The sequence below is a fragment of the Callionymus lyra genome, chromosome 13 (assembly GCF_982586985.1).
Source record: "Callionymus lyra chromosome 13, fCalLyr1.hap1.1, whole genome shotgun sequence".
NCBI classification, from domain to species: domain Eukaryota; kingdom Metazoa; phylum Chordata; class Actinopteri; order Syngnathiformes; family Callionymidae; genus Callionymus; species Callionymus lyra.
In genome coordinates this window covers 13,941,944-14,201,853 of record NC_141830.1, presented here as the reverse complement: position 1 = coordinate 14,201,853, position 259,910 = coordinate 13,941,944, and the positions used below count along the sequence as shown (strand labels likewise).

At 39.0% G+C, this 259,910-nt stretch overlaps 13 protein-coding genes and 1 long non-coding RNA gene across 21 annotated transcripts; 6 read left to right on the top strand and 8 right to left on the bottom strand.

The window, feature by feature from the left end:
* Nucleotides 1-28,498: 28,498 nt before the first annotated feature.
* On the top strand, nucleotides 28,499-36,015 carry stmn4 (stathmin-like 4). The gene is made up of 6 exons (XM_087806003.1): nucleotides 28,499-28,614; nucleotides 32,959-32,999; nucleotides 33,191-33,283; nucleotides 33,364-33,569; nucleotides 34,624-34,815; nucleotides 35,039-36,015. Exons 2-6 carry the CDS (start codon nucleotides 32,987-32,989, stop codon nucleotides 35,096-35,098), a joined length of 564 nt encoding a protein of 187 aa, XP_087662129.1. The 5' UTR covers nucleotides 28,499-28,614; nucleotides 32,959-32,986; the 3' UTR covers nucleotides 35,099-36,015.
* A 1,029-nt stretch (nucleotides 36,016-37,044) lies between these two features.
* LOC148067485 (interleukin-17F-like) lies at nucleotides 37,045-37,932 on the bottom strand. Its single transcript, XM_087805995.1, has 4 exons — nucleotides 37,881-37,932; nucleotides 37,594-37,757; nucleotides 37,392-37,535; nucleotides 37,045-37,207 (listed from the first exon to the last, which is right to left on the bottom strand). Exons 1-4 carry the CDS (start codon nucleotides 37,884-37,886, stop codon nucleotides 37,084-37,086), a joined length of 438 nt encoding a protein of 145 aa, XP_087662121.1. The 5' UTR covers nucleotides 37,887-37,932; the 3' UTR covers nucleotides 37,045-37,083.
* Nucleotides 37,933-39,249: 1,317 nt separating this feature from the next.
* Nucleotides 39,250-46,804, bottom strand: mcm3 (minichromosome maintenance complex component 3). The gene is made up of 17 exons (XM_087806165.1): nucleotides 46,568-46,804; nucleotides 46,247-46,359; nucleotides 45,809-46,017; nucleotides 45,599-45,729; nucleotides 44,747-44,985; nucleotides 44,573-44,681; nucleotides 44,361-44,514; nucleotides 44,162-44,293; nucleotides 43,170-43,378; nucleotides 42,932-43,106; nucleotides 41,963-42,089; nucleotides 41,728-41,878; nucleotides 40,762-40,902; nucleotides 40,593-40,693; nucleotides 40,110-40,174; nucleotides 39,657-39,756; nucleotides 39,250-39,588 (listed from the first exon to the last, which is right to left on the bottom strand). The coding sequence occupies exons 1-17, from the start codon at nucleotides 46,640-46,642 to the stop codon at nucleotides 39,390-39,392; spliced, it is 2,430 nt and encodes an 809-aa protein (XP_087662291.1). The 5' UTR covers nucleotides 46,643-46,804; the 3' UTR covers nucleotides 39,250-39,389.
* Nucleotides 46,805-50,627: 3,823 nt separating this feature from the next.
* LOC148067483 (uncharacterized) lies at nucleotides 50,628-54,114 on the top strand. Its single transcript, XR_015713240.1, has 5 exons — nucleotides 50,628-50,723; nucleotides 50,788-50,924; nucleotides 52,963-53,002; nucleotides 53,577-53,622; nucleotides 53,684-54,114. It is a non-coding gene; the product is annotated as an uncharacterized LOC148067483 (long non-coding RNA).
* A 4,380-nt stretch (nucleotides 54,115-58,494) lies between these two features.
* znf395b (zinc finger protein 395b) lies at nucleotides 58,495-71,120 on the top strand. 2 transcript variants are annotated; one of them, XM_087805903.1, is made up of 10 exons: nucleotides 58,495-58,754; nucleotides 61,145-61,289; nucleotides 62,050-62,204; nucleotides 62,277-62,389; nucleotides 62,458-62,657; nucleotides 63,682-63,782; nucleotides 64,109-64,397; nucleotides 68,770-68,865; nucleotides 68,943-69,049; nucleotides 69,821-71,120. In XM_087805903.1, the coding sequence occupies exons 2-10, from the start codon at nucleotides 61,185-61,187 to the stop codon at nucleotides 69,930-69,932; spliced, it is 1,278 nt and encodes a 425-aa protein (XP_087662029.1). In that variant the 5' UTR covers nucleotides 58,495-58,754; nucleotides 61,145-61,184; the 3' UTR covers nucleotides 69,933-71,120. The 2 variants fall into 2 exon arrangements, with proteins under 2 accessions (XP_087662029.1, XP_087662028.1); XM_087805902.1 differs by having other exon boundaries at nucleotides 58,496-58,754; nucleotides 64,106-64,397.
* Nucleotides 71,121-71,182: 62 nt separating this feature from the next.
* Nucleotides 71,183-94,275, bottom strand: pnocb (prepronociceptin b). Its single transcript, XM_087805904.1, has 3 exons — nucleotides 94,139-94,275; nucleotides 81,919-82,185; nucleotides 71,183-74,077 (listed from the first exon to the last, which is right to left on the bottom strand). The coding sequence occupies exons 2-3, from the start codon at nucleotides 82,054-82,056 to the stop codon at nucleotides 73,478-73,480; spliced, it is 738 nt and encodes a 245-aa protein (XP_087662030.1). The 5' UTR covers nucleotides 82,057-82,185; nucleotides 94,139-94,275; the 3' UTR covers nucleotides 71,183-73,477.
* A 5,365-nt stretch (nucleotides 94,276-99,640) lies between these two features.
* Nucleotides 99,641-104,683, top strand: LOC148067480 (serine/threonine-protein kinase PDIK1L). The gene is made up of 4 exons (XM_087805611.1): nucleotides 99,641-99,791; nucleotides 100,590-101,313; nucleotides 101,797-102,022; nucleotides 103,827-104,683. Exons 2-4 carry the CDS (start codon nucleotides 100,606-100,608, stop codon nucleotides 104,069-104,071), a joined length of 1,179 nt encoding a protein of 392 aa, XP_087661737.1. The 5' UTR covers nucleotides 99,641-99,791; nucleotides 100,590-100,605; the 3' UTR covers nucleotides 104,072-104,683.
* A 3,870-nt stretch (nucleotides 104,684-108,553) lies between these two features.
* elp3 (elongator acetyltransferase complex subunit 3) lies at nucleotides 108,554-124,941 on the bottom strand. Its single transcript, XM_087806250.1, has 15 exons — nucleotides 124,796-124,941; nucleotides 124,411-124,510; nucleotides 123,972-124,110; nucleotides 122,743-122,813; nucleotides 122,572-122,635; nucleotides 121,394-121,462; nucleotides 120,858-121,012; nucleotides 117,900-118,061; nucleotides 117,703-117,829; nucleotides 112,250-112,443; nucleotides 112,086-112,176; nucleotides 110,990-111,055; nucleotides 110,691-110,918; nucleotides 110,545-110,626; nucleotides 108,554-109,053 (listed from the first exon to the last, which is right to left on the bottom strand). The coding sequence occupies exons 1-15, from the start codon at nucleotides 124,815-124,817 to the stop codon at nucleotides 108,962-108,964; spliced, it is 1,662 nt and encodes a 553-aa protein (XP_087662376.1). The 5' UTR covers nucleotides 124,818-124,941; the 3' UTR covers nucleotides 108,554-108,961.
* Nucleotides 124,942-125,592: 651 nt separating this feature from the next.
* Nucleotides 125,593-148,184, top strand: LOC148067478 (kinesin-like protein KIF13B). Of its 3 annotated transcripts, none has more exons than XM_087806269.1 (41): nucleotides 125,593-125,731; nucleotides 126,007-126,089; nucleotides 127,192-127,285; nucleotides 131,257-131,269; nucleotides 131,349-131,409; nucleotides 131,517-131,609; nucleotides 131,816-131,996; nucleotides 132,101-132,188; nucleotides 132,256-132,390; nucleotides 132,843-132,955; nucleotides 133,611-133,722; nucleotides 134,315-134,527; nucleotides 134,601-134,711; nucleotides 135,518-135,652; nucleotides 135,712-135,842; nucleotides 135,925-136,011; nucleotides 136,074-136,264; nucleotides 137,155-137,377; nucleotides 137,443-137,605; nucleotides 137,670-137,816; nucleotides 137,887-138,036; nucleotides 138,386-138,505; nucleotides 138,673-138,846; nucleotides 139,703-139,860; nucleotides 139,918-140,050; nucleotides 140,114-140,260; nucleotides 140,337-140,366; nucleotides 140,437-140,536; nucleotides 141,461-141,587; nucleotides 141,659-141,714; nucleotides 141,777-141,895; nucleotides 142,201-142,377; nucleotides 142,630-142,722; nucleotides 142,909-143,061; nucleotides 143,130-143,207; nucleotides 143,322-143,378; nucleotides 144,470-144,560; nucleotides 144,630-144,736; nucleotides 146,461-146,529; nucleotides 146,601-147,465; nucleotides 147,530-148,184. In XM_087806269.1, exons 2-41 carry the CDS (start codon nucleotides 126,020-126,022, stop codon nucleotides 147,784-147,786), a joined length of 5,622 nt encoding a protein of 1,873 aa, XP_087662395.1. In that variant the 5' UTR covers nucleotides 125,593-125,731; nucleotides 126,007-126,019; the 3' UTR covers nucleotides 147,787-148,184. The 3 variants fall into 3 exon arrangements, with proteins under 3 accessions (XP_087662395.1, XP_087662397.1, XP_087662396.1); XM_087806270.1 differs by having other exon boundaries at nucleotides 125,607-125,731; nucleotides 126,012-126,089; XM_087806271.1 differs by lacking the exon at nucleotides 143,322-143,378.
* Nucleotides 148,185-148,239: 55 nt separating this feature from the next.
* Nucleotides 148,240-168,120, bottom strand: hmbox1b (homeobox containing 1 b). 4 transcript variants are annotated; one of them, XM_087806273.1, is made up of 10 exons: nucleotides 167,818-168,120; nucleotides 163,726-164,409; nucleotides 159,817-159,902; nucleotides 159,189-159,299; nucleotides 154,585-154,738; nucleotides 154,376-154,458; nucleotides 154,216-154,311; nucleotides 153,662-153,756; nucleotides 153,465-153,548; nucleotides 148,240-152,777 (listed from the first exon to the last, which is right to left on the bottom strand). In XM_087806273.1, the coding sequence occupies exons 2-10, from the start codon at nucleotides 164,400-164,402 to the stop codon at nucleotides 152,634-152,636; spliced, it is 1,530 nt and encodes a 509-aa protein (XP_087662399.1). In that variant the 5' UTR covers nucleotides 164,403-164,409; nucleotides 167,818-168,120; the 3' UTR covers nucleotides 148,240-152,633. The 4 variants fall into 4 exon arrangements, with proteins under 4 accessions (XP_087662399.1, XP_087662401.1, XP_087662400.1 ...); XM_087806275.1 differs by having other exon boundaries at nucleotides 153,662-153,753; XM_087806274.1 differs by having other exon boundaries at nucleotides 163,726-164,406.
* A 3,204-nt stretch (nucleotides 168,121-171,324) lies between these two features.
* Nucleotides 171,325-226,533, top strand: disp1 (dispatched homolog 1 (Drosophila)). 2 transcript variants are annotated; one of them, XM_087805699.1, is made up of 11 exons: nucleotides 171,325-171,429; nucleotides 185,032-185,098; nucleotides 208,356-209,036; nucleotides 217,682-217,711; nucleotides 217,988-218,111; nucleotides 218,879-219,006; nucleotides 219,957-220,051; nucleotides 221,409-221,506; nucleotides 221,585-223,174; nucleotides 224,101-224,361; nucleotides 224,677-226,533. In XM_087805699.1, the coding sequence occupies exons 3-11, from the start codon at nucleotides 208,390-208,392 to the stop codon at nucleotides 226,102-226,104; spliced, it is 4,401 nt and encodes a 1,466-aa protein (XP_087661825.1). In that variant the 5' UTR covers nucleotides 171,325-171,429; nucleotides 185,032-185,098; nucleotides 208,356-208,389; the 3' UTR covers nucleotides 226,105-226,533. The 2 variants fall into 2 exon arrangements, with proteins under 2 accessions (XP_087661825.1, XP_087661826.1); XM_087805700.1 differs by lacking the exons at nucleotides 171,325-171,429; nucleotides 185,032-185,098 and adding an exon at nucleotides 204,679-204,836.
* Nucleotides 226,534-229,163: 2,630 nt separating this feature from the next.
* tlr5b (toll-like receptor 5b) lies at nucleotides 229,164-235,071 on the bottom strand. The gene is made up of 5 exons (XM_087805906.1): nucleotides 234,930-235,071; nucleotides 234,470-234,531; nucleotides 231,057-233,346; nucleotides 230,254-230,342; nucleotides 229,164-229,525 (listed from the first exon to the last, which is right to left on the bottom strand). The coding sequence occupies exons 2-5, from the start codon at nucleotides 234,515-234,517 to the stop codon at nucleotides 229,307-229,309; spliced, it is 2,646 nt and encodes an 881-aa protein (XP_087662032.1). The 5' UTR covers nucleotides 234,518-234,531; nucleotides 234,930-235,071; the 3' UTR covers nucleotides 229,164-229,306.
* A 1,489-nt stretch (nucleotides 235,072-236,560) lies between these two features.
* On the bottom strand, nucleotides 236,561-238,968 carry LOC148067474 (thrombomodulin-like). The gene has a single exon (XM_087805787.1). It carries the CDS (start codon nucleotides 238,905-238,907, stop codon nucleotides 237,342-237,344), a length of 1,566 nt encoding a protein of 521 aa, XP_087661913.1. The 5' UTR covers nucleotides 238,908-238,968; the 3' UTR covers nucleotides 236,561-237,341.
* A 1,429-nt stretch (nucleotides 238,969-240,397) lies between these two features.
* On the bottom strand, nucleotides 240,398-243,696 carry LOC148067473 (thrombomodulin-like). The gene has a single exon (XM_087806352.1). It carries the CDS (start codon nucleotides 243,545-243,547, stop codon nucleotides 242,075-242,077), a length of 1,473 nt encoding a protein of 490 aa, XP_087662478.1. The 5' UTR covers nucleotides 243,548-243,696; the 3' UTR covers nucleotides 240,398-242,074.
* Between the last annotated feature and the right edge of the window lie 16,214 nt (nucleotides 243,697-259,910).

Sequence of the window (259,910 nt, the reverse complement as noted above, 5' to 3'; positions counted from 1 at the left end):
TACGAATTATTTGAAACCGTCGACTGGTACGGAAAGTTTTCAAGATGTTTCAAATGTGTGGCAATATCTAGTTAAGTAATTAAGTAAGTAAGTAATTTTTATATGTATAGCGCTTTTCCAGACCAGGGTCACAAAGCGCTGAAACAATCAAAACAATATTCAATAAAGTATATACTTTAAAGATCAAGATAAAACTGACAGCGCCCTTTAGTAATACAGGTTTTTCTGCTTGATAATAAATTAACTAACAAAGATGAATTCATCAATCTGTTATTTTAATACTGCAAAACTCAGTTAACTTTTCTCCTTTAAAATGGGGTTCTAAAACTAACTAGCTGTAAGTAAGTAAGTAAAGTCACGCTGCTGTGTAACTGAGTCAACTTTATCTTTAATCTTAGCTGCTTAACGAAATAAACATTCTCATACACTTAATAGTGTCTAAAAATGATTGATTTTACATGATGCACTTTTGTTGTTGGTAATTTGACTAGTAACAAAATATTCCTCAGCCTCTAAAAAGAGTCAAGAACAGATGTCTTTAAGATTCCACCTTACTCACAAAAATCTAAAGTAACTTGTATATTTATTCATAGGTTATGTACTCACCGTGAGATACTGTCACCAGGTTGTATGTGTGCATGTAAGCCTAGATGATTCTGAGTAAATTAAAACAATCTTCTTTTTAGTGATTAACCTGATTTATAAACAGAAAATGTAGTCGAACACCCTATTTGTTGCTGGTCGAAAAGCTCTTCTAAGCACTTATTATTATTAATATTAATGAACAAGCACTCGTCTTTTTTTTTTTTAAAACACCTGTGTTTTTGTACTGTGGGAGGAAACCAGAGTTTATAAAGAAAAATCCAGCCTGCAGTGGAAGACCATACACACTCCACAGGTTTCGGCCCAAAGCCTTGAGTTTCTTCAAGCCGGAGGAAACAAAGCAAACCACTACTACCACTACACTGAAACATTCACACCGTTGTGATGCCACTTTCTCCATCCACAGATTAGCCTGTAAACTATTCTTTAACTTGCATCTTGACAGAGAAAGTAAAGCCTCTTCGTCATGTGTGAGTCGTACTTCCTCGATGCCTCACACTTTCCCATAAACTCGCCTCCTTAAAGCTCCTTGGAAATATTTTAAATCATGGGATTTCCAAGGTTTCAATTTCATCCACGCCCTTATCGCTCACACCGGCCTGGTCAACGTCTCACCTCCGGTCACGGCTCATTTGACGGCAGCAGCCAGTTCGTACAGTTAAGAAGCTTACAGCGAGTTCTTACCCTTTTTTGGGAAAGGTAGCGTGGATCTGCCCTGGCTGCTGAGCAAGGGTCATTCTGCTTTATGTGTCTTAGCTTTTGTTTGGCAGATATAACGGTTGAACAGTTTTGACACCGGAGTTCAACTGTCGTATTAGAAAGTATCAACATATGGACCCGTGTTGGCAAAACATCATGAAACTTAACCATATATGACGGAAGGAAGGAAAAAGTGGGACAGTATTAAATATAATACTGGAAAACTTATGGTCCCAAACTTATATTAATACAAAAGTATAAATATATAGTACTGTATATATATATATATATATATATAGATCACATTCACACCTCTGAACAAGTTGGAAGTACTTACTTTGTCTACGGAATATATATATATATATTCCGTAGACAAAGTAAGTACTTCCAACTTGTTCAGAGGTGTGAATGTGATCTTTTGTCTATCTGTTTGTCTGTTGGCCCTGAAATGGACCGGCCCTCTGCCCATTGTACCCTCAGACTTTTGTCTCATGCCAGCTGGACTCATTTCCAGCGTCTCGCCCCAAAACTTTCTGGCCATCCAGAAAAAAGATGTTGACATAAACAAGCTTCCTCTAACAACCTTTGATCATTCATTGTGAAGTGATGATGAAATTAAATTAAAAAAAAACCCACATTACTATTACTAAAAGACATTACCCATGATGCACTGCAAGTGTTGAAGCTCTTATAAAATCAGATATTTCTTTCCCGGATAAAAAATACAAGTTAAAAACGATTGCTAGGTTGAATGAACCTTGAAAATTGATTGAAAGCACTGATAAAAAACAAATATCCATCACTTATTGTACAAAGCAGGATGGAAGCAATGAGCAAGTTGAGTCCACACACGTCCATTAGTATCAACACACCGACTAATATATTTCTAAATAATCCTCAACAATGTCTTACTTGACCCACAACCAAAAGAAACTACACACACAGAGATGTCCGATCGTAGTTGACACATCAGCTGATGTAAGTATCTGCTTTCCATCACACATACTGGACCGCATGTTTCTGCTGCCGTCTCCGCCACTTGTCTGCCTCCACTCCGGACTCAGGGAGTCACCAAGTCTGTGACAGAACAGCTGGGAGACCAGATCTCATTAGCAGACCAGGGGAGGACCGCTGAGCTCGGCATTCCACCCGGGCAGCAGCGCAGGAGATGGACCGAGGATGGTTGACTTAAGGAGTGGAGTGAGCGACTCCTGCTCAGCTCGACAGTTCATCACTCAAAACATTGTCATATAAAAAAAAGTGTCAGAATATCAACACAGAATCTTCTTTATAAAGATATTCTCGGTAGAAGCAGACTTTGTCACCTCTGATAGCAGAACCGCTGAGATTGCAAGAGGCTATTTTTAAATCTTGGACATGGATTCACTGTGGACACAGATAATGGCAGGAAAGAGTACGAAGAGGAAATGAAGTGTAAATCACCCGGGAGTGTAAATCCAGGGAGTACAGGAGCATCAATCACGCCTAGAGGACAGATCACTTAGCCGGCAGATAAAGGGAGCTTCTACTAACTGTGTGCCTTCACTGATTGTTGGAAAACAACTCAATAGTTGCATGCAAACTGTGAATAAAACAACTAATTCCACTAAAGTGGCGATAAAACCGTGAGTCATAACTTTAAAGTGTCCCAGAGGAGAACGGTTAATGTAGCTTTAGTCTCAGATGTGTTGCTCTTGACTTTTAAATGTAGCTTTTCCTAAATAAGTGAATCAAGCGATGCGAACTAGACACCGACATTTCAGTATCAGATGTATTTCACCAGTCTACAGTTGTGCTTAAAAGACGCCAGACCAGTCAAATTAAAAATGTTAAATGCCCTTTTTTTGCCTTTAATCTTTTAAAATTGACAATATATGTCTTATCATCACTCTTGTCTTGAACAAATAATAAGTAAGTAAGTAAGTTATTAAAGGTTATTTGAAAAGCGCCTTTTCTAGACCAGGGTCACCAAGCGCTTTAACAATCAGAAACAATACACAGTTTAAATATATACTTTAAAAGACAAAGACACATGAGACAAACACAGGAGACCTAGAAAATCAGGGAAAAGCCTGCACAAATAAGAATGTCTTAAGATGTTTCTTGAAGGAGTCAGTAGATCATCAAACACAGAGAAGATCGTTCCAAATCTTAGGAGCAACAGCCTGGAAGGATTTCTCTCCTCTGGTCCGGAAGCATGTGCACAGAACCATCAGTAGATTCTGATCCACAGACTTCAGAGCCCGAGCTGGGGTGTAAGGTAGGATCAGATCACTGATGTAAGGAGGAGCCTGACCATGAATAGATCTGAAAGTAAGAACCAGAATTTTAAAGTTGATCCTGAAAGAAACTGGCAGCCAGTGAAGAGTTTTAAGGATCAGTGAAATGTGAGTTCTTCTACTAGAGCGGGTCAGAATTCTCACTGACTAAGTTACTAGATATGTCTACTGTTAAAGCGTGATATTTGCAAGGTGTCTTTGAACACAGTTTCTCTATCTGTTTTGTTTGCTTGACAGTGTGTCTGTTTGTTAAAAATAATTGTTGTTTTTTTATTTAAAGTATTTTTGCTGCAAATTAAAAAAATATATAATTTATGAGGCCGTTTTACCTGTCAGGGTGTGGGGGCAAAATTAGGACTTATATTATACCAGTGTTTAAGCTAAGCTAAATAACAGAGTATAGATGTCAATAACTATGCAGAGCCCAGCAGTGGAACCAATGAAGGAAAGGAATCTTAAAATAATTACCAATAACAAAAATTATAAATCAAGACTCCAATAAAATAACAAATTCATAGTTACTGTTAAAGACAGTTTGGTAAACAAATATATAGTTTGGCCCGCGACAACATTTGCTGAAAGATTTTGGCCACTTGTGTGATTGAGGATGTTTTTTTCCCAATTGTAGTGTCAGAGTGAGACATCATTTATCTCATCTTTCTTTCAGACTGACTGTGTCTAACGGTTTCTTTACTTGGATCGGCCCCGTTTCATTGCGTGTCGCTCACTGACCGAGCCACTGGACTCTTGACCAAAGCCCATGGGAAGATTAACATTCCTGCGGTGGGGTGTTGAGGGGAACCACTGTATCTCTATTATAAATAGGAAGGAATAAATGGTACGCAAGCAAACAAACAACATGCTTTATGTTGTAGTAACAAACAATGTGTTATTGAATTTCACTGCCTGCATCAGAGTTAAAATTAACCTTTCAAGACACTTTCGTGACCTCGACTGTTATCAACGTTCCTTTTTTAATGGACTCCCACTGCGTGTTCTGTGGCCTTTTCCTCAACTTTGTGTGTTTGTAGTGTTTGACCGGCGCATGTTTTCTGATACTTTGCGTCTGCCGTGTTAACATTCTTTGAGGCTTGGCCTGAGTTTCACATTTGTGCAGGTCACAGTGTTTTGTTTGCCTTGACTATTATGGGAGACCCCCAGTTGTTATTTCGCACTTCCAAGGAACTTTTAAAATGCCTCGGCTGTGGTGCTGCTCTAGAGGATTTTTTCCCTTGTTAAATTGGGACAAACATCTCATGACCTCCCGAATATTGGTGTTAAAAATGAAAAAATTATATTTTCATTTTGAGGTAATAATGGATTAATAATGTGGGGGACAACTAGTGTCTAACGACAGTAATAGGGCAGAGGTCAATTTTGTATCAAAGGTAAATTATACAAGGCAAGCAATGTTTCAGTTTCACAGATCTGACATTAAATAAACAAGATCACAAGCTTAAATCTAAAAGAAAAGGATGGCACGCAGAATGAGTTCTCAAATAAAGGTCTTCTATGTCTTCAGCAGCTTCAGAAGGGACGACCAGACTTTCCGATCACTAGCTACTGTATTTCGTATACATCTGTCTCCATTTATGACAATACTTTGTTGAATCAAACAGCTCTTACCAACAACTAAAAATCCGCCCTTTGGTCTTTGATTTGATTTGATTAGGCCCAAAAAACAGAAGAAGAAATTAGAAGAGTTTTAGGTAGAAAGAAATATATGATACAATTATATATAAAACAGTGAAAAAAGACAAAACTCAAGATTCTATAAATGGGGAACTCAAGATTCTATTTATAGTATGATATGTTTCCCAATTTTTAAAAAAAGACATCAATTTGTAAATATTCATATGAAAATGTAACATGTTGTTTTTTATGTTGCCCATACTTTCTTAAAATGACAATATATGCCTAATCATCATTCTTGTCTTGAACAAATACTAAGTTAAAAGTTCACTCTATAGGACAAAAGGGGTTCTGGTAGAATTCCTTTGAGGCAAACTTTATCAACTGGTAAGGAATGCCGGGTCTCCCAGACAAAAAAAACACTTTGAGGCTCAGGGGAGGCGACTTTGAAGGACAATTTTCGCCAGTTTCCAGTCAAACTACCACGGCGTGTGTGTGCAAACATACATTCACACTAAACAAACTCAGACTCCGAAATTCTTCATCTTTATAGACCGGCAGCACACAGAACACCAGACGTTTCTTCTGAAACGTATCAGCGTCGGCCGAGTCAGACAAAAGTGCTTCATCACAAGTGCTTTGAAAAAAACGCTCCTTCACAGCGCCACCAGAGGTCATGTAAATAGATTCAATGTTGCCGTGAACCTCCCCCACGGAACCCAAGTTCAATAACCTCTGTTATGAGAAAGTTAAACTCCGGAGCTCCACTGATTCACCTCCGTGTCACGGCAGGAATTATTTATGACGCCGGAGGAGAACCAAGCCTGACTTTTGGGGCCGGGAGCAGCAATGCAGAGCTGAAGTTCTTGGATGAAGATCAAAGTTCTGTCATGTTTCCGAGGTCAGACTTTGACCAGATATAAATAGATGTAATAGATATAAATGAGTGATCCAAGGCGCTTCAGCTTTATGGATCACAACAGGAAGCTTTTGCTGGCTCAGCTTAAATCGCAAACTACAAGAGAAATGTTTGTCGTTCACCTGCAGACGCAGACTTATCTCTTGTTCCCGCTGCTGCTGAGCTCTATTTTGGGAACTATGATAGCCTGCACGCTGCTGTCAGAAGCAGTGAACTGTTGTGAGAGCAAGTACCGGGGTCGTAAAAGTGACACAACAGCTAATAAAACGATACAATTAATCGCTTCTCTTGATGTTTTTCTTTGAGTTACAAACTTTTTAACAGGCTCGAGGGGTAATGACATCTTTATATTTAGATAAAAACTTCGTATCATGAACTGAAACATGTCCAGCAGTGTCTGTTTTGTCCGGTGATAGTCGGGTGGAGGGGGAAACAATTTCAGTCATTAAAGTAATTACAGTCGGTTTCTTATCTCCCCGGGTCTGTAGAAGAATCATACATCGTCGCCGAAGAAAAGGGAGAGTCCTTATAATCTTGCAGAGCACATGGAAAGTAAATGTGGGGTTGCCAGTGCAATTCCAGAGCCACATGGCCCTATTAAAAGCAGGAATTTGCAATATTCCACTAAGAAAAACCCATTGATTCCAGCTAGTTTCAACGGCCCGTGGAGATTTTGTGAGGCTGGCATCACGCGTCGGAGATGGGAGCGACGGCCGGGACTCTCCTGTTGTCAGACAAGATGAAACCGACCTCCTGTGTGGGCTTTTGTTTGAAGAGGCTGAGCTCATAAACAAACCACGAGAGAGTTGCAGCAGGATGTTTATGGGGATGTGAGGTAGAATGAATTAGGAACCGCGGGGGCTTACGCACGGGGGCTTTTACCACACGCACAAACATACACGTATTTATGTGCAGCCAATCGCACAAGTCCTCACGCACATGCAGCACTAAACTCTTGTGCACCCTTCAGTCGAAACTCAAGTGTGTGCCGCACAATAATAGGAGCGGGGCCACCGTTGGACAGTAAAGAAAACCTTTCGCACGTTTTTAATTTCAAGGAGCTCAGTTATTGAGCTGTAAAAGTGGCGTTCTCACACAGTTCGTGGGGGCGAAGCAGATGGTGGAAGAATTCATCATTCCACTGTTGATTGAACAACTCAAGACACCTAACCAGGAGACCACCGCTATCACCACTCGTGGCCAGAGCGCGCCACATACGACCGTGAATAAAAAACAACCGATATGCACATTTTCAGCGTTTATAAGCGCTCCACTTGCTGCCTAATGTTTGCCATGTGTCCGACGCAGTGGCACGCATCCTGCAGCGGCGTCCTCTCCCATGGGAACAAACAAGCTGTCGGAACCTTGTGGTCAATTATCATTTCATGCTTTTTCTACGGGAACGCAGCTTTCAAAGTACTGCATGAACTGCAGCGCAGGAACAGGATTAGTGCCAAACTAAAGCTTTACTGACTGACTGTTTTAAAGGAGGGGAAACAAAAGACATCCGTTGGCAGATAGCAGCTCACAACTGTGTTACACGCCGGGCTACACAATGCTTGCTTTCAAGATTTCTTTCATTTAAGTAAGTAAGTAAGTAATTTTTATTTATATAGCGCTTTTCCAGACCAGGGTCACAAAGCGCTTAAACAATCAAAACAATATTCAATAAAGTATATACTTTAAAGGTCAAGATAAAACTGATAACACAACAGGAGTTTCAGAAAATCAAGGAAAAGCCTGAAAAAATAGAAATGTCTTAAGATGTTTCTTAAAGGAGTCAGTAGATCCATCAAGCGCAAAGAGAGAAGAAGATCGTTCCAAAGCTTAGGAGCAACAGCCTGGAAGGATTTCTCTCCTCTGGTCCTGAACCATGTGTGAGGAACCATCAGTAGATTCTGATCCACAGACCTCAGAGCGCGAGCTGGGGTGTAAGGCTGGATCAGATCAGTGATGTAAGGAGGAGTCTGACCATGAATAGCTCTGAAAGTAAGAACCAGAATTTTAAAGTTGATCCTGAAAAAAACTGGAAGCCAGTGAAGAGTTTTAAGGACCGGAGAAATGTGAGTTCTTCTACTAGTGCAGGTCAGAATTCTCGCTGCAGAGTTCTGAATCAACTGCAGGTGAGACAGCTCCTTCTTGTAAGATGGTCTTAATTATAAAGCAGCGCAAAATGGCAATATAACAGATGGTAATGAGTTAAAATCTCAAATTGTGAACTGGTGTCTTTATTCTGAGATGTTTACTCAAAACTCAAATTTCTTGGAATTACTTTCAGAGTAATCTGTCATTTTTAGGAGTTATAGAAAAAAAAGTATTTTAATTTTTACATGGCGACTACTTTAAACAAATGATCACAAATTAAACACACAGCTGACAAACATCTGTCGTGCACTGACATAAAGATGTTAACCTCTGCCTCATTTTTGGGAGTGGGGTCAAAGCAGTTAGAAGGATCTACAATCTGGTTCTGTCATTATGAAGCTGACCAGAAACCATCTGATTTAACTCAGCTGTGAGTCCAGTCCGTGAAAACATTTGCTCAAAAAAATCCGGTACCATGAGTGTCCTTCTCGGCTCCATGTGTTTTTGGTTTGCAGAAGCAACAACGGTGGACTGAGTGGAATTATGGCCACCGTGTTACTGATAGTTATTATGGCTACTGTCGACGATACAATGAAAATAGAGAAACGGGAGGAGAAGAAAATAAAAAGAAGATCAACTTTAGCAAAGACCAACTGAAAGTGAATCCTAGATGCTGATTCTTAAGTCATCGTTTACCACCAACCTAGAAGGGGAACTCCAGCCTGTTGCATTTGGGGTCTTTTGGGGCTGAACTTGTGTCTCACTGCTTGACTGAGTCCTTCGTGCGGCAGCAAACCGTGGTGAGGTTTAATGAGTCAAAAAATCCTCACGTCAAGAAAGAAAGAACTACTGTGTGTGTGTGTGTGTGTGTGTGTGTGTGTGTGTGTGTGTGTGTGTGTGTGTGTGTGTGTGTGTGTGTGTGTGTGTGTGTGTGTGTGTGTGTGTGTGTGTGTGTGTGTGTGTGTGTGTGTGTGTGTGTGTGTGTGTGTGTGTGTGTGTGTGTTCCATGCAAGTAATCCTCATGTTTCGGGGACCTCGATGTGTGAGACTATTGTTTAGGATAGAAAAGGTTAAGTGGTGTTGAACAGAGACGTGCTCAAGTTGCCAATATTTATTTTTAAATCTCACTTTTAAAGACTGAACGGTCCAATAAAGCAGCACTAACGGCCTCTTAGCTTCTCCTATCCAGCTGCAGCAGTGGAATAACAGTGAAACTACATCCAAAGCTAACACCACCTCTGTTTCACTCTTGCTACTTGGAATTTTTGTTTTCTAAAAGAACCTCTTTGTCTGACCTGAAGTGTACAGACCTGGCAGCGCACAAGGTCCACCCTCTCTAAAAATGACCTCAGGAAGGCTGTTTTGCTGAAACAGATACAATATGCACACTGATGAGTGGTAGCAATGTTGCCGCCGTAGACCAGCTGGTAAATCTTTCCTCTGCTCTCCACCCAGATCCTCTCCCTTCCTTCCTGAGAGCTTTCCCTAGGAGCGAGATCCCTAAACAGACCACCCCAAATAAATATGTCTTGCTGTAGAATTATTTGTCTCGGTGGTGTCTTGACCTTATAATCATATATTTTGTCGGGTATTGTTTTGATTGCTTAAGCGCTTAATGATAGAAAAGCGCTCTACAAATATTACTTACTTACTGACTTACTTAGATGATATTTGAAAGTTTGCCAAACTTACAAGAAAACCTCACATTTTAAGTGTTTAAAACTTAAAACTTATACGTTTATATCAGACCTAAATGTTATATTGTATACTTATAAGCCTATGTTTTTTTAATAGTAATTTTAATTTTAATAAATGAATGAATGAAAACATGGTATTTATACTTAAAGTAGTTAGAACAGCTTTATCCTAAACTCTTTTTCAGCAGAAATTCTAACAAATTCATAAACGAAGCAATAGAAACAATAATAATAATGAGCCACAAGTAACTGGATTTCAAAGAAGACAAACAAATAAATACAATTAAATGAACACGTATTAATTAAAAATAAATAATACAAGTTTCCTTTATAAAGACATACAAATGTATATTGATATATTTTAAATATAACTACATAAATGATTACTTTAATAAATAATGAAAAAATATTAAAATAAAGAAGAGAGCCTAAAAGCTACAAATGTCATACATATTGATTGATTGGTTTGTTGTTTTCCTTATTCTGATAAGCTTTGTACGTCATGTGACTAGGCTGAGATTTGTGGGCAGCCAGTGGACATTAAGGGCTCAAACCCTGGACAGGTCACCAGACAACAATTAACCTTTGCCTATGTTTTGTACTTAGGTAGTCAATCAAAGTACCCCGAAGAAGCGTGGGGATAAAATACTGACTTTACCCATGAAGGAGTCAAAATGTTTGGTCAGAGCCAGGAGAACTAAAATGATGTAATATTATGTATATACAGTGTAAATTATATTACTTTGTGACAACTTTATCTGCACTTTTCCCCTCCTCATCCCTCCTCTATAAACTTATTTTAATTCTAGCACATAAAACGTATAAAAATCTTGAAAAATGTAGGTGATCATGTCCCGCACAGACCTTGTCCTACAAAGCCGGGCATTCATGCATGGTCACACACACACACACACACACACACACACACTGCTCTGGCAGTGTGGAGGACGCAGCCGCCAACAGGAAGCCACACAACACTGGACTGATGCTTCATGGAAAGTAAAAACATGAATGAACAGTCGCCCAAACACACCTAGACTGAGATGTAGAGGTACATATCGACAATGAAGCAGTATAGTTTTCAATTATAGTGATGCAGAAAAATGTTTAAAATCTTTCACTTGTTATTATCTATCTATCTATTTCAATCTGTAATGTAACAGGTAAACAGTATATTTATCTGTTGTTTGTATTTATATCAGACCTACATGTTATCCTTTATATGAATAACTACTTTTTCAGTAAGAATGTTAATTTTAATTAATTAATTAATGAAAATTTAGTATTTATACTTACATTAACAGAAATGTTTTCAAAGCATGGCAATATAAAAAAAGGGCATCGATATTCACCCACCTCATTTGCCGGGAAATATATAATGACATTTGCAAATTGCAAAGAGACATCTAATTTTTTTCCCCACATTTTATTAAGATTTTTATAGAGAATTTCAGACTTTCGATGTCTGGAAAACAATGTTTCTCAATCCATACTTATTGAGACTTTTAAGACCTGCACAAGCACCATGTTATGGTAATATTTGTCAATAGTTACTTTTCCTCATTTGAAATGTATAGATAACAACCACTATTTATACTTAATTTTTTCTTTTAATAAATGTATTTATGTTGTGATTTATCTGTTTTCTGCATATCCTTTTCTGGGGTTCTCTATCATATATTCTCATCTATGATATACTTCTACCACGTGTCTCCATCTACAAAGTTCTTCTATCAACATCGGTGTGTTGAAATCATCAGGCATACACGCATTTCAAACATTGTCCTCACTCTTATTACGCAGCAGAAAATTTACAATATTACACTTAAACTTGATTAGAAAAACACTCGCTAGCCAGCCTTGGCTGGACAGTAAACCATTTTCTTATTCCTTGTAAGTTTAGGCTTTGGCGTTTCATCAAAATATTCAAGAGATAAATCAGAAGACATATAAGGACATGTGGCTCACCACTATTCTTATGACTTATAATGGAGAAGGGCAATAAAAGCCAAGATGTGAAGTTCCCTGGAACTCAGGGGGAGATAGAACTTCAGCAGTCGTCAGCATTTCTGTGGTCGCTACACCAGTCAACATTTCTCGTCGAAGACGACAGACTTGGAAGTACATTTGTGGTTTTTGGCTTTCGTCACTCTCAGGCTCAATTTGGCAGCAAACCCAGACAGTGATTTATGAATCAAATATTTGTGTAGCTCTACAGAACTGTGGTTGGATGTGGGTAAAGGGTGAAGTGTTGGGAGGAGATGTGTGGGAAGACCAGCACCTTGACCTCAACGTCAAGCCTCAGATAGGCCCTTCACTCGTCTGTGAAGTTCAGCTTTTATCCGTGAGGCTCACTGACCCGCTCCACTTATCTCAAACTATCTCCATGACATCACTACCTGTTTAGCTTCAAGGGTTTTTGGGGATGTGTGACTATGTTTCTTTTATCTCCGTCACTGATGAGCAAATCCTTTATCTCTTCGCTGTAATTATTTCGGGCAACATCTCTTCCACCAATTAATGGTTTTAGGAAACATTCTTGAGACATGACTTTACCTTTTCTGTCTAAACAACTATCGGAAATCTACCCGACTCACAGTCTAAACCTGGAGCCAGCAAACCTCTTCTCTCAGTCTGTTTAGAGAAGCATGAAGCCAAACCAACACCAGGATCTCAAAATAAAATCAATTTCCAAGTCGACTAAAATCTAGTGATTTGAACCAGAACCACCAACCCTACTGAAAAAAAACACTGCGATGCTAGCAATCCTGTTAATAACCCGGAACGTTATTAAAAGCATTTGTCGATAAATTGAGAAAAAGTTAAAACGTATATTATAAAACTAATAATCTGTTAACTGGTTTATGTTCCACCACTTAACTGTACCATCCATAAAAGTCATTCTATTTGGTCTTTCAACATCAGGAGTCAGCAACGTGTTGCCCACAAGTACAAGGTTGTTCTCACGGAACCTTTACTATAAATATATAGTTTTAAATCAACCAAGGTAATGTTGGATTATTACTGATCTGCTCAAGTCATTAGAAACTGTAAGGAATCCGACGATCAGAGTGTCAGAAGATCAGCTTTCATAATATGAATCAAACTGATGGTGGTGCCGACCTTGGATAGCTTTTAATTCAAGGTTTCTTTGTCAAATTGATGTTAAAATGGAAAAAAACAAACATTCAAGAGCATAAGAAAATATATTTTTGTTTTTGAAAAGGATTATTTTGTCCTTAGTGACTCTGTAAGGTAATATTTAGGCCCATAAAAGGCTAAAAGAAGTATATATTTCCACTAATCATTGAGATGGACAGATGTGGAAAGAAATCAGCTGGAAATGGAAAATGTTGTGTAAGTTGTAGCTAAGTGTGCTTCATGTATTCAAGAAAATCTTTAGATTAAATGATGTATTTATCACTTTTTCCAGGGAAAACCTGTTCCCAAGACATGAAAGGAAAGTATCCACATTTAGTGGAGAGAATTATAAAGTGTTTAATGTACTTTTCTGGCACCTTCTCCAGCCTTCCAACAGGTTTCAGGAGAAACTGCCAAACAAAGTAGCTCACAAATGGTTATAAAAACATAAGCTCTTGGCAGCCATTAACTTTCTGGGACAATTCCTGTAGATTTTCCCACAAGTGTGTGGGTGGATTTTATGCTACCAGGTCTTTAGAAAGGCTCGCAAAATTTACGTTGTTGTTGTTGTTGTCAAAGCCCAGAAGTCATCTAAACTAACAGCATGTGGTCAACAACTGACTCTGTGGGCGCTCCATTGTTTGTGTGTCCTTGACCCGTCTGCAGTGGTCATTGACAACAAAGCCACATCTGAAGCAGGACATGGAATCAGACACTTTTTTCTTCAAAAAGATGTTTCCATTACTGGTTTTGTAACCTGATAAGAGAGCTAAAAACTATCTATCAAGAAATTAAATTATGCTGAAAGCACAGAGCTTTTATATTTGCGACACTGATTTTGAAATGAGAAAAAACAAGTATTAAAAAAAAAAAATTGCCAGCTACATGTTTTCTGCTGTATAAAGCCAATACAGAAATCCACTGTATGGCTTAGTACATTTTATTAGAAACAAAAAAGCATTTAAAACGTATCTTATGTTTTACTCTATTTTGACCTTGGACCTTTATTGTACTCATCAGTATGTGTCTGTTTGTACAAAAACTCTTAACAAAAACAAAATGGATTTTTTTTTACCGTAACAACACCTACTCTGCTGTGATTGATCAAACATCAAGGTTTGTCACTATGTGTCATCAATCCAGGATGTCTACAACTCCAAGGGGCTCATTGTATAAGAAAGCGGGGCGTGATTACAGCTGACTGGAGGAAGACTTCAACATATAAAACTTTTGAGTAAGTCAAAGGGGTTTGGTTTTACATTGGTTGTCCTTTAAGTAAAAATTGCCAATTTTGAGTATTTCTCATGGGAGGTACTGGAGAGCTGAGCTTTGAAATAAACTTGTAAATTATTAAAGAAAAAATAAATAAAGGCGAAACCCAATATTAAGTAAAATACATAAAGACATAAAAGAGACAATTAGACAGAAACTGTTACATAATTATATATAACCGAACTAAGGTGCTAGGGAACGTGGTAGTTAACACAACACTGGATTTTTTTTATGGTGGCTACTGAAAATTAAATTTAAATAATGAAAAAAAGCTAAAATACATTCAATTTAATCAAACAATATTAATGATCCGAGAGCAAGCATTAATGGTCCTGATGCAATACAAACTTGCACACGTATTCTGTTCCTAACCATGTCGCAGATATGAACTTTACATGATACTTGTTATACAGCATGAGTGTAAAGTATGTGTGAGAGAATTGTTCCTGCTCATCTTACAATATAGTGCAGAGAAAAGTCAGTCAATTTAGAGTTAACAAGAAATATCAGAGGTTTTTACTCAAGGTCAAAATGCAATGTGTGCAGAACACATCCCTATAATTGAATTAATATACAATAATTAGGAATTAGACACAAGAAGGTGATTTATCCTTTTATTTTTTTTAAAAATCCTTCGTAGGAGGAAGATCTTTCTGTGTGTATGTTTGTGTAAGTGTCATTGAAAGAGGAATTATGGGATAGTTTCTTCTCAAACTAATTCTTCCTCCACTCGGACACAATCAGAAATGTTTTCCCTTTTTGCCTTTCCTCAGATAATGACGCATCTGCAGTAATGTTACCATACGTCTGGCATCTCCTAGTCGGTGAGATCAATCTCTTTGGCCAATAATATAAATTGTTTGAGTTTTCAAAATGGTAGAACGTGAACTTAAAAGGTGTATATCCTATTTTTCTACCAAAAGAAAAATGGAACCCAACCACAGAAAATAGAAATTTAAATTCCAATAGAAGCATTTTATCGATGCCCTCAACAATCTTAAAAAAAAACCCCTCTCTGAATCCAGCTGGTGTTTGGTTCTCGGTATAGACGGACAATGTTTGACCCTTTGAATAATAAACTTCCTGCTGGAAAAGACGCTGAATGGAGCGGCAGCAGTGAAAACAGGGAGTGAAGGTCGTAAAGAGCCAAAGAATGAGTGGAGAGATAATAAAGGAGTTCATGGAACAGAGGGGTCAGGTGATAATTCTCCGTGTTCGTCACTTTCAAACAACCTCTTTTGTGTTGCGCTCACTAACGGCTCCATTGTCGGTGTAAAAGGTTGACGATAAATTCCCTCCAAGATTTGGAGAAGAAGAGGGGGCAGGGTGTGAGGACGAGGACAAGGCTTCAGAAATCAAATAAGAGCTGGCTAGAGATAATTATGTACATTATCGCACCCATGAAGATTAAATATTTCACCTAAATTGACAAATAAAATCCAGACCTGTGGACCCCTCTGCCTCCACCAGCTGCACCATCTTCTCTGTGTTTATCCCAGTGGTATGTTCGACTCGTGCTTCATAACAAGTCTCAGATGTTTCAGCTGTGGACAATTTTGGTCTTTTGCAGGTTCTCTGCTCATTCTTGACTTATTATAATCATGACTTGGCAGAAAAAAAGTACAAGCGGGAAGTGATGGTAACGTTTAACACTAGAGGAGTCGTGTCGAAATCGACTGGCCGTCACACAAAACTCAGTAGGTTTTCATTAAGAATTAGGGCTGCGGAAATGGAGGATGTGCATGAGGAAAAACAGGAAAATAACGTGTTATATTTCTAATATAATATTTTTATATTGGGCATCACTTGTTATAAGCAGAAATACAAAAAAAAGAAGAATAAAAACAAAAGTTTTTTTAAACGTGCAGGACATTTTGATACACAAAATCAAGCTCAGTGACTTTCTTCACACACACACTGATATGTCACATTCTTCCTGCGTCGCAGTGTGAAACTACACAAGTTAAAGTTTAACTGCAAAATCTGGACTCATTCCTTTTCAGTTTATCAACAATCTGGTCAATAAAGCTCCCGCAGCCTCCCTGCTGTGACCCACTGAGGGATCCAAGAGTGTGAGAACAGAAGCTGGAGGTTTTTTTGGCCGCAGAGGTCAGCGGCAGCAGTGTGGGGTTGTCAGGAGAGTTTAGAGCTCAATGGAATCGGACACAAGTTAACGCGACACATTCAACACGCAGCGGTGGATGAGACCCAGACAGAACCGAGTTCATCCAAACATGATCCGACACTCACTGTAACACACACGCCTTTACACTTCACCACTGCCCTCAATAAAAACATGGACTTGAACTCGCTCCCTGTAGTGCCGTAGAATCGTCCTGCACTTCCTCTAAACTGCTGGGGAAACAGTGGAATTCCTGTCGTGGGGTACGGTCACCAGATCGTTATATGCCCCTTAAATGCCCCATAAGTCAATGTCGAACAGTTTAATGACCAGCGCTGAGCTTCTGTGGGTCCCTGGATTCATGAGTAATGGAAAAGAATTTAAAGGGTGTCTGTGGGCTCATCCTTCCCTCTTCCCATTTCTATAAATAACATTTCACCATAAAGAGGTCGTTTGAAGCAAAGCAATAGTAAAACTCTGTCAGTAATATTAACGCAAAGACGTAATTTGTAAATGGAGAATCACAATATTTTAACTTGTATATCATAAAATAATAATAATAATAAATCCCTTTTGTACTGAAGCCTTGACAAGAAGAATTGTTCCAGACAAAAGTCTATACTTTACGCTCGTTTGTGGCCACTTTTGGAATAACAAACAAAATAAACCAGAAGTACTAGTTAATATCGTGAGCACTTACAATGTAGACAGTAGACCGTTATGCACTCAGGAAGCCGTTATTCTTTAAACGTACATTTTTGTCTGTAACTCTAAAAAAGAAAAAGATTACTGTGAAAATATTCCCAAGTCTTAGTTGACATGAGTGTGAGTAGAAAATGAGTGAAGCTTGAATTTTGGGTGAACTATCCCTTTAACTGTTTTAGAAATCTAAAAAGTTTAAGGGACTTTTACAATCTGAAACACACTTAAGAAACAACATATACTATAATCAACTACTATTAATGATAAACTATACAAATCACAGCAATTTATTTTGTGCACGTGTCAGTAATATAATAGCAATTTTAACTGCTTATGGTATATTTTAAATGTTAGGTTTAAATAGTTACAAATGTGATCCCAATTTGCAATCAAGGGACTTTGACTTTGGAACAGACTAACCATCAACTATATCAACTAGTCATGCATGTGCTCATCACATACTCGCTTCTTCTTTGTGCAAATGATCTCTTCTTGAAACATCAAACAATCTTGGTTCATACTCTCACCCAGTTTGAACCTTTGTGACCCATTTTCCCACAGCTTTTATTTTAGACCTAGCAGGTCTGTCAGAGCTAGAGGTGATATACGTCCTCCTCTAACTCCCTTTAAAGCAGCAGTCCCTGATGGAAGGAGGAAGCCCTTGCGTTCTTCCTGCTAGTAAACTTGAACCACTGGGGAAAATAGCATTTTACTGAGAACAATTAACTGGTGTTGTTTATTTCATGGGTTCTTGTGGGTACGTTGATTTCGAATGTGACGCGTTACACGATCCTTAAGTGGATCACGTGACTGCAGATAAAACACATACGAAGAAGCTAACAGTGAAAAATAAATAACAATACTGGGATGAAATTTTCACTCTTCATGTTTTATGCTAAAATAACTTTAAGATTGATGTGGTTTTGTTGGCTCTGTCATGTGCAATTGTTAACGTTGGAGTGTGGATGAGGATCAGCTCCTGCTAATTATAGCTCTTTATCAGAAAACATTTAAATTTCCTGCAGGACTACAACCAAACAAGCCAGTCTTATTGAGACTAGGCTCCAGATCTGGGGGTCTGTAAAGTCTAATTAGCAACATAACCTTTTCCCCACCAGGAATCCCCCCAAAAAAGTTTGCTTCTGAATATGTTGCTTAAACTAGCTACAACTTTAATGGCCTTATTATTTACCAATTCAAGAAAGAGGAGAGTGTTTTAAAAACTAACAATGTAAAAACTAAACCTGGACGTTTAACCGAGGACCTCAAGATGTCTTACAAGAGGGCTGCAGAAGACCTGGGCATATAAATGAGGTTCATCTATCTATCCGTGTATCTATCTATCGATGTATCCATCTTTCTATCTTGAGGTCCAGATGGTTGTAGTGTCTTCATAGAGGTCATTATCCGTCCATACTGTTGAAGAAAAAGATGCACTTCAAGACAATTGTCTCAATTACCGAGCTACTTGTTTAAATACGTGAATAAAAAGTGTTTCAAATGTTTTTCTTTTACTTAATAATATCTTCATCATCAGAAGTATTGTTTTTAAACACATAACAAGGATTAGTCACTGAGGACTCAACATTTAAACTTAAATTGTCTGTGAAAAGCAAACTATCTGAAATCAGATACTTGTTTTGTTATAAGATATTTTGAAACGAGCCAGAAACAGGGCGCTCTTCTGAGAAAACCCCATAATGGGGGCGCATGAAGGAATGCGGCGGATGATCCGCTTCCTAAAAAAGGAGTGATGAATGTGCAGCATGTCTTCAAGGTGTGAGCTGATCAAAGGCGTGGCGAGGTCTGGCCGGGTTTATTGGAGTGTGGTGGTCAGCCTACGGGCCTCCGGATCAGAGGAGGGGATTCACGTTTGGTCAAACGCACACATCTGCGCCGGCCCACGGTGAAATGGCCTGAACTAATATAAAGTGGTCTGTTCCGAGTTTGCACCCTAATTCCTCTGAGAGCATCTCGTATTAACATGAGGAATTGTTAAGTGTGCGTCCAAAGATACTGGAATATTACATGATGAGCAATTAAGAACATAATGTGCACATTTACTTTTAGGCATTACATCATAATCAACCACAAACATCAGACAACAAATCTGACAAAAACAAGTTCTGACTGAGTGAGTTTTTTTGGCGATGGTGTTGGCTTTGTTGCGTGTAAACACTCCACTGAGCATCCATCCCGTTGCACAAAAGCGAACTTGGCAACCATACACATGATTCTCCTCTATAGTCTGCATCAGGGTGTTGATGGACTGCATTGAATTGCGGCGATGAAGCGTTGAGAGAAGCAAACATTTTACTTTCCTTGTTGTTGTTTGTGATAAAATGATCGTTAACTAAACTTTAGACGGCAATGGAGGGTGTCAGCCTCATAGAAACATGGAGTAAACTTGGACTAAAGCCTTTAATGCATTTAGAGCAGATGGCCCTGGGGCCAAATCTGGCCTATCAGGTTATTTTACATGGGCCGCCAGATTTGCTCCAAATCCTCCACTTTCATCAGTGAACAGAGAAGCAGATGGAGTGCATGAAAGCTCCTCCCCAGATTCAACACTAATAGACTCAGGGACTCTTTAATACCTGCTATTAGATTGTATAATTCTGAATTTGGGGGCAGGAGTGGAGTGAAAGGATGATGAAATCCATTCTATTTTAATCTTTGTATCCTTTTCTTTGTGTTATTTCCTTTGATCTATGTTCTTTATATATGCACTTTGTCATTCCCTTGCACTTTTTTCTTTTTATTGCACGTTGTTGTCCTTGTTTTAATGAATCTATTGTCTACTTTGAACTGGAAACCCAATTTCCAGAGGGATTATTATCCATCTGTCCATCCGCCATCCATCCATCTAAATCAAATTAGATTTATGGTGTTGTATGGTGACCTACTAAGATGCCAGGATTTAAGATCAGATAAGGAACATAGCGTTTCTATGTTTATACAGAGACTTCCAATAACAGTAAAAAACGATGTCGATGGAAAGGAATTTGTTACTCCCTGTTATAGTTTGGTAAATATAACATTTGTTTGGCCCCTGACATTTTTTTTTTCTGATTAGCTCCTGGATTCCTGGAATCTGAGGGGGTCCCGCACCATAGTAACTGGTTGGGAGGAGGGGTACAAAACGGTCCTAAAAGGGGTGTAAATTTTGTCAGACGAACCTTGACACAAGGCCCAGAACACATGTTCCGTCCAAAAAAAAAAATCCCTTGTGATTCCGCAGGAGAAAATGTTAAACCTATTTGGCTGGGGGTTCAAAGGTCATCCCAGTCTGACCCCCAGACTTTGTTTTTTCAGTCGGTCACCACCTGGAACAGTCTCCGATGCTGGACTAAAATATGAATAGCAGGGAGGTCGCAACTTCACAGGTGTAATGTGCTAGTGAGCTAAGGTTGAATTCCTCTTTATTACTTTCATTTCTCTCTGCTGTTTAAAAAAAAACTACTGGCTGTTGTCTTTTCTCCACCATCAGTCTCCCCCCTGCTGGTCATGGGGTCGCACCTCCTGGTCACTGACTTTGGTACAAAAGCAGTGGACAAAGGTAAACACAGTGGGGAGCTGTCTGTCTGTTAGTCTCTCTTCCATCTGCTCGCTGAGCGGCGTTTCAAACACACACAAGTAGCTCATTAGCTACTGATTGACAGAAACACACAAACCCTGGAGTCTTTCTTTAGTCTCGGACCTTAGCCATGAGTTCCGGATATACACCGGTTGGACATCCTTCAATTTAAAATGTTTTTCTACTATGGCTGCTTAGCTTAACATCATAAAACAACCGGCTCTTGGTCAGTGTGTTATTGTAGCTAGTAGTTCTCTCAATCGCTTGTAGAAAGTCAGTCCGCTCACCGTGATAAATAAGTTAAAAGTACATGGAGAAGTTTAAGAAAAGTACAGAGTGAGGGTTCGAAAACTCCCTCAACCGGGCCCTCTGGTGTGTTTAGCCATACCTGTTTGTCTCGAGGGCCTCTTGTCATATTTTTTTGAAAAATCCCCCCTCTTTGTTTGAAACACTGCATTCTTTCTGAAAAGTACATTTGAAATCCAAATATCTCTGCGGTGCCGTGCGGTTTGAAACTCACCCTGAACAAACCATGTTTGCTCATAACTTCGCAGTGAGCTCATGTGAAGAGCTCATACGTGAGCAGAGACAGAGAAGGAAATGATTGGTAAACAACTTCATGCTTCATGTTGTCCCAACTCAATTAGTGGCGAGATCCAGCGGGAAGACAGCGAGCGATCGCGATGTCGCTCGTAAAGTGATCGTCATGGAGACAAGTGCCAAGCAACGGAAAAATCTTCTGCATGGAATGAATATTAAGGTAAGGTAAGGTAAGGTAAAACTTTATTGATCCCTCAGGAGGTCTCCTTCGGGAAAAAGTACATGGGGAAAAAGTATATTGGGGTCATATCAGCCCCCCTCTCCTCTTCCACAAACAAATACCTCTGTGTTATTCCTCCTTTCGATCAGAGAGATGGCAAGTGTGATCCTTGTATAAATAAAGAGTGGACATCAAAGTAAAAACTTTTGGGATGTTTCAGAGATAACATTCCAAACATGAAAAGAGAACAGGCTTGAGTTGGCGAAAGACAGTCGGATAACACTGACGGGTAAGACAAGAGAACATTGAGAGAGAAAAATGCAAATTTTTAGGGGATTTATTTTTGGGTGCTTATTATTTCCTGTTTTTCCTCATTCTTTGTCACATAAGCAAGTAAGTAAGTAAGTAAGTAATTTTTATTTGTATAGCGCTTTACTAGACCAGGGTCACAAAGCGCATAAACAATCAAAACAATATTCAATAAAGTATATACTTTAAAGGTCAAGATAAAACTGATAACACAACAGGAGTTCCAGAAAATCAAGGAAAAGCCTGAACAAATAGAAATGTCTAAAGATGTTTCTATTTGTCAAGACAAACATTTTAACATTTAAAACAAACCAAAAAATTAAAACAGAAATAATTAGCAAAAAAAAAAAAAAATTAAACCAAAATCAAGAACTTCAAGTTAATGCTATGTTTTCTGCGATAACGAAGTTGGCCACAAGATGGCGCCACAACTGACCACAATAGCGTCTCCCTTTGGGAAGCATGACTGCATTTTTCCCACTGATTCCTCTGTGGCACTGACCTTGGATCCAGAAATAATATGTCAGAGAAGGGAGACACGCGTCATAATACATATTTGACCCAGAAATCAATTATGCTAACATCAAACTTCAAATATACTGAAGATAAACCTGCTGCATTTATCTTTTAAGTGGCAAATGTTTCGTATCGAGTGTACGGTCTTTGTTATTGGTACTCAGTTTTGATGATTTCTTTTCTTATCTGAGTGAATGTATTGTGTCTTATCAACCTTCTGAGGGGATATACAAAATCTACAACCTTTGGTAATTAAAGATGCTATAGAATATTATAATCAATATCCTCGGTTCACAAACCACATTAATGTTTCCCTCAAATGTGTTTTGAGGTTTGCACAGTAATACACAGAGAGTATATTTAACTCCCACTCAGATAACATTTGGTCTCGCTCCAAAATGAGCGTAAAAATGTGTATGCATGTGTAGTGTAACACTCAACACAGCCGTGGGAGTAGATTTACTCTTTACAATCTTAAAAATCACATTTGTTTATCCTTGTTATAAGGATGAACTAACAGATGTTGAGTAAGACGAATAATAAAGTGAAGGCAGGGTGGAATAGATAGAGATGACCTACAGAAGTAATGTATGGCTGAAGAGTACATTTAACGTACAAGCAGAAGTAGGTTTGAGGAGGGTGTGTCTGATGGAAATGAGGCTCATGGGAAATGAACAAACTTTAATTGATCTTATTGTGGAACTAAATAGTAAGATTGAATGTATTCGTTTTTTCGCTTCTCCCACTGTTATATCATAGTAATCGTAAGAGTGTAAAAGACATGAAACTGAATGAGTATTTTAATTTAAACAAAAGGACAAAAGAGGATCTTTTAAACCAATCTTTAACAGAAGGTGAACAAGTCAAGATGTTCTGCATTGTCGATTCAAAAGAAGGGAAGGTTTTTGTATCTGCATTTGTTTAGTAAAAATACACAATATATTGTCAAGAAATTACGAACTGCTTGTTTCTGTAGTGCAGGGGATCCATCTCGCCTCATATATTTGTATATGTGTTCACGTATGACTCAATCCTGACACAAATCTGGTTTAATTAAAGCTGACATTCATATTCCACAGCAGACAAGTGTGTGTTTTACTTCTCTTGTTGCTGTGGTAACAGACTGCCTCCTGACAGAAATCAGCAATTCTTTGCATTTTATAATGTGACAGTCTTGTCTTTATGGAAAAAAAGTGGCACCATCTACCACCTCGCAAAGCTTATCCATAATTCTTTTACATACTTTTTACCTCTATTTGTGGGTTTCTGGAGTGTTTTAATACGATTTTTGACCGTCTCACATTTCTTATCATTTCTGTCAAGGCTGCTCTTTTCCAAGACCCAAAACCATTTATCTCACTCCTGAACCGGGCTTCACACAAGAACCACCAAAATCTTGGATTGCTTCAGTCAAACAGATTACGCTTCACTTTGTGGAGTGTTGCCGTTTCCCCACGGATGCTGTATCCTGACTGGTCAATCAATGCTCCGCTTTTATTAGATCACTCTGGCGTTTAATCTAATTGAGCCTGTTGAACACACACACACACACACACACACACACACACACACTTGCACGGATTTCGCGAGCACAGTTCGGTGAGTAATCGCTGCATATTTGAACGTGATGATCTCATCGTGAGGCAGTGAGAGATGATGTCAGACTTAAGAGCAGGACTCTGAGAGCTTCTGATTCATGCTGTGAAGAAACAACTTTAAGTTTTATTAGAATTTCCGTTCATTTGCATTTACTGTCTTCCTGTGAATAGTCACGTTTATTAGGATTTATTTCATCTTCCTTCCGCTTTCCCAACTTTGTTATTTCTCCCAGTACAATTCCATGATTCTTATAATAATAATATAATAATAATTTTATTTATATAGCACTTTTTTAACAGTGGTTACAAAGTGATTTACATAAAAGCAAACAACTTCAAAAGAACACTTGTTTCCTTCAGGGAAACTATTATTAAATAAAATGAAGAACACTGCAAATAAAGGAGAGTAAAAGCCCGTCGATGAATCCAGTTAAGGGTTAAAAGGAGACATCACAAAAAAGCCAGTCTGTAAAAGTGTGTTTATAAAAGAGATTTAAAATAAGGAACGGACTCATCTCCTGATAAGATGATTTCTGATTTTGTTTTATTGAGAAAGTTCTGAGCAATACAACTGAAACAGCAGCTAGACCTCGAGAGTCTCTGAGTGGCAGGTACCGTATGGCAACTTAATGGAAAGTTAAAATCTGTCCGATATGAAGCATGTAAATAGAAAATAAAATCGGACCTAAAACTGACCCTGGCGGTACACCACGGGAGACGCTGGCTGTAGAACTTGAGTTGTCTCCCATGGCGACCGCAAAGGTTCTGTTTAAAAGGCAGGATGAAAACCACCTTCTATCCAGATATTGTGCTCAACAGTGCACTCAGATCTAAAATAATTAAAATCGCTTCTCCTTTATCGCCAGATAAATACAAGTCATTGGTGACTTTTAAAAATGCAGTCACGGAATCTCAAACCGGATTGAAATCTTTCAAATAAATTACATTAAACAATTTCCCAAAGGAGACCTCCTGAGGGATCAATAAAGTTTTACCTTACCTTACCTTACCTTACATGAAGACATAAAATCTAAGATTTGGAGGGACACCACCTTTTCTAAGACTTTGGCTAAAAACAGAAGTATAGATATTGGACTGAAATTACTAAAAACGTATGGTCCAGGCTGTGTTTCTTTAAGAGTGGTTGGACCACAGCATGTTTGAAAGAACTGGGAAATCACCTTCTATAAGAGAGCTTAAAAATGTGTAAAATGCTGGGCCCAACTGAGTTAAGTTTAGTCGAGAACACATGAGGTGGTTTTCCTCCTGGATAAAATCTTTGCTAAAACGGGGAGGGTCAGTGATGTAAAATTAGTAAAAAATGAGTCAAATAATTAGAAATGGAGTGGCACGTGTCAATGATCTTATCTGGGGGTGTTATCTGTTGGACTCTGGTTATTAAAAAAATTGCAGAAATCTTTCGCAGTCTTCACTTCTTCACTGATGCCTTACCTCCCATAATCACTGAAACAATCTATTTGATCTTCCTCCCTCCTCCTCCCTCCTCTCTCCATCCCTTGTGATCTCATTTCCTGGATGTGAACACTGTAGTGTCACATATGCATTTACCGTCAGTGCGGTAGAGCAGCAGAGGGGAAGGTGACAGCAGGACACACCCAAGTGTCCTCTCTCTCTCTCTCTTTCTCTCTCTCTCTCTCTCCTCTCTCTCTCCTCTCTCTCTCCTCTCTCTCCTCTCTCTCTTCCCTCTCTTCCCTCTCCTCTGTCTTCTCCCTCTTCTCTCTCTCTCCTCTCTCTTCTCCCTCTCTTCTCGCTCTCTCTCTCCTCTCTCTCTCTCTCTCTCTCTCTCTCTATCGTTCTCTCTCGTGTCACCCTTATTTCTTGCTGATGGCCGCTAAAGGTTGTGTGAGCTGCATACTCGCCGGCGAGACATTGAAAAGTCTCTACGATTTGTCTACAAGTCAAAAATTAAATAAATAAATGAAAAATGTACTAATTAAAGTCGCCTCTGCACCTTCAGCTGCCTTGTCTACCTAGCTTGTGCAGTAGCTGTAACCGTTGTCAGAGAATTTAAATAAAATAATAGCGAGCAGGGGAAAAAATAAAATAAACAAAAGAGAGAAGATTAAAGAAAAAATCTTGGTGGAACTTCCATTTATCTGGACAGGAAGGTAGTTGCGGTTGATGATCTTTGTGGTCTTTGACTTATTGAATTACATTTGAAATCAAACAACTCGACAATCAACCAAAATTGAAAACTAAACACCACATTAATTACTTTGGTTTGAGGACAAATTTAGACAGATTTATATTTTTTAAATAACACTAACGTGAATTTTTAGTCGACTAAAAAAAAAAGCATTGACTCCTATTGTGCTGATGATGAAAAAATCAGGACAATGTTACACTGTGCCTCGTAAACATTACCTGGTACCACTTTCAGCCATAAAGAAGAATGTTGTTTGAACAGCTAATCCTCGTTAAATTCACACCTCCCCATGTTGCCAAAAGAAAATGTGTCTTTCCAAAGTTGCATGAATCTTGTTAAAGTAGAACCACGACATCCATCTGTTGTGAGAGGAAATGTGAAACTAACATCTAACATTTATTTCTTATGTCCTCCCATTTTTAACACTTTTGAAAATGAGTCAAGGTCTTATTTTTGGATTTGCTTATTTTACTCAGACTTCTTTTTGTTGATATTTGGCATAGAGCATCCTAACACAGAGCATAGTTTCTGGTTCAATATTTCTGGACACTGGGTCAGGAGTTTCTCTCACACGATGAAAATAAAAAGCATAAACAATAAGTTTGATTGCTTGTTAGTGAAAACTCTCTGTGTAAGTGGTGGTTAATAGATGCAGGATATTTGACATGAATCATCGACTCCACTCACTAACATTGATGTCTGAATCATTCAAAGTAATGTGAAGGAAAACATCCTGCTGCGAAATATTCAACATACCTCACATCACCGGCAATACTTCCCCATTAAAAAGTCCATTTACCTATGCGTGAAAGGCATCAGGCTTTTAACTATGACTGATCCCCTCAGCAGACTGTGGATCGATGGAGGAAGTGGACCCAGGAGCGGTTCTTGAAACGGATGAGGACTAACAGTGATTTATGTCCAACAAGACAAGAACGTGTCAAAAGTAATACGTCATGTGCGAGATGATCCTTTAATTTACAGCAGCAAGAGACGCTAACAATGAATAATCCCGCTAGAAGCGCCGTGAACTCACCCCGAGATATGTTAAGGTACGTTGGTGTTTCTTGGGGTGTGAACATTGAAATTAGTTTAAGGGCAACATTTTCTCTAATCTACAACACTATAATTTAACTTTTGGAAAGTCTGAGCTTTGTTGAACAACATTTTAAAATGTAGTCTTAAAGTGTATAAATATATTCTCTTCCTTCTCGTATTTGTGAGTTAATGCATAATCAAACGTGACTACAATTTATTTAAATAAATGCTTCTTTAGTTGGGATACATTGAAATCCACAGTACTGCTAGATATACAAATGAAATATTAAATAATAATAATAAAATATGCAAAAATAGTTTATCCTAACATGAGACTTCATTTAGGTTTGGCAGACAATTAATGATAATTATATAATAATACATTTGCAAAATGGGTATAAATCAGTGATAGGATGCTCCATCCCCGGTGTGTGAGGGAGAGGTACCGCAGGTCTTTCCTCCCTGCTGCCATCAGACTCCACAACAAAAACACACCAAGATAACTATTTAACTGCACCTCTTGTTATTTATGTAAATATGATTGTGTAAATATTATATAGCGCAGATTTATCTTTTATTCCATTTAGATTTTATTTCTCGTTTTTATTTCTGGGTGTTTTTATTTCTCTTGCTGCTGTTAAACCGAATTTCCCCTCGCGGGACTAATAAAGGTTTTCTGATTCTGATTCTGATTCTGATAAATGTGACTTTAGATTAACAAATTGGTCCCAGTATACTTTTTTTTAGAATTCCTGCTGAAAAATATTTTGAATTTAACACATACTTTTTTAAGACTATAAAAAATTATGATAAAAAGAAAATGCATTTGAGAAAAAGTATATTTATTTTGGTAAGGCCAGAATTTCATTTTAAATATGAAACGTTGGATTTAAGTAAAGAGTATTTGTTTTCGAACAGACCTTCACTACATGAAAAGGAATTTAAATTTAACTTAAAAAAGCTTGAAAAATGATTGTAATCAAGAAACAAGACAAACACAGCACAGTCTACATATAAACCTCCAAATCATACAACATCACGTGCAGAGATTCCCACTTTTCAATTTAACACCTGAATAATTTAGTTTTCCTCCTGCATCGTGGCTGCAACACCTTACTTCAAAAGGACACAGTTTCAAAAAGAAACGCAAGTATTCCCCAACTCCACTCGTCTCATGCTCGTGCGCAGAACACTCACTCACATCGCACACCGATGCACCACCCAATAATAAAACCATGATTCCACCACCCACCCGCCCTGCAGCACAACACAAAGAGATGACAGCCCACCCCCCTGACCATCCATCTCCGCTCCTATTGGGCGAGAGCGGTGAATGCTGGCAGAGTCGTGGACCAATGAGACGCCTGTATGGTGATGTCATGAGGCTGCATCGATGCTGTTGCTGATGCTGTTGCCCGGCGCCTGAATCTGTGCAGCCAGACAGGAGGTTCTGTGATCAACGTTCTGACAGCAGCAGAGAAGGCCCCGGACAGAGAGGGTGAGTCTGCGCCACCATCACGATTCATGTGCATGTCTAGTTTATCTGGCCCATTATGGAGCGTTTAAAACTCATAGTGAGGCATGGAGATGATGCGGCTTTTTTCAGCCGACAGGAGAAGGAAGGAAGAAAACAGGGAAAGAACTCTGTGTGCTGAGAAAGTCGACAGCTGGGTTTAAGCTGTGTCATTTATTATTGATCACCCATATGAGCTGATGCCGCTTTGTGTCTGATTCTGACAAAGATTCAGACACTGAAATATTGTCGTGACGATGACTCCATGAGTACAAATGAATGCGTTGGAGAGGGTTGTCACAGTGACTGCAGAGTATTTGACTTACATTTTGGTTTTAATGTGCTGGAATAACACACTTTAAACAGGTTCAGTGTTATATTATAACAAGACAGATGGAGGCGAAACGTGTTGTGATTATTAGCCTATTTATACAATATTCTTGCACCTGAGTATAAGATCTATAATTGTTTCCCAATAATATACACAACACTGTGATAAAATCACTGATCAACTATCAATATTTAGGGACATAAAGAGGTTTCCTTCATATAACAACAGCAAAACCCAACATATATGTATAACTGCCTGTTAAAAATCAAATACTTAATCACTTTCTAAGAATCAAATACAAAAACAAAAACAACTGAGAACACAAATTGTTTTAAAACTTGATTTTACAGCCAGATATCATGATTTGATCTTGTATCTACCTGTAGAAATCATGAAAGCTTGAAGTCATCTCCCATTTGAGGAAAGTTGGTATTAATATCCGGGTGGTGTCTGAGGTTCAACATTTACCTGAATCACAATATGAGCGGCTTCTTTTTTTCCCACAGGCTCTGAACCCAGTGGCTTATACACAAAAAACTGTTTTCAACTCTCAATTTGGGTCATGCACAATGCATATGATCCGACTTTTAATTAAAATGTGAAGAATCTGGCCGTTGAAGAAGGAATTGTGGATGCTTCACGTAAGCTTGTCACCAATGAATAGAACATGAGAAGTCGGAGACGGCAGCGTAAAGAACAGGTTCAATGCAAAAAGGCGACAAAAGTTTTCAGAGGTTCATTATGTAAAACTTAAGATGATCGCTCTGGTAGGCTCGATATTTTTTAAACCAGATGTATAACTGCTGTTTTACTGCCGTGATACAGGCTCTGTTAGAAGAAAAGAGTCTATTTAATTAGAAAATTTAACAGTCTAAGCTTAATATCTCAGGGGAACTACGACTACGGAACAGATACAGAAATGTCTGGCCTTTATATGTTATTTTTCTTTTTAAAAGAGGCTGACATGTTGCTGAGGCTTATATGAGATTTTAATGTTTGCACCTGAATAAGAGAATTTTTAATCATTGTAGAAAACTGATTATTTATAACTGCATTTTTTTTAAATATTGACACAAAAATTTGAATTGTTAGCAGTACTATTAGAGTACAGAATAAATAGTAAAATGTTATGCATGCAACTTTCATATTTAGTCGGATAACTGCAGTTGGTTTGTGACTCGACAAAGGAGAAATGTATATTAAAAGATATTTGACTTTAAATGACTTTCAACTTTCTTTAAATAATTGAATCTTAAGCATCAACGAAGCCAAACAACTTGGTAATGACTGATATTCTGATTTTTAAAATGTTTATTTTTATTATAAAACATCAACTTTCACTCATGTTTAGTTTTTATCTAGCATTTAGGTTTATGTGTTTTATTTGTTTGTAAACCATTTATCAGTTTAGGGTTGATTACCACTAAAAAGTCAAATAAATCGATGTCACGGCTTTTGTTCATGTTCAAATAATATATGATATTTTCCATGACTTTACTTTTAGGGATCCTAGAATTTCTTCAAAAGGCTTAAAATATTTATTGTGATTTACATGTGAATCTAACTGTCAATATCAAGATCGATATAGAACAGAAGTGTATGTTGTGTTTAATGTTTCCAAACACTTTACTAAGAGCTATCATACAAAACAACATCACAGACGAAATCAACACAAGAATGAATTAAACTGAAAGCAGCGTAAGAAAAGTTGAATATCGTGAAATCTCTGTTGTGCTGTTGCCACGTACGGCATGTGTAATAGCTCACACAACACGGTACCCAAACTGACCCTCCAGGCGGGTTGTTTTTGGAATAATAACTACTGAGAGAACTCACCTCTGCGGGTCATGAATGCTCAGAATGTAAAAATGTATGCATTACAGAAAATATGAAAAATATTAACGATGAACTACAAAAAGAAATCTGCTGGTTCATGAACAGGTTGGAAAGGTTACGCTTATTTACTGCTTAAACAATGAAATCCTCAGTGGTTTATCTATTCCTCGAAGAGGACGATGCGTCAGAAAGGTTGTTCAGGAATTCCACATTTACATCTTCAGCTTCAGAGCCAGAGAAGATGGATTGTTGAGCAGACTCATTAACTCCACACAGAAACCAGGGCAGAAAGAGGCAGCGTTCTTTTTCATTAGATCTACTCTCCACGTACTGGGTTTCATCTCTCATTGTATGAAATTGCAAACCTGGATTTATGCTTGTAGGTAATGGTCTCAGTCCTTGATAACTCAATTATATCTTCATAACTAGACACAGCAAATCTGATGGATCGATGTAGCCTTCATTTACGATGCAATAAACTATAGTTTTTTCTCTTTCCCAGGTACTATTCTCAATGTATAGTAGTATATAGTCTACACTTGACATGTTGAAATGTGGAAAACACAAGAAAAAGATTTATACTACTACAGTTGTTCAAGTCTTGATTAAATAGGATGAAAAATGACTATCTATAGCTTAGAAATGCATTTTCTCAACTGATGTGTCGATACAAAATGAATAGAAATAACTTTATTGTAAACATAATTGTTAGTTCCAATCAAAAGAAAGAGAAAACAAAGTGCGATAAAAACAAGAAGTGAAATTGCCCTAAATGATCGTTCTCCGAGAAGTAAAAAAACGGCAGAATACAAAGATAAGAAAAAGGATATTTAAAGGATATGACAGTATATACCTCTGCATAGTATAATATCAATAATACAGTGTCTTGGATTTATGAGTTATTTTGAAGCTACTACAGTGACATTAGCTTAGCAACAATCTTCAAAACTATAGTGACCTTATCTAGCAACTATGAAACATACTATTGCATAACATATTGTGTCACTGTAGTCAGAAAAATTTGATTTTAATGGTTTAAGTCGTTTTAAATGTTTTTCTTGCTAGTTCTGGACGGAGCAGGGCGAGTGGTACAGCAGCAGTTAGAAGCCATACAAGTGAATGATGAAACCTTAGGTACCTTCATACAATAAATCCAGAGGGAACTAAAGAACAATATCAATAGATATTCATCTGTTCCTTAAAGATCAGATTAGGATCTTCTTTGTGTTATCAGTCAGACAGATACATTTTTCAGCAGTTGACAGCTAATTCACCTCTTAAAAGATGTCATTTCAGGGTGAGGAATTACATTTTCTATGGGGCCTCATTATATAGTATTAGATGAACCATCACCCAAAAAAGATAAGATTAGGAAAAGGACCCTTAAAAATAAATATACTAAAGGAAATAAACTGAATAAAGGATTGTCAGACATTGACATTCTACCATGACATTTAAAAAAAAAGAAAATATACTACATTTTTTATTTTTTTATTATTGTATATTATTAAAATATAATCTATACATTTTAAATCATAAAAGAGTTATAACCCCAAAAAAATGATAATGACATAAAGCACTTTCTTTTTTTCTTTTGGGGATAAATATTATACATTATTTCATTAAATAAGTTATATTTAGAATTTATCTAGTAATGAATAATAAAAATGCAGGTACAAGGTCAAACCATTTGTGTAAGAACAGTTTTATATATATATATATATATATATATTTTCACTTCATGATGGCTGTGTAAATACAGTCAAAGGGCCACATGTGGTCGTTCTATGCTCAGGTCAACAGGAAAATATTCAAATGAGTAAAATCAATGCACTATGAAATAGTAAATAAATCAAATACTTGTAACGATACTTATGATTGGTGATAAAAAAAAACCCGGTTACTCACTATTGTGATGGCTCTCGTGCGGACTTACATTGGTTCAAATCAGAGGATGACAACGTCCACCAGAAAAACCTTGAAGTGTCTGTGACAAGAGCAGATTTCTATTATTCAGTGTTTCTTCATCTTCTCCATATCAGCAGCCGAGCCAGACAGACATTTGCCGGCCGACCACACCGTCTCCTCACTCGTCTCCTCACTCGTCTCCTCACTCGTCTCCTCACTCGTCTCCTCACTCGTCTCCTTCTCTGTCTCTGCAGCATCCTCGGAAAGACACGAAGTGAGAAGATGACTCTGGCAGGTAACGTGTTGGTCCATGTTGCTACATTACCAAGTGACCGCCAGGTGGATGTTACAATGTCACCTGAGTGTGTGTGTGTGTGTGTGTGTGTGTGTGTGTGTGTGTGTGTGTGTGTGTGTGTGTGTGTGTCTGTGTGTGGGTGTGTGTGTGTGTGTGTGTGTGTGTGTGTGTGTGTGTGTGTGTCTCCTCAGCCTACAAAGAGAAAGTCAAAGAGCTCCCTCTGGTGTCTCTGTTTTGCGCATGTCTGAACCCGCAGACGGATAAGACCCCCTACAAAGCTGAAGGTATTTTGGGGGAGAGAATCTCAAGAGCAAACTGGGGTTCATAGATTATAGTCACCATGTTGGGTGATGTTCCCTCACAGATGCGGTGGACTTGGGCTGGTGCGTCATGAAAGACGTGGAGGTGATCGAGCTGAACAAGCGGACGTCCGGCCAGGCTTTCGAGGTCATCCTCAAGCCCCCCTCCTTCGACGGGGGGCCAGAGCTGAACACCTCCATGCCGCAGCGCCGCGACCCGTCGCTGGAGGAGATCCAGAAGAAGCTGGAGGCGGCAGAGGAGAGACGGAAGGTGAGGAGAGCTTTTCAATGAATGTGCTATTAAATAATATCTGTACAGTCAACTTTTTTTTAACTGTTCTTCTCCAGTAAATATGCCTTGATCAACAGTCCTGTGTAAATACAGTCACATTTATTTTTTATAGATTTAATAAAACAAAAAAACATGATTAAATTTAACAATGATATCTTTACCCACATCTTTTATTTTCTGTGATGTGTTGCTTCATATTAAAGTAGATAAAAATACCTTTCAATTTGTTATATTTAATGTGTTTAATATGTTTTTTATGAAAACTAAGCCACTTGATTATTTCACTTTTTTATTCATTTTTCAAACAACAGTATGAAATACTTGATGGAATAAAATGAAGGCGAAATCTAGGTGGTAAATTATTAAACTCTTTCTAAGTAAGAGCATTTATTTTTGCAAAATATTATGTGTCACAATGTGTTCTATTTAAAAGATCATTAAGACAAAAACGTATGTGAAAATAATTTGTTAATTCAAGCCTATTGAGTTACTAATAAAAGTTTATTAGGCTCAGGTAAGTTAGTTGGTGAAAATTACTGCACTTATGGATGGCGCCATCTAGTGGGCATAAAGCGACAGTCTTGATTACAGTTTATGAAAACATACATTTGACTTTTAGTATGCGTACAAATTATAATCACTATTATTGCTAAAAGAAAATCTGTTATGTTACAAATAATCACAAACTGTTTGTTTTACAATGTAATGCTTTCTACTTGATTGAATAATTTAACATAAAGTGTATTAATCTTTATTAAGTGTTATCCTCATACAGAGCCACGTCTTTTCAATTAAATATATCTTTAAATTAAATATTAAATATAACTTAGAAGGTCTGAGAAAAGTAGAAAGAAAAGATTTGACATATTTTTAAATATTAATATATCAGTATAATAAGTATTTAAAGATTGTGTGATCTAATGATGACCTATCAGAATCCTGAAACATATATAGTTTAATATAGATGGGTAAAATAAACTCTAAATGCCAAAGCATGGATGGTGTTAACTCGTCACACGTGTTTACCCTCCAGTATCACGAGGCGGAGCTGCTGAAGCACCTGGCTGAGAAGAGGGAGCATGAGCGCGAGGTGATCCAAAAGGCATTTGAGGAGAACAACAACTTCATCAAGAACGCCAAGGAGAAGCTGGAGCAGAAGATGGAGGCCAACAAGGAGAACAGGGAGGCGCTGCTGGCCGCAATGCTGGAGAGGCTGCAGGAGAAGGTGCCAGCTACTGAATCCATCACACAACATGTCGGATGTTGACAACAGATCTTATCTAATCACAAAAAGTGTTGAAATTCTGACGTTTTATATGTACAAATGTCTTCTGTAAATAGATTTGTAAAAAGATAACGAAAAAAAGGGTTGCAAATCTTCACTACAAGTTTCTTTGTGTAGATAATCTAGTGCCGATGAATCTAATGTGCATTTGTCTCCTTGGCAGGACAAACACGCAGAGGAAGTGCGGAAGAACAAAGAGATGAAGGAAGAAGCCTGCCGATAGACCCGAGGAAGGAGGAACACAATAAAAGGATGAAGAGGTTTTTAAAAAATGGTGCAAAAGATTATAAAAAAAAAAACAAGATCAATGGCAAATATGAATTTTCTCATGGATGTAGGTCCTGATAAGCTGTAAAAGAAAAAAAAAGAAATTCATTCAAAATCTGTTACTTTTTTAGGCTTTGTAAAAGATGGACAACACCACAAATGCTATTCTCACATACTAAAGTTATCTAAGACCCGTCTATGAAACAGAAGTTGTACAGTATTAAATGTGATAATTACCGACAAACAGAATGACAAAATGAGAAGATACACTAAGATCCTGAGCTCGCCTGTGTATTTTAAAGTCAACACATAAAATAACAATTGAACAAAATTCAGCAGGCAATGTCAAAAAAAAAGAAAGAAAAAGACCAATCAAGCTTCTTTTTTAGTTTTATTTTATATCCATGGTTACGCTGGAGGGTAATGTTAGTGCTGGAAATGTGAAAACATGTCTGTATTTTTTGCAAACGTCAAACAAATGACCTGTAGTGTAGTTGTAGGTTTAATCTTTTAGATTTTAGAGCACCGATTGCACTATTGTTTTACTAAGCACAACTCAAAAGCACACATGCAAATATGAAGGTTATGAATGACATCACAGGGTTTGGAGGTGGACGAAGAGCGAGGGAAGGAAGTAGCTGAAGGTGTCACTTTGCTTTGGCATGTGTCGCAGTGCTCTTGAGTGTTGAAAACAAAAAAAATGAAATTCTCTTAAGTTGTTAAGTCATACTGACTTGATGGATATGTGGAAAGTGTTTGCGCTGTGATTTGACAGTAAGGATTGTGGGGGGGTGTACCTGCTGTAACTGTGTGTGTTTCTGGATCGATTGTATCTGTTTGGCATGGTCAGTAGAATTAAAGCTTTACTGAAATGATTTTTGTTGTGATCTTTATTTCACATCACATGGACCAGTATAAATATGTTTACTCACCATTTTGTTAACCTGAATAAAGAAATATGATGCATTGAGAATAAGCTATGTTTACAAACTTGCTCATATATGGAACTTTCTTTTAGCATAACAGAGGAAAAAGTAATACATGTTAAAGCAGCAGTTAGTTTGAGATTATAATATATATTGTCATTGACATGAATACTATAATATAATTGTGTTGTTTTTAGTCTTGTTATAGAAGAAAATGTTGAATATTTGAAAATACTTTAGGAAGTATTCATTAAACGAACAACATAACCCTTAATGCTACACTTATTTGTATTTTCTAGCACAACATATTGTGTAAATTACCAACAAATATTTCCATTTTTATTACAAACTAGACGAAAATTAGCATGAGCAAAGCTAACACGATTGCTAATGTCAAACAAAATTGCTTTATGATTTAAAAAGAAAAGTATTTTACTCACACTTTCACTTTGAATTCAAGCAGAAGAAGAAACACCATACATTGCAAGATCTTACCAGAATTTTGAAAAATTTGAAATAAAAAAAAGTGAAACGGATGTTGTTGATGGTTTTATTTCCAAATGTACGCGAACGCAACACAAGCAAGCGACAAGCATCTCTGCGCATGCGCATATAAAACGTCAAACTACAGACGTACAAATAAACAATTGATTAAATATATTTGGCAACAAAAATTGAAGATTTGAAGTCATTGGAAATTGAAAGGTTAAAAAAGTCGAACAAATAAAAATGAACCGAAATAATATTTAATAACATTTAACATGTAAATAATCAATTTTATATGACATATAAAATAGCCGAAGCAAACAGTACAAAATACGGTCATGTATCAACTATTAAACGTGCGCCATCAAAGGGATATAAATGTATTTTATCTAACACATTTTTTTTAAAGATAAAAACATAATTTAGAACACAATTGATTATTCGTGTATTATTGATAACAGAAAATACGTCAACTTTTTATGACTAGAAATATGCGTTTGTTATTCTGACTTATTTATTCCAATTTGATTTAATTCTGTGGGACTTTGAGCGGTCTAACACAAGTGCATCCTACTGTTATCACCTTTCTTCCCAATTTTAAATCATACTTGGGTCTTTTCTTCTTCCCTTGCTTGTTGTTCTTCTTTGGGACTCTGCAGGTAGAATGTAGATTTTTTAATTATGACTTATGGGAGAAAAATAAATTGATTTTTGGTGATATATGTCTAATGATAACTGTTTAGACCTGATCTAATAACTTTAATAACAATATGTTATATGTCAAAAGGTATTTATTTGCCAGGTGAATCTTCACCGTAGTCACATATGTAAGCTCACCTGTGCAAGACCAAGATCTGGTACTTGATGGGTAAAGTCTTCAAGGCTGCATTCTCTCCTCCTCCCTGCAGACCGATGCAGCCAGAGGTCAGACACTCGGCCTGAGAGATCCGCGCTGGAATACGAGACGCAACAAAAGAGGATCTGCTCGAGAAACACAACTGTTCAGCATGATAACAGATGAAGTAGATGAGATGGTGACCTGTAGGTCCAGGGAGTCAGAGATGTGTTGGCGAGGGCTCTCGAGAGTTCGCCGTTGATCTGAGGAAACGAGAGATCCGGAGAAAAACCCACCGACACCATCTTGTTTTTTCTTGCTTGTGTTACCGGAGCGATGATGCTCAGCAACAACACGGCTCTGATGACCTTCACACGGAAGAATCAAATTAAATTAATTTATTCTGGAAATAAATTAAACAATATGGTCTGGAGTAGCAAACAATCAACATCCAACCAAATAAGAATTAAACATAAAAAAATGATGCTTACCATCATCTTGTCATATAAATCTGGTTTGTTCTCTTTGTATGAAACTTTGTTTGGCTCTGGAGGTCATTTAATCTCTGCTGAATCCCTCTGCACACTCACTGTCCCATAAAATAGGTCATGAAAACGCGTCGGCTTTTTGTTTTTTGGCAGATGACTCATCGCACCTCGAAGATAAAGATAACATCTCGTCGCTTGTCATGGATCATCTGAGCAGGAAGGAGAGTCAAATGATTGAACAGACTTTCATGTCAAGTTGAAAGGATCTCTATCATGACTCTTACATTTTTACTTGGTGCATTTTTTTCTTCTATCATCTAAGACGTTCACATTATGTAAGACACACAAAACCTGCAACTCTTTTCTTCCACCAAATGCATACAAAATATTAACACTGTTCTTTTTATTGTGACCGAGGCATAATTTTTTCATAATGGCCCGAATAAATAGTTTCCCTTAAAATAAGGCCTCAATTGCGATACTGAAAACCCTAGTTTTGTTATTATATTGGAGATTTACAGCATTTAGATTAGAAATTTTAAGATACAAGGTTTACAGTGAAACCCCTTTTAATGATGTGTCAAAGATAAAAAGCAGTATCTTTATTTTATTGGTGATAGAAACAACAGATAAAGTTTTTACCCTCTTCAACCAACTCTGGCCAAGACCTCCGAGACATACCTTATTAAGAGTGTACACTCACTTCTCTGGGGTCTCCTCTCAGGTCCACATATATGGGACTCCAAAGTTCTCTCTACATGTCAATTTGTGTAAAGCTGATTGTGGATAACATGGACTCTTAGGTAGAAAAAAAAAGAAGGAACGACAGACTCGATTAAAGCTAAATATTGAACATGAACAAAAACAGTTGTTAATTGTTTCAAGCTCTTTAGGTAGACAAACTTAATGCAGTTTGTGATATTTGTTTCTTTAAATCCACTGTGAAAGAGTTTAACTGAATCATGAGCAAATGTGAATTACCAGATTAGATCAACTTTATAAGGGGTCACCAAAGTGAGCCACAAGAACCACTGATATACTGAACATGTATATATATATATATATATATATACAGTATATACATACACACACTGTAAACACAGTCCAGTTGACTTGGTTTTGAATGACTTGTATGCAAACATAACCTGAAGGAATGAGAACCTTCAACCCTTTTTGTGTCAAAATATTGTAACGAATGAAGTGCTCAAGAAATATAGCAAGGGTGTCCATGACTTTGAAATGTTGGAAATGATACTCATTAAAGAACATTGTAAAAGGTGGTTTAACCCCACAGTAGATGATGAAGGAGTCGGATATTACCCAGTGAGAAACAACCAAACAAAAGTATGACAAAGCAATTTATTCTTGTTATACACAACCAAGAACAGCATGACAAAACTATGTACAAATGCATTCTGGTCCTTTTTAGTTGACACTTCTTTAGGCATCTTTCTCTCGTCAATCATCACCTGAAACTTCTCAGTCTGTACAGTCTAGTTGTGGTTTCATTGCTCAGATAAGGAAGACGATGTCATCAGCCACCATGACCTGGTTGTCGTCCTGCATGCGAGTCAGAGCGGCACGGATGTCTGCTTCTGAAAAGCGCTTTATGCTCTCTTTCTTGATGCCTTCCATCAACGCCTTCATGTTCACCGACTGAGCGTGTGCGGACTGGAACACGGCGAACAGAGACGACTTAAACTCTTTCATCCTGGAGGGGATTTTAACAGAGTTTAGTTTCAGTTTCCAAACAAGTTTTTAATTTCATCGGTTACTCACCTCTCCTTGGACAGCTCGGCGTCGTCAGCCTGCGACGACACGTCCATGCTCTCCTCTTCGGATCGCGCCTTCTTGGCTGGTTTTGAACCGCCGGTCTGGACTGATGATGGAAACATGATCAGAACCCAGACCCAAATGTACATTCCTGAGGGCACTGATATACTTCCTGGTGTCGTCCAGAAGTCCAGTATTGTAGATCAGTAAATAATGAAATTGTTATTTTATACTTTGTAAATTAGGACTGAAAAAGAAGCGTGTGTGCACGGAACCAAAAAGTATAAAAGAAAGTCAAAACTATTTTATTTCATTCGACTTCTTTACTTTGTGATCGATCATCGTTGAATTTAATCTTTATCATGACTTTTCTCCAAAAGTATAGAAATATGAACGTTGCTAAAGACGACTTGTAAGGAGATGATAGTGATGATGAAAAACAAACTATTTACTACTTACTATCTGGGACCTCCGGCTCTTCACTGAAGTCATAGGGGCTTAAGGGCTCGCCGCTCTGGCGCCCCCTGCAGCACAAACGGAAGAATACAGGTTAAATTCACGACATGAGAAGCTTGAAGGAAATCATCTAAAAATGATCAACACATGTGAACCTCCAGATACTGTGGATGATAGCCTGGACTAAATGTCTTAATAAAATGTATCCTGATCAAACTCTTGGAATCAGCTGATGACACATTCAAAAGTGCAGCTAAATTGAATCCATCCACATGATGTGTCAAACACAAGCAGTCAGAGAAGGCGTTGTGTGCTTTTAAGTCTTGATCCTGGAACAGCCAGTCTAGGCTGACAAAAACATTTAAGTGAAACTGAAATAATGGCAAGGTCATATGTAACAAAACAATCCAATCCGATTGCATGTATAAACTTACTATGCGAGTTTGTGTTTGCTTTTGGAAAAATAACAAAAAAAAACTGATCTACCTCTTCTTCTGAGCTTTTTGTGATGGCTGTGTGGCATCAACTTCGTCTTCTGATCCAGAATCTCGCTCCTGTCTGGGTCGTTTCTTCTCCTTTTCCAGAACCTACACAACAAATAAAAAAGGCTATAGTTTTACTCCTGCTTCTTCTTGTCATTTCAAATAGACGATACCTTTTTGAAGTACGCAAACTGGACCAGCTCCACAGCGACCTCAGAGTCCTGCATCTCCACGGCTTTGCTCATGCGAGCTTTGGCATGTGCAGTGGAGAGACGGATCAGAGTCTCCAGCGTACGAGCAGTAACCGGAGACGTCTGAGGAGAATTTGGAACTTAAAAACTGATTTGAAAATATGGGGGGGACCTTTTCAAAAAAGCCCATCTTAACAATTTTCAATTGTTTTACATCTATTTCTATGATAACTGATTTATGTTGTATCTGTCATAGTTAAATATTCCCTTCTGGAACATATCAATATTTGTTACTCAAACACAGATGGAAAAAATGGTAAACATCATACAACCGTCTTAGAATATCAAAATCCAACACCCTTAAAAGGGTCCTTCAAGAGATCACAACAAATATGTACTGTAGTAAACTCCGTCTGTATTATTCTGGACTAAAATGTAGTGCGACATGCCATTGCCTGAAAAAAAAAGGTTTTTTTCCCTTAGCAAATAGCTCCCCCATAGCACGTAGCTAACAGTTAATGCCACAGTAATATTTGTCATTTAAGCATGTAGCTTACATTGAAATGTCGCTGAATACACATTTCAATTTAGGGCACAGTAAAAGCAACATGCAATGACTACAATTGTTGCACACTAATATTCTGCAGCATTAATTTGGGGTGAAATTATGTCCGCCATCATGCATGACAGGCTTTCAGGTGCTAGGTGATGTGGGGTCAACAAAAAGTAATCACTTATTCACATGAACTATCGTTGTCACTGTTGACAATGAAAAGCTATAACGCGACATATTGTTAGAATACAAATATTACATAAATAGGATCAGAGCAGGTGATGTATAAAACTGTGGTAACTGTATCTGACTGAAAGTGGTATTGAGTCCTTACATTTTGTTACAGCAGAAATGTTAACACGATAACATGTTAACTTACTAAAGTTACTACTCACCCTGGCTAAATCAGAGCCCATCTGCTCCTGACTCCTCAACCTTGAATACTCCTCTGCGATGTGATTGGCTGCTTCCTCCGTCAGGATTGGAGTCACAGACTTGGCGATGTGGATGTACTTCCTCATGAACTCTTTGCTGATAATTTTCTCCCTGAGAAAAAAAACAAAACATGAATAAGCTCGACCTCACACGACTCCATAAAGCAAGACGGTTCATTACTAGTGCGGGACCTACTTCTTTTTCTTGCTCCCGTGCAGAAGGTTGTTGTGCTTCTCGTAGATCTGCAGCTCCTCCTGCGCCTCCTCGATGACGTCCGGATCATCTGTGGCCAACACGTCCACTGTCCCACCCAGAGCCATGGCTGAGGTGCAAAGACAAAAACAGTCAGACCACCTATGAATCTTTGAATTCAGGGGCCACGTTATGAATAATGACAGTTCTAATGATGGGAAAGGTCCACATTTATAGAGTCTAACGTCGACATGTCGTGCGCATATTGTGCAGTTATGACACGTGAAACTTTTGAACAGATATGTTAGTAGATCGTGAGCATGCGTTTTACATTTCTGCACAAATAAACTACAAAATACAAGAGCGAGTATGAAAAAGTCATAATCAATACCTTCGTTTAAAGACAACAAAGAAATTGGTTAAAAATATGTTTCGGAATCCTGAGTTCGGGGGCAGGAGTGGAGTAAAAGTATCATGATGTTATGTTCTATGTTAATCTTTGTATCCTCTGTCTTTGTTATTTTTCTTTGATCTATGTTCTTTAACTTTAGAGTTAGATTGTATCATCTTGTTCTTTCTCTTTATTTCTCTTTGTTCTTGTTCTTATTTTATTTTGATTCTTTTTCTGAAAAATTGCTGTATTTGCTGTGGATAATTTGGAAAAAAAACAATTTCCTGAAGGAGACCTCCTGAGGGATCAATAAAGTTCTACCTAACCTACTGGGTCACAAACATCATGTACAGAGATACAATGATATGGCAAATATTTCTATATCTTGCATATTTTTCTGTCATTTGCAGTTGTTCAATCATTGTATCTTGGTTCTATTGATAATACCCGTGTACTATTTAGGACATTCCTCAGCCTTTTGATTTGAAATATGGAAGAAAATATGTTTTTTTCAATCCTAAAAAAATATTAACACGTTTGTTTCCTCATACTAAATATTCCATTTGCATTTGGATCAGTACCTGTTCCTTCCTGTTCGCGGGGGTCACGGTAACGATGCATCCTGAGGACGTGGTCTGAAATCTCCCGGTCCTGCTCCGGGTCCATCTGGTCCAGCACGATGAACAAAAGGTCGAAACGTGACAGCAGGGAGTCCTGCAGGCCGATGTTCTCCATGGGGGTTTTGTACTGGTCGTACTGCACGGACAGAGGCTCTCAGCACACACACACACCGGGGTAACACTTTGACTCTAGACTCACCCTGCCGTAGACGGGGTTGGCGGCGGCCAGCACGGAGCAGCGTGCATTCAGGCGAGCATGGATTCCCGCCTTAGCGATGGTGACGCGGCCTTGCTCCATGACCTCGTGGATGGCGGTTCGGTCCATGTCGGACATCTTGTCAAACTCGTCGATGCAGACCACGCCGCGGTCAGCCAGGACCATCGCGCCGGCCTCCAGGCGACGCTCGCCTTGTGGGAGAAAGTTAAAATGTCATTTTAAAAGTTCACATTAGTTTTTGAATAGTGGTCCACTCAAGATGTGATGGAAAGCGACACTTTCAGGTCAAACAAGGTCAAATGAGAAGGTTTAGTTCTGAAAGTTTCATGTTGCTGGTGCAATATTTAGATTTTGTCTACTCGATGTTTAGAAACAAGATTAATGCCAATTTAACTTGTATTTTTTGATGGAGTTGTGACTTCTTTACCATTTCTATGCCTTTAAAAATTAATGTAATTATGGATTGATAACTTTGTTACTTATTTCTTGCAAAACTAATGTATTTTTATCTTTTTCAATTTATATATATATATATATACATATATATATATTTAGAAATGTTTAGCTCCTATTAAGTATTGATTGGTTATGATTTTTCCCGTCGTAAATAGTTGTTTTTTTTACATTTACATCTACAAAGATGTTTTGTTTTTTTTTAGATACAATTAAATCTAATTAAATACACGGTCCAGTGGTCCTCTTACCTGTCAGTGAGATACATTTTGTCGCTTGTCAAAAATGAATTGTTCTATGATTATATACATTTAATGATGTATATAAACAGATTATGCAATGTGGCCACTGAGGAAATTATTTGGAACTGAAAACAACATGCAACCAAAAAGTTTAGTTTTCTTTAAACTCTGAAAACAAGGATATAAAAAAAATATGAAGATTAAATTGCAGATATAAAGCGAGTTCAAGTATATAAAGAAATTAATGCGCTACAGTCATCAGTCTCTTTTTTTTCTTACCCGTCTCCTGATCTGTTGTGACAGCCGCCGTCAGACCCACTCCAGAGGACCCGCGTCCAGTGGTGGGGATGGCCCTCGGCGCCGTGTGCAGCACGTAACGCAGGAGTTGGGACTTGGCCACGGACGGATCGCCTGAACAGATGATCACAATGATGACGAGGAGTCTTGCAGAAAAATCTTTGAAGGACTTCTCACACACCGATGAGCAGGACGTTGATGTCTCCTCTGATACGAGAGCCATTGTCCAGGACCTTCTCCACCCCCCCCAGGAGCATGCACAGGATGGCCTTCTTGATGTACTCGTGTCCATGGATGCTGGGAGCCAGCGAGCGCGCCAGCTGATCGAAAACATCCTGGACAGAAACGAGTGTTCACGGCGCTGTTGCAAGAGTGCAGGAGCGAAGGTCTTACGATGGAGCGGAGGCGGCTGAAGTTTCTAATCTTGCCGATATCGTCGGCAGAAAAGTTGGGGGACACCTCCTTGTTCATCTGCTTGACGTGGCACGCGATCAGGATGGTCCTGCAGGGATGGAGAACATCTTGTATCATGCAACTGTTGCCACAGACATTTTTGGGGTAACTCACCTAAAAGTGCCGGAAGTGAAGCCGCCCTTCTTCCCCGGCAGGCAGCGGAACGTCCCGATGACCTGCACCCTGTCTCCCGGTTTGACCCGGTCCACCAGGTCGTTGTCCAGGATGATGTCCACGGAGCGAGGCAGCTGACCGGCCGGCGCCTTCTCCGGCATCTCCTGCACGGTGATGGTCTGGTGGTCTTTGTAGCAGGAGAGACCGAACTCAGTTTCCAGCGGATTGTTCTCCTCGTCCTGTTGAGATCAAGCAAACTGGAGCGTAAATGACGACATGAAGACTAAGAACAAGAAATGTTTTCATCAACACAAAGCTATTTTTTGGAAAAACTACTTTAAAACTTTGAATTCATTTGAATAAAACTTACCTACAACTAATTTAAATCACATGACCACAGTTTTGATGCTCGCATAAAGAACAATACTGCCACCCTCTGTCCAAATAAACAAATTGGATTTTGACTGCAGGACTAGGCAACATTTGAATCGTCTGCTACATAGGAGCGTAAAATATAGACTTGTTAAATTTTTTCCAGAACAATTCTACTCAAGGCTTAAATACAAGATGGACGTTACAGACGAGCAGTATGAAGGTACGTTTTTAAGTATCTTTTTGGAAGATGGTCACCAGTCGCTTCATTAAAATGAACATGCTTTTTTGCCAAAACTTTAAAAAGGAACAGATTACTGTGAAAACAATCCCAACCCTTATTATACATTAGTGAATACAAAAAGGAGAAGTTTGTATTGTGGGTGAACTATCACCAAGTAGAATCCCTCTAGTGGAATATTTGTGTATTGCATCTCATCTGGGAGACGACAAAGTCTAGAATTAAGGACATATTGATACCTTAGTAGGATAGATGGAGCTGGAAGGAAAGGCATCCAGGGAAGTCATATCAGTGTACTTCCTCTCCATAGTCTTCTTGGTGGTGGGGCAGTAGTGCACACTGCGCACCACTTTGGGGCGCACAAGAGAACCTAGAAAACACAATGGACTTTAAACAGAGATGCAAGGAAAGTTTTAGTGATTTCACTTGAGCGTCTGGAGTCGACTCACATTTAGTGATGATGCCCTCCACACAAATGATGCTGCCCAGAAGGCGAGAGGTCAAGGTTCGAGGGGTCACGTGTTTGGTGCCGAAACTGCCCTCCAGTCCCACAAAGAACTCCTCGTATTGCTTGGCGTAAGTAGCATCCACTGAAGCTACGAGGTCTTTCAGGGCCCGCTGGAAAGCCAGGAGCTCCTCGAATGCATTGTTCATCAATCTAAAGAGATAGTTTGATATTTTAGCAAACATATAGACAAGATAAATACAATTTACAGATTTGAAATTGAGGCTTTAAGTCAAAGAAGGAAAACATGTGTATTTGAAGGTGACACTTGACACAATCCTGTGAACAAAATACTTCACAAATGCTGTACCTGCAAACATCAGTCCAACACAAAACTGCAAATTCATACACAAAAGCCCACGTGCATCTCCCCAACACTTACTTTGAAGCTCGACCCTCGTTGCGACGTCTCAGGTCGTTGACGTTGACAATGAGTCGAGATTTATTCTCACTGATCATGTCTCGAACTTTGCTCTGATAGACTCCCTGGTCTTGCTGTGGATTGTTCAGCAACAAACATCGTGTCAACGTTACAATAATCCAAAAATAACCATCAATCGACAAAAAACTTTCCACCCAATATTACTTGAATAAACAATCGGTTGCGTATATATACAGATCTAACTCTCAATCTATTTTATTCTTTTGTTCTAAACCTCGTGGAATAACTTCATCAAAACTGCGTCAATAAAGTTAGACTTACGTCGTCGTCTAGGAAGTCCAGATAATCCCTCTGGGCTTCCCTCATCTCCCGGTCATCTACGACGTCGTTTGCCATTTTTTTTATTATTTAATAATCCGGGTTGAAAGTATTAAATATACGGAGCTGGTCAACACAGTCTCTGTCCGTCCCGTCAAAGCCCTCGACTGAGGAGTTTTCGCGCCAAAGTCTGCCGGGGAGCAGCAAAACGTCGCGCCTGATTGGCCATGGAGTGCACATGTCACGTCTGTCCGCGCGGGTAAATACGCTGCTGTCCAATAGACTGTCAGACGTCTTCGTTAGACCACGCCTTCTCAGAAATATCCCGCGAAAATGTAGCAGGAAGAGGTTGGGCTTCTGCGCAAGAAGGAAATGCATGTATTTATTTTTTCAACCGGTAGATGGAGACAGAATCAGAGACTTTTATCGCTAACATAAAAAGATATAAGTTAAGAGGTTTTTTTTATTGATGATTTTGTTCTGTCTTGTTCTCAGTGTACCTTGTATGTTAGTGACCGTAATACTGCAATGCAAAATGAACAGGTATATAAATATAAAAACAGGTATAATCTTAAGAATATCTGTAGAATCTTGCACCTGTCAAAATCATTATGAAAAGGTTTGATGAGGGGGAAGTATTTTAAGGTTCCAACACTGACATTTGCCAGGACAATCTGGTCTGCGTGTCCAGAACATCTTTAGTAGCACCCAAGAATCATGAAGGAGACAAAAGATACATCCTGCTACTCTTTTCGTTCCAGATTCCTGAAGATACATGACTAGTTTGGATTCTTTCATATCTTCCTTAAGATGGATGAGACAGTAAACGCTTGGAACACATTAAAGTGTCTTCAAATGAGGCTGTTCTTGTCACTCTATATTGTTGGTGTGTCGGGAAGTTACTTTGCACCTGCTCAGGTTTTACTGCAGCAGAGACTGTGAGGTGGACCCTAAACCTGTATCCATGAGTTAGAGCTTATACAAACTCCTCCTCCTTTGCCTAAATCCACTTTGCTGTCTTGCAAAACTACATTTTGATGGGTGGAGCGTGCAAGGTGTTCTGTCCAAACATACAGTTAAGATGTTTGCTCATGATATTATTCTTCTCTTGAAATAAGGTTGTTCAGAACCGGAGACTTTCACGTGACTTCCAAGTTCAGGACTTGCTTGTCTCGCTTGATAGTTAAGGTAAAAAAATTGTGCCAAGATACGCATCGTACATTGTCCTCAGCAAAATGGCTCAGTGTTCGAGTTCTTCTCGATGTATCTCTGGGTGTGGAGAACTCTGGGATCCTCCCCCTTTTTTCCACGTTGATCTTGTGTTTGCTTGGGCGATAAACTTGTGATCAGCCCAGTCTCTGCCCAAGTAGTTAACATATGCTGCATCACTGTTTAAAGAGCAAAAGAAACATTAGAAAAAGAGTCAAAACATCCTGGTTGATGTTTCAGTTTGGATCACATTCCAATTTAAATACCACCAGACCCATTGTAAACACCTCTTTTAGTGAAGATGCAGCAGTATTAGTATTAAATAAAAGATAAATTATATGTTCAAATCTGTGGATATTTGGGAGCTTAACTATATCATAAGTATCGTTTTAATAATTTTATTAAAATAAACAATTTTTCTTTAAAAAACATTGTTCTAGTTTAAATAGTTGTTGAAAGATGTATATTTAAGTGACAATCTTCAAGTTAAATTAGTGTATATTTTAGGTTATAATTTTTTTTTTTTCTTCCCTTGTCGCTGTTTTCTGCAAAAAAAAACCCAAAACATATGAGAAAATGTTGATTTTTTTCAACAGGAGATACATTTTTGCATTTTAATTCAATTTTTCTTTTAATGTTTAATGTTATCATGCAAAACCCAGAAAACTACTGTGAAAGGGTGTCTGATTTTGACAGTACGTCGAGACAATATTTTCTATTTTGAAGTACCGAAAGTATGTTTTAAGCTTTAAGATAGAAGTTCCAGAAAACTGAGTATTTTTTGGGGGGGATTTTTCTCTTATTTTTTTTATCATTTGAATATATATTCAAAAGAAATCAAAAGAAAATGTAGAAACTAATAAAACAATATATATAAGAATGACATTTCTTACCCATAGTATTTTTATTATTTATATTGAGGATATTCTGTTATATGGTTGTTGTTTACGATCACAGATCAAGATCTTGATTTCCATTCATGGTAGCATCAATAGGAAGGTGAAACCTTGTGTTCTCTGCTACAGTAACTCGCCTCCACTTCCTCATCATGCCTCACAACATCATCCAGAAGCTAATATCCAGGTGTCTGGGTGAGACACAACGAACCAACTACTCCTTGCCCTTGCCCGGCTCCACAGACCCGTCGGTGGACGTCGCGCTGTTTCGGTACCGGCTGATGTTCTAAATGACCCCATGCACTCTTGCGATCTCCTGGTTTCTAGTCCCATAATTCACCTCCTGCTCAACCGGACTCAGGAGCGACACCTGCTGTACCACGCCCTCCACGTGGCTTCAATGCTCATCAGCGCATTCTTCTTCTCCGCCGCCGTACCTGAGCGGTTCTTCCCGGGCCATGGTCATCAGCTCTTCCACATCTTTGTATCCCTCAGCACCATGTTTCAGCCGGAGGCGCTCTTCCAGGACTTCTCACGAAGGAAAGACGTCTCCTTGACATCTTTGGACAGAGTCAGCTTGGATGACGTCATTGCAAAAGAAGGCCAGGCCGAGTCTTTTTTAGCTCTCTGCTGCCTTCCTCAGTTCGCTCCTGGTACAATATTAGGTTAAATCTCTAGATTACATATTTAAATTAAATTTCATTTCCACTCGTTTATTTTCGTTCAATTTGGTTTTGGTGTGTGTCCAAATAGGGTGTGTAAAGCAGTGTATGGTCTGTTTTCTCTTCATTTTTCCACAACTGAAATGTTTAATAAGGTTTTATGGGGGATTTATTTAGAAATACATTTCTTAATAAAAAGTTTTATTTATGCCATTACATTATTTTGTTGTCATTATTTCTCATCTTTATTTTACAATTATTATTACCAATGCTTTACACATATATGTACATATTATGTTATTATATATATAAACTGCTCTAAAAAATGAACACAAGTAACATGAAGACCAGGTGACAAAATCAAAATGACCTCCAGCAGGCCACAAATGTGCATGTGTCTGCTTAAACGCTCATAAACAGCCCATCACTGAGCAGGACGTTTGATAGGAAAGTTCGCCAATAGCGCCCTGAGCACATGTGACTGAGTCTGGAGACGCCGTGGAGATCGTTCTGCTGCCTGCGACATCCTCCAGCACCGCCGTGGGTCAGTAATGGTGTGGCCCGGCATTTCTTTGGCGGGGCCACACAACCCTCTATGCACCGAGATGAGATTCTTTGACCCATTGTTTGACCCATATGGTTCCTCCCGATGCAAGACAATGCTAGACCTCCTATCTCAGCAGTTCCTAAAATGACGGCATTGATGCTTTGGACTGGTTTCCAAGACCAGATTCCAATCACATGACAGGTGGATAAGTGTGTTTTTCCACTTTTAATTTTGAGTGTGACTCCAAAATTCATCCGTGTATGGGTTAATACATTTGATTTCCATTGATTATTTTGTTGTCACCACATTCAACTATGTAAAGAACAAATTATTTAATAAAGATATTTCATTCATACAGATCTAGATGTGTTGTTTTTATTTTTCCTTTAATATTTTATTTTTGGCAATGTATTATTAAAGGAACAAATCACATTTACTCATAGTATTAGTATAAATAATAGTATGAATATTAACTAATTTTGTTGTTTTTTTTAAATCAAGATTTTCAAGAATAAATACTACTTCCTAGATTTATTTTTTCAAATACTTAAATACGTAACAATTCCAGAGAAGGGAAGTTTAAAGGGTCATTCAAAGAATGCTAAAAGAAAATTCATGTCGTAAAACTTGTGGGCTGTTTTGTAATTTAAATAAACCACAACGCATTTTGGTCAAACTCTTGTCAATGCAGTATTTCCGGTTGAGAACATTCCTCGTGAGTCAGGTGCACAGGCATTTCACTTGCTATAGTTGTTGCACCTCCTTCGTGGGTTACTCCCTCAGGTGAGTCAAGACAGTTTTGGGACTGACAGTTGTCGGTGAAACATCAGCGGAGCAGCGCACAGGTAAGTCCAGTTCATTGTCTAACACGTCATGTTTTTTAAATACAAATTTAAATGTGACCCGCAGAGCTGAAGGACGATGGCTCCAATCGGAATTACAGACATGGTGGGCATGTTTTCATCCCCAGAGGTGGCCGTCATCTCCCTCGTAGTCTTCATCGTCCTCAGCGTGTTTGTCGTCGGCCTTTGTGCCCGCTGTCGCAAGTAAGACCGACCACCAACATTTGATCTTTTTCGTTGACTTTGACTACGGGAACATTCCACGCCAAGGCGTCGCTTCGTCAGCGACACAGAAACAAAGCATCTGATTCATTTTTTCCTGAACTTTCCAAACACTAATTGTTTTATTAATCACTTTTTACTGGAGAAAAACTTGCTTGACTTGATTTTATTTCTAAAGGGTGTTGCCGGTTCCGAAGAGCAGTTGAGATTTCAGTACCTGCAGGTGTATTTGTGTTAAAAAAATATGTGGACCCAGGATTGGTCGTTGAACCCAGAACAGTTTTTAAAAAGAAAAAGAGAGAAATAAAAGTTAAGTAAAAAAAAGACATAAGCTAGCTGAGATGTACAGTTTACAGTAAAGACAAAATTTATGATTTGAATATGAAAAATGGCCAGTTTGACCCTCATTTAACACCAGCTAACGTCAAGAGTTTTTTAATTCAGAATTTCAAAACTCTAACTTAAGATATATTTATCTGTCATAGGCAATAGATTTGGCAAGCGGCTAGCTTCCCAAAAATCCATAGCGCAAATTTATTTTTTTCTTTTAATGATGGGATCTTGTCTGATTAAATCTGATTGATGGCTACAAATGGCACCCAAGCCAGACTTTCAAGAATTCTCGAAGTCGAAGAAATCGAAGAAGACTCCTTGAGTTATAGTTCAGTGGCTCTGTGCTACAAAGCTAGCAGTGCTAACTTGCTAGCTCGGACTGGATACTTCTACGATGTTATACAAATTGAGACTCTGAATCTCATATTTCAACTATCTTAAAATAACTTCTGTACGCAGCATTAGATGCTAGCAAACAATTTTTAAGGATTGTTTTGCAATGAGATTTCCAGGACATCAGTAGATCTTCCAAAGACACCTGCATCTATATTATCTGGTGTATCTTTACGCTGATCGACATACCAAACATACCAGCGACAGAAGAGGAAACAAGAGCGATTATCTGCAGTACATTCTGCGTCATGTTTGTCCGCGACAGGAATTCAACCAGATTGGTTCAGTAGTGAAAGATTGAATTCCGAACCGAAGGGTGTTTTGCCAATTTAAAGGGGTGGAACCGCGTGTGCTGAGTGAGAAAAGGCAAATAATAGATGTTGTGCAATGTTGTATGGAGGATTAGAAGTGAAGGGCGTCACTTGTCTGCTTTATGAGCAGTGGTTTCAGATTTCAAAACTCTATTCATGACAAATCAAAAAAAACAATTAAGGCCAACACAGTGAAACCATTACACAGTAGATGTATGAGCAATAATAAAATAATATATGGATGTGAAAATGATAATGAAAAGTAAACTAAATCAATGAATAAACAGAAAAATAAAATAGTCAATAGTATTATAAATAAATGGGTTTTATTATACTTTTAAATTTAAAGTTTAAACAAACCTGCTGTATTAATATTTGTTTTATCAAACACTTTATTAAAAGTTGTTGGTTACCTTAAACATAAGAAATATTTCGTTCCTGATTTAAAAAATAATGCCTGGAAACAAATAAATGAAATTATTAATACATTCTAAACATGAACATCATAAAAAGTGTTCTCACATTGGTCTATTAACAAATGGCTAAGGCTCAATGATTAATAACATTAAATCAAAGTATATTTCTTGACATTTAATCTTCTTATTTCTTCCTTTATTCTTCTTTATAAAGGAAACATTTTTGCTTTAAATGATTATGTTAAACCAAAAATGCTCTGCACCATTAGAGCCATCAAATATAAAAGAATATTGAAAATATTGTTGCAAATACCATTTTATATTAAAAACAAGTAACTTCCGAAGTAATGACAATGAGTGGCGCTCAACAAAACTACACACCGGTGAAGAATGACGACGGACACAAAGAGCTTTTTCAGGTCTTTTATGTGAGAGAACAACCGGAGACAAATCCCATAATTCAAACTAAAGTGTCAATAAAACCCAACCTTACCTTACGTCACAGTGCAAACAAACTCTTCTTGTGACGTCTTCCTGACTAATTTGTTTCTATCTTTCCTTGTCCAGGAACACCGGGAATGGCTATGATGTGAACAGCGGTGCAACGGTAAAACACAACTTTTGTTGTTTTTATTCCTCTTTCTTGTAATATATATATATATATAAATTAAAAATGTACATTATCTAGATATTAAAACATCACATTATAATAACAGAAAATATAAAGTATGTGTTTAAATTAATTAAAATCATAATGTTTATTTTTGATTTATTTAATTTGTAGCCGTAATTAAAGGATTTAAACATTTCATTTTTTCTTTTACCCTTCACAAGTATATAAAGAACTGGATAAATAAAAAATCCACAATCATTTTTATTAAGTAAACGTACACATCAGGAGGAACAGGAATGCTGTAACATTTGTCTAGTCCGAGTGAGAGGAGGAATCAAAAGGTGAAACCAAACAAACAATAGATCTTAAGAACAGGATCTGGCATTGCAGCATTTCGCAGGAAAGTTTTTTTTGCTGCTGACAAGAGTGTTGATGAGTCATTTAGGTGTCATAAAACTTGGCTTGCATCGTCTTTAAACGTCACATAAGTAGGGCAAAGCCTCGGAGAAGGTCTGTTAGCGTGGAATAGTGACTTAATAGTTGAACTAACTTTCTTTTGTCGAAACAGACTGAAGGAGGAGCAAATGGGACGGTTGGTACTAAAGGAAACGAAGGTGAGACTTTGATGTTAAGTAAACCATCCCAAACACTAACAAGAGTCATGTGACCATCCAGACCCTAATACTGTAGCCTACACCACGTGGAGGAACCACGAAGACATGCCCTCACACACCCTGGAAAGAGCCATCGCTTCCATCAACTGATAACAGAACCTGCGGTTCAAGACGTGGACGAGTCACAGGAATGAAGACTCGAACAGGACAACTGAATAGCAAATAGGAAAGTTAATAGGTTAGCTTTAATTGTTTTAAATACTCCACCCCTTGCAGAAAGTGTTATTTAGTCCATACTTTACAAAAGTACACCCTTCTTTACCTGTTAAACCATTGTTGTGTGTCTTTTTCTTTCTTGACTTGTCAAGATTTTGTCAAACATTTATCGTCAATATAAGGCTGTAAGCTGCAACACACAAAGTGCCTGCAGAGATAGTTCAAGGTCGGGACGTGCTTTCAATAATGATTAAATATGATGTTGTTTGCCTTCCACACAGTGTGCAGTTTTTTCTTTCAATACACGATACAAGGTCCTTCCAAATCATGTGTTGAAGATTTTAGCAGTCTACGTCACGGGCAAAACAATATGTACATTTATATTATATCTTATATTTGTATTTGACAAAGACATGTCTCTAGTATAAAACTGCATAAAACTGACCAGAAACTGTTTCCTTCAACTGAGAAAAATCTCTAAACTTATAAATATGGTTTCACAACACGATTCAGAGCTCATAATGCTTGCGTTTAAACATGTCTTCTCGTTTGGACTATTGTAACAGTTTATTTTGTGTCTTAACAAGAAGGCGAAGGTGAGACGTCGCCTGCAGTTAACACAAAACTCTGCAGCAAGAATTCTGAGCCGCTCTAGTAGAAGAACTCACATTTCCCCGATCCTTTAAACTCTTCACTGGCTGCAAGTTTCTTTCAGGATCAACTTTAAAATTCTGATTCTTACTTTCAGAGATATTCATGGTCAGACTCCTCCTTAAATCTGAGGTTTGATCCAGACTTACACCCCAGCTCGGGCTCTGAGGTCTGTAAATCAGAATCTACTGATCGTTCCGTGCACACACTACCGGACCAGAGAAGAGAGAAATCCTTCCAGGATGTTGCTCCTAAGCTTTGGAACGATCTTCCTCTCCCTCTGCGTTTGATTGATCTACTGACTCCTTAAAGAGACATCTTAAGACCTTTTTATTTGTTCAGGCTTTTCCTAATCTTCTGTGACTCTTGTTTGTCTTATGTCTTGGCCTTTTAGAGTTTATAAATTTGTAGGTATTTAACTGTGTATTGCTTTTGATTGTTCAAGCACATTGTGACCCTGGTCTAGAAAGGCCCTTTACAAATAACTATTACTTACTTAATTACTTTCTTATATTCAACAAACAAGAAATGTGAGTCTAATTTAGATATTGCATCTACATTCTTTGAGGCTCAATTTATCTTTATCATGTTTATTGTCCTTCACCAAAAATTTTTTTTTTCTTAATCATCAGTTTTTATCGTTGACATCAATCATATCTGCATTTAACATCTCCCTTAACAACATATCGACATGAACTTTCATCCACTTTGAATTTTGTGCTAAAGATTTCACAAACCTTATTTATTTTATCCCTTTTTCACCCTGACAATAATTTCCAGTGCCACTTCTCACTCCTCTTTCTTTCTTTAAATCAAATATCATCTTACTGTGTCCATCAGTCTTCTCCACCCGTCCTACCCTCCCTGCCTTTTATGTATTTAGTATGAAGTCCTTGAAATGTGATCGCCGCGAGTGTAGACTTGGGATTGTTATTTTTAGACGTTCTGTAAACAAAGATTATACAGTCAACTCTTTAGGGCAGTCATTCCGAGCCAAAGTAGATCTTCCGATGATTTGCTTCAACATTAAATCTGGTAAATAAATAAAATACGTAATTAAATATAATGTACATTCTCTTTTGTGCAAAGTCAAAGTAGTCTGTTGATCTTTTAATGATTCCACACAACTCTCATTTCAAACCTCACTGAACAAACCGCAGCCTTCAACCAGGAGAGGAGTGGAATTTAACAGGAAATGATGCAACTGTGATGTCACTGATTGACACGGGACTTTCTTGGAATCTTGTAGTGATCATGCGGATAACAAAGCAGTCAGTGTGCCCAGCCTCAGACCAGCCCAAACATTCCCTTAAAGCTCAATATTTACACTGACACACTTTTTATACACTGGTGCACCGCAGCACCCCCTACTGGCTGGAACCTTAAATGAGGGCATCAAGAAGTCCAAGCATTACTTTCCAGTTGGACAAGAAGGCTGAACATACCATTTCTAGATCACAAAAGACACAATAACTAACGGGCAGTAACAAAAAATAGATCAACTGTGTGCACAATTACAGTTGTCGACGAATACATACAAAATACAAAATTCTTTCTCTACTAACGAGTGGGGTCACAGGGTGTGGCACCTTAGTATCTGCAGATCAGGGTGGAGTCTCATTCCTTTCCTGTCGGCCACCATTCCGCAATCCATCACATGATCCTGCCGAGTTGTCAAAGTCAAATACTTCTAAGCCAGAAACAAATTATTTTATTTGACTGAAAATCTAGAGGCCAATAACAAAAGTATTTTAGGGCAAATATCTACAAACTTTTAGCAAGATTTTGGCAGTGTTTTTTTAAATCTTAAACTCTCCTGGAGCCATCCTGTTGAACCAGCTGTAAACTATTTTAAAAATGTAGTGTGCATTTTAGCTGCGAGCCCAATAAAGGTAAAAGTAGTTTAAATTGGATGAAATACGATGATAAATAGTTAAAGGGTTAGTTCACCTACAATTCAAATGACACTCATTTTCTACTCACCCTCATGTCAACTAAGGGTTGGAATTAATTTCAGACTAATCTGTTCCTTGTTATAGACAAAAAAATATTTTCATTTTAATGAAGCAACTCAGCGCCCAGGGACAAACTTCCTTTCAAAAAGACGCTTAAAAACATCCATAGGCCTCCATACTGCTCATATCGTCCATCTTGTATTGCAGTCCTGATGAAAAGTCTATATTTTACGCTTATTTAAAAATAATCCCAACCCTAAATCGACATAAGGGTGAGTAGACACACACAGACATTGCACATTTCTTCATCTCTGAAGGGTTGGTTATTTAAGTCAAATAAAACAGGGGCTGTGAACCCATGTAGTCTTTCCCTTAAAATGTAACCTGTGAACTACTTAATGTGTAATGTGTTCATATTGAATTTGAGGTATTTGAGACCCGTGAAAGCAAGAAGGTATTCTTGGAGATCTGCTAACCATACAACACAAACGTGTGGTGAGTTTTACTTCTGCAATTATGATCAGATGATTGTCATTGTGTTGCTGAGGACTGGGTTGCATACACACAGTTTTCCATTTTTATAATGTTGCAATTCTTACTGAGCAGCCAGTAAAGCACTGATTATAATTTTAATAAACCTTTTCGTTTTCAGTTTATAGTTGTTGACATAAAGGGAATATGTAGTAAACAAACAATAAATATACTGTATGTGTTAATTTCAACTTTCAAAGTGATTCAATAGTTGGTAAATGAGAGCATTCTTTTAAGAATCCATCTCGACTGGGGAGTCTGGTCTCATTCATATTAAAATTAAACGTCCCAAATCCGTCGTTTGTCACAAAGTACGTGTTTAAATGGGATCCATGATTAATAAGTGGGAATGAGCGATTTGGAATTTTCTGTCTGGGTTTGGGATTGGGACTAGGATTGGTTTTCTCTCCTTCTCTCCGACTGTGTCGGCGCTCAGACCCTAAAATCCCTGCTGACTGGATGTCTGGCGGATAGGGTGCAGACAGCCGACACTAATCTGATCCCTCAAACACACAGAAACACACATATGCACAAGAAACACACATCCAAGCCTCTCTTGATCTCCATGTGAGAAATTCACCGCGGGATGGTGGGGGGAGTTGACATGCTCTGTGTTCATTGTTTTAATGCATGTCTTTCTAGACAACCACAAAAGTCTGCTCTAAAAATTTCCTGAGGGGTCACATTAAACCCCGTCACGGTGGTGAGGGGCCACCGAAGCAAAGGAAATAAGGATCAATGAAAGAGATCCTAGGCATGATGTTACAGGGACTAAATTAAATGTTGCAAGTAGTAGGGCTATAAACAAGTGTAATTATGCTATTATGACATGTTTCAAATTGGTTTTCCTTGCTTAAATTTTCTTCAAGTTATGTTTTCGTTTTATTACATTGACCTTAAAGGTTAGTTCACCCAAATGTCTACTCGCCCTCATGTTGACTAAGGGTTGAGTAATCCATTCCTTTTTTAGAGTTATACGTAAAAATGTTTGTTCATTTTAATGTAGCGACTGGAGCTGGGTTGGCTTTGTCGTCATCTCCGTCCAAAAAAAGGCTCAGACAGTAGACTAGAAGGGAACTCAATTACTGACTCCTTTAAGAGACATCTTAAGACAATTTTATTTGTTCAGGCTTTTCCTTGATTTTCTGGAACTCCTGTTGTGTTCTCAGTTTTATCTTGATCTTTAAAGTATAGACTTTATTGAATATTGTTTAGATTGTTTAAGCGCTTTGTGACCCTGGTCTGGAAAAGCGCTATATAAATACAAATGACTTACTTACTTACTTACTTACTTACACTGAAAAACAATCCCAACCTTTAGGTGAGGGTGATTAGAAAATATATAAAAAATCAAAATTAAAATACAATGCATTTAAAAAAAAAGGAATTATAAAATGACATATTTGCTTGTTGTTATGTATTTAAATTGCATTGAATGGTTGCTATTCTGCATGTCTATTTTGGGCTCAGCCAGGCTGATTGTTTATGTGCAGGGACAGACAGACAGACAGACAGGAAGTGAGAATGCTGCTGCTCTGGTAACCCCTCACCTAGATCATCCTCTGACATCGCTGTGTTCTGCCCAGCTGTCACCACCGGCATTCGTCCACCAACCAGACACACGTAGGCGCGGATCTCGTCGACCAGCCCCCTTTCCTTCCTTCCTTCCCCCCACACTCAGCAGCCCGAGCACCGGCGAGCACCGGCAGGACAACCGACGACGCGCAGCCGCTCTCCGTCGACCAGGGGGGAAAGGACAGTGGACTGTACCGGGGGCGAGTGAGTAGTACTTTGACGCGATCATCCGACATATGCGTGGAAAAAACGAGCGCCATTTAAATGTTGTTTTCGTTCAGCAGTGAGGGGGGGGGGGGGAGGGTCCACAATATGCCGGCCGGGTCCAGCGTAGTTGCCGAACGCTCAAAAACAACACGATTATGTTTGCAATATCACGTCAATAGAGTAACAATCGGAGATGAGAGAAGAATAGAATTTAAAGCAAAATGTTGCAGATATAGTTTTAATCGCGCTAATCTTTCCTGCAACGATGGCGTCATTTGTTTACTCCGCTTTTTCTACCATTTTCACCATCTTTTCTTTGCCTTTCACACTTGTTTTTTTTAAAAAGCACCGGAGATCGTTTCGCTTTGACTTTATGGCTGAAGACGAGGTGGTTTTTAATGCGGTGTCCGGCTCGGGTCCTCCCGGCAAAACTCGTGTCCCAACACGTTGTCAGAGAGAGGGTGTGTGCGTGGATAGGGGGAACCAGCCAATCAGAGAACAGGCCACGCCCATCGCTCTGCCGCTTGTTTACTACCTACGCTCGGCTCTGATTGGCTGAGAGCCGGGGGGATCTCAGGCTCTGTGTTGCGTTTGAGTGCATGACGAGAGGAGGGGAAAAAAAAGCATTGAGGGGTGAAAAAAGAAAAAACCTGCGCCCAGGCAATATGTACGTGTCATATAAGGAGTTTAATCCTTAAAATGCATCATGAATGAAAGAGTTTATTCAAATATTATATAAAAGTATTACATAAAACAGGTTTGTTCTGCCGCCTCATTGCATGATGACATGAATCTGTCTTGGCTCAGATCTAGGTTTGAATGATCATGGTGGCAACAGCTGGCTGGAATATACAGTCTGGATAAACAATTGCAGGGGGTGGAGGGGGAGAAGAAAAAAATACTGCTGGTCTTTCACTTCTGCACCTGTTCCACTTTATAACCGGTGTCACCCTCGACAACACAACATGTACACAAACACACCATCGGCACTTATTAGTTACTTAGTTGTTGTTGTACTGGTTAATAAAAACTCATTGATAATACTTGATAATATATGATTAGTGATGTGATCAGCTACATTGGTCGGTTGGTCAGTTTATAAACGGAATTACTCGAAAGTGAATTTTGAGGTTGCGATTTGGTTTCATCAGATTTAGATTAGATTAGATTAGATAAGATTAGATACACTTTATTGATCCCTCTGGAGATCTCTTTTAGGAAATTGTTTTTCCAGCACACAGCTAAAAAGAAGAACAAAGCGCAATAAAAAGAAAGTGCAACATTACACAATCTAAATCTAAAGATAAAGAACATAGATCAAAGAAAAATAACAAAGAGAAGGATACAAAGATTAACATGGAATAGAATATCATGATACTTTCACTCCACTCCTGCACCCAAACTCTGAATTAAACGGCCTAATAGCACGAGGAATGAATGAGTCCCTGAGTCTGTTAGTGTTGCATCTGGGAAGGAGCATTTGTGCACGATTTACCAAACAATTCAATTGTATGGCTTTTATGCGCGTCTGCTAATGCTGCACGATCTGTTATGAACTAGTAGGAACATGACTTGATAAAACACCCAAAATACACTCCACAACCTAAATTACACGTTTTCTAAAAATGTAAACAAACAATAAAATCGAAACCAAGGGAAATAACAAATTGTAATTTTAAAATGAGCAACATTTTTAAAGAAAAATATGTTTTGATTCTATATTGAGATAAGAAACAAATGCATTATCATCAAATATTCAATTTCCAACATCCGTGTTGATATATTTTACCAAATTTAAATTTAGCCTCAAGTATTGACATAATGGTATGCGAGTCAATAGCCGTATTACAAATATTTAGCGGATAAATGGTCTGCAAATCATTGGTGTTTACGGTCGGGATTATTCCCACTGACAGTAAACGCCTCCACTAACCCCGATTCGACCCCGGCAGCCGACAGCCCACATAAATCCGCACACATGTGCGATAACGTCTGTTGTCGGTTACACACTTTTTTGGATGACGTAAGAACAGAGAGATTTACTTGTAATCCATTTTTCTAAAATCTGCTCTTTTCAAACATTACATTGAAATCTCTCTTGTGTTTGTTCACTCAGTCGCTTGGAAAAAAAAAACATATTTATCAACTCACAACATCTTCTCTCCTGTTAAGGTCCTTTTGCTTGAATGACTCTGTTCTCTAATGGATTAACAAAATGTACAGGACATTTTGAGTAGGAAGTACCAGGTAAAATCTAAGGCAGTGTTGAAATACGGGTATTAAATGTGCTGTGTTGTAAAATAAAACCGATATTTTCTTATTGTAAAGTGTTTTTAAGTTTGTTTATTTTTCTGAAATAAAATGGTCGTCAAATGTCTTTTCTGCAGGCACCCTGTGCTGAGTCCCCTCATTGAGTGCGGCGGCACCATGGCAGCTATCAGACCAGGGGACACAGCGGGGTCGGGACCAGGTGGAGGGGGGGTCTGTCCACAGACAGAAAGCAACCACAGATCCCACCAGCAACAGCCACGGGTGAGTGGCGGGAGCAGGACTTGACTTTACTACTAGGGGGCGTGTATTAGCTATAATCTGGGGATACTTCACGTGTAACGATACAGGGGCAACTATATATGTTCTGGTATATTGTGATATATTGTGATACTGTAGGAACAAGGATATATTTGTAGTATTGTCCGAGTACTTGACTCTGGTGTTGCAGAATTTAGGGACCGCATGTAGACCAAAGTCGGAAACGCTTTAATTTTTTTCGATATGCCAAAAATAAAATCCGCTTTTAAAAACTGACTGTATCCTCTCGTCCTCAGTTATTGCTGGGATTTCGGTGGATTCCATTGTTTACTGTTTAGGTAGGACGTTAATGACTGTTGCTAACTAGCGACCGAGAGTTAAATTGCAACATAAAAATGAACAAACGCAGTGGATTTTTGCATGTTAATTGTAAATAGGAAAATCGAATTATTTTATTAAAATATAAACCGTAAAATAACTATGATACGAAATAAATTATGACTCGAAGACTGAAAAAGGAAATTGATATAGTAAAATGCTAAATATCAATACAGTATTTTGAAAAAAACACTACGACTTTTAACTGTATCAATATTTTCTTACACTTGTAACCTTTACAGTTGCCTTCATTATGTTTCTCTTGGAACCAAACAACAAGAAGCTAATTTTTAACCCTAGGTCCCCTTGAAACAGTTGTTTTAGTTTTTAAGCTATTTTATTTTTTGTAAGTAAAACTTTTAACCTTTGTGACTTCTCCGTGAAGGCGTTCTCCCGGATCTGGGTCCAGCGGGAGACGGTGTTCATGGAGACGGGGCAACCGTCGGTCCCTCTGCAGAAGGATGCTGAGCTGGCTTCCCGGTTCGGTGCTGACAAAATGGACCGAAGCTCAGCGTCCACATCTGCGGAGCTCCCCTTCAGGTGACGCATGACTAGTGTGAAGGCATCTAGTTAATGTAGTGCAGTATTTAAAGTGACTTTTTTCCTGTTTAGTTTCCGTAAACCAGAGTCTGTAGAGATGGACGAGATCATGGCCGCCATGGTGCTGACCAGTCTCTCCTGTAACCCCGTCGTTCAGAACCTTCCTCAGACTGATTCAGGACCAGGTCTGTTTTAAAACTTCATATTTTTTTATTTCAACTTGATTAAAAAACGAACTCTTGTCTTCCATCAGCCGGCTCGTCTTCCTCGGCGGACATGGAGTGCGGCGGCGGCGAGCTCTCCGACAGCGGCAGCAGCGGTTACTGGAGCTGGGACCACGGCAACGTAAGCCCCGCCCCCTCGCTGTCCGTCGCCGAGATGGACAGCAGTCCTGATGAAGGTCTTCACATGGAACTGGAACAAAGTGAGGAGAATAATGCCAAAAAGCCAAAGGTAAGCGAGACGAGTCCATCTTTTTTGTGACGTTTCACGAGGTTTTGTTAATTTAAAGACATTTAAATGAGAGATATGTGAATATTTTCAGCCTGAAATCTCAATTATTGACATCAATATGTTTATTGAGAAACAGGTTTCATCAGCTTTAATCTTAAATGAAGTCACTTTCAGACATAATGAATCCATTTATCTAAACATTAGTTTTCCTAAGATTAGAAATGTCAGCTTTTCTATTTAATAAGTAAGTAAGTAAGTACTTTTTATTTGTATAGCGCTTTTCCAGACCAGGGTCACAAAGCGCTTAAACAATCAAAACAATATTCAATAAAGTATATATTTTAAAGATCAAGATAAAACTGATAACACAACAGGAGTTCCAGAAAATCAAGGAAAAGCCTGAACAAATAAAAAAGACATTTTTAGTGTTACGTGGTTGTCAATTTCACTCCCTGACAAAGTATGATTGCCAGAACATTGTTCAGCTCTATCTTTATTGCATTATGATTTATGATGATAAGTGTGGGAACTTGGCTCCTTCTTGGGTTTCATTGATGTCATCTGTTGTCTACGATGTGTCTGCCAGACATTTTAATTTAAAATTGTGGTTTTATTTTGAAATTGGGATCATTTGAATAACGAATAAATTAAAATGTTGTTAAAATATGAATTAAGGATGAACATTTTAGCTGATAAATGGTTAAATAAAGTACATTCCTGTTTTTAATGACATTCAAACAACCAATGTGTCATTTAAAACAATTCAATTTACCTTTATCGACCATTTAATTATTTTTCAAATGGACCAACAACTGAAGGCTCAATTACAACAACTTTACAAATTCATGAATTAAATATTGAAATAAATGTGTCAAACTTTAGAATTTAGTTTTTTTAATAATCTATAAATCCTTGTAAAAGAATTCCCTAAATGTGTTCATTTTTTGTAATTGTTGAGACACACATTTACAAACGAAACAAGTATGATTATAAATGACACGTCTAACCGTTGACTCGTCCACAGAGCTCCTTCAAAGGTGTTTACAAGTGTCTGTGGCCCAGTTGCGGCAAAGTTCTCACGTCTTCTGTCGGCATCAAGCGACACATCCGTGTGCTTCACCTGTGGTAAGCATCAGTGATGTCCATGTGTCTGATGTTTTGATGGTCTGGTCAAAACGAAGGATTCAGGTTCTTGCTAACCTTAGAGATCATGAGCGATGAGAGACGTGCTTACTAGAAGTTCTTGTCAGTCCAACACGATTAAATAATAAAATGATGGATGAAAATTTAAAGTTGTTGAAAGCTCAGTAATGGAGGGTGAAATAAGTGTTTTCTGGGTTTTATATCTGGGTCGCAATAAGTGCCACTTTGGAGCGACATCTTCTCACATGTGTCTGTTTTCTCTTTCCTCCAAAAATCACCCCACAAACACCTAAACCCACTCACAGCAGTGTGTCCGATCAGTCCCAGCGCGAGGAGGACTTCTACTACACCAGGATCTGCTGCGAGGCGGTGGAGTCCGGCCCGGCAGCAGCGCCGCCCCCCCAGCAGGCCCCCGGCCAAGCTCCTCATCTTATCTTTGCCACGTGTGACTCGCCTCCAGCCGCCGGCCTGCAAATACCTGCGGCTCACAGGCCGAGGTCCAACTCCAGCTCCGGGTTGGGCCCGAGCAAGCACAGTCCACTCAGCCAGTCGGCACCGAGCAGCTTCTGGCAGATCCACACAGAACATCTCTATCAGGTGGGTTTCCTGGAAACAAAGTTAACAATTCTCGAAAATAATGTAATAATGTAGACATTTTTCTAAACAAATTCTTAAAACACATTTAAACAATTCAAGTCAATTCAAAAATTCCTGAAACACCATTAAACAATTTTGAAACACATTTACAAAATATTGAAACACATTTACAATAGCATTAACAAAAACACATTTATAAATTCTTGAAACAAACTAAATGAATTTTGAAAGATAATAAATTCTAGAAAGAAATCTTGAAACAAATGAACAAAATCCTGAACCAAACAATACTTTTCTTCAGATATTTCTTTCATTCTTGAAACACTTTTACACATTTTATAAAAAATTTATAAAATAAATCTTGATAGAAATTTCGTAAAATCTTTGAAACAAATTTTAATTTACAAATTTAAGTTCATAATTTTCTGGAAATACATATATTTTTACAAAATTATTAAAATAGGTTTACAAATAATATATAACACATTTATAAAATTCTTGAAATAAATTTGTAATATTCTTTAAACAAATAATACAATTTTGAAAGACATTTATAAATTCTAGAGAAAAATGTACCGTTTCTTGAAACAAATTTACAAATTCCTGAAGCAAATCAATACAATTCTTGAGACGTTTCTTTCATTCTTGAAACACTATTAAACATTTATATAACATAAAATAAATCTTGAAAGAAATTCGTTCAATTTTTTTTTTAAATAATTTATAAATCCTAAATGGCTTCATTTTTTTAAATTTGTTGAAACACATTTACAAATTTACATCACAAATTTATAGAATTCTTGAAATAAATTTAAAAAATATTGAAAGGCATTTAAAAATTCTAGAAAAAAAAAAAATCTTAAATCAAATTTATCAAATTATTACAATACGTGAAACAATTCATTTAAAATATTGAATCACATTTGCAAATTAATATAAAACATTTTATGAAAAACCTGAAATAAATTCATAAAATCTTTGAAACAAAATTGAAAAAAAAATTAAAAGACATTTATAAATTCTAGAAACACATTATTGAAACAACATATTAATTGATTCATAAATCCTTGTAAGTCTTTTTTATTCTTGCGTTTTTTATATTTTTGAAGCACATTTACAAATGTACATAACAAATTAACAAAACTCTGGAAATGCACTTTTTTCAAAGCTTTTACGAGTGTCTAAGGGTTGAGGTCAGGATCTTGAACCTTTGAGTCTTGAGTTTGTTTGTTCTTTTATATGGAAAATAAACACATACGGTTATGAGCCACCGATTGAAAGTTTCAATGCAGCAAATGTTGGTGAAAAGTTCCGATGCTTTTTCAGGCAGTTTATAATCATAAAGGGCCGAATGTAGTCCCAGAGCCTTGAGTTTGACATGTCCAAAGGTAATATAACTTTTCTTTAAACCACAAAAACAGTTCAACAATGGGCGGGAAAGTCATTTGTCCTTTAATTTATTTACAGAAAGCCTCATATTTTGGATACATTGGTCCCTAGTTGATAAAAAGTAAAAGGCTACAGCCACAGTGGAGATCTGTGAAAATGCTGTAATATGTTTCTGTGTGACACAAACCATTGTAGTTGTAGTCAAAAGTCTGAGCAGAGAAGCAGGTCAGGAAGAGTGCACTGCAAGATCTTCCTTCTCTAAAGGTCGTGGCAGACTTGATGTAAACGGTAACGATGGCAGAAATATTCCCGTATGATTGCGAGTGGCATCAGCGAGTCGCTTTACGCTTAAACAACAGTTCTAATTTGACGGGAAGCGAGCGACTTTTTCAGGACAAACTTTCGTGACAGCGATGGGAGTCGACAGTTTCTCGTTGACGTTAATTATTGAACGTTGTGAGTCGTTTTTTGTTTTTTTTGTGGCGACTCTACGTGTGAATCAAGTAAAAAACAGAAACACACGTGAGCCGCTGGATGGATCATTTATTTATCCGGCACAATCTTCACCACTGGTGTCATGTTCTGCTCGTGGCATTGTGGTCGTGGTTGCCGCTCCGATCCAGCGCCTCCATGCAGAGCTAAGAAGCCAATGGGCTGCGTTTATGCCTGACAAAGCAGCGAAATTCTCTGCTGACCTGCATTTACCCTCCATCGCCGTCCATGTAAATGGAGTCTTTGTGACAGTGCATGTTTAAAGTGTCTGCTGGCATCAGAAGTCTAGACTCCTCAGAAGCTCCAGGACTGGTGATCCAATAGATAACATTTTCCACTTCTCTTACCGCCTAAGTATCATTGGCTTCCACATGGCTGCAGAAATTGAGCTCAAAGCGAGAGTTGAATCTCGGGTCAGCGCTGGCTGGTGTGTCGTCGCAGCTGTCGACAGAAGCCTCGACGCTTAAACTCTCGCAGACATATTTTGGTCCGATTAAGGCTCATTGAATGTTCAGGTCGGCTTGATTCGTTTTTTGAGCTGTGCTAGTGCAGATTTGACTTCACGGTTGCAGCTGAACGACGGTGTTATGACCTCGGTGTCATTTGACAGTCCCGGCTGAGGAAGAAAGAGAAGGAGGACAGAAGAGGAACATCATTGAGGGGTTCAGGCTTGTGACTCCAGGGATGAGAAGAGAATGAGGAGGAGAACTTGTTGAGATTTAAGTGGAGATAAAATCACTAATAAAATAATGCATTAAGTCAATTTCAGATGAAACCAGAGTACAGTGGCAACATAGTTAAATTATTATTGAAACAAATGTGTAAATATTTAAAACAAATTTATACATTCTTGACTTATTTTACTAATACTTCCCTGAAGAAAAATAATAATTCTTGAAACAAAATCTCTTCAAATATTGAAACACATTTACAAATTCTTGAAAATGTTTTGAGACAATTTAGAAATGTTGAACAAATGTACTAATTCTTGAAGCAAATGTACTAATTCTTGAGGCAAATTTACAAATTGAAACAAATTTACCAATTATTTTTGTAAATGTACAAGTGATTGACACAAATTATTGAAACCAATTTACACATTTTTGAAGCAAATTTACAAATTCTTGAAACAAATGTACCAATTTCTGTAGTAAATTTACAAGTAATTTAACAAATTCACAAATTATTGATATTCTTGAAGCTAATTTTACCTCTTTTTTTTTTAAACAAATTGACCAATTTCTGGATTACATTTACAAATACTTAAAGCAAATTTACAAATGATTGACAATGTTTTACTTATACTTGAAACACATTTAAACAAACTACATTTTAAAATAATGCATTAAGTCAATTTACGATGAAACCAGAGTACAGTGGCAAGATAGTTAAATTATTATTGAAACAAATGTGTTAATATTTAAAACACATTCACAAATTCTTGAAACAAATGTATAAATTCTTGAACATATTTTTCTAATACTTCCCTGAAAGAAAAAAAGAATAATTCTTGAAACAAAATCTCTTCAAATATTGAAACAAATTTACAAATTCTTATAAATGTTTTAATAATACTTGAGACAATTTACAAATGATTTAACAAATTTACTAATTCTTGAAGCAAATTTACTAATTGAAACATTTACCAATTATTATTGTAAATTTACCAATTTCTGGAGTATATTTACAAGTGATTTTACAAATTCACAAATTATTGATATTCGTGAAGCTAATTTTCAATTTTTTTTAAAGAAATTTACCAATTTCTGGATTCAATTTACAAATACTTACACAATATACAAATTATTATATAATATATTATATAAATATATAAACAAATTAGAAATACTAGAACACACTTTGCAAATACTTAAAACAACTTCCAAATACAAATGTTCAAATTCTTTAAACAAATTTTGTAACTCTTCAGCAAAATTACAAATTCTTCAAGATTCATTCACAAATACTTGAAATAAACGTACAAATTTACAAATTCTTGAAGCAAATTTACAAAAATGAGTCCCAGGCAACATGGGTAGAAGCAAACATTCTGATTTGATTCTCACTAAACACATGTTTCCTCAAGTTGCAGTTGAACTCTACGTGACACAGACGATACACTACATTACACCGATTCAATACAGACACAGTCACTGCAGGTGTGCCCCAGGGCTCTGTCCTCAGACCCCTCTACATTATCACCTACCTCCTCAGTATTATTATTATTATTATTATTATGAACATGGCAACATTGGCCTGGCACCATAAGAGAGTTTGTGATGCATAGGAGGTCAATGGTTTGAATCTTTTTCAATTGAGTAATGGTGTTATTTTAGCAGCAAACCTCAAACCAAAATAACCAGCTTGTACACAGCCCTCTCTCCAACGACTAATCTCATTGTGTTAATGGTGAATAACTTCATCGGAAAACACAATAAAAATTTTAAAAAAATAAAAAATGACTTGATGTGCATTTGATCGTGTCTTCCAGGCCTGCGGTCCAGCTCAGATATCGTTGGCCCCCAGAAGCCCCGGCTGCCAAAACTTCACCCCTTCCGCGCCCGTGTCTGGCCAGAGTAGCATTCCGGTGGGTGTTGACTCAATTCAATTGTGTTTGTTCTTCACCGTTGTCATGTATATTCTGATTTACGTTGATCTCTTCAGATGGTGAAGCCGCGCTGTCGCTCCGTCAGCGTCGGCGAGCAGTGGCTGCAGCAGAACCGGCTGCAGACCGTGAGCGCGTCGCCCTCTCGTGCTCACTGCTCCTTCAGGTGTGAAGACAAACTGTGTCCAACTCAGGTTTTCTTCTGATATCAGGCAGCACAGGAAGGATGATGTCACTGACCGTGCTTGTATAGAGACAACACTAGAAAACAACACATTCATGCCAAAGGAAGAGCGAGAGCGTATACATCGCAATGAGACGTTAAATCAAACTATTGAGAAAATAGTACTAAATAAGAAAAATTAAATGATAATAAAAATATATATATTGAATACTATTGTAAGGACCCTCCAACTGATGATAACAATGTTTTTTAAATTGACAATTATTATTATATGAAGCGAAAAATATAGAATGTAGTAAATAAAAATGACTATGCTACAGCAATAATAAAGTTTCTAAGGATAATATAAATGTATATATCAATAAATAAAATTAAATACAAATAAATTCAATTAACGTTATTTTTGAATTAAAAGTGAAATATAAAAGTAAATTAAAGTGTACAGTATACTGTATAGAACAGGAAAAATGTTTTTTTGAATACACTATACTACACTATGATTAAGAACTTGTGAAAGTAGTATAAGACGTACAATTAAAATGGCTTTGAAATGTGGGTATTACGCAATACACAACACAATTAAATGTTAAAGAATGTAAAAAAAATCGATTGTTTGTTTTCCAAAAACAATTACATATTTATTTGTATTCAGGGACACATTTTTTTTTTCTGAAGTCGTAAAGAACCGTGTGAAATAAATCAAGGTTTAAATATTTTAAATAATCTTCACATGTCTTGTGTGTGCGTCCACAGAAAGGGTCGCGGTGAGGCCAAGAAGTGCCGGAAGGTGTACGGAGTGGAGCGCAAGGATCAGTGGTGCACGGCCTGCCGCTGGAAAAAAGCTTGCCAACGTTTTCCAGATTAAAAACCTTCACACTGAGGCGAATGAGGATGGATGTACATGTGAGAAAAGAGACTTTTATCAAAAAGAGGATGAACACATAAACCAGGGCCTGTGAGCCATTCAACTTTTTTTCCCTTTTTTTCAACCTGTTTTTGTTTCTTTCCGAATGCTATTAGTTTCTTCCTGTATGTTTGTACTCAACAGCTGAAGCAATGGTGCTACATGTTGAGTGACTATGACCATTTGATGTACTACAGTCTTCTTATTATCCACGGTTTATATTACTGCCCCTGTATCTCCACTGTGTTCTCATTACCAGCGTGGGCGCTCAATTCCTAGTTTTTATTACACATTGACTGATTTAAAAAGACACGTATTTGGTATTAAGGTTACAGAAATGGTTCATACTAGATGTAGAAAAGTCTTCCCTATTCGGAAAGTAAGTAAGTAAGTAATTTATATTTATATAGCGCTATTCAATAAAGTATATACTTTAAAGGGCAAGATAAAACTGATTTTCCTCATTATAGATTTCTTTCCCAAAAATGATGATTAAGAAAAGTTAATTTGCCTTCTAAAAATAATTTGTATTTGCATTGGTTTTTTTCAAGATTAAAGTTAAGGGCTATGTATTAGCTCTGTTTGCTAATTATGCTAATGGTACTCACTTAGCTAATTTGGGATCATTTAGCATAGCATAGCAACCTGACTTAGATTCAATGAATCTTGGGTAAAATAACTAACATTTCACTTAAATGCTTATCTGACAAAAAAATAAATAAAATCTGTACAATAATTCCAGAAAGAAATCAGCAAAAAGCCGGAAATGAGCGTCTTCAGAATGCTAATGTGACGTAGCCGTCAACCGCTATATGGCTGTTCGTTTTTTCCAACCTTCTCTTCTAGTGGTAACAAAGTGGTGGTGATGTATCTGCTATTGTACGCTTTCATTTAGACTATTTTGTACCTCTTTTATCGTCATGATACTGGACAGACTATTTTTCTTTTGAAACGTTCATGTTTTTTGGCACTTTTGTCGTAATGTTGCGTCACGAGAATAAGCTAACTTTACAACTTTCCATAAACATGGGTCTTCTCTTCCTGCCCCAGTGTTGGTGTAGCGATTGACGATTTGGAGGATGAGCATCAGGGGGAAGTTTGAAATAGCAATAAAAAGAAAGAAATATATTGTGAAAAACACAAATGATATAATAATAAAAAAAAGCCACTGAGAAGTTTTTTTTTTCTTCTGCATGAAAGTCGACAAAAGAAATAGCAAACTATTTTATTCTCTTTACAGGTCTTTGATGCGAACAACAACAAACGTTAACATGGTATTTCAAATTTACATTCGATACACACATGTCATTACTGTTTTGGTGGAGGGGAGAAGAACACAAATAAAACACATCATGGCTCACACACTGAAATGCAAATGGAAGCATGTTTTTTTTTTTTTTTAAACATGGACTTGTCGCATAATTTTGTAAAAGTTTTAATTAATCTAAGCCTCTGTCAAATAGGGGTATATTTAATACTCTTCCAAAACAGACTTAAGATGCGATTTAGCATCAGAATTATAACTTTTAACAAAAAAAAGTTTCATAGTTTTATTAACCCACCCCCAACTCTTCTTGTAGAGCAGCGGTGTTAAACTCAAACACACAACGGACCAAAATGTTTTCACACTTTTGGTGGCGAGCTGAACAAATATTTTTACCAAACAGTGGTATTGCTTCCCACGATCTCTGTTCATCATCTTATCTTAAATGCTGCCATTGTTAGAGGTCACATATCAACATTGATCTTCTTGGATTTTGATTTTGATCCAGATTTGGCCACCAGGCCTCCAGTTTTACACGTGTGTTCCAGAGAAATTCTCCAATAAAGTTTCTTGTATTAATCTGACTTTCAAGATTCAAGAGTCTTCATTGTCATCAGCATTCAAAATGATGCATTCATGTGCTTTATATGGAGGGATTGTTGTTCAATAAAAAAATATTATTTACAAATTTCCCTCTTTGATTCAGCATTTTACTTTTTTCTTGAATGCCATTTAAACTTAAGTGGTGCGTTCATGTCCTGCTCGAGAGGGGAAAATACTTCTTACTTTGTCATCGTACTCTTGTCTTTGAACGTCCTAGAACAAACAACATACTGATAAAAATATAAAGAGATAACACTTTCTTTACTCAATCTTTAAAATCATTATAATAAAGAGAATTGAGTTTAATTTCTTAAATAAACATTATACGAATTTCGTTAACTGATCCCATGTTCAGGTGGAGCATTTACGCTCTTCCACCACTAGAGGGAAGTGTTGTAGTACTATTAAACAAACTTCACGACTAGCAGCTCCATTTTTTTGGAAACATACTCGTCTCTTACACATTGACCTGCACTTAATGTCCACAATTACGCACCAGTAACGAGCACCAAGACATTTCTCTCTGTGATGACTTTTCAGCACTTAGAAATGGCAAGTGGGATTGCAGAGATTGTGCTCAGAGGGTTTTAAGTTCAGCCAATTTTACTTTTCTATTGTGTTCAATTAGGTGAGCAGACAAAGCAGAAAATTGGATTCTTAAATCATTAATTAACACTTTGTGCTTTGGCGAATTCGGCAAAGCTATTTACAAGTTAGAGAGCTAACAAAAACAATGTCAGCAAGAGGCCATGAGGGAAATGTGGGCTTTTTCAAAATGAAAATGAAAAGACTTCGTATCGGCTCAAATTAATACCTTGTCTGAAAAAAATGTAAATTCATATTATTTGTATATTTTTCAATTCATAGTAACAATAGTAAAATTATTAAACCTGTTGAGAATAAATAATTGTATAGGTTAACATCGTTTTAAGATCAAGATAAGTTGTCACGTCATAAAGCTCAGTCGGGGAAGATTAAAAATTAAAACAAAATACGTCCAATAATGTGATTATTATTTGTATTTAATTTCTGAGCAATTATAAAATAAAAGTTACATTTACAAACTGGTTCTCTGGTCAAAAGAAATAGCACAGAACAATTTAAACCCAAAGACAAGAAATTCAAAATCACTAATCACTAAACCCAGACAGTGCAAACATGTATCTGGATATTGAGGACAACAAATAACGGTGACCTTCAAACTAAAAGCTTCTGATCTCACTAGATGCTCCATGAGAAAATGTAATAATTCCAAATTTACAAATTCAAAAAAGGGTTATATTAATTTTATTTATTCACTGATGCAGTTGATATATTAAACAAAATGAAAACTCTCATAACAAAAGTGCAAATGACTTCATCCCCATCCACAGAACGATGAAAGTGCATTCATATAAGACAACCCCTCCCCCACCCATCCTCACATTACACCGACACACAAAAATATATTCAATTGCACTTCTCTAAATCTTTTTTTTTATTTCACAGAATGGTCATGTAAGAGGTGTGAAGGAGGACATCACGGTCAAAAACATTCCTTGTTACTTAGAGACACAGAGAGGTTCAGCTGATGACGACGGCGAAGTCCGGACTGCTGATGATCGGCTGAGGTATGTGAGGATTCGGTGCCGCGAACCGGTCACAGCTGGTTTTGCCTCCAGACCCGGTTGATGGGGTTGAACCTGCCACTGCGGTTGCTCCTCATGCCCAGGTACTGCCTCAGCAGCTGGTTCACCCGTTTCTGACTGTTCCATTTCCGGGCGGATTTCCTGACGCCGATGAAGCCGCCGTAGCGCTTCTGCAGGGGCCTGATAGACGAGCCCATCAGCTTCCTGTATCCGTGGCGCCCCCTCTGAAAGCCGCCGAAACGTTTGGATAAGGTCACGACCTCTGATCCCTCGTCCTCCTCCTTACCAAGCTCAACATCCCTCTCCTGCCTGGGCTCCCTGACTTCCACCTCGTAGCTGAGATCCGAGCCCGGCAGCCCCCCGCCCTCCTCAGAAGACTCCAGCAGCGATGAGTCATACTGGATGCTGCGCTGATCGGGTTCGTCCAGATCCTTCTGGAAACCCTCCACGGCGGCAGATTGCAGTTCGGAGTTAAGATCGAGAGAGGTCATGTCCAGGTCCGGCCCCTCTCTCTTGATCAGAGCCAGACCTTTAGGGAACTTGATGACGCGTTCGCAGACGTCCCATGTGAGAGAGGAGGAGACGTGGCCTTCACACTCCAGCAGACACACCTGTCGGGAGGACAGGGACACCTGGTTACACAACCCAGTGGCAACGTTAAAGTTTTACAGACAACTCAGGCGGTTAGAGAGACAAGTGTAAAACACAAGTCATGATGGTTAGTGTCAAACTGTGGCCATTTAAATGTTGTTTTTAGAGACAGAGATGGACCTGTTGCTGGGATTAAAAACCTACATTAAAAGGTTTTTGGTATTTACTTTACAAAATGCGACCTGGAAATGAAGGTTGAAAGATCTATGTCTCATAGAGAAGCTATTTTTTTGGGTCCTTCATCCATTACTTCCACTTATGTACATGTCTCTTTACCGTGAAATTTGTTTGAAGTTTGTTTCACTGCATGCTGTTTTCAGCAGTTTTCAAAAAAAGTTATTCCCCTTAAAAGTGCTTTAAATTCTGATTTGGATGTTTTTCAATCTCTTACCAAAATATAAAAAAAAAGTTTGTTCTAGCATTCGCTACTAAAAGCACTTCCGTCTTTCTTCCATCACCTTGTTAACGTGTCCTTTAACTCAATAATATAATTTGATTTGTATATTCATCATCTCTAATAAGAGCACCTTTGGAGAATGGAAACATTGTAGGCAAGACTGACTGAGTCTAGACCAGGACATTATCAAGACTGGATAGTGTCGAGTCCAATGCTGTGTCTCAAATCGCATACTTCTTTTAGTATATTAGAAGTTAGTATGCATCAGTATAGTGTACATACTAACTAGTCCGCAAATTCTCCACAAATCAAACTCTGCCGCTACGCACTAACTGGAAATGACGCGACAGCTTCTTCTTCTACTTCTATTTAACAATGATTTCAACCAGCTGTTGGAACACTAGCGACACCTGCTGGCAGCACGTTTAGAAAGTTTGGATCAAGAAATATGAGAAACGAAATATTTGCGAGATATTTACACCGGTATCTGCACCGTAGATGTGTCATCCTCCTACTGCTGGCTAAAAATGCAACTGTAAGTATATGCATATATACATATATATATATATATGACGTAACTTCCGTTTACAATGTCACTAAGATGGCGGACGTTAAGGGTAGAAAGTGTCCATCGATTCATACTCAGTTTTTGTGGGTGTTTCAGTATGCCAATTTAGTGTAAAATACTAAGTCTTAGAACGCAAGTATGCGATTTGAGACACAGCTCAAGACTTTTCCACATCGACACCAAGATCAGACAGAAAAGACATAGTTGTACACAGAACACACACAATAACAGAGTTGGATATAATGAAGTTTGTGTCATTCATGTTATTAAAAGGGATGAAAAAGTATTGATTATGAGGGAGAACCAGAGACCAAGACCATCAGTATCAAAATGGGACTGAGACGAAACGGGGACCACAAGTATCTAGCTAGTTCTAAGAGCAGTTTAGAGCACGGAATTAGTCTACATAGACTTTAAATGATTTAAATTCATTGAGTCAAGTTCGTCCACATAAAGAACGGAAACCTCCGAAATGTGATCAATAAAATGGGTATTAATTGTGAAACCAAAAAAGTTCTCAGACGCCATATCTGTTCACTTTAAGGTCCGTTACTTTTGCAATTAATTTGAAAAATGAATGTCCTTGAATGCAACATTAAAGAGGTTTTTTAATTTAGATTTCCTAACATTTCCTAATGGCTAACGTCTTCCTTACAGACATCCACTCGAGACTTTTCTAAGCTTTTTATAAGTTGTTTCCATAGTGATGGAAAATGTCGCACGGAAAAAAGTGTTACCACCATGTTGCCACGTATTGCACCTCCTGTTGTGCCTCAAGCCTGGCGTTATGACACCATAAATAAAGTAGATATAGATAAGACAGAACAAATGTGTCATCCCGACAGCGCGGGAGGTCATTAAAAACATAGCTCACCATGATTTATGGGGAATGATCGCACCATGTTATGACTGCAGTACTAAAGTGCTGACCAGGCAGTCTGTGTGTCAGGGAGGTAATGGGTCTTGTTGCAGCTCCGCATGGAAAGTTATGAGCCGATACAAGATGTCCATCAAATACCCAAAGTGACATCGACATAGGCGTGATGATTGACAGGAGGAAATTGGAAGAAATTATCAAGGACGTCAGGCTCCACTTTTGGAAAATTATATTTTGGCTGTTAATGTTGCTTCGGAAAGGAACTCTTGACGTAGATTGACATTTGTTAGCTGCAGTTTTGACATTGCTGTCAATTTGGCCTCATGCCTGAACACCTCTCTTGACATTCTGTGCACCGTGCAAGACTAACGGAGACACTCCAGTGGCGTGTTGGATAAAATATGTCGCAGGCATCGATACATCAGCGGAAGTGCCCCAATAAAGTCACTCAATTTGGTGCATTGTCACTTGAGTGCTGGGAGACTTTTTCTTTACATACCTCCTGACAATTCTTTGATGAAACCATCACTTTTCATTAGCCCAAGACAGAATTAGAGCAGAGCTCGCCAGCCCACGACCCCGGGGCCTCATTTGGCCCTATGTCTCCAACGAGCCAAGCAAAGAATTTAAGGTGTGACTTTGTCTATAGAATGAAAGATCCTTCACAGACAATCTTTTTACTATATAACTTTGATTCAATTGATTAAAGCTGAGAAATGTTATATTAAGATTAAGACATTTAAATGTGTTTTTACAAGTAACATCATGTCGAAAAAATGTTATATTGTCTTTGTTAATATACAAAACCTATTTTTCACTCCATCCAATGCAGGGAAGCATCACTCTACAGAGAAAGCCACTATTATTTTCTAGAAAATGTAAAACATCTACTAGACCAGGGTGGTTTTTTGGGTGCTGTGTTCCTTGGCCTGAAGCTAGCATTTGACACAATTAACCATAGAGTTTTAATCACTAAATTCACTGATTTTAATTTCCCTAACAGTGTCCTCTCCTGGATAAAATGTTGGTCAGAAAACAAGCAGTACAAAAAGATAATTAAACATATTTCACAAGCTCACAAGTTGATGAATATGCATTGTCATAAGAGTCATATTTGAAATATTATGTTTTAATTATCAATTTACTTAAAATTATGTATTGAAAATCTTTAACCTGACATATTTAATGATCTGAGACCTTTCACTTTGCTAAAAATCTAATTTTGTTTTAAACAATCAATGGATATAGAAAAAGATGAATGAATTAATAAATAATTTTAGCAAACGTGGATTTAAACAGAAAAGAGTATGAACACGATAATAAAGGATTACAAGGAAGATGCAACTGATTCAATGCTCTTAATTTGAAAGCTGAGCGTTTACTTCCTCCTATTAAATTCAAAGATACAGTAACCACGGCGCATCATTGCATGTATCAACACAGTTTGTGATGGATTGTGCATTGAGAGGCTCTGCCTCACCTGTCTGCAGTCAGCTCTTGTCAAATGGATTTAAAAACCTTCATCACGATTTGTATGTAATGTTCCTCACTTTCACTCACTTTATCAAAACCTTTGTCAGGAACCGGACTTAAAACACACCTTTAAATCAGTAAAATAATTCAAATTTGATTTGAATATAGAGACGAAATGCTTTGAGTAAATTAGTTTGCGCTTTCAGGAATCCCACTGGCCTAACTTGCTGGTGATGCACAGCTTAACAAGTCTAATTTCCCACCTTAAAACAACATTGATTTTATTGTTTGCTTTGTGAAGTAAATTGATGGAGGTATGAGCTTTCTCAGTGCTTTTTTGAGTTATATTTTTCATGATTGATGATAACATGATTCATGCAATATAGCCTGACATAGAAACAATTCTTCTGATACTTTTGCCCTGCAAGAAAAAAAATAGTATTTTCATATTGATAAAATGATCAATGTATTTATCGTATGTTGTTTTCAGCAGCAGATTATTTTTCGTAAAGGTCTTAAACGCGACCAGAATTTTATCATAACAGTATCTTGCCAGTCTTCAGATCCAAGCAGCGACAGTTTGCTAATACGCTAACACAGCTACTGTGAGTGAAGTCAACAAAGCAAACACGAATAAAAGAAGCTCTAACGTAATTCCGTTCTGCAGCTCATGAGTGATTCAATAAAGTCTTTCTTCCTGAGATGTCAGACTGTGTCTCTTCCCTTGTTTTTTTTTACTTGCAGCTAAATCCCAATTATCCTCAACCCTGGCTAAAACCAGAGATAAACTGGGCTGTTATCAGAAAACCTGCTCCCATCACGAGAATGAGGAGAGGGAGTTCTGCTGCGAATCCATCAACAGAAATTAATTAACCACGGTAAATGAAATGAGCGCACCAGGGGATTCTCCACGTCGGATCAATGGAGCAATATCCAGGGGATGATGAGCGAGGGGAGTTTATACACTTCTGAGGACCTGGAGAAAAAAAAGGTTATTATGGAAATCCTTCATTGTGATGCTGCTTCTCAGTCTTTGGGTCTTCAAGACACTAACAGAAAGAACTGAGCTGGAATTATGAACTGTTTTACTGTCTTTAATATAACCACAAACACTATAATCCAATAGTTTGCCTTAGATCAGTTCCAGGAGCATCCCATAATTGAGTTATTTGTTTTGAAGTGTAAACACACAGTGGTTGTTGTGTAGCACGCGGCTTTATAGTTATTGCTATTTTAGTGTCTCAATTATCAGTCCAAATGCGTCATTATGCCTGCATCCCTGTTTAGCACACAGGATATTATATTTGCTCACATTCCGCTATGAGTCGTTGGGCAGCAAAAATGCCTTGAAACAGGATACTTATCAGGTGTGTTTCAAATCTCTTCAGCCTCCCTCGTACCTCTTCAGGCACCATAACGTGAGGTCAATTGTTCTCATGATTACACAGTGAGGCGGCGGCGAGTGCGGGACGGGTCGGCGAGCGACCTTCAAGGACAGAAAAAGATCATTTCGGTCGTGACGTGTCTTCGATGAAGCTTTAGAAGATTGTCTTGTTGTTTCCTCCACATTTGAAATGACCTTGTTTTCTAACAGATTTTCAAACAACCGAAATAAATAAAAGTGCAAATGTAGGAAGACCCAGACCTGAGTTTGTATCCAAGTATACCGTAAATAAAGAGAAATATTTACACCTAAAACACAGAAAACTTGATAGATTAAAATATGTTTTACTATTATATATATTTTAAATTATGAAAATATGTATCACGTGCTACAAATTTAGAATGTTTCTAAATTTCAGTAGCACATAAAACAGTTGATCCTTTATTTCCTCAAGTGATTTTACAATTCCTGCGATAACTACACTTGGATTTGTGTTTTTGTTTTGCTTCTTCTTTATTATCTAACTAAAATGGCAGTATTTTAAAATACTAATGTTGGTTCTGCTCTTTTGTCTTTGAATATTTCTGAAAAAAAAGGTGTTGCTTTCTTTTGACAATAAAAAAACACATTACAATTCACATTTATTGAAGCTTACGAGCGATATACAAAGAGATACGCGACAATATTACCTAGATAGAGATTGTTTAATTCTATACTATCTTTTAGTCATTTATTATCAATCGCACAGATCGATGCAGGATTTATATGTCAACAATCATATACATTGTGTTGATATTCTTGTCAGTCACACTCTGAAGTGGACATTGATCGGTCTGATGAATCCCATAATACAATAAAATTGTTTAGTTACACCTATTTATAGACCTGATGTTTTATTGTCCATTTATGAAGACGAACGAACATAGCAATATTCACCTCTGCTTGAGAAAACTAGAGGTGGTAGTAAAAAAAAACAACTTAGGTTGAGAACTTTTCTCAAGGTTTGATGAATTGATTCATTACAGAACCTCAATGAATCAATTCATTTTGTTATCGTGGCAGCAAAACATGACATTGTGGGCGGAATTAGCCACTAAACAATAAAAACAAAGTACATTTTTAGTAGATTGTAACATGTGTAAACAAACCAAAAGAGTATGTTATACCTAAAGCAACAAGTACTTTAAATATTCTAAGAATTTTTAAGCTATCGTTGGGCAGGAGGGAAGCAACAGACAGAAAAGTCCCGGCTCACGACGCAGGGAATTGATAGTGCAGGTGTGTGTCAAAATAAATCAGTGCACCCCCTCAGTGGAACAAACAGCGGTCGCCTCACATTCTCCCTCTCAGTCGGGAGCAGGAAACAATGGAATTTACTCGGTGAATTCCATCTGCGGCTCAATGGGAAGGCGGCTAACACAATGAGGAGCTGATAAAAAGTGTCAATCACCAGCGTAAGCCCGAGCTGATGAGACTAAGCGCCAGTCAATTACGTAGTTTCATTACAACTTCCCGAAAAGGACCCAGCTGTCTTTCCCGGCATCATTATCGGGCGAAATTAGCCGTTCTGCAGCTATTCGTGGCCGCCCACGGACTATTTTTACTCACTGACGTATCTACCACTGTTTGGAGACAAGATCGTAAAAAGTTTTGCTCGGGTTGGAGTTGAACTTTCTGAGCTTGAGGCTGGTGTCGCGTGTTGCTTCACCTGTCAATCACGCAGGTTCTGAAATGTGAGCTGAAGTACGAGCGTCATTCATTAGAGACGCAGGTTCCCCGACGACGAGTGGCTTCATCTCATGGAACTGTGTCATCAATTATTCTTGAAATATTCAATTGCGTCAATTCAACATTTACCCCTTCAACATGACGAGTAAATGTCGGATATATTTAAAGTATTTCTGATGACAACTTTTGGCTTTATTATGTTTTATGCATTAGCTATTCTGAAAATAATGAACAGTAGCTAAACAGTATGAGTAGCTTTCAATGTAACATTAAGCTAAGGAAGTACCTTGTATTTTTTAGAATTACCAGACTCACCAGCACATGGCAAACCAATTTAGTAACAATATATCAAACATACTTTACTAAAAAAAAAGATGATTTTCTTATATTAAAACATAAAAAATAATTATTTCTGAGTTATTCAAGTAAGCTAGGCTAGCTTCATTCATTCATACCTGTTAGCCGCTAGCCAAGGCAACCAACTGTCAGAATGGATAAACAAAACCTTGAAGCCAAACTAGCTTGACTTGCAAAGTGATGTAAAGCAAATATAAAAAAAACCCCATTATTGAACAGAAACTAAATCAACTTTGCCATGAACTAGCTAACGTCTAAAAATTGTGTGACTGAAGTCGGACAGCGTTAGAATTCCGAAGCTTTATGGGTTTGAAGATGGCAAACGAAAATAAAGGAACTGATTATTATTTGAATAAAACAGTGCTTTATGTTTATCTTTAAGAGCCTTGAAGTGCAGGAAGAAACACAACATAAATTTTATTATCCAGTGCTGCGTTAAGTTCCGGCGATATATTAGCACATTATCTTTTGCCACAGTATATAAAAAAGCCATTTAGTCCCAATTGTATTATGAAAACCGTCAGAAGAAAGAAATGAAATAATGGCCTCGCATTTGCTTGTACGGTTTTGCGTCTCGTCTCGTCGCGATGAAAGACATCATGAGGGAAAATTGATTTTTGCTTTATCGCTTAATAGCTGCAGAAATCACTGTGTCACCCCTGAGCTCTGTTTCCGGCTAATTGGTAATTATAACGTTAACACGGATGATGGTAAGACAATATGTTTAATGTCTGGTAGTATTTTGTTTGCAACAGCACATCCATCACACACTCATATCATCTATGTTACAATCAATGTGTCACGACGGTGTCATTATAATGGATCTTGAACCAGATTTGAAGTTATTACTTCCTACATTTACTGCTCTAGAAAAAATATATATTGTTTAGACAAAAAAAAAGGTTAATTTGAACAAATAAATCAAGTGATTCTGACCAACTTATCTGTGGTTAACAGATGGTTAACGTGTTGATGGATGACCCTGTCGAACGCACACATGCCCACACGGACGCTCACCATTGTGTCGAAGGCTTGGTGCAGCTGCCGCTGCTGCAGGATCAGACCGCAGGCCACGCACTCTTCTTGGCAGTCGCCGCGACCAGGCGTGAAAAGGCATCCCAGCAGCAGGAGCAGGCACCACAGCGGGATCTTCATGGCGTTCCACCAGGCGGCCAGGGACCAAAAAAACAGCAGCCCGGCAGCTACAGGACCACACACCCAGGGGTCACCGGCAGAAGACTCTGGATGAAGTTGGGGGGTGGGGGGGGGTCTCCGGGCACACCTCTAGATATGAGGAGCAGAGAGAATATTGCATCAATTTTTATTTGGGAGAGAGATGGTTGGATTTAGGCGATTAGTCAAAAGCGTTGGTGGTGGTGATGGCAGAGGAGCGTTTGTAGTAGAGATTGAATAGTGTGGGTGCAGTGATAAATATGTTAGACGAGCCTTCGCTAATGGCGGGAGACACAAATCACTGATGGAAAATAACTATTTAAAATTAAATCCACACTCGTATCTTTTGAAAATAATTCATTTCGGGTTTTAGCATTAAACTGAATTGTGTGTATAATTCAAATTTAAATGTATATTTTAAAAAGCATGTTATCTATTTCACAAATCTTTGATTAAAACTAATCATTGATAAAAATGATTAGAATTCCAAAGGGCCACATTTAGTGTTACTGTTGTAAGGGGCCTAGAAATTCCCACCTAAAAAAATTGGCATTAATTTAAACAAAAGAAAATAATTATCAAAAAAATAAAGATATTACAGTTAAATTACGTCATGACATAATAGAAACAAGCTTAACTTGCTATTTTATTTATTATAGTTACATTTTGTGTTACATTTATTTTGAATAAACATAATTTAAAAGCACTATGTATTTATTAATTTAAAATTAAGACCTAAAAATAGGAACTTAAAAAACTATGTTTGGAATATAATAATAATAATAATAACCATAATAATAATAATAAAACCTTTGATCCTTGTGTTACCGCAGGATCAAGGTTACCCAAAGGTCTGAAAACAAATGTGTTTGTGGTATCCCTTGTGTTTTTTCTGGCTCAAGGTGAACCACCTCCACCACTGCATATGTATTTCTGGGAGCCAGGGAGGTAGTTTACCTTGACCCAGAGACAACACAAGGGATACCACAAACACATTTGTTTTCAGTACTTTGGGTCACCTTGACCCAGAGACAACACGATGATTAAATTGAACTCTTGTGTTATAGATCAGGGTCAAGGTGACCCGCAGGCTTTGAAAAATGTCTCTAACACAAGGGTTAAAATGTGGTTTTCTGACATCAACGGAATAAAATGTATTTTTATAAATCTTTATAGATTTCAAAATACAGCGTGTGAAGAAACGAGTGTGTGTATGTGCGTCAGAGTGAGGACCAGGTGTTTGCAGGGTGACCTCCTCACTCTGACCCCCATCTATTCCTCCCCGCACTATATCATCCAATAACTCAGAGATTACAGGCTGCAGGATCATCACATAACATCTACGGCTGCATCTTTCAAACACTGTGTTGCTGTGATCAATGGACGGCAGTTTAAAACACCGTAGAAACCATCACTCTGGAAATATCCAGTCGATATTTATCGTCCTCTTAAGGGCATTTGTTCTTAAGTACTTAATGTATGTAAAAGGATTTTTCCACCCACTGTATCTGACGCTAGCGCTCATTGATCGACTATAACAATTGACTTTGGTTACGACTTAAAAACATCAAATTGGTTCCTTATACATATGTTATACAAGACACGTACAATTATTACCTCATACATTTTTTCAAATTGCACATTACTTAACCAGATTTGTTTTCCCGGCCTTCGGGTCAACATGACCCTGAGATAACATAAGGGCTAAAATCATGCTCTTAATACTATATTATGTATTTAAGCAATGAATAATATAATTATGATGTAACCATCATTATTTATTACATCTTCTGGCTAATTCACTCACTGTGAAATCCGACTACATAACTTAAAAAATTGCGGGAGCCGAGGTCTCAAGTGTGTTGCAACACAATTGGATCTGACTTATTTGCTAATTCTGTCATTTACTTGTGTTTTAACCTACATCCTATCACCCTGATCATGACGGATGGAAACTGTTTGAGTGACGTTTAGGTTATAACTGTTTTAAACTGGATAATGGACTCGCTTACTAAGCTAGTCTGTATCACTTTGTATCTCTTAACGTCACAGTACACTTATTTTAAGATGGATTTTGGACGTCCGACTATTGAAGTATTGATGAAGGTGAAAGAGAACACGAGAGAGGGAAGTGAGTGGGCGCGAGATTGATGTGTGAAGCGTAAAAACGACTCACCAAAAAGAGGTGAATCGTGTGAAAGAGGTCATGTGTGAGCAGACGCCATTAGTGAGAGCATGAAAACAGCTTCATGGAAAATCATTAGAGCTGCTTGTTTTTGTGTGTGGCGAGCATTGTTCCGTAGGCTTGTAACACAGGTTCTGTTTGGGACTACGGCTTCTCTATTTCCTGTTAAAATGAAAGAGCGGCAGTATTGTTGCACGGTGGAGTCGGACCTGGAAAAGGCAAGTGGGCTTGAAAGGACTGAAATGAGTCTCAAAAGAGATGGTGCTTTTTTTAATACAGCAAAAGATACATTTTTCTTACCTGCTTTTTTAATTTGAATTTGTGCCCTTTAACGCACAAACTAAAGACCATAAATATAAGAATATTTAACTGTTTAATACATAAAATATATAAATTAATACATTTTTCTTATGACCAATACATCAATAATAAACATTACTCTTTTTAGTAGATGTTTTTACTATACAATAAATAATTTTTGGGTTGATAATGACCTAACAAAACATACTCACAATTAAAAATCCACAAATAAATGCTTAACCCTTGTGTTATCTCAGGGGTCAAGGTGACCCGGAGGCCATAAAACAAATGTGTTTGTGGTATCGCTTGTGCTGCCTCTGGGTCAAAGTGAATGCCCACCACCACTGCATATGTATTATGGTCAATAAAATTAGAGTCTCTGGGTCACCTTGACCCTAAGTTTAAAAACAACGTGATGGAAAATAATTCTTTCTTATCCCACAGTCGTGACCCGAAACCAGGTGAACATATTCATGACGTATCATACCATAACATTTAATACAAGAGAACATAAACAACAAGTGTTTATTGCTAAAATGCTGTATTGGGAATTACATAATAAACCCTATTAAAGGTGTTTACTTTGGCTGGATTATAATATGGAGAGGGTTGTTAATTAAAAGTGGAAAACAAGTTGAAAGGCTGTCACAACGTGTTATCATCAAACCGGAGCGCACCTTTGATGAGCGCCGCAGCAGCAGCAGATAATGTAAAGCCTTTTCTTGTGTCTCAGAAACTCAATGAATTCAATTCGCTCCTTTCACATCTGAGACACTGTTGTGGAGTAATCTTGACCCCGCTCGGTTCTCTGTCTGGGTGTTTATTTTATTCATTCTCCAGATTGTTATTTTTGGCTCCGTTCAACCTTTGCTATGACTGAAGTGTGCTGTCTTTGGAGGAGCAGGTGGAGGCACGACGCAGGAATAAACTTTTATAATGTAGAAGAATAATGGATTCGATGTAAGGCTTCTTGGTTGCTCTTCTGAATTGGTGGTTGCTTTGCTTGCAAGTGTGTAATAGACAAAATATGGTTATACGTTGAATTTCAATACATGCTAGGTGAGGCACTGACTCCTTTTTAAGGCAAATAAACATATCTGTGAGCATTATATTAGCGACATTCAGAGATACACAGGAAGTTTGTGATGGATTTCACATTGAGAGGCACTGCCTCACCTGCCTACCCTGACTGTATTTAAATAATCTTTGGCTAAATCAATCATTTTTCAACTGTTATCAAACAATTTTCAACAATAGTCAAACCATTTTTCAACTATAATCAAACAATTTTTCAACTGTAATCAAACAATTTTTCAACTGTAATCAAACCATTTTCAACTATATTTAAACGATTGTTAACTATAATCTAACAATTTTCAACAATAAAAAAAAAAAATCAACTACAATCACACACTTTTTCAACTATTATTCATTATTAACAATGTATAACTGTAATCGAACATTTTTTCAAATTTTAACCAACAATTTTCAACGGTTGTCAAACAATATACAAATTTCTTTTTTTAGAGATTAAAAGGGAGTAGAGATTATTATTATTCAGCCCTCATATTCATACTCCAGAACATTCACCTTATACTTATTTATGTTATTTTAACATATTTACTTTAGAGATGCAACCCTATAGTTCATTACCAGTATCATATATTAAATTAAATATCCATACATTTATACTGCGTTTCCCTTTATCAGAGTCTATTATCGCAAATAACTAATTAAATTATATACACAACAAAAAAAGCTGCTTAGCTGCTCCACTAATAATGGGATTTTAATTCAATATCATCATCTTACTTTTACCTCTGTGTATAAATATTTAGATGGATTTGTAGCATTGGAAAAAAAAACCTGAAAGCAATGCAAGTCAAATTAAAACTGGCTGATTTAAACAAAGCAGGGGATTAAATACATTTCAACCAATTGAATAATCTATCTTGTTGTTTCAGTCACTCCATCTATGCTTGTCTTTATAGATGGTGACCCGGTGGCCTGAAAACCAATATGTTTGTTTTATCCCTTGTGTTGTCTCTGGGTCAAGATGACCAACCTCCACCACTGCATATGTATTTCTGGAAGGTTTTATGAGGGTGAAGGGAGAAGAAGGGGAGCAAAATATTCTCTCATAAATGAACATATTATTTGGACTTTATTGAAACCATGTGTGTCACGCAATAAATAGCGTAGTTTCACTGAATTGTTTTTATTAATTGAGTAAGTAGGTGAAAAAAGGTGAAATCTCTGTAAAGTTTATCCCATATTTTAGACATTGAATCGTTCCCCACTCGTTGTTTGTGTTATTTGATTTTCAAATTACTTTTACATACCCTGGTATTCCAGCTTAATATATATATATATATATATATATATATATATATATATATATATATATATATATATATATATATATGTTTTTTATATTTTTTATAGCAGTTGATACAAAAGTATTAAATAAAATAATTTAAAAAAAGCAAAGATCAGGTGAGAGTGAATCAAAAAGAGTGAGTAAAACGACGTGGTACTATGTTGGATGTCTGGGCAGGATACACTTTGCTTCTCCGTCTTTGTCAGGAAGATCAAGTGACACGAGAAGGTACGAGGAGCACGTTGGCTCATAATGAGGCAACACAAAGCTGCCACCTGCAGAGGTCGGGGGGCGTCTCTCCGTGTAACTACGACATAGACTCAACACGTTGTCCCATGATAGTCCAGATCCGGTAGCCTAATTTAGCAAGAATCCAACTAAGGTGAACATGAGGCTCCATTTAGAATCTTTTGAGCCACTGAATAGATGGTGAAACAGGCAGACGGACGCACAAACAAGATGGGAGGCTGATGCATCGTGTAAGGAAAAAAAAAAAAAACGTCTTGTCCGTTTTGAAATCCCAAACAAAGACACCAAGTGAACGTTCAGATGAGTGGATCAGAGCGAAGCATGCAAAGTTTCAAGGTTGTATTAGTCATGCTAACGGTGTGCTGGATTAACAGCAGCTGCTTTAGAGCAGGATATGGAGAGGACTTGAAGGGAATAAAAGCCTCATGGATGCTTTTGACAAAGCTCTGATTCTCTCTATCTGGTCCATTAGTCGCCTGCATGGAACTGAAAAGGACAAAAGAGTCTGCTAATGTGTAGATAACCTGGAGGTCTCTCTCTCTCTGTCTATTTCTTTCTTCTCTTGTGTGCATCCACTTCCCTGACATCACAGATCCTTCCCCTTTTTCCATCTCCTTACTCTCCTGTTTGGAATGAACTGTAGGTTCTCTGGTATTTAATGACATATTGCAAATGTTGTCGATATCCATCCTCACACTCGTTGATAAAGGCCAGACCGGTGCGCTGTGTTTTCCGAGGGCAAACTGAGATAGATCGGACGGCATCGCGCTCGCCTGAGTATGAAATTATAAAAGAATTATATATATATATATATACATATAGATATATATTTTCAGCCTTTAACATTTCGGGGGCCGTTAATGCCATGGCATTAATACAATACGCCGCTCACTTGTTTAAAATGCATTGAATCTGAGAAGCTAATGGGAAGAAATGATGAGTACATTTTAGAAGACAAAGACCAGCTTCATTTGGTCATTTCCAATTACATATTCAACAAACAATCTACTAATGCAAAATGTATTGGAATTGATAAGCCTTTTTTTTGTAAGCCACATTCAGCGTCGTTCTCTTTGAAGTTTGTTTAAATGGTTGGAATGAATAAATTCTACATGCAATTGAAGTAAAAGGTGTTTTGCGTCTTTTGTATCTGTTGAAATAGCTGCGGCTATAATTCATATTTTAATATCATATTTATATCCAACTTTTTGTTTAGGTGTTTCAGTGTGGGAGGTATGGATCATTTTATGCACAGTATATATCAAATTACATTTTTTAAGAACATTTGGCATCAAAAACATGATTTTAAAGATGATGTCATTACACATTTGTCGTTAATAAATAAGAATTTTAAATGAAAATGTTGCTGCTAATTCTGCAGCATTAATTCAAATACTTCTATATTCTGAAATATATTTCTATATTTGAAATATTTCATTGACATCTAAACATGTTTATTTTCGGCACAATATTGTATATATACTGTTTCCAAAATAGAAACTTTGTCTTATACTAATTATGGAGTACCACTTTAGATTTATTTTTATCTTTATAAGTATTTTTTTTATTTACGAATATCGTTAGCACCCGAGAGAGAAAAATTCTCTAAAAGTACATTAGAAATGTATACTTTTTCTTCTGAAAATAAACTTGAAATCATTTTATCTGTTAGTTTATTTTGCCTATAGACGATAAACTATCTTGTTGTTTACTTTTCATAGCAGTTTAGTTAAGCATATATACCTTACATTCAAGGATTTTCTGTCTTTGAAAGGTTCTATATGTGATATTATAAATGTTAGGTCTATTATTTAATTTGATTTTTGCAAGATTTTAATCTTTAACCCTTGTGTTGTCTCAGGGTCAGGGTGACCCAGTGTCTTCCAGAATTACATATGCAGTGGTAAAGGTTGTTCACCTTGACCCAGAGACAACACAAGGGATACCTCAAACACATTTGTTTTGAGGCCACCGGGTCACCTTGACCCTGAGATAACACAAGAGTTAAAAAATACAGTGTTTCAAGGTCAGGTGATTGCAATGCTATCCACCAACTAAGCTAGCAAGTATAGCATTTAGTTAAGTGTTTTCTTTACATATATTACAGTTTATTTTTCTGTTTTTTTTTTAACTGTTTCTATCATTTGTTACAAGGGGGGTTGTTTAAGTGTAATGGGCTCAATCTAACTTCTTAAAGGAAGAAATAAATGATATCAAATATGAGGGAAAACCTACTTTGGCTACAGCAAGAACATTTGGCGTCTTTAATAAATGAGAATTTTAAATGAAAATGTAGCTGCTAATTCTGCAGCATTCATTCAAAATGCCTGAATTAGATGTTTTGACCGTTTTAAAATACATATTGACAGATTTTAATATTTTCCAGCGCACATGAAATGGACTGGAGACAAGAGTTCCCGGCTTGGCTCGATATGTTGACATCTGTGAAATGTATTTGTATTTGTAAGCCAATCACTCTATTGACACTCGTCTTGAGGAAAATATAAAGGACGATTCTTTAAAAGCGATACACATCACACCCCCCCCCCCATGGCTGTCCTGCTCAAACCCAGATAATAAGAGACTGTCGGGGGCAACTCTGGTAAGCGGGGGATTTACACACATGACCACAGGATCATTTCACACAGTAATGTAAACTCAGCGTGTGCATCTGCAGATAAACAGCGTGAGTCAGTTGATAGTTTTGGTGGAAGATGTCCTTGCTGTGCTGCCCTTTCTAACATCCTGTAATGACTAATCTGACAGAACCAGCTTGATCCAATTTGAAGGTGTCTACCACGCCGAACCAGATTTCATCACTCGGTCCCAGTGTTCGCGTCGCTCGCAGGCAGGAATCTCTGATTTGTTTTTTGGAGAGAGTGAAACGGGTGAGGACCTCCACCAGTATAACAAGGTTTTTTCTATATTTTACTAGAATATATATACAACGGTCTGTGTCCGATCTTTAATGTTGTATCTACTCTTGAACAGCTCGATAAAATGTCTTGAAAATAAGCATGTAGACTAATGACCTCTCATTATAGGAGAAATTCTATCAGGTCAATAGAAAGTGGGCACAAGAAGACCCTCATCAAATATCTAACATGTCAAATTTGTATTAGATTTAAGCCATATGTATCACATACTCAGCAAGAGAGACATGCTTTTTTTATTCTAAGGGGGCAGAGTTTGAAGCAGAAGATGAAAATAAACAATTGCAATTACATATCATTTTTATGAATACATATTTAATAGGGATTATTCGCATAACTTCAGCTCCAACCTGCAATTGTAAGACACATAAATAACACTAAAATGAATCTTATCTTTTATCAGTCCTCTGACATTTTTAGGTATTGATTTTTAAAATGTATTTCTTATAACCAGGCACCGTCAGGTATTTTCCTTTTTTACAAAAACATCTAAAACAGCGAGAGGTCCCATTATTTATCTCAACATTTTTATTTCCATTTTAATCTTGGAGATCACACGGCTTACAAATTATGTTCAAAGGCCATAAAAAAGAGTTTTCCTCCTTCCCAGATAACAGTCTCTTGTAGCTGCGGGCGCAGAATCATACCATGATATGAAATACTTGATATTCATGTTCGGTTTATATCCAGACAAAGGCATATCTGATCAACTAAGCGTATCAGTTTCAATCATCAGTTTGCACTTGCAGGGGTTTCTTTTTAATTGGGAATGACTTTCACTTTAGGGGTGACACCTCATTCATACGTCCTTTCATGTGAGGGCGTGTTTGGAAATCACAGTAACCATCGTCACATTGTGACGGCAGGACTCCGTGTTAATAGTCCAAAATAATATCCTTCCGGCGCGGGTTCGGTTCGGCTGATAACACACAGAGAGAACAAAGTGCGGTGCAGTGATAAACTGTAACCCATTGGGAGCAGGACGCGGTGTGGAAGACAAGTTCTTTCAAGGGATTTGGAGGAGGAGGGTGTTCCCCTCAGCCTGACACCAAAATCCCCTTCACAGAAGTTAATTTAAATACACCATGACAACAAAAAAAATCCATTTGAACATCCTCCCTTCTCTTTTCATGGACTTGTACGCTACACAAAAACCAAAAGAGATTATTAAAAAACAAACTTCTGTTTATTCTGGTCCAAAAAAGTCCTAAATTTAAGCTCCATCATTGAACAATTTAAGTAGCTTGAAGTGAACATCTCTTCCTGGATGAAAGGAACTCCGAAGTCTCCGTTGACTGAACTCCATTATATTTCCGTATCGTTGCATAGTTAAATAGTTTAAGCAGTTTATTACCAGTAGTATTTTCACGCAGGTAGGGTTCCACCAGAAATACGGTCAAAAATCCAATGTAAAAATGATTGCTGGAAACAGCAAAATATTAGCTCATTTGATGATTTTAGCCATAAGTTAGACGTGTGATGGTGATTTCAGTCATTCTACAAAAGTGTGTTCAGTCCATTTACGGAGCTCTCAAAATGTAAAAACGTGTAAAAATGTATTTAAAGGTACCAAAAACTAAGGAACCACAGTGTAACATACCGACCCATAACTCCTTAATTCTAGTTATTACAGTTTCTTTAGCACAATCACAGATGTTGGCGAATGGTTTCACTCAAACCCTAGCAGGAGCCAAGGTCTCAAGCAGCCAATTTATTTTATTTATTTCCAATTTTTTTTAGTTATAAAGGCTACATTATTACTCCTTATAACACACAAAAGCAAGAAACTGTTGAAACTTACTAACTTAGGGAACTCTACTTAGTGCTAAAAATTCTATCACATTTTTGTTTATCTTCAATTAATTAACAAAGCTATGATTTCAGATGAGGGTGCACAGAGGCGCAGTGGTTATAAAGATGGTTGTGTGTCTTTGTTTGTCCTGCGACATTCTGTTGTCCTGTCCAGAGTGTCCCACGACTATCGCCCGTAGAATCTGGGAGAGGATCTAGCCCCCCAGCAACACTATAAGGGATTAAGCGGTTAAGAAAATGAATGAACGATTTTATATATAAGATGGAGGATTTGTTTATGACGGGACAATTAATGTTTTAAATTAAATGTATGAATTATGTCTCAAATAGAGTGCATTCTGTTCCTCACGTAGCAATCGAAAAATGTTCTCTGACATATGGATGGAATTAGTTTAGATCTGTCTAGTCAATGAGTTAGCAGCCACCGTAAGTCTGGCTCTGTAAAGGATTCTGGCATCCTTTTTTTTTTAATCTCACAGTTGCACTCACACATGAATCTATAGCAGAACATCATCTTAATATAACGCCCCCTTCTGGTTTCAGCAGTGTCGTCTAACCCTTTTTTTTTGTGTGTTTTTGAAAGACTGTTCTATCTTCACACACGTTGTACGGCAAAAATCGAGTATGAGGAAGGTGACACAGTGTCATCATTGATCTGGTTGCTGTTAAGCTGCGGCGACACTCGCACGAATCCATTGGACATGGCCAGAGGGAAGCAATTTACTAGACCAGAGACGCTCGCCACTGTCGGCCGGGGGTGACGTTAAAGAAGGAGAGGAATGATGAACTGCAAAAGACTGGGGGCGATGAGGTCAATAGACACAAGAAAGTATCATGGTTGTGATTCTTCACACTCAGGAGGTGATTTATTGGCTGAATGGATCCTGTAATTGGTGGTAATATTTGGAAAAACCCTGTCAATCACTCGCCAGGGAAGAAAAACAGTGTGCACCCAACACTCATTTATCTTCTACTGCTTTTACAAGAGCCAGATTCCGCATGGAATTGTACGCCAGACTTGGGATTTTATCATTGCAAAATTACACAATGAATGTTCTTAATTAAAACTGACTAACAAGCAACATTTTAAATATAAATTTTAAAGAAGAAGAATCCGATTTTAAATCTTCATATATAAAATATGTATCAATCTGAACAAATAATGACAATATTCTTTCATTATGACAACATCATATTTTTTCAGCTTTCTTCAACAGTTCTACTATCAAGTTGTGTAGTTAAAATAGAGGAAAAAATCGACAAATGAGACGTTCCTGACTTGGCGCATTGAAGTCTCGCCGCATGTCAATATATTTTACTCTTCAACACTGCGCAGTCATTTATCTATGAATGGCACATTAAGCACTCATTTCCTTCCCATGCCTGTGCACATCTTCACTTTACTGATAATGGAAAAACATTATGCACATTCATTAGCATTATCATTAAAATCATCATTATCTTGCGCTTAGCATAATAACAGTGTTGGACATAATCACTTCTGCCGGCGCTTTTTTTCTTCTCGGTCCACCAACTGGAGACAAACTTGTATCCTTTAAAGGTTTCCCTTGGTTTATTTCATCTGATATCAAAATACACTTCTGAGGAGACTTCTTTGGGTGTGAAAATTGATGAAATTGTGTCCTTATTTATTTAGAACGGTGGCAGCCTTTCCACTTTAAACAGCCCCGGTAAGATGTACGGTGTGTGTTTAAGGTATTTGTCATTCAAACTACATCAAAAATGTTGGTTCATCTTTGTATATGAGATGTCATAGAAAGACCTACAATAAATGACATTCATGCCCTCTGAACCCACATGACTACTGTTATTATTACATAAAAAAACACTAGTAGATTAGCATCAGTTGTTTTTTTTAAATAAATATTGTTGGTCCAAGTCAAGCTGTAATAATTGCTTGTTAAAGCTGGCCCCGTTAAAATTGTCACCAGGGATTTTCCAGATAAATAATCAGGTTGTTCCTGCTGGCGGCTGTTGCCCCTGAACGCCGCTGGGAGACGACGGAAAAATAAAAAATAAAAGTTCTAAAGCCTGAATTATCACAGGAATAAAAAGGAGTTGAGTCATAACAACAAGGCATTTTAGTTCCCTCGGGTTTGTGGAAGTGATTTTCCTAATAAGTAGACACTTCCTGTTGTGTAAACAACAGCATACTTAAAACAAAGTCAGATCATAACTTCCTACCTTTGCCGTAAATCTCTTGTCGCGGTCCTTCTGTGCCAGCAGGGGAGTTTGTTTCTTCAGCTCGTATCCTTTGGCTCAAGGTTTCAACAACTGAATGCATGCCTCCTCTGAGGCTTCTTATAATGGCACACCCCTTCCCTCCTGGCTTCGGTCCCCCTCCTCTCCCTCCCTTCCCCTGTAAGTCATCATTCACATCACCGCTGAGAAAAAGGGGTGGATTTCCCCCCATTCTATTACGCACAACCCCGGGTTTGAGACATGATGACGTAGCAGACATCACCTACGCCACCGATGCGGCCGACCAATGAAAAGCAACCCGCGATGATGTCCTTACAAAATTGTTGAAAGGTCAAAAAACATTGGTCATATGATGGAAAATTTAGAAGATGGAAGGAGCAAAACCAAAAAAGAAAGAATGTTTTAAAGGTAGAATAAATATGGGGAATCACTGTCAACTCAAAGCCTTCAAATGTAGCTCCGTGAGTCACAAACTGAAGCCTTGTCCTGAGGCCTGAAAGGGTTTGTCTCTCATGTCCAAATATCAGAATGATCTGTGATCGGGAGTGAAGACCAGAAACATTAAATAAAGAAGGGTTTCTAGACTTTTCTAAGGTTGTGAGAGAAATGTGCAAAAATACAAACTGCATTTCCAGACTTTTATGACGACAGGGATTCGGTCGGGAGCCTCCGGGACTAATTATCCCTGCAGGAGAATCAGGATCTGTTGTAAGTGAAGACATAAGACAAAAAGGCAAATATAAAACTACACACGGATCTAGCATATGTGTGACTGTGTGACGCAAACAAATGAAATGAAGAAAGAGATCAATGTGGAGTTTTATCAGAAGAAAATTCAAAATGGTGCCTTGCAACACTTTGGTTTTTGTCATGTAAATTGTCTTCCCTCAACGCTGACTACAAATCAGTTTTATGAAGATGTTCTTTTCTCAAACATCAAAATTTTCATCTCCATGTTTTTGCCGTTTCAAAGTCTCCGGGGATACATTTAAGAGATTAAACTTCTAGAGAACATCCTCCAGAAACATGGCCATTAGCTTTCACTATTAGAACACACATAATCTAGTTTTGATCATATTTAACACAACTACCTTTATCGCAATTGCTTGTGGGACGCATAAATAGAAGCAGATGGAGCACGAATGCTCCTTGCCAGATGCAAAACAAATAGACTCAGGGACTCATTCATTCCTCATGCTATTAAATTGTACAATTCTGAGTTTGGGGGCAGGAGTGGAGTGAAAGTATCGTGATGTTCTGTTCTATGTTAGTCTTTGTATCCTTTGTTATTTTTCTTTGATCTATGTTCTTTATCTTTATCTTTAGACTTAGATTGTATCATCTTGTTCTTTCTCTTTATTTCTCTTTGTTCTTGTTCTTATTTTATTTCTATTTTTATTTATTTTTATGAATAATTGCTGTATTGCTGTGGCTAATTGGAAAAAAACAATTTCCTGAAGGAGACCACCTGAGGGATCAATAAAGTTCTACCTAACCTAACCTAACCTAACCTAAAATGATCTGACTGGCCATCGGTCTTCAGTTTGACATGGGTCTTAAAGTAATGCAAATAAATAAAACAAACAAGCTAAAGCTAGCTAAATAGAAATATTGGTTCAAAAACAATGTCCTCAACACAAAAAAATAAAATGTGGGTCAAACTGATCCAGTTTGAAGAAGAATTTGTTATTATTTGGCTGGTCATTTATCTTTCCTTAAAAAAAAGGAGTCGCCACAACAAAGCAACTTTTCACTCACTCCTGGAGTGAAACTCTCTTTTTTTTCTGCTGACGTACTCCGCAGTCTCCGACTGGAGTGTGAATGCGGCCCCTGGACCTGTGCGGGCTCTGATAGTGACGGATGAATCGGGGACGTGGACAGAGCGCTCGCTGGGCCAGAGATAAGGAGCCCAGAAGAACAAGCGGCTGCTGCAGTGCCTGTCCGTCATTGATATCGCTCTTATCCACCGCCTGTCCGGTGTACATAAACACCTCCTCCGCCGACCAAGAGCCCGTGATTACCTTGACGAGGGGAAAAGTCAAGCTCCACTTGGAATACGTCACATTAAGGCCTTTTTTTTCAGTCTCCTTTGATTGTTGTGTAGATGTGGTGTCAGCGCTGACAAAAGACACAAAGCTGTAAAAATGGAGTGGCTGGCAGGTGCTTTGATGTAGTCTTTGCATTACATCACTGATCACTGTTGTTGTGCTAACTACACAACCTGAGTCTAAATGAAAAGACGATGATAAACAAACGTTTTATAAATAGCGTCATTATTAAATCATGATTTACAAAACTAATAGGATTGGACTCTTCAAATATTTATTTTTATTATTTATAGACTCTTTGATTGATTAATCTCGATTAATCGAATTAAATCATAGCAGTATTTGTCATAAGAAGCGATAAATGGTTAAAAAAAAAAGTATTTTGTACCAACTTACTGAGCCCCAAAGGTTAGGGAATTTTGTAAATCTTATAAGATTGTTATCAATATCTCGAGATATTAGTATCTAATGATCCCTTGCATCCTAAGTACCTGTCTCTTCAGCATTTTATCAAATATTTGTGATTCTTTTAACTCGTTTACTTAAACCATGATAAACTTCTTTGCCAGTAGGTGACAGTAATGAGGGGTACAGGGAAAAAGGAGCCTGTCCCAGCTACTTGGGGCAAGATGCAGGTGAACAGGACACATGCATACACATAACCATTCACACACACCTACAGACAAATAACAGGTCTCAATAAATCTTTACGTTTTTGGTTTGCGGGAGGAAGCTGGAGTTCCCAGAGTAAATCCATGAATTCACAGAAACAAAATACAAATTCGGCAAAGGAATTGAACCCGCAACCTTCTTGTTCTCAGGAAAAATTGATCATGGGAACGGACTAATTCATTTGGTTTTGTCAGGCTGTCACATTGAGCTTATTGACAGTATTTCAAATGTTAAAACAGGTATCAAATGATATCCATACATGACAACAATATTGGTTAAAAAAATATTAATGGTTTGTCGGAGACCTGCATTAGTTCTTTACCTCATTATGATTTTATTGCTGATAAAAAAGGTGGAACTCTGGATAGATAGCAAGGAAGGGGGAACATTGTTGGGAGTAAAATGCTGTTTTTTCCCTCTCTCACCACTGATTTAAAGATAAAATGCTTTTTATACTCATTTATTACTTCATTCATCAGGTAATTTACATAAGGGCTGTATCATTATTACTATCTACTTCATAGCAACAGTATCAGCGACAAACATACAAATCATTTTTACCTGTATCTGCTCTTTATTCTGAGCTCTTGTCTCCTCAATTTTACACAGCTGAGTTATTTAATGCCCTGTTACCCAGTGAAAACCATTCATCCGAAACACAGACGAGTCTCTGCGGCGGTTTACATCTTGGAAATTTGTGGGTAAAGTTCCAATCGTATATTTCCCTAAGAGTGATCACACCACTGCTCCAAAATGTGCTGTGTCAACCAGCAAACAGCCAAAGAAGTTTACATTTTAGGGAGTAAGCAATTGGAGAAGTAAAACCCTGAAGTGTTTTATTTGTTTGTACTAGTTGATCCCATTGCACCCCCCGTCCTACAACATATTTCTGCTGGAAAAATGAGACTTTGTTTCTCCTCTAGTCAAAAATGAAGTTTTGACTTATACAGAAGCTTTAATTAAACCTTTAATCCTTTCCTGCAAGACAGATAGGATTGGGTCCAACTCCCAGAAAGCCAGGGTTGCTCTGCTAGATAATGTTCGCATTTGGATAGGCCAGGGGCTTTTTTTAATTACGTGGAAAATAATTTATTAAGTTGAAAATAAGTGAACAATGGAAAAGATCTCATGCACTACAGATTTACTCGTCTATTAGCTTCTGGTGTTATGCTGCAAACAGAGAAGCTTTCAACAGATTATATCCCAGAGATGGTCATCTAGTGACAGTTGATAAAAAGTGTCACAAAACCCCATCAGCTGTATCATCAAACCCCATTAGCTCTGAACAAAAAAAACAAAAAAAGTAAGTAAGTAATTTGTATTTATATAGCGCTTTTCCAGACCAGGGTCACAAAGCGCTTAAACAATTAAAACAATATTCAATAAAGTATATACTTTAAAGGTCAAGATAATACTGAGAACAACACAGGAGTTCCAGAAAATCCAAGGAAAAGCCTGAACAACACATTTGTCACCATAACATATTTTTATTTTTTCACTGAAGTAGGTTCATCCAGTTTTGATTAAGTTTAGTAAGAGAGAGACAGCAGCCAAGTGAAAATGATAATCTTACCCCCCTCAAATAAAACAAGATCTAAATGGCTGAAGCATGTTAGCAAGATGGCCGTTGGCGTCACACTTCTTCATTCCCACCAGGGGTTGCCTCAGTGAGTCAGACTCCTCCACCTCGACTTGGTTTTTTTAACGTCACATTTTTACTTAATGACACGGAGGAGCTTATTCCTGGTTGCAGCGACAATATTTACATTTATGCTCACTGTGTTCTGAGGCTCACTATAAACCTTTCAGGATTAAATGCATGGGTTTTGACCTCAATCAAAAAAATAATTACTGTTGCCCCCCTTCTATTAGGAGAGACTATAATTAGCAGACGAAGCTCTTTCCGAAGACAATTACTGTGAAAACAATGGTGATTAAACTATAATTCCTATATGACTTACCAATGTTTTTTTTTCTTTAACATATGCCAGGAATGCCTTATTAGATTCACTGGAAAATTGAATTCTGCTTCCATTGTGTTTCTCCCCCAAAATACTAATATATTATCCTTCTTCAGTCGGGACTCGATAACCACATCCAGGATTCTGTCAGAGCAAATGAGATATGATGATAGAACAGAGGGGCATTTGCTTCAAGATAAAAACAAGTCAAGTGTGACTGACTCCATCTTGTTCCAGTAATGAGGACTATTCGTGATTGGCGTCACTGATAAAAGCAATGGTTCACGTAAGCGTGCGCACACACAGATGTACACACATGCTGTGTGGAGTCTCTTGTTTGTTCTCAAAATGTTTCGAGAGCACAGTGACGCAAATGCCTCCATTTTATATACTGATTGTAAACCCACAGATCTGGTCTGTTTGCATATCCAAACTAATCTTACAAAAGAATATAATGAATTGTATTCATTTATCTTTGACTAACTAGTAGTGTTGGATTCAATGGTGTCCAATGAAGACAACTAGTACCATTCATGGATTCAGCAAACATGGCAAAAAGAATGGATGATTAAAATAGTAGTTCTAAGATAAAATAGTGTTTACCTAAAAAAGAAAAACAGGGACACGATGACAGAAACAAACAAAGACAGATAGAATGTGTCTAAACAAATGACAACAATTTCGAATTACAGCGGATTTAACGGCCTGACCAGTAGCCAATCAGATTAATCAGCTGAAAAGTCTTAAACCAATAGAAATCGAGATAGGAACAACGCGGGACGTTCCAAAACAAAACGCGGAAGTCCGCCATCGACGCTCGTCTGGTTCGCTACTGTTTTCACATTTTTATATTTCCTGGTGACAAATACTGTTTCTCGTCCACATGGAGCGACGCTACTTTATTTAAAGTTGGTTTTAAGTCGTCTCTTGGAATATACTCTGGCGTTATTACCGGTAAGTTCGACATATGCGTTATGGTGACGACGTTATGAGCCTCGTTAAAGTAGTGCTTGGCGAACTTAAATGTAAGTTTTCGCCACGAATATACGTGAGAAGGTTATATTTAAATTGAATTAATTGTTAGAAATGGTGACGTGATTTCTGTTAATGACCGCTCTTGTCGTGAAGAATGATAGCTTTGTGTTTTTATTGACATTCCTTCAAATTCTGACTCGCTCAAGTAGAATAACTCGCATTTCTCCGATCCTTAAAACTCTTCACTGGCTTCCAGTTTCTTTCAGGATAAACTTTAAAATGTTGGTTCTTACTTTGAGGGCTATTCATGGTCAGGCTCCTCCTTACATCACTGATCTGATCCAGCCTCACACCCCAGCTCGGGCTCTGAGGTCTGTGGATCAGAATCTACTGATGGTTCCTGAACACGGTTCAGGACTATAGGAGAGAAATCCTTCCAGGCTGTTGCTCCTAAGCTTTGGAACGATCTTATTCTCCCTCTGTGTTTGATGATCCAAGAAACATCTTAAGACGTTTTTATTTGTTCAGGCTTTTCCTTGATTTTCTGGAACTCCTGTTGTGTTCTCAGTGTTATCTTGACCTTTAAAGTATATACTTTATTGAATATTGTTTTGATTGTTTAAGCGCTTTGTGACCCTGGTCTAGTAAAGCGCTATATAAATAAAAATTACTCACTTACTTACATTCGATGCCCTTTTTTTCTAATTTGGCGTGACATTTAAGAAGCTCTTTTGTGTCGCAGTTTCTAATTTAAATCACGATTGTAATTCTTTTCAGGGAAGTCCTGCGTACAATGGAGGAGCTGTACACTCTGGAGAAGGAGGTCGGAAGAGGCAGCTATGGTGTGGTCTATGAGGGACACATGGCTCAAACGGGAGAGAAAGTGGCCATCAAGCGTCTCTTTTGCAAAACCCCAGAATGTATCGAGCTCTATCTGCAGGAGCTCTGGGTCATGAGAGCCACAGCCAAAAACCACGTCAACATCATTGCACTTCATGGCTGCCTCTTGCAGACGGGACCGAGAACCCTGAAGCGCCTCAGAGCCAGGAGGCTGCCACACCACCTTGTCGAAAGTGTTCTGAAGGGCAGTGTCGTTGGCATACCTCAGGGGAGAACACCCCCCCAGTCTTATAAGAGGTGTACCTCCACCTCTAGACTTCAGGACAGAACCAATACCCTCCAGGTAAAGGCTCAGGAGAAGTCCTGTGTGTCTGATTCCACAACACCACTGCGCCCCCGAAGGAAAAGATCTGCGCAAAGAGATGAAGAACAATTGGAACCTTTCCACCATTCTGCTCTCTGGCTAGTCATGGAGTATTGTGACGGGGGTGACTTGAATCAGTACCTTCTCTCAAGGCAGCCCGATTTGGAGCGGAACCATAGCGTGGTTCGACAGCTAAGCAGCGCCGTGGCCTTCCTCCATCAAATGGGTATCATCCATCGGGACCTGAAGCCAGACAACGTGCTGGTTTGTGACACGCCATCGGGCCCAATAATCAAGGTTAGATGTAGAAAATGAACCGATATTATTACTGTCAATGAAGCAGGACTTGATCTCATTAACTTGTTATTCCATCTTGGAAAAAACTTTCATAGCACTTTTTCTCAAACAAATGAGATTCCAGCTAATTGTCAATTGTAAAGTGCATTTTGTTTAAATTCCATAGGATGTGAAATTATACTGAGAATATATTATGTTAGAAGAGAAATGTTTTTTGTGCACCGAATATTAATGGAGCATCATAAGCCTCCCTTTTAGAGATGAGGTCCTCTAAAGGCCATCGAGTGTTGTGTTTATGTTCAGTAATATGAATTGGCTCACATAATGGTGTGCTGTATTGATTTTTTTTTTTCGTTCAATATTACAAGTCATAAGTGCCTGAACCTGAGGTTTAATATTCTGTCTGCAGAACATTTTAATCAACATTTCATAAATGTACCTTCATCTCTCCCGGCTTATTTTGCCTTTCTGTACGACCTGCAGGTTGCCGACTTTGGTCTGAGCAAAATGAGCGAAGCACTTGCAGATGGAGGTTTTACACGACAGCACTTTTCCTCCACGTGCGGCTCAGACTTCTACATGGCTCCAGAAGTTTGGGGTGGACTTCCTTACACTGCGCAGGCGGACATCTTCTCTCTTGGGGTGATGTTCTGGGCGGTTCTGGAGAGAATCACATTCCTGGAAGAAGAAAGCACAGAGGAGCAGCTTGGTACGTAAACAGCAAATTATGTTTGATTATTTTTATCAAGTTTGTTTTTAACAACGATAGAAGTGCAATTACATTTCTGTGGATAAATAAATAAATATCCATTAATAAATGGTTGATTTACTAAGCCTTTTCAACAAATAACAAACATAAAAATATGTTTATTTAAGATTCATTTCAGAGGGAAATGGGCTTTTTGTCTTGTATTTTCCTTTTACCTCAAGGGTCGATATATCTTTATTTATTCAAGACTGATATGCAGAAGGTCCACTTAAGCAGGAGTCTCAAGCTCGCAGCCTTCCATTTATTTTCTTAAAGGGATAGTTAAACCAAAATTCCAATTTCATTCATTTAATACCAGCCTCATGTCGACCAAGAGTTGGGATTATTTACAGAGTAATCCATACCTTTTTGGATTCATAGGCAAAAAAGCAAGTCCATTTTCACAGTTTTCCTCAAACAATCAATGTCCAATTAATGTTTAATATTGACACTAGTTTGATGATAATTAAAAGCTCTAAAACGGGCATCTTTCTCCTCTTAAAATAGCATAAAATATCTTTATCACCAAAGAATACCTGTCGTTCCATGGGGATGCGGCGCTGCAGTCGCTGGGTTCTTTAAGGTCGAGTGTGCGGTCAGGCAGGTTGATGACGCATCGCTCTGAATCGAGTTTGACTTAATTAACTGGCACATATTAAAAATGTCAGATACTATACATCATGCATTCATCATCCTCGGATGCTTAATAAAACATTTAAATGCCACAGGGATGAAGGATGTGTTTTGAACTTCAACCTCCCCAGTTCCCACTGAAATTATCTTTAGCTTAAAAAATATAGAAACAAAACATTTTATAAGAATTTTAGTTTGACATTTTCTCCAAGTATTTTCTTGTTAGAAATAGTATTTTAATGCATTTAGACGAAGCAAACCGTTTGAGGATCTATGAGATTATTTCCCCTTTTGAAACCACTTTCAGACACATGGGAGCAGCAGTGGCTGTCCCCTAATTATTAAATGATTCAAAAGTGTTCTTCTTAGTTCTCCTGTTGGAAGCAGGTCTCTGAGACATCAAGTCCATTTAAATGAGAAGCTCCTGAGTCAGGTGTTGCTCGGTTAGCTGAATGGAAACAAAAGCACTTAAAACGAAGACAAAGTGGGATTCGACGACCACAATTCTCTCTGTCAGGGATACAATGGGGGAAGATGGCGCCTCCTCGGGAGATGAAACGTTCCATTATTTTACTTTGTCCTTTCAGCATCGTCGCACCCACGCTTATATCTGACTTAGCAAAAGAGCAAGCAAGAGATGTGCTGGTGTTTGTTTCCTTTTTTGGGGTACATAAAAACCACTTAATGAGACTTTATATTATATAAATCCACACACTACTGTTGCTTTTCAAAAACATTACAAACTGTGTAATCCTATAATTTGCAAGAGATTATCCTCTATCTTTTTTCAAAATGTTTTCCTTCTGTTCATATGATACATTGTAAAGTAAATGCATTTTCCAGTCCATTGTATTCATTGTAGTTTTGTTTAAAGTAAAATATAAAGTTAAAATCTTGAGTAGCTTCTTGTTAAAGTCTTCATCAGAGCTAAAGTCAGACTTAATAAGGCCTTTTTTGTTTACTGCTTCCACGCTGTAATCGCACACTCGGCATGAGAGCGTGTGACCGCCTCACGTTGCCGTTGACGTCAGGTTTCCTTTAATAATCCGCCGGGATGTCTTGAAACTATGCCAGCTGGGCAAACCCAATTCTTAGACCCATCGTCCTGATGTCTCCTGCATTCACTCCACAGGCGCCTACGTTTGCAAGGGTCGCTCCAACTGGCTGATGCCGCTCGGGGAAGCCATGTGGGAGAACGCCGACGTCCAGCTGTGCATACCCATGAAGTCTAAAAGGGCGCCCCCACTGCCGCCCCCTCCCGGCCCGGCCATGTGCGCCCTGCTTTTAGACATGCTGGCCTCAGACCCGGACTGCAGACCTCCCGCCGACCAGCTTCAGGCCCGAGTTCACTCGGCCCTGGACGAGGACTCCCACTGACAGGAACCACTCTGACGTTAATGACCACCACGCGGACGACCTCTGACCCCACCCTGCTGCAACACCTATTACGCGTGTGGGCGAAGTCGAAGCTCTCGGTCGGGACATCTAAATATTTGTGTGCAGGTGACTGAGAGGATCAGTTCATTGACGTTTAAAAGATGTACTTACAGGAATGAAATCAAGATGTCTGCTGGGTTCTCATTCAAACCTTGCACCAGTTGCACCGTCTTCATGTGTGCGTGCCTGAGATCCACTGAGACCATCTTGAGTAGCATTTGATGTTCGTTGACGTCAAAACCTTTTTCACAAATGTATGTATTTCTACATCATGTAATGACACGCAAAGGGATTCCTGCAGCTTTTTTGTATTTTTTAAAATCCTTTTACTAAAGATTAAAGTAGCTTGCTGACTAATATAACGTTTTCAATAATAAGCATGAAATTGTTTTCTTTTATATAGTTTTGAAACCGAGTTTGCTATATCGAATTGTGAAGTTATCATTATGAACTACCGCTCTCAAAATTGTGGCGCTCATATATTCCATGCATTAGTGTTTTTGCACTTTAAAAAAATTCATTTCAACTTTTAAATAAATGCTTGAATCATTATAGCTGTTGTTTGACTTTTGCGTTCAAATATATATGATAAAAAAAACAATGTAGTTGTTGAAATACTACAGTAAGTGTGAATTGTTGTAATGAAATGAGTGCACTTTAAACGAGCATAGACCGTCTCTTCTAAAACTAGTTAAAGACCCCCCATTATCTCTAACTGAAGCTCACTGTGACTAACGACGACTAATACACTCGAACCCTCATAAACAGGAAATTAAGAGCAGCCATTAGCAGAGCTGGCGATCATATCCCTGCAGTCTCCTGAAGTCTTATTACTGCTCATCGCTCTTGGTCGTCCACTCTTGGAACCGAAACCATCGAGATGCCGCTTTTCATACAGGATGTCATTGTGGCCTATCTCAAAGTTATTTGTTACTCTTTTGTTTAGTTTGTTATGATGGTATCGCTATATTCCTAGTGAACAGAATAATTGTATTCGTTCCACAGTGGGGTAAGGAGGAGTCTTTATATATATCTCCAATTTTATGACTTCAAAAGCCTGTTGTATTGTTAACCGATAGTCGTCTTTTCTACCAAGGAGTTATGTATCCGGCTGAGCTGGGTCTTGGTCATTTGATTTAAAAGCTGTCATGGTTGAAAGTAGGGGTGTTTATTGGCAAAAATCTGGTGATACTTATCACGATTCAGGGGCCACGATGTGATATATCGTTATATTCAAGCAACAAGCATATAGTTGTAGGGTTGCCAGAGTACCTACATTTTAAGTCTGCCTGACTTAACGCAGTCATAACTGCTTTAATTAAAAAAACAAATATGCACAAACATCAGCTTCGAAAAATAATGGAGTCAAGTGTATCCTCTTGTCCTCAGTCGCCAAGATCTTTCTGGATTTCATTGTATTTTGCTTTAATTATGAAGCATCCAATAACAGTTTGATTGTAACATTGAAATAAAAAAAAAGCTGTGGATATTTGCCTGTTAATTATAAACAAATACATTTTTCACACTTATTACAATTTAAACGTGTGATTTAAAAAAGCCAACATTTCTTATTTTAATTGCGATAGAGTGCTATAGCATCAGTCCAGTACTAAGATGTTCGGGTGCATTCGGGGTTAAATACTGAAGTTAAAACAGCATTATGGGAAAATAATGTGACATTATGTGACGGTGAAACTGCAATGTTGTGGAATCATTATCTTTTTAATAGGTATCGCAGTAGAAATGTATTTATTTAGTGTTATCTAATTTGAACATCTCAGATTCACAACAAGAACATCCTTCACTGTCCGAGGCCTTATCTGCAGCTACTTCCCAGTCCAAAGAGAAGTATTTTGCCTGTTAAGTGAACTTGTAAGACTTTCTGTGGCGATTAAACCGAAAACTTGTTCAGCACAAATCCGCTCACAGCAGACTCAGCAAGACATGGAGGAGCGGCGGTCGAGGGTAGAGACCTTGAGGATTTGTTTCTGAATGAGCAGGCGTGGAGAGAAGCCTTAAATGGGGTCTTCAGGAGTGAGTCAGGGGCCGACGTGTGCAGCCCACAGTCACGACAGAGGAGCCTTGCGCGGGACATGATGCATTGATTTTCAATCTCGGGGGTTATGCTCTATAATTGACTTCATTGCAGCCATTTCTTCACCTGATTCCGGGAAGTGATGCTGCCGACCGATTCTTAATGATGCAAAAGTGCTCGGTCGTAAAAAACTCTGCATCTTTGCGGCACAATAAATATTTGAAGAGTTTGTTTATGACTGCATTTACTGCTGTGATTATGTCTGAGGTCATTATAGGTCACATATATCAGAAGCAGCGTTTAAGTATCTTTATATCTTTACACAAAATGTTTTTATCTTTTTGTGCAAATGTGAACTACATCTACATCATTTTAATTTGTGATTACCAACATGTACAAACTATAGTTTTCTTTAATATAGACCTTTTCAAACTTAAATCTAATAACGTAAATGTAAGTAGTACATACAAGCTGAACAAGTCCAGAAGAAAGATGATAAACATTCACTTTAAAAAATACATTAATTATGTTGTTTCTTAACAGTGCTTGTAACACGACAATAAAACTGCTACATAAAAGTATAAACGGCCTACCAGAACAGTTATTTTCAAGTTATGCTGTCTTCTTTGATTTCCTCTGTAAACTTTTGTTGTCTTTTCTATTTAGTAGGTTTTTTACGCTGCAGTCCCCCAACTGTCTCAACAGCCAGAATGATCAGATTTAATTTCACTCCACAAGGGTTCACTGTGCAAGTGTCGCTCCAACTGGCTGATGCCGCTCGGGGAAGCAACATGTGTACTTCTCAGTAGGTTAATATCTTCACCGTTGAACAGTGTAGGAAACCGGTTCAAAATGCAGTTAATACAAAACTCTAGAGCGAGAATTCTGTCCTGCTCTAGTAGAAGAACTCACATTTCCCCGATCCTTAAAACTCTTCACTGGCTGCCACGTCATTCAGGATCAATTTAAAAAATCTGGTTCTTACTTTCAGATCTATTCATGGTCAGGCTCCTTCTTACATCAGTGATCTGATCCAGCCTTACACCCCAGCTCGGGCTCTGAGGTCTGTGGATCAGAATCTACTGATGGTTCCTGAACACTCTTCAGGACCAGAGGAGAGAAGTCCTTCCAGGCTGTTGCTACTGAGCTTTGAACGATCTCCCTCTGTGTTTGATGGATCTACTGACTCCTTTAAGAAACATCTTAAGACATTCTTACATGTGTAGGCTATTTTCTGATTTTCTGGGACTTCTATGTTTGTCTCTATGTTGTCTTATCCATTAAGAGTTTTTAAATCTGTAGGTATTTTTTACTGTGTATTGCTTCTCATTGTTCAAGCGCTTTGTGACCCTGGTCTAGAAAGGTGCTTTACAAATAACTATTACTTACTTACTACTATAGTCCAGAGATGTTGTTCACTGTGGACATTTTAGATCTGCCTGCTAAAAAACAGCAAAGCTTGTGCATTTTGTATCCACGATGTTTACGATCATGGCATACAGTGGAGGTTATCTAATCTTTGGTGCACTTTAAATTACTATTTAATTCCTTTTTTAACCCAAGTATATGCATTTAAATGCCCTATAAATAATAAATGAGTTGGCCCGCAGACAACCTCCCTATACTTGAGCACAATGTTTTATAAAGTAACTGTTTTTCTTTTCAGCACGTGAACAAAAATACAAAACTCTGGAGCGAGAACAGAAATAGAGTGAATTAAAAAATTGGAGACTTTATTATTTATTTTTTTTCCCATATGATTTTATTTCCTTGAAACGTTCACTAAAGACATTGAAATGTTTAGTCGAAATACATTTTTATCTTTTATGCCTTAAAAATACTGGTTAAAAATTGTTTGTTTAATAACATTTCCATGTTTTTCCCCACAGTCCTTAAAATATCTCCATATAATTTTGGTTTAGTATATATTTTTTCAAGTTATTTCTTCATTATAATAGCAAAAAGGCAGGAAGAAGCGTTTGCGGAAATGAATAGGAAGCGAGGAGGAGGAGCCTGACTCGCCGTGGAAACTCCTTAAGGGAAAAGCCGTGAGAACCGTTGTGCATCACCTGCTGCTGCGATGCTAAATAAAAACAAACATGACAGATGCGGAAAATTAGGCGCGAGGTCTCAACTCCGTGACGCTGCATAAGGCTAATAATGACCAGTTATTGCAGCTTTTCCACAGACATCTCCCTGATAGAGGTGTAATTGGAGCCTCTGCGTCAGATGAGCCAGTAAAACACTCTGATAGGGCAATTATCCAGGGTCTCCTCCGAGGGCCGCGACTCTTGACACTGAGGAATATATTAAGCTCTGTGCAAAAACCAGGATTATTATGAGATTCGCACAAAACTAAAAAACAGAATTACTTTGGACACATGAACTGGATTAGCAGTGTTAAAAATACTCTTTACGTTTTATTTATTTCAATTATACAACCAAACATGAATCAATTCACCCGCTGCCAACGTTTAATCAACACTCTGTGGTTAAAAGCTTGATTTAAATGCAACATAAGCTGTCCTTATAGGATTAACATCCAATATAAAGGCACTGAGGAGGTGAACATGTGTATCACAGCAGATTTTATTCCTTTAAAAAATGAAAAGTCAGAGTGTGTTTGCAGTACAATTCATATCATGATCACCTTGAACTACCGAAAACAGTGTCCTTGTCGAAATAAAAGTCTGAGGGGAAAAAAGCCACCGAGCATTACCTGCTCAAATATTATTCCAGCGAAGCAGATTGTTCGCGTGAATAAAAGCGTGTTGTGGTGCTGATAAAACAGCCGCTCAGACGGTTCCGGGTCCGTAAAGATCCTTCACCATGTACGGCCCCTCCAGCTCGTAGCCCATCTTCCTGTAGTAATTCCGTGTTCCTACACCTGCAAATAAAGAAAAATGATGGTAAAAATCGTGTAAGATAAGATGACAGACGGATCAGGCATGTCAGAGAAACTGATGTCCAAGGAAAGGAGGTCATTAAAAAGAGATCATTCAGATGATTTGAGCCTCAAAGAATGAAGATGAAAATTACAATAAAATAAATCAACAAACAAAAAATAAAACAATAAATTCAGACTCTGTTAGGTAAATATACATTTTATTTGGCCCCTTGTTTTATTGAGTTTGGCCCTTCTGGATTTATGTCATTGTAGACGAGCTGAAGCAAACACAACTGTCTCTGCTAACAGGTTAGCTTAGCTTAGGAGCTAATGTAGTCAAAGCTTTACAAACTATCTTAGTGAAATTTTATGTTGCCAAAATGCTTACACCGTCTAAATACTAGTAAAGTCTTGAGATTTCTTTCCTCTTGAAGCTGAAGCTGTCAAAGCTCCCATTATTTAGCCAAAGTGTAATGATGCTAGGTTAGCACTCAACATGCTAACCTAGCTAAGGTTAATGAACGTATTAAAATATATACTGAAATTGTTATAATAGTGACAGAAAAGTACTTAAACAAATAAAGGATTGCAATGTTGTTAAATTAACTGTTGGACCTTATATTTCTATATGTAGCTAAATAATTGGTATAGCGTTTCAGATGTTTTAACATTGAAAAGTTTTTTTTTCTTTTTTCTTTTTTTTTAAACAATTAAATAAACATAATTTCTATATGGAACAGTTACATTTTTCCCCATTTCTTTTCAACACATAGAGATTGATTTTCAAATAACAACAATTGCCAAATAATTCTTAAATTATTATTTTTGTTGGCACTATTATACAATCATTTAATATTTTGTTTTTATTTTTGAACAATTGAATTAGATTATCTCCGTGTAAAAAATGTCATTCATTTTGAAAATATATTTAAGGGATTAAAAAAACAACTAATTCAACCTTTAAATAATATTTATTTAACAAAACTATTAAAAATATATAAATAATGCAATGCTTTAAAAAGACAAACTTTTCAATTAAACTATTTAAAATTTGAAATGTTAAATTAAACTATTCAAAATTCTAAAGGAAAATATTTCATCCCATACAGCCGACATCTATTGAATATACTTTAAAATATTGTTTAGTATTGAAGTATTTTCTTTGTTGGTGTTGAGAGTGACGACAATAAATGACGCACACTTGTCTGAACTGATCTGACGATGCTCACGTTATGGTGTGACAATAGTGAGGGCGGTGAACGAGTGAACGAGGCCGGGGTGCTGCTCTCTCCGCTAACATGAGGCCTGTGCTCAGCACATATCTTAATCACTCGAGTGAGTCATGAACGCTCCTCATTAAAACTGTCACGACTCGAGCGCTGAGCTCAGCAAATGCCATCAGAACAATGGAAAACTCTTGGATAGCGTCACTCTTGGAGTCCAGAACTCTCAGACAACATGTGGAACATCTCGTGGGGGGGTCACTCTCACCTGAGATGACTGCAAGTTTTGAGGCGCCGTGTTCCTCCCGGGAGATCCTCTCAGCTTCTTCCATCAGCATCATCCCGAAACCCTGCGTAGAGCGAGAATCTCAGTCGGACCATCCTAAGGCGAGACCTTAGGGGAACCTTTAGTACCTGGTGCTGGAACTTGCAGGGGTCTCTGCTGCTGACAGGAACCACGCTACCGTACACGTGCAGCTCGCGCACGATGGACACGCCTCCCTTCAGCTCCGGGCGGAAAGACTGAGGCGAGCAGCGGCGCAGACGCAGCAGGCCGATGAGGATGTCCTGGTCCGGGTCCTCGTAGGAGAGGAAGGTCTCCCAGCCGTCGTTGGCCACGTAGTCTCTGCGCACCAGCTCCACCTGAACACAGTCCAGTCTGCTGACCTCGCTCTTCTACAGCCAGACTCTGACCCCCAGTAGGACGTCCTTACCTGATAAGGACGGACTTTGTGGTGGATCTCCTGGATGCCCACTTCTCTGGTCCTCACGTCCCGACACTGGACAGAGTTTTTTAAATTCAACATTTTGATTTACAAATTCAAGATTTTTCTCAGCAGAAACAGTAAATGACTAGAGCTCTGTATTGATAGGTGTGTAGTGTATGGAAGTATATCAGTTCCAAATCATGGTTGAACTTTTTTCGAATTCATTTAAAAAATGTAAAATGAATTCAATCATTTCTATATTGTGAATATATATACATATAATTTATTTTATATACTTTAATTAAAAATTTAAATGTTTTCTACACGATATTTGACATCTAATCACTATAAATCAAAAGTAAATTATTCTTAATTCAATGTTTTATTTTATTTGTAGCCTCTTAAATTCAATTTAAAAATAGTGGAACTTTTAGACCAACATATTTTATTAAAATGAAAAATGCTGCAAATTAAACAATATTGAATTTAGATCATGTATGTTTGAATTGTTCAGAGAATCAAACCTATAAATTCCTTAATTTTAGATTTAATTTAAAGGCTAAAAAAACATATTTTACTTAGAATTACAATATGAAAATGTTTGTGCATATTTTCTTTTAATATTTAAATTTTTAATTCAATCATTCAAAAAAACAAATTAAATCTTTCAATATACAAATGATTGAATTCAACAATTAATTAAAGGAAATTCAACTTTTCAATATAAAAACTTTGTACATATAAACATTTCAATAAAAAATAAGTTTCAACATTTCAAATGTTCAAATTCAATATTCTGATGGCACCGATATACTTCCATACTCGAGTCAATCTAATCTATTACTGGCTGAAAAAAAGCTGTGTCAGATGAACCCCACAGTTCAGCTGCAGCATGAGTGATCACGGGGGGTGAGCGAGGTGGGCTTCAATTCAACGCTCCAGCAGCTTCCATCTCTATTCAGCAGGTTGAAGAAATCACTCATCAGCTCCCATCACTGGCATATATGTAAATTGTTTTTAATCTGCCGCCAGCACCTGAGTTCTCGGGGTGTGTTCGGGTCACGCCCCGAGCCGAGCCGTTAGCTTTAAATGCCGGTCTCACCTCAGTGCCCATGTCCTTCATCCGGGCCAGAGCCAGCTCTCGCAGGTTCCCGTGCTCCACTCCGGAGCTCACCAGCGGCATGGGGATGTCCCTGTCGCAGGGTTTAGATCAGTCCACGTCAGTCTACGCTACGGACCCTCAACTTCATCAGTTCACAAGTCTACCTCTGCACTCGGTAGACCCGGGTCCAGGGCGGCACCAGCGCCAGTATCCGGGCCACCAGGTCGACCAGAGCGCTGGGAGTGTAGCTCTTGTAGCGTCCGGTCTTCCAGAGCTCGTAGAGACCGGTTCCTCGGATGACCAGCGTGGGGTACAGCTTCAAACCGTCAGGCCTGAACGCAGGATTCTCAAAAAACTCCTGGAAACAACATACATCAAAATATTATCACATCTTTTATGGAGTCAAACAAAAAACAGAGCGACTCCTTATCGACATCATAAATGATTCTAAGTGTACTTCAGGAAGACTTCTGGTGACAAAGCTGCTTCAAAACATCTCTATTCTGACATGTTCTGAGCCTTGAACAAAAGACACTTCTTTTTAAATTGGATTAATCATGAGTGTAGAGTATAAAGAAGAGTCTGACGGAAAATAAGATAAATAAGACCAAATACGGTATAAGTTTTTCGTCTGAAAAGACACACTTAAAAACATCCAAATACCTCCATGGTACTCGTTTTGTGACTTGGATTGAAGCCTAGACACAAGTAGTTCAGAAGAAACTAGAATAAGAATATTTAAAGATAGTTTGTCAAGTGTACATCAGCACGACTTACACTGATAGCCTAAAATACAGATTTATTTTAACATTTTTCCAACAATTTCTAATGTCGGAGCTTCAATACAAGATGGACGTCATAGATGAGAGAGCGCCATGTATTTGGATGTGTTTAAGTGTCATTTTGGACGAAGATGAAAACGAACTACAGTCGCTACAGTAAAATGAACAAACATTTTTGTCTATAACTCTAAAAAGGAACAGATTTCTCTGGAAATAACCCTTAACTCTTGGTCCACATGAAGGTGAGTAGAAAATAAGTTTGAATTTCTGAACTAACGGCTGAACTAACCCTTTAAGAAAGGCAGGTTGTGCAGCTACTGAAGCACATCTCAAACTTGTACGCCACAAATGTTCTACGCTAGCCTCCTCAGAGAGCCATTGTCCGTGCGTCTCACTCCTCGACCAGAGAGCGACGCCTGCTCCACATTAAAGCGGTATAAATCGGACCATTAGCGGAGCGAAACATTAGCAGCGGTGACGCCGGTATCACACAAACACAATCCGGTCAAAGAGAGACTGCCGTCCAGATAGCGGCGGCGGCGAAGGAAGTCGTCGTGACTCATCCTCGTTCTCCTCCCCTTTGTACCATCATGCTCAGCAGCGTGAAGATCTGGGATGGGGGCACATTCTCCAAAATAGGCTGCGTTATCAGCGTGGCATGATCTCACTCGTCAGGGCTCATAAACTCAGGAAGGGTCCCACATTGCCCGGTGCTAAACCCGAAGGCAGGAGACGAGCGGTGACGCCGACGAAGACACCATTTTGGAGAGTGTGTGTCACACCTCCTGGGGTCTGTCGGAGGAGCCCCTTGTTCAAGATGCGTCTGCGAGGACGAGCGTCTGCGCCACAGAGATAAGTGCTGGACGATCTTCAGCTTAGAGGAAGGTGTAATTGAATTATTATCAGTTTGAAGTTTGGCTTCGACCGACTCACAGCTGATCACAAACTTTTGTTAATGCAAGGAAACATCTTCGTCTTCGCTCCAGATTCCTGGGCTCGACGGCGTCCCGGAGTTTGCATCATATTTCTTCTGAATGAAAACGTTGAAAGCAAACGCAACATGGGAATCTTATTTCCTCTCTTTTCATCTTTATTTATATTTTGGTAATCCCGTCACTTTTAGACCAGGATCCCCCTCTGAGAACCGGTGCCAAATAAAAAGGGATGTAAACCCAAATTAAGCCCATGTAGGCGTTCATCGTTTAAAAATGTGACCCATTATTTCTCTTACACACCATTTGAACATGAAAAATACGCTTAAGTACATGCTTTTTGGTTCATCCCCAGTCGGACGACTTGTGAATATTAAAACTTGTTTGTTTATTTTTGATTATTTATCTTAGCAACAGAACAAAAGGTTTTGATTTTAAGGTCCAATTTGCTAAATGGCGCCTTCACTTTCTTCCTGATTATATGAATTTGCTTTCAGCCCCTAAAATGTTCAGATTTGTGCAATTAATAAGACTTGTTTTTGCAAAGATCCTTCCTAATGGATACAAATGAAAGCCTGATGTAGCCGCTTCCTCTGGACAATTACCTATTATTCTGCTGATGTTCAGGAAAGGCCTGTTAATGTCATAAACATAGAAAAACATTTTCTATCAAACACAAGACTTAAAGCAAAATATTTATCATTGTGCACCAGGATAAACGCCACATTGGCCAGAGGAAATAAAAACTATTAAAAACCATTACAACCTTTAAAAGCTCACGCAAGGATTTTAAAAATATTTGAATTTTAACAAAATATGAATATTGATGTAGATGTTCTCTCTGGTAGCCTGACAAGTAAGGAGCTGGTTTTTCATGACGCTTGGATATTTGGGTTATAAACAAGAGATATAAAACAGACAATGAAAATAATTGAAATTTGGAAATATCGCAAAAACACTATTTCATAAAGATTTATTATTAAAATACTTGTCACTGAATGTGACGTTCCTAATGCAATGACCAGTTGACTCCAAAAACAACATATAATATTAAAAAAGTAAAATGATAAATTAATTATTTATTTCAGTAAAGGTTTTACCTGACACAAAACATCATCAATAATATATATTTAAATTATGATAATTCAAATCAACTAGTAAACTAATAAAATGTAATAATAATAAATTGATATTACATAAGAGTCTTGTGTCTTGTTATTATCATTATTATTATAACAGTGTCCTCATTGTGGCCGTATGAATTTTGTTTTTGTCCATTGTTAGTTTTTTCCTAAAAAAGGTTTTTTGGTTGTGTGTATCCTGCTAAATAATCCAACAACCCAGATCCTCTCTTTTGTCTGATGTCCAACCAGTAAACTAAGCGGCGCCCCGGCGTGAGAGAAGCTGTATCCTCTTGATGATCCTGGAAAACATCCAGGCTCAATGGAATCCTGGAGTAAAGACATGTGAGGATGCGCATGATTCCCCCTCTCTCCAGCAGGAGGCCTGTCATGGAAGATTAGCGGTGATGTGGAGCGGCAAACGGTGGGGCTTTGCACTACTTTTTATAATCTGGAAAACGTCAGTGCGATAAGATGAGAGGAGACTGAAGCAGATATTAGATAGATGAAGCCACGGCAGATATGAGGGGATGGGGATGGTGTAAGGGGTCCAAATAAAAAGTTAAGATTGGAGTGGAGAAGATAAGGGAGGAGACACAAAGGCGAGAAATCAGGGAGAGTAAACATGAGCCGAGGGGGGAGACAGCAGGAACACAAGGAACAAATTACAAAAGAGAAGGAAGCGTTGAAGAGAAGAAAAGAATCACAGGGTCCAACACACATTAGTTGTGTGCCAGCCTGCTGCTGCCCAATAGATGAACCGATTATCTCACACACCGGTGCACCCCCCGCCCATAATGTGGCACATTTGGAGTCGGACACGGACCTTGAAACACCAACTTAGGTGGAGAAATAAAGTCCAGAAAACTCACACAAGCTCTTTCGTAGCAATAGGGAGACAAAGAAGATCAACAGTTGAAGCAAAAGAAAAACTATTTACTACATCTCCTTTAACTAGACATGGTGAAAACATGTCCTCGAATACAAAATTCCATCAGAAATGTCAAGGCAATTAGATTAATTGTTGCAGTATAGTGAATACAGAATCAATTATTAATTAAGACTCACTCAAGCAAACGTATATAAACTTCAAATGTAGCTAATGGAGGAGGATTAAAGGCAAGACCGGCTCGATAAAAAAAGTTGGGGCTTTCGAGTATAAAGGTGGAAGATGACACATTTTGCAGGACCTGCAGTCGTGATAGTTGGGAGGATCACGATCCGATTTCTCACACTTCCAATCAGTCGTCGAGCGATTCCTGCTGTTGTCAGACATCTGACAGCTTCTTCAATCCAGTCACATCACAGTCGGGACTCGTCTTTTCCAGTCCCTCTGATGCTATTTCCAGATACTAAGCGCAGAGCGAAACCTCTCTCCGTGTGATGAGCAACAATGACGCATTCTGATGCAGAGAAGAGAGACTGCTGTCACAAGTGATGAACTTAACGGCCGCCACGGTGCATCGCTCGCTAGTCAGGAGTCTTTCCAGACTTTGTTGCTTGTTCTGGTTTGTGTAGGACTTGAAAACTAGATCATAAAAAACAGGAATATACCAGTACTTTGAAATGTAAAAAGGAAAAAAATATATATATAAATATATACAGTATATATACTATTATATTGGACTATTGTAACAGTTTATTTCCGTGCCTTAACAAGAAGGATCTGTCTCGCCTGCAGTTAATACAAAACTCAGCAGAGAGAATTCTGACCTGTTCTAGTAGAAGAACTCACATTTCCCCGATTCTTAAAACCAGTTTCTTTAAGGATCAACATTAAAATTCCGGTTCTTACTTTCAGATCTATTCATGGTCAGGCTCCTCCTTACATCAGTGAACTGATCGAGCCTTACACCCCAGCTCGGGCTCTGAGGTCTGTGGATCAGAATCTACTGATGGTTCCTGAACACGGTTCAGGATCAGAGGAGAGAAATCCTTCCAGTCTGTTGCTCCTAAGCTTGGAAACGATCTTCTCTGTGTTTGATGATCTACTGACTCCTTCAAGAAACATCTTAAGTTAATTTTCTGGGACTCCTGTGTTTGTCTCTATGTTGTTTTGGCCTTTTAGAGTTTTTTATATTTTCATGTATTTTTAAATGTGTATTGCTTTTGATTGTTCAACACTTTGTGACCCTGGTCTAGAAAGTTGCTTTACAAAATAAACTTTACTTACTTACTTACTATATGCAGACAAAAAACACAGTAAGACTACAAGAATACAAAAGTATTAGAGGATAAATAGTCATTTCCTCAAGGATTTCTTTAGGCTGAAAAAATGTATATATTCGTTTGTCATCCAGTAATCATAATATCAAATAACTCAAGCATTTCATTCATGTGACCCCCATAACCTATGGGGGTCACTGTTTGGGGAGGGGGTGGTGGTGCCTATCGAAACACAATTTCCCCAAGTTCCCAATCAACCTCTGTATGTTTTTGGATTGTAGGAGGAAACCGGAGTATTAGGAGTAAACCCAATCAACACGAGGAGTAGGTACAAACAAAAGGATAAACGTTGCCTCCCTCTGGACTTGGAAGCGAACCTGAAACTTTCTTGCTGTAACAACTGCACCACCAGGGTGGCCAACACAAGCATTTCTTTCACCCTTAACCTAAAATACCCAACATTCTTAACCATTAAGGGAAATACTCACACCTATGATACATTTATAATCTAGTCAAATACCCTACATGTTGTTGGCTTTGGGAGGAAACCAGAGTGCCAAGCAGGTAGCTAGTTAACACAAAACCCCTAGAGCTGAATTCACAAACAAAAACTTACTATAAACTGCTCCACGTCTCGCTCCATGCCGACGTTGGGAAGGTCCGGCATCATGTGAGCGACGACTTTGAAGCCGGCGTCTTTGGCCAAGTGGAAGGACTCGCACACGGCGCGCACCGTGTGACCCCTGTTGGAGGATAGGACCAGAAAGATGAGCATCAACCCAGGCCGGATCAGTTAGACCTGCGGCGTCTGACCGGTTGGTGTCGCGGGCCACGTCCTCGTAGACGCTCTGGACTCCGATCTCCAGTCGGGTGCAGCCGTACCCCAGCATGTCGCCCAGGTGACGCTTCAGGCAGTAGTCCGGCCGAGTCTCGATGGTGATCCCCACACACTTGGTCTTGCTGCGCTCGGAGTACCTGCGTCGGCGGCAAACACGGCCATTAATCCTGCGACAGAACCTCGATGATCGCCATTGATGCGAGCGCCGCCGCTTTCAGACCCAATTTTACAAGCTGCCAGTTCGCTCGGCTCATTATCCCGACGTCCGACATTAACCTCGTCATTAACGGCGATCACCCTCGCAATTAATAAACAGATGGCCGCCGTAGCGTTACGTGCACAAAGCAAAAATGTTAAATGGGATATTAATGAGTTTCATTTTTCGAAGCAATTTAGGCTTCTTGTTTACCATTCAGGCCTCAGCAAAACATAAATACAAATTAACATTTGATCGATCTTTCGCGGGTTCGTAACTTAACAGTGGTGGAAGATGGAGGAAGATGGAGGAAGATGGAGGAAGATGGAGGAAGATGAAGTCGACGACACCTGATCTCCAGTCGCTTCATTAATATTGACTTACATTTTTTGTCTATAACTCGTAAAAAGAATGGATTACTCTGAAAATAATCCCAACCCTTACTTGACAAGAGAGTGATTAAAAAATGAGTACAATTCGAATTCTGGGTGAGCTATCACTTTGAAGGTGGGGTAGATGTCCCTCAAAATGACGTGAACAAGCTTCAAATGGGCCACTTAAAAAGATTGGATCATGTTTCTTTTCATTACTGTACGTTCCCCAGGTGACTACCGGTACATATGTTTTCTTTTTACATTATATAATTTAATTAAAAGAAGGTTGTCGCCAGAAGTAGATTTTGAGCGATTAAGTACAAAATGTTCCAGGAAGAAAACTCTATCTTAAACTTATCCACCAAACAACATCTGAATCTGTTTAACTGTTTATTTAATCATTAATCCAGCTTTTGTTGTGTATTTTAGTTCCTGAGGGTTACCACCAAGTGTGAAGGACTTAATTACAAAATAACTTTCTCAAGTAGCTGTCAACTCCACTGGTGGTGGATGATGGATTGCTCATGAAGAGATAAGACTTTCAAATAATGACTTAATCCTTGTCCCTGTTTGAACCTCCGAACATTAACTAGAGAGTCAATGGCGTTTTTTTAAATTCAAAAGCACAGTTGTTTTTTTTTTATTAACTTGATGTAGAAATTTGAACAGAAATGAAATAAATTGAATGAATTGAAGATGGACGGCTGTCGCAGTCATCTTGATGACTTACAGGTGTTAAAATCAACCAGACTATTTAAAGTCAAACACATTTATAGAACGTAAATACAAAATTCAACATTCAAATTAACAGATCTACCTGACGATTCATACATTTTTTAATCCATTAATTAATTATTTCAATATCAAATTTAACTTTCTTGAGTGTATCTCTACACACAGCATTGGCATAAATAAGATTCAAATAAAGGTTCATGACTCATTATAGACTCACTTGTGAGTCTTTTCTAAAGTCGATGGACAAACTTTCCCACGTTAAACATTCTACACAGCCCCTTGACATCACTCGATTTCCGGGACTAAAACTGTGGCGACAACAGCTCGCACATCAGCCAGCATCCATTTTCTCCACTCCAGCTGTTCCAATGACCATTATCCTGCCTCCGCTCACACCAGCTCATCTTCCCTCCGATGATCTCGCAGTGGGCAGTAAATGTCCATCTTTTTTACAGTCGACTGATGATTTGCAACAAATTAAAGAGTTTGTGCTCGATCAGATCGTACGAAATGAATCAATAAAAACTCTATTATCTCGGGTGATTATCACGCCGTCGTGATCAGATCCCGAAGGAGCCTGAGAGCAGGCGGGAGCAACAAACACGGTGAGAGACGAGCGAAGGCGACACAACCCTCTTCTTAAACTCACCGCCGCTTCAATCATTGCATGTTAACGAAGGCTGCTGGCGGCCATGATTAGATGTTTGCGAGGCCAGCCCACGACACGACTATTTCAAAGTGACACTCGCCGGCACCAACTGCCGCCTTATCACACTTTAATGAAGCAAATAGACCCCTTGAACAAACAAACACCTTCAGGGGGAAAAAAAAAAATCCATTATTCTGCCTTCACCCCGGGATGACGCAGCTGCCTCTTCAACAAATGGTTTTCTATTTGACTTTGAATCAGCTCCAAGCCATCGAAAAAAAAAAGTCTATACAGAACAGGCAGACACCCAATTTCATTCAAACTTGTCCCAAGTCAGCGAGTCAAATCGATAGGAGAGAAGTCTCCCAGACAGCCCTCGCTTATGTTCCTGGCAATTGTGAATGTGTTCACTGAGGCGGAACATCAGTGGGTATCATCATTAAAGTTTAAAATCATTTTTCAGATGTCTCTTGCTTCTTTTGTGTGGATACGCAGAGCCATCGTTCATGTATCATCCTTTATTTCATTAATATATTGCATATTAATTGCGTCATGTATAATCTTTATTAAAAATACCCAGTTGAACTCACAAGAACTCAAACGGTAAAATAGCTCCCTCTAGCGCCAGAGATGAAGCATGTCGAATTGTTTTTAGGAAGCTGAGCTGAAATATTTAGTCTAAATTTTTGTGGGAGCATTTGTTTAAATGCTATATTGCTTTATTACTTAATATGTGCTAATACAGACTATAAGAAAGATATTTGTACCGACGTTGAAGAAATATTCTAGCAGTCAAAATTACATGAACATTTAAAATACTGAAAATCTAATATACATTACTTGGACTCTAAAAATACTTTAAGGCACGTACAACAATAATTGTATGATTGTTCAACACAAAGACACTCCTGGGCCGACATAGCTTTGAATACTTGCTAAATCATAAATAGTCAGATGGTGTAAACAAGAGGTTTTGTACCTGACAGCTTCTGTCACGTTGTTGGAGGTGTGTCCAGATAGAGCGTCATGAAGGTTTCGGATGAAGAAGTCTCTGTATTCGGCAGACAGGGCCATGAACGTTCCACCCATCACAATAAACTCCACTTTGTCCACAGTGTGTCCCAGCTGCTTCAGCTGCAGAACACACACACACACACACACACACAGAGGTACAGTTTAACAACAAGAACAATTTGTCATTACAAGCATGATTGTGTTTCAAATGACTAAATTATTTTTTTTAAAAGGGAAAAGAAGATAAAAAAGGCATTATAATTGAGTGAACAATTACAAATGAGGATGAACACAGACACTATTCTATGTAAATAATTGACTAAACGATATTCAGTTCCTCTAATGAGGCGATAAATTCAAATAATGGTATAATTGCGGTCAAGTTCTGTCTGGCCCTTCACAGCCATGTTGCGTAGTAAATAGCAGTTACTGCGCAGTGAGTAGTGTGTGATCATTATCATCAGCATTGATGCGTTTCTTATGAAATCAAACATAACTGACCTGCTCCACGCGGTGTCTAGTCTGAATGAACGGATTGTATCGAGCTCGGATGGCTCTCATGGAGGTTGGCTGGAAAACAAGTGAATACATTTAGATGAAAATTTGTGTTGTGGGTCATTAGAAACGGTTTTACAAATGAATGTACAATTTTAAAGACAAGAATGAAAACTGTCATGCATACCACACTGCATGAAACGGCCAATGAGAAATGAGCAACACACAAAAACTGCAGTATAAACAAGTGTTGGTTAGTTTCATTAGATGTATTTAAATGATGAAAAATGCCCTATTTCAAGATATTAAAGAAAAAAGTAAGACCCACAATGCTTGCAAAGAGTAGGGGTGTGTATAGGCAAGAATATGGCGATGAGACATGTTTTATAATACAGGGGCAATGATAGGATATGTTGCGATATATTATGATTTTCCAGGAACAAGGATATATTTGAGTCAAGTATAACCCAACTCTGGTTTTGCAGAATTTACAGACCACATGACAAGGTCGTAAATGCCTTTCTTTGTTTTGAAACCAAAATGTGTTCAAGCATCAGGTTTAAAAGCTGCTAGATTGGACTGTATCCTCTTGTCCTCAGTCATCGCCAGGATGCGATGCCCATAAAATAACTATTAAAACAAAATATTATGTGAAAGCCACATCAACATCACACGTTTTGTATTTATTTGTTTAAAAGAAAATCCATACAGAAAAACAAAACGATAAATAAAATATTCCGTATTCATATTTTCTTACACCTACTAATGGGTTCGGGGAAAATCTTGTTGTAGCTCTGAGAATAACAAAACTTCTGCTGGGATTTTTCATAAACTATTGTCACTGCTTAAAAGTGCATGAACAATCTCATTTTGTTACAGAGCCAAAAAGTAAAGCTGCATCTGCCTCAATTGTAATGAAAACAACATATTAGTATCTAAGGTTTAAAAATGGATGTTTTCTAATCATAACAATAACTTCATTCTCAATCTTTACCGTCTACATATTCACGATAACAAGATTCAAAGGGTTGAATTAAGTCTCATCATTCTGTGAATGGTTCATTAGAAAAGATATAAGGTTTGGCTAATAGGATGATGAAAATGTTCTCATGATTCGGAAGAAAATGTAATTTCCATTAAGGGTAATAAGAAATTTCAATGAGACATATTGAAATAATAGTTACCTCGTAGCCAGTGTATGATTGTGTGGAGTACTCAAAGTCAGAGTCCGGCCCACCAGGACAGTAGCTGCAGATACAAAACAAAAATACTGTTGTTATGATTAGTATCAGATGTAACAATGGAGAAACTTCTTAAATAATGCAATAGGTCAAAGAATAGTAGGAATCACTTACACACAGATGTTGCCAGTGAAACTGATGTGAGGACATCGATGTGGTTTGCACATTACAGCCACAACGGCAATCTGGGGCAGACGGTCACATGATGAGAATCTTACTCATTTAGAATTACACTAAAACCTGTTCAAAGCATTGATGGCTTGATATACTTATATAAACTCAATACATTTCTTGTGAACGAAAGACTGAGTTCTGACCTTTAGATTCTCTTATCTTTTTATATTATATTTGATCGAGGTGTTTTATTGATCTTTTTTGTTTCAATTTTTTTTCATTATAGAACATTGTTCTATTTTCTTCATTTACCCAAACTCCCTTCCCTCCCTCAAGAAGAAAAAGAAAAGAAGAAAAGCCCACAAGACCATTGATAAAAAACAAAGCGATAAAAGGTTAAGGAAAGAATTATGAGCCCAAACAAATCAATGCACACAGTAATGAAATAAGCAACATATTACAGCGTTCACAGTGATATAGATATTGTTGCCACTTTTCTCCTGAAACAATAATACTGGCCACTTCTTATAAAACTCGTTTTACTGGTTTACGTTGTGGTTTATCGAATATTCTCCACAAGCAGTGGTTGGATTAGATTATTTAACCACTGTGTAAAAGTTTGAGAGTATAAAGCCTTCCATTAAAATAAAATAAGACGTCTTGGCATTAATTTGCTAAATGCTACAATCTTCTTCAAGTTATTGTTTAGATATTTGTCTTGTGAGACAACAAATATGGCAAGTGATGCAGACGGTTAAATCTGTAGAGATAATGCATTAGAAATTAATTTAAAAATGAATTGCCAGAAATTATACACTTGTGGACAAGGACCAAAACATAGAAAGAAGTCTGGCCTGACTTTGTTTACATCGGTCACAGTTGGGATCAACGTCCAGTTTGAGTTTCGCAAGTTTAACTTTCGACCAATGTAATCTATGGACATCCTTCAATTGAATCCCTACATGTCTTAAACAAAATGTTTTATTGTTTTAACCAATATCCTCTTTTATGATGTTGCCCTTTGGGATCACAGGGCACAGCAATAAACGTAATATTGATATTATTAATTATTATTATTATACAGGAGAAATAATTGATGGCCTAATATCGAAAACATTTTGATGTTAGTCTCTGCAAGTAGGCTAAAAGGCTTAGGATGTTATTTTGTTGATTAGATACAATCCAAAATAGCAGTTTACATCTAAAAGGAGACTTTAAACACTTCATACCCCACTTGCTGTCCGGACCGGCTTAGCCTTGAGTTTTGGCAACAGTGTCCGTCTGTGTTGTGGTGGAACAGCTGCAATGATGTCCACCAAACGTGGCTGAGATTCAAGTCCGTATTTTGAAGCTGTTACGGTCTTCAATCTGTTACGAACCAATAAAAAAGAAGTTACAATATTAGAGAGAGGGTTATGTATTTTTGTTATAGTGTAACAATACAACACAACTACCACGAAGAGGATGATTGTTGGAAACAGTGAAAACCATCATAATTCCTCTTTATTAGTATCAATAAAACATCAAATGTAACCTTTATCAGGCGAGGATTAAGAAGAAATGAAAGGTGGAGAAAAATATGAGTGAATTGCAAATATGAGATTCAATACAAATGTTGTCAATAATATTCATGAAGCAAAACCTAAGACGTGTAAAAAAAAAGTATACTTGTTAAGATTGACGTCACGTCCTTCTTCGTGGGCTTTGACAAGTTGTTGTATCACGTCTGCGATCGTCATCATCATCAGCTCAGCTCGGCTCAGGTCACCTGACGTGGAAGGAAAAGTTCATTCGTGTACAAACACATTCTAATAAAAGAAAATACCCCAAATACTTGATCATTTATCTCTATGCATATTATGGTAATGCTAGCTTTTAATGTTTGTTCTAGAAAAAATACCACGTATCATTAGCTCATAGAAAAAGATCTGACGATTTACTTACTATGAATATTATATTCTGTCTTATAACTAATGACCAGCCAGAATGGAATCAAACAAACAGTAGCATTAGCATGTAGCAACTTCACTCAAATATCATATCAAACACTCACTCTTTTTCTTTGGCTTTCCCATGTTTACTCTTGTTAAACAACGTGTGTCTAGGCTGCTTGCACGTGTCGATCGATCCACGCGTATTTGTGATCAGAAGGACAGATGAAGTAGAAGATATTCTCAGAACTACACGTTGCACCATAACATCGCGTCTGCCGTATGGCTATAAAACTGTCGTAAACATCCCAGTGACGTAACACCAATGAGAACGCCCAAGATAGATTTTTATTCTTTCAAATGTATATATAGTTATTTATATATGTATGTATATATATATATATATGTTTATGTTTTACTGTGCACTGGTACAAAGTAAAAATGTCAGGGTACGTAGTACCTATGACAATAAACGCTTTGAATCTTTGAATCTTGAATCTTGAATTACGTATTGTATTTCCACATTTATTACGAATTACTTCATGGTCAAATATGAATTTTGTTTTTTAAATAAATACGTATAATACATTTAGGTCAATGTTAACAACACTTTATGATATGGCAGGAATAAAAAAAATACATCACTTAAAAAAAACAACTGAAATATGTGAACCACAATGTTTCCAACATTTAAAACGCACGGATAACAAATTATGTATTAAAAAGCAGTTTTGTGCATTTAATATAAAACTTTTTATCCATTATTTAAAAAAAAAATCGGTTTAAAACAACTGTCAAGTACGTAATATCTATAGTTCACTTTTTGTCCACTAGATGCCACTGTTGTTCCACTTGTTAAATCAGCACGAGTGCTTCCGAAGAAGCCCGAAGCTTACATGAGTAAATCCTTTTAGCCGCAGCTGACATGGCTTGATCTCTGCGGGAAGTTTCAGGAAATACAACAGGTGGACGACCTCCGAAATGATCCACAGGCTGCCGTAGGTATACGTTAGCCTGTATATAGTACTCGGGACTTTTTTTTACACGCTTCAAAACAGGTAATTCTACTTTTACATTAGTCATTAAACGTGTTTTTTTGTTTGGAATACAGTTCTCAGTAGCGCCCTGTGCTAGCAGCCGAGTGCACCTCAAGGTGTCAGATCCAGGAACAACTTCGATTCTGACCCGGTTGGGATCTCACTTTTATGGGTTTTTAAATTCTTTATTTCGCTCTCCCGACTTACAAGCGTACAACGTGAATGTATTCAAAGTAAAGCAGCGTTACATTGTTGACTCTGGAGTGAAATGGTTTCAGTCATTTTTGTTTCCACAGGACAGGTGACATCATGGAGGACAACAATCTCAACGACTCCAACGTCAAAGTCGCCGTTCGTGTGCGACCCATGAACAGAAGAGGTGAGTGTTCAACACCAAAAACACAGTCCCTCACGGGGTTTATGGGTCGATCAATGCTGTGTCCGTGAACGCAACACAATTGACAAGTCATGGTCATTCATTATCAAAACCACACACGCATCTATTGACATTCATGCTTGTGCTCTGCAGAGGATTGTTAGCATGCCATACATGTATTTGTGGTCCTTATCATGTAGTGTATATTCATATTTTTTATAATCTAATATTGATTTTTTTTTTTTTTGCTTGTTGTGTTTACAAATAATTCTGAGGTTTTCCCTTTTGAGGCGTGATTCATGTCTTATTCTGCATAATCTCCATCCCTAAAATGTTATATATATATAAACAAAAGTGTATCATATGTTATTCAGCAGAAAATGTCTTCGGCTCACTATTTTGTCCATTTATTGATAACTAAAGTCTCCTCTTCAATTTCTTCTTTTTGAAACAAAACCATTTTATTGTAGAGAGTTTGCCATTTTCTGCCCCAAACTAGATTTGAATAATTTGTCTTATATTTTTAAAGTACTGTACTGGTCTGGCATTTATCTTCCAGCCTATTGCACCCTTCAGTGGTTGAGCTGCCTTTACATAAACGGGAAATCTAGTTTTAACTTTCCATTGTAAGATGTAGCTATGAACTAGTTTCCGTCAACTCCTTTTGTATTTTTCTTATAGTGACATCGTTTCTATGAGTAAAAAAAAACTAAACTAAAAAAAAAAGAAACTTTTTTTAACTACAATACAGTGACCTAATTCCTGTTGTGACGGGAAACGTTTTCACATTCTTTAAACCTTTCCAGATAAGAGTGAAGACAAACTAGACTTTCCTCACTGTTCCCTTGAGGAGTCCTAAACATTTGTAATGTTTATACATGCTTGATGAATAGCTATGAATATCCTGCTTCACCGTGTTACGTCGCTTTGATTCTGGTCATGGGATTACTTAACTACATTAACACACCCTTTCAATAAACGCTCCTTTTATTTTGGAATATTCTCTTCTCTTATTAACGTACTCGGAATAAAATTAAATGTCAGTGCTGAAGAAGTTCATGAAACCGTAATTTTAAATACATTTCTTCTCTTTTATTGCTTCCAGAAAGGGATTTAAAAACAAAATGTGTCGTGGAGATGGAGGCGAACCAGACCGTTTTACACCCTGCAAGCACAAATTTGAGCAAAGGAGATCCAAGGTAAGATGATCGCCTCGAATACTTTAATGCACGATATAGAATAAAACATGCATTGTTCACATTAGTTTATGGAATCGTGATGAATATTTAAGTTTAAAGGAGAATCAATGTGAATGAATTTTACTCCTAAATCTGCTAAAAAGTCTTCCTCTCAAAGATGCATCATGACGATGTTTTGAAGTTATAACTTTATAAAGTCCCCCCCCACATCTGAATTCTCAGCGTACGAGGGGTTAAGATAGCGAAGACCACTTCTCCTCCAGCCAGCTCTAATCACACCCCGCTTTATTTACACAACGAGTCCCTCGACTCGTTGTGTAAACCAATCACAGCGAATGGGTGTGGTTATGGTAAAGAAGAGTTAATCTTCAGAAAATTGTATTTACTTTTTTTTAATGTAAACATTATTTTACAACCCAATGAAAAATAATGTTGCAAAAATATTGGCGGAAACTTTTTGCATACTTTTGACTGAAGAAAAAAATGTTTTGTCTCTTTTTTTTTAAATTTCCTAAACCTGTGAATTCTGCTAGAACGAGCCCATCTCGTTGGCTGACTCTTCTGAGCACATACCCTCTGTGTGTCTTCCACCTCCATTACATTTTTTCCTGCTGCATCATTCTTGTCTTTACAAAGGGTGTGTCTGTTCCAGCTCAGTCCTGCCAAGGGGTTTGTTCCTGTAGGTGTAAAGCATGCATCATTCGGAAAGTTTGTGTCAACCTAGTTATGTAATAGTTAGTTAGGTTGACTTTATTAATTGAAGTCGTAATAATAATCAATATAGTTTTAAATCCATTGATTTAATTCTACCTTCACATTCAACATTGTATCGATTGTTTTCATGTACATTTAGCCGCATGGTTTAAGCACCGTTCCTGCTGACGGCTGTAGATTTCCCCTGCAGTGTTTTGCCCTTTGCTCAGATTACTCAGTCTATTGGCATTTCTCCACCAACCTCAGTCTCCGTTGAAACAGCGACTCTTTTATTTACCTATTTATCGTATGTAACGTCGTCATGTTTGTTTCTCCGAGTCGTCTGTGCTCTGACACGCTTCCATCGCTGCATGTCTCAACTCAACAGGTTTTACAAGCTCCACGTGGTCGCACGCCAGCGCTGTTTGCTTTCAGACACGGGTTATGTTTTTGCCAAACACCAGGCAGCACCCCATCGTATTAGCACTTTACATGTGTTTAAATGCCAGTCGTGTCATTTTACTGTTGCAGTATTGATTGGCTACATCGAAGGCTAGATTGTGACGATAATTCCTACATTGAACTAGTCTTTGGAGCAAACGAAAACAGTTTAGCACCAATAAAGTACATTGGTGCCAAAATAACTAATTTAAGTTGCAGGCCAAAAAATAAATTGTATTTACTAAACCATCTTTGACAGGAAATGTAAGCCTTATTGTGATATTGTCAATCTTGATCTCCTAGCTTGTTCAACCATCAAGATGCTTGATTTTCTGGAACTCCTGTTGTGTTATCAGTTTTATCTTGCCCTTTAAAGTATATACTTTATTGAATATTGTTTTGATTGTTTAAGTGCTTTGTGACCCTGGTCTGGAAAAGCACTATACAAAAAAAATTACTTACTTACTTACTTCCTTTGACTCAAAATGTACTCTTATTGAAGGCGTCTTCATTATTGTTGTTCCTTATCTTCTTCCTTGTTATACTAACGGATGCATGTTCATCTAGACCTTGGGTGGCAAACTCAATCACACAAACAAAATGTATATTTAACAGGTGCATCTCTGTCCCCTAACCTTGTATTTAATAATCGCATCTTTAGAGGTCAACATTGGTGCAGTTTGATTTTGAGTCCACCATCCAGGTGGCCACCAGTGACAGGAAGTGGCCGAGTAGCTTCATGAAGCATTCATTTCAGAAATTAAGCTTTGTTTGTTTCCTGATTATTTTTTTTAAATTTTCTGTGACTATAATCCAAGCCACAAAACCCTCTTGTGTTGTAACGGTCACCTTACTGCCAATTTAACAGATCTTGCTTAGTCGGCTCTCTGGCGACTCTCGAGCTTTAACTTTTGTTAATATGTGACAGCATTTTTATAGTTGAGAGAATGTCAGCCTTCCAAAAGAATGTAGACTTTAGTGAAGCCTGCTGAAGAAGCTTTTGAAATTAAAAGATAAAATGTCATTTGGCTGCTCACATTTTTTTTTGTTACCGCACATAATCTGGGGAGTTGTGGAGATACTGTTCGAAGAGACCCCATGTCCACGTGTCTCCCTTTCATATCTGTTCATCACTACCTGAAGTGTATTGTTCTTGTTTTTTTTTTGCCCTCCCACGGCTCCATTAGTGACTGCTTGGAGCTGTGACTCCTGCCAGTTATCTTTGGAATGTCCTTGGCTGCCCAGGAGAGGACTTAGTGTTGCTCTTTCATGGTCCCACATAAGGAGGCCTTGTTTGATTACACCCCCCCCTGGTGTGTGGTCAAGACTTCATTCGCCGGCTTATTTACTACCATCTGATGCATCTGCCTGATAGTTTTGCATCAGGGTGGCTCACATAGAAGGTCATTCAATTAGCATTTACTAGAACAGAGAATCAATGCTTGACTGCAAAAGAGCAGAAATGAAACATTAATTTAAAGCTGTGTATTTGGTCTCGCAAACATTAACCAAACCTTGCTGACTGCCTTGCTTATGTGGTTGCTTTAGTTCAACGGAAGTAAAAGGTCAAGACTAAAAATGTAGAGGAGAAAATCTTTACTCTTCACAGCTGCTACCACTTTTACATAACTGGCTTTTATGCATAGCATATAAAGAGCGTGTTACAAAATGACTATATTAACATGGAGCGCAACTTGAATTTCAGAAACAAAATTGAAAATGGTGATAACATAAAACTTATCACATGGAAAGAAACCTGAATTAAATTATGACAAGAATATCAATTAAGAAGGAATTCAATAATTACTGTTTGTCTCTCTGTAAACTATCTTTAAAGACTTGAATCTGGTGTTTAAATGTACACACCTTTCTACTGTAATCATTCATGATATAATTGCATGAGTTGATGGAACAGGACTGAATGCTGATGGTAAATGTCTTTCTGAGCATTTTTACTTTTTGACTAGAATTAACCTGACTTGATACATATCAAGTCATAAGGGCTTATCCCTGAAAAGTAATGCATTAAAAAATGATTTTTTTTTCTTTTACATGCTTTTTATTTATTTATTTGTCATTACATTAAACCATATGTAGACGCTTCCTTTTTTGTTGTAGAAAGAAAAACAGTCAAATGTTTGTATGATGTTATCAATCTTCTTTGTCAATTAAATGTACAAAAAAATAGTCCAATAAATTGAATTTAGGGTTTAAAATGGCTAAACCACTGTCGATTGATTGCATCTCAATAATGTTATTGTATAAGACGAACAAGTTTCTATAACCCTTATGTTATATCAGGGTCAAGGTGACCCGGAGACGACCTCCCTGGCTTCCAGAAATACATATACAGCGGTGCAGCTCGAGTGAGCCACAGATTTATCTAAAACCAGACTGTATCTGTAAGGGGGTCAAGAGTCACTGCCCGTTTTCTCATACAAAACTAACCATGTATTTCAATCAGAACCTTACAGAGCACCGTCCTGCTGCAATAATCAATTTCTCTGTTAAAAGTTACAAGTTGATCTTGTTGCATTGAATGCTCTTAAAAGGAAAGTCAGGAAAATGGTGTCTGATTTCCTCAATCCAAATCTGTCTGGTGACACCACTGCACTGGCACGCTTCCTTTGTCACATGTACTCAAACGTTATCAGAGCTAGCTGACATTCAGTAACTTCAATCTCCGTCTCTGTTAGCATCACAGACTTGGCAACCACAAGCAAACCTAGTTTGAAGTACATGTACAAATAATACTTACATCCTGGTGTTATGAATGAGTGATGTCTTCCTTCAGTGTTCTTGATGTTTAATTTTTTTTTCTTCTTCTCTGCCTCCAGGAATCAACCCAAGGTTTGTGCCGCACTGATGTTCAGATCTTTTGATTTTAAAGATTTTCCACAGAGAGTATTAATGCTTTATGTTCTTCCAGGTGTTTGCCTATGATCACTGTTTCTGGTCCATAGATGAAACCGAGAAAGACAAGTTTGCAGGTTGGTTCATAGACATCACTCCACGCTGTTTATATCTTGTCGACTTCACACGTGCATATATAGATGGATATTCTTTTTGATCATGTGTTTATTCTCTTTCTCTGCAGATCAAGAAGTTGTGTTTCAGTGTCTTGGGGAGAGTTTGCTGGACAATGCTTTCATGGGCTACAATGCCTGCATCTTTGCTTATGGACAGACAGGTAACATATTTTCAATTAGATAATTTTGTTTGTAGAGAAAAGAGGCTCTACTATTTCCTCTACAAACATATTTCAATACTAGTTTTTATGGTTTAGACCATGCAGAATGTTCAACTCAATTGTCAAGCTTGTCAGTGAACGCGTTAACCTGGACATTTCTATATCAGCTCCTTGAACGTAATCTTCCGTCTTAAATGTGTCGCCAGGCTCGGGAAAGTCCTACACCATGATGGGTTCGGCGGAGCAGCCGGGTCTGATCCCACGGCTCTGTAGCTCGCTGTTCAGCAGGATCGTGCATGAGGCCAGAGAGGGAGAGAGCTTCACCGTGGAGGTCTCCTACATGGAAATCTACAACGAAAAGGTCCGAGACCTGCTGGACCCCAAAGGGTAAGAAAAAGTTTTTCCTGGACCACGTCAGAATATCTGGCGCTTCGTGATGCGATTCTCCCAAATAACGTGGCTCATGAATATTATTTTATTGATGCTCCCAGAAGTCGACAGGCACTGAGAGTCAGAGAGCACAATGTTTTGGGACCATATGTGGACGGACTGTCTCGCCTGGCTGTGGCCTGCTATAAGGTAAATGTCTGGTTGGTCTCCTCGGTACTGCCTTGATGGAAGGTCATGTTTGTTTTCTTTCTGGTAGGACATCGAGTCTCTGATGTCGGAGGGAAATAAATCTCGTACCGTGGCGGCCACGAACATGAACGAAGAGAGCAGCAGGTCCCACGCCGTCTTCAACGTCATCCTCACACACACTCTTACGGACCTGCAGTCTGGGGTAAAACACGGATACTGTAAAATAAACGATTAATTATGCGCCCAACAAAACTTGAGCAAAATGCTTTGGTACAACTGCTTTATTATCGTAAATACTCTTTTCTGAAAATGTTTTTTTCCCAGAATGCTCACAGAACAATATTATTTGACAACATCTACTACCTTTTGTGTTTACAAAAATAAACATGCATCATTCAGCTGTCAAAAAATATAGCCAAGGTCTAATTAAAGTATTTTTACGTATAATACAAAGATTTTCTTCCTGAAATAATGGCTTCAATTCCCAGAGCTTAATATTTTCTATAAATTTAAATTAAAGTTTTCAAAATCCAAAATAAGTCTACATCATCTTTTATTTGCATTAAACTGCAACAATATTATTTCACACAATAAAGTATCTTCTGCTTTTGGTCTGAGTATACAGATATGACAGAAAGTTTTCTCGTCAACCAGACAAGTGGCGAGAAAGTGAGCAAGCTGAGTCTGGTGGATCTGGCGGGCAGTGAGCGAGCAGCCAAGACTGGAGCGGCGGGAGAAAGACTCAAAGAAGGCAGCAACATAAATAAGTAAGTAAATTGAATTCACCCGAGGTGACACTGTTTTTTTTTATTGCCAAACTGTAGTTTATTGTCCAGCAACGGTAACAATTGTCGTCGGGGTAACAAGCGCGACTAAGCCAAGCAGCCTAGAGATGGTCTGATTGAGGTGTGCTCAACCTTTACTTTGTTCCAGACGTTTCTCTTTGGGGTTCAATTGTTCCGTCGCAGAATTGTCTGGCTTCTGTAGTTACAGTTTTAAATATTTTAGTGGAGATCTTGGAGGTAAAATACACCTTTAATCCCCATTTACAACTTTAGATTTAGTTCTAGTATCCCACTAAGGACAGAAGATTTGACAATCAGAAAAAAATTGATGCAACCGGCAGAAACCTTGAGAGAACGAGGCTCCAGGCAGGTGGTCGACTCAACAATTGGTCATTGTGCCTCTCAAATAAATAAGCACTATGCCTTTTTCTTCTCATTTGTTTATTATAAAAACGTATTTTTCAGTGATACATGTTGAAAAGTTTACACAAACCATTGAAAAAAACCCAATTCATCCAAGGTTTCCTGATTACAGACTAGATTAATTATAATTTATTATTTTATCTAAAAGACGTATCTTTAAAATGAAAAATAATTATTCAGTTTCTTATTTTCTTTTCTACCTCTCTATCCTCAGGTCTCTCAGCACTCTGGGTTTGGTCATCTCTGCCTTGGCTGAACAGGGAGCCGGGAAGAACAGGAGCAAGTTTGTTCCCTACAGAGACTCTGTCCTCACCTGGCTGCTCAAGGTAGGGAAGGACAATGGCACATTGTCCACAGACATTCCACATTTCTACTCGCCACAGAGTTTTCTGATGGGTTGCCTTATGAATGCACCTATTTTCAAAATATATAATGAAATATGAAATGAGGCTCTTAAATCGGTTGCACTATTGGGACTTAAAAAACAAGTTTATTTCAAAATATCCATGTTTTCTTGTCATTTTATAAGCATTATTTTTTGAGATGTACATAATTTGTTTCCAAACATCTAAGATAAGATGTCTGAGATGGCACTTAAAGAAACAGTGTATTTGTAATAGCCAGAACAAGTGTTACAAGGTGCAATTAATACCTGCAGGACAGGCCTGTCTGGATGGGAATATATTTCCCTTTCCCGTTCATGTAAAAATGACTGAAATATAAGGAATGATGAACGCTTTAATGTCATTTACTAATACTTTTAATTAATATTTTGTATCATATAATTTAAATGCATTTCTAGAACATTTTCTATTCGCATTGACATGGCATGAAACGTTTTATACTGTAATCAATGTTTTTGTGATGTATCTTGAGCTGATGTTTGCAGCTCCAGGCTAAACTACTTCATACCTGCAGGACAGTTTAGGAGGGAACAGTCGCACAGCCATGGTTGCCACCATCAGCCCAGCAGCAGACAACTACGACGAGACGCTGTCCACGCTGCGCTATGCAGACAGAGCTAAAAGCATCATCAACCACGCTGTGGTCAACGAAGACCCCAACGCCAGAATCATCCGAGAGCTGAGAGAGGAAGTGGAGAAGCTGAGAGAGCAGCTGACGGAGGCTGAGGTTTGATTCAGGATGCGTTGATCAGATAAACAAACAGACCTAGAAACAGATTTAGACTCTTTGATCTCTTCAGTCCATGAAGGCTCCTGAGCTGAAGGACCGACTGGAGGAGTCTGAGAAACTGATCCAGGAGATGACGGTCACATGGGAGGATAAACTTAGAAAGACGGAGGCAATCGCACAGGTATGACTCAAATTTTTTTTTTAATTGAAAAACTAACTTTATTTAGCTTTAGCATATTAATATTATGTGACTCTGTTTATTTCTTCTTTTTATTGTCATGTGGTAAATCTGTCGTATTAGTCCATTGTGGGGAAACCCCCCCCATACATTTTAGTATTTATTTTTGTCAGTGGATTTATATCAACAATCAGACAATGTTGAAGAAAAAGAAAAACTAAATAAGAAAATTTAAATGTTAATATTTCTGTTTTGCAGTCCAAAAGAGGCGCTATATAAATAAAAGTTATTAGAAAAGGTAACGGTCTGAATCTAGGAAACTATCGATGTCAAGTTTCTAGTTTCTAATACGGTAATTCCTTTTATAATATAAAGGGTAAGCTCCTCAACTTTCATATTTTCAAAATAAGGTCAGGTCAGATGTCAGACACTCATTAGCTTTCATGATGTTCTGCTCAGAGGACTGTGAACAAATAAAGACTCTTTCACTTAATAATAAAGTTATTATATAAAGCCACTCCTCAGCTTCGGTGAACGTACTGAAGAAATAAACTTTTCTTTTTTTTTTCTTAATTATGTACATTTCTGTTAAAGTTCTGAAAACAAAAATCACTTTTTATTTTGTAGTATTCTGATGAACCGCTTTCTCATTTGTGACAGTGGAAAACTTCATGAATAATAAGTTGTTCTATGGAATGTCTTTTAAAAAACAAAAGTTTTTCAAGCAACAACAATTTTTTTAATATGAACAATATTAAGTGTTATTCCTTCAGCTTTCTTGATACAAGAGGATTTTCTCTTTCCTGCAGGAGCGTCAGCGGCAGCTGGAGAGTTTAGGCATCTCCCTGCAGTCTTCAGGCATCAGAGTGTTGAACGACAAATGTTTCCTGGTCAACCTGAACGCCGACCCTGCCCTCAACGAGCTGCTGGTGTATTACCTGAAGGTACGACCCTTTTCGATTCATGCCCTAGAAGGACAATAACCTGAGGTTACTGTGTGTAGGAGCACACGCGTGTTGGTTCTGCTGACTCTCAAGACATCCAGCTGTGTGGTATGGCTATCCAAGCAGAACATTGCATCATAGACCTGACCGAGAACAACGGTGTCATGCTCACGCCCCATCGCAACGCCAAGTACGTAGAGATTCATGTCTTGCTTTTTAATCAACATTAGAACAATCATTTTGAAGTTTCCTTATTCAATCTGTCCTTTAAGAACGTGTGTGAACGGTGCCGTGGTTGTCGCTCCAGTCCAGCTCCATCACGGAGACCGGATCCTCTGGGGCCACAACCACTTTTTCAGGTTCGTACACCAATAACGGTTTCTTTTGAGTAATTGTCTTCACAAATCTCTCACTGGCACAGGATCAACCTGCCCCGGAACATGTTCCGCGCAGGGGGCGAGGACGAGGACGGCAGCTCCGCCATGAAGGCGAGTCTAAGCACCGATCGTCTGGAGGTGGACTTCGATGGAGCGAGCGACGTGTCCAGCGAATTGAGTTTTGGCTACGAGTTTGCACAAGCTGAGGTGATGATGAAAGGCATGGGCAACAACGGTGAGACTGATTTACATTTTTGCCTCTTTAGCACAGATAGATTGTCCAGGTTTTGTGGATAAATACAGCAAAATAAAATCACATGACTGATAGGAGATACAAACAGCCACGAATAAGTGGGAAACACGAGATGCTGCCATCTTGTGGCGAGGGGAGACGATGACACCCATATGTATTAAGTGAAGTTCACGTTATGAGGGTCACAAGCGAATGGCGCTTTTGAGGAAATCAAATAAAAGAACTTGCAGACTTGAACCAGATCCAGAAAGAATGTATTGAAGATGGTGTATAAAAACGCATGATTTTCTTTGGATACATCATAAAATGAAATGAATACAATTTCATGAATTTAGAAATGAAATGTCTCATAGTTGAATCATAGTAAATTAACATTAAATAATACAATAAATTGATGGATGATTTATTCTTTTGATGTGGCTTTGGTTATAAATGCCGGACGGACCAGTACCAGGCATAATGTTTGTAAGTAAGTAAAGGTGATTGGTGGACTCCTGAAAGTTGTATTGATGCAACATTGTTCTTCTGCTTCATGGTGGACAGGTTGTGGTTCTAATGATCTAAAAGGGGCACTTTTGAACTTTGGCATCAACATGTCAAAAACCTCATAAACTATTCAAACTTTTTCTCATGGCTCTTTAACATTCGAGGGCTGAACAAATATTAGTTACCTTTGATAGAGATGACCACATTGCAATGGTTTTGAATAGGCTGCCTATGATGACTTTTTACAGAACTGTTACGATGTAAGATTTGAAGCAGAATTCATTAACTCCAAAAGCTTTCAAAATGTTTTCTTTTTAGGCTTTTTTTTTTTTAATCCCATGCTTATTTGTGTCAGAGAAGCACTCATGATCCTCCACTATTTTTAGACCCGTTGCAGTCCGTGCTGCAGGTCCTGGGGCGGCAGCACGAAGAGGAGAAGCGCTGCGCCCTGGAGCGTCAGAGGCAGATGTACGAGCAGGAGCTGCAGCAGCTGCGACGACGACTCACTCCGGAGAAACGGTCCAATCTTCTCGAGGTCACGGGGCTGACCCCCGACCTCGCCTCCACCGGGGCGTCGCACAAACGCATGCGTCGCTGGAGCGAGGACAGGTGAGAGGAAAAACGGGATGTTCTTTTATTAATTGGACGTCAACGCTGGTCATCTTTGCGAGCAGGGAGGCCATGATGACTCGCAGCCTGCGTCGCCTCCGAGAGCAGATCGTTCGAGCAAACCTTTTGGCTCAAGAGGCTCAGTTCATAGCGGAGGAGCTCAACAAGAGGACGGAGTACCTGGTGACTCTGCAGATTCCTGCAACCAATCTGGACGCCAACAGAAAGGTAGGTAATGATGGCTTGAATGAAACCGTATCTGTCATCCTGATGAATAACTGTGCCATGACAGCGGGACGCCGTGTTGAGCGAGCCGGCCATTCAGGTCCGTCGCAAAGGGAAAGGAAAGCAAATCTGGGCTCTGGAGAAGATGGAGAACCGGCTGGTGGACATGCGAGACCTTTACCAGGAGTGGAAGGGCTTCGACGAAGATGATCCGGTGAGTATCGATGTTGAGTGCTAATGGATTGAATAAAAGAAGTGAGATTGAGTTTCATTGTGTCAAACAGGTGATGCGGTCTTACTTCAAACGTGCCGACCCTTTCTTCGACGAGCAGGAGAACCACAGTTTGATCGGCGTGGCCAACGTCTTCCTGGCCTGCCTCTTCAACGACGTCAAGCTGCAGTATGCTGTGCCGATCATCAACCAGAAGGGGGAGGTATGAGTGGAGAGGACGTTCACTTGCTAACTTTAGATAATAGTGTGCAAAAACCCATAACTTATTTTGATAATACATTATTCTTTTTTTTGTTTCCTAAATGATTGCTTTACATTTTGAACAGTTGTGAATCATGTAATAGAAATGGAATTTCTTACAGTCACCTTGGAGGAGCCAGAAACCCTACATATTGGGACTTTAATAGAAGAAATAAATCAAGAGAGAATCAGCTTGAGTGGATGATTCAAGAAAAATAAAGGAGGCTAGGTCTAGACGATAATTATCTTGAGTGTTAAACATGTTTTTGTCATATCTCGGGTAGAACAATCTTGTTTGACACGTTAAATAGGTCGCAGGTCGGCTGCATGTGGAGGTTTGGCGAGGAACCGAGAAAGAGGAAGAGAGTTCCCAACAGTTGGATTTATACGGCACTGAAGGAGAATCTCAGGATCGAAAACTGGACTGTGTGGTAAAGACATTTTTATTCTATTATTTAAGTCTTTTTATGAAATCCTTTTAAAACACAAATCAAGTCCAGGTCTTTCTGGATCTGTGTAGGTTCTATTTAACTACAACGTTTTTTCTAAAATCATTAGATAAAAGAACAACATCTTTCTTTTTAATTCTGTTCTTCAGGTGAAAATCCTCCAGGCGACCGGCCTGCCTCGCCACCTGTCCAACTTTGTATTCTGCCAGTATCACTTTTGGGGTCAAGAGGAGGTCGTGTTCATCGCCCCAGAGATGGAAGAGTCCAATTCATCGTCTGCCTCTAAAGACCCTCAGTGCACAGTTGTGTTTGACAGCGCAAAGGTGGGCTTTTACAAGGGCGTTATCTTAGCAGGATGTGTGTTATATCAACATAATATTGTGACCTTCATCAGAGTTTGCCACAACTCAACCTTCCTTGTTGATTTAAGGTTTAGAATTTTCATATTAAAAAGTTTATTTAAAAATGTAATGGCATGTTTTGTGCTCTCTTGATTCAGAAGTGATTTTTTTAAGGTCAGATTTAGGACTTTAATGAAAGAAAATCTGTTTCTTTATCCATGTCATGCTCCACTTTTGACCGAAAATGAATATTTAAATAGAAACATGACTTGAGAGCAAAATAGAAATTAGTTTATGGATTTTTTTAATTTTATTTTATAAACACTGTTTACATCCTGACATAGGTTTGTACATTTGAATTGTGACCTTTGTTTGTGCAAGTTAATAACTTGAGAGCCTCACACAATTCAAACTGTATGAATTACAATCAAACAAAAGATGACAAGAACAACTGGGCAAAAATGTACTGGAAGAAAAGGCAGACATAAATGACCAGTGTTTGCACTTTTATTAAACTGCACTTTTTAGCACAGTTCTTCAGGAGTTTTGAAAGTAACTAGCAATGAATGTTTCATGTTTTACATTGTTTATTTACAACAGTAACTAAATAAACCTTAGTATCCATTTCAATGTCAGCTTAATTTGCCTTTTTCCTTTACTTGCATTACCATAACATGTTTTTATTTATTGTATAAAAGAAAATGCATGAAAAGATATCATAAATAATGGCAAATTTGAGAAAAATAATCGCAGTTCGATTATTTTCCATATTAGTTCCATCAAGGTTTCCTTACAAATAAATAATAACTGATCTGTTGTATTTTTGTCTTCCTTCCAGGAGTTGTCTGTGTTGGTTTCAGAAGAATTTGGGGAGTTTGTGGCAGAAGGAGCCGTGGCCATAGAAGTGTACGGCCACAAAAAGACCAATCATCGCAGGAACCTGGCGCTGTGGGACCTGGGAGTCATTCAAGCCAAGACTCGCTCTCTGAGAGAGAGGTCAGTGAACGTGTTCAGGCGACATGGAGGCTCGTTGACACAACGATCCACGTGCAGGTGGAGTGAGGTGACCCGTCGCCTGGAGCTGTGGGTGCAGGTGATGGAGCTGAACGAGGCGGGAGACTTCACCGCCGTCGAGGTTCTTCCAGGAAAAGACGTCCGAACTGGAGGGATCTTTCAGCTCAAACAGGTGGCGGGACTTGATCCTTCTTTTATTCTAGAGCTCAGTCTGACCCGATCCTTCTGCTTCCAGGGTCAGTCGCGCCGGGTTCAGGTGGAGGTGCGTCCCGTCCCAGACTCGGGCACGATGCCCCTGATCTCCGTCTCCATCCTCTCCGTGTCCATCGGCGACGTCAAAGTCCAACAACCACGGGTCATCAAAGGAAGGGAACCTCAATGGGTAACTCTTACCTGTGTCTCATCTTTACCACTCACACTGTGAAACTCACACTTGCACGTTTGGTTCTTTACTTAAGGGGGCCGGGGAGGACATGGACAGCTACCAGGTGAACTCTTGCTTCTATAAACACACTGATGTTTTTGGATGAATCGTCAACATTCAATGTTTACTCACAGGAGGAGGACTTGGAGAGGATGAGGGAACAATGGTTGCTGACGCTGACTCAGAGACAAGAGTATCTGGACCAACAACTGCAGAAGATTGTTTCCAAACCAAGTACAATTTCATTTTATGTATCTAAACAAAACAAAAAAAATCTTCGCTCCATGTGTGTCCCCTAAAGTTAAAACATTTTCTCAGGGTCTGCTCAGTAAGATTCTGATTGGGAGCAAAAGTGTTAGTGGTGGTTCATCAGATTATTTTCTCAGGTCCTTGAATGACCAAAACTTTGTTTCAAGATCATTTTGTCCATTTTGTCCAAAATGTAGTTCATTAATTGTTCATTAATTTAACCACTTGATGGAGACAGTTGACATTACAATTGAAACGTATTTAAGAGATGAAAGTTTTGTTTAAAAAAAAAAAAAAAATTATATGAGGCTTTGTGATAAATAAAATCAACTCTTTTATCTTATTAAATGATAATAGTTTATCATCAATAATTAATAAGCGTTATAATGATGGAAACTCTTCAAAACCTTGTTTTTTTTCTCCCAATCTGACAATTACAATATTTGTGATAATCTTCAAATATACTGAACTTTTAGCAAATGTCCTGCTGCTTCCATTTCTGCCGCGCCTTTTCAAAAATAAGATAACGTTCACAATGGGGGAACAAAATTGGTGTCGGTGCTCGTAATATTCTCCCAGATACTCGTCACTCCGACATCTTCAAGACTCATTAAACGACGAATCACTATAACGCACGACTGTAACTACCTTATTATATAAAGACGTCACCAGAACTCTTTTAATATTAGACTAGAAAACGTTTTTCGTGGTACCTTCTTCTATAATGTTCAATTCAGTCATTTAGACGGTTGGAATATGTTGACGTACCACTAGGTGTAGCTGTTGTCAACAGTTATCCATGCTAAAGACTATAATAAAAAATATTTAGTATCATAAATGATTGAAAGATTATTTCATCATTTGCAGAGGAAACTCTTTTTCTCCGTGTTTATTTCCATGTGTTCCCAGATAAGTCGGAAGACGACGTCGAGAGGGAGTCTCAGCTGCTGGAGTGCCGTCTGACCCTCACAGAGGAACGAAACGCTGTACTGGTGCCGTCTCCCGGCAGCGGCATCCCCGGAGCACCTGTGGAAAGGTGCGTCTTTCAACGCGAACAAATGAATGAATTATTTACCAACGTGTGCTGCCGGTTTCGTACGTCTTCAGAGTCCCTGATGCTGGCATGGAGACGCATATTCCAGTTCTTTTCCTGGATCTCAGTGGTATGTCAATCTTTGCTGCGATCAGTCAAAAAAAATCAACCTCTCATCTATTTCCCCTCCAGCTGATGACTTCCAGTCAAACCTCTCGGCCCCACTGTCCGGGGGCCTCGATGCTTTCCTAAACGGAGAAGACGAAGATGATTTTTTTGACCTTCACATTGTGAAACACTACGACCCAGAGGTAAACATGACGCAGCAGCCTCACCATTAAATCTACACAACATGGGAAAAAATAGAGTTAGTCTCATGTTTCAAATCAATTTTTTCTAAGTAAACGCAAAATCTTGTTGATTATTTTAAGCTTTGGTAAATTGTTATTTATAAAAATGACTTTTAGTTTTTTTTCCAGATTTGATTTGCTAATCTCAAGCTTTATTTATTGAGTAACTATATGAAGTAAACGCTAAGAATTTAAACCAGCAAATCAAGAGTCTGCATAAACATGTTTATAACTAAGAGTTGTGACATCGTTTGTGTGCGGCGCAGGTAAAGGTGGAGGCGTCCTGGGACTCGACCGTCCACGAGTGCCCTGAACTCAGCCGGGTCACGTCCGCGGAGCAGAGGGTCTACCTCACCGTGCGGGTGGTCGTGCAGCTGAGCCACCCGGCCCACATGCAGCTCGTTCTCCGTAAACGCGTCTGCGTGAATCTGACCGGACGACAGGTGAGCGACAACAAAAAGTCGTTGTAACTGACTGAAAAATAAGCTCTTTTTATAAATACACTTTTTTCAAATCTTAAAAAAATATTCAGTGTAGATTTATCTTCATCAGAATATCAAACTATGTGTAGCCTTTTAATTTCAATATTAAAAATGTAATTTAAAAGGCCAAGAATTTAAAATATTGACTTTAGAACCTTTATTTTTTAATTTTAGAATTAGAATAATAAACCTTTCCTTTTCATCTGTGTGCAGGGTTTCGCCCAGAGCCTCCTGAAGAGAATGTCCCAGCGCAGCACCATTCCTGGCTGTGGTGTCGCTTTTGAAATCGTCTCCAACATCCCCGGAGTAAGTATGTGAGAGGTCATGTCATCCACATGTAGTTTGGTCAGGAGTTGAATTATTTCCTCCATTTGAAATCCTACTTTATAGTTTACATTAAAGGCATCTGGAATCTTGAAGGACTATTTCTTTAAAGCAGCTGTTGAAAATAAAGTTTCTGTCAATCGTCTAAATCCCGCTCTGTGTCTGCAGGACATCCACGGTCCAGAGGACCGGGAGATGTTGGCCCGGCTGGCGGCCAGCGCCGACGCGGAGCAGTCGGCCGACAGCGAGGCGGCGATCGAGAAGTACCTGCGCAGCGTCCTGGCCGTGGAGAACATCCTCTCTCTGGACCGACTCCGACAGGTCAGGGCTGGTCGTCCACGTGGTTCCCCGGCGTCTTTGTCTGCGCCTCAACATGATTGTGGGTGCAGGAGGTGACGGTGAGGGAGCAGCTGGCCGTGAGAGGGAAGAGTCCACGACGCTGCCTCAGCTCCCCGAACATCAACAAGGTACGAGAGCGTGTGTGACGTTCAACGGAACTAACGACTAACATGACACGACCCGCTGCTACTAACCAGCTCACTAACCTCCTCCCCCTGCCTCCCTGTTTAACCTCCCTCCAGCTTTCAACCAGCAACCTGGATCTCTACTCGTCCTGTCGTAGGCTCAATGACTACAAGGTGAGAAAGTGTCAGTTCAACAGGGCAGTGAACAGGATTAACGTTTGTCTCTGACTCTGAACCGGTTTATTTCAATTACTTTTAACTTAACACATGCAAAGTCAAATTGTTAATTAAAAATAAAACAATCAATTAAATACGTTTCTTAAATAAACTATATAATGCATGTTTTTTGTTTTTAGGTGGTATTTTCCCACATACTATTGAAAACGATAATAACAATAAATCTACTATTCATAATTAATAATATCCTTAAATGAACGTGCAACTGTAATCTTAACCAATTTATGATTGATAATGATAACCCTTCAAGAACAGGACGCATCCTAAAAAGTCGGCCCTGCCATTTTAACTTAGCACTGAGGAGCCACGATGAGTGTCTCACCAACGACTGAGCTTGACAATCTACTGACCATGTCTGCAACATTTTTGCCCTAAATTTGTCCGGACAGTCAACGGTCGAGCATCGACAGCATTTAGATTCAGAGATTGTATGACGACAGAAAGGAATGAAACCAACTTCACGGTTGGCGTCAAGAGTGACAGGATGTTGTCTTGTAGGCGTGTGAGAAAATATTGTTATTTTCTATCTTTTCACGATACTGTATCCATAATTAAGAAGAGAAAAAAATATTCAATTTGTATCATAGTTCATTTTTCGGTTAATATTTTAATAAAGTTTTTATAAAATTAATTGTTTTTATATTTGCATGCAAATACTGCGTTTTTTTCATTTGTGTTGCAATTAAACTTCTGACCGCTAGATGGAGTCATTACGTCCGCAGCAGCAGCAGCTTTTAGAGATGATGTTGGTACATAAATTGGTTTCTAATCGAATGAAACAAGTTACAAACTCGTCAAGTTTTATGTCTATAAGTTGTGCAACACCATAGTCGATTACTCGACAGTACCACAAAAAATATGTTCCTACAGTATTGCAATATATCGTATCGTTGTCCCTTCATCGTGATCGTATCGACGGATTCTTGCCAAATACAATCACTATTGTTACACTGTAGCCATGACAACGTGAAAGATGCTTTCGTGTTCGAATCTCAATCGTGTACTTCCTGTGTCACATGTTGTGTTAGGGCTGGGAGAGTCACCAGGACCTGTCTGTCACGTCTGCTCCACGGCGCCCCCTCACGTCCTCCGTATCCCAGAACCTCAACCCAGATGCAGGTTTGAAGCTTCTTCCGTCGATTGAGTTCCTCCTCTTTTCCTCGTCAACTCTTCCTCTCCTCCGTTCAGGTTTTGCTGCATCCGACCTTCTCGACGCCAAGGTCGTTCCTAAACTCCTGAGGTCACTGCTTCCTGGAGGACGAGAGGCGGTCGGCGTCACGACCACCAGTCAGCAGGTGAGGATCTGAGTCGTTCTCAAGTTGAAGGTTTGAAAAGATAAAAAAATTGTTTAAGAATGAGGTCAGCTCAGGAGTTGATAACGGACGGATCAGGCCTGATGTTGATCGTTTTTTTTCTTAATAAAACAAGTTTCTTTGTGCTTGTTCCGTTTTTTCTTTCTTTCCGTCTCCTCTTGTCGTCTTTATAATCGCTTCTTTTCTTCTTCCTATATTTTTAATTGTTTTCTGTATTTTGTTTTTACTTCCATTCTTGACGTGAGAGAAACTGAATGTCAATCAAACCTTAAGTTCACGCGTCGTCTTCAGCTTCACGTTATCTACTCTAAGTTTGCAGCTGCCGCGTCTGAATCCTTCATCACGGACGCGTGTGATTGAAGAAGTAAATCTGAGAATATTTAATCAGCTAATGGATCATTAAGGTGTTGACGTTTGTACCAGGAGCGCGAATGAGGATAAATGCTGGTAATTATAATCATACACACAATTATGCTGATTTGTTGCAGCAGTTCCTCTGATTGATTTAATTCTCTTCTGGTTCTTTGTTGCGCGTCAATGTTCCTCACGTATGGAGGAGGAACTTTTGACTTTATGTACTTTTAATAATACTTCAGTCCTTCTCAGTCTATGTGTTTCTAAAGTCTCAAGCCAAATGTTTTTAAATGGTTAAATCCTGTTATTTCTTTTTTAGTTGAATTGCTCTTTGCCTAAATATTCTTCAATATTCTTCATCTGTAATGGACATTTTAGTGTTGGGGAGGTTTGTGTGTTTCTTTTTCTGTGTCATGGTGGTTTGTGTGTGTCTTTGAATTGTGTGTTGGCAGCTTGATGTGTTTTATTTATACCCATATGAGTTGGTAAGGTGTGCGTTTGTGTGTGTTTATGTGCTTGGGTGGTTTTGTGTTTCTTTTTCTTTGTTGGTAAGGTGCGTGTGTGTGTGTATTTGATCATGTACTGTATTGAGGTAACGAGTGGGTGTGTTTGATCATGTAGTGAGGGTGTGTGTGTGAGTGTATTTTATCATTTATTGAGGTAGCATGTGTGTGTGTGAGTGTCTATTTCACACAAACATATTATAGTTTGTGATTTGTGTGCGTTTATAAATGGTTTTGGACGCAGTGTTATGGGGTTGTCTGCTTGTGTTTCAGTGTTGGGGTGGCGTGCATTTTTTTTTCTGTGTAGTTTGGGGTTTTAAGTGTGTATGTTTCTGTATTAAGAGTATTTTGAGTCAGTGTTTAAGGGGCTGTAAGCACTTGTGTTTATGTGGTGTGAGTTTGTATTACAGTGACATTCGATCTAAAGCAATGATGCAGGTTGAGGTGGAGTGACTGGGATGAAACGATGACTGTGCACTTTAGAGTCATTTAAAGATTATTTTATTTGTTCTTAAATCTTTAAATGGCCCCGTCTTACCTCTCGGAGCTGCGTCTCTGGAACAAGCTCCCCATGAGTGTCAGGGAATCCTTCACTGTCTATTTTTAAATCTCGTCTTAAAAACACACTTTTATTCTCTGCCTTTCAACACAGCATGAGACTCTGAGCTGTTTTTAGTGCTTTTCACTTGTTTTATTTGATATTGTTTTATCTTTGTGCGTTTTAACTGTGTTTTCTTAACACCTTTATGTCACTGTAAAGCACTTTGTATCGACAGTTGTTGTTTTAAAAAGTGCTTTATAAATAAAGTTGAGTCATCTATCAATAGTTAAACTGTTTGTTGGTCTCAGGCTCTGCCGCGCATCGTGGTGCAGTCGGCCAGTCTGGTGGAAGGTCTGAGCAAACAGTCCGAGCAGCAGGTCAGAGTTCACCACAAACGACACATGGAACCCTTCGCTCCTCACCTTTCGACCTTTCGTGACCCCGACAGGTTCTCCACGAGGAGGTGTTCTTCCCAGAGGCGCCCGCGGACCGGACCGTGCCCCTGCCGCCCCCCATCATCCGAGAGACCGAGGACTGCAGCCCCGTGAGCGAAGCCTCCAGCGGGTACATGTCCACCAGCGTATCCACGGCGACGCTGTCCGACGTCTACACGCTGAGCTGGGACCTTCCTCCGACCTGCAGCCTCAGGACCGACGGTCTGGAGGACACGACCGAGGGAACTTCATCTGTGGCTCTGTTGGATTCTACCAGAGGAGACGGTTCTAATCCTCCTCTGCAGGTCATCGAGGAGGCGGGAGACGTGATGCAACAGAAGCTGGAGCCAGAACTCCAGGAGTCAGAAGGTCCAGAAGAAACGTTGACAGATGTTCATGTGAAGGAGGAAGACGCAGTTGAAGTGACAGAACCTGCTGCGGATCAAACCACTTCAGAAGATCCACCTCCTGCTCAGTCACAAGACCCAAAGGAACATTTTCCAGAAGACACTGTCACTGTCCTTCCTCCCCCTGACGAGGTCCGACCAACCGTGGAGGTCTCAGCCAAAGCCCCCGCAGTCGTCAACCCCTTCAAGATCCAGAAGGTCCAGTCGTCGGACCTCAAGTCGTTCCAGCGTATCATCGGGGAGAAGGAGGAGCCGGGCGTCACCGAACCTCTGCTGACCGTCCCCGCGGAGACCCTGGAAATCATCTCGGACTCCGAGGAAGGAGACGCCGCCGCGAGCGTCTGCCCCGACTGGTTGAAGGAGGGAGAGTCTGTGACTCTGGGGGCCAACAAGAGCGGAACCGTGCGCTTCGTGGGACCCACGGATTTCGCCGAGGGCACCTGGGTGGGCGTGGAGCTGGAGGTGCCATCAGGTGAGAGATGAGAAGCTCCGATCGTCCAGGTTTAAACTTAACATGTCGTGTCTCGTTGGTCCAGGGAAGAACGACGGCTCCGTGGGCGGGAAACAGTACTTCCACTGCAACCCGGGCTACGGGGTTCTGGTCCGGCCCAACCGGGTGAGCCGGGCCGGAGCCAAGCGCCGCCGTCAGAGCCAGCAGAACAAACGCCGCAGCGCCAACCTCTCCGGGTCCTCCCCGAACCTGGCCGCGCTCACGGCCCTGGCTAAAGGTGAGGGCGCAGCGCCACCTACAGGCAGGAGCAAAGGCGAGAACCGCAAATCCTGGAACTCTTGAACATGTTAAAGTATAACCAGATTCAATAGTTTCAGTTAAAAACGACTCGAGTGACTGAGGAAGTTCCTCGTTCGACTTCTCCTGCTTTTGTTTCTTAAAACTATTTTGAGGTGAGGGACAGTTTCACGATGTTTTATTCAAATATTTTGTTTACATTTCATTCTTAAGCTACACGAGCGTCTGTTCGCGGTTAAATCGACGCCAAAACACACAAGTCGCCTTGAAGCCACAACTAAAAGCCTTTAAAACTGTTTTTTTTTTTTTTTAAAAGATCTTTTGAGACAAACGTGAGCATTTGTTGGACAAACTTTTAAATGACTGTATTTTTATGAACCGTAGCGAGGGATGTTTGTTTTTATCACTGTGACGTATTTATTAAAAGATCATTTGTTATTAAAGTACCGACCGACTTTCTTCATTCTTGCGATTAAAGACGACGCAGACGAGTCAGATTTGATATATTTTTATTCTCTGGTACATTATATATATTTATATATCATCCTAAAATAAACACAAGTAAAAAAAATGAACAAAGAAAACTGTACAAAAAATGTTTATATACTACATCTTAATTACAGAACAGTCTACTGTCCAAAAAAGGCACTAAATTCTGAAATGGGCAATACAGTAACTTTGAACAGAAGATCATACAACAGCTGTCAGTCTTTATTTAGAGGTGATGAAGGGGGCGGAGCTTCACTTTGGACTGGAGTGTCTCAGGATTGTTTCTCTGTCTGTCCGCGGATGTTTCAAAAATACTGCTCGGAACAACCCAAAGTGTCAAAGTGAGAATCTCAACATGCACGAGTTTCCTTCCATACGAATTTCCAAACCACCGAAAACACCACGACCGCCTTAAAACTGAAGTTAAATCGTTCAAATAATCATGAGGGACAACTGGTTGTCATGGCGACACATCTCACTGGAATTTTTGTCGTTACTTACAGGACAGTCTATATTACTGGTCGCCTCCTGATTAATGGAGATGATCATTTAAGTCACCACATGGGGGCAGTAGAGAGTCTTAAGGGTTGGAAAATAAATTGTGCTCCTACGACATAACGAACATGGCGTCTGCCACTCATAAGGCCTCAAGAATTCTAGAGGTTTGACAGCGGGCGTGCACTGGAAGTCAAATCGGGTTTAATTTTGATCACAAAATGTCTCAAGTTAGTGTGAAAATTCTTCTTGTGTTGTCCACATACGGAATACCTTAGGCCAGCTGACTGACTCGCACACCTTGTGCCACTAAATGATGCTTCTGAGTGTATTATTTTATTCCTAAATAGAAACTAGCAGAACAAAAGAATAGATTTAGAGGTTAATATTCCTCCACCATATTCAGTGATTTATTTGTGTGAGGGTTCCAAGATGATTCTTCAGGCCTGATGCACGTCAACTGCACGACACAAGGCTGTATTTGTAATTCGACAGGGCACCACTAGGTGGCACCAGACACTTCACGTCACCTGAACGACGGCAACAGTTGCAACGTTTTATTTAACGTTTAATTTCAACTTGTCTCGCTCAAGTGCCACTTTTATTTTCTCGCAGCCAACATTTATAATACGTATTTTCATTTAGTTTCAAAGCAATTTCGTTTTGGGAAAACATCGTCTGCTCAGGAGCAGGTTTTAAGGAAGGTGGTCTATTTTCCGATGGTGTTGATCTGGAAGCTTGGTGTTAGAAAAGGTCACAATAGGATCTGTCATTCATAAGGTGCATTTTTCTTGTTTCTACCACTTTCACACACCGTCTAAGGGAGACTGTTGATCAGTCGTATAAAAAAAAAAAAGTCACGAGAAATCAAAAGGCATGATTGATTCAACATTAAAAGGCATTTTAAAACTTTATACATTACTATAAAAAATGAGTATAAATACATATTTTTCGTGATGAAGCACAGGTCCCACTTTGGCTCTCATACACGCTGAAGCTTTCCTGGAGTGCTGGACATCTTTTCTCCATCTTTTTTTTTTTTTTTTCCAACTTTGTTGAATATCACAGAAGTTTTCCAAAACCATCTTCAAATAAAAAGTGGTAGATAACGTGGTTCTGTAGGGATGAGGATCAGCACCGTCACTTTTGAGTATAGCGTCGTAGTGAGGTGGAAAGAGCTGAGCCAGAGGGCAAAGTTCTCTGTTCTAGTGAAGCTCTTAACTCTAGGACGTGACCCTAAACACTGGTCACAACATCACGAGACTACGTAGATATGCTCCATATGGAAAGAAACCACCTTGATATGGTGTTAGCCGTTAAGCTAGGTGGAGGCCATGGGACTAATCTAACAGTTGCATCTTTTTCTCCAAGCACCTTACGTAGGCAACTAAAAATGAAATGAAGCGATCGGGATAGAATTCTGGTTAATTGTAGGATTTGGACATGCTAACAAAGGTTAGCGCTTGCTAGCGTTGTACAAGACCGAATGGGATCAAATCACTTTTGTGAACGAGAGCAGCTGTACAGGATACAAACCAACTGTCTCTGAAACATACCTGAAATACACGAGGGACATGTGGTTTATAGTTGGCATTTAGCTTGTTAGCGAGTGAAGCTAGCAAGCGTCATTAATACTTTTGAAGTTGCTAAGCTAACAAGCTCTCTATTCAATCGAGTGCAACCAAACCACTCGTTCCGCTTCATCTCCACTTCTACAATAACGCTCAGATTGTTTTGGAAAAGTTCTTTTTTTTTGGGTTAAATACTTGTGAATATATGCGTTTATTATACTTATGAAACATCACTTCCAAATAAACCACTTAAAGTGTCTTGGACTTGGATTCCCTTTAAAGTGTTGCGCTTACCTTTGAGGCTAATCTGACCAAACCAACAAAAACAAAACAAAACGCCTCACAGGCTTTCACAACCAGAGTGAAATCATTCTAGCTCGACTCCAGCTCGGATACAAAATCCACTGGAAGAACATTCATTTAGAAAGAGGCAGAGTCACAGAACGAGTAGTAAATATGAGAATTCCGGCTTCTACAGACGCAGACCTGTCGCTCCACGTGGGCTCTGGAGGCGACGGGAACGCCTCAGAGTTTTCTCTCTACCTTAGCATATTTCCTTTGGCATGGATGAAGTTAATACAAAGCAGGATTCCTCATTAGTAGATAGCTTACATTTGATTATCGCATCCATCCTTGTTTCTTTAAATAACAGCGTCATCGGCAAGCGGAGTGTCGAGGCAGAAAACGATTTAACGTCCAGTCCTGAACCGGGTGCTGGATTTAAAGGCGGCTGCTGTTGGATCGTAAACCACGAAGAGTCTCTATGTTATTACCGTGGTAACTGTGAACCATTTGTGATTAGAACTTAAAAATATCCTGTCAATATCTTTTTTGAATGTAGCCATTAGCTCATATGTCAAACTCGAGGCACGCCGAGTCATTTTATGTGGCTCAACTACAACTTCATGAATGTTCATGTTGATACCAATGCTGTGTCTCAAATCGCATACTTCTCTTTGTATACTAGAAGTTAGTATGCATCATGATAGTGTACGTACTAACTAGTACGCAAATTCTCCACACATTGTGCGTAGCAGCAGTGTGTGATTTGAGACATACTAACAGGAAATGACGCGACAGCTTCTTCTTCTACTACTATTTAACGATAGTTGCAACCAGCTGTTGGAACACTATCAGCGACACCTGCTGGCAACACGTTTTGCAAGTTTGGAAGAAGAAGTAATAAGAAAAAATATGAGAAACAAAATATTCACGAGATATTTACGCCAGTATCAGCACCAAAGTCGTGTCATCCTCCTTCTTTTGGCTGAAAACCACATAACATAACTTCCGTGTACAACGTCATTAAGATGGCGGCTGTCGAGGGTAGATGGGTGTTTTAGTCACCAATTTAGTGTGCATGGTGCACTACATTTCTCATACTAAGAATTGAGACGCACTTACGCACTAAAAATACTCACTTTGAGTACGCTACTATGTGATTTGAGACACAGCACATGACTTGTAGAGATGCCATTGTTCAATATAAGATAAAGGTTTATCGATGTCTAGAATTATAAGAGAGAGTTTGTGTTTGATAGAGGACATAAAAATGATGGTACAATTAAGACTCGTACTTGCTTTTAAAACCAGTTTGGTTTTACCCTCGTCTTGTACGACTTGAGGCTTGAGTTTAACACCTTAGCATTAGCTTAGCAACGCTAACCATTTGAGCGAAAGTCACCCAAATGCAAGTAAACTTATTATTTAAAATCCCTAAGAAAAAATTCTTAAGCCAATTTTCCTTTAAAGAAGCCATTGGCGCAACCGTCATGCTATCTCGCTAAACGCCCCTCAGTCCTGTTTGCACCGTCAACCATCGGGTCGACCCGGACCTTCTCGTCACGGTGAGTTTCAAAACTGTAGTTTAAATCCTCGACGTCTTCTAATGGTTTGAATCCAACAGCAGCAGCCGGACTGGACGTCTGCCCCGACAAGAGTCCGGAGGCTCCCGATGAATTGCACAATGATGGGGGAGAGGAGGGGGAGTACTGGGAGGAGACCACGGCATGAGGTGAGTGAGTGAGAACCGTAATAGCCATATATATATATATCATATATACAGAACACTTGAGTTTACTGAGGTTGACGTTGAGGTGAGATAGACTGAGGTTCAGACCAGGGAGGAGGGGGGGGTCCTGTGAGGTAAGCCCAGACGAAAGAGGTCTGGGTCCAGATTGTCCCACCTAGTCCATGGTTTCACAGAGGTAAGCAAGTGGACACCGGAGAGAGGGGGTTGAGGAGACGGAGGGTGGGAGGCGAGGGAGGAGGGCGGCGGGGGGGGTGAATACTAGTAAGAAGAAGGGCCACGTTCCACTCCTCCCTCCTCACTGACCACTATTCCTCCTCCAGAGACTCTGTCTTGATGTCGGCGGGTCCTCCTCCGGTCCTGGACAGGGCCAGGATGGTGTGGTTGACGGCGGCCATCTCCACGGCCAGAGAGATGGGGTCCTGGTGCTCGCCGTGAGCGGCGCCGTCGTCCTGAGACGGGGGGAGGGGCAGCGGGGGGGAAGGACACATCAAGGTCGAATGAGTTCAGCTCGGGAGATTCTATTTATAGCGCGTGGAAGCGTTTTTTTCTGCTGACTAGTTGATGCTTTTTCTGATGGCTTCTGATTGGAGGACGTTTGGTGACGTCCCACAGGAGCACCACAGCGCCACCGCTCAGTTAGTCCAGGATAGGTACTGCAACGAATGAATCCTTTTTTTCTTATTAATTAACTTCTTTCTCTTTTTTTAAAAACACTAAAGATTCCTGTTGCTAAACAAATTATTTATATTTTAAATATTATAAAACAATCTCTTCAGTTGCAGAAAAAAAAAGCATCTAATTATTTTACATTTAATCTAAATTGTTGAATAAATCGGTTGATCAAAGTGTGCAACCATGACATTAACTAAATGAACTAATGAATTAACTTAATTTTCAGGATTTATTTCAGGTGGTTTTCTTATTTATTGCCATATTAATCAATTATTCACTATTTCTTAAGCCTTCTTCCATGAGATTAATGTTATCAATTTCTCATTCTATATGATAAACCACTTGAACCTATTAATTGAATTATCCCTTTTATCAATCCTTCAATCATTACGATCATCTTAAAGATGTTATTTTACCAAATTTCGCAAAAATAAAGCTCATTTTTAAAAACAAACTTGGGGTACCTGCGTGGGGGAGGTGGGCTCCAGTCGGTACAGACCGAACGGTCGGCTCAGAGGTCTCTTGTCAAAATATGGGAGATCACAAGCCTGGCGGACGGAAACAGAAGTCAACTGAATTCTTGAAGGGACACAAAGTGGGCCACAACATACAAAGCACTGGACAGGAATAATCCAAGTCGCAAAGTAAATCTCATTTCTACCTGCTCTGAGAAATCATTTCCGTCGATGTCGTCACTGTTGGAGTGTCCGCCTGGACTCTGGACATCGATTCCATGGCTCTCCAGGATTGTGGCTTCTTGGAGGAAAACGATAGATTGTTATTTTACACGGTACAGAACCAAAAGTTTAAGCAAACACGGAGTAAAACAAATGTCTCGCTATTTAAGAACTAATCTGGAGACTATTCCAGATAATTCCACTGAAATTCTGTCTGAAGACACAGAGGGAAACGTGAAAACATGCTGCTGCTTCTGTGAAACTAAACGTCTTCACCAAATTAGCAACGTTTATGCTAATATATTCACATGCCGTTTGTTTTTTATGCATCAGTGATCCGTGCTTGTTAGAGATGAAGGCTTTTGTTGTGTCTGTTTCCCTTTGTATTCGTATGAATCCAGGTTTTATAAATGAATAATTACAGAAATTAAGAAAATAGATGTAATAATGTCGGAACGTTACATAGTGTTTCTTTTAGTAAAACACGATAAGATGATTTTTAAAAGTGATAAATATGTGGAGTAAATCGACACATTACCAATGTTGGCACGTCGCTTGATCTCTTTGCGTCTGTTGGCAAACCAGTTGTAAACCTTCAGGGACGTCACCCTCTCCAGGTCAGACAGCTTCTTCCCTGAAACGCAAATATAATCATCTTTCAATCATGACTTTTGTGTCTGAAGCTCGCTGACGTTTACCTGGTTTCTGAATGACGGCGTTGCACGCGTTGGCGATCTCTTCTCTTTTGGCTTCGTCCGGATACTGGTTGTCGTTGAAGTAGCTGTAGAAAACGTCAGGAGGCTCAATAATGACGGTAAACAGGACAAAGCTAACAGAGAGATATTGCAGTTTAAAAAGCAGACGTGTAATAATTCAAGTCCCGCCGGATGAATAGAATTGTCCTCACCTCTCCATCACAGCCAGACACTCTTTCCTCCAAGTGAAGCGACTTCCCCGACGCAGACGGAAGGTTCCTGGCGTGGTGGTGAGAGGGGGAGGAGTTTGTCTCCACTCCATGTCTTCCAGGTGGAACGGGGCCGGTCGCATGTTGAGTGTGGCCCCTGAGGCACAGAGATGAAGACTTGTGAGAGAAGAAGGTGCAGGACTCCTGTTGCTAGGACTTTTTAAATCATGATTCAAATGTAAAACCTAAATAAATGTGCAAAGGTAGTGCAGAGGTGTCGTTGTCAAGCCATGGGGTTTAGATTAGGGACCGTCATGGCTCAGACACTGAAAAGGAATGTCAAAACATTTGTGTTCTTAATTCTGTGTTTAGCATTAAAAACATTTCCTTTTAAACATATTCCACAATTGAAATATATTCATAATACAACTATAAAATAGTCATAATACCCTTTCAAAATAGTTGTAAAAAAAACGAAAAATATACATAATCCTACAATAGAAAAAGTAGTCATAACTATCTAAAAGTATATATAATAATATAAATAATACCAGAATTACTGACTGCATCATCAAAGTCCTTCTTGCAGATACAATTGAAGCATAAACACTAAAAGAGAAAATTGGTTACAATAATAACTCATTAGAAATGTATTTTACGAGACCTACTACTCATCCATTCATTTTCTACAGCTTTTACCCTTATGGGGGTCGTGGGGGGGCTGGAGCCTATCCCAGCTTCCTTGAGGCAGGGGACACCCTGGACAGGACACCAGTCTGTCCCAGGGCACACAAAGACAAACAACCATTCACGCACACACTCATACCTACGGACAATTTCCCCAAGTTCTCAATCAACCTCTGTATGTTTTTGGACTGTTGGAGGAAACCCGGAGTGCCCGGAGTAAACCCACACAACATGGGGAAAACATATAAACTCCACACAGAAAGTTCAAAAGTTTGCTCTCGTCCTGATCAACCTTCTTGCTGTGAGGTGATCGCTCGAGCCACTGCGTCTGTCCTACTAAAAGTTTGTTTTTCACCATTTTAGGCTCCGTTTCAAAAGTAGTTCTTTGCTGGTTGGGAGAGTCACACCCATAATGCAGCTTGTTAAAGGAGAGTTTGGACCGAACACTCCATGCTCAGACGTTGACAGTGAAAGTGTGTTCAGTGTCTCACACCCAGACTGAAATGTGTCGACAGCTTCACTGCGACAATGGTGGGAAGGTTTACAAGAACATTGTTTTCTGCAGCAGGATTGGATGTCTTTATGTGCGCGTGAGGAGTCGGAGGGCGAAGAGCTGAGCCGGGCTGGGCTCAGTCTGGCCATAAATAGCATACAGCACTTTCCAGTGCTGACTCTGTTGGCAGGGCTCCACCGAGGAACATGCCGCAGAGGACGAGGCGTGGGACGACTGCCACTCTGGTGGCGCAGGCCGGTGCCTTTTACATGATGGAGTCAACCGAGGACTTTCATTTGTCCTGGTGAAGATGTACGAATATAAAGTCTCTTGAACCTGCAGATCAACGTTGGTCAAGGTTTGTGTCTTTGAACAACGGATGGTGTGTAGTTTGACGGAAGCTACTGAGCTAAATGCTGGGTAAGGTTGGTATTTAAATGTCAGCAGCCAAAGCTTAGACAAACATCCCCTTCAGAAATTAAATATTGAGCTTAAGAAGTGAAGTACAACACAAAGGACGTTCTTAGACTCTCATTGTAACAAGACAATATATACAGGATGCAACATCAGTTTGTGTTTTGAGCCAATCCTGTTATTCTTGGATGCTAAATTTAGCGACTTATCTCCATGTTTGTTGTCGGAATGTAAGTTGATTTCCTTCACCAATTACTGGCTGGAAGCAGACACGCGGTAATCTTTTCTTTTGGACTTCTGGGAATTGACTGTTAGAATGAATAATCCCTTCTTTTAGGAAAGCAGAATCACTGCTCTCTTTGCAGCAGGTCACAGGATTGACAGGACTCTAGATCTGTGTTGTGTGGACGCTCTAAATGAGAGCCCTGGATGATGCAGTGACTCCATGATATCTCTACAGTTGCTAGCTTTCTTTGTTATACTGCATTAAGCATAGTAACATGTATTTTTCACTACAGCTTCTCTTTTTCTCAGTTAATGGGGCAAATACGACAGCCTATTTTTATATAGGCATGCAGGAAGAAACTTGTGAACTGTGGCGACACTTCAGTTTTCAAGAGTCTACGCTATTCTTACATTTAAGAAGCACAAAACAAACATGTTCATTATTTTTAAACACTATACAACAGGGGTGACCAAACTGTCCTTTCCAGGAAATACGAGTTTGATCGAGAATTTCTTTCCCTCTGTAATGATTGTACATTTATCGGAAGTGTCTATAATACATGACATTTGTGACTGTTCCTTACCCTTTCATTAACACTGACCTCAGTATGTCACAATGTTAACTTGAATATCTACCTTTCATCCAACCACCCAGCATGAAATGATGAAATGGGCTCAGATTTGCCCTCGAGCGTGACACCTGCTATATACACAAGGAAGGCTAACCTTGAAGAGTTGGCTAAAGTGTTGCATCATTAAATTCCCCCCCAAAAAAATGTTGCTCTCACGGCCTGTTTTGACATGTTGTAAACGGCGTGAATGCTAATTAATAGACCGCAGTTCGTCATCTCAAGAGATGAGATATGAAAAAAGACAGCTGCTCTCGGCGACGATTACGCGACAAATGGGATAATAATAGTCGCGTCAATGGATCTTTTGTTAGTGGCGATGTGCCGCGCAGATGACACTGTTGTGGTGACGAATTTGTTCGCTTCTTTTTTCTCCGGTTGCTATTTTCACTTTAATCTGTTGTTTTTTTTTCCCTAATGTTAAAAATGAGCAAACCATGGGTGGTTGATTTTTATTTAATTCTAATTTTAGCATCTTGGCTTTATTTCAGTAGCAGCGAAAATAGCACTCAAGACGGAGAGCTGTAAACAAAGCGCTGGCTTCTGTCTTGGTACTAAAGAACGGAGGCATCGCTCGACGTCCCACTGCACCACGTTTACCAAGATGCTGACGACTCCTACTTATCTCATCAACAGTCTAGCGGGAAAGCTGCGGGCAGCAGAGTGTTTGTCTAGTGAGCATCCTTGGTGGGGATCCGCCTCCCTGCTGCGTCGCTTCTATCTTCGCATCCTCCCTTCAAGCGTAAGCAGCCGCCTCGAAACTTGCTCTTCGGCCACAAGATTTAAGCAAACAAGCTTTTTTTTTCCATCACATTACTGGGAAGGAGGCTCCACGTCTGTTTCTGACACTTTCATATAAAATGATGAGTCGACAACCATCAGAAAGGCCTTCAAGCTCATTTGTTTCAGCTTTATTATTTGACTCCGAGCCCTCAAATAGCCCATGTACTGGAGACGCCATCTAGTGGTGCCTTTTAGAACTGAAGGTCATACAGTTAAAATCCCGAAAGTTGCACTAGCACGGATCTCAAAATCATCTTAAAAAATGTTATTGGATAGAAGTGTGCATCGGCAATAATCTGGCGACATGATACCTATGCTGATCCAGAGGGGGCACTGATACCATTTATAGTGATACTGTAGGAACAAGGATATATTTGTAGTATTGTTGACTACTTGACTCTGGTGTTCCAGAATTTACAGACTTTATGACTCTTGACAAAGTCGTAACTGCTTTAATTTGTTGTGAAACCGAATATATCCAAACATCAGCTTTAAAAGCTGCTGCAGTCGAGTGTATCCTCGTCCTCAGTCATTCAATTACATAATAATAATAATAATAATAATAATCTCGTTTTATATAGCGCCTTTCTAGACCAGGGTCACAAAGCGCTTTGACAGCCATTCACACATACTTACTTCCTTTAGCTGCGTAATGACTGCTGCCTAGCGGGCAAAGGTATAATTGCGACACAAAAATGAACAAATCCATGAATATTAACATGATAATTGTATATAAAAAAAATAACTATTTTATTTTACACATAGTTTACTAAACTATTCACCATAAAATAACTTCATGAAAATAAAATAAATAATAACATTGATTGTGCTGATTAATATTTATACATCGTAGAAAGAAATATCACACTATATATCTCTGTATCCACATTTTCTAACACCCCTATTATTTAATGTTTAAGTTAAAAACAGAGAAAAACAAAACAAGTTTTATGCGTCACAGCCCAGTAGCACAACTTGGACGTCATCATTTCCTGCACTTTCTCTGGTTAAAACTCCTATATTTTTAAAGTTACCCACTTTGCTGGGGGTTTTGCCACATTTGCAAATGATAGATTCAGGGCTTTAACATTCCAGCATGAATACACTAAGAAATGTGTCGAGACATGCCAAACGTAATAAACGGGTTAAAAAGTAAGCATGGGTATATTCGAGTGGTTGTCAGCTATGCTTTATGCTCCTTTTCAACTATGATATGTTGCCTAGTGTGCAAGTGTAGTTCAGGATTTGTCGGTCGTTTATTCCATGTACAAAGACGACCACTGAGCCAGCCTCTCAGAGTAAACACTGGGAGACCGACTCGGTGTAATCACAGTGCTTGTCCAACAGCGTTCTCAACGTCATAATATCTGTTGTACCTGGAGTGTGTTTCTCCAGCGTGTACCAGCGGTAGAAAGCCCTCTTCTTCTGCTCGCTCAGGTCCGAGCCGTGCTGCAGCAGCCAGTGAGAGATCCTGCTCTGGCTGATGCCTGGAAAAAAAGACGGTCAATCGCAACAACTCCATTTGTCGATCAACTCTTAACTTGATTGCAAAAGGGAAAAACCTTTGAAGGAGTTTTTTACTGGCTTTTTACACACGTGTAACTGATTTGGTGATGTCATGAACAGGCTGGCGTGCAGAGGTTCTGTGTGAAGCTTTGTGGTGAATTTGACAATCAGAAAAATGGCCCAGTTAAGAATTGTGGTTGCCATGGTTACGCGGTTGGTGCTTTTGATGATAAATCAGGCGCTCAGTTTAACGGAATTAAATATGTATGCACTCTTGACTTTCAAGTTTAACATCATTGCTTTGGATCCCTTTTTGATAACCACTGATATGATCAAGTCAACTGAGCAACACGGTTATTTAAAAAATGCCAATGAACCGGTCCAAACGTATCAAGTTCCTAAATTTGCATCCTAGTTCTAACTGGATTATCCAGGTTTAATATCCACACTCTGGTTGTTTTTAGAAGTATTAGAGATTCATGTGATAAAGATACAAACCAGTGACTTGTGCCACAACTGCCTGAGAGATCCTGCGGTTCCCAAGGAACGCTTTTATTTCTTCTTTCACCAGACTGCTGTCCCTCCTGCAGACAAACAAACAAAACTGTTAAAAAAGAAAATCCTCTTACATTGTTGCTCAAATGGCATTTATCTTAATTAAATTATAGAGTGGCCGGTTGTTGTCAAAACATGGATATATTTGGTCTCTTTATTGTGCCTTATTAAAAGTTATTTAAAAACCAAACAGTAAAATCTACAGCAACACATATTTGAATCACACACTGTGTATAGAACACAGTAGATATCTTTGTTTTCCACCAGCTAACTCATTTTACTTCCTGAAGTTTAACATAAGCCGAGCCACAAACTGTGTGATCTATTGCACCTCCTTACACTTGTGCATGTAAATATGAGGAGTTGCAGAAATGGAGGGCGGTGACTGAACATGTACATTGTTCAGTGTACATGGTGTACCGACTCAGCTGTCTGGCTGCTCGCCCAATACCTTCCCCTTTACATACACATGCAGCAACAAGCCCATCCCGTGGTGATTCTGTTACTGTGTACTGAACGCTTTCATCTGCATTTGTGATAACCTTCAGATTACACAGTGAACCATGCTTTTTCTAATGTATATAAGGAGCTCATGTCACATGACTACAACAAATATACCATCAAATGAATAAGGAAACTCTGGTCATTCAAGAACTGTGTCGACTCACCGAAAAAACTACATTCCCTGACAGGGAACTTCTTAAACAGAGCATAAGGAAATTGTGATTTTCTGTTTCTTTTATCTGTTTCACGATCAATAATGCCTTAAAATTTTACTCAAAATATGGAATTGTCGTGACATATCCAACAACACATTCCGCTGTCTCGCTATTTAAGATTTTTTTTTTAAAGTTTTTAATTAAGTTTTTTAAGTTATTTTTAAAATGAGTGATTTAATCAGCAGATAATCTACAACACAACCACTTTTGTGGTAGGTTCTTATTACAGATGCCACCATACTTATAGTACTGATAAAAGGCAACCCCCATGATGCCTTTCTACACACTGCTCTACTTAGTGACTGCTGACTGGTCGCTACAGTCCTGTATTTAAATTAAAAAAGCAGGGGAACTGTTCAGGTCACCGTTACTAAGAGGGCTTTTAAGGGTGATTGGATGTTCAAATAAATGCTGCTAATTTTGGTGGGTCAATACTTTGGGTTTGCCATTTTAGTTTTATTATTGATCTGTCGATTATAGTTCTGCCTGATCGTAATCAGGCCATCACAGGAGTTTATATTGATCAATAAAATTCAAATAGTTGAACAAAAACGCTACTCATAAACCCAAACTATTGCACCCGTTAACTTTTCCTCCTGTAGCCTTTTCTGAACATTCTTTGTTGAAGTGAATGCAATGTCTTAAGACCTAATCTTTTGACTAGAGTACTGTTTAGTTATGTGGGACAAGAAAGACGTAAAAAGTATAACTAAGGTTTGTCTGAATACAAAAAGTATTTTTAATGAATTTGTTCACACAAAATTCAAACTTTACTCTGTTTCTAGCAACCCTCGCCTCAGGGTTATATGCAAAATGTAAATCCATTTTAACGAAGCGACTAGTGCTCAATTGTCATTGTCCAAAAAGACACGTAAAAAAACACCAAATATCTCCATAGTGCCCGTCTGTAATGTCCATCTTATATTGAAGGACTCGTATTTAAGCTTGTTTGCAGCAGAAGCTTAAAAGATAACATGCTAACCAAACAGGAAACACTCAATATCCTTAGAGCTTCCTATCTTTTATCACATATCACATATTAACGAATATATATATTGATATCATCCTTTTTCTTGGACGCTCAATATACCGTGATTATTTCTCCATTTTGTCCTCCTCTATCAAACACCCACCAAGCAAATTCTCTTCCTTCAACATCATTTTAGTGGTATTGGAAATATGGGTATAGTTGTTGAGTTATGTTGTTATTATTCTATAGTATTAGACACTGACATCTTTATAAGTCTAGATATTAAAATGCACATTAATGTACTTTGATTTGACCCAACCATTTGGCCCTTGAGCCACATGTGGTATATAGGCAATTGATATTTAAAACCGCCCCCCTTTCAACTCTCTGGAGCCCCTAGAACAACGGAGGTCTTGATTAAACCTAACCGGTCTGCCACTGATCCAAACACCACGAGGTTTGCTTCTGAGGCACAAACGCATCCCGACTCTTAACATTTGGCATCAATATCCTCCACCACCGGTCTCTGGCGCTGAAGCTAAAATTAGAGTGGGCAAAAAAAATCCTTCTCGTATCGACACCAGAGAATCAATGTAGCACACGCTGCTGTACAAGACTGAAGAAGAGTAGGAAGTGAGGAGGAGGATGCCGACTTAAAGGCCGGGCCCCTGTGGAGACGGAAATGTGCACTTATAAGTGAGAGAAATCAGGAGGGCACTGTAAGCCTGCTGACAAGCGGAAGCGGCGTGTCACACCCCCGCAGGCCTGTCAAGAGAGGGCCTGGAGGGTCCTGCATGTGGACCATGAAAGCTTTTGAACACTTCTGGCTGTGAACGCTGAAGCTGTCTAAATAGGATTTGCATTTCAGTGGAAAAGGCAGCATCTGTGAACAGCTATTCTTACTTTGACTGGAGGAAATATGATATCGGTTAATACCCAAAAACTATTTCGTATCAGATATTTTTAATGGGAAGCCAAAGGAAAGTAAGTAGCAAGTGTGTAGTAGCCACTGCGAAAAGATTGCAGGGCTCCCATCGATTCGGATTGATCCCCGTCGATGGCTGAATGACATTCGCAGTGACTCAGCACTGCTAAACTTAAGTAGCTTAAGTGAACCAAAGGGGGCAGAAAACATGCAAAAAATAAAATGGTTAAAAACAAACAAGCTCTCACAAGGAGTGAATATCGTGACTCATTTCTTGGTAATAAAGGTGACACTGGCAACTACTTCCTGTGCTAAAAGTTCTCTAGCTTAAATAAATAGAAGCAGCAGAACGATTGTTTGGATAAGAGCCGTTTAAAAAAGAACTAGAAACACCTTGACTTCCTCCGATGCATCTGTTGACAAAGTGCAGCAGCTCTCTGTATTCACGGCTTGTTGCAGCACTTTGTTTACTCTGTTAAAAAGGCCTTGGAGGAACAATTTGAATTATTCTGAATATTTTCACTGACATTGACAAAAACCTGAACTTGCTGCTTTTTCCTTTTTTTTTATGAAACATGACTCCTTCCATTCCAGGGGTTATTATTATAATAATTATAATAATTTAAATGTGCTAAAAATGCTTGACATACCATCTTGAGTTTGTTGGTTTGTTAGTACACACCAAATATGACGAACACACTGGTAGCACTGACAATAGGACAGGTGACAGACCAATGCATTTTGGTTTCTATTTTGTTTCCTCCATCTGGATCAAGTCTTTGAAGGTTTGTTCACTCACTATGATGGCTTCTAAAAGCTTTCACAAGGCCCTTTTCCACAAGTTTGGCTACGAACGGTGAAGGTCGTTTTTTCTCTGAATCAAGACAGTCTTTTTGTTAGTGTTTGCAATATGGAATGGGCTCCTTGGAAAAGGTGTGCACTGTCTGAGTGTTTTTTGTTAAATACTAAGAGACTTGTCCAATAATTATTATCTAAAAAATAAACAACTTCTGCTTGCATTTACCGAATAGGCAAAGTTCTAGGTTGGCATTGGAACCAGAATCATATTTTGTAAATTAAATATTGTGGTAATATTTAAGACTAACTAACTTCAGGAAAGCATCAGCAATCACCCAAAATATATTTGAACCAGTCTATAAAAAAGTTGTTTGGTTAAAATGTAGAACATGGACAAATATAAGTGGTTTCCGCTCTGTTTGGTTAAAAATTGTACGCACCTCATCAGCTCGTCCACCTTATCGTCAACATCCAGGTCTTCTTCTGTACCTTCAAACCCAAACGCTCGAACTGCTGCCGCGCTGTTTACAGGGTAACGTGGTGGGGATAGCTTTCCGTTGGGTGTGGCTGCTAAACTGTCACGCCCATTCTGTGACAATGCCACCAGCGACACTGGCGATGGAAGGATGGCAGCAGGCGGCTGTGGCCCAGGAGGTGGAGAGGTTTCGTAGCTGTTGCTAGGAGATGGAGAGAGGCCTCCGTTGTTGTTGCCGAACTGAGTTTGCGTGGCAGTAGAGATTTTGGCTGTAGTACATGAGGCAGCAGTTGCAGAGTTCTCAGCGGTGCTTGCTTCACCGCTGTTGAGGGCGCCGTTGTTGCCGTTGCATGTCACGGAAGAGGTGGCGGTTGCAGAGGCAGTGTTGTTATTATTGAATGATGTGGTTGTGTTAGAGGCAGAGTTGTTTGTGCAGTTGTTTGTCGTCCCACTTAATCCAAAGGAGGAGGAAGAAGAGGAAGAGGTGCGGCGTCCAAACTTGTCACCGTGCTCCCGGTCCAGCCGGTCCAGAGTGTCAAGTGCATGCAAGATCTCCTGCTTTGTCATCCCCGAGCGACGCAACCGCTGCAGCAGATCTATCTGCTCAATGGTGAAGCGTGGCTCCTCGTTGCACTCAGACATCCTGCTGCTGGACGAGAGACAAGACAGACAACGTGTGAGGTAGGACAGCAAAAAAAAGACGCGAGAAGAAGTGTTTACGTGAAGTTGAGCAAAGAAAGATTGAGAGGGGAAGAGATAGAAAGTAAAGGGGGAGCAAGGAGGAAAGAAAGTCAAGCAGTCGTGCGTCCAGTAAAGAGTAAAAGTTAAAAACTAAATAGAACGAGATTCAATAGACAACTGTAAATGTGTGTTAAAATGAAGACAAGAAAGCCAAAGAAAAGGACGTAGGAAGGAGAGAAGAATTAGAATGTAGAACAATTTGGTTATGAAAGAGGAACAAAACCTGCAAGATGAAAAATGAGCAGCAGCAGATAAGAAAAGGAAGACGAGAGCAAGAGATAGAAGTGTGAAAGAAAAGGGAAGGGAGGGGCTGGGCATAAAAATCTGCTATTTTTGGGAACCCGGCAAGCAACACACGCAGAGTGTCGGAGTCACCTTGACAGCTGATGCGATCTTAACATTCTGACTGCCGTTCTTTAAGAGCTCCAATATTATCCCCGGCGCTGCACACCACCCACGCCGTATGTTTTCATAAGCAATTTGCTGAGCTCAAAATCAATGCAACTGGATTCAGACTGCGGCAGATTTTCTATCCTCTGTGCCAGCGCCACTAATGCCGACATGATAACGGTTTAAACGGGGTCGCTGACATTTTTTCTATATCTTTTTTGGACTCCAGCGCTTCATGACATCTGTTCAGATCTCTTCAAAAACACACCATGCAATGTGTTAAGATTTTCCAAAAATGACTCATAGAATTTACATGAATACTACTTTCTCCAAACAATTACAGCAAGTATTCTTGTAAAACTCCAGCTTTTCCATTGTGGGATCAACGAGGTAACAATTCCACCATTTCAATTTGCTGTGACTCCAAACAGCTCTTTGCTGTTTTTAACATCAGTGCAAATATACTCCTTTAACTTGAAAACATATACAAACATACATTCAACTGAATTACCATCACTGACTACTTGCAAAACCAGATATGCTGCCTCAGGTTTTCTATGTCAGGTCCAATTTCAATTTTTTGAGTGTTTTAATTTTCAGGAAAAGGATAACTGGTCCTTCTAAAACAGAATGGGCAATCTAGATTTGGGCTTTGCAACTCAAAGATATAACATACAGTAACATAGTTCACATTTTTGGGAGATGATGTGCAACAGTAGCCCCCACACTCACACTTTGGTGCGTAGATTAGTTCAAGAACTTTTAACTTAAACAAGTCATTTTAAGTCATGATTGAAGCACATTTCACCATACCTTTTGGTGAGCCAACCACTGACACCTGAAATGACGTAGAATCTTTTAAACAAGCACAATATTGTATTGTTATAACACTTGATGTGTTGCCTGAGATGAGATGGAAACAGACCATTAATAAACCGGTTTGCATTATGGTAACATAGAACGTTTTGGTTTTTAAAGAAGGGTTAGAACAGTTGGAAAAAAAGGTTATACCCTCAATCTTTCCAGATGTTCTGGCTCCTTTCTACTTTATAATTGGTTGGAGATATATTCGTTGATAGTTCATATTGGCTTGAGACCTTTCTTATTATCCTTTTTAATGTTCATTCATTTTGATTATTTCCCCACCATGGAGTGGATTAAAACAGCTCTGCTTGAATGACTTCCCTTTAGCTAGTGCCCAACACCTATAAAAAAAACTCCTTGTTGAAAAAGTTAAATTACACTAAAAAAGGTTGACCGACACATTTTCTGGATGGTGACCAGTCATGAGGAATCTCAAAGTTGAGATAAGTTGGGGTCAGCCAAGGGGCAGATGGCCCTGGTTAAGGAGGCCGTACAACTGGCAAGTGGTGTTCTAATCAGGCTGAATGACTTGTTTAACAGGAAATGTGGTTAATGTGCACCGGTTACGGAATGTCTCTTGGTTCAAAGAGGAGGATTACTTATTCAAAAGATTGTAATTTGTTCCATTGCAATGCCAATGTGCTCTACCCAAAGGTGTTTACAAATTAGAATGCACTTTCAGTTTTAAAAACCAATGATGTCATTACATAAATGTGTTTTAAATACATTATAAATAAATATATTTACAGAGTTACAAACAGAGGTGCTGTTACTACATTTTTTGTTTAAAAAAATACAAACAATATTGCTAGCAACATAATGCAACTCAATATTTTGCTGTGAGCAAAGCCTTGAGCCGTCATATTTATCAGAACTAATAGACGCCTGGCATTAAATACCAACAGATAGTAAAGTAACCCAGTATACGTACAGGGTTACAAAGTAGCCTGTGGAAATCGAAATATCTAATCGAATGTGGATTATAAATGTTTTAATTCCTAAGACCATTGCTGTAAAAAAAATGTGAATCCAAAAAAGTTATAATCATGTTGTAGCAATAATTTTCTTCCATTATCTTTCTTCTTTGACAAAACTTTTCCAGCAAAGATGTTAACAATATATTGACAGCTTAAATAAATAAAATTACACCAAAACCTATGATACACTGAATCTGATCAATTGAAATCTTTTTTGCAAATAACTGTCAGGAGAACGTTGCCATTAGCGATGGATCAGAATCGCATTCTGCAGAAACGAATGCTTCAAATTCCAGCACTTTATCGTATTTTGCAGCTCCATGTAACATTGTTTTCATTTTTTAAGCAAAACATCTAAAAGGTTCCAAACCTGCCCCTGCGGCAGTTTAATGTGCGCTAAATAATTCAAGGGCATATTCACACTATCATGCCATTGAAATCAAGCCAACTTCACAGAAAGGTGGACAAAAAAAGAACAACAACGAACAGGTGTTTTCTGTTTATGTATCCAACAAGAGTTGAAGTCTTTGACTACTGGCTTGACTTGTGTTGGTCACAGGGGGTTAGAGACGCTGCACCACCATCCACAAATATAAACATCATAAGTGAGTTTTCATCTTGTAAGTCGAGACGATTATAAATGCACAAGGCACAGCCGTATTCTCTTTTAATAACAGCCATGTTGGCATGTTTTCCGCAAGAAAGTGAAAGCGCAAATAAAGGTTTCAATTCCAGCACAACAGTCCGAGCTGCCAGGGATGCCAGCTCCGCTTCACGCCCTTTGCCCGACAGCTAACGTTAGCAAATGTCTAACAATGCCTCGACTTCATCTCGAATTAGCGAGCGTACAACTTCCGCCAAATCCCCAGGCGAATTCAACTCACTTAAGTTTAATGTTCCAACTAAAGTCCATGCAAAGATCCATCTTAAAATAAAAAATATACCGCTTCTTACATTGTCAACATTGAGTAGCATATCATGCTAGCCGTGCGGAGACTAGCTTAGCCGCCGCGTCTGGCTAGCGATCTTTTTGATATTAATAACATCACTTTCAAATGTTCCAGATACATAACTCTGTGACTTACCTCGCTTCAGATCCACCTCTTCAGCATTTAAATCGAAGCGTTCGAGCAAAGAGTCAACGTGTTTTTTCGTTTCAAAAGCGAGCGTACAATGGAGCAATTTGATATCGGTGCCCCGTCTGACTCTTTTTTCCAAGGATTTCTAATCTGAGGCGAATTATTTGCCTCTCCGCTTTGTCTGTCTGACAACAGCCATATTGACAACTAACACCTCCGAGCAGCTCCGAGGGAACTGTAGTTTTACTGTAACAAAAGTCTCCAGTCGGCGGCGGCGCCTGGTGCATTAAAAAACTACAAATCCCTAAAACGTAAAGTAAAGGAGGGAACTCGTGGCTCAAGGCTTCCAGATGTCACTAGACCAGATTGACATTTTGAACTTTCACTGTTCCAACACTCTCACTGCGATCATTCCAACCATTTTTACATGATACTTACTTGCCGTCCTTGAGGATAAGTTATTACTATTATTAGAAAATCATAGATGTAGTTAGGGTAACTATAGTTATAGAAAAGTGAATCAACAAATGTTTTTATTGACAATTATTAAACATTATTTAAGGATTACAGATTATAGATGTCAATAAATAATCCCTCCAAAGAAATAGAAAACATAATGTAAGGGGATGGAGGAAGATAATGAGTCAAATTGACATATAAAAAGTACATTATTGCAATTAAACTTAAACCAGCTTTTTCAATTGTCTAGATTTTTCTTTTTTTCATAGCCAAAATGAAGTTCTATAATGAAACAAAATATGTAATTACAATTTTACATTACAGAATTGTGATTTTACGTTTTTTTAAAGTAAAAATAAATGCTTAGTTTCTAATAGCAACGATGGAAAGAAATGGTGCTAAACTCACACAAAAGATGTCCATGAAGAATTTATTTTTATATATTTATTTTTACTTTTAATTCAATTAGGGATATGATGTACCAAAATGCAAATAACTTATTTAGGTAAGAGGTATTAACTTTTTACAAATCCCTAAAACGAAGTAAAGGAGGGAACTCGTGGCTCAAGGCTTCCAGATGTCACTAGACCAGATTGACATTTTGAACTTTCACTGTTCCAACACTCTCACTGCGATCATTCCGACCGATATTACATGATACTTACTTGCAGGATAAATTATTACTATTATTAAAAAAATCATAGATGTAGTTAGTGTAACTATAGTTATAGAAAAGTGAATCAACAAATGTTTTTATTGACACATTATTTTGCCTTCACACTCGGAATAAAATATTATTTAAGGATTAAAGATTATAGATGTCAATAAATAATCCCTCCAAAGAAATAGAAAGCATAATGTAAGGGGGGTTGGAGGAAGATAATGAGTCAAATTGACATACATTTTTATTGAAATCAATTTAATTAAAAGTAGCTTTTTAAGTGCCTTGATTTTTCTTTTTTTCATAGCCAAAATGAAATTCTATAATAATTAATAATGTAAAATATGTAATTACATTTTTACATTACAGTTTTGTGATTTTACGTTTTTAAAAGTAAAAATAAATGCTAAGTTTCCGATGGCAACGATGGGAAGAAATAGTGCTAAACTCTCACAAAAGATTTCCATGAAGAATGTATTTTTATACATTTATTTTTTCTTTTAACTTAATTAGGGATATGATGTACCAAAATGCAAATAACTTATTTAGGTAAGAGGTATTAACTCTCTAAGTACTTTAAAAAGCATTACTACAGGAAAAAAAAAATCAGTAAAAGCCGCATGAAAATGTAATATGTTACATACCAACTTGATTCTGATACCTGAACCCTGTTCATAAATTTCATTTTCATAACTATTGTCAACTTCTGGGCTGAATGGTTTTTTTTTTTTTTTTACACAGAATCCACACCTATTTATTATCCATAATTAAGGATTTAAACCCATTTTTACCAGTTCCTTTTCCGAACTAATGGGTGGATAGAAATATAAATGTACAACAGTTTCAGTTTTATTGATAATTTATCATATAATCACGATGAAAAGCTACTGAAACGTTATATTCTCTTAATGATTACAAAAAATAAAAATATCTTTTAGCCTAATAGAAAAGCTAATAATAGCACCCTCTGTTGGTAAATATTCGATATTTAAAAATACTACAGTTCTTAAAGGGCAACTACTGATAAAACCCAACTTTCCTGACTTACTCACATGTTTCAAAAGTCTTCCTCTCCAAGATTTAGTAAGTATCTCATAATGACAGTGTTTTAAAATTATTTCTTTATAAAGTTCTCTCTCGTATGAAATCTCAGCGAACGAGAGGATACGAGAGCGGAGTCCATTATGACATACTTGGACTTCACTCCTCCTCCAACCAGCTGTAATCATGCCCTGCTTTGTCTATACAACAAGTCCCTTGGAGGTGGAGACTTCCAGGATTTATGACGTACGGTGACGACCCCGGATGCTTTAAACAACACTAGTATTAATATTTTAAAATCAGGAAGTTGTCGGTATAAATTTAGCTTCTTTGATTTCTTGACGTCTTTCAGATTAAAAACCATTCTGTTCAGATTTTTGTTTTATGGTTACATTTGGGAGCTACTAAAAAGTTTCCGGGGCGAAGCATAGTACTCCAAAACATGCTTAACATGTAATTGATTCAATAATAGAAACAGTTAGATTTATGGGACCCTCTCATGAACTGACACAAGAATACTGACTATTACAAGAAATGTGATTAAAAATGATAACCATAAGTGTTATTATGATTTCTTTTTTGTAGACTTTTTACTTTCATACTATGATCGATTCTAAAAATGATATTTCCAATTAAAATGACAGAATATGTCTAACAAGAGTGATTGAGTTAATCTTTTTTGTTGTTGTATTATTGCATTTAATTATGTCTCTCATGTACAGAGGATTCAGCTCAGCTGCTTACGTGGCTGGTTCAAAAGGAAGGTCAGCAGTAATATAAATTAAAACAGGCTTAATTCTTGAGTGGAAATTGATCCCTCGGTCTGACTCAGCACGTGCATCAATTAAACACTAGAACTGCAATTTAAACTACCTGTAATATTTAATTTATTTATCCTTCTTTTAAACCTACATACATGTGTTGTATTATATAGTAATATTTAAATGACTAATACCATGCAATATGATTAATTAAAATGGTTGGACCATAAAAAGACCTTTTGTTTTATTTCAATTTAAATGTCACTCTGAGGATCATTTTATGTCTAATATAGTAATAACCTTTTTCTATTACCAATAATAATACTCCATCCACACACTTCAACGTGTTTTTTTTTACTACACAAACAACATAAAACAAATAGAATTTTAAACTAATTTGTATGTATTTTTATCAATGTATTCATGATGATTTTAATTATCTATACGTTTTTATATTTTAAATAAATATGTCAGATTCCCGCAGATGTCCCGCCTGTTTTTGTGTTCTCGCGATATTTGCCACACGAAGCTCCTGATGCTCCACCAGTGCAAACACACTGAACGCGCAGCTGCCCACCCAACATGGTTTGATACCTGGAGAGTGGGAACCACAGTAGCCGGTGAAAAGCCACGGAGTAGGTTCTGGTCCGGTGCCGTTGGAGAACAAAAACACAACCTTTACCTCCACGTGTTCACGTGAGTAAACTGCTTCGCTGCGAACAAAGTCTCAGAAAACCTCGTTGCATGTGATTTCCAGCTGTTTTGGTCAGCTGGCTAGCAGGCTAACGTGAGTTAGCATACAGAAAGTAAACAGATTTTATGGAGGATAACCGTTGCAAATTAAAAGTTGGTTTCCGTGAGAGGAGTTAACTTAGATCTACATTTCGTCACCAGAATCCATTTTTATTGCCCAGTCGTCTTTGGTTTTTAACTGGAAATTGCTATTTATAGCTCAATTGATTTAGAATGAGCCTTGTAAATAAAGGGGGTCTGGTTAGATGACGACATTCCGCCTGATTTAACTAACTTTAATTACATATAACAGTTAGCTAACTGCATTTTTAACAGTCTATCATTGCTAGTCTAGTTGAACAATTGATCTATTTGAACATCTGTTTGTGTTTGCCTGGAAAGGAAGTCCAGTTAAAGTGTCAATCAACAGCCTGTTCAGCCCATTCAGATCACACATCTTTTAAGTTTAATCTCAGGATGCTCATTTACATTCACTCATGGCCATATCTGCTACATCTAATTTGAAGGACCACAAGGTGGTATTCATTTATGGTACTTTGAGAAGAGAAAATGTGTGTTTATTTGGCTATTTATTTTTATTTGTGTTTATTCATTCACCTACTGTCTTTATATTATTAACACTCTGTAACACTGTAATGTGACAAGTTATATTATAGGTATGCAGGACCAGAGGAGAGAAATCTTTTCAGGCTGTTGCTCCTAAGCTTTGGAACAATATTCCTCTCTCTTTGCGCTTGATGGATCTTAAGACGTTTCTATTTGTTCAGGCTTTTCCTTGATTTTCTGGAACTCCTGTTGTGTTATCAGTTTTATCTTGACCTTTAAAATATATACTTTATTGAATATTGTTTTGATTGTTTAAGCGCTTTGTGACCCTGGTCTGGAAAAGCACTATATAAATAAAAATTACTTACTTACTTACTATATTCATTATAATCAATACATTTTTTAGGAGCTATACTGTGGACCACATAAAACTCTTCTAGTTGAACACAATAGTAAAGCTAGTATGACACCTCAAATCACTGGACTGCATTTTGCTTGTTTTTGCACACACAAGCATGAGCATTTTTAATCCTCTTGTTATAGCGTCACTGCATCATATGCACGTGACTAGCTGCCAAAGTCTGTTTAGAAATAGCTGTGGTAAATTCTTCGCCTTTGAGTTCCTTTATCAAACACACTATTATAATCAATACATAATATCCAGCTGCAATAAAGTAACTGAACTTTGAGCATTTTTTCTAGTTGCCTGGCAATCAAAAGGTTTATTATCCATGCCTTTATTTTGTTTTTTTAAAACATTTTGTCACCACCAAGAAATGATATGCCCTGTCGTCCATTTTTTTGGCAGGACCAGATATCACGTCTTGGATGAAAATCATTCCCTGGTTTACATTAGGTGATTCACTTCTGGGTTGTCGTTTGTATGAAACCACCAGGTGGCACTGTTTAATACATTATAGACCGCATCTACTACGCATCTTGGAGCAAAAATAATCACTTGAGGTTAATAACATGTCTAAAAAATGTAATCAAATTATACCATACGTTTAATTGAAACATTTCCAAACATATGTATCCACTTAAATTATTTTGTCAACATCATAGCACATCTGTCTCTTTCAGTTGTCATCACATCCATAAAACTATAGAACCGATTAAGGCCTAAGACAATATATACATATATACATTTTACGTATGTATTGATCTACCAATCTATTTCCCTCTTAAAAAGGTCATCAGATAGGTAGATCAATCTGTTTTAAAGCAACTTTTACATTTCCGTACCCCCATCTATCCCCCCCCTTTCTTCAATTTCCTAGAAAACCTTCATCCTGACTTCTTGGTCCCTTACAACAACTGGTCAGGACAGCTGGCTTCCACAGCTTTTTGACATCTCATTATAACATATTTCCATCTGGACAAGTGTTCCTCTCATATTGTCCTTTTGCCAGACTTTCTATTTATGAATGATTTCTCTGTACATTTTTAAGCAGTCCTAAGTAGTCTAAAAGAAGTTTAAAAAAAAATAGGAGCTTTTTACGTTAAACTAGTAAGTACCTGACCTGAAAATGAGCCAATTTGTGTCTCAACTGTGTGTACTTTGACTTGCACAGCTTAATGTTTGAATCAAAGAAGTGATGGGCATGATCAGCACTTATTTTGCAAAAAAAACACTTTTGTTTCTTGGGCACAAGAGTATTTCTTGGCTGAGTTTAACTATTTGCAAGGTTTACCAAAATTCTGTCCAGAAATCTCCTGAAATTTGGTTTGGTTTAATTTGTCTTAAATATAAACCCTGTTATTGGGGAAACACCAAATATAAAATAACTAAGATTGTACACATGGTATATGGAAAAAGTCTCACTGTCTGAAAAAGATGCAAATGTCAAAAAAGCTCTTTTATCCACAAACCACTAGGGCTGGGCGATGTGGTGTTGAAATCTCAGATTCAAATAAAATTATTATTATTTCATATTGTTTGTCCACCTTTGCTTCCTTACATCTTTTATCTTGAGATATTTTCCCAAAAGCACAAATGGTAAAAATGCTTTTTGCTTAGTTTTTTTTTTCTCTCAGTGCTTACAGAATTCTGACTGTGTATTAATGTGATTCATTTTGTTATTCAAGTTTTAATATAATTTTTATTTGCTATCAATGGTTATGTTTCCTAATATCTTACTTGGGGGTGATAATAAAAAACAGACAGTACATGTACAGGAAATTGTCTTCTTTAGCTTTTATGGAAGAATCATCAGAATTTGACCCCCCCACCCCCCATGCATTCCCCTTGTAGACAGAATTGAGCCATCATATGACTTCATGGTATGAGTGGCCTTCTGTCCTGTTGCGGATCTCACCAGTTGTTGGTTTGGTCATTTATCATCTCTCGCTCCAGCTATATTTCTCTCTTTTTTTCCTTGAAGTGTCCCCAGGGTCAGTTGGCCTGTAGCAGGTTGCAACCGAAAGCTTTCTGCACACTTGCTGTCCATAATTCAAACGTGTATCAAGTCTTTGATGTTGTACAAAAGAAAGAAGACCATCCTAGATCTAATATAACCCGTGGCACTAGAATCTCTCTATCTCCTCTTAGACTGGATTCTGCGCACCAGATGGATTTGTGTGTTTTCAGTGTTGATGGTGGGTGGTAGATCAAAGCTTAGATACTGCTTTTTTTAAACATTTATATAGAAGTTTAGCTAGTTATCTATCAGTCCTGTCACAATATGGATTTGGATCAGCCTATTATAAATATGTGGCTTTCAGCACGGATGAAATCCAATACATCCCTGAATGGGGTTTGTCTGGGCCTTAATATTTAGACAGAGACACAGTTTGTTACTCGGTCGGTTTGTCTCAGTTAGTAGTTTCCATCCGGGCAAGTCTGGAGATTTGTTGGTTTTGAAAAACACACAAATTTCACAATTTTCTCTGCCTGAGTTTCAGAATAGAATGGGCACTTTTGCATAATTAAAATAGCACGAAATGTCTCCCTAAATGTTTTACTGTATATCTAGTTTATATAAAGTTAAGGTATATAGGTTAAATACGGCACTTTTGGAATGATCAAGATACAACATCTGTTACTACACTTACTGCAGGGAGGGAAGCTGTGCTAAAATACACGTATTAATGCTGCAATTATCGGATATTTAAGCAATCAAGTAATCTACTGAAGATACCATTGGTTAAGCAAATAATATTGTATAAAGTTTGATTAAAAAAGTAAAAATACAAATAATCTTTGAGAGACATTCAGTTTTTGGGTAACGCAAAAAAAGAAAAACACTTTTAAATTAAAACATTTCAGAATTATCCGGCTATTGTTTGGTCTAAAAGACAAACCTGCTTCAGATTGTAAACCATTTTTTTTTGGATTCACCGACAGGAAACTCTTAGGTCTCAGCAGGCTGGATCATGTATAGTATCATGGCATCTAGCGAACCATCCATCACCGCGTCTCCTATCTCTCTGTGTCTTTATGGACCTTGTAATTGAAAGCAGACCTCTCAATAGCTCTGTTTTCTTTTTGTTGCCTGGAGTTCAGATGAGAAAATATTCTTTTTGAGCAACAACAGACGTTATGTGGAATGTTTGAGGCTGTGGCCCCTCTATCCTGCTATCAGTGGTATGACCTATAGAAGGCCCTATGAGGAAAGATATGTCAGTAAACTGACCTGTTGCTGTCTGATGTATCTCAGCAGCACAGAGGCTTGCTATATCTCCGCCTGCCTTACAGCTGTTGCTCTGGATTGGATATTATGGACTTCGCTGCAAAGAACCATGTGTCGTGTAGTCGTAGCAGTAGTTGTTGTTGGTAGTTTCCTTAAGTCTTCTAGACTTGGACCAATTTGGTTTGTTTGATTGTATTTTAAAGCAGCACTATGTAACATTTCCCATTTTTGTGTTTTTCTCCATATTTTTTTTAATAATTACTAGGAATGGAAAAATAGAAAACCTTGAGATTATGCTGTTTTAACGCTTAATGGATACACATAACACATGCATTACTACATCTTGCATTTTCACACTATAATGAGGCACTTCAATCTCAGCAAATGTTTCCGATTAAAAGTGATCTTCTTTCTCCCTGTTTACAATGTTTTAGATTTTTTTGTCAGTACTTTTGCTCTTTACAAAGTCTGAGGAAAAATTGAATTGGAAAATGTCCTTATTTTTTTCTGCAGTGCGTTTTTTTTATACAAAGTTTCAAGATAGATTTGATTAATTTGTTAAAAATATTGCATGTCCGTTTTTCCCATATGATTGTTAATAATATCTTCAATCCTCTTGCTGATCAAAAGAACGCAACTGCATCTTTCTATGGTGGCTCTGCTCCCTAAAATGATTCTCGGAAGACCAAGTTCTTATTCCCCCCACAGTGAGCAGCGTCATTAGGATTTGTTGCACAAACAGTGGAATGTAGACCGGCCAAGGGAGCAGCAGGTCTCTCCCTCCTGCAGACATGTGTTCCTCGCAGCGGCTTGACCCCTATGTTCTGGGCCTTGTCGAATCGTATTTGGCTCCTGGTCCATAGGTCCGGTTACTCCCCGAAACAACCTGAAGCTCCCTCATCTGAGACATGTTTGCAGCTTAAGGTTTCAATAAAAATGGAAATAATGTTGAGAAATCAAAGCGGGATGATGTTGCCGCCGCCGGGCAAAGAGTCATGTGTTTTCATAACCTTGACCTTTGCCTTTAGGGATTGAGAATTGGAGACTTGGGTGCAAAACTGGGGCACATAGTCAAATTGTGGATAATGTAGACCTGTTTTCTTTGGAAGAAAGCTTTAAAATGTACAACGTATCTACTGTTAACTTCCATGTACAACAATTCTAGTATGTAACCGCTCATCACGCTTGGCACTGTTGATGTTACCTAAGCTGACGTTCAGAAAAATCCCCAAATATTTTACACACAATTGCACAACATAACTTAATGATTTTTGAAGTGCACCTTGACTTTACATGATTAAACTCATGTCAACAATTTTTCTTTACCTCTCATCCTTCTAGCAAACACCAAACAATCACAGATTCTCCCTTTACATTGGCAATTAATGAGGATGTAAATGGTAAATAGCTCTTACTTGTAAAGCGCTTTTCTATGCTTATTCAGCCCCCAAAACACTTTAAACTAAGTTATGCAGCTGAACCATCAGGAGCAATCCGGGTAAGTGTCTTGCTGAGGGAAAAATATAAAGTTTTAATGATGCTACTGAAGTTATGTTAATATAACATTTAAGTATTGTTTTACATCCCTGGTAATATCACTCTCTTACCTCACAGGTTTACTTGCATCTGGAGCACTTCTGTTTTCTGCTCTGAAAAATATAACCCACAAAAACATGAGACTGCAAACCTTGACCAAATTTTGTATATTTTGTGGCACAGTGCTTGGCAAGTTAACAGGATGTCATCAAATCCTGTTGTCATCATCTGCCTCAGTTTACACAATCAGTCATGTCAACACTAAAATGTCTTTTTCCCTTTTCTAATCCAAATATCTCCCACTCATTAGCCTACGTCCCCTGAAAAGGAGACTAAAAGTCTGAGGTCCTAACTCAATAAGAGGTGGATGGGGAAAAAAGGGACTATATTTTGGACTCTTTGGCAAAGAAACACCCCTCATCAGAGCTGGAGTTTTTGCTTGTAATTTTTTTTTTCAAACTGAGTTCTGGCTAGAGTTTTCCTTTTTTTTTTTTGCACTCCTTTTAAGACGAAGACCATTAGACTGATATAAACCAGAAATGCAGGCTGTTTCCAGGGAGGGGCAAATAATGCTGCGGGAGAAAGATGGCTATTCTGGCCTGATTCCAAGCCAGTGACCCCAATGTCCTTTTTTTTCCGGAGTGGATCAGAATATATAAGAAGCTATATAACATACTATGGCGAACGATGCGAAGGACAACGGTCATTGGTTCTGCTTATGCAGCTCGAGTGATTGAACGTTCGTGCTTCTTTTTCCAATTTTTATCATTGCCTGCTCCCTTCATTTGTTTCCTTTCTTCAATATCCTGTATGTCGTGCTCCACACCCACTTGATAACATCTGACAATATTGCCTTTGTTCCCTTCGTTTCTTAACTCTTGTGTCCCTTTAGTTACTTATTACTCTTTTATCTTCTTCCACTGTCCATCATGCATTCCTCCCCTTTGTGTGTCATTCATTTCCTATCCCGTTTTTTCCGCAGAGCCCCGCCTGTTCGGTTTAGCTGCCATTTGCAGAAATGGTTCACTTAAATCCAGATTTAACTGTGTGTTTAATTTAGCAAAGAGTAGGTTTCATGTCTGTTTTGCTTTTCAGGCCATTTAAGAATTAGATGTGGGGTTTTGAGCCCTCATCAGCAAGCTTCTTTATGTCTGTGCTGACTAAAAGTGACAAGGAGCATGTTCTTGTGACCAACACATGCCTCTTTAATGTAGTTCTAAAGACACACCTGCATGCAAACAATCACATATGGTGTGTATTTGAAAACCCCTCGTATACACACACGCACACACACGTATAGGTAACTGCATTATGGTCACTTTTGGCTTACATTTTCTCTGCTAGTATCTTTTGAAGGGGCAGAAGTGGAGATTGGCTAGATATCCATTTGGAGACTTCAAAGCTTATCGTTTTAAGTTCAGCTTTTTAAGTTTGTTTTTTTAACAACTGTAGGGAGGATGTCGTTGTACAAACCATATTTTTGGGCACTACACACACCGTCTCGTAGTAATGTTTATACCTGTTTTAATTGAAAACCACAGTTGCAGAAAAGTCAGCAAACAAATGTCTATAACGCTGGAACTCCTGCTGTGTTATCAGTTTTATCTTGACCTTTAAAGTATATACTTCATGAATATTGTTTTGATTGTTTAAGCGCTTTGTGAGCCTGGTCTGGAAAAGCGCTCTATAAATACAAATTACTTACTTGCTTACTGACTTACTTATAACCAAAAATGTTAAAAAAAAAAACTCTTCAAATTATTAAAGAAAAGAAAGTCTTTGGATGAATAATAATGTTTTGTTTATATAGAAATGAAATAGTCATCAAGAAAACTGTGTATATAACATAGTTACAATAGTTCCACTCAATTAAATATAGTGACACCAAAATAGTTTACTTTGCAGAAAAAATCAATGATAATGTTTATTTTAAAGTTGTTTATAAAGTTTTTATATTAATGTTGGCATGACATAATGCGGATGTCGCATGGTGCTTGTACAATTGCCAGATGGCATTTGTACCTGCTCTTTGTCAGTTGGCAGCAATGGCAGGTTGAGCTGTGCCATCCCTGCTGTTGCCGTGAGCTCAACAGGTTTATGGACCTCTGGAGACTGAGCAGCAATCAGGCGCTGATTCCGACGCGATAACTTTTGTTGTGATTTGTGGATTTATCCTCCTCTGGGGTCAATAATGGTCTCATTTATTGACTGGCTGTGGTCTCAGGTTAATGGTTTGATTACTTTGGCATGTTCATGATCCGTAGGTTCCCCGGAGACTCGCCGTCATGTGATTTACGACATGTAATGTCTCCACCAGACTCGCTGTGACATGTTAAGAGAGGCTTATTAAAGCTCGGCGAACGTATAGATTCGACCAGATTTGTGTGTGCGGATGGAAACATCGTCTTAGTACAGTATGCGGACATCTGTTTTTTATTTTGCTGTGAACAAGGGGGTTCAGTTTTCTTAGCACATACCACCTAATGGTGCCCCCTGATTTTATACCAGTCTCCAATTAATATTGTAACAAATCTGCAGCCACTCCAGCGTTCCCTTCTCATAGCCTAAAGTAACAGCCGTCACTTTTTAAAACCTGTTAAAGTAACAGTACACGTGTTGTGTTTGCAATAATCACTTGGGACTAAATCACATTTCTAAGCTTGCAGGTCACAAATATGTTCCCTTTGGGATTTGACTTAAGTGGCACCTTGGCCCGCTACAGTAGCTTATCACAGGGATTTATAGAGTGCATCACCAAAGGGACGGACGACCTAGGAATGTTTGTGGCACCTTCCTGCAGGTGTTACAATTACTTCCCGGCTTTCTTTACCTCCTGCTATTATAGCTGCTGATGGAAGGCAGCTGGTGACTCTGCTTGTTCTCTACTTGTTGGGTTGAAAGGGGGTTCTGTTGATGAGACGATATACTGGTTGCACCCTCCTCCAAACTCTTTTCCTGTCACTGCTCGCTGAAGTATTCTGTCTAAAGCTTTCATAATGACATTGATCTTGGAGAGGCGTTTATGACCCGCTGACGCGTTCACTCAGTTTAGATCATCGTCCTTTGCTAAGATATGCCAAGTTAATGCTCGTTCGTCTCATTTCACTTGTGATTGGAAGGTCCCTAATGGTGTGACGCTGGAAGAACAGCATATGAAGGATTGCAGTATTCATTTTTTGTTTAAGTCTAACAGAGAAGAAGTTCTAATGGTGTATTAAACTCAAGACCCCCAGGAGCCATATCCACACCAATCCAGTCATATGTTGTGGCCCGAAATCGTTGAATTACATACAGTTGGCCCAAAATATAATGTGGCCAATGATGAAGATGACATTTTAAATCCTGCTTTCTTTCAAAACGTATGCAGATGAAAGGTTATCAGCTTTCTAGCGTTTTAGGGTTATACTTTTTTTTCTGCCCCTGACAAGGACTGTATCATTTTTGGCCCTTTTGTGATTGAGTTTAACACCCTGCTCTACACTTTCCCTGAAACCAGAGCTTCTTAAATATTGTTCAAATGATACACATGTTTGCTTGTATTAGCTGATCCCTCATCTATGTTTGGTTTTGAAATAAGGCATAAAGAGGTTGGTAAACATAACTGTATGTAGTGTTGAATCAAGGTAGAATGAAAGAAACCCAGTTCATATTCATATATTTTATAACCTTAAACATCCTTCTCATGATCAACCATCACTTAGACGCTATAAGAATGTTAACTATAGTTTAAAAAAACAATCATTTTCTAGCATACCTGTAAAGTACAGTCCTTGAGCTCTGTCTCTGTGATAAAAGTTAGGTTGTTTTTTTTATCCACTGTAGATATGTTCTTAAAGGATATTCTTCTTAAAGAAGCCCTTTAATTGTGTTGCAGAATCGCCATGTGTTCCCATAATCATCCATAATGTCTCTCTTTTGGAGTTTCAGACTAACAACAGGAAGTCATTATTAGGCCATGCCTTATCCAAGGAAACATATCGGTTCACTTGGCCCCGCTCTCTTCATCAAATTTTCCCCCTGATCACGTCTTTGGTCTGGTCTGAGTGAATTCAACAGCAGGTCAGGGCTAATGAGCTCGCTGTAATCTAAGAGCAAATTCCATCTTTAGGCATTTATCCTGCTCTACGAAACACTTAACCTGGTAATATTAGAAGAAAACCTTCTCATTAAACCTTCGGATTCTGTCTTATTGTGGGAATTTTAATCTCATTGTTTAATGGGCGTTTCAAAAAAGGCACGACATATATGATTATCAACGTGACAGAACTTAGTGATTCCTGGAAGAATGCAGCTCGAGATGTACAATAAGGGTAAGTGAAAGTGAGGGATGAGACGCGAGGACTTTAAAGACTTATCTGCCTCTCACCTTCCCCCTTCCTCTCGCCGCTTCTAATCTGTCCCGCTCGCCTTAAATCCCTCTGTCTTCCATGCAACCTTTGTCGGGAGAGGTCAGCGCTGTGTTCAGCGCGATGGCCTTTGGTATTGAGAAGGCAGGTTGGCGGGCGACCTGGAAGTGCTTTGTCGCTCTCCTGGGAACACAAACAGTCATGGCACACAGGAACAGCTGCAATCCTGCCGTCTTTGGCCGTCCCGCTCTTCCGTAATGCTCATTTGTCATTTCATTTAGAAAACAGCAAAAACATGAGGATAATGGAATATTTGCTGTGGGTTTTTTTTTTCCTTTTCTTTTAACTATGTTCCCTATATTCACAGAGTCAACATGACCTTTTTTCCTAACCACAACTTGTAATTATGGGAAAGTTGGTACTTGGTTTTGCTTCTATTTTTTTCCGAAATCACTAGAATTAGAGTTTGTTGTAACAAACCTGCTTATAAAATTGGCCGGGTAGAAATGTCAATCAACTCAATCATTGTGAGTGTTCCGTTGAGTCGAAATATTGTTGCAACATCGTACTTTGCTGTCCATCTGAAATCAAATCTGGTATGGGGATAGTTTTCCACAATTGCATTATGTCTCCCAAACCCTATGATGCTGGACACGCATACCAAACAAGGACACTGCAATTGAAAGTGCCGTGTGAGCACATCCAACATGTTTGTTTGTTGTTAGAACATTATCCATGGTTGTTAAGCCTTTTGTTTTCATAATAATACAAAAACAATGCTGCTGTTAAGCATCTAAAACATGTTTGTTTGTTAAATACAGGCACCGCCTTAATATTTTTATCAATAAGTCCTTTGAGCTGTGATATTTAAAACCACATCAGTTGCAATATTTTTAACAAAAGGTGTGTCTGTGCTTGTATGAACACTTTCTGTAGTGAACGTCCTCCACATTCATTATCTGATCCTGTATCTGTCTTTGTTGATTTAAAAAACCCATCCAGCCCTCATGAGTTCCTGAAAGACCTTCAGAAGCCATTTAAATATCTGGCATGAAATCGAACAGCTGAAATAAGTGAAAAGAGGAACGGGTAGATACTTGTTGGCAGGAATCCATAAAGTGCTAATCTGAGTGCACAGTTTGTTCCCATTTTTTTTCTTTCTTGACATTGAAGTACAAGAGGAGAAACGCTACCTTTAATGCTCCTTAAACCACTTATTGAATTTTACCCGGGCATGTAAATTCATGACATATGTTTGACCTGCCAGGAAAAATAAAGAAAAGGGCATTGATCTTCTATTGAAAAAGCAACGGCGACTGTTCAGTTGATCTTAAGAGATAGTCCTCTCCAGGTATTCAACCTTTTCTTTTTTTTTCACCTGGAAAGTGCAACTATAAAGCCGCTTTGATCCTTTTCAATTTTAGAAAAAACATTTGTACAAAACCAGACTATGAACACTTTGAAAGCCATTATGATTGTGGTTATATCTACAAAACAAACTGCAAATTCAGTTTTGAAAATGAAATGGCATTGTACGTCCAGATGTACTTTAGAGACTAGAGTGTCCTATTTAAATGTCACTTTGCTATTATTTCCATTATGTTTAATGATGTTTTACCATGAAGTGGATGGGTTTTTTTCTTCTTTACATAGACATTTTATTGCTTCTTAAAAAAGTCCATCAAGTTCTTATTCTCTCAACCCTGCATTAGTTAGGACCACCGTGGTTTGAATATGATTGACATTTGCGCTTGATGGATCTACTGACTCCTTTAAGAAACATCTTAAGACGTTTTTATTTGTTCAGGTTTTTCCTTGATTTTCTGGAACTCCTGTTGTATTATCAGTTTTATCTTGACCTTTAAATTATATACTTTATTGAATATTGTTTTGATTGTTTAAGCGCTTTGTGACCCTGGTCTGGAAAAGCGCTATACAAATAAAAATGACTTAATTACTTACTTACTTTTCAAGTCAGATGTTTCAAGTCAACAACATTCATTTGTCACCAAATGTGTTGATCATGGCACTGAAAAACATGGCATTATAAATTGCAAATGCTGCTTATATACAGTATATCAAAATATATCCTGTTTTTTTGAACACAGAATAATGTAATTGAAAGACACCATTAATCTTTTCGCTCTACAATGATACCTTACTACAAAAAATTGTTACGTACAGTAAAAACCTTTTTACAGTTTTAACACATCAGTATTTTGTGAAAAAACTCTTTAATGTTGTCTACAAATATCTTGTCAATGTTGAAGTTATGCTGCGAGCGCAAGAGACGTGGTTTAATTATGGGGAGCTTATGGTTGTCTGCGTTCTCTTTTAAGTGAAAAGTCTCGGTGTGCACTGTTGACACGGAGCCAGCGGCGCAGGACTGAACGAGACTCGAGAGCTGTCTTCTCCGTCTGGAGATGGCTCCTGCTCCGAGGAAATGAGTCTGCGATACACAGGCATTTCTCAAATTCCTCCCCTTGTGTCATCACCGCTAAAGTAAATAGCGGCTTAGGGAAAAGGATTCTGCCACTGAATAAATAGGTTGTTTGTGTCTCCACAAGCTCAAAGAGAACAGGGAACGGTTGGAAAATGAAGGAAATTTGTTTTTCTTTTTAGCATAATCCTCCACTCGGCGACTTTCAACAGATCCTTTCCATGGGAGGTTTTCTATCCATGGTCTTTCTGGGTTCCAAAATTAAATACTGTCAAAGTGTTATTGCTACATAGTATTATTAATTAATCCATAATGGTATATTTCATGTGTTTGAAAAAGTTAACCTTTGGGTTTTAGGACTTTTTGCCAATTTATGAGCAACCTATTCATTCTGCTCAGTCCCCACTGACCTTGGCCATTACTTGCCCAACCTCTCACCTCATTTATCCATTTTTCAATTCTTTCTCCTCTGGCCACTTTCATCGTCTCTCTATCTGAACACACCTTAGATGATGTGGACCATATGTTGCTTTTGAATAGCCTTCTGTTCTGTAGTTACTCACCTCGGTTCGTTATTACCGTCCGGATGTTGCCGAACCTGCCGTCCCTGGACTGGCGTCCCCAGCAAGTGGAAGTTACTTTCATCTCCTATCAATTATTTTCATCTTCCCTTCAACACCTCGGGGCTCCCCTGTGCGACTTTCTGGATACAGTTCCTGGTTTCAAGCTTAGGGAATGATTAAGTTTACAGTATGAATGTCACCGTGTGTCTGAGCAGATCCCACAAACTTCTCAAACATATCAAGGGAAACGGGGACATAGTGTGCCCTTAATACTGTGGGGTCACAGAACTGAATAAGAAAGTGGAAAGGAATGCCAACTTTCTATGCTCTACCAATATAAAAAAATATATATTTTCATTTCTATATGTATGTTCTTGACAATGTTGCTATTTTAGAAACTATAGTCTCACACTTGACAACTTGTAAAATGTCTTTGTTAAAATTAAAATTCTTTGTTAATAAAGTTTTGTTTTACCTCACAGGTCTGACTTCACAAGATTTGACTGTGGTTGCTTGAAGATATCTGGAGCATGATCCATTATCCAACAGGTAAGGTCCAAATTATTATTTACATCTTTGGTCAAATCTATGATTTCAAGTCAATTAAATATTTGATTTAATATTGTGGATTCCTGGTCGCAAGGTTTGTTCTGATATGAGAAAAAAAAGTGTGATTTGACAAAGCGTTATCCCTGTCACCATTTGCGGTGTGATCTAGTTTGTAATGCACTTTGAATAACTATTTTATTGTGGGACACAAAGGAGGTTTGGCCCCTTGATGCTTGTGTAATGTATAATGTATGCCTGTAAAAAGGGTTGCCAGGAAAAAAAAAAAACAGGATTAATTATTTGATGGAATGGTGAGTTGCATTAAATTTTTTGTTGGATACATTGTAATGAAGAGATGTTGCTAGTCTACACTATTATCCGCTGATCATTTGTAGGAAAACTATTTTTACATGCATTAGCCGAAAGCCGCCCTATGCCTGTAGCTGTTGGTCCCTTAATAGAACTCTCTGACACATAATCAAATAGGTGGAACAAAAGTACATATTTTAACATTTCAGTATGTGTTTTGGATTCCTTCAATTTCCTCCCATAATTGTACAAGCTTGTTAGTCGATTTGTGGCGACAGCAACATGTAACAGTGCATGACTGTTCACAAATTATCCCCACCAAGAAAAACACCATCAACAGTAACCCGTGTTCCTTTACCTCATCCAACGCATGACTTCATGTTCGAGGTGTAAATCTTAGCTTTGGGCCGAGCACAAGCACGGCACACACAGGGCAGCACATTTTCAGGAAAGAAGATTAGACGAGAGACTAGTATCCAACCTGGGACTGGCTGAAACACTTGTGAATGAAACACAAATGTGAATGTCTCTATTGTAATCTCTAGGTGTGGTTAAGGTGCACTGAGTCATTATAGATGTGTGTTCACTGTTTGCTGTGGCTTTGTTTAATCATCTGTAAAATATCGTACCGGATTAGACACTGGCCTTTTGTGTTTGTTTTAAAATCGGACAAGTACATGTTTTTAATTCAGCTTATTGTTACACATTGTTTATTGTAATAATCTTTAGAGAAACATGTCATAATAGAATAATTTCAGAATCAGAAACTTTTATTCCCATTGTTGTAAAGACAGGGATTTTTTGTGGTGGTGTTACAGAATAAAAGAATGAAATGAGATAACACACAAAATAAACAATAGAAAAACAGAACCGACCACCAAGGCAGCCATTCCTCGGCACCTTTTTGTCTTTCCTGTAAATAATTGTTGTCGTCTTCTGACGTCTTTTTGACCATAACCCAGTTATTACTTTCTAATTGCACAGATACTTTCTAGGATAAAAATAACTGTAGCAAATTACACACCTCCAAACAACAGGTCTGTTGTTACACACATACGCCTAAAATGGGTTTCCCCTCATGCCATCTAATTGACTCCAGTGGCATTGGTGTTGCTTTCTATTGTTATTTCAATGTATTCTTATAGTGTAGATTCTTCATGGAAAATGATGTTTCATCCACATGTCCAATGTCTAATGTGGGAAAGTCCTTCTCGGCTTAAATATGTTTTAAAACAAATTTGAATGTACTTTAACAGCCACTTTCCATGGTCAAAAGCATCTCAAGAGCACCATCTACCTGGTAGCTGTGTTGCCAAGTGTGGTGGATCAATTTGAAAAAGGGCTATATAAATACAAATTACTTACTTTCTTTCTTATTAAAATGTTTTTTCAAAGGAGATGCAAGAAATGTTGGTTGCAAAACATACCCCAATAATCCTAATAGATGCCTTGATGTTGAGTACTAGTTCTAGCACCAGAGAAAATGTAATTCTGGTACGCATTATTTAAAAAACACAGCTCACTGTGATACATATATTTTGAACCAACTGGACATCGTAATATGGGGGAATTTCATTCGAGTCTATTGGTTTGGTCTGAAAAAGTTGGTAAGTAAAACTAGACGCAAACCGAAGAAATAAAAAGTAATTATTTTTTATTTCCAAGTAAACCAAGATCCAAATGTAGTGATAAGGTTTAGCACTGAGCTCTGCACATCCCTTATTGTTATCAAGTGCTTGTCCTGTATCAACTAAATTGACCTTCTATAAAGGTTATACATGGTTACTATTCCAACGCTATTGGAAACATTTTGATTTATACCAGTGTCTTACGCGGAGACGGAGAAACCTGCTAGTAAACCCGAGCGATCCATCCCCTCTCATGCCAACAGCTGTGTTGATTGTCGCCAGCATGGGAACCTCTCATTACCAGTCTGACTGTACCAAGCAGCCGGGATGTGCTGCCAGCTCACGATACCTCCTGCTCAAACACACACAAAACACAGCCCGCTTCACTTTGATCACAGAGACCAGTAAATGACTGCTGCGCCGTCATCCAAGGCCTCAGGTTGTCCAGCGGGCTTTATTAGCCTAATGAATGGTTGGGCATGTTTATCTCCCGTCCAGCTCCGTCTGCCCGTAGACGCCGGCGGCAGCTGCCTCGCGTCCTATAACCTCAAGTCGTCTGACAATGCCATGTGGTTCGCTTCATTACGGCGTTCAGCTGCGATTCCTCTGGATCATTAACAATGAAGAGTGTGTTGCTTTTAATAATTTGTTGTTTATGCTTCACTAAGTATTGGAGAAACTATAACAAGCCACAGGTGCATTAGGATGACCTCAGAAAAAAACATCTGAAGTCAGAATAGGATCACGCTTTTTTCAGCATGTGAACTACTTGAATGGGAAAGACGCTGTTTGTAGTATTGTCCGGGTACTTTGCTCTGGTGTAGCTTGACCAGGGCGTGGCTGCTTTAATTTTGTTTTGAAACCAAAGTTTGTCCAAACATCAGCTTTAAAAAGCTGCAGGAGTGTACTGTATCCTCTTGTCCTCATTCATCGCTGGGATCTCGCTGGATTTCATTGTTCTTTTAACTGAGGAGGAAGTAATGACTGCTGCAATCTTAGTTTAATTGAAACTCAACAATGAACAATCACTGTAAATAAGTGAATTTGAAATCTAATTATTTTTATTTTTACACATAATTGATTGAACTATGAACCACAACCGTAAGAACTATGAGAGACGAATACCATAAGGTTTGAAAGCCAAAAATCAACAAATATATAAAGAATCATTAGTGCTGTTGAATGTCGAAACAATATTGTGGTTGATAATTACTTGTTGTTGTTTTTTTTTTTAATTACATTTTTCTGTGATATATTGATTCAGTATCGTGGAATGCGATATATCGCTGCATCAATATTTTCTAACAACCAAAAGCCTTCAAAATATGTTTTAAATCCCAGTAAAACCACAGATGTAATCATCGCATCTGTTTCTTGTCCTATTGGCAACATTTCCAATTGTTTTTTTTGTTTGTATGTTCCCTAAGCAAATACATTTACCTCCTGTCATCGAGTAGTAATGACCCTTTTGATATTTTCCTCTCTGGTACTAGAACTGACAAGTCACTGAGTGTGTTCAGTGTTGTCGTCTCGCTGCTATCCTTCTTTGGGGTTTTCAGTTTCTCATGTATAATTCACTGCACACCGTCTGCTTTGAGTTTTTTCTTCAGACAGGAAACAGATCTTATAACCAGGGAACAGTTGAGGAAATGATAAATGAAGGGTCCGAATGGACACGGATTTAGATCAATGCAAATCTCTGCTCTGTTTATTGTTAAAGCTGATGAAGTTTTGTCAAAGACTGACGTGCCTTTGATCACGGAAACAGGAAGTCGGGCCGCTCAACGTCCGTGTTTGACACCTGGCCGACCGGCTGTAGGTGTCGGTGATTTAATGCTGGGCTGTTTTAACAGTAACAGATATCCAAACCCAAATGCTTTTTCTTGTCATTAAAACTTCCTCACTGGCTTCTGCAGCTCGTTCCCTTGCTGTGGTGGCCGCGGTGAGAACCGCTTCGGGCTCATGTTTAGAGCTGCAGCTTTAGCTCTGGTCTTACTTGTCCTTTTGCTCCGCAGTTCCCACAGACTGCCGTCCTGTACCAGATCTCAACTTCATTTCAGAGATTTTAGAACTAGAGAAATGGTGGCAGCTGGTCGATGTACAATGATTTAAATACACTCTACAGAAAACGGGATGTTATTAAAAATAAATTGTGGTGACGTAAATGTAGAAATGTGTGTAGTAGTACAGGTTAGACTCCACTGAAGTAAATGTCTTCAAGTAAGCAGAAACGGTAACTGTGGATTATTTTTTTTAGCATTTAGTAAAGTTGATACAGAAAAAAACACTCTTTTTTTCATAAGAAAATCTTATGGTTGTCAACACAAGATATGGATTTTTGGTGTTGGCATTACAGGAATTAAAAAGAAAAACAAAATGAAAATCCTCAATAGTTAGATAATAATCTATATTTATTCTGTGCCCAGGCCTACAGGTGAGGTTACTTCTTCTTCTTCTTCGTATTACTCTAATCCAAGTGGTTCAAAAGCAAGTCAATTGGAATGTGTAGAGTTGACTTGTTTTTGAACCACTTGGATAACTTTCTTAAGATAATACAGTATATATGCCTATACATTAGGCTTTATAATAAATAAAAGAAAAGGAACATTTTAAAATCACAACAGAAATGACAGTCAATCATTAGAGTCCAGGGATAGTTTGGGGCTCCATATCTACTTTATTATGGTAGACTTTGTCTCTTAATTGTAGCAGGAACGTCCAGCAACTGAGCATAAACACATCTTAAGGTCTTCTAGACAACATGAGATAACGTGGTGGATCATATTTGGCACATAGGCCTTCAGCTTTTCAAATGATTGATAACATCTCTGTCACACTGTTTTGGTTTGTGTTTAATTTGTTTATCAAGAAATTCATTGTATTTTTCTCAATTGCAAAAAATATATATTATTAGTAGTATTGAGATGAAGCCTAGAAAGATGTGTCTTCATAACACCTTTTCAAGCATTGTCTGGTGTGACGAATCCTCTTTGCCTTCTTGTCTTCTGGGTTCCACTGGTGGTCTGTCATGTAAACAGCTCTCTAAGAATTCTGAACCTGTATGTCTGCGCTCACCATCTTGTCGTCTGCCTCCTCGACCTCTCTTGTTCTGAATCCGTCGCATTCCAGCCCACACAAACATCTCCACTGTAACATCAATGGCAGTTCGGGACGATTGTGTATTGGGGTTCTGGGTGCCAGCGGGGAGGCAAGAACCCTGCTGGCTCATCATCGTCTCTGACCCCTTCCGTCACAATGGCTCCGTCTTCCCTCCCACTCATTTCCCTACCAAGCTGGGAAGAGTAAATATTTATCAGGGCCCACAACAATGGGCAGCTTGGAGGAGAAATACTTAGAGCAGAGCTCATGTGAGGATGGTCACAGTGATGGGAAGCAGGGTTTTTGAGCCACCGAGTTTATCAGGGTTATGGGATAAAACGGCGTAAAAAAAAAAGGAAAGTGTTGAGTGTAAAATAATTCAAACTTCAGCCTAAATTTAAGTTTATTGTCCAAAACATTTCTTAGCACCATATTCAAAAAGATCAGTCGGCTACAAGACACAATTTATAAATGAAATTTAAATAAGCCTTGTGGTTTGCTTCTAACATTTAATTTTTATTGTATAATAACTTAAATTTAATTATATTGGCAATTACTATAATAATCCATGGGACTCGTTGTTCCTTCTCTTGATGAGTAGCCATTAGAGTTCTTGTCCTTTTTCTTCACTGACATCCACATACAATAAAATCGTCCCAGCAGGCATCATTAGTGACAATGAAGCCCAAGTGCTTATAAAACCAAAGCATGTGTTTGTAAATGGCAAGAAGGTTAGACTTTACTGGTTAACCGTGCACTTAAGTCATTTTTAGTTAAGTGGGGTGGGATAGAGGTTTAATTCAGACATGCCACTGGGTTAACTGGTATTGTAGAATATACTATGCAATATAACATACACAAAGTTTTTGATTTGAAGACCATGGAATGATGTGAGATGTTAGGCCCAGAAGAAGAGTGTAGGATATTTAATATGTTTATCTTTTGTACTTTTGTGAACAGGTTGAGACAACCAATGCATCTTCATAGGAATCTGAATTAGAAGTGGGGTCTGTGCGTTGCCTGTAATAAACACAAACACATTCTAACGACACGGGGGCCGACAAAATGATAGTTTTGTCAACATATGTTCACAGCGAGACTTCAGACGTTCAAAGGATCAGCCAGAAACATATTCAAGAGGGAATGTCATGTAATGTAGGTACAAACACCTGCAGTGACCAACGGAGCGTATATTACAAGCAGGTGCCAGAACACTTTCTTAGACGATTACCATTTCTCATCGTCATGCTCTGGAAATAAAATGCTAAACCGGCCAATAAAACGAGACCTTTTAAGGCTGGAATGGATAAAGTCTGCAGGCGTAGATGGTAAGTAGACTACATTAATATGACTTAAGGTAATCCAAAACGGAATAAATTTGTTTTAAAGTTCTCACCCGTCTGAAATCTGGGGGGAACAAGAGGTAAGACGTAATGATGTGCTTCACACCTCACAGCCCGCTTTGTTTATACAACAAGTCAATAGAGAGGTGCAGGCTTATGACAAACCTCTACGAATAGACCAATCACAGCGGAGTGTGTGTGGGTAGTTATGGTAAACGAGATTTAATCTCCAGAAAAACTAAGCGTTTTCAGAGGGCGTGGGTTAAGCACATTTTCTAATTTGAATAATTTAATATAAAGAGAGTTTTTTACAAACGGACACAAACTGATGAGAACAATGTAGCCCCATCTTTATTGCATGGACTACTCACAAACTGAAATGAACTTTTTGCTCAAATCATCTTTCGGTTCTGACTACAAGTGTTAGTGGTTGAAATAAGTGACGGGACAATGTCTTTTAAGAAGGATTACACTTCACACCCTGACCATGAAACTATCACATACCCAGTGTACATGGATAATGACTTGAGAAGCAAGACGTAAATAGGGGGGAACTGGAGTCATCAAAGAGACATGATTTGTTTTTTTCTCAGGTCAAAGTCTGATGTCTTTTAAAACTCACCATTTAGACATCCTAACACTTCACTTTTCACTGTGCTGTTTTCACCAAACCTTAATGTTGGCCTTCCTCTGGTATGTCCAGAGTGGAGCCCTGTGGGGGAGGCCTGTTGACCAAAAGCCTGATGTAATTCCATAAGGCTGTCACTAATAATTTCCCCTTCAATTTTAATGACTACAAGATTAATGCCAGACAAGACCGCAGCCCTGTAATTTCCAGGGCGTGGAGCCCCCCACCTTCCCCTAATGTCGGCTTTCACACCAATTTCCCTGTTTATAAATATTTATCCACATATACAGCCGATTAATAAAGTCAGCATTGGCAGCTCTTCCCCCAACATTCCCCATATTGTGTTTTTATATATTACAGTTTCCAATGGTCTCACGCTGCCAAGAGCCTTTACCCAACGTCTGAGTCATAATCATAACAAGTTGTTGTCTCCTCAAAGAAAGGAAAAAAAGAAATTACAAGCAGGTCTGTAGTTCATGCACGCACATACCTGGACGAGACCAATGTGCCCACATGTGTCCTCGGTTAATGTCTTCTCAGTCAGTGCAGGATGGGAGGAATGGATGGATGTGCTGGTGATAAATACACACCTGTGTTGTACCCGCACACTTTCACAGCGACTCATCAATACACGCTCACTGCTGTCGCACAAACACCTGTACACACACACAAGCTCCTGCAGGCTCTCGCTGCCCTCGTTGCCCTCGTTGCCCTGTATCGGTTTACGTCTTGATGTGGAGTTTGTTTTTGCTTTTCAGGCCTCAGTGGCCTCAGAGGATTCAGACGGTGCTTAGAATGGATGAGCTGACAGGAAGGCTGTTTATCCTTCCGGTTCCTTAAGTATTCCTTTGAGTAGAGCCTACATTACACACACTTTTGAAAAAATACTTTTCTGTCTGAATCTGGCTGTTAAAAAAATGGTTTCATTTTTAATTTTCTTTAACTCTTTTCTGTCATCTGCATGTCCTCATTTGGCTCAGTCATTTAACTAATTCTTCAATTCTTCCCATTTCCTTTATCATGTATTTACAATTTGGTTTATCGGTATACAAGCAGGTGTTAATCATATGTACAGTTAATAATCATATGTACATTGATAGATGGGTAGATAAGTAAAGATAAGGAAAGCTTCATGATATGTTAAGAACATGCATGTCAATGATAAATTCATCCAGTTAATCCAATCCTATTTGTCTTTTTTAATTAGTTCACATTTATATAACTTGAACTTGAATAAATATAAATATATATATATATATATATATATATATATATATATATATAAAGTCATGTATTCTTTGTTTTAATCATTACCTATCTTTTCATTTGTGAGTATCAATGCCAGCATAATATACACCTATATATACATATGCCTACATGTCTTATAATAATCAATACCTATATGTTTTTAGAGTGTCATAGTTCTAATGGTTAAGGTGTAAAAACTTTTCGATTTTACACCTTAACCTAAACATCTGAAACAAGTATCTCAGATTTAGATGAGCAATTATGAAGTTCACATATACTAGGAATTATAATCTCTTAATCCCTTTACAAATATTTTATTTACTGCAACCATAATCCATATGTTTATGTTTTTTTATTTCCTTTTTTCCATTAACTGCCGAGAGCTATTAATATAAAATGGATGAAAAAAAAAAGTGCATTTGAGGTATTCAATCCTTCACACATATGCTTCCACACATTCCCAACACTTGATCCATGTGTGGGTGTGTGTTTGTATGTTGGAGCCATCTGTGTGTGTGTGTAGAGGAGAGTGCATGCATATATGGGATTATTTCTAGCACCATTTGTCAAAGGGAACATCTATCACGGAGCCCTCGGGTGTCAGACACTACTTTTCCCACCGTGACTCTATTACTCTGCTGGTGCGTTGCCATACACGCCTCACACACACACACACACACACACACACACACACACACACACACACACACGTACTCCGGCAGGTACGATACATCAAATCCTGTTGTTTCTCTTGATTAGCGTTCTCGTGAAAAGTCCTTCGATGACATGGAGTTTGTTCCTTTGTATGACGGATGAGCATAAGAGCACATTAGCTACACCTGGTGCTAGCATGCGGCTCTAATCACGCCACTTATCTTCCATTATATGTTTGTTTCCACTTGTGTTTAAAATGAATGCAAAGAAAAAAGGTAACGTGTGAGAAAATGCAGACGAAAAAGCATGAACATTAATTGTGTGTGTGTGTGTGTGTGCGGAGGACGGAGAGCAGCTGCAGAGGCCCTGGTTTCCGTCTCGCTGGCGCACACCTCTCCACAGGGAGTGGGACGGGCTCCAAATACCCTGAGCTTGGCTCTAAGTGCCCCCAGAACTAGAGACACCCCTTTCAAACATACACATGCACGTACACGCCAACGAAACCCGGGTTCATTCGAGATATGCCAAAAGGCCTTTTTCACTCTTGGTCGTCTGCCCCGGTTCTTTTCTTACCTTGCATTTTTGGCTGTATTTATCATCAAATCCATTTCAACAATTTCTGGACAACGCTATTGCTATAAACTTAATAAAGGTCTAAAGGGCTGTAATTATTTTAACAAGGGTGTACTTTTTAAGAAAAAAAAAACTCTGAATACTGGAGTCAGTGTTCTGTACCCACAGTGGGCCCTCCACATGTCCTTCGGTGAAATGACAGAGGATGAAGTCACTTCATTTGTTTTGGCAGCAGCGTATTTGTCTCAGGCACTATGGTGATGTGCCAACGGCTATGTTCCCTACGTTGAGTGCCCGGGCTGGAGAGAGGGTCAAACTCTATAAAAAACGAAAAGCCTCCGTTTGTGTGGAGCTGTGAGCGGGTTTGTACCCACGGCTTACAAACATTACTTTAGTTTACTAACTACATAAACGGCTGATGTTTGGTGCACTAAGAGGAAATAAATGAAACAAGTTTTAATATGGACATTTTTATTTCACCAAAGTAAGTTTCCATTCCCTGCGAAACTATAAACTTGAGCGTATAAATGTTTCCATTATTTATTTTGTGTTGGAGTGTCTTAATTAAATATTAGAGCTCTGAGCTTTTGGATAATTGTTTTTTTTTATGTACATGTTTCTTACGTTTGTCTGGTGTGTGTTCATTCAACCTTTTTTGGTCATTACAATTGTAAAATATTTATATTAAACAAGCCTCAAACATCTGTCAAATGGTGTCTTTTGTGTGTACTGTTAGTTACAGAACTGAGCAGTGCATGTAAAACCGAAGCATATGCAGGTGAATCTAATTTATTTTCCTGCAATGTTACACCATTTTTTTTCTAATACGTTTTAAGTTGGATACAGTTATTTAAATACATCAAATGTTCAGTATTTTAATAGGGTGCGATTATGCGTTCTTTTTATCAATTCATTAGTTTAGTAGTTGAAATCTTAAAATCTCAAACAGTAGTAAGTACAAAAATACCTCTTACACAGTGTTGCGTTGACTGAGGTTTTTGTAAGTTGTACACAACTTATGTGGCAGATACTGTGTTTCTATCAAATATGTCATCTGGGCATGTAATAGAAAACAGTCGCCCACATAAGATCAGGAACTTCTGTGTCTCTCAGCAAAAAACTCTCTCAAAATTCTGTATTTTAAATCTCTGAAACAAAGAAAGGCCTTTTGAAGTGGAAGTCAAGGTTTCTTCACTGGCCTTGTCTGTTCGACATCTGCTCACCACTGCGATACCTCAGCGACCTGTCACGTCAATACGCCCGACTATTGTTGTATGAAGAGTTGCTCTTTCAACCACTCCCTCCTCCTCACCCTAATGCCCTTTCCGTCCAGTCCCCCATTCCTCAACCACTATCTCAGTGTCTTGCTGCCAAACACTGTATGACAGCAGGATGTGATCTCATCACTCCTTCAACATTTTCAACCACACAAGAAAATATCATGATTTTCTTTTCCTTTTTTTTTTCTTGCACATCTCACCCTCCACCCTCCATGACCCACGTAGAAATTTAGCACACGGATGCAAGCTCTCAGGTGCCATTGCAGTTTTTTTCCAGACCTTCAATGCTTTCTTACTCTGCTTTAGTCATTGAATTTAGTTCATTTTTTTAGAGCTTTGTTATGTTCCCCGAAGGGTTTTCTAAGGCCTGTGTAGCTCAATGAGAATCTCACGTTCCTCTTCAGAAACTGCTGGTATGATCTCACCAGCAGCCAGAAGGAAACAAGTATTTGACAATAACGAGTATTTCTATACAACCTATTGACTTTATTTTAAAACATCTATATCTTAAAAACTCTGGTTTATGTTGCCCTTTTATACGTGACCGATGTTTTTCCATCCATTTCTTGAGGTCCAGTCATGGGTAGTCTACACAAAGACATAGATAGCTCGTCCCGGACAGTGGTATTTATCCCAGGAAAACCAACAGATGTCATGTCTTGGGTCTTCATAGGGGCCTCCTCCTAGTGAGATATTCTTAATTGTTTTTTATTTAAGGAAGCTAATGCTTTTGGTCCTTTTACTCACTTGTAAACAAGGTACCAAAATACTCGGGACATGTCCACACGTACGGTTGCATTAGCAAAGGTTCAGTATCGAATACACCCTTTTCAGCATAAATCCGGAATTTCCAGAAACTATATATTTTTTAAAACCGGGTCCCAGAGTGAATACATCTTGAAGCAACGATTGTGTGGATTTACATGTGGTTTCACAGGGATTTGGTGCAATGTCTAATATTATGTGTTATTTATTTTTTTGAAATATATTCCATCTTAACTTTATAATCAAAGTTGTACAAATGATAACATTTGATGTGATTAATTCCTTTAACCATCTGATGTTGAAACAAATGAGGTCCTTGCTAGTTTGAGACCCCTCATTTAAAGATACCATGTTCTTTGTCTGGTTTGTTGATCCCGAATGTTTTAACTCCTTTACATGTGTCGCTCACCTTTAAATCTATCTCGGCTATTGACCATATTGGAAGTATTGGAACACTCTCTACAGCCTCTCTTTCATTATAATGAGCAGCAAGCGTGTGCATTCTCAACGAGACTATGGTGAAAATATAAAAAAAGGACTTTAATCATACACCAAACAGAAAATCTAATCACATACACAAAATGTATTATTTGGATCAAAAACTTCTTTCCTCAAACCAGAATCGAATGAAATGGAACCATAATGTGTACTGTTTTAGACGGATTAAGATCCATCTTTATGCCACAGTTGGAGTTGTAGCACTTTTTTTTAAATGTAAATGATAATAAATTGTTTTTCAGGTGTTACATTTTGTGTACTGAAAACACAAGGTAAGCAGAAAAAAATACATAATGATTCTTGATTAAAGAAAAACTGGAATTGAATCTGGCCTCTCCATATTCCACTCTTAACTCTTTTCTTTCCTCATTATACGTCTAATTCCAGATTTCTTCTTAGTGAATTACCGTTTTTTTCTAAACTCCTTCCCTGCCTTGGTTGCTTCGTCCTGCTCTTCATTGCATACCACCTGCTTTCTTTTCTCTCCTCTCACTCCCCTCCTCTTTATTTTCCTTTTAACAGATAAGTGAAGAACTTTGTCCTAAAATGAGCATGTTTCTGGAATATTAAGGAGGGTGTTGAAGAAGTGCGATGGTATTTGAGAACAGACAAAAGCTGGTCAGGGCTTCCACTGCCCCGAGGCCCCTAACACCTCAGTAATGACAACGAAAACAGCCGTAATTGGACGGCTGAGCTGATATTTTGCCACAAGTGTGAATATTTGAAGCAGCAGCAGTGAAACAGACCTCTGTTTTTAATTTATAAACACTGACTTGTTGTACTGCCAGATTGAAGCACCTGGTGGATTCTGATATATATATATTTTTCTATAGTTCAAAAGTGAATCACGCTGTTTCTGTTTTTGTATCAGTGACCAGCACTTCAGATCAATGCCGTTTATACTTATAGTGTATCTTTTTTGTAATGTTTTATTTTTCAGGTTTTTCAAAAAGACAATATCACATGACATGGCACTTCTCCCTTAATGTATAGCCAACAGAAGTCAGGTGATTTTGCAGTTACATACTTGGCATACAGTATATCATAATCAAATTAATCGGAACAATAAAGTGAGAAGAAAAAAAACAGGGAAAAAAACATTGTGTTGCACTTTGAACTCGGTGATCAGACGTTCTAAATGTCCATCCTTATAGTGTATCTTAATGTTTTTTTATATGTTGTATTAAATAAAATGTGACAGACATTATTTATTCTATGAAAAATAGTTTATTCTGGTATTAGAACCTTTGCACATGAAAGTAAATTGGAGTATGACTGTAATATTTGGCAGCATAGTCTAACAAGTTGTCTTGCCTGTTTTTCCCATTGTGATGGATTTAGGAATAAATGTGTGGGACATCCTCCTGAAGTGCGATTGAAAGGATCAGTAACTTAAAGCCATAAAGTAAACCAGCCACTCAACTAGATTATAACTTGCTGGTGTTGTTAGCTTTGATAGTATGATTTGATGTTCCCTTCATGTTGATACTTGCTCTATGCACCACGTCATGCCTCTTCAAGACGTTTGTAGTCTGCTGAGGATGACATGTCAAACTGAAATATTGTATCTGCTCGTTTTTGGGTGTAACATTTAGCATTTTGGTTTAGCTAATATTAAAGATTACCTGCATAATTGCATAGTGGAGCTGGAATCACGGAAATGTTCCTTATTTGATATGCATTAAATGGTATAAATCACAATTTGAATTATCAGAGGGGAAAATATCCTACTAAAAATTGACATATTTCAATCTCCTTTCACTTGACCTGATCGAGTGCAACTCCTCCTAAAACCTGCTATGGTGTGTGGGTCTTTTGACCTGTTTTACATCTTCTTAGAATTAAAAGGACTAGTTGAAATTATGGAAATCCAATTTACTGAGTATGTAAAACATATCAACATTAAAATTTGGAAATTATCTGACCTGATGGAGTTGCAATCACCCCTAAAACCTTCAGTGAGATTCTTAAACAGATTCTTACTTTTGTGGCACAGCTAACATCACGATGGATAATAATCCAAACATTTAAGCCTGTTTTGGTGAGCACCTGCCCTCCAATCTGGTGGAACACAAGCCTGTGACGTCATTCACGCCTCAAAGCTGCCAGTCAACACCTCAGAAAAGAATGTTGAAAAGGAGTGCAGCAGTAAAGTTCTGCCAGTCTTGTAGTCGGCGCCAACACTCATTCTTTCCTTTTCTCAGAGGCTCGTGTCTGTCCGTCTGGTTCTTGAATGTGTAATCTATATTAAAGTGATAAAACGCAGGCAGCCGAGCATCTGTGTTCAACGTGTCTCTCACAATCCCAACATGGCTCTTCAATAATGTGCCGAACACTTGCGATGCTGCTGTAATCGACTACTGAGCCAACACCGGCATATGTCACTCTTGTGAGGTCAACTTTTTACTTTATTACATTTGGAATTAAGACAACTGCTTAGGTTAGGTTAGGTAGAACTTTATTGATCCCTCAGGAGGTCTCCTTTTGGGAAATTATTTTTATCCAATTAGCCACAGCAATACAGCAATTATTCATAAAAAAATAAATAAAAATAAAACAAGAACAAAGAGAAAGAAAGAGAAAGAACAAGATGATACAGTCTAAAGATAAAGAACATAGATCAAAGAAAAATAACAAAGACTAAAGAAGCCTGTTGAATAAAAGTTTGTTGCAACATTATTTTAACAGAGAAGCATCACAGTAGTTCTGGGACGACTGTATTAAACGACATGTAGAAAGACCATCAGAGAATGAAACATAAGAAATCTGTGTGAGTTCTTCTAATGATTGTTTTACTGTATACTAGACACAACAAGGTTCCACCAGATGAGAACCATAAGCCACAAATCAGAGGAGCGTTTCTGACACTTATTAGATTCTACACCAAGCAGTCTTGCTTTAGCTCATTACAGTGAAGTTATGCGGGTATTTGGAGGATGTGGCCGCAAAAGTAGCCATTAGCTCTTATTCCGAGTTCATACCACTGTCCCCCTGGGTCCAGCTCACCAGACGCCAGGGTCTGGATGATAATCGGGTGGGAGACATCCGTTCTCACTGCCAACGTGTCGAAGGGATAGAGTTTCTTTGGTTCCTGGTGTCACACATACAGAAGTTTGGAAGGAAAGATTTCCAATGCAAGAATAAGATTTTTTTTGTCCTTCTTTACTTCTAAAATGTATCACAAGCTTTGCCGTGACTACAATGAAATGCTATTTCCAAACTTATTGTATCTTTATAATAACGTCACTGGTCATATACAAATAATATGGTATAATATATCAAGAATGAACTATCATAATATATACTGTATATATGACTCTTTCAAAAAACATCTTAAGACATTCTTCATGTTGTGTTATCAGTTTTATCTTGACCTTTAAAGTATATACTTTATTGAGTATTGTTTTGATTGTTTAAGCGCTTTGTGACCCAGGTCTGGAAAAGCGCCATATAAATAAAAATGACTTACTTACTTTTACTTTGCTCTTATCTGTTTCAAACCTTACAAACTTTAATCACTGTAATTGAGTTTTGAGTTCTTTTTTACTTTTAACCAACATGACCCTTTATCACTCTCGGTTGTCCAAAGGAACATGTTGTTCTTGCTTTGCTCATCTGCTCTTAAGAATAAAACCTGATTATTGAGGTCATTTTTTTTATCTGCAGATGGTCTGGAAAAGTATTATAACTTCTTCTTCCTGCTTCTTTTTTTTTTTCTTCTTGTTGTCCGCTAAACCCGTCACTTTGATGAGTAGTGTGCAATCATCCCAGGGGCCGTCGGGCCTCTGTCCTTCCTGGTTCTGTTGGGCCTTTGATGTGGTTCCTTCTTGGGCTTCATGCAGGCACAACATAAGCGCCAACTACCATGAACCCTCCACTGCATTTTAACACCACAAATCAACTTAATGTTTATCCTAGTGGAAGCAGAGGCGTGTTGGGAGTTGAACTGTTTTTGTTAAATTGTTTTTAGAGCCGATGGGCAGCATGACCACCGTCAGCTGGACGGACTGCCTAATACTTCATCACAGCTGCGCAGGATGGAAAACTAAACTTTAGCATCATGTTGTTTTTCTTAGTCCATTCTTCATAGTTGTGTGAGGGGGCGGTTGTTCTTCTCCGAAATGCAAGTTATTAGTCCGTGGCTATTATTATTAGACGACTACAAAGCGCTAAATGGCTCAGGCGTTGACTGGCCCTGGGGTCAGCGCTGTGCGAGAGCCTCACTACTGCAGATGATTATAGCTTGCTACATGAACTGTGTCCTAATCCTGGTGGACAGCTGAAATTAAAGCCAGGTACAGCCCTCTGCCTTCCCAACATTCCCCGCGATAAAGCTTCTCCCCTGCAGAGAATCGTTTTTTCCAGAAGAGTCGGTAAATAAGAGACCATTTCTTGTAGGCGCCACTGATGAAAATGAAAGATTAAATGTGAACTTTTAATTGGATTCCCACGTGTTCCTTCAGCATTTCTTTTCCTAAAGTTATTTTTTATATATAAAAAAAAATGTTTTAAATCACAAGTTAGACTGCAAATGAAACTAGTGAGTAACTATTTTGAATTGAAATATGAAATTGCGGTCCTCGTAGGGTCCCCCGCCCCTCCCCCCTTGACAGTGAACTCATAGTTACCTCTGGCTTTTGCTTTCGGTCCCAGGGTAAAAGAAAGTAGTTATTAAACCAAACTGAGAGAAACAGCCAGCATGTCTGAGCAGTCATCTGTGATTTCACTGATGGTTGGAAAGCAGTTTGGTCTCTATTACGGAATTATTCGACAACATCGTTTCCTTTAAAGACTATTTGTGTTTAGCATGTAGGTCGTTCAAGTTAAGTTTCTCTATTTATGTTTGTGTTTGCTACCTTAATGATTTAAAAAATGTGCTGCGAGTCTGACTGAAGTACTCTTAAAATGCAGGAATGTAGGTGTTAGATGTGAACTTTTTGACAACTCTATTGTAACATAGATAGTTGTAGTTACAGGCCATACAGACAACAGTTTGATACGTTTGCTTTTCTTGGACAATTACAAGAAGTTTAAATAAAGAATGAATAGTACATCATACAGAAGCCCAACCTGCTCTATCAATTTAACTTAAGAATTACTAGTTTAAGTCTCATGTTTCTGCTCTGTCACATACATTTCTTCTGTGTTTAGGGGTGTTCTGAAGCGTCATACAATGGATTGGTGTTAGATTACCCAACACAAAGTTAACATAAAGATCATAACCATGTGCCTAATTGTATGTGAACGCCTGCTCCAAGTTTGTCATGTTTGGTGCTGAAAGGAGCCGAGTAAGTTTGTCCGAGCTCATTTTCAACGTCGGTTATTTGTTGCAGGGATTTGTACGGGCTTTCATTTTGTCAGTTAATTTGCAACACTTTTACAGACTACAACGTTTTAAATGGACATGTTTAAGAACAAAAAAGACAGACCAAGAATACCTTATAAATCCTCCAGTTTTAGATCACAGCATTCCAGTAATTGAAACCACAAGTAATACCTAGTGAAGCAACCACAGGAACACAGAAGAATAGCAAACACCACCAGGCACAGATGAACACTATCTTTTGGCTGTCAGTCGATATTTTTCACACTTTAATATGTCTTTGCGATGTTCCTTCTTCTATTCCGGGGGTGGCAAATTATAATTCTTTAAGGGCCAGATTAAATTCTGTGAATGTTGTTAGGGGCCGTCAAGCAAAAAGAAAGACCCAAATCCCTCAGAAAAGGACATTTGTCATTAAGCTGTGAAATGTATTCATCCAAATAAGCTATGATTTTATTCTTGTATAAATGAGTTTTTTTCCAAACATTTCTTCAACTAACTTCAAATGTTTTGAGGGATGGAGTCTACCGTCTCCTTCAAGAAACATCTTAAGATATTTTTATTTGGCTTTTCCTTGGTTTTCTGGAACTCCTGTGTAGTTCTCAATATTATCTTGACCTTTAAAGTATATATTTTATTGAGTATTGTTTTGATTGTTTAAGCGCTTTGTGACCCTGGTCTGGAAAAGTGCTCTATAAATACAAATGACTTACTTACATACGTACTTAATATATACTCGAAAAATTACACATAAGGAAGGAGGGAAAAAGTGTGAAATTGTAAATGAATAATAAGTTCAAAATACATTTGTTAATGCATTAGAACCATTTTATACATGATCATACTTTGACATTACGAGGGCCACATAAATACAGTCAAAGGGCACTTTGCTCCTAAGCTTTGGAACGATCTTCCTCTCTCTTTGCGCTTGATGGATCTACTGACTCCTTAAAGAAACATCTTAAGATGTTTTTATTTGTTCAGGCTTTTCCTTGATTTTCTGGAACTCCTGTTGTGTTATCAGTTTTATCTTGATCTTTAAAGTATATAATTTATTGAATATTGTTTTGATTGTTTAAGCGCTTTGTGACCCTGGTCTGGAAAAGCGCTATATAGATACAAATTACTTACTTACTTACTTAATATATACTCAAAAAAAATTACACACAAGAAAGGAGGGAAAAAGTAAATAAGTGTGAAAATGTAAATGAATAATAAGTATAAAATACATTTGTTAATGCATTAGAACCATTTTATACATGATCATACTTTGACATCATGAGGGCCGCATAAATACAGTCTAAGTAAGTAAGTAAGTAATTTTTATTTGTATAGCGCCTTTTCAGGCCAGGATCACAAAGCGCTTAAACAATCAAAACAATATTCAATAAAGTATATACTTTAAAGATCAAGATAAAACTGATAACACAACAGGAGTTCCAGAAAATCAAGGAAAAGCCTGAACAAATAAAAACATCTTAAGATGTTTCTTGAAGGAGTCAGTAGATCATCAAACACAAAGAGAGAGGAAGATCGTTCCAAAGCTTAGGAGCAACAGTCTGGAAGGATTTCTCTCCTCTGGTCCTGAACCGTGTGCGTGGAACCATCAGTAGATTCAGATCCACAGACCTCAGAGCCCGAGCTGGGGTGTAAGTCTGGATCAGATCAGTGATGTAAGGAGGAGCCTGACCATGAATAGATCTGAAAGTAAGAACCAGAATTGTAAAGAAACTGGAAGCCAGTGAAGAGTTTTAAGGATCGGAGAAATGTTAGTTCTTCTACTAGAGCACTTTGCCCAGGTCTGCTCTATTCAGTGCATATTGGAATATTAATTTGCGTAAGCAACAACCTATAGATACACATTTAAAAACGTCATATTAGGAATAAAATAACTTGGACTAATACTGTATAAATATCAAAATAAGAACTTTTGTTCCGTTTTCTTTGTTTCTATATTTTTTTAAACGTTTATGCATTTACCATTTTTTAATTGTTTATGCATTTCATTAGAATATGTATTCAGTGTCATTGAAGTCTCGAAGATGTATATATTTTTTTAAAGGCGTTATTCAGTGAAAGCGAGCCGGCAGCGAGCGGGTTAACCTTCACTCCCGAACCTCCTATCGGTGTGTTCCGGTGCAGCCCACCTCCTCCTCCTCCTCCTCCTCCTGCTCCTCCTGCATCCACCCTCAGTGAATGTGTGGATGTTTGTCACACCGACAGGACACACTCCCGTGATTAACAGCGCACTCTCACCGGGGCACGATCCGTCCTCTCCCCGGCGCGTTCTGTAGCCTAACCTCGGAGGACCTCGAGCCCAGAATCCTGCTCTGTCTTCGGGCAGCGAAGCGTCACTCAGACCGGCGAGTCCAGCGGCGGCACGAGACACGGTGGGACTGTTGCTTCAACTTTCTTCATCCTTAAGACACGAGATATTGAGAGGAGAAATGTTGCGATAGTTGCAACACAGTATGCGACCATATTCTGTCTTACTTAACGAGTGTTTGCTTTTAGCGTGTGCTAGTATTTCCAAGTGTATCGTTGCAACATCTAATGCACCTCTTTACTCGTGTTTACATCAGGCTTTGGTATCCAAATAAGGTGCAATAGTTGGTCTCCTGGGGAGGAAAATCTGCAGATTAATGAGCCATAAAATCTAAACCAAACACTTCACACTGTTAATATCCACCATGTGGTTATTTTTATATTCAAAGTATGTTTCTATTTAACAAGAATAAATCGTTGAGGGTAAGTAAGTAATTTTTATTTGTATAGCGCTTTTCCAGACCAGGGTCACAAAGCGCTTAAACAATCAAAACAATATTCAATAAAGTATATACTTTAAAGGTCAAGATAAAACTGATAACACAACAGGAGTTCCAGAAAATCAAGGAACAGCCTGAACAAATAAAAACGTCTTAAGATGTTTCTTAGATCCATCAAGCGTAAAGAGAGAGGAGGATTGTTCATACTTTTGACTCGATCACATTTGTTCAGTACCTTCTGCCAAAACACATCCAGTGTAGTTTGACAGCCCACCTTTGGAGGAGAACAGTCAGTCAGAGGGGGGGGGGGGGTCATAATGTTTTGAAAAGAATCTCTCCTGACAACCACTAACATGTCAGAGACCCTCTAAGCCACATGTGTGTCTCTGAGACACTGTTGTTGTTGTTGTCGGTGATGAAGAATATTATTAGAGCTGATGTGCTTATTAACTGTCTCTCGACTGATACGTAGTAATTGCTACGTATTAGCTTTAATGAAAGGGGTGCAGGATGCTGCGCCTGGTGCTGCTCGGCTGCCTCTCGTCCAGACCCGTAATCATAAACTTGCACATCAAAGATGACGGTAAATGACTCTTTCGCCGTCACCTGAGTTATCTCCGTCCGTCTCGTCCTGGGAATCATTAGCGATTGTCTGGTATGCTTCGGGGCTCTCACACCTCACTTATGTGGTTTTGGAGCTTTACCATCTCTAATCTGGTAATTTTTACTGCTCTTTCAGTTCTTGTTGCATTGCTATAAACTGGTATGGACTCTTTTATTTTCATGTTCTCGTGTGACGAGCTTTAACAATCAAAACATTGATTTAATTTTTTTCTAAATATTTAAAAACACAGTGTTATTACAATACTTCAAAAGAAACAATGTAGTCATGCGTGGATAACATTTTGAAGGTGAAAATTGTATTACATTTCATTGTTTTTGTAGTTGTCCATGAGAACATAGGGGCCCAGGCATTTGGTTTGGATGCACTCGGATTAAATTACAACACGCCGGGCGAAAAGCTGTAAACTCCAGTGTGAGCAACTTGTGGCCACGCAGTTCTGCATTGAAAACAGAAGCTAGATGAGCTATGAATGGTATGGATTTAGTTAAAAGTTTTAGGTTTGTTCATTTCAATCTCATTTTGTTCCGGTGACTTGCTTGATGTTAGCTTCATTGGAAACATGTTGTCAGTGGTTTTTTCATACATGGTATTTCTACTTCCAACATAATCTTCAACAATTGTTGATGCAGATTTTAAACATTTTCTGCACAGGTCACACAGAGGTCTCTAATCCATATGTATTAGTCTGTGTTACTTTGGTTTGACTCGATTAAACTATGAGGATAAACCAAGTTGTGGGCAAGTATCAGTTAAGAAAAAGAAGGAAACATTTTGGGTATAATCATTTGGACTGTAAACTTCCGTTTAGATTTATCTCACTCATCGGCTTTTTGAAGAAAATATCTTAATTGAGATGTTATTCTCGCTGCCAGCGTTAATTTCGTACAGACACACAAGACCCTCCTTGTGTCCGTGCAGACGGCCCTGGATGTCTCACCTGCCTGTCAACGCTCGGTCTTCAGAGACGCACACAGAGCTGAAGAAAAAAAAGTCTGTTAACCCCAACTAGAAGAAAACAAACTAGGTCAGATACTTGGCCCTGGATCAGTCAATGATGTGCTATCTCTGTCACATGTCTATCAACTTCATCCATCTTCTCCGATTCTATCCAGCCCTTTTAAGTCATTACGGGCTCCTGACAGCGGTGGGAGCCGGACTAATGACTTCATCTGGGTTTCCCTCAGCACTGCTGGTTCTGAGGCCTGGGGCCTGCTCTTCCTCGCCTCCCCTTCCCTCGACCTCGTCCTCTGAGCCACCCCTGACCCAGCTGTCTTGCTCATATTTCTCCTCTCAGTCATGTCGAGGTGCCACTGAGCGCATCGCCTACATACATGTCCGTATGTAGCACCTTTGCAGGCGTGAATTATGGTCTGGTGCGTTGGCGGAATAGTTTATCATGTTTAAAGCCGACTTTCTCGGTTTATTTAATTCCGTACTAGTCTGTTGACGTTGAAGCCTTGTTACATGAAAGCTCTGCAATAGAGAAACGCATCAGATTATGGGAGATGTTGGTGCTATTTAAGATCGGTGGTTGAAGAATCCACAATCAGACTTCATTCAGGCTTTTTTATCTACTGATGGCATCACAGATTGTTAAATCTTGGCAGACTTTCGATATATACTCACAAAGGTTATGATCTTAACTGCTATAAAGTATCTTAAGTGGCCACTATTTCTGGTGTTTTCAACATTGTTTAAAGTCTTTTTCTATTCCTTAGTCCACTTCAAAGCACGAGATAAAGCCATCTTTAGCTCCACTTAAAGTTTAAGTAACTTGAAAACCACTTAAAGCAGAGACCCAATGTTATTATGTTTTGATGCCCTTTTAAGCACTGGAAATGGTCATGACAGCAGGTGGCGCTGCGTCTTTCTCGCGACAGAAAAGAAAAATGTATAATTTGTTCTTCCATGTTAACATTTCTGCAGAATTTGATATAACAATATTTTAGAGTTATTTCGCAGACATACAGAAGAAAAAAAAATGATAGTATAGGACTTTAAGCATGTAATAGAAGCTTCATGAGCAGCATGTTGTCTGGCTTTGTCTAAAACCCTCAATATAGTATTTAGTTTTTCCTAAAACGATACAAATATTATGTTGATAAATAGTGAGTGGATTTATCATAATATTAATTTGCTAGTTTTAGAGCATTTGAAAAAACGTTTCAGATCAAACGTGGGTAATTTCATTGACTACATTCGCACCGTGACTCGGTAACTAACTGGTACCGACGTGAACTCGGGTCTACCTCTCCACGACCCCGGACTGGCTCAGGAGGAGGATGAATTAATGACTTCATTCATTCAGATGTTGGAAAAAAAATGCTGGACTGCAGCTGTAATGTTGACTGGAAAAACACCCACTTGTTGATTTTCAAATTTCAATGTTGGTTCGTAGTTATTTAATTTATGCGACAAGGTCACCGTGAATGGTTTGTATTGACAAACCAAGAGAGCATCACTTGCATTTATCTTCGTAAACACAGCTCTGAACTGTCCTTTTCTTTTTCTTTTTCCAGAGAAGTGACTATCCAACCCCATCGGGAAAGAACGATGGCCCTGAGTGAGCCGTCCTGCGACTTCTCGCTTCTGACCAACGGAGGCTCTCATTCCGTCATCGCCGCCGCAAACGACGTGCCCTCCAGCACCGGCGCACCAGTGGGCAATGGCCAGGACCCCCTCACAGCCCCCCCTGGTGGCGACGGTCTTTCGTCCGAAGTGGACGACGGCGAAACGGTGATGAACGCGGGGTCCAAAGTGCAGCAGGTGAAGCAGAGATCGCATGTCGTCCAGAGAGCGAGCCGACAAAACGGCGGTGTGGTGAAACAGAACGGCTCCCTGGGGAGCGTCACCTCACCGACGGTCCACGCTTCTGTCCCGGACTCTCACAGGGTAGCAAAGTGCCACATGCCCTCGACACCTCCGTCCTCTCAGACTCTTTCCGTCGCCCCGCTCTGTTGCCAACAATGCCACTTCCAGTCCACTCTCCTCTGTCCCTGCGGTCAGCCGGACTGCCCTCTTTTCCAGAATCCCAGCGCCGCTCCGGGGCTCAGTTTAGTCGCCCATCCTGCCAATCCTCCGCCCTGCCAGTGCTGCATATCCGCCTGCACCTACCCTCACCCCTCGTCCCCTCTTTGTCTGCATCGTCACCATCACCAGCCATGGCAGGAGTGTTTGCAAAGTCAAGTGACTGGAATCAGGTGAGAAAAGTGCTCCTCTTACTATATGTATCGGCTCCAATAATCTACGTATTACTATCTACTGGAATTACCTCGATCTACTGGACTCACACATTTGGATCAGGGTGCATGATTTGTTCATGTTAAGCTTTATTTCAAATTCAAAAGTTTTTCCGTCACAGTAGCAGCTAAGTATTTAAATGATTAATTCATTTTAAACCTAAATATTCAAAATCACACGAGTGACGATGTAAATTGAATTACTACGAGGTAATGATCCAAAAGTATCCATTGCCTCAGTCTTTCCTCGTTTGACCTCTCACGCCGAATAAACTTCCCTCCACGTTTATGAGTTTGCTCTTCTCTTCAACTCCCAAACCACTTCCACCACTGTTTAATCCCTTGTATAACCACTTGCGTAATCCTATATTTCCCATTACAACCGGCACGTTGACTTTTCACCGACGTGTACTCGCATCAGCTCCGTTCTGCATCCGTGTCATTCTTCGTTCCATGGAATTTTTCCTCGTTCAAATCAAACCAGAGCCGTAGCTTAAGTCTCGACTGTGTGTGGTGGTTAGAGTTGAGGTTTGTGTTGCCGCACTCGCTTCATCAAACCTGGTGTGCGCTCACATTAAAAACCCTGGGTGGGCAACACGACTCCAAACAAGATTGTGTTGCAAATGCACTCGCAAGCATCTGTGGTTTTTTCTTCCCCGCAGACCCCATCACTTTTATTTTTGTTTTCCCCCAAAGTTTTTCTCTCACTCCATTAACACTTTATCCGTCTTTATTTGGCCCTCGCAGCCTCCCGCTCTCCCCCCGTCTTTAATTCCACATAAGAATGGGGAGCAGATGTGGGGCATCTCTTGTGTCCAACCACTTTCTATTTACCAAACAGGTCGCTCTTGTTCAGTGATGACAGGTTTGAATTACACGGTGGGGGGGATGGGTTTTATTCCCGGACCACAACCCCAACTTTTCTGTACAGTGTCTGATGGCGAGATCAGCGGCAATATGGTTTCAGATTTTGACCCGAGAACAAATAGAATTCCCTCAAAGCTAGAGTTGAGAAGAAGTTAATCACCACATCCACGAACACACACTCGGATTCTTTGATCGGTTTCGACATGACGGTGTCTGGTATCTTTTTGATCCATTCCATGTCTCTGATATGCCAGATGAATTGAGGGCTTATCATCACGGCACATTTACGTTGCATGCTTTCCACTCGCTTAGAAGTCACTCGGAGAGCTCTTCTTGTGCACAGTTCCACAACAGCGGGGATTGTATGACCAACTTCTCAGCTTCGTAAACCTCAAATCCTTTTTAAAGATAAACCTGTGATTAGTTCCTAATAGACCCATTTCCCGAGAGAGATCACACACTGATCTTCGTGCACCGTTTCTTAAAAAGTGAAGCACAGCTCAGCGGTTTTCAGGATTTGAGTGGGGGGAAAAAGTAGTTTCATAGGTCTGTTAGAAACATTAGGATCATCCCTGCTGTAAGATTATCTCTCACTTCCATTTTATGCGCAGAATTTAAGATGGGCAGGAAGCAGCGTGTCCTTGGGTTGTCAGCTGTTTGGCCGGGTCAGCATGATGTGTGCCAGCAGGTTTATGGACTTCAGGTAAAATCCTTAAAGTCGTAGCAAAGAGGAAAATTCGCTTTTTCCCCATTTCTTTTTAGTGTGTACTGTGGAGAAGTGCAATTGACAAGTCGGTTTTGAGAGTAAGATCAGATTTTAGACAATCAACTCAAGAGGCAGATGTGTTGACCTGAAGGTAAAACCGACTTGCTTCTACCTGCACTGATGACCCGGCAACAGCCTCTGAAAAACACACTGACACTCAACCATCCAGGGTCACGTTAGGTATTTAACCTTCAGACCCCTCCTTCTCACTCTCCTGGAGCTAAATGTTTCTTCTCTCCACACCGATGGCTCTCGCGGAAAAAAAAAGCAACCACACACTTGGATCGGAGCTTCAGATAGCAAGAATTCCAGCCTCTCACTCACTCCTACAGTTTTTCCGCAGAGGTCAGATCGAAATATTCAGATCTGGTTTTGGAGCTGGAAGTCGGTGCGGTTGCTGTGAGACCTGGCAGTAAACTGCACGAACTTCTGGTCATGGACATCCATCATGTGCAGTCCATTTGTCTGGTCCAGTTGGTGAACGCTCAAAGCCGTGTGACTCGCATACGTCCATAGAAGAAGATAATTAGACGAGTGTTTTTGTCGAAGTAAATATCAAATATTCACACACAGAGCAGCAAACACACTCGGAGAAGTCAAAGAACAGCAGAGAGCTGGAATGTCTTCCATCATTGTCAGAACACTTCTCTGTTCAAACTCAAAGACAGATACAGATACATGCTTAACTTCAGATCACATCTATAGACAAAATAACTTTAACATTTTCGGCACATCTTGGAGTGAGAGAAGAAGACAAACAAAATCTCTTATAATTCTGTTTAACTTAAAAGAAATAACCATTTTTTTTAATTACAATTCCTGAACTCCCTGACGTTTGGAAGGAAAGATCGGTGCATCTGCAGAATATCCATTTGTCTTTGTAATGTTTGCGAGGGGCAAAGTCTGATTCGGATTTGGTTAATCCAAACCTTCAAAGGAATTATACTTCTACAAGTAAGCCAGAGTAGTATGTGTTTAAATGAGCAGTGGAAAAAAGTACTATCATAATCATGATGACATTGTAAACTGCCAAATCACTCAGATTCATATTTTATAGTAGATTAAAAAATAATGTTTACAACTGATTTCTCACTGCCAATTAAAAAAAAAAAAGGGTTGCAATAGATGCATTTAAATTTCAGTTGGTTTTCTTGAGGCATTTACAACAACAGATGTTAACTTTTAAGTTTAGGTGAAGAAAAAAAAGGTAAAAGCGTTTTCTGCATGTAATGAAGGATGATGTTGGTGTGAAATTTTGTGGTCAAATAGATCCCTCCACTGGTTTTAAATGTGATATTATGTTTGCCTGTGGCACTTAACCTTCACACTCAATTTGAAGACAACTAAACTCCAATATGTCTGTTGTTGTCAAAGCCCGAGGCTCAAGTTCTTCAACTCGTACGATTAGAAATCTCCTGCCAGGATCTCTGGTTTCTTTGTGTTAAACCTGCTTGTGTGAGATGATGCACGTGTGTGTTGAGCAGATGTAGTTTATGGATTTATCCCAGCTGGCATTTTAAAATGGAAATTAATTAAGAAAATTACAATATAATAAAGATGGAAAGAGAATATATTTCACATTGATCTGTTTAAGTCGGTAACACGTGTAGAAACCTCTGTTATTCTAGGGAGGGAATCATTAAAAGTAAATGAAACTAAATATTCTGCCAAAAGGTAGTTTTCAGTTATCACTTTATTAAAAACAATATTGTTTTCTTCCCATATTAAATTGAGAAATAATTTCCAAATGAGACATAATTTCGAATCATTGTCGTAAATAAATATTTACATAGAACTATAACTTGTATAAGATACATTAAGTGGTAAAATATCTGCATTAGATCGAAAATATTCTGAATATTATTAATATAAAAGCTTTTCGTTGTTTCACATTACATAAATAATATACCAAAACATATATAAATATAACATTATCTATTGGGGAAAAAACATAAAGAAATCTAAATTTAATCTAATCGGGAAAAAAATCGTATTCCTTCGTTAACTGTATGTATTGTTTAAAAAAAGTCACGTCATTGGAGCCTCCTCATTAAGATCTTAATTTGCCGTGGAAACGGCGTCTCAGATCAAAAGCCCATGTAAGTACGGCCTTGTCATAACTCCACCTAAGCCGCCCGAGCACCCGGCTCGTCTTCAGCTGGATAAATAAGGGCCTGCCGCTGCTGGATGTTCCAGATTATCGTCCCAACTGGAGGAGAAAAAGCAGAACATGTGTTCAGGATCTGGAAAATGTATCTTTATTGGAGCGTGCTTGAAAGTATGAATACATCAGACATCAGTAGAAGATAAGATACACAGTTCAAATTGAAAGAACCTTTTCATTGTCAACTACTAACTTATCTCTTATATCAATCAAAGGTTATTTAATTATACTATTTCAAGCAAAAACCTTTTAAGTTAACTTTTTCATTTCCTATAGTTTATTTTGTTACTCATTCCTATTCTTTAGTTTCTTAATGTTTTTTATTATTTAGCAACATGTGCAGCAACCTCTTGAAGAAATTAAATACGTTTAATTATTTTAAAATGTAAATATGTAGCTGTAGATTATTATTTAGTGTTGTCAAGTGATAAAAAAAAAATGAGATTAATGAATTACTGCTATTCATTTATTTTTGTAATGTTGTAATTAGCTGATCAAAATATTGATTTATAATATTAAAAGTTGCTTCATAAAGTAATGAATTGTTTTAACAGATTTACTCATGATGTATTTTCGACTAATCACAATGTCAACGACCTTTCGTGACAAATTATCTACGATCAAAATAAATGTGAAAATCCTTCAATTTACAGAATAAATCCCATTATTTGGTAATTCCACAGCAAGAGCACCACGTTGTGAGGAGCACTGGGGAGGGTACATTGGGGAGGGTACGTCGAAGTCTGTTCAGCCACTAGGACGAGGTGCAGACGAGACCTAATGAAGTCGTCACTGCGACTGACAGCTTGTAACTGCAGGCTATGGTGTTGAAAACCTGCCTGTATGCCTGGAATTCTCCCTCAACTATATTTCACCTCCAAGTATTCAGGGCGGAATGGCAGGTGGAGGCCGAAAAGGCCAAGCTTAGTAGGCGACTGAGTCATTCCTTAAACACTCCGAACACACTACGAACTTGAATAAGAATGTATACTAGTGTCTGATGCAAAGTAATTCTGACGTATAGTAAAAGCATGTAAAAAATTGTTAAATTGGACTCATTCAGTTGTGAATGATTTTACAATGACTATATTTTAATTTCTTTTTTTGTTTAAATCCACTTTTAGCCAATGAAAAAAATCATCTTCTCATTTAACTCAGTTTAGATTAAGGTCACAGAATACATGACATTCTAATCAAAGATTATTTAAAGTAAATCAACTTTTTAAATCGGATTTTGATATTGTCTTTACATGCTTTCATTGTGTCCTCAACTGACCCCTTTTTAAATCTTGATTTTTAGTGACATTCGATAGACTCTACCTTTATGTTCAGAAAGTAGTTTTTCCTCGAATCCATTTAATTTTCTCTCACCATAGGAGTTATTCAACTTCAAATCTTGCCTTTTTCCTGGGTCAAGGTTTCCAGTTTTCCCTGATCCTTTCATTTAAGTCTTGTGCCAAACACTGATATTTCCACATAAAAACACGGTATTTAGGTGTCCAATTTAACACAGCGCCTTTCCTTCTGCAACCCCAATGATGTCATGCTTTAAAGCGGGGCGCTGGAGACCTGAACTTGTTTCATGGCTTGGTCCAGACTAATTGTGTGCAGCGTTCCAGCGAGGCACTGATCGGGGCGAGGCGGGGTCCGCGCTCCGACGGCTGACACTAATTGCCGCGGCTCTGACTCGAAGCCCCTGTGGAAGAAATATTTACACACCCGTCTGTTGACAGTTAACCCCCCGCTGCCTGCGAACTCTCAACCTCGACCCCCGAGGCACACAAGCTCAGTCAAGCAGGTACACTCGAACCCACCGGTATCAACTCTTTTATAGTCGGAACTACCTGTGTTTCGATGTCTCTTTAGTTGTAAATGTCATGGATGGAGAAAAGACGTTTGAGCTCATTCTTGTTTAAAATTTTGGGACTTAAATAAATAATTAATAGAGAAAAAAAAACAGTAAGTAGGATCAAAATTAAATATGCAGTGTTGTGGACATTACAGGTGGCTGTCTGTCACCAATGGCGTCAAAAGTAGGATGGTACCTATGAGAATATAGGAAGTCAACTTGGTATCCACAGGAATTACCTTGTACCCTGTGTAAAGCCTTAGAGATATGAAGAGCCAAATGTTTTTCTGTATTTTGTAGTGGAAAATGCACTCTGGTAGATTTGTGTATCAGCTCACAATCTATTAAAAAACAGTTGTAGTTGGTATTTAAAATGAAACTGACAAACAGAATAAAAACAACACTATTAAACAATAACACTTTAAATACTGCAAATCTACTTTTTTAGGGTGTAGTTCATAAAATGGCAACACAACTTTGTGTGAAAAAATGCTCCTTTATTGCGATAAAATAACACAGTGAGTGTAAGAATTTTAACACAGAAAGAGTTAAAATACCCGGAGTTAAGATCATGGATTTGAGAGTTTAATGAATGTTTTGATTTATTGTGCATCTTCAGTAAATTTGAAATATATAATTGATTTAATCTTGTCTAGCCTTTGACCGACAAGTTCCTCGAGTTCATTTGAATCCTCATGCGTGAGTTGTTGTAAAGCAAGGGTGTGCGAGGCGGGCATGCCTTCAGACTCGTGCGGACTCACACAGCTGCTGGGCCGAGTCGACGCGGCGTTGAGTGAGCAGCCGGCGTCTGTGTTTGCCTTATTAATTAGCCCAGTGATCCAGAAACACTCTCCCTCAGGTAAATAGAATAACAGAGGAGGGTTACACGGAGGAAAGAAAATAAGCTGGAGGGCAGGGAGGAGGGACCAGAGTGTGTGTGGTACGCACATGAAAAGATCCGAGTTTGGGAAAGTTTGCTTTGCAGGTGACACGCGGAATTATGAGATTGATTTATTTTTTGATTTTATTTTTGTTTTACTTGTCTAGTTTGTGTCGGGGTTATTTGTTACAAAAAATGTTGATAAGTTATAATGATTCATAATGAATAAATGGATAAATAAAACTCGCTTGTTCAAAAATATTAATAATGATGCTGTATTTATATGTAGTACTTGGTTTTAAATTAAAAAATATATATACTTAATGATTTAGATAAAATTCTCTTTTTCATTAAAAAACAAATATGTATATACTGTATGTATATATTATGTTATGTCTTTGTGTGTCTTGCAACAGACTGGGATAGTCTCCAAAAATAGATGGGTGGATGGATATTATTTTATAGTCTTGTACATTTTGGTTAAAACAAATATTTAGGGGGAAAAGTTAAAACTTTCCAAGGCTGTTAGAGTCAGGATACAGGAAGTATATTCAAGTGTATAACATGACTTAACATTCTACATTCACCATTACTTTATAAGTTAAATATTGTGAATACACAGCGTGTTATTTAATATGAAAATGTAAATGTTATTACCACATAGTCTGATAACATTTTAAACAACGTGAAGTTGTAAGAGGCAAATGGTAATTTTTTTTAAATATGTGCAGCAGAATTATAGCTAAAGGAAAGAATATAAAAAAGATGTCGGAGAGACATGTGTAAGAAAAGTGACCTCCATCACCAGGGTCGTGTGATTTTTACTTGAGGAAATAGTTTAGTGTAATTATTGCTTATAACTTGTCTCTAATGATCCATCACTTCTCAGTCATGTACGACTCACTGGCCAAACGGTCAGCTTGGTCATTCTGGATGTTCTTCCAACTGGCCTGTGGTCAGAAAGCCTCGGAGCTGAAGGCAAACAGACCTTTAGTCGATGAGTTGATGGATATTTGGTTAAAACCATTCCAGCTTTTTCCAATAACCGCTCCTCTGTGTCTGCGGTCAACAGCCCAGCGCCTTACATGGAGGCACAAAAGTGATTTCATTATCAACGTAGCTTTGATTGTGGTTCAGAGAAGAACAGGCTTATGTCAGTGTAGCTGGCTTTAGATATACATTACAGAAAAGACGTCAGGAAACCTTCTCACATTTTTTCAAATATGACTTAAGTTATAGGAGATGTTTCCTGAAAAATAAATGCGGCGAAATCATAGCTATATTAGTTGTAATTGTAGAAATAATAATAATAACTTTATGTTTATATAATATATTTAGATAGATCTATAAAACCACTCAAACTCAAATAAAGAACATTTCTAGACATATTTTAATAAATAAAAGGAACAAAAGATAAATTCATAGAATTAAAATTAATTGTAAGTACAAATAATTTGATTATTGTAAGTAGTTTAAAAGGAAATTTCATGTAAAAAAACCAAAAACATTCTTGAATCCTTAAAAATAATCACTGAAATAGAGTCAGGAGTCATGAAAGACAGCAGCACTACAAAAGCCAATTAAATGTTTTTAATTGAAACGGTTGTTTGGGGGGGAAAGCTATGCAAAGGTGTGTAGAAAGACTTGAAATAATCATTTAATATAATATTTAAAATGGATTCAACATGGCTTTAGGTCCAAGGTTTATTCGTCTCAGTAAAGAAAATCTATCCTGTGTTTTGATGTACGAAGAATATATTTGGATTCTCTTTCAATTCCCGTTTCGCATCGAATGCTTCTGCAACCTCACGTGCCTGAAACATCTGCTCTGCTGACCGTCACATCTGAGAAGAATTTTCACGAGCCCTGTAATGACATGTTGCCCAAAACTCATCTGGACAAGCAAAGTGTTTTTAATGGTTCGCATCCCGAAGTGGACGGTGCGGCTGGAATAAGAACAGACGAGAGATCATGAAGGAACAATGTCCGCTCTTTCGCCAAAATCTGTTTTTGATTGTATTTATTGCATTGACTTTCAAATCCAGACCTGACCCGTCTCCCTCTCATGCTTGTCTTTCAGCCCGGCCAGGCCGCTTCGATTCCCCAAAAGGTAAGAGCTGCCAAAATGTTTAAGTCCTGTGTTGACATTTGGATTGCAAAAGACACCCCCTCCTCCCCCCTCCTCTATCTCCCTCCTCTGTTCTTCCCTTTATACCTGTTATTCATCCATCACTTCTCCTGTAGAAATGTCATTCCTCAGTTATGAGTCATGAGAAGGACTCGTCCAGAACCTCAGGAATCATGAACCGCCTCGCTGTCTTCCATTGCAGCCAAGTGCACAGCATCTTTGGTTAGTTCCCTAATTTGACTTTTGTTTGTTTCCCAGTTATGCAGAGCTGATCGCCGACTGGCCCGTCGTGGTTTTGGGAGTCTGCACTGTGCTCATAGTTGTGTGTGCTTTGGTTGGTATTTTGGTTCCGGACCTGCCCGACTTCTCCGACCCACTCTTGGTAAGTAAAAGAGATTTTTTTTTTTTTTCATGTAAAATGGTGCATGTTTCCATTTTGACTTTAGATTGACCACATATGTACGTGTGATACTATCCACACAGATGTTTAAATTCATGAAGAAATTAAGCAAAACAAAATTAGGAAAAGGGGGGAAAACATACCATTTAAATAATAAGAAAAATATACCTTTTTCTTAACTTGTGAAAATAAAATCAGGTTAAAAAAACGTTTTTGTTTCTTGTATCCTCCCACCATTCTTGAGAACATTCGCTAGTATGTTTAAAAAAAAGTTTTAGACTTGGAAACAATTAGACTATTGAGCTAAACTCGTTTTTCAACACCATCTTCAGCTCACTCCCTCTCAGAGAACTCATGTCTGCGGCTGTGTCTGTAAATTTTATTTTCCTAAAAAAGTGTATCTGGTTTATTGATTGGTCAGTGTGTTTATTCCATATACTACACTGACATTAGAAAATGTATTATTATCTCATAGTTGATAACTATTAAATCTATCAACTAGCAGACTCAACATATTTTGAGCATTAGTGTTTCCCTGTCAATGATTAATACCTTTTTTTTGTTTTCATGACTAAAACATCTGACATTCCGCTTGTCTTGTACTTTCCATAAAATAAATCTTTCAGGTTTGACTCGGTCAAAACGCTATCAGAAGGATTTTAATTTTTTCTAGAAAAGTTTTTGTCGAGTGTTTGTTTGGATTAAAAGAATGTTGAAGACTTTTAAAAGTTGTCTCTCTCTTTTTGTAGGGGTTTGAGCCACGAGGGACAGCCATTGGTCAAAGACTGGTCACATGGAACAACATGGTGAAGAACACGGGCTACAAAGCTACTCTGGCCAACTATCCGTACAAATATGCCGATGAGCAGGTGAAAAGGTGAGTCTTCCTCCGAACAAAATGACTTTAGATTTGCTTGTGCTGCAGCTTCACGACAGGTCAAAGTTGAACTTCAGCTTAAAGCTTGAAGCAACTACAGGAGGAAACTCTTATATCATATATCCCTATCTTTTATGTCTGTATGTCTCTGTTTCTGTCTTTCTGTTTCTATTTCTATCTGTATGTTTGACTTTATGTATCTAGACATACTTTCATAGACAAGACAGATATAATCACCTGAACTTTAGTTATTTTTGTGCATATATATAATCAAGTATTTGTCATTCACTGTAGACGACAATGGTTAAAGAAGGTAATTATTATTCATGTATTAAACAAAATAAATTCTCATAAGAGAATATAAATCAGAATGAGGCCTGATAGATCAGAGCCGAGTGGATCTCTCTCAGTTCCAACGAGCTGGCACCGTCCCACTGTGGAACGTCCTCTGTCCCGCTCACAGAAGGTTCTTTCAGCTCCTCGGTCTGCGGCCGTCTTTGTGTTCTTTTGTGTCGCTCTCCACACAGACGTGAAAGAGAACCCTGTGGCTGTCAGCGAGCGTCGCTGCCTCTTCCCCGCCGTCTGTCAACTGCCGGGACTCTCCCTGACAGCCACCTGATTACACCGCCTTCCTGTCTTTGGCTGAGGACGTGGGCCCAAAAAGAAAATACACACACACACACACACACACACAAAAAGAGGGCCTGTCTGAGTCATGATCATGTGAACACAACATTCAGACACACACAGAAACACACACACATGCTTCAAAAGCTTGTCCTTCCCCGAGTCATTAGAGCTGCTATTATGATCATTACAGTAATGGATCCTCAATGACAGAAGATTTCTCTTTCTCAATGCACCTGGATGTTGTTTTCTTGTTGGGGAAAATGTATTTGTAAGTAAGTGCACGTGGCTTCACGTGTCTTTTTTTCTTTAATGGTCCACAGCCATCAAGAGCAGAGGTGGCCAGAGGAGCGCTTCGACAGAGACAAACGACAAGCAGAGTGGGACTTCAGCAAAGAGTTCTTCTGCGACGTTCCCAGTGAGTTCAAAACACACACACACACACACACACACACACAGCAGGTCAGTTCACCCTCTACACATATGTTGCTGATGTAGTCATGACCAGTGGTCACCAACCCCGCCATTCTTCGCCGTCTTACTCGTCAATCACAAAAATAATGGAAAACATAAATGCCTGATCCAATCTGCATCAAATTGAGGTGCTGAGACCAGTGGCCCCTGAAACGTAAATCTCCAAACAGAACCGTAGGTTTATCTGTGCTCGGTGGCAGCAGACGATGAAGACAAAGGCAAAAATACTTATTTTTTTAACCAAAATAAGAGGAATATTTGGACTCAAAAAGGTTTGATTGAACCTAGTCACCTTCAGGTTGAATATTTTTATCTTGGAACTTAATTAATTTTGCTGTTCTAATTCAAGTTATCGCACCAAAATGTATAACCCTACAAAAGTGTTCTCTTTGAAGCAACTTTAAACAACACCCACAGAAAGTAAACCATATGAAATCTGCACACAGATTTCACATAACAATCATATATATATATATATATATATATATATATATGAATGTGTGTACGATCCTATCTGATCCTCAACAGAGCATCCATTGTAGCTGTTGAGGTTCTCGGAAGTTCCACCTGCTGTGATCGGTTACTAACATGTAGCAGACGAAGACTTGACTGGTTCTGGAGCTAATATCCAATATCAAACTGACTTTACCGTGGTCCGTTAATCTTTCCTCAGTAGAACATATTACAGGTGAAACATAAATGGTTGTCAGGCAATTAAACACAAAAAAACACTAGTTATATGAGGAAAATACTGACGAAGACATCGCTTGCATTATTAAGGAAATCTCTCTCTATCTGATGAGTATTGGTACATATTAAGTTATTTAAGCCTAGAATTAATCTATATTCTTACGCTTCGTTGCGTCAAATTAAATTGACAGTTCACAATCATGAAGATTTTGAACCTGCTAATTAACAACACATTTCAATAAATCTGTTATACAAGTACAAGTTCAAATCGTGTGTTTCAAAAGCATCTATAGAGTGATAATATTAATTAAAATGTGCATTTCCAATAGTGTCAAGCTTGATTTAAGGGCATTCTTGAATTTACACAAACTCCACACATGGTCATGAGCAGGTGCAGATTTTGTTAAGAGCTACCAAATATTTATGCCAAAATCCAGTTAATTTTCCACTCCTCACTTTTTTCAGGCAAATTCGTTCTGATCTTTAATGAATGAGGCCCATTTTGTTTCTTGGTGGGCTAAGAATGGCAAAGAAAAATACAAAACATTTGGACATAAATACTCCAGACCTGACCTGAATATTTCACTTCATATATGTTTTGCTCTCCTCAGGTGACAGATACCCCAGAATGGTGTTCTCATCCGCCGAGGGTAAAAACATGTGGAACATTCAATCCATCAAATCCATGTGCAGTCTGGACAACACCAGGGTGAGTTGACTCATCGCAACGACTCGTCTGTCGCGTCTGCCTTTTACATGTACTCACGAGATGTTCCCGGACCACCAGGTGCGCTCCCACCGCGACTACTGGAGTCTGTGCCAGCGCACCAACGACGCCTCCTGCTGTCCCAGCTGGACTCTCGGCAACTACATCGCCGTCATCACCAACCGCTCGTCGTGCCAGAAGATCACCGAGCGCGACGTTTCACAGACTCTCAAGATCCTCCGCTCCTGCGCCAAGTACTACCACAACGGGACGCTGGGTCCGGACTGCTGGGACATGGCCTTGAAACGGAAAGATCAGCTGAAGTGCGCCAGTTTGCCCCGGAAGTGCACCAAATACAACGCCGTTTATCAGATCCTTCACTTCCTGGTGGATAAAGACTTCCTCAGCACCAAAAGCTTGGACAACCCTCGGCTGGTGCTCAAGTACAGCATGCTCTTCTCGCCCACGGAGAAAGGAAAGTCCATGATGAACATTTATTTGGACAATTTTGAGAACTGGAACTGCTCCGACGGCGTCACGACCGTGACGGGGATAGAGTTCGGCATCAAACACGACCTCTTCCAGGACTACCTGCTCACGGACACCGTGTATCCCGCCATCGCCATCGTCATCGTGCTGCTGGTCATGTGCGTGTACACGCGCTCCGTCTTCATCACCCTCATGACCATCATCGCCATCATCAGCTCGCTCATCGTCTCCTACTTCCTCTACCGCATGGTCTTCAACTTCGAGTTCTTCCCCTTCATGAACCTCACGGCGCTCATCATCCTGGTGGGCATCGGCGCCGACGACGCCTTCGTGCTCTGCGACGTCTGGAACTACACGAAGCTCGACAAGCCGCACTCGGAGCTGGCGGACGTGGTCGGCGTGGCGCTGCAGCACGCCGCCCTGTCCATGTTCGTCACCAGCTTCACCACCGCCGCCGCTTTCTACGCCAACTACGTCAGCAACATCACCGCCATCCGCTGTTTCGGCGTCTACGCCGGCACCGCCATCCTGGTCAACTACATCCTCATGGTGACGTGGCTTCCGGCGGTGGTGGTGCTGCACGAACGCTACCTGCCCAATATATTCCCCTGCTCCGAGCAGCCGCAGCAACAGGGCGGCTTTTGCACCCGCACCTTCTGGGTGGGACTTTGCCAAAAAGTCAACAAATGCCTCTTTGCCATCTCCGAAGCCTCTAGGATCTTCTTCGAGAAGGTCCTACCCTGCATCGTCATCAAACTGCGCTACCTCTGGCTGTTCTGGTTCCTCGCCATCACCGTAGGAGGCGCTTACGTCGTCTGCGTCAACCCCAAGATGAAGCTCCCGTCGCTGGAGCTCGCCGAGTTCCAGGTTTTCCGTTCCTCTCATCCCTTCGAGCGTTACGACGCCGAGTACAAGAAGCTCTTCATGTTCGAGAGGGTCCACAACGGAGAGGATCTGCACATGCCGATCACCATCATCTGGGGCGTCACCACTCTGGACAATGGAGACCCCCTCAATCCCAAAAACAAAGGGAAGTTGATCCTGGACACGAGCTTCAACATCACCAGTCCGGCGTCTCAGCTGTGGATCCTCAACTTTTGCCAGAAGCTGAGAAACCAGAGCTTCGTCTTTCAGTCCGACGAGCAGGATTACACCAGCTGCTTCATCGAGACGTTCAAGCAGGTCAGTTCTACCACTTTGACTTTGTACGTTTGATTACAAAAAAACAAATGTTTCTATTCGCTGAGCAGGCTAATGCTACTTTAGATCTTTTTAATGCTGACTTCATCTCTTAACACAACACATGCTTCATTCAAATGCCTTCCATTTCACGAAGCGTCACCACTCGAGGCTTGTTCTGATGCACTTAGAATGACAAGTTAAAGCAGCACAGATGAGCACAGTCTTTGGATCCCACCTCTGTTGCAACAGTGTAAATTGTCAGGATAAAGTCAAATTAGGCAGATTAGTTTCTGGCTCCCCCTGGTGCTAGAAGCATGATCACGTCACTAGATCGGCCATATGACCCACTGTTGCGGTTAGTGCTCATGTGGATACTCAACGGTGGCCGAAAATCTTATGTTATCCTCATTGGATAAACCAAGATCAATTATTTTTCTTGTCCAGTTTCTCTCCCTGGTAGCTTACAAAAGATATTCTCTGTACTTCTACTATGATGGAAATTAACTCAACCGCCATCTCCAACCAAGTACCATCAGTTTAGTGGTAGCAACACGAGTAGGATCGCTCAGGCAAGGTTCCAGGTTGTAAGTAAGTCATTTTTATTTATAGAGCGCTTTTCCAGACCAGGGTCACAAAGCGCTTAAACAATCAAAACAATATTCAATAAAGTACATACTTTAAGATCAATAGTTCCAAGTCAGGATTCTTCAAAATCAAACCAAGCATAAGAGAAAATGTTTTTAAAAAAAAGTCAATATTTTTATTTTACATGTATTATTTGGATAAATATTTATTTAAATCACTTGCCGGCTACATAAAATAGGCATACTTTATATACAGCACTTCTATTTTTTATTGGGTTGTTGGCATTTCTTTTTACAATCAGCAAACACTGTAAACAACGTTTCCACCTTCTGCTCTTCAAGTGGATGGAGAACCAGGACTGCGAGGAGGCGTCCGTCTACCCCTGCTGCAGCCAGTCCACCTTCCCCTACAAGCAGGAGGTCTTCGAGCTGTGCATCAAGAGAGCCATCATGGAGCTGGAGCGCACCAACTACCACCTCAACAGCAAGAGCCCCGGACCTCGGTTTGACATCAACGACACCATAAGAGCCATCGTCCTGGAGTTCAAGAGCTCCTACCTCTTCACGCTGGCCTACGAGAAGATGCACCAGTTTTACCGAGAGGTATTTGGACCACCTTCTGTGATCTGATGTTGAACCATAGGAAGATATGAAAGGCTGAATATGAATATATGAATATAGATAGAACTGTTTTAAACAAGCTAAACTAGCAAGTACCGTATTTCTTGGATAAAAAGGCTATAAAGGGTTCCATCTTAAGAAGAAAATAATCATATCAAACGGCTTGCTTTAGATCTTGGCTCCTGCAAGGGCTTGAGTTCTTGATTTTATCTTCTGTCTGTGACGTTTCTTAAACAGCGGTGACTTTTTATAGCTTGAATATGTATTGGTTTTCCTACTAATTCCTCTTTCTTCCAGGTGGACGTCTGGATCTCGGAGGAGCTGCGTAACGCACCAGCAGGTCTCAGCCACGGCTGGTTCGTCAGCAACCTGGAGTTCTACGACCTCCAGGACAGCCTGTCCGGCGGCACCCTGGTGGCGATGGCGCTGTCGGTGGCCGTGGCCTTCAGCGTCATGCTCCTGACCACCTGGAACGTCATCATCAGCCTCTACGCCATCCTGTCCATCGCCGGGACCATCTTCGTCACGGTGGGCTCCCTGGTGCTGCTGGGCTGGGAGCTGAACGTGCTGGAGTCCGTCACCATCTCCGTGGCCGTCGGGCTGTCGGTGGACTTCGCCGTCCACTACGGCGTGGCTTACAGGCTGGCCCCGGAGCCGGATCGCGAGGGCAAGGTGATCTACTCCCTCAGTCGCATGGGATCCGCCATCGCCATGGCGGCCCTGACCACCTTCGTCGCCGGAGCCATGATGATGCCGTCGACCGTGCTGGCCTACACGCAGCTGGGCACCTTCATGATGCTGATCATGTGCATCAGCTGGGCCTTCGCCACCTTCTTCTTCCAGTGCCTGTGCCGTTGTCTCGGGCCACAGGGCACCTGCGGTCAGATCCCGCTGCCCAAAAAGCTGCAGTGCCAGGCGTTTTCCAAGGCGGCGCCGGTGGATGAGCCGCCGGAGTCCAAAAGCTCCAGCGTGGGGAAGTACCCTATCGATGGAAGCGGTGTGGAGGGAGAACACTACGAGTTGGAGCCTCTGGCGTCCAGCCTTAAACCAAAAGAAGAGTCTTGCTCTCAGCTGTATAACGGAGTCCCGCCTCAACACCAGAACTACTCACACTACCAGTGCCAAAGTCCCACCAGAAGACCCGGTCCAGAGAACAGGATCTCGCCCACACTGGCCTCCCCGAGCAGGTGCCAGAACTCTCCGAGCACTCATTGCACCTGCGAGGACACCCCCCACCTGCCCAGACAGTGGACTCCACAACCGTCCCGCCAAAACTCGCGCCCGTCCTCTCCTAACCTCGACCCGGTCTACACTCCCGCCCACTTCTACCACTGCGCCCAGTGCAGAGTGGTCGCCTCCGCACAAGGGCCCTGCTATCTCAGGAAGCTTTGCTCGCGAGAACCTCGGGCGGCGAATCTCTCTTCGCCTCAGACTCCAGACTCACGACAGCTCAACGACACGTCACATGATCCACCACAGCGCGACACGCACAGCGAAAGCTCGACGGAAACAACGACGCAAGCGTGTTGTCGGACTCCTGCCGAGCCGCCGGTCGCACCAGGGGACGGTGCGGAAAAGCGGACTTCTGCCATACCCGCAAACTGTTTGAGCAGGACGGCGAAGGGGAAGTGCAGTCCGGCGCCGGAGACCGACGTGCCAAACAGCGACACCAGCGTGCCTCATAATGCAGCGTCCCTGCCCCCCCACTACGAAAGTTTGTGTTGACCGACCGGGTTCAGAGACGTTTGACGACCAAGTGCCTCGATCTGTTCCAAACAAAACCTTCTGTTACACTGATCCACTATGCACTAACCAAGAGTGTGAGATGACGCTGTCTCATCGTGACGGGTCAACAAGCACCCAAAAGATTCAGCAGCATATCGCAGCATTTGCACAATCTGAGAAGAGTCCACACTTTTTATGTTGCCTGCTAATATAAGATAAGACGCAAAGATCACACACAGACTTCAATAAGAGTTAAAAAATGTTGGACCCTTTGTGTGATTGAGTTTGACACTCTATTTGTATACTGTAGTGCTATTGTTTGTTGTTGTGATCTGTTGTCACGTTTTACACACAAATCTCTGCTTGTGTTTGGGGGAGATTCAAATGTGCTGCTGGGCTCAAGCCTCCTCACACCTCAGATAAAAAATGTTTTTAAAAAAGTATTTTGTATCACAATTCTTCTAATAACACTCTTCAGCATCTACCATTTTGGTCAGTGTATGTTTGTGTGGAGATAACTAGTGATGTTCTGATGAAGCTTCATGAAGCAGTGTCATTATTTTCAGAGTCCACTAGATGGCGGTGATTAGAACTGTTCTAATGAAACACGCCACCTACTGACTTCCAAAACACATGACACTGCTTCATGAAGCTTCATCAGCCCATCATTAGTGAGAACAATAGTGTTGATTCTTATTTTAACATCAGTTAACAGTCATCAGATTACACTCGGATTAAGGGATCCATTAAATGAACACGGAGGCTACATTCTCTACCGGGATTGTTGCGAGAAGACAAGAAAACAACATCTTCTTCAAATCATTTTAAGAAGGTTTCAATAGCGTTTGTGACAGACGTATTAAGGAGAAAATAAACTGCTTAAATAGCTGTAAAATGATTAGAATATACAATATAAAGGTGGAATAAGTGAAGCCAATAGTGGGAAATAAAATCCAAAGAAATGTTGGTTTATTAGCATTGGTTGCGTCAGTAGTGTTTTACCAAAACTTAAATATGCTTAAATTAAAGTTACGGTGAATATGAGTTTGAAATATAAGTAAAAAATCATTAGGTATTTATTTGCACAGAAAAACTGGAACATTTCTCTTGTGAGTAACAATATAAGTACAACAAAGCTGCGTTAGCCATGTTAGCATTAGCTTAATGCTAAAGTGAGATTACTCTGGCTCCGAATTCCATATTTACTTATGTTGTCCTGACTTTCATTTCAGCTTCTTTTCACCTCGAGAGGAAAAACACCAGAGTTTATTTGCTGTGAAATCCCGGATCTTTCCTACGTAACGTGCCGCGCCCCCCTGACCCCAAAAACAAACTGCGAAGAACAAGCCGACTCACACCCGCGGACGGGCTCGTTTGATGGTTCCTTGTGGAGGTTTAAGATCCTATTTTGGATCCTGAACATCACTTAGTGGCTCCTGGGCTCCATCAGCGCCGTGAAGATGAGCAGCCTGGCCTCGGCCCGGTCCCTCCGGGCTTACGTGAGCATCCCTGTAATTATATTGACTTAAAGAGAGGTCAAATATTAGCGGTGGCCTCGGGGCAGCGTTTATTACATTCCCCTCACAGACGCACGACGACGTCTTCTAAAAATACTCTCGCCCGCCTTAAATAACTATGAAGTGGTTTGTGTACTTGGTAAACATTTGCTTCCACTTTTTAAATGAGGCCCAGAACTGACTCTACTTTCATTTCGATGTATGGAATTGTTGATGACACTTCCCCACTGAGACGAGCCTTCAGTTGATGCAAAGGAAAAACTCTTCCCGTTTCCTGCCCAGTCTCTCCGGGACAGGCTTGTTTCTCCCACAGATGTTCAGTTTCTTGAGCCGTGAGTCGATCTGGTCTCTAGTCACTCAAGTATATGTGCGATTCATCCAGATTTCTTTAAGCAAAAATAATAAGGTAAGGTAGAACTTTATTGATCCTTCAGGAGGTGTCCTTCAGGAAATTGTTTAATAATGCATGAAATAATGCTTCTTTTTTTTTTACAATATTACATGATGAAGGACCAAAGAAAATGCCTTAAATGGTAATTTGTGTTATTTTTTTACTAGACAACGTCAGAAAGACAACATTTATTTTGTGTCTAAAAAACAAACATTTCAAACTACATATTTCAATATTCAGTGAAGTGGTTTTTGTGACATAACAAGTGGTTTTGCAGTAAAATGTGAATTAAAACTCTCTTAAGCAGCAAAATGATGTTGAACATGTAAACAAACATTCTTTTTTTTTAATTTAATTTAATTTCTATCTACCTGAAGGGACAGAAATATCACAAAAAGAACACATGAACGGAAAGAAAAAATTGATAAATCTACAAAGGGAAACTTTAACAAGTATTATTTAGAGTAGGTTGATGAAAAAGAAGTAGAAAATCTTTACAAGCATAACCGAAAGGTTACTTTATTCACCCAATATTTAAAAAAATGATAAATATATTTAGGCCTACGTGTGTCATCATAAAAGTTTAAGACAGTGTCAACAGAGAAGCAGAAATATGAGGCAGGTTCATCTACAAGAACAAAAAACTATGCATTTAATTCAAACCCCTTTAAATGGAACACATGTTCAGGAAGTGAGGAATTTAAAATGCTCTCTTTGACAGGAAGTGCGCGTCAGACTTCCGACGTGCAGAGACTCTATGAACAAGTGTGGATGTCAGAGTAATGGAGTGTTCGCAGTGAATAAGCAGCAGGAGTCTGATGTGGACAACAGCTGGATCATAAAGTCCAGACCAGGACGCCGGAGCCACGTGACAAGAAGCCCTTTTCTGGGACCGGTAGCTTCCTGTGCAGAAACCCAGCTGCTGGTCCTTCAACGATCATTTGATTTGAAACACGAATTAACGGGATTTCATGCTTTAAATAGGTAACAAATGTATGCTAGACACTTCAGGTTTTCTCATCTATTTTCTAGTCTTGGATTTACTCGCATGAAAAAATTTGAAAACTCCAAATGAAAAAAAAGTATGTACTTTTTATTACGATGTACTTCAATTACATTTAACCACAAACGATTCTGTTTCCTTTTAAATTAATTTGCACACTAAGACCCAGTAGAAATTAAAAATATACAAATATTTAATATTAAAACATATATTTTAAATATAATTCACTTTATTATTTGACTTGAGATCCGTTTATTTACAACAACAACCCGCCTTAAAACAGGAAAGACTTCAGTTAGCTTGAATTTCCTCCAGTTCGATCTGGTTCTGGTTCTCGATTCCGACGTCGCCTGGTTCTTGTTTCTGCAACTTGGTTTCTTGGAGGATCCGCGACAGCAGTCGCTCGTAGAACCAGTCCAGGTCCTGCGGGTCCTCCGGCCACGTCAAGTACTCCCTCTTCTGGACGAAAGCCCTCATCGCAGCAAACCTCATCAGCTGGTAATGCGACACCTTCAGGTCAGAAAAGTTACATATTTTACTTTATTTGGTAAGAAATTCTGCAAAAATAGTTTATTGCTCGATTAAAAATAAATTGTGAAATATTTAAGACTTCATCAGCTGACGTTGTTTATTCAATATCACTAAGTTCGAGACTTTTTGCGTAGCTTAGCTTAGCCTAGCTTAGCCTAGTTTAGCTTAGTTTAGCTTACTCGCTTCAAATTGTCAAAAATACTTCTATGTATGAAATTGTGTGTTTAACTGAGAAAAGCAAAGATACACTAATAGAAGCAAACACAAGATGAATGCCTTTAAAGTCCTGCTTTTTTACTATTTTTACATTTTTTTTACATTTAGTAGTTTCTAACATGTGCTCACCACAGAGATTATAGATGTTTGTGTTTTTATAAAAAAAAAATTAAATTATTAATGTGTTTTGCAATGTTTAGTTGATAACTATATCTACAAGAACATTTAGCTGTTTATCAATAATTCATTATATATATATAAGTTATTAAATCTACTGATAGACATGTTTTATTAAATCTAAGGAATATTCTTTACAATACATTTTAAGCTTAGCTGTGCTAACAATACTTGTTGTGTCTAATAGTGTGTGTTTTTGTCAAATAGAACGGTGACATTTATTTTTGAAAATATATATTTGTAGAGCGAATTGTTTCTTTGTTTTACATTGAGCTTTTGTAAGCAAAGTTAAAAAACACAAGGTTCATACAGACCTTTCCTACGACCAACATAATGAGAACGTTCGTCAGCTCCTCCAGCATACGACCTTGGGCCAAACTGAACGCATCCAGACACCAGCCGTCTAGAAGAAAAGCAACATTTCGGGTGAGTGCTGTTTATATAGATCCATTTGTATAATATCAACATGAACATTAATCTGATTTTTAGCCAAATTTCCAACGGGCCACATAAAATGACTATCATTTAGCCAGATTTGCCCTCCTTAATTATGATTCATTTATCTGGGAATATTTGGGTATTTTGTGCCAAAAAAAAATCTTCCATCTTCATTTTGGTGGATGAAAAATGTAATGAAAATATTTAATCTGAGGGACTATTTTGAGACGGTTGGTTTGGAAACACATGCGAGAAGAGACGATGGATTATTGGATCAGGGGGACCACGATGATAGTAAGTAAATAAGTAAGTAATTTTTATTTATATAGCGCTTTTCCAGATCAGGGTCACAAAGCGCTTAAACAATCAAAACAATATTCAATAAAGTATATACTTTAAAGATCAAGATAATACTGAGAACAACACAGGAGTTCCAGAAAATCAAGAAAAAGCCTGAACAAATAAAAATGTCTTAATATGTTTCTTGAAGGAGTCAGTAGATCCATCAAGCGCAAAGAGAGAGGAAGATCGTTCCAAAGCTTAGGAGCAACAGCCTGGAAGGATTTCTCTCCTCTGGTCCTGAACCGTGTTCAGGAACCATCAGTAGATTCTGATCCACAAACCATTATGGGAAAGGCAGGAAGAATTTAGTAAAAACATGGAAATAAAAAATAATTACCATTGAGGAACTCTTTCGAAACCACACACACGGTTTTCTTGCTGTCCCAGATGGCTTCCCTGATGTTGGACAGGTGGTCTTCACCAGGCAGGAAGTCCCTGGCCTCAAAACAGCATCGCAGGAGGTTTCTTTCAGAGAACTGGTCATCCAGCTTCTTGAGCAGAGCCGTCTCCACCCACTGGTAGTCGTTGTTGCTGAAGCACAGGTAGACGTCGTACTGGAAGTCCTCCAAGGGGGTCACGTGTTTGGGACCCTCCATAACTCTCCCTACCATCTTTTTGTAGATGATGTATATGTGACCACGTAGATGTGCGTATACTATACCAGCGAGAATCAAAGTGAAGACCAGGGTGGCAGAGAAGATGAAAAGAGCGAACTGAAGCTCCTGCACGTCTTCTTCATCATCACCCTCACAAGGTTCTACGATGGCGGAGTAATCGAGCAGAGGTACGCCCAAGTTTTCGGCAGGAAACTCGCATCTCCAGTCCTCAAGGAGGCTCATGGAGGTCACATTTGTGACGTTCAACCATGTCAGGAAGGGCTCAAGTTTACAGTCGCAGTAAAAACGGTTCTTGGCAAGATCGATGTTGACAAGATATGCAAAGGTTTGTGGGTCCGGTGAAGCCAGGAAGTTGTTTGAGATGAAAAGGGTTTTCAGGCTCCTGGGAAAGACGTCCTGCTGAAGATAAGTCAAGGAGTTGGAAGAGAGATCCATTTCTATGACTGAGCTGAGGCCACAGAAAATTCCAGGCGGGAGAGCTGTGAGAGCGTTGAAGCTCACGTTTAAACCCAGAACGTTCCCCATGTTGTGAAACAGGTCAAGACAAATGTTTTGTGACCAGATGACCTGCAGGGAGCTGGCGTGAAGATCCAGCACTTGCAACGTGTTGTTACGAGGAATCACATCGTTCTGGCTAAAGGTGCACCACCTGATGAAATTCCCGCCATAAAACAAATTTTGAAGACCCTTTAAGCCACGTATGATTTCATAAACATCTTCCAGATTCTCAAGTCTGTTATCATTCAACTCCAAATGAGTGGTGGTCCAGCCCCAGTCCACAATGTTGTACAGGGATTGAAGCCGGTTGTCTCCCAGGAGCAGATATTCCAAGCTGGGTAATCGAGCCGGAAAACCGAGCTTACGCAGTGAGTTTCCGGTCAGATACAACCCTCGTAAAGACGGAAGTCCTAGGAAGGAATTGCTTCCTAGCTGCCCTATGTTGTTGTAGGATAAATCCAAAACCCTCAAGAGAGTCAAGTCTCTAAAGGTGGCCTCGTAAACCTCTCCGAGCAGGTTGAAGGAGAGGTTGAGCATGAGCAGGTGTCCCTGGAGACCGCCGAACGCGCCCCCGTTGATCATATTGATCTTGTTGACAGAGACGTCGAGGATTCTGACGTTCTTCAGATGGAAAAAAACAGATTCCTCTAAAGCGAAAATCCTGTTTCCAGACAAGTCCATGTAGTCCACACGGCTGAAGGCGAGGCCCTTGAAGGTGTTCTTGTCCGGGTCCGGGTTGTTGTTATGAGAAAAACCTTTACCAATGTTGGCCGAAAATTTAAGTTGATGAATCTGCGTCCCCTCCAATAAGTTGAAAAACATTTCCGAACCGGTCGTGTTGAACCCATTCGAGGTGAGGTCCAGGATATCAAAGACTATTTTGCTGAATGGTTTTCCACAACTCTTCCAGTCAAGGCCCCCGTCTGCCATTTTGAACAAATGATTTGAATTCATGTTAAGATATGAGAAGCTTTTTCCTTGGAAGCCCTCAAGATCCGGTTCACATATCTCACTGATTTGATTCAGCTTGAGGTCCAATTGGGTCAATTTTCGGAGCTTGAAAAAGAAAAGTCCTGGACGGAGTCTCTCTATCGCGTTGCCGAACAGGTATAGAAACTCCAAAGACAAAACCGGCTCGAGAAAGCTTTCCGACAGAAAAGAGTCTGTTAGTTCACAAGAGTCCAAGTACAGCTGCTGTAAATTGGACAGACCAGCAAAAGCTCTGAGCTCCAGACTGAGGCCCGCATTGTTGCCCAGGACCAAGCGCACCAGCTGGGTCTGCGCCAGGAAACTGTTATTCCTGATGACAAGTTTCACCAGTTGATTCCCGAGATCCAGGTCCAACAACTCTGGGTAACTGCGGAGAGATGAGCTGTTGATCTCACTGATATTGTTATTTTCCAAGTAAAGGTGGGTGATATTCGGCCCGAAAGTGGGAACCCACTGGAGACCCAGTCCAGCACAGCGGACCTTGAATCCATTGACCTGACATCGGTCAATACACGTGGTTTCCTGTCGGTGTGAGAGTCGTGTTAGTGGTGGTCCTGCATCATAACATTTTTAATTGATGCTAATACACGTAAACAAAACAAGATTGATTTCCATTTGTTGTACATTTTTATTTCAACAAAGGGAAATAAGACATAAGTAATCTGTCCTTCATGCAAACATTAACTAAATCTGCTTTTTAAGTTCATAAATGAAGAATTGAGCTGACGATTTTTCTGTATATTACCATCTTTTTTTCATTCATCTTTTCAGGGTTTTTATTTGGTTAGTTTTCCAACGTTTCTATTTATGCAACTGCATTTATTTGAAAAATTAATTAACAAATTGATACATATTATTCAAGAATAATACGTTGTTTTGTAAGTAAGAGATGAGAAAAAGAGCAAAAAAGGCAAAGTACTGGAGGGTACGGGTATCAAACCATCTCTTAACCCTTGTGTCATGTCAGAGTCAAGGTGACCCGAAGGCCTGAAAACAAATGTATTTTTAGTATCCCTTGTGTTGTCTCTGGGTCAAGGTGAACGACCTCTACCACTGCATATGTATTTCTGGAGGCAGGGGAGGTCGTTGGCCTTGACCCAGAGACAACACAAGGAATATCACAAACACATTTGTTTTCAGGCCTTAGAGTCACATTGACCCAGAGACAACACAAGGAATACCACAAATGCATTTGTTTTCAGGCCTTCGGGTCACCTTGACCCTGAGATGACGCAAGGGTTAAGATTTGAGCTCCTGGATGTATTTGTTTCCTTCATTGATGCTATTTGGGATAAGAAGGACTACATACGTATGATAAGATAGTAGCTCATGTAACAAATCTCATTCTTATACAATTTGTACAAAAATGTTTGGGTTGAGTTTTGAAACTTTTTGCCTGTGTTTAAATCTTTTTAGTATCTGCTGTATAAATATTTGGTGTAAATAGCTGCCATTTTGTTTAGACTTAAATAGGTTTAATGTTGTGTATCAGATGTATAAGATGTTGAGATGTTGTGGGTCCGACGAGGTTAAAGCTCAGGTTTTATCCCTCGTATAAATATTTTAAAATGAATTTATGTAAATACATCAGCAAGCTCTTGGTCCAAGCTAAAATGTCCTCAACTGAAAGAGCAGAAACACACACCTGTAGATGAAGAACCAGAGCGGCCACCAGGAGAGTCCGTGACGCCATGATGTCCCTGTGCTCTGAGGGGAAGAAACAAATGAAGGAGGAACTTCCTGGAGATACAAGACCTCAGCAGCTGCTCCTCAAAGCTGCTTTACCTTATTTAAACACGTTTGTTTGCTACAATATTAAACCTGGGTCTGCTCTGGTAAACATGATTTAGATCATTCCTGGTCGTCATGGCGACGGTGTTATCGAGTGCGCTTTGAAGAATAGTTGGATTTGTTTGAGCATGACTCAAACAGCAGAGCAAAGGTTATTTTCCCTCACGGAACAAGAATGTAAAAGCTGACTAATCGTTAATTCATTATTTTTCTAGTAGAAAGAGTCTGGAGGTTCTAAATGAAACCCGACTTTTACTCTCCAGTACTTCTTCTATCGGGGTTTAAAACTCAGCATAAGTTCCTGCTCAACTTACCAGGTGGATCTGTAGGAAATCTCAGAACACTCGCCCAGAGCAGATCATCTTTCAAAGTGAAGAGATCCGAGACGTCTCCAGTGTTCGCTATCTCACCAGCTCACGTGAATCAATCCTTCACAGATTGACGTGTTTCCTTGAGCTTCACTCTTGCTGCTGTTGCACAACCTTCAAATGTCCACACATTTCCTCAAACACACTTTTCTGTTAAGGTCAACACTAAACCTCTCTGTGAAGCTGCACTTCAGCGCAACAACATCTGTGTGAGTGAACCACTGACGTGCTACTACTTTTACAACCTCTGCTACCACTTGTACTAGTACTGCTACTTACACTACTATTACTTCTACAACTCATTGCTCTTGCTGTTGTTAAAACGAATTTCCTCTCGCGGGACAATAAAGGGATTCTGATTCTGATTCTGATTCTAATACTGCTTTTTCTTATTCTTCTATTACTACTTTACACTAATATTTCTAGTATTATTGCTTGTACTTTTAACTATTGTTAATACAACTGTTTATCCTTCTTCTACTAATACAATCAATAATACTACCATTTCTCTTTCTAATACTACCACTATATACTACTATTTCTACTATTATTGTACTTCCAACTTTCAGATATACAACTATTTCTCCTTCCAATACTACTACCACTAATATTAGTACTACTATGTCTAATACTATTAGTTCTACTACACACTCTATAACTCGTACTACTACGTGTACTACTACTACTAATACTACCACTACTATAACTACCACTACTTCTAATACAACTAATTATACTACTACTATCACGTCTACTTCTACTTGTAGAACCACTATCACCACTTATTCTAAAACTTTGAATACTAATACTTATTCTAATATTACTACTAATATTACTACCACTACTACTACTACATACACAAAACACTAAAACGACCAATACTACTACTAATTATGCTTCTATAACTTTTACTATAATTCTACTTCTACTTCCAATACTACTGCTACTATTATAACTACAACTACCACCAATACTGCTACTTCTACTATCACTAAAGCTAATACTTCTAATTCTACTACTACTTCTACTACTGTCTACTACTTATACTTCTACTAGCACTGCTAATACTATCAATACCACAAATACGACTTCTACTATCACTACTACTACTACTACTACTACTGCTTCTAACATGATAAACATACAGTGTGTTGGGAATTGGAACAAAAGAAAAACTATAGTTCCGTACACCTCTTGTTATAATTATTGTGTAGTTTTACTTCAAACAACAAAACAGGCTAATGGTATCATTCAGATTAAATCTAGAAGTCCACGTCATAGTTTGCGATTACAGAATTAAATATATACTTTCAAACAAATTATATTCTGACTTGATCCTCTTTTTGTGTTTATTATAATAAAGTTTAGAATTACTGCGTGAGGTTAGGTGTGATGAGGGCAGTAACATGTATAAAAAAGCAGGGGGCGCTGTTTCACTAATCAAGTTTCCTCTCGCTGCCAAACTTACAAATAAAAAGTAGAGGTACTGTATCCCTTTGCTAAACCAATGTAGAAAACATGACACACAAAAACTTGAATTCATTATTTTAATTAATAAATTGCTGTTGTGTAAAAGTTACCGGTTTAAACAGAGAATTATTTTAAACCATTATAAAATCCACTTTACTCCAGATAAAACCAATATGCAGAGTGAAGAAAAGGCTAATCTCGATTGTTTAGTGGTTTTTACTTCAGATTCTCACAGTTTACACGTTTTTTAAGAGTTTCTCGTGAAAACCCCCCAAAATATCTCCTCAAATGTTTGATATGTAAATATCAATAGCACTCAGATGTAATCTTTAGTGTCATTCAACAAGAAACTATTCAAATGTTTAATAAATAGAGTATTTGAAAATAATGTGAGGCAAATACTACAGCACATTAGTAGAAACATTTTTAAATAACAATCGTTTAATCCTTCATTTTTTTTTACACAATGTGTCGCATTATTGCAACATGTAGTTGTGTGTCGTGAAGTTCACAGTTCTTGATCTCAAGTGTGACGTATACATTCACTTGTCTCTGTCATAATATTACAACTAAAATCAAATCTGCTCTTCATGCATTTTGCCAGTGAACATTCAGGAAGTTTATGGTCTGTAAACTGAACAATGTCTCTCTGTTCCATGGCACGCTGCAGCTGGAATGCAGTTTAAGACCTTAAGAAAAAAAGACTTGGTGATGAGGACCTGTTGACAGTCCATTATAATGTCCCAGAACATTACTTCAGTGGACACTTGTGTCGGGAATGTTAGCTCATTTGAAAGTGATGCTGAAATCCTTCCCTGGTTGACTCCCCCAGTTTGCTGCCTCATCCAGTCCAGGACTGAAGTGTCTTTGGACTTGGACTTGTTCTGCTCATAAACTGTGTGCTTCTGGTTCTGAAGCCTTCATACTCCCTCTGCTCGTGCACACCCGGTTGTTGAGCACGTGGTGGAGAACACACACTAGGAGACTCGTGACGAGAAGGGTGCAGAGTAAGATCCCAACAAACGCCCCCACTGACACCCCGGAGGGTGGCGCTGTTGGGCTCGAATCCGACCCGTACGAAGGTGTCGTGACCGCAGCACTGGTGGGGTTCATCCCAGACCCGGTGTCTGTGTCATAATCCCCGTTCTTGACACACATGACCTCGTCCACGAGGGTCCATCCGTAGACGCAGACGCACTTGAAGCTCCCGTAGGTGTTGGTGCAGCTCTGGTCGCAGTAGAAGGATCCACACTCGTCCATGTCGAAACACACCATCTGGTCCACCCTCTCCTCAAGAATGTACCCGTCCGGACAGTAGCACTGGTACTTGTCGTTGGGGTCGCACTCTGCCGGGCACTCCTCCAGACCACAGTAGAGTTTGCACTTGGCAGGAGACTCCGGATCCCCTCGGTACCCCTCGTAACAAGAGCACGAGAAGCCCCCCGCCGTGTTGGTGCACATGTGCTCACAGGGGGCTGAGGCGCACTCGTCCACGTCCACGCAGATCCCACCAGAGACCCGATGGTATCCATCCCTGCAGGGGCACTCGAATCCTCCGGGGACGTTGACGCACACGGTGTTCTCCTCCGGACACTGGCGCGGGTCCAGGCAGTCGTCGAAGTCCACGCAGGACCTCCCGTCCGGGGCCAGCCTGAACCCCTGGTCGCACAGGCACAGGTGCGCGTCCTCGTGCTCGTAGCACCCGTGGGCGCACCCCAGGGTCAGGCAGGGGTCGCTCTCGTCCTTGACGCAGGAGATGTTGTTCGCGGGGTCGATGGAGCCCCCTGCTGGGCAGTAGCAAAAGGAGGTGGAGGTGTTGGGGTGCACGGCGCATTCGTGCTCGCAACCCCCCTTGAGGGTCTCGCAGTTCCAGGGGGCTTGAACCCACACTTGGTGGAAACACACGAACTCTGTCGCGCTTGGGTGTTTGGTGGCGATGAAGCCGGAGGGGACCCCGCTGCTGAAGACCGCCACCGTGTGGTCGTACAAGAGGGTGTAGCTCGCCGCGTCGAGGAGCTCACAGGTGGTCTGCGGGGGGTACTCGCACACGGACCCAGGCGCGGGGGCGTCGCAGCTCCGTTGAACCCACTTCATGTGCGAGTCCATCACCACACAGCGCGGGGACGAGCAGCTGTCGTTGAAGCCGGACCCCCAGTTCTGGAACTCACCTGGGGCGTCCCCGCTGAGCCACTCGTACCCGTGCAGAGGCGCGGCGGGGTCCGGACACCCGGTGGGTCGATGCAAACCGATCCAAGCAAAGTCCAGACCCAAGTCCTTCAGACTAAATCCAACAGTCGCCAACTGACCATTGAGAGCACTGCAGACTTTTTGGGCTCCTGAGAAATGCGTGTCTCCTTCCAGCACCACGTAGATCTTCTCCAGAGCCTCGGCGCCCCCGGACTGAAGCGCGTGCACGAGAGCAGCCAGGACCACGAGAGCCCTGAAGTCCTTCATGTTCCTTCTGGTGTTGTCTCACTGCGTCTGTGGCTCGCGTTTATATCCCCTCGACACCATGTTTGCGCTCCGGCTGAGGAAGGAAGTCGAGAGATGACCCTCCAGAAAAACTGTCTCTCCTGCGAGACCACATCCCTAAATCGCCGCTCACACGCCGGTCCTGCTTAAGGGGGGCGGGGGTTCATGGACCCGTCCACCCCTTTCTGTGCAGCCCACAGTCTAAACATAGACGCTTCTTCGCAGTTATATTCTAGACGGATAAATATCTAGTTGCCAAGACTGAAACTGAATGGACTACATTTGAGGCTGAAAACTTTATGTCCAGATCACAGCAGACGATAGATAGAACAACGTACAAATGAAAAGAACAACGGGCAAAGTACTTGCACTTGTACTAGTACTCCTACTTACACTACTATTACTTCTACAACTACCTAATACTGCTATTTCTTATTCTTCTATTACTACTTTACACTAATATTTCTACTATTATTGCTTGTACTTTTAACTATCGTTAATACAACTATTTATCCTTCTTCTACTACTACTATCAATAATACTACCATTTCTCTTTCTAATATTACCACTATATGCTACTATTTCTACTATTATTGTACTTCTAACTTTCAGATATACAACTATTTCTCCTTCTAATACTACTCCCACTAATACTAATACTACTATGTCTAATACTATTAGTTCTACTACACACTCATACTACTACTTGTAGTTCTACTACTACTACTATTACTACCACTACTATAACTACCACTACTTCTAATACAACTAATTCTACTACTACTAGTAGTACCACTACGTGCAAATGAAAAGAACAAGTGCAAAAAGCAAACAAAGTTAAAATACAAAAAGCATAGATCAATCTTATAGTCATCATCCATGATGGACAGTAGTGTGTATGTGCAACAGGATACATGCAGATACTATGACATCAATTATATCCTCTGTTTCCAATTATCTCCAAACAACATCAAAACCGTTAAAATAAACAGCTGAATTATGAAAAACTTTTTTTTTAAATATATTTTTGTTTTTACCAGTTTTTGACAAGCCCTCAAAATAAAATGAAAAAAAGAATTGAGATAAACATGGACCCATTCTCCATTTCAAGTCCCACATTGAATTATCATCAAACATATTTAGTAAAACATATTAATTATAAAAATTATATTATATTTTCTAAATTGTACTTTTTCTGCTAAACCTGATTATTATCTGTTAGTTTTCTAATTCAGCTTTTTTTATATTACATATTTCCAGATTACACCTTATATTTAACTGGTTGTGATATATGAACCTTTCTCCAATTTTTTATATTTAAATTCGATTGGCCTCCCAAATGTAATCTTGTGTGTTCACTGAGAAACTATTTATACGTTTTAATAAATTATTTTTAATTGTTTGAGTAAAAATACTAGAGCACATTGTTGAAGCCTATATGCTCAAAAGAAGAAAAAAAAATATCCCACAACTTTTATTTAAATAACATTCTTTTTTTATTGTCAGTTGTTTTTTTTCTACATAATGTGACACATAATTGCAAAAAGTTAGTGCTTGTTATGACATATACATTCACTTGCATAATTTAAATAGTTAAACTAAACAACATGCTCTGAGGCTGCTCCAAAAAGTTTTATGTTGACCTTGTTGCGTAATTGTATTTAAGTAGTCTTGTTTTTCTTTTAAATAGTTAATTATGAAGCATATTAAATGTATAACTAATACAAAATATGCACAGTGTTACAGAAATCTATTATTACCTTTTTTTTTTATTTGACTCATATGACTTGTTGCCAACACATCAAGGCCCAGTTTTAATTAAAACATTAATACATGGTCTACTTTATCAATTGTGTATATATATATATATATATACATATATATATACATATATATGTATATATATAGCGTGTGTGTGTTTAGTATACACAGAAGTACTTGAGCTCGCAAAAAGCAAAAGAAAAATCGTGATATAAATGACAGCATCATTTAAAGATGACTTTAATCCAGAATATATTTAAACGCCAAGTGATAGTTGTCACCGTGAAAAAGTACAGTGGTGGTCACAGACCAAGCAGCAGTTTTACATTCATATCCAACACGTCCTCACACTCAAGTCATAACGAGTCACAAATAAATGACGACAATCGACTATAAAACAGTGAATATGACTCAATTCAGTGACTTCGTAATGCATTGACTATTTGCCACAAATATTAATGTTTTTTAAACGGAAAGGGTGAAAAGGTTAATATTGTGAAATAACATTTTTTACTAATAATATAGTTATAAGAAAAAAAACGTTTTTGCGATTTCTGCTTTTAATGTTAATTTCGATAACCTAAATTTGTATTTATTTTCAAATCTAACATTGGGCTGATTTATATTAAAAAATCAGATCTGGATTTACCATTTTTATTTACTGTCGCGGCAGTTTCAATATTTTGTATTTTTTTCTATTAGACACAGTAAATGAAAAGTATAAAAATTAAATTGTTCAATCAATTATATATAATAAATATCAGACAATCATTTTTAAAAAAATAATTTTGACAAAATGAGCGCTAGATTTATTGGTCCACATGTTGAAGCTTATAAATAGTCTATGGTAGATTTTAATTATAGGTGGCATTAGTTTTACATTCATATCCAACACGTCCTCACACCCGAGTCATAACGAGTCACAAATAAATGATGACAATCATATAAAACAGTGAATATGACTAAATTCAGTGACTTCGTAATGCATTGACTATTTGCCATTAATATTGTGAAATAACATTTTACTTATAATATAGTTATAAGAAAAAAAAAGTTTTTTGTATATTAAAAATCAGATCTGAATTTACCATTTTTATTTACTGTCACTGCAGTTTCAATATTTTGTATTTTTTTTCTATCACACACAGTAAATGATAAGTATAAAAATGTAATTGTTCAATCAATTATATATAATAAATATCAGACAATAATTTTCTTTAATTTATTTTGACAAAATGAGCGCTAGATGCCACATGTTGAAGCTTATAAGTAGTCTATGGTAGATTTTAATTATAGGTGGCATTTGTTTGAGTCATTTACCTAATAGAAGGTCCGGCCCTGACAAAAACAATAAAAAAGATTAACTTTACATTGACAGTCATAATGTCTCAATCCACGGGCAACATCTTGTAAGTGTCTGTGGTCACCTGCTGCAGGTAATCGATATCAACCTCTGTCCTCTTTATAGGCGCGAGCTCCAGCTTGTCACAGCGCTTCGACATCCACCTCACCAGGAAGAAGACCAGGACCACACACAGAACCGAGAACACGGTGAGGCCCAGAATACTGCCCGTCTTCACGTAGGACGGCACCACAGCGGTCTGGGCGGTGGGCGCCTGCAGCTGCGGCTCTGACCCCGAGCCCTCCTCCGTGACGCGCACACACCTGGTGCCGTCTCGCAGCTCGTAGCCCTCCTCGCATGACCAACACCTGAAGCCCCCGAACAGGTTCTCGCACAGGTCGTCGCAGAACATGTCCGAGACGCACTCGTCGATGTCGGTGCACACGTGCCTGGAGTTGTTGTAGTGCCGGATGTATCCATCTGGACACTCGCACTGCCAGTCCTCCTCGGGCACATCTGGGTTCTTGGTACACCTGGCCGGACAGTCCCTCTCGTCGCAGTGCATCTCGCACCTGTGGGGGTCCTTCCGCGACACCACGAAGCCCTTGTCACACACGCACGCGAACACGCCGTCGACTCTGTCGCACCCGTGCTCACACTTTATACAGATGGAACTATCCAAGCACGCGTCGCCGTACTCCTCGAAGTCATCCCCGCACGTGCACGCGTACCCCCCCTGGGTGTTCTCGCACTGCTGCCCGTGACCCCCGCAGACCCGCGGCTCCCCACACTCGTCCACGTCCACGCAGCCCTTCCCGTCTGGCTGGAGCGCGTACCCCGGGTGACACGCGCACGCGCCACGGTCGCAGCGGTGCTGGCACGCGGCGCAGGGGTCGTCCGTGCAGGAGAAGCGGTTCGGATGGATCACCTGTCCAGGTGGGCACGAGCACGACGTCCCGTTGCACAGGTGCGCGCAGCCCCCCTTCGCCACCTCGCAGTTCCACGGCGCACCTCTCCAGGTGTTGAAGGCGCAGATGTGTTTGGAGGAGGGGTATTTCCCACCGGCTTTGAACGTCTCCGCGGTGGTCGCCGGGGGGAAGCGTTGCGACTGGACCACCTCCCCGCCGTTGAACGCGTAGTACCTCACCTGCGCTCCGGCCTGGGACCCCAGGGGGCCACAGGGCTCGTCGTGGCGGGAGCGGCACACGAACCCGTCGGCTTCCACGCTACAGCTTATATTCGAAACCTCCGCCCGGCTATTCATGATCGTGCACGTATCCGCGTCCACGGCCTCCAGCCAGTAGGACCCAAACTCCCCCACCAGTAGATCCCGAACCTCCGGGCTCCGCGCGCTCACGAGCTCCGACGACGCATCTCGACAGATCTTCTGCGCGCCTTGAAAGTCCAAGACCTCCTGGTGGAGCTGAAAACACTCGTTTAAAGTGCAGCTCATGAGATCAGACGCGCGCACTTCCGCTTGTTGGTAGAGAAAAAGCACGCAGACGAGGATCCCCTTCATGGCGCCAGAGACGGGAAAACTTCTGGGATTAAAACCTGGCTAAGAAACAGAAGATCCGACATAGCCTCACGTTTTTAAAGGGTCCAAGTAGAGCCTCTTTTTCTTTTTTTTTAGGCAGGCGAGGAAGGAAGTTCCGTCCCGGCCAGCTACTGGTTGCGCAACACCAAACAACGCGCACACACACACATCCAAACATCGACATTCACACACACACACATCGACATTCACACACACACACATCGACTTTCACACACACACACACATAATTTTTTATTTGTATAGCGCTTTTCCAGACCAGGGTCACAAAGAGCTTAAACAATCAAAACAATACTCAATAAAGTATATGCTTTAAAGATCAAGATAAAACTGATAACACAACAGGAGTTCCAGAAAATCAAGGAAAAGCCTGAACAAATAAAAACGAATTAAGATGTTTCTTGAAGGAGTCAGTAGACTCCATCCCTCAAAACATTTACTCAAAAATCAAAAATACGTCAAAAATAAGTTGCATTAAGTGGATGCTCAGGTTAGATTATCAAACATGTATTCCCACCATGGTACAAAAATACAACAACTGTACTTTGATTTATTTTTGACTCGAAAGTGTTGATTATGCAACATGAATAGTTGCCAAAAGATATATCTTATATGATGGTTGTCATTAAATCATAATGTCATGGTCTGTAATGACTTTTAAATCAAGTTTTGAAACAATTATCATTTATAATTATAAATAAAAAAATTAAACAGTTGAAATTATAAAATGAATGTCAGAAATGTTCAGTGAAATGGGATTGTTTATTTCCAGCATAGCAGCAAAATAACAAACTTTGATGGATGGATTGAAGAATAGAGCTATCAATAGATATTGTTAGATGGAGGAGTCGATGGATATGATGGATGGATACAATCGATGGTACAATAAATTATTATTGATTGAAGGTTGGATGGATGGATGGATTATTAAATGGATTCATTGTTGAATGGATGGATCAATAGTTGGATGGATGTATATTTAAATAGGGAGTTGATGGGAATGGATTAATAGTTTAATGGAGGGATTGATCGTGATGGATGGATAGTGAAATTGGTGAAAGGATGGATGGATGGACTGATAGTAAAAAGGATGGATTGATGGGATGGATACTTATTTAAATAGTCAGAATGATTGTGATGGAGGGAAGGTTGGATAGTTAAATGGGTGGATTTATAGATGGATATTTAAATAGTTGGTTGATTGTGATGGAGGGAAGGATGGATAGTTAAATGGGTGGATTTATAGATGGATATTTAAATAGTTGGTTGATTGTGATGGAGGGAAGGATGGATAGTTAAATGGGTGGATTTATAGATGGATATTTAAATAGTTGGTTGATTGTGATGGAGGGAAGGATGGATAGTTAAGTGGATGGATTTATAGATGGATATTTAAATAGTTGGTTGATTGTGATGGAGGGAAGGATGGATAGTTAAGTGGATGGATTTATAGATGGATATTTAAATAGTTGGTTGATTGTGATGGAGGGAAGGATGGATAGTTAAGTGGATGGATTTATAGATGGATATTTAAATAGTTGGTTGATTGTGATGGAGGGAAGGATGGATAGTTAAGTGGATGGATTTATAGATGGATATTTAAATAGTTGGTTGATTGTGATGGAGGGAAGGATGGATAGTTAAATGGGTGGATTTATAGATGGATATTTAAATAGTTGGTTGATTGTGATGGAGGGAAGGATGGATAGTTAAGTGGATGGATTTATAGATGGATATTTAAATAGTTGGTTGATTGTGATGGAGGGAAGGATGGATAGTTAAGTGGATGGATTTATAGATGGATATTTAAATAGTTGGTTGATTGTGATGGAGGGAAGGATGGATAGTTAAATGGGTGGATTTATAGATGGATATTTAAATAGTTGGTTGATTGTGATGGAGGGAAGGATGGATAGTTAAGTGGATGGATTTATAGATGGATATTTAAATAGTTGGTTGATTGTGATGGAGGGAAGGATGGATAGTTAAATGGGTGGATTTATAGATGGATATTTAAATAGTTGGTTGATTGTGATGGAGGGAAGGATGGATAGTTAAGTGGATGGATAAACATTTAAATGGTTGGATTGATTGTAATGGATTGATGTATATCGAAATGGTTAGTTTATTGGGATGGAGGGAAGAATGGATAGTTAAATGAATATATTGATGGATACATATTTAAATGGTTGGTTTGATGTGATGGACATTTTCAAATGGCTGGATTGATTGTGATGGATGGAGAGTTAAATGGCTGGGTGGATATTTAAATAGTTAGTTGATTGGGATGGAGGGAAGGATGTAGAGTTAAATGGATGGATTGACGGATAAGTATTTAAATGGTTGGATTGATTGTGATGGATGGATGGATATTTAAATAGTTAGTTGATTGTTATGGATGGAAGGATGGAAAGTTAAATGGATGGATTTATATTTAAATGGTTAGTTGATTGGAAGGGGTGAATAGTTAAATCGATGGATGGATATTAAAATGGTTCGTTTGATTAGGCCGGATCAATAGTTAAATGGAGGCATTGATACGATGTATAGAGGGAATGATATTTAAATAGATGGATGGATTGGAACGGATGGATAGTTAAATGAGTGGATAGATGGAAATAATCATCATGGGGTCAATTTACAGTGTTCCTGTTTCTTAGTGTTGAAGAATTCAAAATCATACACATGTGGTCCTGAAGGGGAATCAGGTAAACCAGGTGAGGTGACTTGAGCATCAGGCCTTATGAAAGAGTTAGTAAGTAAGTAAGATGGTAAGTATTTATATAGAGTGAGGAGTTCTTCACTGGACAAAGGAAAGTTTGGGCCTCAATGCTTCGGCTGCTAACCTCAGCTAATCAGAATTCAATGTATGAATGGAACGTCCATGGTTTTGATTCATCATCATCATCATCATCATCCTCTTCACTACACATCCAGAGATCATTCAACCAAACCTGTCCCTCAAGACTTGACTCATGGATTCTCAGGTTTGACACACTTCCTCACGCAGATACTATTTCAGGCTTTACAGGCAGTGTTGGATTGTGTGTACTCCGAGGGGAGCTGCCTTCCATTTTTACTCAGAAAGAAAAACAGACAATATTACGAGCAGGAAGTAAAAGTCACTCCATCACACTCACTTCCTCTGGTTTAGAAGCACACGATGTGTTACGTAAACGGCACCCCTGCACGTCGAGCGGCTTAGCTCGGTAACGTGGCGCTTCATTGGCTCTGTGAGTCCTGGAATGTGAACTCATGCAAATGATTCCCACCCAAAGACACAAAGAGTGAGTCAGCGGATGTCATCGGAGACTCGTAGAGGACGGAAGTTGTATCTGCTTAATCAAAGACTGTGATGGGGAATGACACATGCAGGAACACTCGTGTTCCACGTTGGACTGCTTACATTAAAGTGGGTGCGGTGGGGTGGAATAAGGGTGGAGGGGATGTGAGTGAGGCGTCAGGGAGGGGGGTTCTTTGTTCGAGCAGTGGAAATAAATACCCGCTTTAACGTGCGGCCGGACTCTGTCCAAAAGTCACATTCTGACATTTTGTAATCTGAACTAGCCGGTGACACGAACCCAGGCAGGATGTCTAGAAAATATTTGTTTTACTGATTTGAAGCTTTTATACGAGCGACCCATGTGTAGTAAAAAATGTGTTTTATTCCCAAGGGCAACTGGTTTTATCCACATGGTGATGGACGTTTATTAAGGTACATCCTTGAGTGGGCAACATGTGAATCCTTCCTGCCTGTTCTCTGTGCTTGTGTTCACTCTGGGGGTCTTTATGTAGCCCGAAAATATTATTTTATTATTTCCTGTCAGAGGTTGTGCCAGAGCACGACACTTTCCTCCACCCTAACCTCATCCTCCCGAGTCACCTCGATCCTCTGCATGTCCTCATTTAACGGTTTATCAGTTGAACATATTCCCCTCACTCTGTCATTAGGAAGATAAGACGAGAGGGGAAACAAAAAACATCAAATAAGGAAAACATTTTATCGGAGATAAATGGAACAAAAACAGGATAACAATGTATCATGGCATTTTTAATAAAGTGCAATTAATGTTAAACACAATTCTTTACACTTAGGGACTACTTTTATTTGGATCACAAATTTAATTTTAAAAAAATTCCACCTGGATTTGAATATATATATCATTTTTTTTTTCGACTTTGAAATAACATGACAACCTATTTAGGAATGTAGCAGACCCTCCCCTGCAGTGACCCCAGTAGCTGATCTTGGCTTGAACATTGTGTGTTCTTAACCTGAACTCTAATCCCACTACTATTTCAAAGTCCCCGTCAAGACTTTATCAAGATATATACAGTGCCTTGCGAAGGTATTCGGCCCCCTTGAACCTTTCAACATTTCGCCACATTTCAGGCTTCAAACATAAAGATATAAAATTTTAATTTTTTGTCATGAATCAACAACAAGTGGGACACAATCGTGAAGTGGAACGAAATTTATTGGATAATTTAAACTTTTAACAAATAAAAAACTGAAAAGTGGGGCGTGCAATATTATTCGGCCCCTTTACTTTCAGTGCAGCAAACTCACTCCAGAAGTTCAGTGAGGATCTTTGAATGATCCAATGTTGTCCTAAATGACTGATGATGATAAATAGAATGCACCTGTGTGTAATCTAGTCTCCGTATAAATGCACCTGCTCTTTGATAGTCTCAGGGTTCTGTTTAAAGCGCAGAGAGAACCATGAAGACAAAGGAACACACCAGGCAGGTCCGAGATACTGTTGTGGAGAAGTTTAAAGCCGGATTTGGATACAAAAAGATTTCCCAAGCTTTAAACATCTCAAGGAGCATTATATTGAAATGGAAGGAGTATCAGACCACTGCAAATCTACCAAGACCCGGCCGTCCCTCCAAACTTTCATCTCGAACTAGGAGAAGACTGATCAGAGATGCAGCCAAGAGGCCCATGATCACTCTGGATGAACTGCAGATAACTACAGCTGAGGTGGGAGAGTCTGTCCATAGGACAACAATCAGTCGTGCACTGCACAAATCTGGCCTTTATGGAAGAGTGGCAAGAAGAAAGCCATTTCTCAAAGATATCCATAAAAAGTCTCGTTTAAAGTTTGCCACAAGCCACCTGGGAGACACACCAAACATGTGGAAGAAGGTGCTCTGGTCAGATGAAACCAAAATCGAACTTTTTGGCCACAATGCAAAACGATATGTTTGGCGAAAAGCAACACAGCTCATCACCCTGAACACACCATCCCCACTGTCAAACATGGTGGTGGCAGCATCATGGTTTGGGCCTGCTTTTCTTCAGCAGGGACAGGGAAGATGGCTAAAATTGATGGGAAGATGGATGGAGCCAAATACAGGACCATTCTGGAAGAAAACCTGTTGGAGTCTGCAAAAGACCTGAGACTGGGACGGAGATTTATCTTCCAACAGGACAATGATCCAAAACATAAAGCCAAATCTACAATGGAATGGTTCACAAATAGACGTATCCAGGTGTTAGAATGGCCAAGTCAAAGTCCAGACCTGAATCCAATCGAGAATCTGTGGAAAGAGCTGAAGACTGCTGTTCACAAACGCTCTCCATCCAACCTCACTGAGCTCGAGCTGTTTTGCAAGGAAGAATGGGCAAGAATTCCAGTCTCTCGATGTGCAAAACTGATAGAGACATACCCCAAGCGACTTGCAGCTGTAATTGCAGCAAAAGGTGGCGCTACAAAGTATTAGCGCAAGGGGGCCGAATAATATTGCACGCCCCACTTTTCAGTTTTTTATTTGTTAAAAAAGTTTACTTTCGCAAGGCACTGTATATAGAGTTGATAACAATGTGAGAAGGTGGTGCGACCTGTGGAATCATGAACTCGAGCCAGTGGTCCAGCTTCACTTACCAAGACTGGTGGACATGATTTACTCCTTGAATATTTATCTCAGCGGCTCAGATGGTGAAACACAAAACCCTCACCACAAGTTCCTTAGAGGTCAGCCAAGGTTGAGTGGAAGCAAGATTTGTGAAATGGAGAACGAAGAAGCTGCTTTGGTTAACAAGAAATTATTATGAGGGTCTTTACTCGGCCCATATAAGTGGGTTTCTGGTCCTTTTCACACATGGTTTTTGATGTCTTTCTGATACACGGCATACTAACAATTGAGGGAACATAATAACATCATGTGTTGTCACAATTTGCACAGCAGAACGTTAAATTCTTATATAGAAGTTAAATGAACTTTTATGATAAACTTTAAGGATCATTAACTTACACCTGGGAATACAGATATCTGATACCTGATGTCAATGTGGCAACTCTTGGTGCATTCCATAGCCATGTGTAAACTCCAGTAATTGGGACTCAGACTCTTAAACACATTTATAGATGTATAAACTCTATAAATAAATGAACAAACTCTGAAACAAATGTACACATTTTCAAATAAATCCTCGACATATTCACAAAATCTTAAAGAAAATGCATAGATTTTGAAATAAATGTATAAGTTCTGAAAAATTGTACACAATGTGAACAAAATTTCAACTTTAACTTTCATTTAAAACTTTGAAACCAATTTTTAATTTTTGATATTAATACTTAAACACTTGGAAGATTTACACTTTGAAATACATTACATCTCCTAAAATACATTTATGAACTCTTGAAAAATGCATATCGTAACATTCTAAGTTTGTAAAACGCTGGTTTTGTGCTTCCTGTTTCCTGTATTTAATGCATGCTCACATGAATTGGATTTCAATCAGCATTCTAAACAATATGTCATTTTTGAAAAGGTGTTTTAAGAGGGTTTAAGACTTGTAATAATTGGTGGATACAGTGGAAAAGGAAAAGTGATATTTTAGCAGGTGACTCCACCTTTACAAAGTCCTACCGTTGGTCGCCAAATGTGAAAAGGCAGCCGGACTCCAATGTTATAGCTTTTAAAGCCAATAAGATCAAAACTTCCCAGAGTTTGTCCAGGGTTCCTCTGATAACTATCCTCTGGAGAGAAAAGGACTAAGCCCTCCAAGTGACAAAATGACCAATAATGGAAAACTTTAATACTGAAAAGGTCAACTTTTGTCTCTCTATCGGGCTGTTTAGTTTAGTGAAACAATTTGTTAAGATGGATATTTCATCATAACACTCTTTATATAAGCAAAAATGCTTTAGTGGCTTCCAACAAGGAGAAGTTCAGACAAACCTCTTCTGTCTTCTGTTTCTCCCAAACCTGCAGCTGCTCTCTTCATGCCTCAAGTAATTGCTGGAATCCTAGAAATTGAACACAATACAGATCTGCTCAGTGGTCAGTCGTGCTTCTGCAAAAGAATGTGAGGGAAAATGTTGTCTTTTTTTTTTGCAGAGTCGACAACAGGAAAGCACACAGAGACACACACACACACTCTTTTATTGTCAGTGTCGGTTTACTGCTCAGAAAACAGGAGGGTCGGTTCAGACAGTGGATTTAGTGCCACATGTCGACCTTCATTTCCGGTCATTGTGTTCGGTGTCAAAAGGCAGCAGAGTAATCAGTCGATTAAACATGCTGCTTGAAACACAATCTGCAATATAAAGATACAAAACAGCCGTCTGCTGGCACCATCTCCAAACAAAGTTGTGTTTTTGAGAAAACATGGGTTCGTTCTCACAGATGAGCACCTGCACACGGAGATACTTCACACCCATTGTTTCAAAGAACAATTAACCTGGAGCCTTCTGAGACGTGGACCACTTCTACAGTATCTTAATTCCACCTGGAACTCTAGCGCTGTTGGCAGATAGATGGGAACTGGCCAGGAGCGGAACAAAATTACATTTGCTGTAAGTACACTCTGCCTCTTGAGGGTGTTGTTGGCAGTCATGCAGAACTATTTTGAACTTTCCATGACCTCAATAACCTAGCGGCGTCAGTGGAATTGTTCTTTAACATGCTACGATAATCATGTTGTGTAATATCTCTAATTTGTGGTGTGGTTTCCCAAAGTAACGGTTTCTTTTCATTTTTAGATGTTGCTTTCTTTTCTAAAGGTTAAAGTGATAATTCAGTTTTTATTTATTTTCCGGGTAATCCGTTCCTTTTTTGAGTTATAGACAAAAATGTATGTTCATTTTCATGTCCAGTGCTCAGTTGTTGTCGTCTTCATCTTTGTCCAAAAACACCCAAATACTTCCATACTAGTACTTTGTTCCTCTTGTATTGAAGCCTAGACATGAGAAATTGTTCCAAAAAAACTTTAATAAGTCTCTATCTTTTAATCTTTTTTCTTAGCGGACGATCCCAGGCCAGAAGCCTAAATCTTGCACATGGATGAAGATAAAAACGAAGACAATTTAGCAGCGGTCTCAAAATTTAGAAAGGACTTACTCTTGAGTGAAATTTGAACTGAACTATCCCTTAAAGATATGTGTTATGTGTTAAAAGAGAACACCAGCCTCAAGACCCTTTTAGTGAAAAACACCTGTAAGACCTTGAGAAGAATGAAGAGACCTCACAATCTCTTCCTCTGCAGGATTGCTGGACCTTGAGAAAGAAAATGAGAATCTAAATCATCCAGAAGAGGCTTGGATTAGATCGTCAATTCATCACGGAAAGGTATTCTGATTAAATAGCTTCTAGGAAATACCAGGATCGCCAGATATGACTGTTTGATACTCATGGTCACACTACTGAATATGTAATAAAGACAGAAGAAGCACATGTAGCAGTAAAAATATTGACACAAACAGACCAACACACACTGAAGATTAATCAATTTATATCCATCAACCCCAATTCACTGACCAATCTCACGATGACAAGTTCACAGTCACACCTGATTAAGACATCTCAAAAATAAGAACATGATGATCTAAACACATTGATTTTTTACAGACCAACATGTTCTAAAATTGGGCCACGGTGCAATACTTGCAATAGCTTCAGCTGCATCTAAAATTATGACGGTTCATGTCGTGACGGGTGTGAGTCATTCTGCGCAATTCCGATTTTGATGCTATGCCACCTTATGACACAAGACTTTCCCGGACGCGCCCTTGTGACAACATTCTGAGTGTTGTTTTGGACATCTCAGACTCTGATTCACCCTTTCACTGCGAGACACAATGAGAGCATGAACTTGAAGTGTAATGAATGTAGTTTGGTTTGGCACGGTGGGCTGACAAAAGGATTTGGTTTGGCGCTGAGCTTGGTTACCACAAATGGTAGTCTTGTGCAACGCCACTGGCGTTCACGCAGACACAGAAATAAACCAGACTCAAAACTTTCCCTGTAACCAGGGCCATTGGCTGATAACACAGCAGGAGGCTGGTGAGCTCACCGTGGCAGGGGCAAGCTATCAGGGCGAGCCATTGTTAGTTGAAGAATACAGCAACAAATGTTCATCCACACGTCGACTTTCTCACATCACTTACTTATGGCTACAACTATCCATAAGTGTGCTGGTGTATTTGTGGGCTCCATGCATCACGTTGTCGCAATAACTACGTACCCATTGTCGTCACGAGTAGCATCACTGGTTTCTGGCTACCTTCCAGTTGTCTCACAGAAAGAACAGTCATTCCCACAAAGACGTTTCTCAACATGAATCACTTATTTTCCACTTTAGATTTTGAAAGGACATAATGCAGCTGCCATTTGGAATTATTTGACCTTCACATCAAGCTACAAAAAGTCTTCAGAGAATAGTTCCTGTGAAACATGATAGGACAAAACGGTATGATTGTGAGGAAGGAGCTTACATTTCTCCTGAGAGATCACAATCCATCAATTCTTTCTATATTTAAATTCATGTTTGAGAGTCAAATTCGGTTCAAACTGTTTCCACTGAAAAAAGGAAAGGAAGAAATTAAGACCTTTGCTTATGATGAATCTATGTGATCTAGGAACATAATTTCTTTACACAATTAAAGATCAAATAAGTCAATTTTTGGTAAAATGATTCAAATAATTGAACTTTACACATGTTTCTCAGGTTCAATTTGTTATGTTGACCATTTTTTATGTTGTTTTTAAATTGTTTTATTTTACTCATGTTATCAGTGGTAGTGACTCTTGCATCACCTCAATCCCCCGTTTGAGAAAGGATAAGCTAAATTTAGGGGAGAATATTAACAATATGAATAAATAATACCTGTGTATTTGATGTGAATGTCATTGTCATGAGAAATTGGTTGCTTATGAGTACACAATGTGACCCTGGTCTAGAAAGGCGCTTTTAAAAATAACCATTTCTTACTTACTTACTTACTTACAATGATGTGTTTCCACTTGTGTAGCGATCAGCAGACATGTGAAAACATTGTGGAATATAAACAACCAAGGAATATATATCTAATAATACACACTTAATAAAAGTTAGGCTTCATCTTCGGTTTGTAAACTAGTACGCTGAACTGGGGTGTCTACAACTTTATCATCCACCCAGCCAGCATTTTTTGCAAGATCAGGTCATGTTATCTTTTTGTGTTATCTTCTGTTAAACAGTCAATCAAACATAGTGGCTCTCTGCACATTTCAATCTCTTTGATGTTGCTCGAGCCAGCTCGGCTGAGGAGTCCCGGGAGAGGATCCGGGTGTATCCAACTGGGAAGAGACCTCAGGGCAGGCCCAGGACACGTTGAAGAGACTTGCCCTGGGAATGCCTCAGTGCTCTTCCAGAATAGGTTTTTTTGGGGAAAGGAAAATGTGACCCCATAACACGACCTCACATAACTGGTGGAAAATGGATGGATGATAAAGTGATAGACTCCCCCAAGTTTATTTTCATGACTATTTACATGGTAGATTCTAACTAAAGGTATCAATAAATGAACACATGTGGAATGATGTACTTGTCATTTGTAGACTTTTGGAATATCTTAGGTAGGTAGTAAACTGAAATGGTTTTTCCAACAGTCTTAAAAGTGTTCCCTAAGATGCTAAACACTGCTTGGCCGCATCACACAAAAACACAGTGGTTGGAACCAAATACCTCAAATTTGGACTCCACATACTGAAGCACAGATTTACACTGATCGAATTTCCATTCCTTGTGTTTCTGGGCCAGATCTCTCCTGCTTGTTTCCTCACCTGAAGAGTGGTTTTCTAAAAGTTATTTGAGCATGAAGGCCTGATTCGTTCAGTCTCCTTTTAACAGTTGTTCTAGCGATGTGTCTTCTCTCTCTGAGCTGCTGTTAACTTGGGGCGTACTCTTCATAGTCCTAAACTGAACAAAAAAATATATATATATTCTTTAAAAATCATTATGTGCGGCCTGTTACGCTTTCATGTTCCTGCTAATTGAAAACATTACTTACCTAAATTTGTCATAGTCTTTTGTGTAAATTTCCAAGAGTGTTCAAAGCAGTAATAAGAGCAAATGATGGCTAGATTGAAGAAACTAGAATTACATATTTTCTATTTTCTTTCTTTCAAATGTGTTTGTTAAGTACATGTGTTCACTCATGGTTCTGATGCCTTCAGTGAGAATCCATAATGTACAAAAGTCATGAAAACGCATTGAATGAGATGCTGTGTCTGAACAATTGGCCTGTATGGTTCAAACTCTTTCCAACTTTCTCAGAGGCAGCTGCAAAAACCCTGAATCATCCTCACTTTGGTAAGATCAGGGAGGTCCTGATGCTTCCCTGGTGAGGTAGGACGACAGCACAGCATTTTTTTATTCCATTGTAATGTCTTGACATTAAACTGCTGTTGTTTTTAAGTGCTTTACAAATAAAGTTCAGTTGAGTTGAGTGAACAGAAATGACTCACCATCTAGTTTGTTGTAAATTCTTATTAATTGCACTTAATCACACTTCACAAAAAACCCTTCACATGTCTACCTCTTTATACTCCGCAGGAAACTCCAATAAACTCTCTCCGAGAGTCCAAAAAACCTTTAATGGGTTCACACTTCCTGAGTGAGTATTGGCTTTTTGTTTCACTTCACCACAAAGCTGTCATCACTCAGGTGTTTATGCCGGTAGCTAACGCAATACTGTGATTTGTCAACCACACAGCCTTGAGCCTTGGTGCCCTCTCGGTGCCAACCTTTCCAACAACAGAATGACTACAACACTTGCTAACGTATTTATCGTCGCTCACTGGAGTAGCTTGTTAGTTCAACCTCAACACTGGCTTATTGTCTAATATTAAGAACACACATCCCTCTGGCATAACCGCAGATTTATTGTTTACGTCACTGTGGAGGTCACATCACAGACATTGTAAACTCAAATATTGTAAGTAAGTCAGTTTTGACAGTTGACAGTAAACATGAGGTTAGTGGATTTATTCTGAGGAACTGTGGGACCATCTGAACATACTCACCCAAATATGACCCCGAGTCAAGATTGTTCTCCAGCTGGACGGCTCATGAGAATCTCATCATCTTTTGACATTGACGTATTAATCAGTCTCTTCTGCGTACGTCGTCTGATTGACTTTATTTTCATGTGCTGAACTTTCCCAACAAACATAGCATTTTGATGTTCTGTTTCGGCAAAGATCCGTTTGTGACTAATGTTCTCTTCAGCCTTATGAATATGTTTTCTCTCCCTGCAGCGTCTTTGTTGTTCTGTTGTTCAGAGAAACCAAACCAGCGCCGCCAAAACCAATTACTTGTAAATCTCGGAACTTCCTCGTGGCTCATGGTTGAAATCCTCATATTGCAAACACATTTTTTTCTTCATTTCACCGACGTATCATGTTCTGGATGAGTCAGGACCCGTGGAAACAAAAAATTAATTTATGTCAGTAGAACTTCTCTTGGTATGAAAACAGTGTAGAACTTAGATTTGTAGAATAAAACACAGACGAGCCTGAACCTCGATGAGGTGGTACTGGCTGCTCAAACTGTTAATAGTTGTACTTTATTACAAGTTATAACCAGAAGGTATTCTGTGTTAAAATAAAACACTTTTGTGCTTCTGCTGTACTACTGCAAAAAGGCAATACTATTAATCCTAATTAATTAATACTAATAATCTCAACCGATTCAAGGTTTCAGAAGCAGTGACTAGTGGCACGACATGGGAGAGGAATCCAAGCTTTTTCAAATATTTAAGATGCTTCATTAAATCCATTCAGCCATGAATGTAATGATATTCATAATAATAATCGTGGATTTTTAATCCAGAATAATGCCAATTGTGTTCATATATTCAAACGGTTTGGTGTCCAGAGGAAGATCACTTATTGAACCATGTGACTCAACCTTGAGAAGTTTCCAATTGGAAGGTTCTGCATCTTGTCTGGTTCTGGACCACGATCACGTTGAGGGAACATTTCATGGGGTGATAATTAATTCCAGCCTCACTATAAACACTGAACATTCTTTCACTCGTGCTCCGCCAGTGTGACTGCAGCAGTTTTCTGAAGCTCATAGATTTATCTAACTAAACTATTTGGATGTTACTCGCTCGGTTAGAAGTTAATGTGGACCTCACATGTTTCAAAAACACTTTTGAAGGAGTGTTCTTCGCTGTTATCACTGTGTGGCACCTTTGTGAACCTTCTCACATCCTTTCATTATTCCTTGTTGCTTGATAAAAATCAGCACTATGTTTGAATGTTAATGTTTGTTTTACATTTTTCAATTGAATTGAAAGCTTATTTATTGAAACAGTTTGAGGAAGCTGAACCAAAGCTGCAGTTTACTTTTTTTTTTACTAGCTGATAAAATGTACAACTTGTATGGTTGTAAAGGTTAAACTTAAGCTCATTCAACACTAATTAATTCACATGGCTGTTCATTTTAGTTTTTAATTTTTTCATATTTGTTCTCAGCTGTTTAAAACAGTGTCTCGAGCTAAAGATAATAGCATGAGGTGTAATGTGCATGTTGCCATTAGGTGTGTTTCCCAGCTAAGATAGTTTAGTTTAGCATGGTGAATCAGAAAAAAAAAGGATTTATTATTTATTTCCTTCATCTGTGAGTTTTTTAAATGTATGAAACCAGGATTTAAATGAAAATAGACACATTTTAACTTTTGTATTTTCATATATAATATATATATATATATATATATATATATATATATATATATATATATATATATATATATCATTTTTCTATCTTCTATTATTATTATTCAGAAACCTAGTCCAACATTTTTGGACGTCAAGCACATGTTACTTAAAAAAAAAAATGGTTTGATTCATCACCATCAACAGAAGTTCATTACCATTAACATGAATAAACACAACTTAATTATAAATAATCTGGCACTTTAACAATAACTGTTTTTTTAATCATGGTGGGAAAACAATGTTTTCACCTTGAAAATATTAAGCAAAGGCCTGGGGGAATAGATGCAATAAAAATGAAAAGATATGTTCACACACAAGCACACACTCACATGCACAGCAGCCTCCACTGTGTCATGCATCAACTCAAATTATTCAGTGATCTACCACCTGTTAATCTGGAAGATACTCATCTAGTAAATCTCTCAGACACTTTTCTTTTCCACATCAATCTTTTACAAGTTTTTTTGAGTAAAAAAAATACATAAACATAAGCTTTATATTCAGTTGTAAATTCCATGGACACCAAATGTTTCATCAAAGTCACCATATTAATATCACAAGCTGATCAAAATTGACGTTTTCCATCATGCAGCAGCTCTTAAAATATCAAGTCCCAGTAGAGAAATTATTTCAACATGCCAATAAATTATTGGTTATAAATAGAGAGTTCCATAAGTGAACTTTGAATTTCCCACATGCAGTGCTGCCAAGGACTCAGACCACAGCTGTGATGACTCTGAGTGAACTCATAAAGCATCATCTCAGCTGTCAACACAAGCATTTTTACTTTTTAAAAGGTCACCGTTTTGTAGAGGAAGTGAATTGTTCCACATTTTTCTTTTATTTTCATTCTGCATTTTTAATAGAAAAAAAACATTGCTTGATTGTTAGCCCATGAGAAATATCACTTGGTTAAGTGAATGTTTGTATGTTGTTGTCATAGGTTTTTTTTTAGTTTTTAAAAAATATATATTTAATTTGTTAAATTTTTGGGTCAGATTTGTTTTTCAACCACATAAGACCAATGTCTGTGTTAAATTCTACCTCCTGCAGATTTGGGAAAGAGTTTGATGCAAATACAAAAATTAAAGCAACAAAACAGATAATAAGATGTAAGATGTAAGTATGATCTTTTTTTAACTGTTAAATAAGCAATACATTAAGATACTATGTGTAATATAATTTGTATTAACTTAATTTAAAATGTTGAATTTCATCTCTACTAGAACATCTACTCACTGAAAGTTAAATCTTTTTTTTTAGTTATGGTAGCAAAGTTGAAACAAAATAGCAGTGAAAAAATGTTAAATTAAGAAGAAAAATTGCACAAAAATAAAGTGTCCTCTTCTTCTTCATAGTTTATACAAATGTAACTGTTGTTTGAAAAGAAAAAGATTGAATGCATGTATAAAGAGCAAAAGGTTGATATTTACCTGCATAACTATGTTCACGGGGGGGGGGGGGGGTCATCCCAGCTACATAGGGAGGCTAGAAAACCACTCTAATCATGAGTATTAAACTTATTCTTTTCCAGTAGAAACTTTGGAAAATACTATGAAATAAAATCCCCCGGCCACCCTCTGAGATTTTCTCTTTTTTCAACCTCTGACCCTGAACAGCGTCTCGTAAAAAGGATTCTGGACGCGGCCATAGAATTCCCATGTGTAGTAAACACTGAATTACTAAAACCAGATGTGCAGGAACAGGAATACAACCTACAACCTGGTAAAGAGTCCTGCACTTGGAATATTTTGTGGAGTTTTTTATTAATCATTGACTTCAAGAATAATTTGGTCCATGACATCATCGAGTGTGGGATAATGATATATCAGTTTTCACTTCATTACACAAGAATGTGTGTTGGGAGACGTGTGAGCTAAAAAACATCTCTGTAATATTTTGTAGACACACAAGCCCTCACACAAATACACACTTTGAGCCATCATGTGTTTTCACTTACTCCTCACCATGTGACTTCCTGATGTTGGGTCCGGTCCGAACTTCTCAAAGGCACAAACACACGCATGCATCCTGACCAGAACAAGAACTCAGGTTTGGTGAATCAATCAATCGCTGGCCTCAGTAGAGGAATGAACTCCCCTGAACTCTCAGACCAGAGGCTCATGTTTTTAGCAACACAGATGAATCTTCTTCTTTTGGTTCAAATATTAAAACTAGCTTCAACTGTTGCAGTACATTGTGTTTGACATAACACGCTAAGGCTTACGCTAGAAAAGCGCTATATAAATATAAATGACTTACTAAAGCTGGACAAAGGGAGACAAATGTCCACATCTGCAGATTGCCATTGTCGCGATCAACGACT

Excerpts from the sequence above, each read along its gene's own strand:
- elp3 (XM_087806250.1), bottom strand. The coding sequence starts at position 124,817 with ATGGGAAAGCCAAAGAAAAAGA. Across the intron at positions 118,062-120,857 it reads AACGTGACAGAAGCTGTCAG|GTACTCCGAGCGCAGCAAGA; the intron begins GTACAAAACCTC and ends CCGCCGACGCAG. Across the intron at positions 110,919-110,989 it reads ACAAAGTCCGTCCTTATCAG|GTGGAGCTGGTGCGCAGAGA; the intron begins GTAAGGACGTCC and ends GACTGTGTTCAG.
- hmbox1b (XM_087806273.1), bottom strand. The coding sequence starts at position 164,402 with ATGTCTGAGTGCAACGAGGAGCCACGCTTCACCATTGAGCAGATAGAT. Across the intron at positions 159,300-159,816 it reads AGTTGTGGCACAAGTCACTG|GCATCAGCCAGAGCAGGATC; the intron begins GTTTGTATCTTT and ends CTTTTTTTCCAG. Across the intron at positions 152,778-153,464 it reads AGCCCACCTCCCCCACGCAG|GACGACGGCGCCGCTCACGG; the intron begins GTACCCCAAGTT and ends CCCCCGTCTCAG.
- LOC148067478 (XM_087806269.1), top strand. The coding sequence starts at position 126,020 with ATGGAGGACAACAATCTCAACGACTCCAACGTCAAAGTCGCCGTTCGT. Across the intron at positions 131,410-131,516 it reads CGAGAAAGACAAGTTTGCAG|ATCAAGAAGTTGTGTTTCAG; the intron begins GTTGGTTCATAG and ends CTTTCTCTGCAG. Across the intron at positions 135,653-135,711 it reads TGCTGGTGTATTACCTGAAG|GAGCACACGCGTGTTGGTTC; the intron begins GTACGACCCTTT and ends TACTGTGTGTAG.
- LOC148067473 (XM_087806352.1), bottom strand. The coding sequence starts at position 243,547 with ATGAAGGGGATCCTCGTCTGCGTGCTTTTTCTCTACCAACAAGCGGAA.
- LOC148067480 (XM_087805611.1), top strand. The coding sequence starts at position 100,606 with ATGGAGGAGCTGTACACTCTGGAGAAGGAGGTCGGAAGAGGCAGCTAT. Across the intron at positions 101,314-101,796 it reads CATCGGGCCCAATAATCAAG|GTTGCCGACTTTGGTCTGAG; the intron begins GTTAGATGTAGA and ends TACGACCTGCAG. Across the intron at positions 102,023-103,826 it reads AAGCACAGAGGAGCAGCTTG|GCGCCTACGTTTGCAAGGGT; the intron begins GTACGTAAACAG and ends TTCACTCCACAG.
- LOC148067474 (XM_087805787.1), bottom strand. The coding sequence starts at position 238,907 with ATGAAGGACTTCAGGGCTCTCGTGGTCCTGGCTGCTCTCGTGCACGCG.
- tlr5b (XM_087805906.1), bottom strand. The coding sequence starts at position 234,517 with ATGGCGTCACGGACTCTCCTGGTGGCCGCTCTGGTTCTTCATCTACAG. Across the intron at positions 233,347-234,469 it reads CTCTGGTTCTTCATCTACAG|GAAACCACGTGTATTGACCG; the intron begins GTGTGTGTTTCT and ends TCACACCGACAG. Across the intron at positions 229,526-230,253 it reads TTATGTTGGTCGTAGGAAAG|GTGTCGCATTACCAGCTGAT; the intron begins GTCTGTATGAAC and ends TCTGACCTGAAG.
- stmn4 (XM_087806003.1), top strand. Across the intron at positions 33,570-34,623 it reads CGGCAGAGGAGAGACGGAAG|TATCACGAGGCGGAGCTGCT; the intron begins GTGAGGAGAGCT and ends TTTACCCTCCAG. Across the intron at positions 34,816-35,038 it reads TGGAGAGGCTGCAGGAGAAG|GACAAACACGCAGAGGAAGT; the intron begins GTGCCAGCTACT and ends TCTCCTTGGCAG.
- pnocb (XM_087805904.1), bottom strand. The coding sequence starts at position 82,056 with ATGAAGATCCCGCTGTGGTGCCTGCTCCTGCTGCTGGGATGCCTTTTC. Across the intron at positions 74,078-81,918 it reads ACCAAGCCTTCGACACAATG|GTGTGTCTGCTGGAGTGTGA; the intron begins GTGAGCGTCCGT and ends TCCTCCCGACAG.
- disp1 (XM_087805699.1), top strand. The coding sequence starts at position 208,390 with ATGGCCCTGAGTGAGCCGTCCTGCGACTTCTCGCTTCTGACCAACGGA. Across the intron at positions 209,037-217,681 it reads AGTCAAGTGACTGGAATCAG|CCCGGCCAGGCCGCTTCGAT; the intron begins GTGAGAAAAGTG and ends CTTGTCTTTCAG. Across the intron at positions 223,175-224,100 it reads TCATCGAGACGTTCAAGCAG|TGGATGGAGAACCAGGACTG; the intron begins GTCAGTTCTACC and ends CTGCTCTTCAAG.
- mcm3 (XM_087806165.1), bottom strand. The coding sequence starts at position 46,642 with ATGGCAAACGACGTCGTAGATGACCGGGAGATGAGGGAAGCCCAGAGG. Across the intron at positions 45,730-45,808 it reads GGAGGGCATCATCACTAAAT|GTTCTCTTGTGCGCCCCAAA; the intron begins GTGAGTCGACTC and ends TGTGTTTTCTAG. Across the intron at positions 44,515-44,572 it reads TCAGCCGCCTCCGCTCCATC|GATGTTTTCGATCAGCTGGC; the intron begins GTAAGACCTTCG and ends GTTTCTGTCCAG.
- znf395b (XM_087805902.1), top strand. The coding sequence starts at position 61,185 with ATGGCAGCTATCAGACCAGGGGACACAGCGGGGTCGGGACCAGGTGGA. Across the intron at positions 61,290-62,049 it reads CCCACCAGCAACAGCCACGG|GCGTTCTCCCGGATCTGGGT; the intron begins GTGAGTGGCGGG and ends TTCTCCGTGAAG. Across the intron at positions 63,783-64,105 it reads ATCCGTGTGCTTCACCTGTG|CAGTGTGTCCGATCAGTCCC; the intron begins GTAAGCATCAGT and ends ACCCACTCACAG.
- LOC148067485 (XM_087805995.1), bottom strand. Across the intron at positions 37,536-37,593 it reads CTGACTCCCTGGACCTACAG|ATCCTCTTTTGTTGCGTCTC; the intron begins GTCACCATCTCA and ends TTTCTCGAGCAG. Across the intron at positions 37,208-37,391 it reads CAGATCTTGGTCTTGCACAG|AGTCCCAAAGAAGAACAACA; the intron begins GTGAGCTTACAT and ends TTCTACCTGCAG.